The sequence below is a fragment of the Vulpes vulpes genome, chromosome 11 (assembly GCF_048418805.1).
Source record: "Vulpes vulpes isolate BD-2025 chromosome 11, VulVul3, whole genome shotgun sequence".
In the NCBI taxonomy this organism is placed as follows: domain Eukaryota; kingdom Metazoa; phylum Chordata; class Mammalia; order Carnivora; family Canidae; genus Vulpes; species Vulpes vulpes.
In genome coordinates this window covers 85,413,878-85,702,235 of record NC_132790.1, presented here as the reverse complement: position 1 = coordinate 85,702,235, position 288,358 = coordinate 85,413,878, and the positions used below count along the sequence as shown (strand labels likewise).

Genomic DNA, 288,358 nt, shown 5'->3' with positions numbered 1-288,358 from the left:
CATTATTTATTTTATTTTATTTATTCATGAGAGACAGAGAGAGAGAGAGAGAGAGGCAGAGACACAGGCAGAGAGAGAAGCAGGCTCCATGCAGGGAGCCTGATGCGGGACTCAATCCCGGGTCCCCAGGATCAGGCCCTGGGCTGAAGGCGGCACTAAACCGCTGAGCCACCCGGGCTGCCCTACCATTATAAGATGATACAGAATAGTTTTGAGCTAGGGACAGATAAGATGAGACAGGGAACGATAAGGAAAAGGCCCAGAGTCAGGCTCCCACAAATCTCTGGGCTCCCATAAATCCCGAGGACACCAAGAGGCCCCAAGGTCAGGCTCCCATAAACCCCAAGGACACTGAGATGCAACAAAAATAGATAAGGAAATAAATCTGGCCTCTGGCTCCAAAATGTTAGGGAGTATCTTCCTTTGAGGGCTGTCAAGTATTTATGGAGACTCAAAATATCGTATGTCATTCACTGGAGCCAGCACAAGAAATCTCAAGGCCATCCACTCCCTGGTTAGGTTTTCGATAAAAAGCCAGCCAAGAAAGCCCTCGGTGGCAACCCTGTCGGGACCGTTCTCACTTCTGAGAGCTTTCTCTGTATCCTCACTTAATAAACTTCTATTGCTTTACTCACTCTCCTTTGTCCACGAGCTTCATTCTTCAACTCTTCCGGGAGACAAGAACCCCCGACTTAAGTTTCACTCTCCTAAAAATGTGATGCTCCACCTATTGTTCTCTCTCTCCTCAGTAACCCCTGCAAATCACTGATCTTTCTACTAGGTCCATAGTTCTGCAGAATTTTTTTGCATTTTTCCAGAATGTCATATACTTGGAATTACACAGTATGTAGCCTTTTCAAGATTGGCTTCTTTCACTTAGTAACATGCATTTAAGTTTCCTCCATATCTTTTCATGACTTGATAGCTCATTTCTTTTTAGCTCTGAATAGTCCATACTTTGATGTACAATGTTTGTTTACCCATTTCACCTACTGCCTTCAGTCATTGATTGTTCATCTGGGTTGTTCTCTGGATACCTAAATATCTTTTATTTTATTTTATTTATTTTATTTTATTTTATTTGTGAGAGAGCAAAAGAGAGTGGGAAGAGGGAGTGGCAGAGGAAGAAGGAGAAAGAGAATCCCAAGCAGACTCTGTGCTCAGGATGGAGCACAATGCAGGGCTCAATCTTACAACACTTAGACCATGACTTGAACCAAAATCAAGAGTTGAATGCTCAACCAACAGAGCCACCCAGGCACCCCTGGATACTTTTAATATTGTCTCTCTATCTTTGATCTGTAATTTCCCTAAAAAGAGTGTAGGTCGAATTTATATTTATTTTTTCATTTGTCTTTTTTCCTGGGATTCATTCTGATTTCTGTATCAAAGGATTGTTCTTTTTGTTTTTTTTTTTTTAAGATTTTATTTATTTATTCATGAGAGACACAAAGAGAGAGGCAAGGACTTAGGCAGAGAGAGAAGCAGTCTCCCCTCAGGGAGCCCGATTCAGGACTCAACCCCAGGACCCCGAGACCACAACCCAAGCAGAAGGCAGATGCCCAACCAGTGACCCACCCAAGCATCCCAGGATTCATATTTTTTTATCAATTTTGGGAAATTAGGGCACCTGGATGGCTCAGTGGTTGAGCGTCTACCTTCAACTCAGGTGGTGGTCCCAGGGTCCTGGAATCGAGTTCCACATCCAGCTCCCTAAGAGAAGCCTGCTTCTTCCTCAGCCTATGTTTCTGCCTCTGTGTCTCTTTCATGAATAAATAAATAAAGTCTAAAAAATAATAATAAGTGGGCAGCCTGGGTGGCTCAGAGGTTTAGCGCCGCCTTCAGCTCAGGGCTTGATTCTAGAGACCTGGAATCAAGTCCCACGTCAGGCTCCCTGCATGGAGCCTGCTTCTCCCTCTGCCTGTGCTCTGTGTCTCTCATGAATAAAATAAATAAAATCTTAAGAAAAAAAAAAGCAACTTCCTCTCATTTGTTTTTTGACCTATTTACTTAGTGTTTTCAATATTTTACTTATTTTGAAATGCAGTTGAGATACGTTATATTAGTTTCAGTGTCTCATTTTCTTTTTAATTTTTATTTATTTATCTATGAGAGACACAGGCAGAGGGAGAAGCAGGCTCCATGCAGGGAGCCCGTCAAGGACTCGATCGCGGGTCTCCAGGATCACACCCCTGGCCGAAGGCAGGCGCCAAACCACTGACCCACCCAGGGATCCCCTGTTTCATATTTTTTAAATTGTAAAAAACATAGAAGATAAAATCTACCACCCTATTCATTTTTAAGTGTACATTTCAGAGGTGTAAATTATATTTACATTGTTGTGCAATCAATCTAGAACTTTTTCATCTTACAAAACTGAAACTCTGTACCCATGAAACAGCAACTCCCCATTTTCCCTTCTCTCTGGTAACTAACCACCATTCAACTTTCTGTTTCTATTAATTTGATTCTTTTAGATACCTCATGTAAGTGGGATCATACAGGGCACCCAATTGGCTCAGTCAGAGAAGCATGCAACTATTGATCTTGGAATTGTGAGTTTGAGCCCTATGTTGAGTGTAGAGATTATTTTTAAAAAATAAAATAAACTTTTTTTTTATGAGGGGGATCAATGCTTATAGTAGCAATGTCCACAATATAGAAATAGCCCAGGAATCCCTGGGCTCAGCGGTTTAGCACCTGCCTTCCGCCCAGGGCATGATCCTGGAGTCCCAGGATCGAATCCCACATTGGTCTCTCTGCATGGAGCCTGCTTCTCCCTCTGCCTGTACCTCTGCTTCTCTCTCTCTCTGTGTGTGTGTGTGTCTCTCATGAATAAATAAATAAAATCTTAAAAAGAAAAAAGAAATAGCCTAGATGTCCATTGACAGATGAATGGATAAAGATGTGATTTTCTATACAATGGAATACTACTCAGCCATCAAAAAATGAAATACTGCCATTTGCAACAATGTGGAGTGAACTAGAGGGTATTATGTTAGGCAAAATAGGTCAATCAGAGAAAGACAATTATCATATGATTTCACTCATGTGTAGAATTTAAGAAACAAAACAGAGGATCATAGGAGAAGAGTGGGAAAAGTAAAACAAGACAAAATCAGAGAGGGAGACAAACCATAAGAGACTCTTAATCATAGGAAACAAACAGGGTTGATGGAGGGGAGGGGGTGTGGGATGGTAATTGAGTGATGGACATTAAGAAGGGCACATGATGTAATGAGCACTTTGTGTTATATAAGACTGAGGAATCACTGACCTCTACCTCTGAAACTAATAATACATTATGCTAATTAATTGAATTTTAAAGTTGATTAATTTAAAATGGAGGGGTCATACTATATTTGTCTTTTTGTAACTGTCTTATTTCACATAGCATAGTGTTCTCAAAGTTCATTCATGTTGTAGCATGTAACAGAATTTCTTACTTTTAAAGGTTAATAGTATTCCAGTGTATGTATATACCACATTTTGTTTATCCACTCATCCATCACTGGACATTTGGATCACTTCCAAATTTTAGCTATTGTAAATAATGCTGCTATAAACACAAATGTGAAAATATCTCTTTGAAACCCTACTTTCAATTTTTGGGGGCATAACCCTGGAAGTAGGATTGCTGAGTCAATCATATGGTAACTGCCATACTGTTTTCTACAGCACCTGTAACATTTTACATTCTCACCAACAACACACAAAGCTTCCAGTTTCTCCACTTCCTCATCAACACTGGTTATTTTCTGTATTTGGTTGCATGAGGTTTGTTTGGGGCAGAACAAAGCACAATTGTCCAGGATCAACAAACATAAACTCCTCAATTTTGAAGTTCCTGATTTTTTTTTAAAGATTTTATTTATTTACTCACGAGACACACACAGAGGCAGAGACCTAGGCAGAGGGAGAAGCAGGCTCCATGCAGGGAGCCTGATGTGGGACTCGATCCCCGAGCCGGGGATCACGCCCTGAGCCAAAGGCAAAGGCTCAACCACTGAGCCACACAGGCGTCCAGAAGTTCCTCATTTTTGAGGGAAGTATCCAACCACCCCACTTGTGGTTAATTTTTCATTGGCCAACCTAAGATACCAAATCCAGGATGGGGAGTTTCATGGATGTGTGAGAATAAGGTGGGATGGTATTTCCCCATAGCTTCTGGAGATCAGACCCCTGAGACATTTGAAAATAGAACTCTGGAGAAGAGTGGGGCAGGAAGGGACTCCTGAGAAGCTGAAGACCACAGCTATTTCCTCAGGGTGACCACAGACTTAGCAGATCCTTTGAACAAATTTCCTTATTCCCTTATTTCCTTATTCCTCTGCCCTAGTTAGAGAATATAGATCTGCTGTGCCCATCTAGAAAAGGATTCTAAGCATATATTCAGCCTTTAGAAAATGATGATTTTTATTTTTTGGAAAGAATGCTGCACTAGATATCTGCAGCTCAGAGCCCTGGGTTTCACTTCTGGTACTTTGACTCAGAGGCTTTGTGATGTTAAACAAACTTCCTTCAGGAATTTCCTTTAGCGAGGAATACAACTAACTCATCTCTGGCACAATGGTTGTTAAGGTTCTCTGAACACCTGTTCTGGTTCAACTGTACTCTGTGTGTGTGTGTGTGTGTGTGTGTGTGTGTGTGTGTGTTTAATCATCTTTACAGAGCAGTGAAAAATCCACCTCTATGAGAAGGCTTTGCATTACATTGTGGTTCTTTGCACCACATTCCCACTCAGGGAAGTATGTAGAAATGAAATGACTCTTGCAATAGTCGTGAGAGTAGTGTATGGGAAGAAAAGTGTACAGGGCACCAGACTTTCTTTTTTAAAAGTTAACTCAACATAAGGGGGCTCCTGACTCGCTCAGTTGGTAGAATGTGCAACTCTTTTGGGCAGCCCGGGTGGCTCAGTGGTTTAGCGCCGCCTTCAGCCCCGGGCGTGATCCTGGAGACCGGGGGTCGAGTCCCATGTCCAGCTCCCTGCATGGAGCCTGCTTCCCCCTCTGCCTGTGTCTCTGCCTCTCTCTCTCTCTCTCTCTCTCTTTCTCTGATGAATAAATAAATAAAATCTTTAAAAAAAAAGAATATGCAACTCTCAATCTTGGAGTTGTGAGTTCAAGTCCCATGTTAGGCATAGAGATTAAAAAAATTAGGACATTATAATATTTCCTATTCAATGGTAGTTTTTATTTTTTATTTTTTCTTAAGGCTTTTTTAATATATCACGGGCACCTGGGTGGCTCAGTTAAATGTCTGCCATTGGCTCAGGTCATGATCCCAGGGTCCTGGGATGGAGCCCCACATCAGGCTTCCTGCTCAGCAGCAATCCTGCTTCTCCTTCTCCCTCAGCCTGCCACTCTGCCTACTTGTGCTCTCCCTCTTGCTCACTCTCTATCAAATAAACAAATAAATCTTTTTTAAAAAAAGACTTTTTGAATATATAATTTTTTTTAAGTTTTTTTGTTTGTTTGTTTAAATAATCTCTACACTCAACGCAGGGCTAGAACTCACAAACTGGAGATCAAGAATTGCATGCTCTTCTGACTGAGCCAGCCAGGTGCCCCCTATTTAATAGTAGTGTTTAAACACAAATTCAAAATTATACAGTGGGTTCTTATAAATGATTTTCTCAAGGCACACATAGCTGGCTCAGTCCATGGAGCGTGCCACTCTTTACCTCAGCGCTGTGATTTCGAGCCCCATGTTGAGTAAAGAAATTGCTTTTTTTAAAAATCTTTAAAAAATAAAATCTAATAAATAAATAAATGAATCACTTAAGTTTTCCTAAGAAAGCAAAATGTGAAAGATCCGCCCATCTATTTTCACCTACAATAATTTATTGCCCATTGTTGTAGGCCAGGTACCCCAGAACATAGATTCTGAGACAAATTCATGTGTTGGTGGTTTATTGAGAAGTATGCTTAGAAACAACATCTGGAAGGGATGAGAGAAGCGATAATAGGCAATGTCTTGGGGAGCTCTGAAGCTAGAAGAGTCCTTCTAGCTTCCCTTGGGGAAGGGACTGTCCCAAATTAGGGGAAAGGGGACATGAGTTTTTTACTGCATAATAACCCCTCATCCAATGCAACTTGTCCCCAGGGACGAGCTTAAATTTGGCAAAGCAGCTACAGGCAGCTGAGGGTAATGCCTCTAAAGACACTGTGCATAAGTTGTCAGCAGGCAACATCCCTAGCAACTGTCTAAAGTACCTTGTCCTTTTAAAAAAAGCATGTGGATAACACCCCCACAGTATCCAGTACAACCCTATACTCCTATTCCCTTTTCCAGAAACAAAAACCATGTGATGTGTGTATATCGCTCTGGATCTATGTTTTTAAACTCTTATACATATTATACATATATATTTTCATGCTCAGATATATATTTTTTTATTGCAAGTGATTCACAAGATATGCATTGTTCTATTGCTTTGTTCACTTATGTTGAAGATCTTTCTATTCAGGTACAAACAACCCTTCTTTGTTAACAACTGCATAATATTCCATATTGTGGATGTCAATTTTATCAACTGTTTTTTTGACATCTATTGGAATAATCATATAGTCAGCTTCAAGCTTATCTAATTATTTTTTAAGCTTATCTAATTCTTTGAAGTAAAAATGCCTGAGCACAGCAAAGAACGTTTTAGTTTATTTTATTTTTTTAAGTGAAGTCTATGTCCAATGGGACTCAAACTCACAACCTCAAGATTAGGAGTTGCAAGCTCTACTGACTTGAGCCAGTCAGGCATCCCAAAGCAGAGGACATTTTAAAAAATGATCAGTAATGAGGAGAGTTGCCATATCAAATAGCAAATCATAGTAAAAGACAATAGTAATCAACACAATATTGTATCGTTGCACGAGTACAAGTAGAAGAATGAAATAAATAGAAAGTCCAATAAGAGACTTCATGTATATACAAACATATATTTAGTTCATGATAAAGGTGCAGTGCATGGTATTGGGATCCTGAATATTTAGAAATTAAGTTACACTCTACCTCACACCTTATTCAAATAAAAATTCCAGACAGACTTAAAATTGCAATATAAAAATATCATAAAACTATTGGAAGATATGAAAATACACCATAAACTCAGGTTATAAAGGAAAGTTTTCCCTTTTTTTTTTTTAAAGAGATTTTATTTATTTATTCATGAGAGACACAGAGTGAGAGAGGCAGAGACACAGGCAGAGGGAGAAGCAGGCTCCATGCAGGGAGCCTGACATGGGACTTGATCCTGGATCTCCAGGATCACGCCCTGGGCTGAAAGTGGCGCTAAACCGGTGGGCCACCTGGGCTGCCCAAGGAAAGTTTTCCTAAGCATGAAATGAAACCCAGAAACCATGAAGGAAAAATTTGAATTCTTGTTGCATAAAATTTAAAAGCTTCTATGCAACTAACACACACATAAAAACAATTATAAGACAAGTGAGAAATTAGAAAGATATATTTGAAATGCATATAACCAGAGTGCCTGGGTGCCTCAGTTGGTTAAGAGTTGGACTTTTTTTTCTAAGATTTATTTATTTATTTATTTATTTATTTATTTATTATTTATTTATTTTTTTTTATGAGAGACAGAGAAAGAGAGAGAAGCAGAGACACAGGCAGAGGGAGAAGCAGGCTCCATGCAGGGAATCCAATACGGACTCCATCCTGGGACTCCAGGATCACGCCCTGAGCTGAAAGCGGACGCTCAACCACAGAGCCACCCAGGTGTCCCAAGAGTTGGACTCTTGATTCCAGCTCAGGTCATGATCTCAGGGTTCTGAGATCCAGCCCAGTCTGCTAGGAACTGGGTGTGGAGCCTAAGATTCTCTCCTTCCATTTCCCTCTGCCACTACCCCAGCCCTTGCCCTCACAGGCATGCACTCACTCTCTCTCTAAAAAGAAGGGGAAAGGGCAGCCTGGGTGGCTCAGTGGTTTAGCACCGCCTTCAGCCCAGGGCGTGACCCTGGAGACCCAGGATGGAGTCCGCATTGGGTTCCCTGCATGGAGCCTGCTTCTCCCTCTGCCTGTGTCTCAGCCTCTCTTTCTCTCTGTGTCTCTCATGAATAAATAAATAAAATCTTAAAACAATAAAAAATAAATAAAAATAGGGAAAAAGCGCATGTATTCATTCAAATCAGTAATACACAGGATATATAATCAATAGAGATGAGACAGCGACAAATCATAAAATTATTAAAGATGTAACTTATAGAATAGTTATGGGGCGCCTGGGTTGCTCAGTCAGTTAAGCATCTGCAATATAAAATTATAAAATTATAAAATTCGGCTCATGTCATGATCTCCAAGTCCTGGGATTGAGCCCCACGTGGGGGGCTCCCGCTCCGTGGGAGTCCGCTTCTCCCTCTCCCTCTGCCCCTTCCCCTGCTTGTGCTCTCTTTCTCTCAAATAAATCAACAAAATCTTTTTTTAAAAAGTTATAAACATCCAATACAGAAATAGAAAGTTACCCATCCTTACTAGTAATCACAAAAATGTGAATTAAAACAACATAAAATAAAGATGGGGAAAGAGAATTTCAAGAATTTAAACATCAGGGACACCTGGGTGGCTCAGTGGTTTAGCGCCGCCTTCAGCCCAGGGCATGATCTTGGAGTCCCGGGATCGAGTCCTACATCAGGCTCCCTGCATGGAGCCTGCTTCTCCCTCTGCCTGTGTCTCTGCCTCTCTCTCTGTGTCTTTCATGAATAAATAAAGAAAATCTTAAAAAAAAAAGAAAAAAAAAGAACATTTTATGTGTGCATATTACTTTATTAAAAAAGCCAATTATGGTACATTCATGCTATAAAATACTAAACTGTAATTTATTTTTTTAAGATTTATTTATTGGTGGGGGCAGAGGAAGAGGGAAAGAGAGCTCTCAAGCAGACTCCCCACTGAATGCCAAGCATGCCCCTCAATCTCATAACCCTGAGATCAGGACCTGAGCCAAAATCAGGAGTCAGCTGCTTAACCAGCTGAGCCTCTCCCACATCCCTAAACAGCAATTTGAAACAATGAGAACTGATGGAAAAGTCTCCTCAATACATGTACAGTATTGGTGTAGTTTTGGAGTGTTGCTGGGATTTGGAGTCAACGGCCAAGAGAGAATTCTTAAGACATCTTTGGTGCAAAAAGGTGGTTTTATTAAAGCACGGGGACAGGACCCAAGGGCAGAGAGAGATGCACTGGGGTGATGAGGTGTGGCCTATTGTACACTTCCAAACTGGAAGGGGGTTGGGGATAGCACAAGCCTGTATTTTGGAAACAAGATTTTCAGGACCTTGAGGGGGCTAGCTATTGTTGGGAAAGGTCATTTATTACTGTTTAGTAAAAACTCAGTCATGAGGCCCTTCAGATGTATATCGGTGGGTCATATGCTTGGAGGATGATTGCCAACATATATCTTGAGGGGTAGAGATAAAGGGAGTTTCCAAAGGAATTTTTATATGTTAAAGTAGACTTACAGGATCCTGGGGGTCAGACGGCTAAGATAGTCTCTTGCCCTCAGCTTCATTCCTAGAGGAATGTCACTCTGCCTGTTTAAGGACCCATTAGTGGGCTACAGAGAGTGAGGAAATTTAATTTTTCCTTTTGTCTTTTTTTCCCCCCCATCAGTCTTAAGAAAAAAAAAACCCCAAACCCTGCTCATATGTTTAAATATACATATCCTCATTTAAACATATGTATGAATGGATGTATACACATACAATAAACTTTTATCAGTGACTGTAAACTTGGGAGGGCACGGGAATTGATCCTCAGGGAAAGTGGCACTTCCACTTCTTTTATCTATCATTCAGAGTATTTTGGAAATATTACAATGAGTACATTATTTTTGTGATTTAAAAAATAATTTCAAGGGACACCTGGATGGCTCAGTGTTTGAGTGACTGCCTTCTGCTCAGGGCGTGATCCAGGGTGGGGATGGAGTCCCATGTCGGACTCCCTGCAGGGAGCCTGCCACTCCCTCTGCCTGTGCCTCTGCCTCTCTGTGTGTGTCTCTCATGAATAAATAAATAAAATCTTTAAAAAAAAAATTCAAAAAGGAAAAGGTAATACTGACTGTAGGATAGTACAAAAAGATATTAAAAACCAGCTGTAATGCCAACATTTTAAAAAGATTTCTTAGGCAGCCCCAGTGGCTCAGTGGTTTAGCACCTGCCTTCAGCCCAGGGCCTGATCTTGGAGACCCGGGATCCAGTCCCACATCAGGCTCCCTGCATGGAGCCTGCTTCTCCCTCTGCCTGTGTCTCTGCCTCTCTCTTTCTCTCTCTCTCTGTATCTCTCATTAATAAATAAATTTTTAAAATCTTTAAAAAAAAGAAAAATTTCTTGGGACTCCTGGGTGGCTCAGCGGTTGAGTGTCTGCCTTTGGCTCAGGGCATGATCCCGGGGTGCGGGGATCGAATCCCAGTTTGGGATCCCTGCATGGAGCCTGCTTCTTCCTCTGCCTATGTCTCTGCCTCTCTTTCTCTCTCTCTCTCTCTCTCTCTGAATAAATAAATAAAATCTTTTAAGAATAAATAAATAAAATTTTCTGTTTAAATTTTTAAAAGCAAACTCTACACATAACGTGGGGCTTAGACTCATCAATCCAAGATCAAGAGTCCCAGGCTCTACCTACTGGGCCAGCCAGGCGCCCCTGTAACCTTTCATTAAGATAAAATTTCTTTTTAAGATTTTATTTTTAAGTAATCTGTACACCCAATGTGGGACTGGAACTTGCAACCCCAAGATCTCCACCCACAGAGCCAGCCAGGTGCCCCCAACTGTCAACATTTTAATGTAAATCTTTTCAGCTCCTTTTCTCTGTGTAACTGATTTTTAAACCTAGTTGAGACACAGACTGAACAGTATTAAAATTCTATTTCTCTTTCTTTCTTCACTTTACCTTCCCCTAGAAGTTATCTAGTGTGGAATTCTCCCTCTTGCATTAAAGTTACTATTTTAATTCAGGTTCTGCTTCTGGGTGAAAGTCAAAGCCACTTGCTCAGGAAGGACCCTCCCCTGCTGATCACTAAGCCAGAAACTCGGGATCCTAGCCCCAAGGCACAGGAATGGCTTTAGATGACTTCGGGTCACATGGTAAGCTAAAAGTACACCAAGGTGCTGGGCTGAGGGTTGGGAGATCAGACTGGGAGGCTGAGAAGCCCCTGAGTATGACTGACTAGAAGGTTGGCAAGAACCAACCAAACACAATTAAAGGCAAGGAAGTATATAGCCAAGGTGAGGTTCCGCACTACTGGAACCAGGACTCCACGCAGACTGAACTTTGCTCTCTTCATCCAGGTTGCAGGAGTTTCTGCTAATGCGCTTTCTGCAGTGGGGAAACCTTCCACTTGAGCCTAGTTCAATGGGAAGAGTGCTTACTCAGACATCAAGAGTGAATCCACACTTGTGGCTCACTAAGGACCCTGGAACAACGCTCCTTTAGACTTAACCAATGACCAGCAGGAGCAGGCCAAGCATGGGCATGGGTGTCAGTCAGAAAACTGTTCAGAGCATCCTTCTGGCCCCAGCTGCACCTGCGCAGAACTCGGTGAGCAGAAGCAACGTGGTGCATGACCAAGTCCTGGCCTTATGGAGAGGATGGGAGGGGAGCCACCAGTTGCATTAGCATCTGAATATAATCTACTTGTAATCCTGCACAATATGGGATAAGAATCTATGGTTAAGTTTATAATCAGAGGAAATAAACATTTAGTATCAAAGAGTCAAGAAGCAGGCAGAAGAACTGATTAAAGAACAGAGAAGAAAAAAATAAATAAAGAACAGAGAAGGAAGGTCATCAAGATTGTGAAGTATTTTAAAATCTCTTTCCAGTAACCATTTTGTGGTATATACATCTCAAATAATTATGTTGTACACTTTATTTTTCTTATGTTTATACTTTAAACAAATACCATATTATTTATCAATCATATCCCAATAAAACTGGGAAAAATTTTAAATGCAGTCCCTTTCTATAAAGTAAAATGGTCCTCTCCCCTTCCAATCTAGATCCTAAAAGATTTTAGCAGTTTCTTTAGTATATATGCTTGCTGATTTGTAAACGAACACTATTGCAGTAAGGTTGTCTTTGGCATGGCCAAGGTCTTCAGGATTCAGTCTGTATATACCACCTTTTTATTTCTCTTCTACCACATGTGAGTAGCTTCATAAATGTTTGTGGTCAACAGCAAAGCTGTTGAGTTTCTGTTGTCAGTTCTGATCATTCTTCCCCAAGGAGTGGGTAAAAGGCACAAATAATCCAAAATAATCAACCCCATGAATATATACATACAATTTTTTTTTTTTTTTTTTAGTAAGCTTTATGCCCAACATGGAGCTCAAGAGTGGCTTGCTAGCCAGGTGCCTCTCCATAAATATATCTGATTTTGAAATTTTGAAGTATATTGTGATAATTTTATGACAAATTAGCCTTTATGTTTTAAAAGATTTTATTCATTTATTTGAGAGGGAGAGAGCCTGCACAAGTGCATGAGTGGGGGAGTGGCAGAGGGCGAGGGAGAAGCAGACCCCCCCACTAAGCAGGGAACCCAACATGGGGCTCAATCCCAGGACCCCAAGATTATGACCGGAGCTAAAGGCAGCCACTTAGCTGACTGAACCATCCAGGTGCCCCTAAATTAGCCTTTATTAGTAGTCCCCCAGCATGAATTAATTAGTTAATCTGGTAATCTGCCTTTTCACTAAAAAAGTTTGTAAGTGGTCCTAGAAGATCCTTTCAGTAGAAACTTCCTCTCAAGCCATGGTGCATGTGACATAAAGTCTACCAAACAAATGCCCTCTTTTAGGGCTTCAACATTTGATCAAACTGAAATGAGGGGTATGGCCTTTGATCTCAGAGGGCTAAGAAATGGGGTAGAACTTTAAAGACCAAAGGGAACTTATTATCCATATGGTAGATTCAAAAAGAGATACTGTGATTCATTTAACATACATTTACTGAGCATGCATGGTGTCCCAGGCACTATACGAGATGTTTGCATATATTCATTTCATTGAACAGATGAGAATAAATCCAAAAACTGTCAAGCAATTTGCTCAAGGTCACACAATCAGACGAAAAGTGCTAGGTTTTGGGGAGCCTGCTTGGCTCAGTTGGAAGAGCCTGCAAATCTTGATCTCAGGATTGTGAGTTCAACCTCATGTGGAGTGTAGAAATTATTTTAAAAATAAATAAATGAACAAACCTTTAAAAATAAATAAATGAAAGGGCTGGGTTTCAAGCACCTTTGTCCTGACTCCAGTTCTAGTGCTTTATTACTATTCCACAGTTGATCCCTAGGCTTGCCCACATCCAGTTTTAGGAGTGAATTGAAAGAAAAAAAAAATTCTTTTTAAAGAGATGAGGTTGACTTAAAAAGTAGAACAAACTTTGTTTCAAAAAAGTAAATACTAAAACTCATTTATACTCCCTGAGAACACATCACCAGTAAGGGCAGAGCCTGGAAGGGAAGATTTCTTAGGAGAGCATGGGTGAGGACAGACATAAACTAACACACACATAACAGAGTCCCCCTTGATCAGAGGGGATGAAGTTCAAATAGCCAATAGAAAGCTGATGGTTGAGGTGTTTAGAATAAAGTAAACGTCCGACTCTTGGCTACAGGTGAAAGAAACCCAACTCAACTCACTTAGGCAACCACAGAAAGAGCCTCAAGGGCAAGTGCAACTAACACTGGCTCTCTCTCTTCCTCTTCTTTCTCATGTCTGTACATCTCTCTGCATGTCAGCTCCACTCTCCTTCAGACAAGTTCCTACAAGTCAATTCAAGAATAGCTGCTGGCAGTTTCTAGACCACATCTCCCAACTACCCCACCCAAGAACTTCACTCCTTCTCCTAGTGCCAATTCAAACATCCTGGTGCAGAGCTGGGGGCTTAGAGATGGGGGTGGGAGAGGCAACCATTGGCTTTAATTATCCAGAAGAAATGGGAAGATTTGAGCCTGCAATTAAACAATTCAGTGTCCTCCACGTGGAAGTGTAATTTTCAGTGGCCTCTGTTCTTTCTCGTGATAATTACATCGGTTCCACAAATTAGGAAAGATATGGATAAAACAGGAGGTTACCGAGCTCAACTGCATCTTTCATCTTAACAGCATCTTTCATATTAACAGCATCATTATTTTCATTTATGGGTGTGTTCTATTGATTAGCTTTTATGCCTATTAGTTCTTTTTTTTTATTATTTATTTTTTCATAAGAGACAGAAAGAGGCAGAAGCAGAGGTAGAAGCAGGGACTCTATCCCAGGATCCTGGGATCACCATCTGAGCTGAAGGCAGACGCTTAACCAACTGAGCTACCCACCTATGCATATTAGTTCTTGATGGATGATGACACATGGAAATTTGAGTATGTTGATAACTACCATAGATATTTTAGATGTTTTTCTTTTTCGGAACTCATCTTCTATTTCTGTTGTGTGGTTCATTAACAAAAATAATTCCAAAGACTTAAATATAACATTTCAGAATTGATTAAGCATTGTGTATCCCACTAGATAGATTCAACGTTTGCTTGCAAAAGAATTCACTAGAGCCCTAGATGTGCATTGTTTTTCTTACTTAGCACAGAAAAAAAAAAAAAAGAGGGGGAGCCCCAACTGGGGTGGAAGGCCTGGATTGACTCCTTGCCTTATCACATACTCTGTGACCGTGGGTAGGTCCTTTGTCATTTAAGTTTCCGTATCATTCTCCCTGAAATGGACAATAGTTCCTACTTTACAGGAGTACTAGGAGGAGTAGAGATAACAGATGTCTAGCACAGGGTATGGGAGGTTTAATAAATAGTGCTTATTGATTTTGGCCAAAGCCACATGCTGCAGATGCCCCAAAATCCTTATCCCAGGTTGGGAGGACTCAGCCATGCTCCACTACACATTTGCCTGCTCAAGTTACACAGAAAGCAATCTCTAGTTTATAGGGATCTTTCCTCTCTGAGCCCAAATTGCCCAACACAGCTCATGGTCCACTTGATCTTCCTATTTATTACTCTACCATGGAACATATCTTACATGGTTAACTCAGACCATGAACTCCCACATTGTTCACATGTTTCACCATCGGTTGCCAAACTGACCTCATTTCCTACCAAGCTAACTTCATTTCCGTTTTTGATAGGGTTACTAAACTGGATGGGTTCCGAGAATACTGCTGACACAGTATATCTGGATTCTGCAAAGGGGATGATAAGGTCCCGTGGTCTCTCTGTGGCCAGAAGGGCCAAAAAAAGTAATAGGGTAGATAGCAGAAGTCATAACTGCTATGAAGCCCATTCACTCATTTACAATGCAAATACTTATTGAGGGCCTATGTGGGGCACTGAATAAGGCTCTATGGGCAGAAGAGAACAAAACAGACAAGACTTTTGGAACTTACATTCTAATGATGGGGAAAGAAACAATGAACATACAAATCATCTGGAAATTTCTAAAGCTAAGTGTCACCGAGAAAATAGCATGACTTGGGGCAGAAGAGGGCTGCTCCTTTAGGTATAGTATTCTAGTGATCAAAAGACTGAGGAGCAGAGGTGCCTGGCTAGCTCAGTCCATGGGACATGCAACTTGATGTCGGGATTGTGAGTTCAAACCCCACCTTAAGCATAGACTTTACTTTATTTTTTATTATTATTATTATTTTTTAATTTATGATAGTCACAGAGAGAGAGAGAGAGAGAGAGAGGCAGAGACACAGGCAGAGGGAGAAGCAGGCTCCATGCACCGGGAGCCCGATGTGGGATTCGATCCCGGGTCTCCAAGATCGCGCCCTGGGCCAAAGGCAGGCGCCGAACCGCTGCGCCACCCAGGGATCCCCTATAGACTTTACTTTAAAAAAAAAAAAAAAAAAAAAAAAGATGAAGAATAAGGAGCCAGCTGTGTGATCTTTTGAAGCTATATCACTAGGCAGAGGAAACAGCAAATGCAAAGCCCCTTGTAGAAAATGTGTTTGGTGGGCAGCCTGGGTGGCTCAGTGGTTTGGTGCTGCCTTCGGCCCAGGGCGTGATCCTGGAGACCCAGGATCGAGTCCCACGTCGGGCTCCATGCATGGAGCCTGCTTCTCCCTCTGCCTGTGTCTCTGCCTCTCTCTCTCTCTGTTTCTCATGAATAAATAAATAAAATCTTAAAAAATAAAATAAAAAAAAAAGAAAGAAAATGTGTTTGGTATATTTAAGGTTTTTTAAGGTTTGGGAAAGAAGAGCAGGTCCTAGAAGCTCAAATGAAATGAGAAAGGCACAGATGGACAAGGAGGGGACCCTCTTGTTACCAGCCTCCCAGATATGTTCCCCAGAGGAGTTTTGCATGGCTGCAGTTCTAGATCCCTTCAGCCCTCCAATCAGCAAAAGCAGGACCCTGGGCAACCTGATACCCTCCCTACCACCATCACTTTGGACTGCAAAAGTTCCATCTACTTGTCTGTGTTCTGTGCACAAATTATAATTTCGTTTGTGTTCCTTGAAGTAGAAAGTTGGGAAATGCTAATGTAGGTTTTTGTGAATCATGGTAAACACTTTACATTTTAACTCCTGTATAATTTCAAGGGACAAAATTAGAGCCATTGCCTAAAAACTACATAGAAAGACATGTGCTTCAAAAAAGAAAAAAAAGAAAGAAAGACGTGCTTCAAAACAAGGAGGAATTTTAAAAATTAGCAGAACCATCTAATGATAGAATGAGTTGCCTCAAAAAATAGTCGGGTAGGAGGAAGAAAATATACATATTAGGTAGGAATACTAAATATTATAAAGATGTCAATTCACAATAAATTAATCTATACATTTAACATAACCAGGATTAGGGGATCCCTGGGTGGCGCAGCGGTTTGGCGCCTGCCTTTGGCCCAGGGCGTGATCCTGGAGACCCGGGATCGAGTCCCACGTCGGGCTCCCGGTGCATGGAGCCTGCTTCTCCCTCTGCCTGTGTCTCTGCCTCTCTCTCTCTCTCTCTCTCTCTCTATCATGAATAAAAAATAAAAATTAAAAAAAAAAAAAAACATAACCAGGATTAAAACATCAAGTTTTGGGGAGGGTCTAGGTGGCACAGTCAGTTGGGCATCCGACTTTTGATATTGGTTCAGATCCTGATCTCAGGGTCCTGGGATCTAGCCCTGCACTGAGATCCCCTCTAAGCATGGAATTGGCTTGTCCCTCTCCCTCCTTCTCTCCCTTTTGCTCTCTTGCTTGCTTCCAATCTCTGTCTCAAATAAATAAATAAATACAATCTTTTTTAAAAATCAAGTTTTTTAAACTAGACAATTTTATTTATTTACTTATTTATTTTTTTTTACTTTTTTTTTTTACTTATTTATTTTTAATAGGAATGTTTATACCAGCATCTTTTAAAAGATTTTTATTTATTTATTCATGAGAGACACAGAGAAGGAGGCAGAGACACAGGAAAGGGAGAAGCAGGCTCCATGCAGGAAGCCCAATGTGGGACTTGATCCCAGGACTCCAGGATCACTCTAGGATCAGGGCCGAAGGCAGATGCTCAACCGCTGAGCCACCCAGGCATCCCAATTTTTATTAATTTTTAAGTTTTTATTTATCTTTAGTAATTCCCACACCCAGCATGGGACTTGAACTCACAACCCTGAGATCAAGAGTCACATGCTCTTCTGACTATTCCAGACTGGTATCTCCTAATTAGACAACTTTTTTTTAAAGATTTCATTTATTTATTCATGAGAGACAGAAAGAGACAGAGATATAGGCAAAGGGAGAGTAGACTCCCTGCGGGGAGCCAGATGCAGGACTCAATCCCAAGACCCTAGGATTACGACCTGAGCCAAAGGCAGGCCACCCAGGCACCCACCCCCCCCTTTTTTTAAAGATTTTATTTATTCTAACTAGATAATTTTTAAGACTTAGGAAATACAAAAAAAAATAATTCTAAAAAAAAAAAGAGAGAGAGAGAGACAGAGACACTACCTCTTCTAAATATCAAACATATTAAACATAGAACAATTAAAACAGTACAGGGTGGCTCAGTCAGTTAAGCATCTGCCTTCAGCTCAGGTCATGATCTCAGGGTCCTGGAATGGAGCCCCGCACCAGGTTCCCTGCTCAGTGGGGAGCCTACTTCTCCCTCTCCCTCTGCCCCTCCCCTGTGCTCCTGCAGGCTTTCTCTCTATTCCCCCTCTCTCTCAAATAAATAAAATCTTAAAAAAAAAAAAAAAAGAATAATTAAAACAATACAGAATAGGGATGTGACTAGTCAGATAGAACATGAAACAAAATTAAACAATCAAAAACATATATATGCAAAATTATACCTACAATTTTTACAAATTTAGTTTATTATAAAGAGAGTAGTCTGGGAGTGCCTGGGTGGCTCAGTTGGGTAAGTGTCCAACTCTTGATTTCAGCTCAGGTCCTGATCTCAGCTCAGGTCCTGATCTCAGGGTTGTGAGATTGAGCCTCATATCTGGCTCCCCACTCAGTGCGGAGTCTGCTTAGGATTTTCTCTCTCCTCTCCCTCTGTCCCTCCTCCCACCCACTCTCTCTCTCCCTCTTTTTCAAACATATAAATCTATAAAAAAATAAAAATATATATAGTATTCTGAGGGTGAGACTCTGGCTGGTTCATTCCATAGAGCGTAGGACTCTTGAATCTCAGAGTGGTGAGTTCAAGTCCCACATTGGGTGTGGAGCCTATTTGAAAAACAAAATAGTATTCTAAATCAATTGGGGAAAGATGGATATTCAAGGGTTTGCCTGTGTGGCTCAGAGGCTGAGTGTCCGCCTTCAGCTCAGGGTGTGATCCTGGGGTCCTGGGATGTAGTCCCACATCAGGCTCTCCGGAGGGAGCCCGCTTCTCCCTCTGCCTATGTCTCTGTCTCTCTGTGTCTCTCATGAATAAGTAAATAAAATCTTTTTAAAAAGATGGATATTCAATAAAAGGTTTGGGAAAAATGAAGAGCAACCTGGAAAAAAATAAAATTGGATCACCATCTTGTACTTTTTTTTTTTCATCTTGTACTTTATGGCAAAGTAAATTCTAGATAGAGGAAAGGCTGAAATGTGAAAAGAGAAAGAACAAAGGTACCAGAAGAAAACACCACAGAATTTCGGTATATATAGGATCTTGCTGTGTACAAGCCTTCCTCAAAATGGTAAAACAGCACTCAAAAAAATAAATAAGAAGCTTTAGAAGAAAATACTAATAAACCCCATCTTTTTTACCCCAGCTGTATTAAACTATGATTGAAAATCAAAATTGTGGGTTGCCTGGGTGGCTTAGTCGGTTAAGCACCTGCTTTCAGCTCAGGTCATGATCCCAGGGTCCTCCTCACTGTTCTTTTTTTTTTTTTTTTTTTAATTTTTATTTATAATAGTCACACACAGAGAGAGGCAGAGACACAGGCAGAGGGAGAAGCAGGCTCCATGCAGGGAGCCCGATGTGGGATTCGATCCCGGGTGTCCAAGATCACGGCCTGGGCCAAAGGCAGGCGCTAAACCTCTGCACCACCCAGGGATCCCCTCCTCACTGTTCTTATATCTGTTACTATGTGTTCCACTCTTACAGATTCCATATAGGGTGAGATCATATAGTATTTGTCTTTTTGTATTAAATTAAACTAATTAAAAATGTATATACTATAGAGGTGGCTGGATGGCTCATTTAGGTGTCCAACTCTTGATCTCAGCCAGGTCTTGATCTTAGGGTCGTGAGTTCAAGCTTTGTGTTGGGCTCCATGCCCACCATATATATAATATGTATATTTTAATAATATAATAATAAAAATAGGGGGATCCCTGGGTGGCGCAGCGGTTTGGCGCCTGCCTTTGGCCCAGGGCGCGATCCTGGAGACCCGGGATTGAATCCCACATCAGGCTCCCGGTGCATGGAGCCTGCTTCTCCCTCTGCCTGTGTCTCTGCCTCTCTCTCTCTCTCTCTGTGACTATCATAAAAAAAAAAAAAAAAAAAAAAAGAATTTTAAAAAAATAAAAAATAAAAAAAAAATAAAAATAAAAATAATATGATAAGTGTATATTATATATACATATATAATATACACATATATACACATTTAAAATCTAGATTTGGAGAAGAAAATCAACAAAAAGTAAAAACATATATGTAAGGGATATAAATAGGCCACACATAGAAAATATATGTAGAAAAATAAATACAAGTGGCCCTCATATATATGAAAGGATACTCAACTTCAGAATAAAAAAGTACAATGGGGATCCCTGGGTGGCTCAGCGGTTTAACACCTGCCTTCGGTCCAGGGCGTGATCCTAGAGACCCAGCATCGAGTCCCAGTCAGGCTCCCTGAGTGGAGCCTGCTTCTCCCTCTGCTTGTGTCTCTGCATCTCTCTGTGTGTGTGTGTGTGTGTGTGTGTGTGTGTGTGTGTGTCTCACGAATAAATAAATAAAACCTTAAAAATGTTTTTTAAAAATCTTTAAAAAATAAAAATAAATAAATAAAAGTAATTAATATCCAGGACACCAGGGTGGCTCAGTGGGTTAAGCATCCAACTCTTGATTTCACCTGACGTCATGACCTCGGGGTGCTGGGATGAACCCCCACATCAGGCTCTGCACTCAGGGCAGTCCGCTTGTCCTTCTAGCTCTGCTCCCCACGCTCTTGAGGGCGCACTGCTTGAGGGCACATACTTGCGCATGTGCACTCTCTCTTTCTCCCTAAAATAAATAAATAAAATATTTTTAAAAGAAACAAATAGGGACGCCTGGGTGGCTCAGTGGTTCAGCATTTGCCATCATCTCAGGGCATGATCCTGGAGTCCCCAGATGGAGTACCACATCGGGCTCCCTGCATAAACCCTGCTTCTCCCTCTCTCTCTGTGTCTCTCATGAATAAATAAATAAAATATTTAAAAATAAAAATAAAAATAAATAAATAGGATAAAAGTCGTTAATATCCTGGTAACTGCATGTGGGAAAAATACTCTCATAATTGAAGAAAGGAATGCAAATTGATACCACGTTTACTGAGGGCAACTGGCAATGCCTATCAAAATCACAAACACAGGACACCTGGGTGGCTCAGTGGTTGAGTGACTTTGGCTCAGATTGTGATCCCAGGGTCCCCAGATCCTGGGATAGAGTCCCACTTCGGGCTCCCTACAGGGAGCCTGCTTTTCCCTCTGCCCATGTCTCTGCCTCTCTCTCTCTCTCTCTCTCTGTGTGTGTGTGTCTCTCATGCATGAATAAATAAAATAAAATCTTAAAAAAAAAAAAGAGTCACAAACACATCTGTCCTTTGATCCAGAAGTTCTGCCTTTAGATATTTATCTTACAAATTTGCCTACATACATGAAAAAAAGATATGTAATCAAAATGATTCATTGCAGCCTCATTTATTTTTTATTTTTTAAATTTTTTTGCAGCCTTGTTTATAATAACAAGGAAACACCAAAATATTCATAAATAGATTTAATAAATTAAGACATATCTGTACAATGAAATGCTATGCACCAATTCAAAGGAACAAAACACCTCTAAGTAATGATATGGTATAATGTCTAAGATATGTTATTACAGGGAAAATATTGTATATTGTGTACTAACACTAATGTTAAAAAAATATTAAGGAACACTTGGCTGGCTTAGTTGGTAGAGTTTTGACTCTTGATCTTAGGGTTGTGAGTTCAAGCCCCACATTGGGTGTAAAGTTTACTTTAAAAAGAAAAAAATTTAAAAAAAAAAAGAAAAAATTGACATATGTGCATCTCTGGAAGGCTACACTTAACAGTGGTTGCCTCTGGAGAGGAGAAATGAGGTGCTGGAATGTGGGGGATGGGGATAGAAGAAGAGAGACTTTCTCTTCTTTTTTTTTTTTTCAAGGTTTTATTTATTGGCAGGCTGGGTGGCTCAGGGGTTTAGCACTGCCTTTGGCTCAGGTCATGATCCTGGAGTCCCAGGATCAAGTCCCACATCGGGCTCCCTGCATGGAGCCTGCTTCTCCCCTCTGTCTGTGTCTCTGCCTCTCTCTGTCTCTCATGAATAAATAAATAAAATCTTTAAAAAATAATAAATAAATAAATAAATAAATAAATAAATAAATAAATAAATAAATAAATAATAGTAAGTTCTTCCCCAGAGAAGTGTTGGTACAGAGCTGAAAAGACTATTTTCATTGTACTTTGCAAGGAGAATTCCATGTTGGTAGGGAATTTCAGACCAGATACCAGCCTTTAGTAAAAAAGAAGTTTCTTAGTTCTGTGATCTATAACTCTGGGTGAACTTGCTTTATTGCTCCAATTGGATTATAAACTCCTTAAGGACAGGGAGTCTGAATTTTGCTTTTTAAAAAAATGCCCTTCGTCCTTTAAAAGCACAAAGGTACATATACTTGCCAAAAAAAAGAATGCAGGGACATCTGTTTCTTCACAGCTGACATAGTACAGAATCAGTGCCCAGAGCTGTAGGTCACATATTGTTGTTCTAACCTTCCATATCACAAAGAGAAATGTAATACCATTTTCCTGGTAAAGAAGGTTCAGTCAGCACATTTTGGTTTTGGAGTGGTAAAACACTAGTTTATTTGTTCAAAGTTAATGGACCAAGAAGAGTTGATCAGTACATTGCCAGGATGTCAATTTACACAACACCAACAACTGCAGATCTGGTGACTGGGACCTTTTCCTGGGCACCCACTTAGGTTCTCTAATTAGTTATCATTGATCCCTCGAGCATGAATCTTGACCTTGATAAATATGTACTGAATGAATGAATGCAATAACATATAAATACATGCCCAAATGAGTAGACAAATTATTGGATAAACAGATGCATAAATACATGAATTAATTAATTAATGAAACATTTTCTCATGGGGCAGACAGACATACTATGGGTCAGGGACACTGATCTTGCCCTTACTGAACGACTTAGAAAGTAGAAACAGAGGTGCCTGGGTGGCCCAATCAGTTAAGTGTCCAACTCTTGATTTTGGCTCAGGTTGTGATCTCAGGGTTATGGGATAAAAGCCCCTTGTTGGGATCCGCACTCAGCACAGAGTCTGCTTGTCCCTCTCCCTCTGCTCCTCCACCTGCTTACTCATTCCCTCTCTCTTAAATAAGAAAATTCTCTAAAAAAAAAAAAAAAAGTAGAAATAGACACAAAGAGGGGTACCTGGGTGTTTGAGTCCATTAAGTGTCTGCCTTCAGCTCAGGTCATAATCCCCGGGTCCTGGGGTCAAGCTCAGCAGGGAGTCTGCTTCTCCCTCTCCTTCCGCCCCTCCCCCCTGCACACTTACACACACTCTCTCAAACAAATATTTTTTTTAAAAAAGAAATAGGGGCAGCCCCGGTGGCTCAGCGGTTTAATGCCGACTTCAGCCTAGGGCCTGATCCTGGAGACCCAGGATCGAGTCCCACATCAGGCTCCCTGCATGGAGCCTGCTTCTCCCTCTGCCTGTCTCTCTCTCTCTCTCTCTCTGTCTGTCTCTCATGAATAAATAAATAAAATATTTAAAAAATAAATAAAAATTAAAAAAGAAATAGACACAAAGAGCCCAAAACTCAGGTTCTTCTTGCCAAAAGTGGCCCCACCTCCTGGTCAGTGCCCAAGAGTGCACCCAACCAAGCAGAGCACAGAGCACAGGGTCAGAACCACACATACCCAGATAGACCCCTGCCAAGGAACCTTTTATTCGTTTTCAGGGCCAAGATACAGCTGCTATTCAAAGAAATAGCTACCTAAGTCCCCTGATAAAAAAATTGGTTTCCCCTGTTATTTGACCCTTTATGATTCCAGATATTTTATGCCTGATTTTTTTTTCACACTAGGAAACATGCATATGTCAAAGTGTGATCCTGACCATGTTTGTGCGTGTGTATGTGTGTGCCACTTAATATGTCTCCCCCCATGTACATATACCCTAGAGCAACAGAAAATAGCAATTATAGCTCAAAAGCTAGAAGGTGCAAAAGATTGAAGTGGTCAAGATAAAAGACTACAAGGATGCTTGGGTGGCTCAGAGCTAAAATAGCAAACCTACCCTCCACCCACTTCTCTTCCGGTTCTAATCTCTCTTCCCTGCTTTTTCTCCACAGTACATGTTATATATTCATGTTTGTCTGAATTTCTCCTGAAAAAATTCTAAGTAAACAGTCATCCTTAGTCCTTGTGAATAATTGCTTACACATAGTAGGTACTCAATAAATATCTGTTTAATAACTTTTTAGATGAATTTATTTATTTATTTATTTATTTATTTATTTATTTATTTATTTATGAGAGACACACGGAGAGAGGCAGAGACATAGGCAGAGGGAGAAGCAGGCTCCCTGTGGGGAACCCAATGGGGGACTGGATCCCAGGACCCTGGGATCACTACCTGAGCCAAAGGCAGATGCTTAACCACTGAGCCACCCAGGTGTTCCAATAACTTTTTTAAAGAACAAGCAGTTTATAGAACAAGACACTTGAAGGGAGAACTACCTACGTTTCATTTCTTTTTTTTTTTAAGATTTTTTTTTTTTTACCTTATTTATTTGAGAGAGAAAAAGAGAGCAAGAGAGAGCAAGCATGAGCAGAGGGAGAGGCAGAGGGAGAAGCAGGTTCTCCGCTGAGCAGGGAGCCCAATGGAGGATCCTGGGATCCTGACCTGAGCTGAAGGCAGACGCTTAACCGACTGAGCCACCTGCCCCTAGTTTTCACTTCTTTTCAAGTAATTTATTCCTACTTAAAGACAGAGTGCCCTACATGTAACAGTTACATACAAAAATGTTATAAAATCGTCCTTGGTTTTACATTGATAAATGAAAAACGTTAAAATTCTCCATTTGAACAAGTTATGCAAGGCTTTTTATGCTGTCCTTTTTTGTTAAACAGTGAAAGGAAAATAACTTACTGGAATATAAATGAGTGGAATAAACTCATTTAAACTCATATAAACTCATATAAACTTACTGGAATATAAATGAGTATGCCATTAATGGAGTAAGGGGGTATTTTCATAGACCCAGTATTCTTTTTTAAGATTTTATTTATTTATTTTTGAGAGACAGAGAGAGGCAGAGACACAGGCAGAGGGAGAAGTAGGCTCCACCCAGGGAGCCCGATGTGGGACTCGTTCCCAGGACTCCAAGATCACACCCTGGGCCAAAGGCAAGTGCTAAACCTCTGAGCCACCTGGGCTGTCCCATAGAACCAGTATTTTCTTGTATCCCATCTCCATTTGATGTCCATCGAAACACACTACTGGCCATTTAGTTAAAAAAAAAATGAAAAAAAAATGGTTTTTTTTTTTTTTTAATTTTTATTTATTTATGATAGTCACAGAGAGAGAGAGAGGCAGAGACACAGGCAGAGGGAGAAGCAGGCTCCATGCACTGGGAGCCCGATGTGGGATTCGATCCCGGGTCTCCAGGATCGCGCCCTGGGCCAAAGGCAGGCGCCAAACCGCTGCGCCACCCAGGGATCCCTGAAAAAAAAATGTAATGTGCTTATGTACACACACAATTACTTTATGTACAACAAAGGAATAGGGAAGAGGAAAATGAGAGAATAGAGAAAACTATACCAAATTAATCCAGATGTGGTGGAACCAAGTTTTGCTTTTCTCATTGAGAATATCTTCTTAGTCTGGAGGAACAAAGTTCTGGAGTAAAGTAGCAGGTTCTCTTTTACTTTTTTTTTAAGATTTTATTTTTAAGGGATCTCTACACCAACACAGGTTTGGGGCTTGAACTCACACTCCTGAGATCAACAGTTGAATGCTCTACCAACTGAGCCAGATGCCCCTCACTTTCCCTTTGTAATACACAGCCTTCTGTCTGCAGCTGGAAAACATCTAGTGTGTCTTCATCTTCCATTTCCAAATGTGCAGGTGTGTCTGTTCCATTGATTGGCTGCCCATCAAAACAGAATCTGATCTGCCTCATTGACAAACCCTGCTGTTTACAGTGGGCTTTCACGAGTTTACTAAGAGGTGTATACCTCTTAATCTTACACTGCCTGCTGGACCATCCTGCCCACCACCTTTAAATTAATAGATCCTTGTTCTCAGTCTTGATTCCTTCTTTGGGCCTTTCATCAGCCATGGAGAGTGCCTCGCTTCAAGAGAGGCACCGATCTATACAAAAGAAGCACAAGGTGGCACCAGGAGTGGCAGACAGAGGAGGTGGCCAAGGTGAAGGAGGGAGAGCTAAATGACATATTTAACAGTGAAAATTAGAACAAACCACAAAAAAAAAAAAAAAAGTAATAATGATTAGGCACATTTTGGCATAGTCATTTGATTGACTATTGTGTAGTCATTACAAATGTAATTATGATGATTATATCAACTTGGAAAATAGATATCCTGTTAAGGGGGAAAGCAAATGCAAAATGCAGGTGTGGTGCCTTGTTGCAATCATGGCCCCAAGGAATCACACTGGATGTATCTGGATTTCATGAAGTCCTCACTCACAAAGATTCTGGATTTGGCCATGTGACTCGCTTTGTACAATGGGACATTAACAAATGATGAGTCAGACTGCAGCTTGAAAACCAGTTGCACTGGGGTCTTAATCTTTCTCTTTTGCTTTTGGAACCCTACCACCCATGTAACATGCTGGAAATATATACCCAAGCCCATAGCCAGCTCCCAACATATGAATGAGGTCAAATTATATCATCCAGCCCCAGCTGAACCACCAGAAGACTACACTGGCATAAATGACCCTAGTTAACAATAATAGAAGAAGGATACCTGGATTGCTCAGCGGTTAAACTCTGCTTTCAGCTCAGGGCCTGATGCTAGAGTTCAAGGATCCAGTCCCAAATCGGGTTCCCTGAGAGGAGGCTGCTTTTCCCTCTGCATGTCTCTGCCTCTCTCTCTGTCTCTCATGAATAAATAAAATCTAAAAAAAAAAAAGAAGAAAGAAAAAGAAATGCTCAGTTGATTCCCATCCAATTTGATGACTCACAGAATTGCAAGCAAGTAAAAGGGTTGTGTTAAGCACTGAGTTTTGAGTAGTTTGATATAATTCCTACTTTGTTAAAAAAAAAAAAAAGTGTGGGTATGTAGAAGGAAAGTAGCAAAGCTGTTTACACAGAAAAGACCTCACAGCAATCCTGTGACAAAAGAAACTCAGGTGAAGAAATCTGTTGACTCTGTATAACTTGACCTGACTCCACCTACCAGCAGAGATCAACATATATCCTAGAGAAAAAGTTATTTATTTATTTTTATGTATTACTATTTTTAAATATTTTATTTATTCATCCACCAGAGACAGAGAGAGAGGCAGAGACACAGACATAGGGTCCTCCCTCGCAGGGAGCCCCATGCAGGACTCGATCCTCAGGACCAGGATCATGCCCTGAGCCTAAGGTAGACACTCAACCACTGAGCCACCCACGCAACCCGAGAAAAAGTTATTTAAACAGTAACAACAAAAATAATCGCACAAATGAGTAGAGAGGTTCTGTTTAGAGTGATGGAAAAAATTTGGAAATCATGGTGCTGGTTGTACAACATTGTGGTTTTAATTAACATCACTGAATTTGTATATCTTAAAATGGTTAAGAGGCGCCTGGCTGGCTCAGTCGGTGATACATGCAACTCTTGATCTCAGGATTGTGAGTTCGAAACCCAACACTACAGTAGGTGTAGAGACTGCTTAAAAATAAAATCTTTAGGGGCAGTCCCGATGGCTCAACGGTTTAGCGCCGCCTAGGGCTCAGGGCCTGATCCTGGAGACCTGGGATCGAGTCCCACGTCGGGCTCCCTGCATGAAGCCTGCTTCTCCCTCTGCCTGTGTCTCTGCCTCTCTCCCCTCTCTGTGTATCCTCAGGAATAAGTAAATAAAATCTTAAAAAAAATCTTTAGAGAAAAAATAGGATGGCTAATTTCAATATGTATATATGTTACCACAAAACAAACACAAAACCATCTAATCAAAGTCACCTATGAAGAACCTCCTCCCCTGCATGGGACTCTAACATGCTGCTTCAGGGGCTGCTCAGGCACCGTGAACTAACAGTTCATACAGCGGGTCAGTATGTGCCCAGGGCATTTTCTGTTTCCATACAGACTTAGGATGAGTGATGCAGTCGGGTCCTGCCATCCTTTCAACTACCATGAACGTCAGGATGAGGTGGTGGGCTTTACTTCCTCAAAGAAACCAGCCCACTGTTGCCGGGTCCCCGCACAGCTCCTAGCTCTCTCCCATGAGGCATCAAGGTGCAGGATGCATTTACAGCCGCACCCATAACCAAGAATTCTCCTTTCAAAACGCCCTGCCCTTCCCTGCCTCCTGAAGCAAGATGTGACATTCACCACCATAATCTGGCATTGCCCCTTCGCCTTCCACTCTAAGCCAACCCTGGTTTTATTTTATTTTTTTTTAAAGACTTATTTATTTACTTATGAGAGAGAGCGAGAGAGAGAGAGAGAGAGAGAGAGAGAGGCAGAGACACAGGAGGAGGGAGAAGCAGGCTCCATGCAGGGAGCCCGACGTGGGACTGGATCCGGGGACTCCAGGATCGCGCTCTGGGCCAAAGGCAGGCAGGCGCCAAACTGCTGAGCCACCCAGGGATCCCCCAACCCTGGTTTTAAACAACTCTATGAAATCAAGCGAAGGGTGGCAAAGCTGGCAGGAACTTCTGGGGAGAGGAAGGGAAGGCAATTTAAAACAGCATTTCATGCTCAGTCTCCATGCAAATGAGCCCTTCTGGTAGGTTCAGGGCTTCCTTGGTGTCCCGTAGGGGACTGGGATCCCTCTTTAGCATGGTCACTAGCCCTCTCACAGGAAGGTGTTTGCTGAGTGCCTTCCTACTGGCTCTCTCTTTAATCCTAAACTTGGACCTGCTGGGACTGACTCATCCCTCCCTTGCGGCACCGATACTCAGTATCAGGGCACAGCAGCTGCTGCAAAATCCCCGCCTGGCTTGGAGCTCACTCTCCTCCTCCCTTGAATCTACTGTAGCCCAGTCCTCGCTGCCTACCTCAGGTTTTTCCAGTGCCTGGCCAATCCAGCACTGAGGTTTTATTTTTTTGCTCCCCTGCACCAGCAAGTATGTGTTACTCATTCCTCGTAGGCTGGTCTTCAGCTCTTCTTTCTGGGTGGTACTTTCCCTCTGCTCCGGGGTCCTGGTAATTACCCCTTCTAACTCAATTACACGACCTTATTTTTTTCCCACTTCCTCTTTCCTTCCATTGTTATGCAGAGGGAGGGGAGGCTGCTGAGCGTGCAAGGAGAACTGGATTAGGTAGCCGAGTATCTCAGCAGCCCTCTTCCTGGTTCGGCCTCGGCGCTGGAGGTCTCACTTCTGAAGCCCCACACCCGCTCCCCGCTGGCTCCCCGCCTGCAAAACCCCTGAATGCAAGAGAAATCAATTAAGGGTGCCTTAGCGGGGGTGACAAAAGGGGAAGCTCTGGGAGAATGCGAAGGTGATAGTACCAAAGGAGAGGAAAAAGTTTCCCTCGACCCTCACAGGGTCCCTGGCTTGGTCAGAAACTGAAACTGACGAAGTCAGATGAACAGGAGAAGAGCATATACGGTTTTCAAAAATTTTTACATATACGTGAGAGCCTTCTGAGAGAATGAGGACCTCAAGAAGTGACCAGAGCAGGAAGGTTTTATACCTTTTAGGGAAATAAAAGTTTGTGAACAATTGACAAGACTAGGGGGTTTGGGCTAGGGGTCGTAAATGGTGAAGAAGTAACTAGGAAGATAATGGTTAGCTTAACACGGCTTGTTTACACAGCCTTCTCCGGCCTAAATCCTCTGTCCCTGCTAACAAGAAGGTCCTGCTTCCTCCTGGTACAGGGAGGGTGCCTTTCACAGGGGAGTTTTATGACCTGTTTCAGGGAAGAAAGTGGGGGAGGTCAGAGTGACCCTCCTGCTTCTTGGCTTTTACAAATTCCTTCAGCTAGGGGCATGTGGTTGGTCACTGCATTAGAGCCAGTGGCTCTTGATCTCCTGGTTGTAGGTTTGAGCCCCACATTGGGAGTAGAGATTACTTAAAAATAAGATCTTTAAAAAAAAAAAATTCCTTCAGCTTAAGATAAATATTGAATAAGTGAGGGTGCCCTGTTTCAGGGTAGCATGCCCTGGCCCCCATCAGCATCTTGTTACCATTTACTCAGGTGAACAGATGATTCTGACATTACAAAATAAACTCAAGAGATTATAGACAGGAAGAAAACAGCAGTGTTGGTATGAAAAGTGATTTTGTTCAGAGAAATAAATGCTGAACAAACTTAATAAAATCGCCATCCTGGAACTGTTTTCTCAATGATTACTCTCATTCTTTGAGGGGGGACAGGCACCTCTTTAAAAACCTGATAAATTATGTAGAATCTTATCCCCAGGAAAATGCACATAAACATAGAAACTAAATCTTAGGGGTTCACTGCCTCCTTGAATCCCGGAGGCACACGAATGCCTGGCTAAGTGATGTAAGGAATCCGGAGCAGCGATCAGGCCTTTCCTTCTTTGTAAATCCCTTCTAGAGTTCAGAGTAGTTGGGAGAAAGCATTCATTTGTTCATTCATTCAACAAGTAACTCTTTGAGAAACTTCCAAGTGTCAGGCCCCACGCTGGGCCACATTGTGAGGCAGAAAGAGGTGAATCGGACACAGTGCCTGCTCCCGGGACGCTCACGTCTGGCGGGGGAGACCCACAGAGAAGAGACAATGAGTGTACAGTGATGGAGGAGGCACGGTGGGAGCCCCGAGGGGAGGGGCCCAACTCTTTCCCACAGTCTCCCCTGCCCACAGCAGTCAGTTCCTATACTCTGACTACAAAGCAAAGTGGTTTTAAAAGCCCAAGTATACCCCGAGGGGCTAGCAGAGCAGCCCGGATCAGAGCTCTCACTTCAACCCCCATCCCCCCCAACGCCGGCCCCATCCAGCTTTCACACCTCCACTAGGATGCAGCTGGCTTCCCTCAGCTCTTCCCGTAGGTTCCCTGGGCGCTGCTGTACCCTCCCCCACCCACCCCATCCCAACAACACATACCTTCCCCATTAGGGGCTGCTCCCAATCACCAGGCCAGCTTTTAAATAAGTAACCAATCCCCCCACCCCCCACCCCACTGCACCTCCTCCTGTCTTTGCCTAAACCCCATTCATTTTACTAGTTGAACTGCCTGGAAACAAGGAGTAACAAAAATAGCTAACTTTAAGGAAGTTACAGATTTGCAAGAAACCTGGGGAGTCCTGGTATGAGCTGGTTTTTATTCACAGGCCCTAAGGCTGGGCTGCACTGGGCTAGGCTGGACTTCTGCTTGGCAGTGCTTCCTCTCACCTCTTCTGTGACTTCTCCCTTCCTTGGGGGCCTCAGGGAAAAGTCTCTGGCTCCAAGTTTGGGTGTCAGCAATCCTGTTGGATAATAGGCTGCATTTGCTTATCCTAGCTGCTTCCCTATCACATCTCTAGCCATGGGCCCCTGAGCACTCCATTGCAGGCTCTGGCTGGCTCCCTTCCCTTCCTGGGTTTAGCTCCTGACTCCCAAGGAAAAAAGTCCCTCTCCTCTTAGGTCTTTGAAGGGTCCTCCCCAGGGATCTTACTTGGTATTCCTCTCCAGGTACTAGCTTATACCATTCCCAGAGTTTTCTCTGACTTGGATACACTGTCCTACTGTAACATGCGTTTGCTTTGTAGACCATTTTATTCCATTTTAGAAGATGAATAAGTTTATGATTTGTAAGATAATGGCAAAACCTTATATAAATTTGTTAAGGAAAGATAATATACACTAGATGTATGTGTTAAATATACAAAGGATGGAAGGTCCAAGAGATACCTACTATTTTTGAGGTAGTGAAAGTATATGAGACACTGGAACTCAAAGTATTGGTGTTATCCCAAATGTACCAAGACACTAAATATTCATACATGAAGTGATTTTTTTAAAGATTTATTTATTTATTTTGGACAGAGAGGGGTGGGAGGGGCTGAAGGAGTGGGAGGAAAGAAGTAGACTCCCCACTGAGCAAAAAGCCTGGAAGGAAGCAGGGCTATCTCTCAGGGCCCTGAGATCATGACCTGAGCCCAAATCAAGAGTCAGACACTTACCTTACTGAGCCACCCAGGGGCCCCTCATTCATGATGTCTTTTTTTTTTTTAATTTAAGATTTTATTTATTTATTTACTTATTTATTTATTTGAGAGAAAGCATGAGGTGGGGGTGTGCGGAGAGGGACCAGCAGACTCCCCATTGAGCAGGGAGCCTGATGGGGGGGTTCATTCCCAGGAGCCCAGGATCATGACCTGAGGCTAAACACAGATACTTAACCAACTGAGCCACCCAGATGACCCTCCTGCATTAAGTCTTAATGCAGACTATAACGACCAGTCTGGCCGCATCCTCTGACCAAAATATACAAGTAACACCCCATAGTTGCTCACCTGCCACTTGATGAGTACACCAGTGGCCAGGTGTACTGCTGTGTCACCTAGCGACAGCATGTGTCACTGATTTCTTTGGTGTCAGCATGTGTCACTGATTTCTTTGGTGTCAGCATGTGTCACTGATTCAGGGAAACTTCTAGGGGGGCAGGCCTTTTTGCTCAAACTTCAACTCTAGACTTTGTAAGTACACCAAAATGTAAGTACATATTGGTCCTGATACAGCCAAGAGACAGATCACATGAACGTTATGTCCCCTCCAGGATTCAGGTACTGTCACGCTTCCACTTCATTGCATCTTATCCTAAATGTGTCAATCTAACCCATCTTTCCCCTTGCTTCTCCCTCTTTGTGTTTTTCCTTGATTTAATAATGAGTGTGATTTGAGCATTTAACCTGGTGTGAGACCCTTTCTGTTCTGTGCCCTCTGAGATAGTTGGCCTGATAGAGCACTCGGAAGCTAGCATTCCATCACTATATAACACCTATTCTCATACCCCTTGTTTCTCCAAATCCTATTTTGCTGACTATGACAATGAAGTTCAGCATGGGCTCCCATCTCGCATATATTTGCCTCCATCTTTTTTCCTTCCCCTCACCCACTGCCCTCTCAATAGCAGTCCTTCCCCTAATCCCCACAATGGCCTGGAGGGGGGGTGGCTAGAGGCTAGGTTATCAGAGTTAACACAAGTTCTGTCTTATAAAGGCAAGGCTCAGTCCTCCCACGTCTAGAAGGAATACAAAGCCCATTCTTTCAACTGCTGGTGAGACCTTTGCTATTCCTGTTGTTGTTGTTGTTGTTGTTGTTGTTGTTGTTGTTGTTGCTGTTGTTGGGTTTCTTTTTTGAATCTTAGGAGCAGGGCATCTGGGTGGCTCAATGGTTGATCTGCCTTTGACTCAGGTCATGGTTCCAGGGTCCTAGGATCTTTTCCCACATTGGGCTCCCTACAGGGAGCCTGCTTCACCCTCTGCCTCTCTCTCTGTGTCTCTCATGAATAAATAAATAAACTCTTAAAAAAAAAAAAAAAGAAGAATCTTAGAAATCCCTGTTATAAACTCCTTGAAGACAGAGACTATTTTTCATCTTCACTATTGCACTTCTTACCATAGGGTCTAAGACATACCACTTTTCTCTGTGCTGAACTCAGCATATATTAATTTATCCATTTTATTTATTCATTTTGACAATTCAACCCCTTACATCTATCTGGTCCATAACCAAGTCCTAGCAGCGCCACCAAAATTGTTCTTAAATCTGCTTCTCTTCCTTTGTTTTGCTACCATGACACTCGGGTCTAAACTACTTTAGCTAGTTATTTTTCTAGCTAGGAATATATATCATAGCTTCCCTGCTTTCTCTTCCCTTAATAAACCCCCCTAATCTTTCTCCACACAACTGATAAGGTGATCTTAGAGAGAGAGAGAGATGAAAGGAAGGAAGAGGGAAAGAAGGAAGGAAGGAAAGAAAACAGCCAACTTTGTAACTCTGGAATCCTTGAAACCTGGCATATTCTGGGCAAGTTTCCCAATCATGGGAGATCGTGTCTGTGACCCCACAAATGTTTTTTTTTTTTTCTCCTCAAGTAAGCTGTATGCCAAATCTGGGTCTTGAACTAAAGCAACCCCTGGGATCATGGGTTGCATACTCTACCAACTGAGCCAGCCAGGGTCCCCCTTTTCTACTCTTTTTTAAAAAAAGGAATTAGGGGCAGCTGGCTGGCTTGTGGGTGGAGTATGCGGCTTGATCTTAGGGGCTGTGAGTTTGAGCCCCATCATGGGTGTAGAGATTACTCAAATAGATAAAACTTCAAAAAAAAAATAATAAAATGAAGAGCTTTAAAAATAATGAAAAATCTTAAAATACATAAACAAAAGAAGTTAATTGGCTTTCTACCTTCCCTTCACAGTTATAGTTAGCTGCAAATAACAGAGATCCAACTAAAACCAGTGCTAGCCAAAAGTGGAGTTATTAGCTCAAATAGTTATGAAATGTTGATGATCTGCTGACCCTAGACCTGTCTTAGACTGAGTTTCAAATATGGTTTTTCTTCTCTTGCTTCTGCTCTTAGCTATCCTTTTCTCTGTATTTCAGTTTCGTTTTCTAACCTGTTCTCTTCATATAGTGGGAGTTAGCTCTCACTTCATTCAATCTTATAGCTATAGTCCCAGAGAAAAAAGACACCCTTTCCATGTACTGATTATAATGGTGACTTCAGTTGATTCACTTGAAGTCAAACCAATCATAGTCATTACTGTAGCCAGGCCCCCCACTCACTGCAGGGGGTAGAGATAGAGTTCTCAAATAAGGAGTCTTACCAGGCCCCTGTGGAATGAGGGGACTGGGGTTTCCAATGAAAATGGGGACAGAAACAACAAGTTCCAGGAACTTTTTTTTTGTGGAGTAGAGATGGGAAGAGATTTTTTACATGTGCCCAACTCCTTGTCTCTGATTATTGATGGTGGGTTAGTGGGTCTTTTTTTTTTTTTTTCCTTTCCTCAATAGGCTATAAGCTCCACCAGGGCAAGGATCTCTACAGTGTTAGTTCCCAGTGTTGGTTATCCTTGCACTTCTAGCACACGATAGGTATTCACTTCCTCATTTGTTCAGGGAAAAAAAAAGCGTGACAGGTGCTAAAGACACAGGTAAGAAAAGATATGTGTCCCTGAACTCAAGGAGCAGCAACTTATGTGGATGCATTGGGCCAGTGTTTTTCAAACTGGGAGACTCAGTGGGTGGTGAAATTAAGTTGGTAGATTGCCAACTACAATTTTTAAAATGTGAAATAGAATATAAATAGAAATAGAGGGGCAGCCCAGGTGGCTCAGCGGTTTAGTGCCGCCTTCAGCCCAGGGTGTGATCCTGGGGAGTCAGGATGGAGTCCCACATCGGGCTCCCTGCGTGGAGCCTGCTTCTCCCTCTGCCTGTGTCTCTGCCTCCCTTTCTCTCTCTGTGTCTCTCATGAATAAATAAATAAAATCTTTTAAAAAAAAGAAAGAAATAGAAATAGACTAGCCAACATCAGAGTGCAGCACATATAATGGGGTATTGTTACATCACATTTTTATTTCAGTATAAATATTATAAATACACACACACACTCACACTCAATGTACTGTGATGCAGTGTGAAATGCATTTCTTACTGGGAGTTGGTCAAAAGTTTCAAAAAGCCTACCTTAAGCTGCCTGGACTGAAGTGTGATAAGATAGTATCCTTCCAGTTCAGAGCAACCCAGAGCTCCAGAGACTGAGTCATGTCATCACTGGGAAATAACACCTGGGAAGCTCGTTCAAAGACCCAGAGTGGAAGTGGAGACACAATTTCAGGATGCTGTTGCAGGGTGAACTCTGGATTTCTGTGCTTTGGTTGGCTTGCGTTACATCCTCAAGGCCATTTAATCATATGCACATTCAGGTGTGTTTCCCCCCCCCCCCCCCCCCAATAACAGATGACTTAATGGTTTTCAAAGTTGAATACAAAATTGCATTTTTTTCTGTTAAATATGGTTGAGCCATAAATTGAAAAAGAATCCAAACACAAAAACACTGAATTAACTAAATTATTCCTAGAAGAATAGAACTCAGGGAAGTTAGAGGACACCAGTTAGTATGGTGTAGAAAGACCAGGGGCTATTGCCATGAACACAATCAGCATTTACTGGCTTTGTGGATTCAGAAGAAGGGACCTAATCCACATTTGCTAAAAACTGACTCAGCAAACCCCTGTGTCAACTGTGGAAGGTATAAAAATAAACATTGTATCTGTATTGTTAGGAAAACCACAGGCCCAAAATGGTGTCATTTGGGCTAGGCCAAGTTCCCAAACACGGGCTTAATACCTAACATAATTGCAAGTTGCAACCTCCTTTCAAAATGTAAATCTTACCCTGTCTATTAGCAATTTTCTGATAAGCACCAGTGAGGTAATCTCTCACATGGGCCCTCTTCCTTCCCCAAAGGAAGATGAGGCAATCTGTATTATAAGACCCCCTACTTTTCCCCATAAAGGAAGGTGATCTTGCCTGAAACAATGCTTTTTTTTTTCTTATAGCTTTCTTTCCCTATCCTGCTTTCTATAAAAACCTTCCATTTTGTACAACTCCTCAGAGTTCCACTCTACCTGCTTGATGTAATGCTGCCCAATTAATGAATTGTTTAAAAAAGCCAAGTAGGTCTTTAAAATGGACTCAGTTGGGTTTTGTTATTTAACAATATCTTGCCAAAAAAAACAAAAACAAAACAAAAACAAAAAACAATACTCTGTCCCCAAAGAGTTTACCATCAAGTGGAGTTACAAGTGCATAAATAGACAAAATATAGTCCCTTGAGGTTAATATAATTTATCAGTAATAAAGCTCATTTATGTTTTTCAATTAGTCATTTGATACTTCCAAAAATATGGTTTGAGGATATCTAGGTGACAGACTCTGCTGGGGATGCAAAGACAAATAAGGTATTACCCTTACCTTGAAGGAGTTCATTCCAGTAGAGTTTTCAGTCTCAAGATATCCACAGTATTCACTAAAAGTTAGGCCCATTTGTTAAGGAGTCAGGCAGATCTGGGTTCAGTTTTAGGTAAGTCACTTCCCAGCTATTGTTAAAACTTTCTGAGCCTAAGGATGCCTAGGTAGTGTCTGCCTTTGGCTCAGGTCATGATTTTGGGGTCCTGGGATCAAGTCCTGCATTGGGCTCCCCATAGGGAGCTTGCTTCTCCTATCTCTGCCTTTCCCTGTGTCCCTCATGAATAAGTAAATAAGACATTTTTAAAAATAAATAAATAAACCTTTCTGAGGCTCATTTATATGCATCTGAAATAATATTATATATATCTGAAATAATACTACATATCTGGAAAATACATATCATCATGGACTTATTTCCTTGGCTAGTAGGAAGATTAAATGAGTAAATTCAGATACTTAGTCTGGTGCTAATGGATAGTAAAGAGGCACTTGATAAATTGTTTTCTATTCAAACTGTATAAAATAAAGAAACATTATTCTTCAGTGTTTAAGACTTCATATAGAAAATCAGATACATTGTGGGAAAAAAAAGAAAATCAGATACAGTTTTGAAGAACTAGATATTGAAATTCGTGAATGAATGAATAAATGTCCGTACACGCAGATGCAATATAGATAATAGCTGTAGATATAAGACATTCTTTGCATTTAAATTCTGAATTATTGAGATGCCTGGGTAGCTCAGTGGTTGAACACCTGCCTTTGGCCCAGGCCGTGATCCTGGAGTCCTGGGATGGAGTCCCACATCTGGCTCCCTGCATGGAGCCTGCTTCTCCCTCTGCCTGTGTCTCTGCCTCTCTCTCTCTCTCTCTCTCTCTCTCTGTGTTTTTCATGAATAAATAAATAAAATCTTTAAAAACAAATAAATAAATAAATTCTGAATTATTTTAGGGGTTTTTCCCCCCCTTTAGGTTATGTGTTTCCTCTACACGGAGTTTCTCAGATTTGGATCTGTATCAATAGGATTGACTGGATTTGCTACAATTACAAACAGCTCCTAAGCCTCAGTGGTTTAACATGGCAAAGATTTTTTTCTAGATCATGCGCGGTCTGTGTCAGCTCCTGTCGGCTCTCCAGGATAGCCGTCCTTCTTGTGTTGGGTCAAAGATTCTGTTTCTTTCCTGTGGACCTTAATATTAGCTAGTGAGAAAAAGAGAAAAAACCACTTCATCTCTTCAACGCTTCCACAGAGAGGCTGAGAGTTAACAGATACCACTTCTGCTCACATTTCACTGACCAAACAAGTCTCAGGGCTCCACTCAATTTCAAGAGTTCTACCTAACTTCAAAGGAGCAGGGAAGTACAGTCCTCTCAAGTGCTCCAGAGGGGAAGAGTACTGGAAATATTATCAACTGATGGTAATGGCTACCAAAGTCATCCCATGCTTTCTAGTCTTTTTTGTTTTTGTTTTTTTTTTTAAGATTTTATTTATTCATGAGAGACACAGAGAGAGAGAATGGCAGGGACACAGGCAGAAGGAGAAGCAGGCTCCATGCAGGGAGCCCGATGTGGGACTTGATCCGGGTCTCCAGGATCAGGCCCTGGGCTGAAGGCGGTGCTAAACCTCTGAGCCACCGGGCTGCCCTCTTGTTTGTTTTTTTGTTTTTTTTTTTAATTTTTTATTTTATTTTATTTATTTATGATAGGCACACAGTGAGAGAGAGAGAGGGGCAGAGACACAGGCAGAGGGAGAAGCAGGCTCCATGCACCGGGAGCCTGACGTGGGATTCGATCCCGAGCCTTCAGGATCGCGCCCCGGGCCAAAGGCAGGCGCCAAACCGCTGCGCCACCCAGGGATCCCTTGTTTGGTTTTTAAATAGCCATATTCCCTCCTGTCCCCAGGACTCTTGCCTTGGCTGTTTTCTCTGTGCCATTCTGTTAGTTTAGACTGAGACAAGTTTTCCCTTTCTTAGGAAAACTTTTGCTTTCCCCTTCCATTATTATTTTCTTTCCTTCTTTCTTTCTTTATCTTTCTTTCTTTTTTAAAAAGATTTTATTTATTTACTTGAGAGAGAGAGAGCATGAGTGAGAGAGGAGAGGGTCAGAGGGAGAAGCAGACTCCCCGCTAAGCAGAGAGCCCTATGAGGGGCTCAATCCTAGGACCCCCCAAGATCAAGACCTGAGCTGAAGGCAGATGCTCAACTGACTGAGCCACCCAGCACCCCATTATTATTTACTTTCACAGCATCAGGCGTCCCCACTTTATGGCACTTGGTTGTAATTTGCAGTTAATCATGTGATGACTTCATTAATGACTGTTTCTTCCTCTGTAGCATATGCTGTAGGAATCAAGTTGTTTTGTTCAGCCCCATATTTCCACCGCTTATTCCAGGGCCTGTGACTGTTACTGAGTGAATGAAGAAATGAATATTCTCAAGGGTCTGGGAACATTTTCTTACTTTCCAAAGTGTCTGTGTATTATTGGATTTGAAAAACACAGCCTTGTATGAAATTCTCTTGGCAGCTGTTAAGGAGATACTTGAAAAATACTTACTGATTTCATCCTGAAAACTGAGTCTGGATGGAATATCTCTAAAACCTCTGAGTGTGTAAGTCTTGATCTTATAAGAATATTTATCTGCCTCTTGACCAGTCTGGGGGATTGAGGACTAGGGAAGGCATTTCACATTTCACTTTGGTCCCCACCCTTTCAGATTGTGCAATCCAGGTTTTTGTTTTCAAGACCCATCCTACACCTGCAAATTTCCCTATTAATTTGCATAGGTATTTCAGGACTGCTCTAGACTTGTGATCCCTGCATGATTTCAGTATCAAAAGTTGGTATAAAAAAACAAACTGCCTACATCTGGAAATAAAACTTGATTAGGGATGCCTGGGTGGCTCAGTGGTTAAGCATCTGCCTTAAACTCAGGGCGTGATCCCAGAGTCCCAGGATTGAGTCCCACATTGGGCTCCCTGCAAGAAGCCTGCTTCTCCCTCCGCCTATGTCTCTGCCTCTCTCTCTCTTTCTGTCTCTCATGAATAAATAAATAAAGTCTTTAAAAAAAAAATAATTAAGAAGAAGAAGTTCTAGAAAACCAAATCTTCACTTTGGCCTTTCCCTAAGGAAAAACATTGTGATGGAGTCCATTTTTAAACTAAAGTAATTCCCTTTGAAGTTAGGGCTTTGTTTTGCAAATATAAAGCCTTGAGCTGCCTGAGGAGCTGAAAATAAGCTTCCCACTAAAAATTCAATAGTGGATGAATCAGGGCAAAACTACAAATAGGCCACTGGAATTGGAGTTTGAGACATTTCTGCTTTGACACCTTCCTAATGGGCCAGAAAATTCTTGGTTCCATGTGTTCAAGGTGGCAGATTATTTTTAATGTTAATGTTAATTACATTACATCATCTTTCTTATTTATAGAAACAGGTTAAAGGGGAATCCCAGGTAGCTTGTCCGAAACAACAAACAAGGGCAGCACCTTTTTCGATAAATAGTTTTCATTCCAGAAGGGACAGTCACACCCAAACCCCCTGGGAACCAGAGCTATAATCTTTGATCTAGCTAACTCTGCATACCAGCCCTAACTGGTTTTAAAAGTGCCTGATTTATTGTTTTCCAACATTCAATTTCTATTTCTTCAGTGGTTGACACCATTCTAGAGTTGCAAGGTAATAGGATTGAAGACCAATTGCACTTAAAGTGCAGTGTGATCAGCCTTCTCAGTTTTCAAGGCTAGTTCTTGAACCTACTTCCTGTCCTTCTAGTGCCCTCATTGCCACACCAACTCTCTCACAAGGCACCACCCCTTCCTCTCTTGCTTTTTGCCTCTTCCTCAGTGATAGTCCTTTCACTAAATTACACCCCACTTATGGATTTTCTTTATATATAAAAAAATACATTATATATAATATATAATACATTAAATATATACTGTATATGTACATTTTCTTTATAAATTATATATTTAATAGTAGTGATGATACATGAACATGATAAATTTCAAATAGCATAAAAGAATAACCATAAAAATAAATTCTGCTCTTCAACCTTGTTTCCCAGCTTCTAATTATCTTTCTTCCGGCAACCACTGTTAGTTTTTTATGTCTTCCTTTTCTCTCTTTTTTTTTTCTTTTCTCTCTTTTTTTAAGATTTTATTTATTTATTCATGAGAGGCACACAGAAAAAAGGCAGAGACATAGGCAGAGGGAGAAGCAGGCTCCCTGCGGGGAGCCTGATGCCAGTTGGACTTGATCCCAGGACCCCAGGATCATGACCTGAGCTAAAGGCAGATGCTCAACCACTGAGCCACCCAGGCGCCCCTCTTATGTCTGATGATAATCTATGCTTAACCAAATAGCAGCATATTTTACTATTCTATATCTTATCAGTTTCATTGAATAATATTTTGGAGATTGTCCCAGATCAGTTCATATAGAAATGCCTCATTTATTTTTTTTAAGATTTTATTTATTTATTTTAGAGAGAGAGAATGTGAGTAGGGAGAGAAGCAGAGGGAGAGGGACAAGTAGATTCTGGGCATCCCACGACCCAGAGATCATGACTTGAGCTGAAAACAAGAGTAGGACGCTTAACCAACTAACCACCCAGGTGCCCCCTTCATTCTTTTTAAAGTTGTATAGTATTAAATAATTGATCTATAACCTTTGTGCATGTGTGTATGTGTGTGTGGACATGTCTAGGTGTTTTATAACATTTTCCTTCTAAGCCTTATATGTCTATTACTTTGCTTTCCAGGCAAATGTAGTGTCTGGTTCCCCCTTGAGTAATCTCTGCATCCCATCTGCCTCTCCCTTTCTATCCTCTTCCTCCCATGGTTGATGGTCCTGGTGTGTATATGGCTGGACATTTTTGTGCTGGTATTTTTTTTTAAAGACTTTATTTATTTATTTATTTATTTATTTATTTATTTTAGAGAAAGAGATAGCATGATGGGGAGAGACAGAAGGAGAGGGAGAGGCAGAAAATCTCAAGCAGACTCTGAACTGAGCACAGAGCCCAACACAGGGCTTGATCCTGAGATCATGACCTGAGCTGAAATCAAGAGACACTTAACTGACTGAACCACTCAGGCACCCTTGTGCTGGTCTTTGATGGCAATTGAGGAAGGAAAAGAGCATGCATACCCAGAGCTGTGAGAAGAAAAGGTTGTTTAAGGCTTTGTTGCTTTTCTAATATGTGAGCTCAGTATCCAGGCCTCCTCCTTCAGAATTTAGAAATGATACCTAACTTGCTCTATGGCTTTGGGCAATTCTTTTAATCTTTCAGGGTTTTGATTTCTTTCTGGGTAAGGTGAGTATGCCATATAATATGATTTCTAAGTTTCCAGTCTCCAAGCTCTAAAAAATAAACTTTCAAATACTCTGCTGGTGAGTGTGTTAAGAGCATATCCTTTAAGATGGTAATCGATCAATATCCTTCAAAAAAAATTTTTTTAGGGGTCCCTGGGTGGCTCAGTGGTTTGGCACCTGCCTTTGGCCCAGGGCATGATCCTGGAGTCCTGGGATCAAGTCCCGGGTCAGGCTCCCTGCTTTTCCCTCTGCCTGTGTCTCTGCCTCTCTCTCTCTCTCTCTCTCTATGTCTATCATATATAAATAAATAAATCTTTAAAAAAATTTTTTTTAAATAGTTCCTCAAAAAAAAAATTTCCTCAAAGCCTGAGTATTTTTTTATTTTTTATTTTTAAGATTTATTTATTTATTTATTTATTTACTTACTTACTTACTTACTTATGATAGACAGAGAGAAGCAGAGACAAGCTGAGGGAGAAGCAGGCTCCATGCCTGGAGCCCGACGGGAGACTCGATCCCTGGTCTCCAGGACCACGCCCTGGGCCAAAAGGCGCTAAACCACTGAGCCACCCAGGGATTCCCTTTCCTTCAAAATTACAAATATCTATACCTATTAATCCAGTAATTCTACTTCCTGGATTTAAAAAAAATTATTTATTTGTTTGTTTTTAATATTTTATTATTTATTCACAAGAGACACAGAAAAAGAGGCAGAAACTTAGGCAGAGGAAGAAGCAGTCTCCCTGGGGGGATCCCGATGTGGGACCGGATCCCAGAACTCCGGGATCATGCTCTGATCCAAAAGCAGATGCTGAACCGCTGAGCCACCCAGATGTCCCTACTTCTTCGATTTTGTTTCGTAGTTACACTTACATATGCACAAAGTGATATAAATTCAAGGTTGTTCATTCTAGCATTGTTTGTATAGCAAAAGATTGAAAACAGTCTAAATATCCATTAATGAGTGACCAGATAAATAAATTATAGTATACTCTTCCAATGGAACATTACAGTCATAAAATAGAATACAGATACAATGAAATATTATTTAGCAATGAGAATGAACTAAGTATCGTGACATGCAGTAGTGTATAAATATCAAAACAAGATAGGGGAAATGTAGAGCAAAAGAAGCTCAACACAAAAAGAGCACACCTTGAGCACCCGGCTGGCTCAGTTGGTGGAGCATACAATGCTTGATCCCAGGGTTGTAAGTTCGAGCACCATGTTGGGTATACAGATTACTTAAAAATTTAAAAAAATATATATTTTTAAGATTTTATTTATTTATTCATAAGTGACAGGCAGAGGAAGGAGAAGCAGGCTCCATGCAGGAGCCCGATGAGGAACTTGATCCCAGAACTCTGGGATCATGTCCTGAGCCAAAGGCAGATGCTCAACTGCTGAGCCATCCAGGCGTCCCCCCCACCCCCCAAAAAAAAATCTTAGAAAAAAAAGAAAAAATGGAGCACACAGGGGCACCTGAGTGGCTTAGTTGGTTGGGCGCCTGTTTCTTGGTTTCAGCTGGCATGGTGATTTCGGAGTCATAGGATGGAGACCTGCTTTGGGCTCTGTGTTAAGTGGAGTCTGCTTGAAAGATTCTCTCTCCCTCCTCCTCTGCTCATCCCCCTACGTGTGCTTGCTTTCTCTTCTTCTCTCAGATAAACTAATTAAGTTAAATCTTAAAAACACACACACACACACACACACACACACACACCAAAGAAATCCATTTCATTAAAAATTAAAAAACAATAATAGCAAAAGTTCAAAAACAGAAAAAGAAATTTCCAGTATTAGAAGCTGGAGTAACGATTGTCCCTGGGAACAGGGCCATGACTAGGTTCAGAGAAGTGGGTTTTAAGATGTTTCTTACAGGGCACCTGGCTGACTTAGTTGATAGAACATGTGACTTTTGACCTTGTGGTTGTGAGTTCAAGCCCCACACTGGGTGTAGAGATTTAAAAAAAGGATATTCCTCATGTTCTCTTTATTACACTGGTGTGTTCAGATTGTGAAAATTTGGGACATGTGCAGTTTTTTGTATTCTATACATCAAATAAATATTTTAAAAGAATACAGAAACTTTATATACGCTGATATAAGACAACCTGACATATATTTCATGAAAAAAAGGACTCCTGGGTGGCTCAGCAGTTGAGCATCTCTCTTTGGCTCAAGGCATGATCCTGGGATCCAGGACTGAGTCCCACATCCAGCTCCTTGCAGGAAGCCTGCTTCTCCCTCTGCCTATGTCTCTGCCTCTCTGTCTCTGTGTGTCTCACATGAATAAATAAATAAATAAAATCTTAATAAAAAATTTCATGTAAAAAGGCAAGCATGAGTCAAACATGTCCATTTGTGTAAAAAAAAGTAGGGAAATATATCTGTATTTGCTTATATATGCATACAATACCTTTGAAAGGATGCTCAAGAAACTGACAACATTGGTATCCCTTTACTTTTTTTTTTTTACTCATTTTATTGCTTAAAACTCTCAAGGTCCAGCAGGTATTGAAAGATAGGATTTGACTCTTTTGAGGATTTTGCTAAAGGAAACTATTTGATGTCTGTGCCAGGATTATATGACTTAGGAGAGCATGGACAAGTTCATGAGAGAGAGAGAGAGAAGGGGCTATTCTCAGTTTTGCCCCTGCTGTGGTTGGATAAATGCTCTTTAGAATAGCTGCTGATGACTGCAGGTGTTGTTGGCTTCTTCCTTCCTAGCAACTGTGTAAGGCAGTCAAGAAGCTCTTAGTTTATTTTATTTATTTATTTATTTATTTATTTTTTGAAGCTCTTAGTTTAATCAGAACTTTTTCTTTTCATCCAGAAGGGACTTCTTCTCTGTTTCCCTAGGAGAACCCTTAACCGCAGGCCTTAAAGATGCACTGGGAAAAGAGATGCAGAATGCTGATATTGGGAAGGGTCATCTGTATTGTGTGATCCAGTCCTCTCACTTTACAGATGAGGAAACTGAGGCTTAGTGAAAATAAGGAATGTGCCTATCATTGGATAGTTGATTTGATCTGTTAATTTAAAAAAATCTGAGGGGTGCCTGGGAGGCTCAGTTGGTTAAACGTCTGCCTTTGGCTCAGGTCATGATCCTGGGGTCCTGGGGTCCTGGGGTGGAGCTCCACAATGGGGGTCCCTGCTCAGCAGGTTGCCTGCTTCTCCCCCTCCCTCTGCTGCTTCCTTGCTTGTGCTCTCTCTCTCTCTCTCAAATAAATAATCAAAATCTTAAAAAAAAATCTGATTTCACCTGTTCCTATATATATCACATTTATGCAGAATAGATTGTTTATAGTTTCTAGGTGTCATATTAATAAGCACTGTGTGACATATTATACAATAGGAAAAAACTTTAAAATGCAACCATTGGGAATCATTTAGGTACAAAGTACAGGTGACTCTTGAACACAGGGGTAGGGGCGCTGTAGCCCCCACTGCTCTGTACATAACATTGATTTTCTGAAGAGAGCTTCATAGCCGAGAGACTTACTGCCTGTTCTGTTGTACATTTTGGATATCAAATCATGTGAATATATTAGTTATACGATGACAAGAAAGCACTCAAATTCTAAAAAGAAAAATAAAAGAAATTCTGTAATCTTAGGAAATACTCAGAATTACTTGCAAAGAAAGAAAATAGGGGAGGAAAAAAAACACCAAAAGATTATGTATTGAAAGTATAACACAGAAATCAGTGATGGGAAAGTGCAGGACATGGAGAACATTTGCCTCTTCTAAAATTGGACAGAAAAAAAAATCGGACAAATAAAGCCTTCTCTTTATGTTCACAACTTTATTTTTTTTTTAAGTTTATTTATCTTTTTTAGTAATCTCTATACCCAATGTAGGGCTTGAATTCATGACCCCAAGATGAAGTCTCATGTTCTTTTTTTTTCTTTTTTAAAGATTCGATTTATTTATTTGAGAGAGAGAGAGAGAGAGCATGAGCAGAGAGAGAGAAGCAGACTCCCTGCTGAGCAGAGAGCTCATGCAGGACTCCATCTTAGGTCTCTGAGGTCATGACCTGAACCTAAGACAGATGCTTAACTGACTCAGTTACCCAAGGACCCCTTGTTTTTTCCTTTATTTATTTTAAAATATTTTATTTATTTATTCATGAGAGACAGAGAGAGAGAGAGGCAGAGACACAGGCAGAGGGAGAAGCAGGCTCCATGCATCGGGAGCCTAATGTGGGATTTGATCCTGGGTCTCCAGGATCGCGCCCTGGACCAAAGGCAGGCGCCAAATCGCTGTGCCACCCAGGGATCCCAAATCTTTATTTTTAAAAAAATATTTTATTTATATATTTGAGAGAGAGAGACAGAGAGAGCATGAGCACGGAGAAGAGCAGAGGCAGAAGAGAGGGACAAGCAGACTCCCACTGAGTGGGTAGCCTAATTCGGGACTCAATCCCAGAAACCTGAGATCATGATTTGAGCTGAAGTCAGATGAGCCACCCCGGTGCCCCACTAAATAACTCTTCAAAAAAATTTATAAAACTGTATTTATTTGATTAAAAGAATATGTTAATATGCATATTGGTTATAATAAGCATGATAATTCAAAGATCTATATATATTAAAAAAAGATAACTCTTTCCCACCCATGTCTTCCATATGATCAGCCTACTATAAACTCTTCCATGCCTTTCCTCATGCTCATATAAACATAAATATAAATGGTCAGTAATATGCTAAAAAGGGTCATATTACTCTTTATCACTCTACAATTTGCATTTTCTACCTTAGCAATATATCTGGATGTCCCTCTGGGACAATACAAATAGGTCTAACTCATTTTCATCATCATATAATATTCCATAGTACAGAGGTAGTACAACTGATTCATGGATTCTATTAGTTACAGACTATCAGGTTGTTCTCAGTTTGTTTGTGTTTGTTATGCACCACGAACAATACAAGCATCTTAGTTTGCTGTGGCTACTTTGACACATTACCACAAACTGAGTGGCTTAAAACAACAGATATTTATTCTCTCATAGTTCTTGAGTCTAGAAAATTGAAATCAAGGAGTTGGCAGGGTTGTTTCCTTCTAGATGCTCTGAGGGGGAATCTGTTCTATGTCTCTCTTCTAGTAGCTGCCAGTGATCCTTGGGATTCTTTGCCTTGTAGATGCATTACTCTCATCTCTGCCTCATTTCTTCACATCACCTTTGTGTCTCTGTATCTCAAATCTCCCACTGCCCTTTCTCTCTCTCTCTCTTTTTTTTTTTTTTAAGATTTTATTTATTTTTTCATGAGACACACACACACACACACACACACACACAGAGGCAGAGACACAGGCAGAGGGAGAAGCAGGCTCCATGCAGGGATGGAGTCCCAGCCGATGTGGGACTCAATCTCAGAACTCCAGGATCACACCCCGAGCCAAAGGCAAGTGTGAAACCGCTGAACCACCCAGGCATCCCCATCCCTCTGCCCTTTATCTTACAAGAATATCTGTCACTGGATTTAGGGCCCATTCTTTGTGTGTGCATGTGTGTGTGTGTGTGTGTGTGTGTGTGTGTGTGTGTGTGTGTGAAAATATTTTATTGCTGCCACTCCATCATCCTAAGTCTAAGATGATCCCATTTCAAGATCCTTAACTTAATTACATGTGTAAAAATCCGTTTTCCAAATAAGACTATATTTACAGGTTTTGGGGTGGACATATCTGTAAAAGGGCCAAAATTCAACCCACATGGCATCCTTGTGTATATCCTTACAACTGGTATTGTCTTTAGTTTTTCCATAGGGCAGTGTTAATGTATTTCTTGGTCAATAGGTAGGTATGTGTATTTTAAATGTTAACAGACATTCCCAGATTACTCTAGAAAATTTGTGGCTGGGATCCCTGGGTGGCGCAGCGGTTTGGCGCCTGTCTTTGGCCCAGGGAGCGATCCTGGAGACCCGGGGTCGAATCCCACATCGGGCTCCCGGTGCATGGAGCCTGCTTCTCCCTCTGCCTGTGTCTCTGCCTCTCTCTCTCTGTGTGTGTGACTATCATAAATTAAAAAAAAAAAAAATTAAAAAAAAAGAAAATTTGTGGCTATTTATACTCCTACCAGAGATGTACCAAGGCTTCTTTCTCCATGTATCATTGATTGCTTTTTTTTTTTTTTTTTTTTTTTTTAAGATTTTCATGAAAGACACACACACAGAGAGGCAGAGACATAGGCAGAAGGAGAAGCAGGCTTCATGCTGGGAGCCTGATGTGGGACTCGATCCCTAGTCTCCAGGATCACAACCTGAGCCGAAGGCAGATGCTTAACCGCTGAGCCACCCAGGCATCCCTGATTGTTTTTTTTTTTTTTTTAATGTTTGCCTAGATTGGGGTGAAAAATGGATTATTGTTTTATTTATTTTTTTTTTAAATTTTTATTTATTTATGATAGTCACACAGAGAGAGAGAGATAGGCAGAGACACAGGCAGAGGGAGAAGCAGGCTCCATGCACCGGGAGCCCGATGTGGGATTCGATCCCGGGTCTCCAGGATCGTGCCCTGGGCCAAAGGCAGGCGCCAAACCGCTGCGCCACCCAGGGATCCCTGGATTATTGTTTTAATTTCTTCCTCCATAACTATTGTGAAATAAGCATCTTTTTAATGGACCACTTGGATTTTTTTTTTTAAGATTTATTTATTGATTGATTCATGAGAGACACAGAGAGAGGGAGGCAGAGACAAGGGCAGAGCAAGAAGCAGGCTCCATGCAGGGAGCCCGATGCAGAACTGGATCCTGGGACCCCAGGATCATACCCTGAGCCAAAGGCAGATGCTCATCCGCTGAGCCACCCAGGCGTCCCTGGATTTTCTTTCCATTAATCGCCTGCTTGTAGACCTTGCCCATATTTTTATAACATTGTTCCCCTGGTTTTTAAAAAAAATCCACTTATGGGGGCACCTGGCTGGCTCAGCTCATAGAGCATGTGACTCTTAATCTCCAGATTGCAAATTCAAGCCCCACCTTAGGCAGTAGATCTTACTTATTTTTTTTTTAAGATTTTATTTATTTATTCATGGGAGCCACAGAGAGAGGGAGGCAGAGACATAGTCAGAGAGAGAAGCAGACTCCATGCAGGGAGCCCAATGTGGGACTCAATCCCGGGAGTCCAGGATCATGCCCTGGGCGGAAGGCAGGCCCTCAACCACTGAGCCACCCAGGATTCCCAATAGAGCTTACTTAAAAAAAAAAAAAAAATTCATTTATAAAAACTCTTTTATGGTAGAGATACAATGTGTTTGCCATATGTTTTGTTGTTCTATTTATTTTATTTTATTTATTTATTTTTTTGTTCTTTTTGTTCTATTTTTTAAACTTGTCGTGATGTCATGCAATACTTTCAAAATATTTATGTCGACAAATGTTTTTATTTTTTCCTTAATGATTCTGAGCTTCCTGTCTTGCTTGAATTTCCCCCTAACGAAAGTCATATTACTATTCTTTAAAAAATTTCCTCTAAATTTTTGTTTTATATATTGTTTATTTAATTCTACTTTTTTATTTTTAAATTTATTTTTTAAAATTAAAAATATTTTATTTATTTATTCATGAGAGAAACTGAGAGGTGGAGAAAGAGGCAGAGTCACAGGCAGAGGTAGGAGAAGCAGGCTCCAAGGAGCCTGATGTGGTGATCCTGGGACTCCGGGATCACACCCTGAGCTGAAGGCAGGCACTAAACTGCTGAGCCACCCAGGCATCCCTAATTTTGCTTTTTTTTTTTTTTTTTTTAAGACTTTATTCATTTATTCATGAGAGACATAGAGAGAGACAGAGTGACAGGCAGAGACACAGACCGGAAGAAGCAGGCTCCATGCAGGGAACCTGATGGGGGACTTGATCCTGGGACTCTAGGATCACACCCTGGCCTGAAGGCAGGCACTAAACTGCTGAGCCACCCAGGGATCCCCTAATTTTGCTTTTTTTAAAGTAGGCTCCATGCCCAGCATGGAGCCCAACATGGTTTGAACTCTGCTGAGAGCAAGTCCAAAGCTTAACCAATTGAGCCAGCCAGATGTTCATATATATATTTATTTATTTAAAAACATTTTTTTGTAATCTCTATCCCCCAATGTGGGGCTCAAACTCAGGACCAGGAGATCAAGAGTTCCTTATTCTTCCAACTAAGCCAGCCAGGCACCCCTGGTTTCTGTATTTTTATATCTTTAATTCTTCTGAAATTTATTTTTGAATATGGTATGGTTCTAGCTTTATTAGAAATAAAGATTCTATTAAACCAAGATAATTTATCAAACTACTGTTTTATCACTGGCCTGTCTGCCACTTTTGCTTTAATATTTGGTTCTACTGCTAGCCTTCATCCTCGATTACTCAGCTATTTGAGCTAGTATAGAAGCAGTAAGTTATAATAATTCAATACAGGAGAGCTTTCCAATAAGTTAAGATTTCAGCTTTTCAGTAAGTGAAATTCAAGTATGCCACTAAGAAAGAGGCCCATAAAATGTCCTGTTTGTGGTCAAAAGACAACAGGAGATAAGGTACCCAAAAAGGGTTAGGTGAAGTGTTAGGCACTGCGTACAAATGTTAGCTATTATTATCGCAAAAGCGAACACACAGAAAACTAATTTTGGGTTTGGAAGTCTGGACTTCTGCTTTTTTTTTTTTTTAATATTTTATTCATTTATTCATGAGACACACACACACACACAGAAGCAGAGGTGAGAAGCAGGCTCCATGCAGGAAGCCCGATGTGGGACTTGATCCAGGGTCCCCAGGATCACACCCTGGGCCAAAGGCAGGTGCTAAACCGCTGAGCCACCCAGGCACCCCTGGACTTCTGCTTTTATGGCCATCAACACTGCAGGAACTGCAGGGCCAGCTGTGAAGCAGCCAATCTAGCACTCCATCTCCAGAACTGCAGTGACAGAGGATAAGGGGGAAAAGCGAAGAAGGGCTGAGCCCAGTCCAGGAGTCGGTCCAAAGTTCCAGATTGGAATTGGGGAAGAGCAAAGAGGTCAACAGGAAACGCGAGGAACAGAGGGGCATCTGGCGAGGGGGCTCCGAACGTCGAGGCAGGTGGCTGTTCCCCGCTGACGGCGGCCTGCGGGAGCCTGCGGAGCCGCGGTCCTCGGGGAGCCCAGCAGCGTCCCGGCCGCGCCCGCAGCCGAGAGCCAGGCGACCGCGCGGCCTCCTCGGCGGCCGGGCCCCGCGGCTCCTGCAGGTCTGGCGGCGGGGGCTCCCCGGCCGGGGATTGGTCGGAGCGGCGCGCGGGGCGGGGCCAGGGGTGCTGGGCGGCCGGCCAGGGAGGTGCGCGCGCGCGGGCACGGCGGCGGCGCGCGCGTGCTCCGTCGGTCGGTGCGGCGGCGGCGGCGGCGGCGGCGGCGGCTGTGGAGGAGCGGGCCATGGCTGTGGGTGGCGGGCCGGTGTAGCGCCGCGCGGGGCAGGCGGAGGCGACCGAGAGAGGCGGGGATGGGGGCGCCGCAGGCGGATGGTCGCGGTGGCCTGGGCTGCTGACTGCGTACCCGGAGCCAGAGTCGGAGTCCGGCGGCGGCGGCGGCGGCGGCGGCGGAGCTCCGGGCAGGTGAGAGCGGCGGCGCGGGCCCCGGATGCGGCGGCGCGGTCGCGGCGGCGGCTGAGGTGCCCCCGCGCGGGCGGGCGGGCGGCGCGCTCCTGCCCGCCACAGCCTGCGGCGCCGGCGAGTTGTGTACCCGCTGCGCGCTTCCTGCCGGCGCGGAGGACACCCGGCCGCCGGCCTGCGGGGGCGCCTCGCCCGACTGCGGCCCTCCCCGGGGCTCTCTGAGGTGAAGGCTCTTCCCGGCCTCTGGGCGGCCGAGACGCGCCCGGGCGCCCGGGGCCGCTGGCGCTTTCCGTGGCGTTCCTGAGGGGGGGGCCTCTGTGGAGAGGCGGCGCCCTCGTCTCCTGTCGTTCCTCCGCCTCAGCGGACGCCCCCGGAGCTTCCAGACCCTCAGGTGCCCCCCCCCCCGTTTTTTTTTTTTTTTTTGCGTCGAAGTGCATTTTAGGGACGGGGATCCTAGGCGGTTGGGGTGCGGGCGTATTTTCAGATCCCAGCGCTTCCACAGACCAGTCCTGGGGCCTTGGGCCCAAGTGCCCTGGTTTGTTAAAGGGATAATAATAATAATAATACGTACTTCACAGGGTTGTTTTGAGGATAGGACAGGACGATGTGCACGACCGATCAGCCGGCGCGCGGTAAGTGCCAGGCTGTTAGCTGCAACTCTGCTGCAGCATCTTTTTAGCCATTGCCGATTCCTGACTGCGGGTTTACGTGGGGGGGGGGGGGGGGGGATACATTTATTTCCGAAGTGCGCTGGTGTTGCAATAACCACCGGTGGAGTTGCTTCATATTGGATCCCGTTCTCTTATAGGGGCCAAAATAGAACCCTGTGTTTCCCATCCTAGAATCTTGTAGTCTCTTTCTTGCCAAGGCTGACGTAGGGTACCTGTCTCAGGCGCTGAGTGGAAATTAGAGTAAATAAGACCGAAAGGGTTCGCTTGGGATGGAAGATGGTGGGACAGACAAACTGGAAGCGGTTTGCTGTTTAAATAATCCTAAGTGACACTTAACTGTCACTTGTTACATAGTATAAACACACGAGGAATCTGGAAACAGACTCCTTTTTCTGCGTTGCTACATCCGAAGGGAGTGACAAGTGCTTTTGTAAATATCGTTGTGGGCAGCGTTCGTGTCTGGTGAAGTCATCATAATTAAGTTAGATGAGTACTTATTTTGAAGCCCTGAATGAATGTTTGGAAATGTGATTCCTAATAAAACCATCTTCGACGAGTCAGTATTCTCAGCAGTTTATTAATCATGTGGGGATTTTTATGCAACGCTGTAAGATTTTTATGGTAAAAGCAGAACTGTTTAAGTCATGATAATGTAGCATAGGAGAGGGCAGTCGGGAAAGATCATAGTTTCAGAAGGCAACTGTGGAAACAAGTAAAAATCTTAAACCTTAACTAAAATTCAAAAGGTGCCTAGATGGCTCAGCCCATTGAGGGTCGCACTGGGTTTCAGCTCAGGTCATGATCTAAGGGTCCTGGGATCAAGGCCCTTGGGCTCTGCGCTCAGGATGGAGTCTGCTTGTCCCTCTCCCTCTGCTCCTCCTCCTGTTCTCTCTCTCTCTCTCTCTCTCTAATAAATAAAATATATATTTTTAAAGATTTTAATTTTTTATTCATGAGAGACACAGAGAGAGGTAGAGACATAGGCAGGGGGAGAAGCAGGCTCCCTGTGGGGGGAGACTGATGCAGGACTTGATCCCAGGACTCTGAAATCAACATCTGAGCCAGAAGGCAGATAGATGGTCAACCTCTGAGCTACCCAGGTGCTCCTAACTAAAATCTTAAAAACAGCAACAGCCACCACCAAGGATCACTTGGGTGGCTCAGTTGGTTAAGCATCTGCCTTTGGCTCAGGTCATGATCCAAGGATTCTGGGATGGAGCCACAGAACAGATCTGGCTCCTTGCTCAGCTGGAAGGCAGATCCCCCCGCCCCCCCCCTTGCCCTCTGCTCATGCTCTAACTCTGGCTTTTTCTCTCAAATAAATAAAATCTTGAAAAAAACAAATTGTATTCACTAAAGCAAAAATGACTAAAAAAACCCCTTTGTTTTACATACCCTGATTCATTCTCTGATGAGTATCCTCCACCTTCAGGGTGTTTTTTTTAGAATTGTAGAAAATTGAGTTGGCTTTTAACTTATTGCCATTTTGTACCTCTCACGTTTCCTAGTTTTTTTTTTTAGAGACTTACCCGTAATGGCTTTTTTTTTTTTTTTTTTTTTGATGATTTTATTCATGAGAGACACAGAGAGAGGCGGAGACACAGGGAGAAGCAGGCTCCATGTAGGGAGCCCGACGTGGGACTCAAACCCGGGTCTCCAGGATCACCGCTGTGAGCTGAAGGCAGCGCTAAACTGCTGAGCCACCCGGGCTGCCCCCCGTAATGGCTTTTGATCCAACTTTTTTTTTTTTTAAGATTTTATTTATTTATTCAGAGAGGCAGAGATATAGGCAGAGGCGGCAGCAGGGTCCCTGGAGGGACCCTGATGCAGGACTCCATCCCAGGACCCTGGGATCACAACCTGAGCCAAAGGCAGACGCTCAACCACTGAGCCACCTAGGCACCCCGATCCAATTTTTTTTTTTTTAAAGATTTTATTTATTTATTCATGAGAGACACACAGAGAGAGAGGCAGAAACACAGGCAGTGGGAGAAGCAGGCTCCATGCAGGGAGCATGACATGGGACTCCATCCCAGGTCTCTAAGATCAGGCTCTGGGCCGAAGGGAGGTGCTAAACCTCTGAGCCACCCAGACGTCCCCCAGTTTGTTTTTTGTTTTTTAAAGATTTTATGTATTTATTCATGAGAGACACAGAGAGGGAGGGAGGGAGAGAGAGAGAGAGAGAGGCAGAGACACAGGCATTGGGAGAAGCAGGCTCCATGCAGGGACCCCAATGTGGGACTCGATCCCAGGTCTCCAGGATCAGGCCCTGGGCTGAAGGCAGCCTAAACTCAGCTAAACTGCTGAGCCACCCAGATGTCCCCCAGTTTGTTTTTGAATGTGAACAGATACATAGAAAAAAAATTAAAATAAGCCTTGTAATCCAAGTTACATTCTTCCTAAATTGTGATTTTTTTCCTGTTGCCTAACTTCAGACTGGTGAACCTGACAGTAAAAGTACTGCTAGCCACTGTGAAAAGGCTAGGGGTCAGAAGTCACATCTTGCTTCCTTCTAGACCTAGACCTGGTTTCCTAGTAGCTGGGGCTGTGGGGATGTCACTCAGTCTTTTTGGCCCCAGTCTTTTTATTTATAGAGTTTGAGTGGGTGTATGTCACAAGGTTTGGGAGGGTGGTAGTGGACTATAGAATCACATTATATAAAAGAACCTTCTAGGATGCTACACTTTTGTAGTTTTCCTTCTCTTTACTCTCTTTATCTCTTTTGTTAACTTTTCTTTTTCTCCTCTTTTTTTTTTATTTTTTAAAGACAGAGAATTAGAGAGAATGCACAAGAAGGGGGAGTGGCTGAGGGACAGGGAGAAGCAGCCTCCCAGCTGAGCAGGGAGCCCAATTTGTGGCTCTATCCCAGGACCCTGAATCATGACCTGAGCTGAAGGCAGTTGCTTAACTGACTCAGCCACCCAGGCACCCCTTCCTTTTCTTCTTCTTTCTTCTTTCTTTTTTTTCTTCTTCTTCTTTCTTCTTCTTCTTTCTTCTTTTTCTTCATTAATGAGAGACACAGGCAGAGGGAAAAGCAGGCTCATCAACAGGGAGACCAATGCAGGACTCCCCAGACTCCAGGATCACACCCTGAGCCAAAGGCAGATGCTCAACTGCTGAGCTACCCAGGCATCCCCCCTTCATTCTCTTCTGAAGTCAGAACATCCTAATGCCTTAGTGTTTCCAAGCCATTACCTCTACTTTTTTTTTTTTTTTTTTTTAAGTAAGCTCTATTCCGAATGTGGGGTCTTGAACTCATGACCCTGAGATCAAGAGTTGCATGCTTTACCAACTCAGCCAGCCCATTGATGCCATTCCTTCTACTTTTTTCTTTTTTTAAGCAAATTTTTTTTTAGTGTAGTTGACACAATGTTACATTAGTTTCAGGTGTACAGCATAGTGATTGGACAAGTTTATACATTATTTTGTGCTCACCACAAGTGTAGCTAACATCTGTTGCCATACAGAGCTATTACAATATCATTAACTGTGTTCTTTATATTCCCTCTGCTTTTTTCTACTTGCACTCTCTCTGGGTGATCTCCTGTCTACTGTCAATCCACTTTCAATATGCTGTTGACTCTTGGATTTTTATCTCCAGTCCTGAACTTCAGATTTCTTCTACTGCCTGTGTGGTATCTTCACTCCATTTGTCTATAGGCATCTTAAAGTGAACATGTTCAGGGTGGAGCTCTTGATTTCTGTTCCTCAACCCATTCCTTCCTCAGCAGTCTCCATTTTATAAGAGAACCCCCTGTTTCCCTTCTCCACACTCCTCAAGTGAAAAATATGGTAGTCATCCTTAATTCATCCCTTTGCCTCACTGCTCCTTCGTCCCCAGTACAATCAATCCTTCAGTAAACTCTGTCAGTTTTATCTGAGAATATATATATATATATTTTTTTTTTTCTTTTTTTTTTGGAGAGAGAGCTAGAGGATAGTGTGTGAGCTAGCGGGAGAGAGAGAATCCTAAGTAGGCTCCATGCTTAGCAGGAGCCTCATGGGGGCTCAATCTCACGACCCTGAGATCCTGACCTGGGCCGAAATCAAGGCATCTGACCCTTTACCGACTGAGCCACCTAGGTGCCCCCAAAATACATTCAATTAAAAAAATTAAAAAAAATACATTCAATTATATTTACTTCACTTTGTTTTTATTGCTACCACCCCAGTTCTTTTGGGGCAGTAGCTTCCTAACTGGTCTTCTTGCCTTTGGTCTTGCTTTCTTATATCAAACAGCAGTGTGATCTTTACTCACTTTTCTGCCTCAGTGGCTTCTCATTACACTAAGAAGTAAATCCACACTCTTTACCTGCATTATCTGCTAATTATCTTGCTTATTTTCTTTTTTATTTATGGCCTTTTTCCTTCAGCATACTCTGAGGGTGAGGTGCTTATCTGCCTTCCTTTGGTATTATTATTATTCTTATTATTTTTAAAGTAATCTCCATGCCCACTGGGGCTTGAACTCAGGAGCCTGATATCCGACCTGAGCTGAGATCAAGTATCTCTGTCACTAAACCACTGCATCACCCAGTGACGCCGTGGTATTCTTGGTAACCAGAGCAGTGTCTGGAACATTTAACTGATGTTGAATGAACGAATGTGTGAATGAAATAAGTCACAATCTTTTGATTCCAAGGACAGTATGTACTGCACAAACCACCCTTTTTGGCCCCAGATTTGTGCAAATGAAGTAATCAAAGAGCCTAGAGTTATTCTGGTAGGTGTCCTTATTCCTTCAGTCTTAGTTAGGTGTTACATCTCATGAAAAGGCTAAGCATTTAGACATGAAGGCCTTGATAGCAAATGTGAATTTTACTCATTGTGTCGTGGTTCATTAGTATTTTTGTAAATAAATAACCAGACAAGCCTGGAAAGCTTTCGAGACATTGAATTTTGATCTTGAGTGGAGGGGATTGGTTCTAGAATGTGATAGTTTGTTTCTTTCTCTCTCTCTCTTTCTTTATAGATTTTTATTCATGAGAGACACAGAGAGGCAGAGATATAGGCAGAAGGAGAAGCAGGGAGACTGATGTGGGACTTGATCCCAGGACTCCAGATCACGCCTTGGCTCAACCACCGAGGCACCCAAGTGCCCCTAGAATGTGGTAGTTTCATGCAGTATTACATACCAAATCCTCTAGAGTAGCAATTGGAATTTTTACAGAGAACAGGGTTTTTTTTTTTTTTTCAATTACACTATTTAAAAAAAAATCTCTGTGTGTATGTATGTATGTATGTATCCATCCATCCTCTGAACCATTTGATTTGGAATTATTACATCTGGGGGATAAGTCCTTGTCATTTGTTTTTTCTTTTCTTTTTTAAGATTTATTTACTTATTTGAGAGGGAGAGACCATGAGGGTGCATGCAAACCTGGAGAGGGATAGAGGGAGAGGGTGAGGGATCAGGTGAGTCCCAAGCAGATTCCTTACTCTGTGTGGAGCCCAACACGGGACTCAACCCCATGACCTGAGATCATGACTTGAGCCAAAAATCAAGAGCTGGGCACTTAACTGACCGAGCCTCCCAGGTGTTTCTCTCTTTTCTTTTTCTTTTTTTGTCCCAAGAATTTATTTTTAGGTAATCTCTACATCCAGCGTGAGGCATAAACCCACAACCCAGAGATCACGATTCACAAGCTCCACCAACTGAGCCAGCCAGGCGCCCCTCATTTGATTTCTATTAATTACTCATTTGAGAACTTTATCATGTTGTAGAAGGAGGGAAATAAACCTAGGACTTTTACTCCCCACCTGAGACCTGAGTCTGTAGCAGTGAAGATACTGTCTGAACATTTAGTAATTGAAGAGCAGAAGAAAAGGAAAATAGGGGAGAATGTTATGAATTTTTAGGCTTGTGTGGGACAACTGCCCTTATCGCTCCTCTTCTCACCTCCCTTCCCAAATTTTGCCACTTGGATTTTTTCCCCTGTGCTCCTTCTCCATTCCCTGATAGATATGGGTTGTTTTTCTAAGGAGTGCCTATGAGTCTTCAATAGTCCAATGTCTGCTAGAATGCTTTGTGAGAGGAAACTCCTTTTCTTGAAGAGACCTTTTTCCGTTCTCCTAGTCAAGGAGTCTTTCTGGATTGTCTGGCCATTGGATCCACCTTTCCCTTTGGAGTGGCTCCAAACTGGTGCATTTCTTTATTTCCTTTTTAAGTTGTTCTACCATATATTCCATGATAGCCTTTATGTTATGTTATCATCTCCAGGTTAAATAGTTCTGAGTCACAAGCTTCTAGTTGAGAGAGAGAAAATGAAAGGGATTAGATGTATGGTTGGGTGTGTGTAGTGTGTTTTTTCTAGTTGCTCTGGTAATGCAGATTGTGTATCTAATTTAGACCTTTTTCAAAAGGCTTTTTTTTTTTTTTTAAGATTTTATTTATTTGAGAAAGAGTGTGCACGAGAGAGCATGAGTGGGGTGAGGGGCTGAGGGAGAAGCCCAGTCCCCACTGAGTCTGAGGACTCCACAATCATGATCTGCGCTGAGGGCAGGCTCTCAATTGATTGTGCCACCTAGGTGCCCCTTCAATAAACTTATTTTTTTAGATGACTAAAGAGTTTTTGGTAAAAAGACATTCCTAAAAGGGGGTGGCATTGAATTTAAAAAATTTTGTATATAGTAAAACTCAAAATTTTTATTTTTTTTATTTTTATTTTTATTTTTTTTTAAAGATTTTTATTTATTCATTCATGAGAGACACAGAGAGAGAGGCAGAGACATAGGCAGAGGGAGAAGCAGGCTCCATGCAGGGAGCCCAATGTGGGACTCGATCCCGGGTCTCCAGGATCATGCCCTGGGCTGCAGGCAGCGCTAAACCGCTGAGCCACCCGGGCTGCCCCAAAATTTTTTAATTAATTTAAAAAATTCCAGTACAGTTAATGTACAATGTTATATTAGTTTTGGGTATACAAGTATTCAACGATTCTATCTTACTCATCATGATAAGTTAGTTTACTCATTGTGATAAATTTGTTTACTCTTTAATCCCCATCACCTATTTCACCTATCCCCCACCCCTGCCCCTCTGGTAATCATCAGTTTGATTTCTGTAGTTAAAAGTGTGTTTCTTGGTTTGTCAAAACTCTTTCATTTTCAGTCCTGAGTTTTGTTTTTTTTTTTTAAGATTTTATTTATTTATTCATGAGAGACACAGAGAAAGAGAGAGGCAGAGAGAGAAGCAGGCTCCACGCAGGGAGCCCGATGTGGGACTCGATCCCGGGTTTCCAGGATCACACCCCCGGCTGAAGGCTGGCGCCAAACTGCTGAGCTACCCGGGCTGCCCTTCAGTCCTGAGTTTTAACAGTGCATAAGATTTTTGTAATTATAGCCACCACTAACAGTATACAACAATTCCAACACCTCAGAGAATTCCCTTGTGTTACCTCTTTGTAGTCCCTGCTTCCCCATTCTTAACATTTGAAGGTATTTGGTTTTTTAATTTTATTTATTTATTTATTTATTTATTTATTTATTTATCTATTTATTTATTTTTTGTTTTTTAAAGAGAAAACTTTTCATGGCTAGAATATGTTAGAACTGGAATCGGTGGGTAACTGAGCACCCTAATTGTTGGTTATCTTCTGGAAATAAAAGGTAATTCCAGTCTTTAGCATTCAATAAAGTAATAATTATCCTTATAGATGGAGGAATGTTTATAAAGTCTTTAAATTAAAAAAGACTTATTGTATAACTTCTGGAACCTGTCAAGTGAGGCTAATCTCATAATGTCAGGTTACAATAGGGACCATCTAACAGAATTTGGGGGCTGATTCTGTGATAAAATCATAATGGGTAATATCACATATCCTCTCATCTCCCTTTAATAAATCTAGACTTCCCATTTACTGCTATTGCAGGGTTAGCTAGAGATTAATTTTGTGAAGGATTATGCTATGAAGTCTCAGTTTTTCTCCCTAGTTTCTCTCTAGCATTGTCACTTTCTGTTAACCTACCTATGTATTCCCAGCACTTAAAGTTGTTTTAGCTATTCAACTTTCCTAGGGATTGAAGGGAAGATATGCTCTCTGTATATACTGAGCTAATGGTAGTTTTCAGTTATCTTATTAGTTCCAGCCTGAAGCAGTTAATAATAGTAAACTCCATCATTTCCTTACAAAATTTACAAATTCTTACTCTGAGTCCTGGCTCCAGGATCTGTTTTTCCTGTATCTCTTCACAAAGAACATATACCTCCTCATTTCCTGCATTTTTTAAGCAGTTCACTTGAGGAATTATCATTTGACCCTTTAGCTGGGTGTATTTACTGCTAAAATAAAGAAAGTTAGTCTGGGCAGTCCCCTGTATTGTGGTATTGCTAGAGCCAGGTGTGCTACTCACAGTCCTCCAATGCAAACTCGGGAAGAACTGATGGCTTGTCCCTGACTCTGTAGGTTGTCCTCCCCTGGTGCTTTAGTCACTTGGGAGACCACCAGGCAAATGCTTATTTGCCTTCAAGGGAAATGCGATCCTGATTATCCACGCCTTCTGGAGAAGGATTATGTGGATTAAAAGAAATCCATGAGTAATCCAGAAGCTTTATTTAAACTGCAGTTTAACCACATTCTTCCTGACCATAGTTTTTCCTTGCATTTCTAATAATTACTTTATAATATTTACTGATTTAATATCTCTCTCCTATCATTTAGAAGTATTGGCAGTTGTGAAATAGGAAAAGGATGGGGGGGTCAAAGGAGCTAGATAATGAATAGGCATTGCCCTACATAATTTGATGTTGACTGGGTGGTTTAACCACAGTGCTTACTAGACCTTGAAGACCTGAATTCCATGAATTCCTTACCTGCTGAGCCACTGGAAGAAATTTGAGGTGACTGTCAACAAGAGGTCAAATTCCATTTTGAGATATTCACACTTTACTAGTTTAAATATTGAACTTTCATGATTTAAAAATGAATATTTCAGATCATCAGAATTATAAACTTAATATAATTTGAAGTTTTAAAAATAATTTATTGACAATATTCATAGGAATTAAACTGAAAAACTGCAATTTGAATGATCAATTTTTGTAGACAGACTACCCACTACTATTTTTTTTTTTTTAAAGATTTTATTTATTCTTGAGAGACAGAGAGAGAGAGAGGCAGAGACATAGGCAGAGGGAGAAGCAGGTTCCATGCAGGGAACCCGATGTGGGACTTGATCCCGGGACTCCAGGATCACGCCCTGAGTCAAAGGCAGATGCTCAACTGCTGAGCCACCCAGGCGTCCCAACTCACTACTACTTCTGACAAGTTACTTACATGTAGTTACTTTTTTATTAAATAGTTGAATTATGGTCACTTGAAATTGTGTGTGTTTTTTTTTTTTTTTTTTTTTTTTTTTTTTTTTTTTTTGGTGCAAAATGTTTTTTTTTTTTTTTTTTTTTTTTTTTTAAATTTTTATTTATTTATGATAGTCACAGAGAGAGAGAGAGAGAGAGAGAGGCAGAGACATAGGCAGAGGGAGAAGCAGGCTCCATGCACCGGGAGCCCGATGTGGGATTCGATCCCCCGTCTCCAGGATCGCGCCCCGGGCCAAAGGCAAGCGCCAAACCACTGCGCCACCCAGGGATCCCTAAAATGTTTTTTTTTAATTAAAGCGCAGGGACAGGAACTGCGGGCAGAAAGAGCTGCCTAAGATTGTATATTCTTGAGTTATTGATTTAGTGTAGGTCTTGTATTAGATTTTTTTTTTTTTTTTTAGATTTTATTTATTTATTCATGAGAGACACAGAGAGAGAGAGAGAGGCAGAGACACAGGCAGAGGGAGAAGCAGGCTCCATGCAGAGAGCCCCACACGGACTTGATCCCGGGTCTCCAGGATCACGCCCTGGGCTGAAGGCAGGTAGGCGCTCAACCGCTGAGCCACCCGGGCTGCCCAGATACTATTAAAATTAGTGTTTTCCACTAGCTTTAGAAATCATTACATATTGACGTTGTTATGTTATCATAACTAAAATTATAATTTGTTAGCTAAAACTTTGCAGGGGTGCCTATGTGACACAGTTGGTTAAGCATCCTACTCTTGGTAAGCTCTCTCTCAAATAAATAAATAAATCTAAAAAAAATAAATCTTAAAAGAAATAAAACTTACCTCTGCAGTTGTATATTTTATTTTATTTTGTTTATTTTTTTGCAGTTGTATATTTAAAAAAGGCTCCATATTTATCCCCTAGATAAATATATATGTATGATATATAGGTGGCAAAAAAATATATAAATATCATTCCTCCCCTCCTTTTTTTTAAAGATTTTATTTATTCCTGAGAGAGAGGCAGACACACAGGTAGAGGGAGAAGCAGGCTCCATGCAGGGAGCCCAATGTGGGACTCGATCCCTGGTCTCCAGGATCACGCCCTGGGCTGAAGGCGGCGCTAAACCGCTGAGCCACCTGGGCTGCCTGACATCGTTCCCCTTAATTGTGATTTGTTAAAATTTTTTGGAGGCCTGTCCTGGGGAGAACGAGCTGGAATTCTCTTAACATACTTGTTTTTTTGCATGAGAGCCTAAGAAAACATCCATAAGGGTAGATAGGTGGTTGTTGGTTTTGTCCTGGGGAGAACAAGCTGGAATTCTCTTAACATACTTGTTTTTTGCATGAGAGCCTAAGAAAACATCCATAAGGGTAGATAGGTGGTTATTGGTTTTGACAAGATTGTTATCAATTGAAATTATTTTTGTTTTTTCGATGGCTTTGGAAATTTCACATTTTCATTGAAAAATCATTAGTTGTCTTAACTTTTTAAAAAAAATTACTTATTTGAGAGTGAGAAAGTGCAAGTGGGGAGAGGGAGAGAGACAGACTCTTTGCTGAGCACGGGAGCCAGATGTGGGAATTGATCTCAGGACCCCAAGATCATGACCTGAGCCAAAATCAAGAGTTGGATGCTTGACTGACTGAGACACCGACATGTCCCACCAGGCAGTTATTTTTTAGTGAGTGATTTAATTCTGTATATTGTCAGTTACTTTTTAACTTTACTGTTTTTTTGTTTGTTTTTTAGTGATCTCTACACCTAGTGCAGTGCTTGAACTTTTTTTTTAAGGTAGAATTTTTTTTTTTTGAAGATTTTATTTATTCATGAGAGACCCAGAGGGAGAGGCAAAGACACAGGCAGAGGGAGAAGCAGGCTCCATGCAGGGAGCCTGATGTGGGATTCGATCCCAGGACTCCAGGATCATGCCTGAGCCACCCAAGCATCCCAGGGCTCGAACTTAATAACCCTGAGATCAAGACCTGAGCTGAGATCAAGAGTCATTTACTTAGGGTACCTGGGTGGCTCACTTGGTGAGGCATTGGACTCTTGATTTCAGCTTAGGTCATGATTGTGGGGTTGTGGAATTGGGCTCCGAGCTCAGTGGGGAGTCTGCTTGAGTTCTTTCCCTCTCCCTCTTTCTCTTGCTTGGGTGTACTCTCTCTCTCTCAAGTAAATAAATAAATCTTAAAAAAAAAATAGAGGGTGCCTGCATGGCTCAGTTGATTGAGTGTCTGGCTCTTGATTTCCTCTCAGGTCATGATCTCAGGGTCCTGGGATCAGACCCTGAGGGGACTCTGCATTTAGTGGGGAGTCTGCTTGAGGATTCTCTCCCTCTCTTGCTCCTTACCCCACTCAGGTGCTCTCTCTCTTTCAAAATGAATGCATCGTGAAAAAAAAAAAAGATGCTTGGGGTGCCTGGGTGGCTTAATCAGTTAAGCATCTGCCTTTGGCTCAGGTCATGATCCCAGGGTCCTGGAATTGAGCCACATGTCAGGCTCTCTGATCAGTGGGAAGCCTGCCTCTCCCTCTCCCTGCACTCTGCCTGCTTGTGCACTCTCTTTCTGTCAAATAAATCTTAAGAGAAATTGTGGCTGTCAATATAGCCTATTAGAAAAACTGGTCTTTTACTTCTGAAGGAAGGTTGGTCCAAAAACCTGAAAGAACTTTCTATATGAACATGTTCAAGCATGTAGTACTTTTGTACCACATGACGTTCAGATAAAATGTTTTGAAAATAGGAGAGAGAAAAAGAAAGACTGCTCTTTTTGCTTACTATATGAATTAGACTATAGTGATAGTTAACATTTATTGGATGGTTACTAGTGTGCCATATTATTCTAAGTGTTGTTTCTAGATTTTATCTCTATAACCAACTTGTAGGGAAGATACTGATGACATCCTCACTTAAGAGATAAGGAAACTGAAGCTTTGGGATGTTAACATGCCAAGCAACACATAGTTTGGAAAAAGTCAGGTTTCTAACTCAGGTCTCTGTGACTCTAGAATTTATACATTTCTTTTTTTTAAGATTTTATTTTTACGTAATCTCTGTACTTAATGTAGGGCTTGAACTTATAACCCCTAGATCAAGGGTTGAATGCTCCACTCACTGACCCAGCCAGGTGCCCTTGGAAATTTATATTTTTAACTGATTGCCTCATTTAGTTCTTTATTTCTTCAGAGAAAGGTTGAAAAAGACCTTTAAAAAATATGTAAATATAGTATATTTATGTGTATACATATATAAATATCTAGTATATGTAATATATATATTATACACTATATTATGTATATATACTATACTATATAAATTTAAAGTATTGTGTTTTTTAGTATCCTAATCACCAGCTTTATCTTCCAGTACTTGTGTAGCATTTGGAAACAGGAAGCAATTTTCTGGTCATTTAACCATTGACCTTTTGTTTTAAAAATTGAAGTATTAGTTTCAGGTGAATAACATATTGATTCAGCAATTCAATACATTACTCACTGCTCGCTATGATAAGTGTAGTCACCATCTGTCATTAAACAATGTTATTACAGTATTACTGACTGTATTCCCTATCTGTATTTTTTATCTTGTTGACTTCCTGATTTTATAGCTGTAAGTGTGTACCTTTTAATCCCTTTATCTGTTTTACCTTCCCCCTTACTCCCCTCCCAACTGTTAACTTTCTTTTTCTCACTACTCTTAAATAAGTTGGTATGGATATAGCCTAATTTTATTGATAAGAGTTAATTATTAAACAATAAATTAGTCATTTGATGTAGTATGCTTTTGCTTTGAATGTATGATAAGCTTTTCCTTTTGCCGTGGCTTTATAATTTTTTTTTTTTTTTTTTTTTTATGATAGTCACAGAGAGAGAGAGAGAGAGGCAGAGACATAGGCAGAGGGAGAGGCAGGCTCCATGCACCGGGAGCCTGACGTGGGATTCGATCCCGGGTCTCCAGGATCGCGCCCTGGGCCAAAGGCAGGCGCCAAACCGCTGCGCCACCCAGGGATCCCCTTGCCGTGGCTTTATAATTAGAAAGTCTGTGGTTTTATGCTTTATTATATATATGTAGCTGTCAAAAATGCTTAATGTATGACCTACTATAGTTAGATGTCCTAGTAATCTGGTATAAATCATCTTTACAGAATTTTCAAATAAGAAAATTCAAAAGTATTCTCCCCCCTACTATTCAGGTAATTTGTTTGGGTGGTACATTCAAACACGTTGCTAAGCTTGATCTGAAGGTTTTGGAGGATATAAATTTACTCTTGAATAAATGAACCAAGAAATTACAGTTATTAATCCTTTAACTTAAAAAAATGAGTAGAGAAGCATTGCACTTGTATTTTTTGACCTCCTTCCCCATATTCACATGAGAGAAGAATATGACAATTAACACTATATCTGCCATTAATAATACTCAGACATACAGTAGGAGATGCCTAGGACACAGAAGATTTTCTGCCTACCTCTGCGAGGTTCTGAGTGGACTTAAATTGGGGCAGTTATTTACCCTCTCAGGAGTCTGAACTTTTTATGTTTTTTTTTTTTAACTTTTTATGTTAACAGTAATCTTTGTGACTTGCCAGTGTTGTTTTAGTTACCCACTTCTCTTTTACTTAACATTTCCCAAACTATATATTATTTTACAAAATATAAAGCAAACACTTAGGCGTGCTTGACTGGTTCAGTTGGTAGAGCATCTGATTCTTGATCTTTTTTTTTTCTTCAAGATTTTATTTATTTTCCATGAGAGACAGAGAGAGAGAGAGAGAGAGAGACAGGCAGAGACAGGCAGAGGGAGAAGCAGGCTCCACACAAGGAGCCCGATGTGGGACTCGATACTGGGATTCCGGGATCACACCTTGAGCCGAAGGTAGAGGCTCAATTGCTGAGCCACCCAGACATCCCATGATAGTACTTAAAAAAAAAAAAAAAAAAAAAAAAGGCAGCAGGCACTTAGAATGAGAAAATCCTGTCTTGTCAGTTCCATAATAATCATTTTGAGGTAAACATGAATTTTGAATTCATCCGTAGGCCATGGTTTCTGTAGAGGAGGGTTGAGTATTTATAAAGTTACAAGTATTATTTTTTCATTACTAGAAGCTATTGAAGTATTATCAATTTTGAAAATGAACTATTTAATAGATTAGAGAAGTTTTGTACTTGGTTTTATCTATTTACATGCTAAGGTTGGGATCTGATATCAGTAAAGAAAAAATTTTTTTAAGAAGTCTTAATAAATAAGAAATTTTCTTATTTTTTATTATTAATAAATAATATTTATTTATTAATTTTTCTTATTTTTTATTTCTTAATAAATAAGAAATTTATTTATTTATGATAGTCACAGAGAGAGAGAGAGAGAGAGGGGCAGAGACACAGGCAGAGGGAGAAGGCAGGCTCCATGCACCGGGAACCTGATGTGGGATTCGATCCCAGGTCTCCAGGATCCCGCCCTGGGCCAAAGGCCGGCGCCAAACCGCTGCGCCACCCAGGGATCCCACTCACAGTGTTAATAGTGTTTGCTTTAATGTGTAATTCTAAAAAAGTAGCAGTTTAGAGAAAATAGCAGTTTGGTGAAGTTACATAGTGAAATACTTAATTTTTTATTTATTTTTTAAAAGCTTTTTTTTTAAAGATTTTGTTTACTTATTTATGAGAGACACAGAGGCAGAGACAGACAGAGGGAAAAGCAAGTTCCATGTAGGGAGCCCAGTGCAGAACTCAATCCCGGTACTCTGGAGTCACACCTTGAACAGAAGGCAGATGCTCAACCACTGAGCTACCCTGGCATCCCAGTACTTTACTTTTTTAAAAAGACTGATTGGTTAATTGATTTGAGAGAGAGAGAGACCAAGATAGTAAAACTGAGGAGGAGAGGGAGAAGCAGGCTATCCACTCCTCACCAAGCAGGGAGCCTAATGTGGGGATATGGGAATGCAGGGCATGACTTGAGCTGAAGGCAGACACTTAACTGAGCCACCCAGGTGCCCCAATGGCAAAATTTTTAAAGAAAAGATGAATTTATTAGAGAGTATGGGGAAGGGGCCGAGGGAGAGAATCTCAAGCCAGCTCCCCCATGAGCATGGAGCCTGATGCAGGCTCCATCCCACGACCCATGAGATCATGACCTGAGCCAAAATCTGGAGTTGGATGCTTAACTGACTGAGGCACCCAAGTACTCCTATAATGGCAAAAACTTTAAAGTAACTTAAATATTCTTCAGTGAGGAATTGACTTTAAAAAGTAGTACATTTTTTGTGATTGAATGCTCTATAGCCATAAAACAGATGAGGAAAGTTTTTTCTCTCCACCCAACATGGAACTTCCACTCAGGACCATAAGGTCAAGAGTTCACATGCCCTACTGGCTGAAACAGCAAAGCGCTCTAGAGGAAAGTTTTTTTTTTTTCCTTCTTTTTAAAGATTTTATTTATTCATGAGAGACACAGAGAGAGAGGTGGAGACACAGGCAGTGGGAGAAGCAGGCTCCATTCAGGAACCTCCATGTGGGACTCTATCCCTGGACTCCAGGATCACGCCCTGAGCCAAAGGCAGATGCTCAACCACTGAGCCACCCAGACATCCCTAGAGGAAACTTTTTATATACTGGTGTGGAATGATTTTACCAAATAAATGGGCAAAATGAAACAAAAAACAAAAAACAAAACAGAAAAGATGTGGTCACAGTATGTGTAGAATCCTACCATTACTATCTTTTGAAAAAGAAGGTAGACTCCATATATGTATTTGCTTGGTTATAAATGCAGTATTTCTGAAGGGATACCCAACAAAGTGGTATGTGTTGGTTGCCTCTGGGGAGAGGAACCTGGGTTACTGAGGGACATAAGTGATAGGGATACTTTATTGTATATCCTTGTGGGTTTGAATTTCTGTTTGTGCTTCTCCCCTCTTTTGTGCTTTTTAAAACATTCTAGTTGACATAGCCTTATATGCTTTTTAATTTTGAATAACATTCACACAGAAGGTGAATATAATGAATGCATATATTTAAAAAGGGAAATTCAGCTAGTTTGAAGATTAAAAAGATAACCTGTAAGATATTACAAATTAAACAAAATGGACAATAACTATATAAGTATCGTTAAGACTTTAAAAGTTGGGATCCCTGGGTGGCGCAGCGGTTTGGCGCCTGCCTTTGACCCAGGGCGCGATCCTGGAGACCCGGGATCGAATCCCACGTCGGGCTCCTGGTGCATGGAGCCTGCTTCTCCCTCTGCCTGTGTCTCTGCCTCTCTCTCTATCTCTCTGTGACTATCATAAATAAATAAAAAAAATTAAAAAAAAAAAAAGACTTTAAAAGTTGTATTTAGGGCAGCCCCGGTGACTCAGCGGTTTAGCGCCGCCTACAGCTCAGGGTGTGATCCTGGAGACCTGGGATCGAGTCCCATGTCAGGCTTCCTCCATGGAGCCTGCTTCTCCCTCTGCCTGTGTCTCTGCCTCTCTCTCTCTCTCCTCTCTGTGTATTCTCATGAATAAATAAATAAAATCTTAAAAAAAAAAGTTGTATTTATTCTGTTTTCTACATTGGCTAGTATTATACCTGTCCTGCAGTTAATGCATAGGTGGATAAATGGAGGTCACTATTCCCATGCATTCATTATGGATTGAAAACTACACCTCCTCCACCACTTCTACCTACTGGAATTTTTTCAGATTGTAGAAATAGCTGTGTGCTTAGCATCAAAAACAAACCAAAACAAAGGATTATCTTAGCTTTAACATTTACCAATCACTATGATTTTGAGCAAGGAATTGAACGCTGGATATGAAGTAATATTTGTTGAGTACCTGCTTTAAGTACAACCCTGTGTTAGCCATATTGATAATGATAGCCAAAGTAACACACACACACACACACACACACAGTCTACACACTTTACTGCATAGTGCTTTTTAAAAAATATTTTTATTTATTTATTCATGAGACACACAGAGAGGCAGAGACACAGGCAGAGGGAGAAGCAGGCTCCCTGCAAGGAGCCTGATGTAGGACTCGATTCCGGGACTCCAGGATCACGCCCTGGGCTGAAGGCAGATGCTCAACCCCTGAGCCACCCAGGCATCCCCTAAAGATTTTATTTTTAGTAATCTCTACACCTGATGTGGGGCCTGAACTCAAAACACCAAGACCAAGAGTTGCATGCTATACCAGCTGACCCAGATAGTTACCCTTTTCTGCCCATTTTTAAATTGGATTGTTTGTTTTTTGGTATTAAATTTCAGAGGGTCTGTGCATACTTTATTTTGTTTTTAAAACTATTTATTTATTTGTTTATTTTTTTAAGTAAGCTCTATGCCCAGAGTGGGGCTTGAACTCATGACCCAGAATCAGGAGTCGCATGCTCCACTGACTGAGGCAGCCTGGTGCCCCATCTTCTTTATATATTTTGGATACTAACCTTTTATCAGATATATGATTTTTGGTCTCTCCGTCATTTTATTGCCTTTTTGTTTAGTTGATGGTTTTCTTTGCTTTGCAAAAGCTTTTTAGTTTGATGTAGTCCCAGTTTATTTTTGTATGTAGCTCTCCAGTTTTTGGAGAGACATTTTTCCGTATTGTATATTTTTGCATTCTTTGTCAAAAATTAATTGACCATGTAGGTATGGGTATATCTGTGGTCCTTCTATTCTGTTCCATTGATCTATATGTCTTTGTGCTAGTACCATGTCATTTTGATTATTATAGCTTTGTGATATAGTTTGATGTCTGGGATTTTGATACCTCCAGCTTTGTTCTTTCTCACGGTTGCCTTGGCTATTTGGGTTCTTTTGTGGTTCTGTACAAATGTTAGGATTATTTGTTCATGGTCTGCGAAAAATACTATTGGTATTTTGAGAGATCGCATTGAATCTGTTGATTGCTGTGGGTAGTATAGACATTTTAACAGTATTCTTCCAGTCTATGAGCAGATGTATTTTTCCATTTATTTGTGTCATTTTTTTTTTTAAGATTTTTTATTTATTCATGATAGACATAGGGAGAGAGAGGCAGAGACACAGGCAGAGGGAGAAGCAGGCTTCATGCAGGGAGCCCGACGAGGGACTCGATCCCGGGTCTCAAGGATCACACCCTGGGCCAAAGGCAGGCGCTAAACCATTGAGCCACCCAGGGATCCCCTATTTGTGTCATCTTTGATTTATTTCTCAGTGCCTTATAGTTTTGAGAGTATAGGTCTTTCATCTCTTTGGTTAAATTTATTCCTAGTTATTTTATTCTTTTTGATGTGCTTATAAATGGGACTGATTTCTTAATTTTCCTTTCTGCTATTTTGTTGGTAGTGTATAGAAATGCAACAGATTTTTATATCTTGATTTTGTATCTTACAACTTTACTGAATTTATCAGTTCTAATAGTATTTTGTGTGTGTCTTTAGTGTTTTCTGAATATCCTATCATGTCATCTGCAAATAGTGACAGTTTTACTTCTTCCTTACCAATTTGGATGCCTTTTATTTCTTTTCTTTTTTTTTTTTTGAATGGTTTTACTCACACTTCCTTTTTTTTTTTTTTTAAGATTTTATTTTATTTATTTATTCATGAGAGAAACACAAGAGAGAGAGAGGCAGAGACACAGGCAGAGACACAGAGCAGGCTCCATTCAGGGAGCCCGACGTGGGACTCCATCCCCGGTCTCCAGGATCACAACCCAGGCTGCAGGCAGCGCTAAACTGCTACGCCACCGGGGCTGCCCGCCTTTTATTTCTTTTCATTGTCTGATTCCTGTGGCTAGAACTTCCAGTACTATGTTGAATAATAGTGGTGAGAATTTTTTCTCCATTTTTTGGTAAATAGATTTGTTGATTTTCTATGTATGTGTGTGTTCATGCACATATACATGTATGTATACACACATGCATATAAAATTACAACTGTACAATTCATTCATTGAAAATGTACAATTCAGGGATCCCTGGGTGGTGCAGGGGTTTGGCGCCTGCCTTTGGCCCAGGGCGCGATCCTGGAGACCCGGGATCGAATCCCACATCGGGCTCCCGGTGCATGGAGCCTGCTTCTCCCTCTGCCTATGTCTCTGCCTCTCTCTCTCTCTCTCTCTGTGACTATCATAAATAATAAATAAAAAAAATTAAAAAAAAAAAGAAAATGTACAATTCAGTAGTTTTTTTTTTATATTCCTATACCAATTAAAAAAAAATCAATTTTAGGGGCAGCCCAGGTGGCTCAGCGGTTTAGTGCCACCTTTGGCTCAGGTTGTGATCCTGCAGACCCGCGATCAAGTCCCCTGTCAGGCTCCCTGTGGGGAGCCTGCTTCTCTCTTTGCCTGTGTCTATGCCTCTGTCTCGCTCTATGTCTCTCATGAATAAATAAATAAATCTTTAAAAAAAACTTTAAGAAATTTTTTTATCCCTATAAAAAATTAACCTTTTACCTATCATTGTTCAATTTCATCCATGCCCCCAGCCCTAAGCAATGATTGATCTACTTTATGTCTATAGATTTTCCTATTCAGGACATTTCATATAAGTGGAATCTTGTAAAATGAAGTCTTTTGTGATTAGCTTCTTTTACTTAATGTCTTCAGGTTCATCTATATTGTAGTGTGTATCATTACTTAATTTTTTGCTGAAGAATTCTGTTTTCTTTTTTTTAAATTTATTTACCTGTAATAGAGAATGAGACAGTGCATGAGTACAGAGGCGCAGAGCAGAGGGAGAAACAGACTCCCGGCTGAGCAAGAAGCCTAATGTGAGGCTTGATCTCAGGACCCTGAGATCATGACCTGAGCTGAAGGCAGACGTTTAAGCTACTGAGCCCCCCAGACACCCTGTTTTCTTTTTAAACTCCATTCATAAGTGTGTTTTGCTAAGTATTAGGGTTGTTAATCAGGAGATTGTCTATGACCAAGGTTTTCCTTCTCTATATCATCTAACATTTTGTTATGTATTTATTAAACTGTAAAAGTATTGGCAGAGAATGGGAAATGGTGTAAATTTTAAAGCGAGTTTAGCTGTTAGTGTCATGGGCAAGAAATTTTTTTTTTTTTTTAAGATTTCATTTATTTGAGAGAGAGAGGGAGAGATTGAAAGGGAGCATGAGCAGGGCAGAGAGGGATCAGCTGACTCCCTGCTGAGTGGGAAGCCCGACACAGGGCTGGATCCCAGGACCCCAAGATCATGACCTAAGCCAAAGGCAGATGATAACTGTCTGAGCCATTCAGGTGCCCCTCATTGGCAAGAGTTTTTTGTTTTTTTTTTAAGATTTTATTTATTCCTTTGAGAGAGAGAGTGCATGCACATAGAAGTAGGGGGAGCTGGAGAGGGAGAAGCAGGCTGATAGGGAACCCAGTGTGGGGCTCAATACTAGGACCCTGGGATCAGCACCTGAGCCAAACGGAGATGCTTAAGTAACTGATCCACCCAAGCACTCCACTTTTTATGTTTTTCTCAATTCCTTTGTATCTTACATTCATTTGATCTAATACTGTGTATTATATCTACAGTTGAACCTAAATTAAGGAGATAGGTAATGAAATGTAGAATTGAAGTGTTGGAAAAGAGATAGTTTCATATTCAGAGCGCTTCTGTCCTGAAACCCAGTCCAGACTAGTCTCCCACAGTTTCATAGAATACCGTAAATGGCCTTACTTTAATCTCAGGTATTTTGCTGTGTGTATATTTTAAAGAATGATTTCTTAGTTAATCTATGAGGTTTAAAAGAACAGTAGGGTGGCCCCGGTGGCTCAGCGGTTTAGCGCCGCCTTCAGCCCAGGGTGTGATCCTGGAGACCTGGGATCGAGTCCTGCGTCGAGCTCTGTGCATGGAGCCTGCTTCTCCCTCTGCCTGTGTGTCTCTCTCTCATTCGCTGTGTCTCTAATAAATAAATAAAATATTAAAAAAAAAAAACACAGTAAACTCATATATTGTCTTTTAGAAAGAGGTTGGTTGGGGCAGCCCTGGTGGCTCAGTGGTTTAGTGCCGCCGTCAGCCCAGGGCGTGATCCTGGAGACCCAAGATCAAATCCCACGTCAGACTCCTTGCATGGAGACTACTTCTCCCTCTGCCTGTGTCTTTGTCTCTCTCTCTCTCTCTCTGTGTCTCATGAATAAATAAATAAAATCTTTAAACAAAAATGGAGGTTGGTTCGTGAAGTATTGTTTGTTTTTTGGCTCCAATCAGCCTTTTTTTTTTTTTTTTTTGATTGTTTAGATTGGATTTGAATTGTTTTCAGTTTGGAGCGATTATGAATAAAGCAAGTATGAAGATTTATTTTTTTGTGTGAACAGAAATTTTCCTTCCTCTGATAAATGTTCAAGAGTGCAATTGCTGCATTGTCTGGCAATTACATGTTTAGTTTTATAAGAAACTGCCATGAAACTCTTTTATCATACAAGGAATAACAGAGAAGCTTTATATAAACAGAAGCTAGCTGCAGTGTGTAAACAAATCCTAGCTAAGCTGCTGTTCTGGTTGTTTGCTTGGAGTTCCACCTGCTTGATCACCACCTAGTGACTGCCAGCCTTGTGTACATTCTTTACTCAGACTGGAACTGAGGGCCAGACAGGTGAATTGACATTAAATTCCCCCACCCCCACCTTTTTTTTTTTTTTTTTTTTTTGGTGGGTAGTAAAGCAAAGTTTATTGAGTGGTAGTAAGGTTTACTGAGGGGATAGTACAAAGCTCCTAAAGGGGATGGGGACCTGAGAGGGTTGCCCAACATTAAAACATTTTTGTAAAATGGGTGCCTGGCTGGCTCAGGTAGAGAGGATGCAACTCTCCATCTTGGGGTCATGAGTTAGAGCCCCACATTGGGTGTAGAGATTACTTAAATAAAAACTTTATAAAAAATTGAAAAAAAGACTTTGTGATTTTGGGCTTCTTACTGGCAAAGCTTTTATTGGCACTCAGGTTTCTTGGTTACTAGTTTTTTTTTTTTTTTTTTATATAAATTAAGCTATTCTGTCATATGTATATTTTGAATGGTCAAATAGTCCTTCAAGGTTTGCTATGAAAAACAATAGTATTATACTGTTCCACTCCCTTCTAATATAATTGTACTAGGGCATTTATCATTAGCATATATCTTATTTTGTACTAAATTATGTTCCTTTTATTTCTCCTTTATAATAGTTAGTATTCTATATAACATATATATATGTAATTATTTAAAATTATGCCTTGTGTTAAATATAAATTTTATTTCAGTGTGGTAAAGAGGTTATAAAATACTTCTAATTTTATCTTATTATCTTATTATTTTAAAGATTTTATCTATTCATTTTAGAGAGAGAGAGAGAGAGAGTGCACAAGCTGGGGAGAGAGGCAGAGGGAGAGGGAGAAGCAGACTCTGCTCTGAGCAGGGAATCTGACTTAGGGCTTAATCCCAGGACCTGGGACCATGCTGAAGGCAGATGGTCAACCAGCTGAGCTACCCAGGTGCCCCTTTATTATTTTTTTTTAAGATTTTATTTATTAGAGGCCCCTGATGTGGGCCTCTATTCCAGGACCCTGGGATCATGACCTGAGCCAAAGGCTGATGCTTAACCAACTAAGCCACCCAGGTGCGCCTAAATACTTGCTGTTTTAAAAAAGGGACCATTGGGTCTGACGTGACTGAGCATGCCTAGAATGGGTGGGATTTGGTACATGGGAAAACTTTGGTGGGAAGGAGACTAGCATCTTGAAGAAACTGAAAGGAGGTTGTAAATAGTTTGAGAGAAGAAAGTGAGTGGGACAGATGTGTAGGATGAGTCCCAACAAGGAGGCAGGGGCTATGTGGTACTTTCTAGGAAGAAGGTTGGAGTGTTGTTTGGAATTAAAGCCGAGGCATTTTATGGTATGAATTGCTTGACCAAGTGCAATTTATAGCTGAAATGGACTTAAAGATCATGTAACTGAACCATCCCACTAACAAATAAGAAAATGGAAGTTAAGGGAATTTTCCCAAGTTTAATGGATGAGTTGGAGCTTTAGCTTGACCTTGCTAGTTCATTGTTTACACTTGACTGCTAGGCAAAAGGATTGCATTTTATCTATCTATTTATCTATCTATTTATCTATCTAGAGACACAGAGAAGCAGAGACACAGGCGGAGGGAGAAGCAGGCTCCATTCAGGGAGCCTGACGTGAGACTCGATCCTGGGACCCCAGGATCATGCCCTGGGCTGAAGGCAGCACTAAACCACTGAGCCATCCGGGCTGCCCAAGGATTGCATTAAAAAAAAAAATTTTTTTTTTTTTTTTAGGTTCTTTCTCCACACAGAGTAAGACTCGAAATCACAACCCTAGGATCAAGAGTCGCATGTTCCACCAAATGAGCTAGCCACAGGTGTCCCCACAGGGATTACATTTTAGATAGTTGGGAGCATATCAGTTTTCACCAAGACAATTCCAGGATGGAGATGGCTGGATGTCTGGGTGCAGGCTGGAGGTAGTAGATTTTGGGAAGCCACAAAATAACACCACGCCCTCCTGATTTTATCTTCTGGTCAAACTAAATATGAGTTCTGGTCTTGACTTAAGCTGTTATTTAATAGTTTTTATGTTAGTGTGCTTGTTTCTTCTTCTAGATAGTATGTCCTTTACTTTTTACTTCCTATACATTCTGGCTCAAATACTTAGTGATTAATTATAAGTTGTTCCAGCATCAGGTTTGAATTGGGCCATAGTCTTCATTTTATTTTCCCTTTTTTTTTTTTTTTAAGATTTTATTCATTAGAGACACAGAAGAGATAGAGAGAGAAAAGCAGAGACACAGGCAGAGGGAAAAGCAGGCTCCATGCAGGGAGCCTGACGTGGGACTCGATCCCGGGTCTCCCGGATCATACCCTGGACTGCAGGCAGCACTAAACCGTTGTGCCACCGGGGCTGCCCCATTTTATTTTCCTATATTGACTTATTAACCTGGTTATGTGTTTTGGTTCAGTAGACTTAAGCTTGCCTGCAAAGACAGATTCATGCTCTCTGTAGCAAAGCTAATCTCCAGCAACATACTTTGATGACTGTACTTTTTTTTTTTTTTAAGTGGAGCCCAATGAGGGCTTTGAACTCAGGACCCTGAGATCAAGACCTGAGCTGAGATGAGGAGTTGGACACTTAATTGACTGAGCCACCCAGTTGCCCCTGATGACTGTACTTTTAAGTGAAACTGAAAATAAGGAAATAGGAGCTCTGTAGTTTAGATCTTGTTTAGAGGATTATCTTAAGGAATTTATATGTACTTAATTCACTAATATGAGGCATGGATTGGTTCTATGCTGGTGTATTATCTAGTTACTAAGGTAAAGTAAATAAGCTCTCAAGAGCTTACCATTTGGTGACTCACAATGAAGGCAGTCCCATTATTCCTAACAAGTAAATAACAGTTTCTAAGGAGACAACTACCTTCTCTTTTTTTAACTATTTTGTTTAAATATATATTAATTTTTAATAGCTGCTTCATGTATATCATTTAAAATTAAAAATGAGGGATCCCTGGGTGGCGCAGCGGTTTGGCGCCTGCCTTTGGCCCAGGGCGCGATCCTGGAGACCCGGGATCGAATCCCACATCAGGCTCCTGGTGCATGGAGCCTGCTTCTCCCTCCGCCTGTGTCTCTGCCTCTCTCTCTCTCTCTCTGTGACTATCATAAAAAAAAAATAAATAAATAAAATAAAATAAAATTAAAAATGAAGGGATACTTGGGCGGTTCAGTTGGTTAAGCGTCTGATTCTTGGTTTTGGCTGAGGTCATGATCTTGGGGTCCTAAAATTGAGCCCTGCATTGGGTTCTCTGCCTTTCTCCTCCCCCTCCTCCCCTTGCATGCATGTGCACTCTCTCTCTCAAATAAATAGAATCTTTTTAAAAATTAAAAAAATGGGGGCAGCCCCAGTGGCGCAGCCCCAGTGGCGCAGCGGTTTGGCGCCGCCTGCAGCCCGGGGTGTGATCCTGGAGACCCAGGATGGAGTCCCACATAGGGCTCCTCTCTCTCTCTGTGTGTGTGTCTGTCATGAATAAATAAATAAAATCTTAAAAAAAAAATAAAAAAATGGGTAAAGTGAAATATAAATCTCCCACTTTCTGCCAGCTACTCAATTCTCTCTCAGGAGGGAATCATTATTCTAAGTTTTTTTTTTTTTTTTTTTTTTTTTTTAGTGTTATTCCCTAGATAGCCACTGCATTTTTTTTTTTTAAGATTTTATTTATTTATTTATGAGAGAGACACAGAGAGAGAGGCAGAGACACAGGCAGAGAGAGAAGCAGGCTCTACACAGGTAGCCCGACATGGGATTTGATCCCGGGTCCCCAGGATCACGCCCTGGGCTGAAGGCTGCGCTAAAAGGCTGAGCCACCCGGGCTGCCCTAACCACTGCATTTGTTAATATATACACACCCCAAACCTCCACCCTCACAAAAGGGTAGCATAGTATACTCATTGTTCTTTGTGTCTCTTTGTCACTTTGTATATTTGGTATTATGTATCTGTAGGTATAGAACTGTTTTATTCCTTTTCATGGCTTTTTAAACATTCTGGTTGTCCATTTAATGTATGAATGGACATTTTGACATTCTATCTAGTCTTTTGCTGCAGTTTTGACTAGTTTTATTTATTTATTTATTTATTTATTTATTTATTTATTTATTTATTTAATTTTTTAGAGAAGGGGCTGGGCTGCATAGGGGAGGGAAATAGAATCTTAGCAGGCTCCATACCCAGTGTGTGAGGCCAACGTGGGGCTCGATCTCAAGACCCAAAGATGGGTCTTAACCTAAGCTGAAATCAAGAATTGGACGCTTAACTGACTGAACCACTGGGGCACCCATTTTGATTAGTTTTAAAGTGGCCAGGTTTGATATAAATGTGTGCAAAGAGAAAGGCCATGTTACTGATTGAGCCAAGGAAGAAAGATGAGTGGGAGAAAATCCAGGGAAAGGTAGAAGAATGAAAGGAAGAAAAAAACTTAAGGAGAGAGGAATAAAGGATAAGGGTGAAAGAGCCCTAATCTTCCCAAGGAATACTGAAACCTAAGACCCAACTTTTCTGTTACTGTCTTGGAACCGAACTGAGTTGGTAGTTGTTAGCCATGGATCTTGGGCAAGTTATCTGTCTTCTCTTTGCCTCCATTACTTTATCTGTAAAATGGGATAAATGGGTAACACCTCATCATGTATTCATATAGAGATATTAGTGTAGCATCTATCCACAGTGAAAAAACTTTCTGCCCCATCTCACCCCCAAACTTTGGTCTCATTCAGACTTTTTCAGCTCATGTGTACTTAACCAAAACCATTTGGGTTGCACTAAGAGCCCCACTTTTGTATCCTATACCTTTGTCTTAGCTTTCACCCCATTATTTTGAAATTCCCATAGCTAATTACTTATTCCTTTCTGAGGGTGGGGAACCATCTTTTGTTATTTCTTGTACAGTTTAGTTTTCACCATGTATCTGCCACTAAAATACTTATTAGCACAGTGCCTGGCTTATAGTAGGCACTTGGTAATGTTTGAATTAAACTGAAGAAAGCCTTGGGGCACCTGGGTGGCTTAGTTGGTTAAGCAGTTGACTCTTGATTTCAGCTCAGGTCTTGATCTCGGGTCATGAGTTCAAGCCCTGCATTGGGAATGTCACCTACTTAAAAAATATAATAAGGAAAGGTAAATTGGGGTCCATGCCTGGGTGACTCAGCAGTTGAGCATCTGCCTTCGGCTTAGGGTGTGATCCTAGGTCCAGGGATCGAGTTCCGCATCAGACTTCCTGTGAGGAGCCTGCTTCTGCCTATGTCTATGCTTCTCTCTCTGTGTTTCTCATGAATAAATAAATAAATATCTTTTAAAAAGGAGAAAAAAAAAAAAGAAATGGTAAACCGAAGAAGACCTTGGGCCTTAGGAAAATTGAACCTAGAGAAATGGTAACCTTTCCACCCTTTCCCCAGCTACCCAGTTTTCATTCCTTGAGGCAAGCAATGATTAAAAGTGCATACTTTATTTATTTTAAAAAATATTTTATTTATTTATTCATGAGAGACAGAGAGGCAGAGACACAGGCAATGGGAGAAGCAGGCTCCATGCAGGGAGCCCAATGCAGAACTCGATTCCAGGTCTCCAGGATCAGGCCCTGGGCTGAAGGCGGCGCTAAACCACTGAGCTACCCGGGCTGCCCATACATACTTTAAACATTGTTCTGCACATTTTAGTCACCCCAAGAAGAAGATGAGTAGAAGTTCTAACAGTCCATTGAAATACCATGTCATATGGAGAAAATAAATCCATCTTTTCTCAGCTCTTAATCTGATTTAGGGTACAGGACATATAATAAAATAACCAGCACTACAAGACAGCCTATAGTGTAATGCTTAATCGTGGTTTATTTTTATTTTCATTTTTATTTTTTTAAAGATTTTATTTATTTGAGAGAGCACAAGCTGGGGGAGGGGCAAAGGGAGAGGGAGAAGCAGGCTCTCCTGCTGAGCAGGGAGCCTGGCTGAGTAGGGAGCCTGATGTGGGGTTCGATCCTGCTTGAGCCAAAGGCAGACACCTAACTAACAGAGCCACCCAGGTGCCCCCTTAATTGTGTTTTTAAAAGCCTTCAGATTCTGAGGAGACCCATCTTCTCACTGGTTCCCTAATGTTAACTTATTTTTCTCCTGGCCATACCAGCTCTTTGCCTCTTATTGGTCTCTTTTCAAGCCTAACTCACTTCAGAGTAATTCTGAATAAACAGGTGCCAGATTCCCTGGAGTTCAGAGCCTGCTTTTCATTTCCACCCTTAACCAGATAGGTCAATTTAGTCATTCCTAGGGCTCCTCTGTCTGCTGAGCATGTTTAGTTATCATGTGGCTGGATGAGTACAGTGGTGGTTCTCTGTAACGTTTCTTTTCAAGCCTGGAAAACCACTGAAGATTTTATAAACAAAGCACTCATGTTTATAATTGTGTTAACTCATCTTTCTTTTGTCTGTATAGAAACTTTTGCTCTGCTGATCTAAATAAGGAAATTTTGATTTTTTTTGTAACGGGAAGGAAGAATCCTTTTAAAATGGAAAATGGGTTTCCTAGTGCTGATTTTTTTTTTTTTTTATACTTAATGAGTTTGCTAAAGGCTGCTCACAGTAAGTATACCCAGGAAAGAAAAAAAAGAGTTCCTAAGGAATTGTGTGTCTTGCATTTAATGACCAGATTTTAGCTTATTTTGTAGAGCTGTTCCTTTTTTTTTTTTTTAATTTTTATTTTTTTATGATAGTCATCACAGAGAGAGAGAGAGAGAGAGACAGAGAGGCAGAGACACAGGCAGAAGGAGAAGCAGGCTCCATGCACCGGGAGCCCGACGTGGGATTCGATCCTGGAGATCCCAGGTCTCCAGGATCATGCCCTGGGCCAAAGGCAGGCGCTAAACCGCTGCACCACCCAGGGATCCCCTGTAGAGCTGTTCTTAACAGTTGATGAGATTATCAAATGAGAATGTTATATCCACTTAAGGGCCATAGAAGGCTCTTTGAATAGGCAATATAAAAAAATAAATAAAATTGAGCAGATAGTGAAATTTTAGTGAACATAATGCATAATAGTGTCTTTTCCTGTGATAAACTAGAAAATAAGAAAAGTTTATTTTCTAAACCATGATATTATGGTTCTATAAACAATGTTCCAAGGTTATGCCAAAGTGAATGTCCTCGTATGGTTCTGTATTTACAAGTTGTGTTGCTAATGCAAAAATATTTTGTGATTTTTATGTACCAAAAGCTTAAGAGCTTGTGCTTTTGTAAAATTTTGTAATAGGGGCTAGGAATTTATTTTGATGACTATTATTTTCTAAAATACATGTCTTTTTCTCCATAAGAGGTCAAGTCATATTAGGTTATTTCTGTTCTATTTTCTTATCTAGAAAATGTAGTAATAATGTTAACCTGCTTGTTGTAAGCAATTTAACAGTAATTGAATGCGTCGCCAATATGTGAAATACTAGTGAGCTGACTCTAGTCAAAATTCAGACCTTTGGAATGTCAGATTTGTTTTGCCAAGAGGTTGGGACTTTCTTGGGCGTGCAAACTACAAAGACTTCCTGAAAAGTGTGGCAGAGAGCCTCTGCATTTTAGAGGTTCATTTTATGGTTTATTAGAGTACAGAGCTAGAAAAAAGGAGCCTTCCCTCTAGGATGTTAGGCTGTTCCCCTAGAGCCCCAGGCTCTTTTAGTTTTGCATTGCACTTCCCCATCACTCCTGAGAATTGTTCTAAGAGCTTTTTTCTTCTCTTGGTTACTGTAACATCTCATCCCAGTCCGTCGGTCTTACTGCAAAAGGATCTCTTTTTACTTGGTGTAGGTATTTCGGATATTCTAAAGTGGACATAGTGGTTGAGCAGTGAGGTACTGGGCTAGGTGTGAGTGAGACAGACCATGTGTATCCTATCTTCAGTAATGTTATGTTGGTGTTTGGGGGGATGCTGTTTTTTCATAGAGATGTAAGGTGGCATTGATTTGAAAAACAATGCAAATAAAGACAGGAAAAAATATTTTTTCATATTCTAATCTGAGTGACAGTTTTCAAAAAATTCATAAACTGAGCATACCTGTTTCAGCCTTGTCATCAGTCACTGGCACTCTCCCTACCTAGACACCAACATTCCTCCCCACCCATTTTTGTTGTTGTTTTAAACAGTGGTTAAATTTTCTTGTTGCAGAGGTGGATACTTTTATTTAGTCAGAAGACTGGAGTAGTGGGTGTTTGTTTACAGTCTAAGATACTTTTTAGGATCTGCTTTCCTTGTTCCCTCAGGGCTGAACTTTGAAAAGGTCTAATCTAGGGTGGTCATATTGGTCTGAATGTATCCTTTATTCCAGTTATGGAATTGTTATAAGTGTATTGTAAAGTTTTTCTTTTATGCATTTCTATTAGCTAAAGAACTGGCCATAGGAAATCTGCTTTATTTACATATACTTTTTTATATTAAGGTGTGTATTTTCCTCTATCATTTATTCATGAAGTGTTTATTGAGAGGATATGTGGAATATGCTGTGTGAAGCACTGGGAATACAAGGTTGAAGATTCATGATTCATGGCTTTAATGAACTTTATTTATTTATTTTTAAAGAATTTATTTTATTTAATTTTTTTAAATTTTTTTATTTATTTATGATAGAGAGAGAGAGAGAGAGAGAGAGGCAGAGACATAGGCAGAGGGAGAAGCAGGCTCCACGCACCGGGAGCCCGATGTGGGATTCAATCCCGGGTCTCCAGGATTGTGCCCTGGGCCAAAGGCAGGTGCCAAACCACTGCACCACCCAGGGATCCCTTTAAGGAACTTTAAGATAAAGAGACAGATTAACAGATAATTCTGATGCCACGTGGTAAGTGCAAATCATACAGCCTATGGGAGTATTATGGGAGTATGGAATAGAGCAGTTGTTCTCAAAGTATGGAGACCCTGATGGTCCCTGAGCTCATACAGATCTGTAAGGTCAAAACTGTTTTCATAACTTAAGATATTATCTGCTATTTTTGCTCTCATTCACTTACAAATATGTGATAGAGTTTTCCAGAAGAAATATAACTTGTGGTATCACAATAGATTGAATATAGAAGCAGAGATGAGAATTTGGTTGTCCTTTTTCTTTTTTTTTCCTTAAAAGGTTTATTTAAGAGAGAGAGAGAGAGAGATGAAAGGAGCAGCAGAAGAGGGAGAGGGAGAGAGAATCTCAAGCAGATTCCATACTGAGTTGTGAAGCCTGATGCAGGACCTGATGTGTGGGGCCTGATCTCAGGACCATGAGGTCATGACCTGAGCTGAAACTAAGAGTCAGACACTCAACCAACTGCACCAACCAGGCGCACCCCTAGCTGTCTTCTATTAAGCCAGACATTAAGGAGATTTGCAGAAATATAAAGCAGTATTACTCTTTTCACTAAAAGTTTTGTTTTAAAAAAATGTTTTTAAAACTGAAATATGTTTAAAAATAAAATGTTTTTAAGTTTTTATTTAATTTTGAGAGAGAATGAGAGAGTGAGCATGAGCAGGGGGAGGAGAAGAGGCAGAGAGAGAATCTCAAGCCAACTCCTGAGCATAGAGCCCAACATGGGGCTTGATCTCACGACTCTGAGATCATGACCTCAGCTGAAATTAAGAGCTGGGTGCTTACCTGACTGAGCCATCCAGGTGCCCCTAAATATAAAATGTTTTAAGTAAACAATTAGTAGAATTATAAACATTTATGTAGTAAATAATTTAAACTCAGTTTTAACGTCAAATTCAGCAAATATTGATATAGCTTACATAGACAAGAGTTTTTGAGTCCTTGATAATTTGTTTTTTAAGATTTTATTTTTTGGGGGTGCCCAGTTGGCTCAGTCAGTTAATTCTCTAACTCTTGATTTCAGCTCCTGTTATGATCTCAGGATTGTGGGATTGAGCTCTGCATTGTACTCTCTGCTTTGGGGTTCAAGCCCCTGCTGGGTGTGGAGATTACTTAAAAATAAAGTATATTTTTTAAAATTTATTTTATTTTATTTTTATTAAAATAAAATCTTAAAAAGAAAACTTGCCTTCTTTTCCGGTGGAAGAAACAAACATATAAATAATAAATGAGAATTGCAAATACTAATTAACAAGTATTATGACAGTGATGAGGTAGAAAATGATCCAGGTGATATTTTAACTGTGGTGGTACACAGGAAACCTCTTAGAAATGGTAACTTTTGGTTGAGTCGTGAATGTTAGAAGATGGCAGATGACCTGGGGCAGAACATTTGAAGTATAAAAAAGCCCTAAGGAACAATGTATAGCTAAACAGTAGTAAATGAGGAAGAGAGTGAAGATGAGGGCAGAGATGGACAGATACAGATCATACAGGGTTTCTGTAGGTCATAGGTCCAACTCAGGTAGGGTTACAATGGGATGCTGTTGGAAGATTTTAAGCAAAGAATTGGAAATTATCTGACTTATGCTCTACAGAGTACATTTTGGGTTCCTCTGGCACAGTTGAATTGTAGAGAGGCTAGAGTAGAGGCAGAGAGACTGATTAGGAGAGTGTTACAGCAAAAACAGCCAAGAAATAGTGATGATAACTTGGAGTGAGGCTATGTCAGGAACAGTGGGAGTGTTGAGTGAGTTTGGTGGTTTTGGGAGGTAGAGCCAGTTTTTTGTTTGTTTTTAGTTTTGTCTGAAATGGTGTTTGTAGGGGAGCAGGATGATCTCAGTAATTTACATAAGAGCATTGTAAAAATACTGGAAACAATGCCCATCAACAGTGGTATATTCATACAGTGGAGTACAGTGCAGATGTAAGAAAAGAATGAGGAAGAACTCTATGAACTGATACAGAGTAATTTCTAGGACATCTGTTAATGGAAAAAAGCAGTGTGCATAAGAATAGCTATAATATGTTACCTTTTATGTAAGAAAAGAGGGAAACAGTACAGGTAAGTATTTGCACATTTGAGCAAAACTAAACCGAAGACGGATCAGCCAGAAACTAATGAGATTGGTTTCTTAAAGGATTTGGATGGGAACATTGTGGAAAGGAAGAGGATGGAAATGAAAGCAGTCGGGAAGGAAAGAGGGATGTTAATCTATCAGGGTGGGAAGAAAAAAACTGAAGTGAAATAAAAACACAAACAAATAGACCTAACTGGATTTCTAATAAATAACAACCACATGGAAAGGGAGAATAAAAAGAAACAATTAACTGCATAGAATTTTGACTATAAACAAGCTCAAAACAAAACATCTGTAAACAAATACTGAACTATTGTTAGAATTGTTTTTCATTTGAATTAGATTTGAATTAGGAATTCTGTAGCTACTTTGTGTATTTAAGATTAAGTGAGTTTAACAATATATTGAAGATAAAGAGAGTTTATATATGGCTTGAATAACATTGTGGTGTGTTGGGTTAGAATCCGAGATCAGTATGAATTATTGGTTTTTTTAAGATAGACACAGACATAAATATAGCTGTGTCTATGCGTGGATCAGTATATAGGCCTTTATCTCCTAGTTCTTTTTGTCTATTGTTCCTTATTCTCTAACAAAATAGGAAGCTCTCTTGAATTTCTGGATTTGGAGGACAGGTTCACAGTCAACTAAGATGTATTTAACAGACATCCTTAAAATTTGCAGAATTTGCAGGAACTAAGAAGAAATCCTTTTCTTCTTAGTTCCTAGTTTTTACCAGTATTTGATAAAATTTGAAAACATATTCTGAATGAAACAGTTCTTGGGTATATATGAATAGTTGGTTTTTCTAGTCTCTGTTTCCCCTTTCTCAGGCCTTTTGAGACAGTCGAAATGGAAAGCTTGTATAAGTTGGTGTTTAAGACACTATGTAGAGAGGATTATCTGGGTGGCTCAGTCAGTTAAGTGTCTGCATTCGGCTCAGGTCATGATCCAAGCTTCTAGGATCCAGCCCTGCATCAGCAGGAAGGAAGCCTGCTTCCCCCTATCCCTCTGCCTCTGCCTGCTGCTCCCCCTGCTTGTGCTTTCTGTGAAATAAATGAATAAAATCTTAAAAGAAAAGAAAAAGACACTATGTGGAGAAATGCCTGATCCCTGTAATCTTTGTTTCCTTCCTAGAAGATATTATATATTCTTATTTTTTTGTTGCATTATAACTCACAATTTCTTATAAGTCAGAAATGAACAAAATGTCAAAAAATTCAGCACTCCATCACCTATTTCGTGACTACCTTTTAATAGACACCTATATTTTTTGAAATAGTTTTGTGCAACATTCCTGAAGTGATTGAGATATTTTCAAGTGTTTCATATTAATCTAAGGTATTAATATATTTCAGTAAAGAAGAGTGTTATTGTAGTTGCTCTTTCCTTCAAAGCAGGGACTGAATGAAGTTAAAATGGGGCTGAGAGAACGTTAAGTGGAATTTCAGCCATGCTCACAGTTTGCCTACAAGTGTAGTTTCTTTAATTCATTCTGTGAGCAGTTTTGATTACCTGCCATTTGTTTTTTTCTTTTAAGATTTTATTTATTTATTTGACAGAGAGAGTGAGGGAGCACACGTACACCAGCACATGTGCAGGTAGAGCAGCAAGCAGAGGGAGAGGGAGAAGCAGACTCCCACTGAGCAGAGAGCCTGATGCGGGGCTCAATCCCAGGAACCTGAGATCATGACCTGAGATTAAGGCAGGTACTTAACCCACTGAACCACTCAGGTGTCCTGATTACCTGCCATTTGTAATGGCACTTTGCTAAATACTTGGATTATTAATATGAATATAACTCACTCTCCTTGTCATGAGGGATTCACAGTCCAGTAGGGAAGATAAGCAAACTGATATTTGTTATCTAATGATTTAAAACTAATAATGTGGGACGCCTGGGTGGCTCAGCTATTGAGCGTCTGCCTTTGGCCCAGGGTGTGATCCTGGAGTCCCGGGATTGAGTCCCACATCGGGCTCCCCATGGGAAGCCTGCTTCTCCCTCTGCCTGTGTCTCTGCCTCTCATGAATGAATGAATGAATGAATGAATGAATAAATAAATAAATAAATAAATACATACATACATACATACATATCTTAAAAAAAAATAAAGCTAATAATGTACTGACCCAGGTCGCAGCAGGATCCTATGGGAGTGAGCCTTAGGGAATTAGGAAGGGCTCTAGAGAAAATGGCACCTGAGCTGGTGCAGGTGCATAGGAGTTGGCTTGATGGACTGGGTGCTGGAATGAGCAGCGTCTTTATAGATACCACAGTGTTTTGCATTTTAGGTTAATGAGTATTGGATGATATAATTCATTAGGATACTTCATGATAGGGGTTATATCGTTGTTTAAGGAGGAGGTAAAATTGGTTGGCAAACTCTGGATGGTACCTTTTTTTATTTTTAAAAATTTTTATTAAAATTCAGTTAATTAACCTGTAATGTATTATTGGTTTCACATGTAGAGGTCAATGTCTTATATAACACTCAGGGCTCATTACATCACGTGCCATCCTTAATATCCAGCACCCAGTTACCACATTCCCCTACCCCCGCCCCTCCATTGACCTTCAGTTTGTTTCCCGATTGAGTCTTATAGTTTGTCTCCCTCTCTGATTTCATCTTGTTTTATTATTCCTCTCTTCCCCTATGATCCTGTTTTCTTTCTTAAATTCTCCATATGAGTGAGATCATATGATATTTGTCTTTCTCTGTTTGACTTATTTCACTTAGCATAATATCCTTTAATTCCATCCATGTCATTGCAAATTAAGAGAACATATCTTTTTTTTTTAATTCTTTTTTAATTTTTATTTATTTATGATAGTCACACACAGAGAGAGAGAGAGAGAGAGAGAGAGAGAGGCAGAGATACAGGCAGAGGGAGAAGCAGGCTCCATGCACCAGGAGCCTGACGTGGGATTTGATCCCGGGTCTCCAGGATCGCGCCCTGGGCCAAAGGCAGGCGCCAAACCGCTGCGCCACCCAGGGATCCCAAGAGAAAATATCTTTAGAAGACTAGTTTTAAGGATCTTGGGTTGATGATTTAGGCCAGATAAACGTAGTTATACTATAGACTTCAGTGACATTGATGGGCAATGCTGGGATCTCAGTTACGGAGATGGTGAAAGAATAGTTCTGTTATCATGTGTATATATTGATAGTATTTGGACCCTATTTTGGTTTATTAAGTTACTGATATATTTAGTAATAATAGATTCCTGTGGGATTAAAAACTTTTTAAACCTAAAGTTAGGGGTGTGGGATGCTTGGGTAGCTCAGTCATCTGACTCTTGATTTCAGCTCAGATCATGATCTCAGGATCTGACTCTTGATTTCAGCTCAGATCATGATCTCAGGGTCTTGGGATTGAGCATTCAGCTCAATTCAGCTTTGTGCTTACCATGAAGTTTGTCCCTTATAAATGAATTAAAAAAAAAAGGGGACACCTGGGTGGCTCAGTCGGTTAAGCGTCTGCCTTCAGGTCAGGTCATTGATCTCAGGGTCCTGGGATTGAACCCCACATGGGGCTTCCTTCTCAGGGAGTCTACTTCTCACTCTCCTTTTGCCCCTCCCTCCCATTTATTCTCTCTCTCTCTCAAGTAAATAAATAAAACAAAAAAGTTAAAAAAAGAAAGTTAAACAATATAAACTTTCCCACCCGCCAGCCTTCAGCCATCCTGTTCTGTTCACTCCATTCTTCCACCTTACTTACCCTACCCAGGAAACTGTTTATTATTTTATGTATCCTTCTACTAGAGTTTCTTTGAATAAAGACAGTAAAAGTACAGATTTTTTTTTTATTAAGATTTTGTTTATTCATGAAAGACAGGCAGAGACACAGGCAGAGGGAGAAGCAGGCTTCATGCTGGGAGCCCAACATGGGACTCGATCCCGGGTCTCCAGGATCACACCCTGGGCCGAAGGCAGGCGCTAAACCTCTGAGCCATGTAGGCATCCCATAAAAAAATACAGATTCTTATTTCTATCTTTACCATCCAAAACTCACAAAGCCCACATATTATACCCGTCATTCTATAAATTGGTCTTCCTGCCCTTCCCTTTACATACTGTGTTTCTTACTTTACAATGGAAATCTTCACAGATCTTTCCATAGAGTATGTATAGTTTTTTTTTTTTAATTAGCATGATTTTCTTTTGGATAATTTATTTAAGCAGTTCTCTGTTGGTAGAGATTTTGGGTTTTTTCCAGGCCATATATGTTTGTACTTTTGATAGGTATTGCCAAAATGCCTTACATGCTGTATTCAGATTTTTTTTTTAAAGATTTTATTTATTTATTCATCATAGTCACACAGAGAGAGACAGAGAGGCAGAGACACAGGCAAAGGGAGAAGCAGGCTCCATGCTGGGAGCCTGACGTAGGATTCGATCCCGGGTCTCCAGGATCGCGCCCCGGGCCCGGGCCAAAGGCAGGCGCCAAACTGCTGCGCCACCCAGGGATCCCCAGATTTTTTTTTCTTAAAGATTTTATTCATCCATTCATGAAAGACACACACAGAGAGAGAGAGAGAGAGGTAGAGGGAGAAGCAGGCTCCATGCAGGGAGCCTGACATGGGACTCGATCCCGGGTCCCTAGGATCATACCCTGGGCCGAAGGCAGCGCTAAACCGCTGGGCCACCTGGGCTGACCTGTATTCAGATTTAATTAACATACAACCTTGTGTAAGTTTAAGGTGTATAATGTGATGTTTTGATGCATGTATATATATAGCATAACACAATAAGGCTAGTTATTACATCTTTCACAAAATTCACATAATTACATTTTGTTGTTATGGTGGATAATAGGCTTTTTTTTTTTTTAATTTTAAGATTTTATTTATTTGAGAGAGAGAGAGAGAGAGAGAGAGAGAGCATGACCATGATGTGAGCCGAAGGAAGTCACTTAACTGACTAAGCCATGCGGGCACCCCAATATTAGGCATTTCTTCACAACCTTGCCAAGAATGTACCTTGGTGGGGTGCTTGGGTGACACAATTGGTTGAGCATCAGACTCTTGTTTTCGGCTCAGGTGGTGATCTCAGGGTTCTGGGATTGAGTTCCATGCCAGGCTCATTGCTCAGCGCCCAGTTGGTTTGTACTTCTTTCTCCCTCTCCCTGTACTCTTCCCTCCTGAGCGTGTGCACTTGTGTATTCTCTCCCTCTAAGATTTAGGGGAGAATAGAGACACACGCAGAGGGAGAAGCAGGCTCCATGCAGGGAGCCTGATGTGGGACTCGATCCTGGGACTCCAGGATCACGCCCTGAGTCTTAAAGCAGGGGCTACACCGCTGAGCCACCGAGGGATCCCCTAAATCTTTAGAAAGTACCTTGGGAAGCAGGGATTTGTGGAAAATGGTGTCTACGTGTAGTTTTATTTATTTACCATTCTAGCAAATATCTTTTGGTGAAATGTGTACACAGCCAACCTATGTCTAGGGTGAAATTCCTATGTTATAAGGTATGTGAATTTCCATTGCTCCACATACTGAGCAGGCCTGGGTATAATTAGTTTCTTTAAAGTTTACCTATTTTGGTGGGCACACAGTGGTATCTTATTGTGGTTTTAGTTTTTATGTTTATTCCCTAATGAGAATGTCCATTTTTTCCCCTATGCTTGTTGGCTCTCTTGGTTTTTTGAAAACCTTTATTTAAAAAATCCCAGAATATATAATCTCCATTTGTTAAACAAAAAGAAATAAAAATAGACAAATGCTCATAAGAGCATCATACTAGCAATCTTAGTCTGGTTCTTTCTTGGGTACTAGCTATCAAAGAATATTTTTGACTCTTCTAATTGCATTTTATTAAAAAAAATATAGTGGAAATGACATTACTTTATCCTTTAATTTAGACCTAGGACCTTGTGGTAACATGTGAGGAGTACTTTGACTTCAGAAGAAGAGGAAGAAGAGAGAGATGAGTACTTATACATGAAGTGATTTTTGAGTTTACCTGTTTTTGCTAGCTTACTTGTGGGTGGAGGTTGGGAGGTTGAAATCATTTTTGTAAAATAGAATAGTTTAGCCAGCTTTTAAATTATAATGTAACTTGCATGATTGGGGCATAGTATTTTGTTTATGTTTTTGTAGAAAAGTGCTTTTACTTGAACAAGGACTAGAGATAGACTGTGTAGGGGTTTTGGTTTGGCTATATGCTATTCTCAGTGCTTGGATAAGTTTTTGAAATCCTCTCTACCCATCTTTTTAAAGTTTAATGGATATTTATTGTTTGTATAGAACTTTTCCCTTTATTTTCATAATAAAGCTGTGAGTGGATCTTCTTGCAAAGGTTATTAATAACATTGTTTTCACCTAAAGCTTTACTAAGAATTTTACGAGTGACGTTTATTGAATTGTGTGCTTGAACATCAGAATAATTTTGTTAACTGTTCAAGAAGAGTAAGCAGTATACTTACATTTATTAGCCTATATTGTGTCAGATTGATTATTTTTTTGTTGGTAATTGATACATTTCTTTTTCTACCTTTTTTTTTTCTTTAAGATTTTGTTTATGTATTTAAAGAGAGCCCATGTGTGAATGGGTGGAGGGGCGGCAGAGGGAGAGAATCTCAAGCAGACTCCTATCTGAGTACAGAGCTCAATGGGGGCTTGAAACTCATGACCCTGAGGTCATGACCTGAGCTGAAATCAGGAGTTGTTCAGTTAACTGACTGAGCCACCCAGGCGTCCCTTTTCACCTTTTAAATAGACATCATTTTTAGAGCAGTTTTAGGTTCACAGTAAAATTGAGTAGCAAGTAGAGAATTCCCATATATCCCTGCCCCTACCCACATGCAAAGCCTCCCTGACTGTCAACATCCTGCACCAGCAAATTGTGGTTATTTCTGAGTTGACTGATTCCCTTCCTTTTGGAAAAGTAAGCAGTTTGGTATATTTTAACATAGTCTAAAGTCTGTTTTATAACATTCTTATTGACCTTATTGCAAAAACAAAGAAACCAACACTAGAATTAAATTACTTCCTTCGGGGCAGCCCAGGTGGCTCAGCGGTTTAGTGCCGCCTTCAGCCCAGGGCCTGATCCTGGAGCCCTGGGATCTAGTCCCACGTCAGGCTCACAGCGTGGAGCCTGCTTCTCCCTCTGCTTCTCCCTCTGCCTGTGTCTCTGCTTCTATCTTTCTCTCTGTGTGTCTCTCACGAATAAATAAATAAAATCTTTAAAAAAAAATAAATTACTTCCTTCCTGGCAGTCTTTTTTTGAAGCTACAAAATGAAAAAAATTTTCGACCTTTATAGCAACATTTACACTCTCCTTTAATTCCTAATTTTATGAAACTCGAAGATTTGTAAGTTTTTTCTTCCTTCTTTTAAATATTTAAATGTAAAATGTTCTAATCAGATGTTTGGAGTTTTTATGAAAATTTCTGACTTGGAGTACTACAACATACAAATAATAGTTCTAAACTTGGTGTGTAGCACAAGCTCTAATCCAATTTGAGTGGGCTTGCCTAGAAGTAAATTAAATGATGTGATTAGGATGTTGCTATCAATAAAGGACATAAAGTCCTTTAAGATTTTATTAGTGAAGAATGGGACATTATGGATGAGAAGAGAGGGCTGTGAGCTCACTGATCATTGGAAAGCACCCATTTTTTAGGATTCTGATGAGAAAGCAAAGCCATCAAACTGTGTGAAGACTAGGATTTTCCCAATGAGACCGAAGGGTCAACTTAAAAAAAGATTGATAGTTTTGAGCACATTAAAATTAATCTTCATCCAAAGATACCATAGGAGCCATGGATGGCTCATTTGGGTAAACGTTGACTCTTGATCTCAGCTCAGGTCTTGATCTCAGAGTTGTGAGTTCAAGCCCCATGTTGGGTTCCACACTGGGTGTGGAGCCTACTTAAAAAAAAATAAAAAAAAAATAAAGACACCATAGAAAAATGAAAAGATAAACTAAATTTGGAAAAAAATTGTTGCCCATTTGGAAAAAAATTATTTTATATATAATATAGAATTAGTGTCCTGAACAGGGCTGCCTTCATGGATGTACATACAATCTGTGGTCACACAGGGCCCCATACTTACTTTCATGCTAAATTATCATTCTTAAAATTCTTAGTTTTTAAATATTGGCCTTACTTTTATTTTTTTTAGTTTTATTTATTATTTTGAGAGACAGAGCATGAGTAGGGGGAAGGGCAAAGGGAAGGGGGGGAACAAGGGGACTCCCCACCCAGCACAGAGTCTGACATGAGGCTCAATCCTAGGACCCCAAGATCACAACCTGAGCTGAAGTCAGACTTAACCGACTGAACCACTCAGCATTTCATGGCCCTGCTTTTTAATTTTGCACTGGGCCTGCAAATTATGTAGCCAGTCCCGGTTGTGAATATATTAAGCCTAGTAAGTAATGAGAAAAAGACTACCCAATAAAAATGGCCAGAACGGAACAAAGGGATGTGGAAAGGAACATAGATAATTAATAAACATGTGAAAAGGTCTTCAACCTAATCAGGTAATAATACAAATTGAAATCATGGTATTATGTTCTGTATTTCCACAAATTAAGAAATCTCACTTTATCAAGTATTGGAGAGGATTGTGGTCATCAGTTTATATACTGCTGGTGAGTTGGTAGAGTGATACAGTTGGAAGTCAAATTGGCATTTTTGGTAAAATTGGGTGTTTACATGTCCTATAACCCAACAATTCCACTTCTAGGTTTACAACATACTCTAAAGAAATCAGTGTTCATGTGCACCTGGAGATTTTTTTTTTTTTTGAGATTTATATGATAATGTTGATAAAAGCAAAGAATTTTAAACCATCCAAATGCCTGAAAACAGAATGGGTGAATATATTGTGGCATATTTATATAATGAAATGCAATTAAAATGTAACAATTAAAAAGTAACGTGGATGGGATGCCTACGTGGCTCAATCAGTTAAGCATCTGCCTTCTGCTCAGGTCATGATCTCAGGATCCTAGGATCAAGCCCCGTATTGGGTTCCCTGCTCAGCAAGGAGCCTGCTTCTTCCTCTCCTGCTCTCCTTGCTTGTGCGCTCTCTATGTCAAATAAATAAATAAAATCTTAAAAAAGAAAGTGACATGGACAAAGCTTATAAAAATATTTGAATGACAAAATTCAGCGTATGAATTTATCAAGCTGAAAAAGGGAGCCAGGGATAACAAACCTAAACACAGCTTTGTTTAGGGATATATACATACGTGACAAGGTTTTGCTTTAAACAGTAATGTATGTAATAGTAAGTATTTAGGATAAAGATTGGGAGGAGAGGAGCACATAGATGTAATATTGATGTTCTTCTGTGGGATGATCTATAGTGTTCATCTTTGCATGTGTCTTTCCATATATTTTGTGTGTTTCAGATATTAAAGAAGAGGCATCTGGGTGGGTCGGTGGTTGAGCGTCTGCCTTTGGCTTGGGTAGTGATCCTGGGGTCCCAGGATCGAGTCCTGCATCAGGTTCCCCACGGAGAGCCTGCTTCTCCCTCTGTCTGTGTCTCTGCCTTCTTCTCTGTGTCTCTCATGAATAAATAAATAAAATCTTAAAAAAAAATAAACAAGAAAAGGGGAAAATGAAATATCCATAGTTAACAGCTTATTATGTAGATGGAGAAATAGTTTGAGAAGTAGAAAGAAAATTAGGGGCAGCCCTGGTGGCGCAGCGGTTTAGCGCCACCTGCAGCCCAGGGCATGATCCTGGAGCAACCCCCCCTCCCCCCCTTGACCGGGATCGAGTCCCACGTCAGGCTCTCTGTATGATGCCTACTTCTCCCTCTGCCTGGGTCTCTGCCTCTCTCTCTGTGTGTCTCTATGAATGAATAAATAAAATCTTAAATAAAATCTGAATCTTAAAATCTTAAAAAAAAAAGAAAGAAAATTATGTTACAGAAAAGAGGTTTCAAGAAAGAGGTGATAAAATGAGAGAATTTTGATAGTTGTATAGAACATCCATTTTAGGTCCCTTCTCGCTCTAATGTTCTACAATTTTAATATTGTATTTAAAAGGTTTTTTTTTTTTTAAGAATTTATTTATTCATGAGAGACAGAGAGAGAGACACACACACAGGCAGAAGGAGAAGCAGGCTCCATGCTGGGAGCCTGACGTGGGACTCGATCCCGGGTCCCCAGGATCACACCCTGGGCCGAAGGCGGCGCTAAACCACTGAGCCACCTGGGCTGCCCAGTTCATATGTTTTTTATGTTTTCCCCATATTTAGAAATAGTTATAAGCAATCAAGTGACATACAAGTAATAAAATTTTATTTTTAATTTAGTTCATTTAGGTGTTAATACCTTTCTTCACCCTTTTTTGTAGTGTATCTTCTAATTTGAAAGTCTTCCATGAAAACTTCAGTTTAAAAAATAAGTAATGACATCATCTGTCATCTTAAAAGACTGAAATGGGGGCTGTCATTTTGAGGTAAGTATCCGATTTTGTATCTTTATTTACACTGATTTTCCAGAAGTTAAATATAGAAGGAAAATGTGAATATTGGTTAGATTTTAAATCTTTTTTTTTTTTTTTTTTAAGATTTTACTTTTAGGTAATCCTTACCCTCACCGTGGGGTTTGAACTAATAACTCTGAGATCAAGAGTTGCGTGCTCTTGAGTGAACCAGCCAGGTACCTTTAGATTCTTAATCTTTTAGTTAATCTCTGTGTTGGGGAATAGAAATCCTAGGCCTTGTTTTAAAATAGTCTGTTATTTAGGATTATGTTTACCCCATTGTTAACAGAGCTTCATGACGGAGAGAGAAGGGGTCAGTATTGTTGAAAGCTTTTTAGAGAGGTTAATTGAAAGCTGAAGTTTTTTGAAGCTTTTTTGGAGTAGGTAGGAGGTCATAGCTGGCCTCTTTCAACACAGTGTTTGTGGCTGAAAATAAGCTTGCAATAAAATAAAGAGTGAAGAGAAGGTGATAAAGTGAGTATTTCAACTCATTCATTTATGAATCAATAGGTAGAATGTATTTAGGATGGAGCAGTCATTTTCCTAAGTACTGAATTTACAGTCAGCATGACCATATATCCTGGTGTAAGCCTTTTGTAGATCAGTTAATGCCAGTTAATGCCAAACTTTCCCCCTAGCTTTATTGAGATATAATTGGCATGTAGCATTCAATAAGCACAGAACTTATTTTTGCACTGTACTTTTTTATCCCCATGACTTAGTTTTTATCTTTTTAGAATCTTTGTTATATTTTACTGTAAATATTCTCTATGCCCATCATGGGGCTTGAACTCACAAACCCAAGAGTAAGAGTTGCATGCACCCTGCCACCATCCTCCCCTCTGGCCACCACTAGTTTGTTTTATACTTAGGGGTCTGTTTTTTTGTTTATTTGCTTCTTTTGTTTTTAGATTCCACATATAAGTGAAATCATATGGTGTTTGTCTTTGACATATCACACCCTCTAGGTCTGTGCAGATTGTCATGAATGGCAAGATTTCACTTTTTTTTTTATGGCTGAGTAGTATTGCATTGTATGTATATGTGTGTGTGTCTGTGTGCGCGTGCACACATCTTTATCCATTCATCTATCAGTGTAAACTTAGATTGCTTCTATATCTTGGCTCCTATAAATAATGCTGCAGTAAACTTAGGGGTGCATATGTTTTATGAAGTAGAGTTTTTGTTTTCTTTGAGTGAATATCCTGGAAGTAAAATTAATCTGATTGTATGTTATTTCTGTTTTTAATTTTTTGAGGAACCTCCATTCTGTTTCCGGAGTGGCTGTACTAATTTACATTCCTACTGACACTGCATGAGGATTCTCTTTTCTCTACACCCTCACCAACATTGGTTACTTCTTGTCTTTTTGATAACTATCCATTCTGGCTGGTGTGAAGTGATAATTGTAGGTTTGATTTGCATTTCTTTGATGATCAGTGATGTTGAGCATCTTTTCATGTGTCTGGCCATCTGTATGTCTTCTTTGGAAAAATGTCTATTCAGTACTTCTGCCCATTTTATTTATTTATTTATTTTTTAATATTTTTTAAAATTTATTTATGATAGTCACACAGAGAGAGAGAGAGAGGCAGAGACACAGGCAGAGGGAGAAGCAGGCTCCATGCACCAGGAGCGCGACGTGGGATTCGATCCCGGGTCTCCAGGATCACGCCCTGGGCCAAAGGCAGGCGCCAAACCGCTGCGCCACCCAGGGATCCCACTTCTGCCCATTTTAAAAATCAGATTGTTTTCTTGTATAAATTGTGTGTTGACTTGTATAAATTCTTTGGTATTTTGAATATTAACTACTTACCAGATATATAATTTGTAAATATCTTCTGCCATTCTCTAAGTTGCCTCTCATTTTATTGTTGGTTTCCTTTGCTGTGCAGAAGGTTTTTATTTTGGCATATTCCCAACTATTTATTTTTGCTTTTCTTTCCTTTGCTTGGGAAGACAAATCCAGAAAAATACCGTCAAAGCTGATGTCTAGGGACGCCTGGGTGGCTCAGCGGTTGAGCAACTGCCTGTGGCTCGGTATGATCCAGGGGTCCTGGGATTGAGTCCCACATCAGGCTCCCTGCATGGAGGCTGCTTCTCCCTCTGCCTATGTCTCTGCTTCTCTCTTTCTATGTCTCTTATGAATAAATAAATAAAATATTTAAAAGAAAAAAAAGCTGATGTCTAAGAATTTATTACCTATGTTTTATTCTGGGAGTTTGATGTTTTCCTGTCTCACATTTAGGTCTTTAATCCATTTTGAGTGTATTTTTGTGTGTGGTATAAGAAAGTGGTCCAGTTTCATTTTTTTGTATGTATCTGTCCAGTTTCCCAGTACCATTTATTAAAGAGACTGTCCTTTCCCTTTTGTGTATTGTGTCTTTTGTTGTAGATTGACCATAGAAGTGTGGGTTTATTACTTGGCTTTCTACTCTGTTCCATTGATCTCTGGGTCTTTTTTTTTTTTTTTTGGTGCCATTACCATGCTGTTTTGATTACTGTAGCTTTGTAGTGTAGTTTGAAATCTGGAATTGTGTTACTTCAGTTTTGTTCTTTCTCATGGTTACCTTGGCTGTTAGGAGTCTTTTGTAGTTCCATACAAATGTTAGGATTATTTGTTCTATTTCTGTGAAAAATACTGTTGGTATTTAATAGGGATTGCATTGAATCTGTAGATTGCTGTGGGTAGTATGGACATTTTAACAATGTTAATTCTAGTCCATGAACATGATATGCCTTCCCATTTATTTGTGTTGTCTTTAGTCTCTTTCTTTTTTTATTTTTAAAAGTTTATTTTTTTAAACTTTTTTAAAAAGTTGGTTATGGGACCCAATGCAGGGCTTGATCCTGAGTTGAGACCTGAGCTGAGATCAGGAGTTGGACACTTAAACTGACTGAGCCACTCACATTTCTTGTCCTTCAGTATCTTTCATCGGTCTCTTATAGTTTTCAGAGTAGTCTTTTACTTCCTTGACTAAATTTATTCCTAGGTATTTTTCTTTTATGCACTTTTAAATGGTATTATTTTCTTAATATCTCTTTCTGTTAGTTCATTATTTCATATAGAAATGCAACAGATTTCTTTCTTTTTTTTCTTTTTCTTTTTCTTTTTTTTAAGATTTTATTTATTCCTGAGAGACGCAGAGAGAGAGAGGGAGAGACACAGGCAGAGGGACAAGCAGGCTCCATGTAAGGAGCCTGACGTGGGACTTAATCCTGGGTCTCCAGGATCAGGCCCTGGGCTGAATGAAGGCTGCACTGAATCGCTAAGCCACCTGGGCTACCCACAACAGATTTCTGATTCTGTTAGTTTTGTACCTTCAACTTAATTTTTTAGTTCTAATTTTTTTGGTGGAATCTTTAGTGTTTTTATTTTTTATTTTATTTTATTTTTTTAAGGAATGCATTATTTATTTATTTATTTTTTATTTTAATTTTTATTTATTTATGATAGTCACACAGAGAGAGAGAGAGAGAGAGAGGCAGAGACGTAGGCAGAGGGAGAAGCAGGCTCCATGCACTGGGAGCCCGACGTGGGATTCGGTCCCGGGTCTCCAGGATCGCGCCCTGGGCCAAAGGCAGGCGCTAAACCACTGTGCCACCCAGGGATCCCAGGAATGCATTTTTTTAAAAAAAATTATTTATTCAAATATTTTATTTATTTATTCATGAGAGAGAGAGAGAGGCAGAGACACAGGCAGACAGAGAAGCAGGCTGCATGCAATGAGCCTGATGTGGGACTCGAACTTGGGAATCCAGGATCACACCCTGAGCTAAAGGCAGGCGCCCAAATGCTGAGCCACCCAGGCGTCCCTCTTTAGTGTTTTTAAAAAATTTTCTATATATTGTACCTTGTCATTTGCAAATAGTGACAGTTTTACTTTTTCCTTACCAATTTAAATGACTTTTATTATTTTTTGTCTCATTGCTGTGGCTGGGACTTCTAGTGTTGGATAAAAGTGTTGAGAGTGGATATCCTTGTTTTGTTCCTGATCTTAGAGGAAAAACTTTGAGCTTTTCACCATTCAGTATGATGTTAGCTTTGAGTTTGTCATAAATATGGTTTTTATTATGTTGAGATGTGTTTCCTCTAAATTTGCTTTGTTGAGAATTTTTATCATGAACAGATGTAGAATTTTGCCAGATACTTTTTCTGTATCTATTGACATGATCATAATGATTTTTATCCTTCATTTTGTTAATGTGGTGCATCACATTGATTTGCAGATACTGAGCCATTCTCACATCTCTGGATGTCCAACTATGTTCTTTAAGTTTTTATATTTTTAAAGTAATCTCTACACCCAAAGTGGAACTCAAAGTCACAGCCTTCAGTTCAAGAGTCACATGCTCTACTGACTGAGCCAGCTATGTGCACCTGGATGTTCAACTATTTTAATGCCTTCTTTTGCTTTTTTAAATCTATTGGTTTGGATAATAAATAACATTGTTGATAAATTACATGGTCAGTGTTATATAGTTAAGGACAGACATTACCTGCCCAGGCTTATCTTGTCAGGTAAACTGGGCCTCTAAGTCTTGCAAGCAAGTTAAGTGTTTAACAGATATTCATGAAATGAATTGGCTAGTTACAGCTATGATCAGGGCTGCAGAAGTGAAATAATGACTACTTGATTGAGTTAATTTGACAGGGGAGATTTCATAAATAATTTCACAGAGAACATGGAAGAAAGGAGTCACACAAGCGAATCCAACATTTTGAGTTCATTGGCTTGAAGGATGATGGTACCCTGAACAGAAGTAAGGAAACTCTGAGGAAAGCTTAGGGGTCTCGTGGGTGAGACTGTAACATGATGAATTCTGTTAGACACATTTTTGAATTATAAGTAGAAGTTTTAGAATATCTCCTTAATTGTGGAGATATGAGGCTGAAAATTAGCAAAAGATACTTTAGGACCTGGAGATAATAGATTTTGGGGTAATTTACATAGAGTGTCAGTTGTGAAAGTCAGTAACATTTCCAGGGCCCTAGCAGAGAGAAAAATGTAAAGCATAGGACTTTAGGAAATGCCTATAGTAAATGAGTGGCTGTTGTTAAAAAGAATCAGTAAAAGAAAAATAAGAGTATGAAGGAAACCAGAATCATGCAATGCTTTTCTTTGAAACATAGTAAAGAATTTTAGGGAAAGGGTCTTTATTATTTATTTTATTATACTTTTTTTCTTTTTTTTTAAATTTGTTTATGATAGTCACAGAGAGAGAGAGAGGCAGAGACACAGGCAGAGGGAGAAGCAGGCTCCATGCACCGGGGGCCCGATGTGGGATTCGATCCCGGGTCTCCAGGATTGCGCCCTGGGCCGAAGGCAGGTGCCAAAACTCTGCACCACCCACATCCCTGTTATACTTTTTTTTTTTTCCTGTTATACATTTTTAAAAGAGTTTATTATTTGACAGAGAGAGGGAGGGAGGGCACAAACAGGAGGAGCAGCAGAGGGAGAGGGAGAAGCAGTCCCTCTGCTGGGCAGGGAGCCCCATGTGGGGTTGGATCCCAGGATCCTGGGATCATGACCTGAGTTGAAGGCAGACACTTAACTGACCAAGCCACCCAGATGCCCCAGGGAGAGGCTCTTTAAGTGGATGAGATGCTGTAGAAAGATTAAGGATTTTAATACCACGGTAAGCATCATTGAATATAACTATTAAGAAGTTATTGCGGGGCACCTAGTGGCTCAGTCAGTTGAGTGTGTGACTGTTGATTTCAGCTCATGTCATGATTTCAGGGTCATGAGGTCAAGCCCTGAGTCAGGCTCCATGTTGGGCATGGAGCCTGTTTACGATTCTGTCTCTCCCTCCCTTCCCCTTCCTTCCTTTCTCTCTCTTTAAAAAAAAAGTTTATTGATAACTGAGAGAACAAATTAAGTAACTAGGATGAATTATAAGAGGTTAAGTATTTACTTAACAAAATACACAGCATGGAGAAAAAAATAGAAAACTTTTCAAGAAATGTGTGCAGTTATTGAGGACTAAGCCACATAGGAGATATTTTTGCATTAACACCTCAGTATTTTAGGTAAAGGGGAATGATCCATTAGAGTGGTTATATATATAAGTAATTAAAGTATTTGTTTAATGCCAAGAGGAAGTAGAAAGGTTTGAGACCAAGGATATGGGTAAAGGGCTTAACTCTTATAGAAGAGTATCAATATTTCTGCTTAGAAACCACACGAATGAAAGAAAACAAATCAAGGAATTTTTAGGCAAAGAGGAAGAAAACTGTATAATTCCTTACTTTTTCAATAAGGTAGAGTTTGAGGTTATCTGCTAGGCATATAATTAATTAGCAGGGTTGTTGGCATCCTGGGAGAAGAAAATATTTACGGGAAACATTGTAATAACCAGTTTCATCGAATATTTATTAAACATCTGCTTTGTGCCAGGCATTCTTGTAGATAAGATCTGTTCTCATGGAGCCAATTTTTAACGTGAACCAGAAAAATATGAAATTGTAATGCGATAATGAAGAGAATTGTAAAACAAGGCAGTTGGGGGCACCTGGGTGACTCAGTTGGTTATGTGTCTGCCTGTTAAGTTCAGGTCATGATCCCAGAGTCCTGGGATCAAGTCTTAAATTGGGTTCCCTGCTCAGTGGGGAGTCTGTTTCTCCTACTCTGACCCCCTGCTTGTGATCTTTTTCATGCTTTCTCCTTTCTTTCAGAATCTTTAAAAAAAAAATAAAACTAGGCAATTGGTAGAGTGGTTGGGTGGTTACTTCTGAAGAGGTGACATTAAGGTAAGATGTGAAAAACAAAAATTCAGTCACTTGAAAATTAAGCTAAGGTAAAAACCTCAAAGTGAAAACAAGCTTTTGTTGTATTTGAGGAACAGAAAGAAGTCTCATACTCTGGAACAGAATGGAAGAGGGCTGTAGTGTCATGAGATGAAGTTGAAGGAAATAGAGCTGGACCATGTTGATCTCTATGGCCATGGTAAGGAGTCTAGACTCAAGAAATTTTTTAAGGAAGGTTTTTTTTTTTTTTTTTTTTAAAGATTTTATTTATTTGTTCATGAGAGACACACATAGAGAGAGGCAGAGACACAGGCATAGGGAGAAGCAGACTCCTCGAGGGGAGCCCGATGTGGGATCTAATCCTGGCACTCCCGGACCATGCCCTGAGCTGAAAGGCAGACGCCCAACCACTGAGTCACCCAGCCCCTAAGGAAGGTTTTAAGCAGAAAAGTGTCATGATATGTTACATGCTTTAATGATATCCCTGGCTACTTTATTAAAGATGAATTATGGGGATAAAGGGGAAACAGGAGGGTCAGATAAGCAGCTGTTGGCTAGAACTGACTAAGCCAGAGATGATGATGGAGAAACTTAATATGATCACCAGGATAGAAAAAGAAAGGATTGCTGAGTAATCAGTGAAAGGTCAGTTTAAGATAAACTAGCATACGGATGCCTGGATGGCTCAGCAGTTTGGTGCCTGCCTTGGGCCAAGGGCATGATCCTGGAGACCCGGGATATAGTCCCACTTCAGGCTCCCTGCATGGAGAACTCTCCCTCTGCCTCTCTCTCTGCCTGTGTTTCTGCCTGTGTCTCTGCCTCTCTCTCTCTGTATCTCTCATTAATAAATAAATAAAATCTTAAAAAAAAAAAAAAAGATAAGCTAGCATGACCTGGCAGGCAGTATAAATTTAGCTTGTCTAACCATTTAGATGGAAATGAGAAATTTGACATTGATGGTTGAAATAATTATCTATAGGATTCAAGCTTGGTGAAAGGGAATATATTAAGGGATTGGAGGCCATGACTGAGTCAGTATATATTTATTGAGCATCTACTAATATATCAAGAACTGTGCTAGCTTCTAGGGTTACAACACTGAACAAAAACAGACATCCCTTTCCCATGGAATGGATATTCTCATGAGGATGGAAATATAGTAAGTTAGTATATACTGTGTTGGGTGGTGATGACTACTTTATTAAGAAAAATATATTAGAGAAAAGTAGATATATATATTTTTTAAAGATTTTATTTATTTATTCATAGAGACACACACACACTCACAGAGGCAGAGACATAGGCAGAGGGAGAAGCAGGCTCCATGCAGAGAGCCCGAGGTGGGATTCCATCCAGGGTCTCCAGGATCACGCCCTGGGCTGCAGGGGGCGCTAAACTGCTGCGCCACCGGGGCTGCCTGAGAAAAGTAGATATTGATGAGGATATTGAGATAAAGATTACTACTTCATAAGGGGTGGTTAGGGAAGAATTCTCTGATTAGGGGACAGTTTAGCTGACAACTCTACAGAAAGTAAGGGAGTAGGACTGGTAGATACTTGGGTTAGGGTTATGGGGAGCAGCATTCCAGGCTGAAGTTACCCAAATACAAAGGCTCTGAGACTGGACTGTGCTTGATGTGTTCTGGGAGCAGTAAGAGGGCCAGTGTGGCCTGAATGGGGTCAGTGAGAGAGGAGGTAGTGGAAGCTGACGTTGTGAAGGGAGAGGAAGCTTTAGTCAAGTTGTAGACCAGTTGTAAACCATTGTTGAGCCTTTGCATCTTCTTCTGAGTGGTGATTGAGGTGTAGATTGAGAGACGAGGATGTAGGAGAAGTGAAAGGCAAAGCTATACCTGAGAGGTGTAACTTGTGGCTAATGAAAGGTGAGGCCAGGTGTTTGGAGTTTATGAGTGTGCTGGTGATAGAAGGGGTGTATTAATAAAACAGATTTTTTTTTAAAGATTTTATTTATTCATGAGAGACACAGAGAGAGAGAGAGGCAGAGACACAGGCAGAGGGACAAGCAGGCTCCACACAGGGAGAGCCCGATGTGGGTGGGACCCGATCCCGGGACTCCAGGATCACACCCTCGGCCGAAGGCTGGCTCTAAACTGCTGAGCCACCCAGGGATCCCAATAAAACAGATTTTTTAGTACAACAGGACGCTAGGAAGAATAGAGGAAGATAAGTTAGAGGCATGGACAGCTTTTAGTTCTTGATGAGTAAGTTTATTTGGATTTAGTTTTTTGTTTTAAAGATTTTATTTATTCATGAGAAACACACACACACACACACACAGAGAGAGAGAGAGAGAGAGAGAGAGACAGAGACACAGGCAGAGGGAGAAGCAGACTTCATGCAGGGAGCCTGACATGGGACTCGATCCCGGGTCTCCAGGATCACGCCCTGGGCTGAAGGCAGAGCTAAACCCCTGGGCCACCGGGGCTGCCCTGATTTAGTTTGTTTTTAATTGTAAAATATACGTAATAAAGTTGAGCATTTTAATTGATTTTAAGTGTACAATTTGCTGGCATTAAATACATTCACAGTGTTATGCAACCATCACTGCTATACATTTCCAGGGCCTTTTTGCCATCCCAGACTGAAATTATATCCAGTAAAGAGTAACTCACCCCAATCTCTTAGGATCATTATATTACTATCTGTCTCTATGAATTTGTCTCTTCTAGATATTTCATGTAAGTGGAATCAAACAATATTTGTCCTTTTGTGGCTGGTTTATTTCAAATACCTTAACATCTTCAAGGTTCATCCATGTTGTAGCATGTGTCACTGTATCCTTTTTAAAGGCTAGATAAATATTCCATTGTATGCATATACCACATTTTGTTTATCCCATTTATTGGTTGAATTTTTTTTTTTTTAAATCTTTTGGCTACTGTAGTAATGCTACTTGTACTTGGGTATACAAATATCTATGTGTCCTTGCTTTTTTTTTTTTTTTAAGATTTTATTTATATATAAATAGACACACACACACACAGAGGCAGAGACACAGGCAGAGGGACAAGCAGGCTCCATGCAGAGAGCCTGACGTAGGACTTGATCCCAGGTCTCCAGGATCACATCCTGGACTGAAGGCAACGCCAAACTGCTGAGCCACCTGGGCTGCCCGAGTCCTTGCTTTTAATTTGTTTTTATTTTTTACAGATTTATTTATCTTAACACAAGTGGTAAGTGCGGGGGTGGAGAGAAGCCGACTCTCTGTTGAGGGCAGAACTTGATGCCAGGCTTGATCTCATGACTGAGATCACAACCAGAGCCAAAATTAAGGGGTGGATGCTTAACAGATTGAGCCACCCGGTGCTCCACTGTGTTTAATTCTTTTGGGTATGTACCCAGAAGTGGAGTCGTTGGATTAAATATAAGTCTGTGTTTAGATTTTGGAGGAACTGCCATATTTCTTCTACAGTGGTTGCACCATTTTATCTTCCCACCACGAATATACAGGATTACGAGTTGTAGTGTATCCTTGGTTTTGAGTAGTGGAATGTTTTAAATTTGTGTATTTTCTTAAAAGAGTGTATACTAGAGATTGTTTTTAGTAGTTATAGAAGTAACACAAACCCTCATGCTCTGCTATAAGATCAGAACTGGTGAAGAAAGTTGTGTTGTAGTTAAATTTTAGTGAGAGAGCCTTACGGGAATTAAAATTTTAGAGACTTAAAAAGAATATGTTTGCCAGAAACTTATGGATACTGTGTCTATGTAACTTGACTGTGACATCTGATATACTAGTGCCTTCACTTGGCTCAGGAGAAAGTTATGTGTTTTGATTTAGGAAGGCATAACTATGATTTCCCAGGATAGGACAAGATCATTAAATGAGCTAGAATGATCCCCCCCCCCCCCCCCCAGGACATTTGTAAACTTCTGAGATTGGAAATTTTATAAGGAGGTAGGGGAAGTTTTCATCTTGCTGTTGACTAACACATTGTATAACAATTCAGGGAAAGTATTATTTGTTCACATGGATGATAGACCAATAAGAATTATTAAGAAAAAATACTGATGGGGGCAGCCCCGGTGGCGCAGCGGTTTAGCGCCGCCTGCAGCCCGGGGTGTGATCCTGGAGACTCAGGATCAAGTCCCACATCGGGCTTCCTCCATGGAGCCTGCTTCTCCCTCTGCCTGTGTCTCTGCCTCTCTCTTTGCTCTCTCTGAATGAATAAATAAATCTTTAAAAAATAAATACTGATGGGATTATAGCTCCTGCAGAGGTTTTTGAAATTTTTGCACCTCGTTTATAATTATCATTAGGATTTGAAAATTTTGAAATAGATCATATTCATTGTCTTCAGTATTGTTATAATTACTATGCTTTTTGTTGGGAAATGATGTGTTTTAATTTCAAAAAGCTTACTTGAGAAGCTTCTTATCATATTACATGAACACTGAATAAATTGAGTGGTTTAAACTTGCTTTCCGGTCTTCACTAGTTCTTCTTCCTCTAGTTCTTGTCTTTGCCTCAGGGTTCTTTTTCTTTAATATGTATTGAATGTTTATGCAGTTAGAAAAAATGTTCATAAAGATCATATTGTTGAGTGCCTACTGTTTCTGGTCCTTTGATAACATGGTTTTTGCTTTTACTCAGAAAATAACTGTGGTCAGATTGTCATATAGTCTACCATAGACAGTGAGGATATTGTGAAAGAAGTTCTGGCTATCTGTGTAGCATGACCTTTCAAAACTGTTTTCTTTGCTGCAAGCATCTCACTTAGCCTTTTGACTGCCACATGACAGAGGAAGTAGTATATAAAGGGCAATGTAAATGGCTGCCTTGTTGATCTCAATAGTTTTCCAATGTAAGAGCATGCTCTTATGTCACATATGTTATTAAATGTCATTGTTTTGTTTATGTGTAGAATTAATTTTAATGCATAACTCAGAGCACATTTTAAGTATAATTTAATAAATAGTATAATAGTTAAAACTGAAATAGAAAATAATTTATGTGGAGTGCCTGGGTTGCTCAGTTGGAGGAGCATATCACTCTTAATATCTCAGGGTCATGAATTTGAGCCCCCCACGTTGGGTGAAGAGATTGCTTAAAAATAAAGAAGTGGAAAAAAATTTTTTTAAAGATTTTATTTATTCATGAGAGATACAGAGAGAGAGAGAGAGAGAGAGGCAGAGAGGCAGAGACACAGGCAGAGAGGGAAGCAGGCTCCATGCAGAGAGCCCGATGTGGGACTCGATCCCGGGTCTCCAGGATCAGGCCCTGGGCTGAAGGCGGCGCTAATCCGCTGAGCCACCCAGAGTGCCCAATAAGTGAAAATTTATAAAAAATAGTAATTTATGTTACTTTCTAAAAGGATCTTAATTTTTTATTTAGTTTTTAAAATTGAGTTTTAACAGTTATTAATGACTAGAGATTATTATATACAGACTAACTATAAATTCACTATTTTTTTAATATATTTTTTTTTAATTTTTATTTATTTATTTATGATAGTCACAGAGAGAGAGAGAGAGAGAGGCAGAGACAAAGGCAGAGGGAGAAGCAGGTTCCATGCACCGGGAGCCTGATGGGGGATTCGATCCCGGGTCTCCAGGATCGCACCCTGGGCCAAAGGCAGGCGCCAAACCGTTGCGCCACCCAGGGATCCCTAAATTCACTATTTTTGTGGGCAGAGATTATAAAACAACTTTGGCGGTATCCTTCTGCTATTCCTGAGCAGCCAAGAGTCTTCTTTATTTTATTTTTTTAAAAAGATTTTATTTATTTACTTGTGTGAGAGAGAGCATGTGTGTGTAGGGTAGAGAGAGAGGGAGAAGTAGATTCCCTGCAGAGCAGGGAACCTGATGTGAGGTTTGATTCTAAGACCCCAGGATTATGACCTGAGCCAAAGACAGACACTTAATTGTGCCACTCAGACACCCCTAGAGTCTTCTATAAAACTGTGAAGGGGCTATAGAATTGTTGAATTACTATGTTGAATGCCTGAAATTAATATTACATTGTATATCAACTATATTTCAATTAAAAAAAACAGTGCTATGAAGAGGCCTGGGGAATATGAATAATTACCAGCCTGATTTTGTTTTTGAAATCTTTTTTTTTTTTTTTTTTTTTTTGAAGATTTGGGGCACCTGGGTGGCTTAGTTGGTTAAGCATCTGACTTTGGCTCAGATCAAGATCCCAGTGTCCTGGGATCCAGCCCTGCATCAGGCTCCTTGCTTGATGAGTTGTCTGCTTCTCCCTCCCTCTGCTTGCTCTCTCATAAATAAATAAATAATCAATCAATCATTTTTAAAAAAGGAGTGTGAGCACCTGTGGGCAAGTAGAGGAGGGAGGGCTGGGGAGGGGGAGAATGAGAGAATCTCAAGCAGACTCTGCTGAGTGCAGAATCCATCATGGGCTGGATCCCAGAGATCATGACCAGTGCTGAAATCAAGAATTGAACTCTTCAACCATCTGAGGTACCCAGGTGCCCCTGCACCAGCCTGATTTTAAACTTTAGTCTTATATTTACGTAGTAGCTTAACTCTATAATGTTTATACTTATTTATTCATCATTTAGCAGATATTCACTCATATCTTGTATCATGTCTTGTACAGAACCTGAAAGATAAAAGAGCCTGTCCCTGTTGGTCAGGAACTCACTATCTAGATATTAGCAAGGGTAGCAGGAATAAAGTTTAATAGAATCCTAACTCCTTTTTTTTTTTTTTTTAATTTTTATTTATTTATGATAGCCACACAGAGAGAGAGAGAGAGGCAGAGACACAGGCAGAGGGAGAAGCAGGCTCCATGCACCAGGAGCCCGACATGGGATTCAATCCCGGGTCTCCAGGATCGCGCCCTGGGCCAAAGGCAGGCGCCAAACCGCTGCACCACCCAGGGATCCCAGAATCCTAACTCCTTGCTGTAGCTGCTTATGTCCGTTCCTCTCAGAATCTATAGGTAAAGACAAAGGTTATAAGGAGAAGCAGTAAGGGCATGAGATGGTCAAGATTCTTAGGTTGGAGCAGTGCTAGAGAAGCAACTGCAGGTGACAGGAGAAACCTGGAACTTGGCTTTAGTTATCACCAACATGGAGGTCACAGAGCAAAGTGGGGAATAGGTTCCCATCAAATGGATTCTCCATGCCAAGTAGTGCCTATGAGTTTTACATAGTTATTGCTTTTAAGCTATTAAAAAGTGTGAAATTTAGCATATATACAGAAGATCACATGAAAACTGAAATTTTTAATTTAAAGAACAGTAAAAAAAAAAAAAACCTGTGCATAATGAGTCCAGTCCTTTCTTACTCTGTCACATTTTTCTCCCTTCTCTAAGCTACACTTAGATGAATATTTTGTTATTTCCTTGCTTTTCTTTCTTCTGGCAGGAAGGGGCACAGAGATAGGGAGAAAATCTTAAGGAGGCTCCATGCCCAGCACAGCTTCCCATGTGGGGCTCAATCTCACAACCCTGAGATTATGACATGAGCCAAAATCAAGAGTTGGTTGGATGCCTAGCTGACTGAGCCACCCAGGTGCCCAACCTTGTTTTTTCTTTATAGCTTTACCATCTATTTGTATATCTCGGAAAAATATTTAACATTGTATTTATACTTAAGTAAATGGAATCATATTGTATATATTCTTTTTTCCCTCAACTTTGTAAGGTTCATTCACGGTGATGTGTATAGCTGTATTATGTTAGTTTTACATATTGTAAAATATTCAGTACAACTTACTGATGCATTCTATTAATGTACATTTATTTTCTTTTAAATTTTAAAAAAGATTTTATTTATTTATTCATGAGAGACAGAGAGAGAGAGAGGCAGAGACACAGGCAGAGGGAGAAGCAGGCCCCATGCAGGGAGCCCAACATGGGACTCGATCCCGGGTCTCCAGGATCACACCCTGGGCTGCAGGCAGTGCTAAACTGCTGCGCCACCGTGGCTGCCCTATTAATGTACATTTAGGTTGTATCTAGTTTTCAGATATTATGAAAAAATCCACATTGAACATGTATGTGTGACATCATTGATTAAGAGTTTTTCTGGGATGCCTGGGTGGCTCAGCGGTTGGGCATCTGCCTTTGGCTCAAGTGTGATCCCGCAGTTCCAGGATCGAGTCCTACAACAGATTCCCTGCATGGAGCCTGCTTCTCCCTCTGCCTTTGTATCTGCCTCTCTCTCTCTCTCTCTCTCTCTCTCTCTCTCTCTCGTCTTTCATGAATAAATAAATAGTTAAAAAAAAAACTTAAAGAAAAATGTTTTTCAAGGATATATACTTAGTAATGGAATTTTCGATGCCATACTGTTTGAAAGAGGTTGAATCAATTTATTCTTTCACCAGCAATGATCTATGAAATAGTATCTCCTTTGGTTTTATGTTACCTTGGTGATTAATGAGGTTGAACATTTTTTTCCCTCATATGTTTATGGATTTTTTTGGTCTTTTGTGAAATTGTGTTTAATTATTTTGCCCATTTTTATTTTGGGTTCATGACTTTTACACATTTGTTTTCTCACTAAAATTAATAGAAATTGTTTATTTGATCAATTCTTAATTTTGATTCCAGTGTAATTAACATATAATGTTATATTAGTTATAGGTACACAATATAGTGATTCAGCAATTGTATACATTACCCAATATTCATTAAGATAAATGTATTAAAAGAAAGACAAATGTACTATTAATCCCCTTTACCTATTCCCCCCCACACACCTATTTGATCTATTTTTATTCACCTGTTTAACATTCTTTGTTGAGTCTTTTCCTGTTGTTTTTTTTTTTTTAAATGAAGGGCAATACCTTAATACTACCAGAATCTAGCTGTAGCCTTTCCAGTATCATCCTGCCTGTTTTTTGCCTCTCCGTGTTTTTGCCTCTTCTGTGATTCAAAGGGCTGCCTTTGAATTCCTCAAATGTTTAAGGTTTGTTAGGTCTTTGCATATGTTCTTTTTCATGTTGTCTATCTAATCTCCTCTCTTCCTTCAAGTCTGTGTTCAAATGTCTGCTTCCTCCTTTCCCTTAGCACTCTTTCATATACATGCCTTAAATTCATATACTTTGTGCCTCTATATTTATTAAATTAAAAATACAGTAATTCTAGTTAGATGACTAGTGTGAAGGAGAAGAAGGCTGTAAATATGTTCATTTCTACCAAGGGATTAAAAATGCATTGTGAAAAGTGATAAGGATGAAAGCTGTTGAGTTTAAATGGAGTGAATGATTTGCGAGTGTCATAAACATAGTCTCATCAGTGTTGTTCCCCTACTCCTCTTCCTAATTCTGTTTGGTTGGATTAGAGTGAGAGAAAAATACAGTTGTAGAGTAGGAAGAGCATTGGAATGAACGTGACTGAGGGGGAGGACATGGCCCTGAGCTACCTAAACTATGTGTTCGACTAAATTAGTGAAGTCCAAATTGCTGTAAGAGAATGAAAGTGAATAATAGCTCAAACACAATAGATATTTATTTGTTACTCATGGGATAATCTAAGGTAGATGGTCCTCTGGTTGGTGTCTGTCTTCCAGGTGGTTTCTTCCGTCTCTTGACTCTTTATCCTTTATGACCAGTGAAAGAAGAAAGGTATAGGCAGCAAAAAAACTGTCTTAAATCCTTCACCTAAAGTGGCGCAGGTCATTTCCACTTAATATTCCACTAGGAAGAACTTCGTACATGGCCGCTTCATACTGTGTAGGAAGTTGGGATATCTACACTGCCAAGTGCCCAGCCACGTTCCCATTATTGCAGAGGGAGAAGAGCAGTCTCTGCCACAGTTGCCTTGGGAAGATCATTTTATTTCTGTAGCTCTCAGTTCTTAAGGTATAGAATAAGGGATCTATATTCCAAAAGTTTATAACACACACATTTTTCTTCCCTTAAAGTTGAACTTTAAAATGCATAAGGGGGATGCTGGGTGGGTCAGTGGTTGAGTGTCTGCCTTCGGCTCAGGGCGTCCTTTGGCTCAGGGCGAGATCCTGGGATCTGGGATTGAATCCTACATTGGGCTCCTTTCCGGAGGCCTGCTTCTTTTTCTGCCTGTGTCTCTGCCTCTCTGTGTCTCTCATGAATAAATAAATAAAATCTTAAAAAAAAAAAAGGCATAAGGAAAGTGTTTGCATTGTGCCTCCTTTCACCTTATTCTTCTGCAATTTTGAAAGAATATGAGATGCTAAAGCTGCTTTCATTAGTGTGGGGTTCTTTTTTTTTTTTTTTTAAGATTTTATTTATTTACTCATGAGAGACACAGAGAGAGAGAGAGAGAGAGAGGCAGAGACACAGGCAGAGGGAGAAGCAGGCTCCATGCAGGAAGCCTGATGTGGGACTTGATCCTGGGTCTCCAGGTTCACGCCCTGGACTGAAGGTGGCGCTTAGACCGCTGAGCCACCCGGGCTGCCCATAGTGTGGGGTTCTTTATTTTAAGAGCCAGGCTTCTCCATAGCTCTGTAGAATCATCCAGGTCCTGGGTACAAACTCCATCATGTTCTTACAGTGGATGGAAGCTTATAATGTGAGATGAAATGATTCTTAGGTTATGTGCTTATGCCAAGTTGTAGACAAAATACCAGTTGGCTTTGAAATATTAAATTAGGGGCGCCTGGTGGCTCGGTATGGTTAACCGACTTATTTTCGCTTTGTTGTGATCTTGGGGTCCTGAGATCGAGCCTCACATTGAGCTCCTTGCCCTGTGTTGTCTGGCTCCTCCCTTAGCAGGGAGTCTGCTTGTCCCTCTTCCCCTCCCTAATGCCTCACTCCTGCCCATTCTCTCTTTGTCTCTCTCAAATAAATAAAATCTAAAAAAAAAAATTAAGAACTTGTTTAAATATTCTGCATTTTCTTTGAAAAAATAAGAATTTAAAATAGACATTTAAGGAAATTGACTACAGCATGTATTGGTTTATTAATTGGGAGTCTAGTTTCAGCAATTATGATTTAAGGAAGTTGTCTTGACAGTTTTTATAATTGAAGTTTTGATAGATCAAAATTTGGTGATGGAATTTTCACTTTTATATACAGATATGTTTTTAAAAGCTCATTTAACATATACCTCATTTTCAGGGGAATTGATATAGCAACATTAATATTATCACAGGTAATTTAATTTTAACTTTTAGTTCTCAATTCCATTTTAATTTCAGTAGGATTTTGGTTTGAGTGGTTGTAATTTCAGAGATTAACTTGTTTGCTAATATTCTGAAGTTATTTGTATATAAGAAGATGTTTCTTATAAGAATTGCCCTTGCAAAAAATACATATTTAAGAAGATGGTATGTATGTGTGTGTGTTTTTTTTTTTTTTTTTTTAAAGAAACAAGTGAGGGCAGCCTAGATGGCTCAGCGGTTTAGCGCCGCCTTCAGCTCAGGGCGTGATCCTGGAGACCTGGGATCAAGGCTCCCTGCATGGAGCCTGCTTCTCCCTATGCCTGTGTCTCTGCTTCTCTCTCTCTCTCTCTCTCTCTTTCTCTCTCTCTCTCGCGTGCGCACATAAATAAGTAAATAAAAGCTAAAAAAAAAAAAAAGAAACAAGTGAATTAACTCTTGACTGTAGTAGTGTAATTTGATTTCTCTTTTTAAGAGATTTTATTTATTTGAGAGAGTACGCATGTGTGCATGAGTGGGGGAAGGGGCAGAGAGAAGCAAACTCTCGCTGAGCAGGGAGCCAGCCCAGTGCTGGCTCAATCTCAGGACCCTGACTCAGATCATGACCTGAGCCAAAGGCAGATGCTTAAATGACTAAGCCACCCAGGCGTCCCTGTAATTTGATTTTTTAATTTAATAGATTATATTCTAATTATCTGTTGCTGTAACAAATCACTCCAAAATTTGGTGGTGTAAAACATCTGGTTTGTTATGCCTTTCCTCTGAGGTCAGGAATTTGGACACGGCACAGCAAGGTCATCTTGTCTCAGGTCTATGATATCTGGGCCTCAAGTGGAGAAACTCATAATCTGAGGGCTGGAGTCATGAAGGCCTGTTCACTTAGAAATCTACCTTTTGGGATTGGTCAGACCACCTACACGCGGCTTTTAGAATGAGCATCTCACAAGCACGTGTCTTAAGAGGTAGCAGGTAGAAAGTACCAATTTCTTAAACCTAGGTCCAGATACAAGTGGAGCATTACCTCTGCTTTGTTTAATTGGCCAAGCAGAGCTCATATAAAAGGAAAGAACATAGTCCTCAATTCTTAGTAGAAGGAAAAAAGTAAAGAATAGGAGGAAGTTAAAGGACAAATAGAAGTAGAGGAATTTTGAGGCCTTTAAAAAAAGTTATTCTAAGTCACTAGGCAGAACTCATTATCACGTAATTATAAGTGTTTTGCAGCTAGGTTTTACTTTTTATTTATTTAATTTACTTATTAAAGATTTTATTTATTTGAGAGAGAATGAGTGAGAGAGAGCATGCATGAGCAGAAGTTGGGGCAGTGGGAGAGGGAGAAGCAGAGTCCCCACTGAACAGGAAGCCTGATATGGGATTCGATCCCAGGACCCTCAGATCATGACCTGAGCTCAAGGCAGGCACCCAATCGACTGTGCCACCCAGGCACCCCTGCAGCTAGTTTTAAAATATTCTATTAGATTATTTTGATTCTTAAACCTTTTTTTCATTGCTAACGTTTTAGCTAATACATTATAAATTCTGTGAGAGTATCCCCTCAATTTACAGAACTGAGAAATAAAGTCAAATGTACCTCTAGTAGTAACTTTTCTTTGGAAAAAAAAAAAAAAGATCAAGAGAATCTTGGTTTTAAGAGCTGAATTCAATCAGGAAATATATTCTGGTTTAGCTTTAATGACATTTTCCATTTTATTTCCTCTAAATAATTTATTTGTAACAGTAAGGGATGTGGGTGTTATAAATGAATAAAAAGAAAATCACATTCCACAACAAAGCTGTATTTTAAATGGTGTATTAAGAAGAGAAGAGATATAAATAATGTTGTTTAAACACCAACAAATTGGACAGCCTAAAAGAAATAGATGAATTCCTAGAACCATGCAATCAACCAAGACCAAATCATGAAGTAGAAAATGTGAACAGATTACTGGTAAGGAGATTGAATCAGTAACTAAATACCTCCCAACAAACAACATTCCAGGACCAGATGGTTTCACTAGTGAATTCTGCCCAACATTTAAAGAAGAATTAATACCACTCCTTCTCAATCTCTTCTAAAAAATGGAAGAGGAAGGAACTCTAATAAACTCATTTAATGAGGCCAGCATTATACTGACACCAAAACCAGGCAAGGACCCACAAGAAAAGAAAATTATGGGCCAATATTCCTGATGAACATAGATGCAGAAATCCTGAACAAAATATTAGCAAACTGAATTCACCAGTACATTAAAAGAATCCTACAGTGTGATCAAGTAGGATTATTCTGGGGATGGAAAGATGGTTCAATATCCGTAAGTATGTATAACACTGACTGACTTACGGATATTGAACCATCTTTCCATCCCCAGAATAATCCTACTTGATCACACTGTAGGATTCTTTTAATGTACTGGTGAACAGTCAGTGTTATACATCACTGTATTAACAAAATGAAGGTTTAGAAACCATGTTGACTCAATAGATAAAGAAAAAGCATTTGAGGTATGCCTGGGTGTCTCAGTCAGTTAAGTGTTCCTTTCTTGGGTCATGATTTCAGGGTCCTGGGATTGAGCCCCACTTTGGGCTTCCTGCTTAGTAGGGAGTCTGCTTTTCCCTTTCCCTCTTTCCTTCCCTCTCAATCATTCTCTCTCTCTCTCTCTCTCTCAAATAAATAAAATCTTAAGGAAAAATAAAAAGGAAAAAGCATTTGACAAAATTTGACATCAGTTTATGATAAAAAAAAAACTCAACAAAGTGGGTACAGAGAAAACATACCTTAACATAATAAAGGCCACGTATGAAAAACCATAGTCAACATCATAAAATTGTTGAAAAATTGAAAAAATTTTCCCTAAGATAAGGAACAAGAAAAGGATGCCTTCTTTCATCCCTTTTATTTGACATCATGTTGGAAGTCTTAGCCAGAGCAGTTGGCAAGGAAAATAAATAAAAGACATCCAAATCAGAAAGGAAGAATTAAAATCTTCATTATTAGCAGGTGAAGAAAGAAGATAGGATGTACAAAGCTCTAACACTCCATGAAAAACTGTTAGAGCTATTAAATGAATTCAGGGAATTTGGCAAATACAAAAATCAATATACAAAAATCTGTTGCATTTCTATACTCCGTTGATGAACTATGAAAAAGGAATTAGGAAAACAGTCCTATTTACAGTTGTATCAAAAATGTATCAGTTGCAATAAAATATCTAGGAATAAACATAACCAATGAGATAAAAGATCTGCACACATAAAGTATAGGATATTAATGAAAAAAAAGAAAACACAGTAAATAGTTTCTGCTCATGGTTTGGAAAAAATAATATTGTAAAAATGTCCATACTACTCAAAGCAATTTACAGATTCAGTAACAATTCCTATTATAATACTAGTGACTCTTTTTTTTTAACAAAAATAAGAATAAACAATCCTAAAATTGTATGGAACCACAAAAGATACTGACTAGCCAAAGCAATTGTGAGAAAGAACAAAAAAGCTGGAGGCATCACACTTCCCGATTTCAAATTATATTACAAAGTTATAGTAACTAAAACTGTGTTATTGTTATAAAACAGACACTTGGATCAATGGAGCATAATAGAAAGCCCAGAAATAAAGTGATGCATATATGTTCAATTAATTTATGACAAAGAAGCTAAGAAAATACAGTGGAGGTAAAGATAATCTCTTTAATACAAGGTAGTGGGAAACCTGGACAGCTGTATACAAAGGAATGAAACTTGATCCTTGTCTTACAGCATAGACAAAAATTCAGTACAGAGTAAAGATGTGAACTTAAGACCTGAATCCATAAATTCCTAGGTGAAAATATAGGTGGTAATCCCCCCTACTTTGATTTTGACAGTATTCTGGATTTGGTGATGGATTTGACATCAAAAGCAAAGGAAAAAAAAAAAGAATAAATAAACAAGTTGAACTAAATCAAACTAAAAAACTTCTACACAGCAAAGGAAACTGTCAATAAAATGAAAAGACAACCTATGAAATGGGAGAAAATATTTGCAAATCATACTTGATGAGAGAGGTTAATATTCAAAACATAAAGAACCCATACAAGTTAATAGTGTCCCCCCCCCAAAAAAAAAAATTGGCAAAGATCTGAATAGATATTTTTCCAAAGAAGACCTGCAGATGTCCAACAAATACTTGTAAAGTTGTTCAACTTTCAGGAGAATAAAAAACCACAAGATAATCACTTCACCCTGTTAGAATGTGGCTGGTATCAAAAAGACAGGCAATAACAAGTATTGGTGAGAATGTATAGTAAAGGAATCCCTTGTGCACTGTTGGTGGAAATGTAAATTGGTGGAACCGTAATGGAAAACAGTGTGGAGATTTCCCCCAAAATTAAAAATAGGACTACCATCTGATCCAGCAATTCCACTTCTGGCTTTTATCTGAAGGAAACAAAAACAGTAACTGAAAAAGATATGCATCCCTCCGTTCGTTACAGCATTGTTTACAAGAGCCAAGATGTGGAAGCAGCCTAAATGTCCACTGATGGATGAATGGATAAAGAAAATGTGTGTACACACACACACACACATAGAAATATTATTCAGCCATAAAAAGAAAGGAAATCTTACGATGTGGAACAACATGGATAGATTTTGAGGGGATTATGCTAAGTGAAAATTCAGAGAAAGACAAATATTATATGATATCACTTATAAGTAGAAATTAAAAAAAAATTTCCTAAACCGTACTAATCAATACATAGAGCAGATTGTTGATTGCCAAAGGCAGGGGTGGAATGTTGGCAAAATGTGTGAAGGGGGGGATCAAAAGGTACAAACTTCGAGTTATAAAATAAGTCATGAGTGTAATATACTCATGATAAGACTATAGTTAATAATACTGCATTATGTATTTGAAAAGTTGCTGAGAGTAGAACTTAAAAGTTCTCATGACAAAAAGTAATGCTGTTTTATTTTTAAAAATTTTTAAAAATTTATTTTAGAGTGAGCGAGCATGTTCATGTAATGGGGGATAGGCAGAGAGAGGGGTAGAGAATCTCAAGCAGACTCTCAGCTGAGCATGGAGTCCAACACAGGGCTTGTCCCGGGGCCTTGATCACATGGCCCCAAGATCATGACCTGAACTGAAATCAAGAGTCAGATACTCAGCTGGACGAGCCACCCAGGAGTCCCCAGTAATAGTGTTATTTATTTACTTATTTATTCATTCATTTTATTTATTCTTGAGAGACACATAGAGGCAGAGACATAGGCAGAGGGAGAAGTTGGCTCCCTGCGAGGAGCCTGATATGGGCCTCGATCCCAGGACCCTAGGATCACACCCTGAGCCAAGGCAGATGCTCAACTGCTGAGCCACCCAGGCATCCCCCAAGTAATAGTTTTAAAAATAATGCTGTTTTTGAGTTTTTTCAAACAAAATGTGGTTCATTAGATTAACTGTATGGTATTATTATAAATTAAATATAGGACCTTAGCCATAAGTGGCTTGAAGCATAAACAGATGAATATTTCAGATTCTTTTTAAAAGAATATTTAAAAAAAGAATATTGGAATCCCTGGGTGGCGCAGCGGTTTGGCGCCTGCCTTTGGCCCAGGGCGCAATCCTGCAGACCCGGGATCGAATCCTATGTCGGGCTCCCAGTGCATGGAGCCTGCTTCTCCCTCTGCCTGTGTCTCTGCCTCTCTCTCTCTCTCTCTCTCTCTGCGTGTGACTATCATAAATGAATAAAATTAAAAAAAAAAAAAGAATATTTATTTGAGAGACAGTGAGCAGTCATACAAGCAGGGAGAAGAGGCAGAGGAAGGGGCGGGGGGAGAAGCAGACTCCCTGCTGAGGAGGGAGCCCAATATGGAGCTCCATCCCAGGACCCAGGAAATCAAGACCTGAGCCTAAGGCAGATACTTAACTGACTGAGCACCCAGGCACCCCAGGATTTCATATTTTTTTGAGAAACTATACATAGTGACCTATAATGAATTCTACTCCAAACCATATAACTCCTAGTACTTGTTCTGTCGTGCACAGGTCATAGGCTGAGGCAGTGTGTGGCAGTGGAGGTGGGGTTTCATGACAGCAGTGCTGTGGTGCTGCCTTCCAGCCTTCTTTCTGAAAGTCAGGCAGGTACTTTATATTTCCCTTTTTTAATAGTCCATCTTCATCTCTTGTGATTGAGGCTCTCTGGATTGAGGTGGAAAACAATAATATGAGCCGTTACTATCTCTCTGTTTTATTATCTCCAATAGTTTAAGACGGTGCACCATTTGAATGAAACAGAACAGACGAGCCTCCCATTTGTTTGGCTCAGCCAACTTGAGTGCTGTGTTACTGACTGGGTTGCAAACTGGTCCATGTTTTATTTTTGTAATTTCCTTTTCTCCCAGTCAGGTGTGTGATATGGTGTCTTAAAAAGTGTAAGTAGCTAATAAGTATTTATTAACTTGAATTCCAATTTTTTTCCTTTTTCTCTTGGTGAAAGCCTTAGCACTGAGATGACACTGTCAGCCTGCCTCTCCTAACTTACCATGTACTCTAGATAGAACAGGCAGTGAAAGAAGAGTGTTTGCACCAAGGAAAGTATCTCTTCATTTTTCCTTGCTTTTTAAATTTTTAAAAATTCTGTTTACTGTTACTAGTGAAGAGGAAATAAAAGACACATAAGCATTTGTCATTCATGGTTAGATAGTTTAGGAGGATAATTGGTCTCTGAAGAAAAGCATTTAAACAGACAAATACTTGCATAGACCAAAGTTAAATTAGTATCTAAAATAGTAATCCTGAAATGATTTGGGAGAAATGCCACCTTTTTAGGATGCTGTTTTACTTTTTATGTATTACAACTTATTTTCAAAATGACAGCAGAGAGAACTAAAAGGTTCAGAGCCTGGAATAGTTCTTTTTCTAAAGCTGTAAAGCTATTTAAAATTCTTCTCATGTTACTGTTTGACATCCACATGGCTTTCTGGCCCTGATTCAGTTCCTAGATGTGAGAGCTGTTGGTTAGTTACTCACCAGCATCACCATACACTTGTACAGTTTGGCTCATGACTCACCCTCACAGCACTTAGCATGTGGGTATCCTTTGCTAGATATAGTCATTTCTGGTTATCATGATGTCACTTGTTATAAATAGGTACCAGAGGGGTGCCTGAGCAGCTGAGTCAGTTAAGTGTCTGCCTTCTGCTCAGGTCATGATCCTGGGGTTCTGGGATCGATCCCTGCATCAGGCTCCCTGCTCAGCACTCCCTCTGCCCGCCACTCCCTGTTGTTCTCTCTCTCTCTCTTACTCTCTCTAATAAATAAATAAATAAAAACTTAAAAAAAAATAGGTACTGGAATTGATTGGATGACATTTCTGGAATGAAGATGGTTGATATACTCACTCTCCAAAAGAAAAACAAACGGACACCCTGTATGACAAATTGTGTTCATTACTATTTTAACTATGGAGTATAATTAGGTCTAGATAAAAACATTTCTAGGTCAAGGTACCTTGGTGGCTCACTTGGTCATAATCTCAGGGTCCTGGTATTGAGCCCCACCTCTGGCTCCTTGGTCAGCAGGGAGTCTGCTTGTCCCTCTCCCTGTTTCCCTCCCCCTGCTTGTGCTCCCTCTTTCTCTCTTTCTTTCTCTCTCTTTCAAATAATGAAATCTTAAAAAGAAACCCCAAACTTTTCTAGGTCATTACTACTTTGAGAAATAGTAGGCATTGTTGAAGAGCAGTGGTTCTGAAAGTGGACAGTGTGACCTCCCTGCTATAAGGTGTTTTTTGAAATTTGTAAAGGGTGATTATTTTTGTACTTGTTGATACAATGATTTGAAGAGGTGCTATTTACTAGTAGGTAATGGATTATTGGACATCCTGCAATGCATAGGATTGTCTTTTTTTTTTGTTTTTTAAGATTTTATTTATTTACTTGACAGAATGACAGAGAGCAGGGGGAGCGACAGCCAGAGGGACAGGGAGAGGCAAGCTCCCTGTAGAGTGGGGAGCCTGATGAGGGGGCTTGATCTCAGGACTCTGAGATCGTGACCTGAGCCGAAGGCAGACGGTTCACCGTCTGAGCCACCCAGGCACCCCTGAGACAGTCTTTTACAACAACAAAAAAATGCCTCATGTACAAGACAATTTTTGAATTTCTTCCAGATATGTGTGTAGGTGAAAACCGTTTATTTTTATCTGAGCTGAGATCTTAACTCTGTATTAGGTAAAAATATAATACAAAGTATTTTTTACTTGATTTCAAAAAATATTGATTTTGAAACATACAGATTTGGAAAACCTGTGGCACCAGTGAGTGGCATTTGTAGTATTTGATCATTAGTATAACACATTTGGGTTAGTCTGTATTAGTATTTGTCATATCCATGATGTTTCTATGTATAGAGGCAAACATGACTGCTTTATAAAACAGGTTTGGTTATGCCCATGTATTTACATATTGAGAAAAGCTTTATTATTTTCTTTTATTTCTCCTTTTATGTTACAGCTAGAGTATTATATAGGTTTATTTTGAAATTAGGTATATATATGTAAATTATGAATAATTTCATTTCAGATTTTTAAAGTGTATATAATATTTGTTTAAAAAGAATATGGAGGGGGACGCGTGGGTGGCTCAGCGGTTGAGCATCTGCCTTTGGCCCAGGGCATGATCTTAGAGTCCCAGGATCAAGTCCCACATCAGGCTCCCTGCATGGAGCCTGCTTCTCTCTCTGCCTGTGTCTCTGCCTCTCTCTCTCTGTGTCTCTCATGAATAAATAAAATCTTAAAAAAAAAGAGTATGGAATATAAGAGGATTGAAAACCATTCTTCTGGGTAGTGTTTAGCTTAAAGTCCTTGAAAACATTGAGCATTGGTTTATTTTTTATTTAAAAATTTTTAAAGATTTATTTATTCATTCAGAGAGAGTGAGAGAGAGGCAGCAACACAGGCAGAGGGAGAAGCAAGCTCCATGCAGGAAGCCCGATGTGGGACTCGATCCCGGGTCTCCAGGATCACTCCCCAGGCTGCAGGCGGCGCTAAACCGCTGCGCCACTGGGGCCGCCCGGTGTGAATCACTTTTATTAAAGTGATTCACAGGGACACCTGGGTAGCTCCATGGTTGAACGTCTGCCTTTGGCTCAGGGTGTGATTCCGGAGTCCCGGGATTGAGTCTCACATTGAGCTCCCTGCTTGGAGCCTGCTTCTCCCTCTGCTTATCTCTCTCTCTCTCTCTTCTTTCTCTCTCATGAATAAATAAATAAAATCTTTTTTTTTTTAAATTTATGATAGTCACAGAGAGAGAATGAGAGAGAGAGAGAGAGAGAGGCAGAGACATAGGCAGAGGGAGAAGCAGGCTCCGTGCACTGGGAGCCCGACGTGGGATTCGATCCTGGGTCTCCAGGATCGCGCCCCGGGCCAAAGGCAGGCGCCAAAACCACTGCACCATCCAGGGATCCCCAAATAAATAAAATTTAAAAAAAAATAAAGTGATTCACAAATATAACCTACATATTAGGCTGTAATTATATGTTCTATGTTGACCTGAGTGTCTTTTTTGTTTTTGTGTTTGTGTGTGTGTGTGTGTTTTGTTTTGTTTTTTGGAATGCAGTGCTTAGGTTATAGGTAAGATATATTTCATGTTCCTCTTCACATGACAGAAGTTTATGGATTAGAGACAAAGTGATATTAGGTGAAGCTTGATCCCATTGTAAATGATGATGCAATCAGTTCTGTATATTTGTTAATATTTTTCTGATTTACTCTTTTACGGAAAGATACATCTGCTATAAAATATAGACTGCGATTTTATAAAACCATTTGCAAATAGACTTAACTGATCTCTGAATTAAATAATTTCAGTTTTTTTAATTTAATGAGTTCTAGGAGATCTATATGTGCATGGCATTTTATCTATATAATGGTAAATATTACCCTGACTTCATGGAAAGATGTCACCTTTGTGGGCTGTTTATGGAATTTCTTAGATTGGGTACTGAGAGATTGCATTGAAGGCCACATAGTTAAAGTTTTCCATGTTAAGCATGATTTAAATTACATTTTTTATTTTTTAAAGATTTTATTTAGTCATGAAAGAGACACAGAGAGAGGGAGAGAGACAGAGACACAGGAAGAGGGAGAAGCAGGCTCCATGCAAGGAGCCTGATGTGGGACTCGATCCCAGATCCTGGGATCATATCCTGAGCCAAAGGCAGATGCTCAACCTCTGAGTCACCCAGGCATCCCCCAAATCACATTTTTTGTCTTAGTATAATTGGTCTCCTAAGTGACTTCCATAGAATTTGTTTCATTCATTAATTCATTTAGCTATATGTAAGTAACTACTGAGACCATAATGTGTCAAAGCTGCAGATAAAGAGGTGGAAATAATAGGAAGTTGGGAGCTATTTATAAGCAACCAGCTTCAATGTAGTATGCTCCTGCCTTGACATAGGTATGCCTTGGTACCTGGGTGTATGTATTCCAAAGTCTAGAGGAGTAAGAGTTGATCAGGAGATAATGTAGATGAAGACATCAATGATGTTTAAAGTAGGAGGCAGGAGAGAGTATGGGATATGTTGGCAAATATTAGTGGCTCAGGGTGGCAGGATTAAGGATAGAATGTGTGAGAGTGTTGAACAACAGATCCAGAAAGGAAGGAAAGTAAGGGCCCAGGAATTCTTTTTTGTAATTTCTTTTAGTTACAACTACTTCAAGAAATTCTTAAATCGGGATCCCTGGGTGGCGCAGCGATTTGGCACCTGCCTTTGGTCCAGGGCGTGATCCTGGATACCCGGGATTGAATCCCACATCAGGCTCCCGATGCATGGAGCCTGCTTCTCCCTCTGCCTGTGTCTCTGCCTCTCTCTTTCTCTCTCTCTGTGACTATCATAAATAAAAATAAATAAATTAAAAAAAAGAAAAAAAAGAGAAATTCTTAAATCTACCATAGTGCTTTTTCCTCCAAGACCCCCAGAAGTTCGGAATTTTTTTTATCTGGGGAGTTAATGCCATTGGGTGGTGAGGTGCTGTCTCTTTGAAAAGATTGCTGTTCTGGGCCTCAGGCCTGAGGAAGCCTCAGCATTTCCAGCTATCTTGTAATGGTGAGATCTTAAATGTTTTGTTTTTATAGTTTCATGATCTTTTATTACTATTGTTATTCATTAGGTGATTTGGTTTTTAGTTGCGAGAGTCTTGCCCAAAATCTGTGCTGAAGAAAGTAGGGGCATGTACAAGTTTATCATGATTGTAATTGTGTGACAGGTGGCTGATGTTTCATAATCCCTTCTCTATTTTAAATGCTAACTTTTGTTTTTCCTCTCTCAGCTTTTATTGAAAACTCTTGATTCATTATCATACATACTGTAACTTGGTGTGCAGGAGCTGGCTTTCCCCAATCTTTGCATGGTGGTAGATGAATATAGACAAAACATGGTCTTTTTATTTAATTTGGTATAGCATGTTTTCTAGAACACCTGATACTTGCATGGTTTGAAAAGCTCCCCTAGGGATCCCCGGGTGGCTCAGCAGTTTAGCGTCGCCTTCAGACCAGAGCATGATCCTGGAGACCGAGGATCGAGTCCCACGTCAGGCTCCATGCAGGGAGCCTGCTTCTCCCTCTGCCTGTGTCTTTGCCTCTCTCTCTCTTTCATGAATAAATAAATAAAATCTTAAAAAAAAAAAAAAAGAAGCTCCTCTACTAAAGACTGTCTCCAAAGGCTGCTCTGCAGTGATGCACCTAAAGCTACTATTTCAGGGCCAGTGACTATTTATGACATCTGTAGTAACTTTGTATAGTTTGTTCATGTTTATAAAATTATCAGTTGAGAGTGCCTAAGTATGATGACTTCTCCATACACTGTGGTAAGAGACAATACTTTAAAAAAGCATGGGGGGGGGGTGCTTCGGTGGCTCAGTGTGCTAAGCGTCTGTCTTCTGGCTCAGGTTGTGATCCTGGGATCGAGCCCCACATCAGGCTCCCTGCTCAGTGAGGAATCTGCTTTTCTTTCTGTCCTTCTCCCTGCATGTGCATGCACACACACACACACACACACACACACACACTCTCTCCCTCTCTTCCTTTCCCTCTCAAATCAATCAGTCAATCTAAATAATAAAAAAAAAAAGCATGGAGAAGAAAAGCAAAAAAAAAAAAAAATGGGGTGAGCTCTCAAGGAGCTTATAGTTAGCATAATGTGATTATGATTAAATGTCTCAAACTTTTTTCTGGTACTTTAATGGTTATTATGCAGAAGGTGGTATAAGGCTCACACTTTACAGTTAGACCCAAGTTCAAATCCCAGGACTGCCACTTGGTGGTTTTGAGATCTCAACCTGTTTATGTTCCTCAAGGAATAGCAGTGTTACCATAAGGTGGTAGGAAGGATAAAATCTAGAATTGCATGTAAAGAAGTTCCTAGAATGGTGACACAGAGTAAAAAGTCACCTTTAGCTGTTTTAGATTTTATTGTTATCCTGTGAGCTTTTTTTTTTTTTAATTGTAGGAGTAGGGATAATATTTTGTCATACATTAAACAGTTACTAAATGGCTACTGTGTGCTAGTCAGTTTTAGGTAAATGAAAGTAGTTGAAAATATAGAACTCAGAGCTCAAAAGAACTCAGGCCTTTTTTCTTTTTATCAAAGATTTTATTTATATGCGGGGGTGGGGTGGGGGGAGAATATGAATGAACAGTAGGGAGGGGCAGAGGAAAAAGCAGACTCCCCACTGAGCAAGGAGCCCTATCCCAGGAAAGGACCTGGAGGGAGATCATGACCTGAGCCAAAGGGAGGTGCTTAACTTACTGAGCCACTTAGGTGTCCCGAACTTAGGGCTTTTGAATAAAAATAAAAAACAGGGAATTTTTTTATTGTCTTTACTAAGTTCCAGGTGTTCTTTCTTCAGTTTTTATAATTATGCTCTAAAGTAGTTACTGTTGATCTCATCATTTCTCAGATAAGGGAATTTAAGTAGGGAGAAGATAACGTGACTTGCTAAAGATCTTTCAGCCAGTTAGAGATGGTACCAGCTCTCACAAGTAAGCTGTTGGATTCTGAAACCACAGTCTTTCAGTAGTGCACTGCTCTTCCTATACAGAAACAAGGCTGCCACATGAGAAAGATTCAGGGTCTGTATTAGTGTCCATTAAATGGGTCCAGACTATAAGATGTATACGAGTTAGTAGAGAGGAATCAGTAAATGCTGCAATGTTCGGGCAGTGCAGTTTCTCCCATCCTCATCAACAGCTGTTGTTTCTTGCATTAATTTTAGCCATTTTGACAAGTGTGAGACAGTATCTCGTCCTGGTTTTGATTTTTATTTCCCTGATGATGAGTGATATTGAGCATCTCTTCATGTGTCTGTTAAACATCTGGATGTCTTCTTTGGCAAAGTATCTATCATTGTCTACTGCCTGTTTCTTAACTGGGTTGTTTTTTGGGTATTGAATTTGTAAGTTCTTTATAGTTTTTGGATACTAACCTTTTATAAGATATGTTGTTTACAAATATCTTCTCCCATTTTTGTTGATTGTTTCCTTGACTGTGCAGAAGTTTTTTTTGTCTTGATAAAGTCCTAATGGTTCATTTTTGCTTTTGTTTCCCTTGCCTCTGGTGACATGTTCAGTAAGTAGTTGCTACAACCGAGGTCAGAGAGGTTTCTATTTGTGTTCTCCTCTAGTATTTTGATGGTTTCCTGTCTCACTCTAAAGTCTTTCAACCATTTTGAATTTATTTTTGTGTATGGTGTAATAAAGTGGACTAGTTTCATTCTTCTGCATGTTGCTGTCTAGTTTTCCCAACACCATTTATTGAAGAGACTGTCTTTTTTCCATTGGATATTCTTTCTTGCTTCATTGAAGATTGGTTGATCATACAGTTGCGGGTCCATTTCTGGATTCTCTCTTCTGTTCCATTGATCTATGTGCCTGTTTTTGTGCCAGTATCATACTGTCTTGTTGATTACAGCTTTGTAATATAGCTTGAAATCCGGAATCATGATGCCTTTGGTTTTTCTTTTTCAGAATTGCTTTGGTTACTGGTGGTCTTTTGTAGTTCCATGCAAATTTTAGAATTGTTCTAGCTCTGTGAAAGGTGCTGGTGGTATTTTTTTTTTTTAAAAGATTTTATTTATTTATTCATGAGAGACACACAGAGAGAGAGAGAGAGAGAGAGAGAGACAGAGACACAAGCAGAGGGAGAAGCAGGCTCCATGCAGGGAGCCCGACGTGGGACTCGATCCCGGGTCTCCAGGATCACACCCCGGGCTGCAGGCGGCACTAAACCACTGCGCCACCAGGGCTGCCCTGCTGGTGGTATTTTGATGAGGATTGCATTAAATGTGTAGATTGCTTTGTGTTTAAATATTTTTTAAAAAAGGTGTTATTTATTTATTCATGAGAGAGAGAGAGAGAGAGAGAGAGAGAGAGGCAGAGACACAGGCAGACTGAGAAGCAGGGAGCTCCATGCAGGAGGGCTGCCCTGTGTATAAAGACTTTAACAAGGTTTATCCTTCCAGTCCCTGAGCATACAATGCTTTTCCATTTACTTGTGTCCTCTTCAATTTCTTTTATAAGTGCTCTATGGTTTTCAGAGTACAAATCTTTTACTTAGTTAGATTTCTTCCTAGGTATCTTACTGGTTTTGATGCAATTGCAAATGAGATAAATTCCTTGAATTCTTTTTCTGCTGCTTCATTATTAGTGTATAGAAATGCAACACATTTCTGCACATTGCCTTTATATCCTTGGGTTTTGCTAAATTCATGTATGAGTGCTAGCAGTTTTTTGGTAGAGTCTTTTTCTGGTTTTCTACGTAGAGTATCATGTCATTGGCAAATACTGAAAGTTTGACTTCTTTGCAAATTTGGGTGCCTTTTATTTCTTTTTGTAGTCTGATTGCTGAGGCAAGGACTCAGTTAAATAGTAATGGTGAGAGTGGACATCCTTGTCTTATTTCTGACGATAGGGGAAAGGCTCTCAGTTTCTTCCCATTGAGGATAATATTAGCTGTGGATCTTTCATATATAGCCGTTATGCTGTTGAGGTATGTTCTATCTATACCCACTTTGTTGAGGGTTTTTATCAGGAAAGTATGCTGTATTTTGTCAAATGCTTTTTCTACATCTATTGACAGGATCATATGGTTTTTATCCTTCTATTAATATCATGTATCACAATGATGAATTTGCAAATATTGAGCCATCCCTGCAGTCCAGGAATAAATCCCACTTGATTGTGGTGAATTCTTTTAATGTACTGTTGAATTTGATTTGCTAGTATTTTGTTGAGAATTTTTGCATCCATGTTCATCAGGGGTATTGGCCTATAGTTCTCCTTTATTAAGTGAGGCCTTTTAGTTTTGGGATCAAAGTAATGCTGGCTTTGTAGAATGAGTTTGGAAATTTTTCTTCCGTTTCTATTTTTTGGAACAGTTTGAGAAGAAACTCTTAACTCTTTTTAACTCTTTTTAAAATGTCTGGTTAAAAAAAAAAAGAAGGTAGAATTCCCTTGGGAAGCCACTAGCCCAGGGCTTTTGTTTGTTGGGAGATTTTTGATTACTCATTAAATTTCTTTGCTGGTTATGGGTCTATTCAAATTTTCTATTTCTTTCTGTCCCAGTTTTGACAGTTTTTAAGTTTCTAGGAATTTGTCCATTTCTTCCAGGTTACCCAGTTTGTTTGCATATAATTTTTAATAGTATTATAATTGTTTGTATTTCTGTGATATTGGTTGTGATCTCCTCAGTCATTCATGATTTTATCTATTTGTGTCCTTCCTCTTTTCTTTTTGATATATCTGGCTAGATGTTTTATTTTATTTTGTTATATATATTTTTTAAAGATTTTATTTATTTATTCATGAGAGACACACAGAGAGAGAGGCAGAGACACAGGCAGAGGGAGAAGCAGGCTCCTTGCAGGGAGCCCGATGTGGGACTCAATCCGGGTCTCCAGGATCACACCCTGGGCCGAAGGCAGGCACTTAACCGCTGAGCCACCCAGGGATTTCCCTGGCTAGATGTTTATTATATATTTTCAAAGAACCAGCTCTTAGTTTCATTAATCTGTTCTTTTTCTATATTACTTATTTCTGCTCTAATCTTTATAAGTTCCATTATACTGGCTTTAGGCTTTATTTGCTGTTCCTTTTCTAGCTCCTTTAGGTGCAAGGTAAGGTTGTGTATTTGAGACTTTTCTTGCTTCTTGAGTTAGGCCTGTAATATAATATACTTACCTTTTAGGACTGCTTTTGCTGCATCCGAAAGGTTTTGGGCTGTTGTGCTTTCATTTTCATTTGCTTCCATGTGTTTTTATTTTATTTTTATTTTTTTATTTTTTATTTCAATATATATTTTATTTAGAATGCAGCACTAACAGCATGATGATAAACCATCCCAAATTTATACCAAGAAGCACATACTCCTTCAAACGTGTCATTTTTCACAAGTAATTTAAGTACAGCATTATTGTCATTTGTACTAGAGTCAGAGACATTTAGATTCTTCAATTTTGGAACCTTTAGTAACATCAAAATGATGGGCTAGTCAGGCAGAAGAAAGAAACTCAAAGGCAGTTTCTTTTTCTTCTGCCAGTTCCTTTGCAGTTAGATCCATCTTCTCACAGGAGAAATCATTAATAGTGAGACCATCAACAATCTTCCAGGTCTTATTCTTTTTTTTTTTTTTTTTAATTTTTATTTATTTATGATAGTCACAGAGAGAGAGAGAGAGGCAGAGACACAGGCGGAGGAAGAAGCAGGCCCCATGCACCGGGAGCCCGATGTGGGATTCGATCCCGGGTCTCCAGGATCGCGCCCTGGGCCAAAGGCAGGCGCCAAACCGCTGCGCCACCCAGGGATCCCCTCCAGGTCTTATTCTTGATTATAACAGGGAACGAGTACAGCAGATCTTCTTTTTCACATGATGTACTTTGGTTGAATTTGAGTCAGTGTGGTGTGTTTATGTATATAATGTATGGAATGATAACCAAAAGTGTTTTTAAACAACAATTTATTTCTGGTGGCTTAATCTTTAATTAGTCAACTGTTACATTATTTGCTATATTAAAATCCAATGACTTATTATGGATTGGTGGGCTTTATGATATTTTAGTATAAGATTTGGCTCATTTTCGGGTTCACTAAGTTTTACTTAATACTTTCTAGGGCCCCATGGTTATGAATGTGCTTCAATTTCATAATGCCTCCTGCTATGGCAGACATCCTTGACATCTGGGCAGTGGATTCACAGTTAGCATCTGATGGCTCCATACCTGTGGATTTCCTTTTGCCCACTGGGATTTATATTCAGTTGGAGGTTCCTCGGGAAGCTACCATTTCCTATATTAAGCAGGTATGTAATTGGTAGAATTTTTATAAATGTAGCTTATTTACTTTATCACTTAGGGGATGATACTCTATTATAAAAAATATTACAAAAAAAGAGAAAATGTTATGTGACTATATTCTATAGAAATGTTATTAATGTGACCTAAAAATTAATCTTTAGGTCACTGATTTTAAAGACTTTGATACATGTTTGGTCTTTTGTAGATATATAAAAGATAATTCTCACTCTTACTTTAAACAATGTGTGATATCTGATTTAAGAAAAATTAACCTATGTTTGAAACGTTTGTTCAGGCTGCTTAAAGGAATTTGACATTACCAAGGAAGTTTTGAGTTAAAATCTTTTTAATTACTATCTTTGAACTTGTCTTAATTTTTCTGTATGTGACTTTTGGTTGATTGTCTTTTACTCCTTTTCCTTCCTCCCTACGCTGACTTTTCATGGTAACTGTGGGGAAGAAAGGTTTCCCCCAGTCATAAGTAGCATGCCTTCCTTTGGAAGCAAAATCTTTTTTTTTTTTTAAGTTTTTATTTTATTTTTTTTTTAAGATTTTATTTATTTATTCATGAGAGACACATGGAGAGAAAGAGGCAGAGACACAGGCAGAGGGAGAAGCAGGCTCCATGCAGGGAGCCCAATGTGGGACTCAATCCCGGGTCTCCATCTGCAGGATCACGCCCTGGGCTGAAGCTGGTGCTAAACCGCTGAGCCACCTGGGCTACCCTTTTTTTTAAGCTTTTTTTTTTTTAATTTAAATATTTTATTTATTCATGAAAAACACACAGAGAGAGGCAGAGACACAGGCAGAAGGAGAAGCAGGCTCCCTGCAAGGAGCCCGATGTGGGACTCGATCCAGGATCCCAGAATCATTCCCTGAATCAAAGGCAGACGCTCAACCGCTGAGCCACTCAGGCGTCCCCGTTTTTTTTAAGTTTTTAATTTAAATTCCAGTTAGTCAATATACAGTGTAATATTAGTTTCAAGTGTACAGTATAGTGATTCAACACTTGCGTACAACACCCTGTGCTCGTCACTACAAGTGCACTCTGCCCTCCTAATTCCCATCACCTATTTCACCCATCCCCCTCAAATCATCAATTTGGAAGTAACTTTTTTACATAGCAAGGCTTGCTTGTTTTGTTGGATTATTTTTTAAAGTGAATTGATGAGTGATACTGATTTGTGAGTACTATGAAATGTAAATGAAATTATTTTTCTAAACTTTCTTTTTAACATTTTTCTAATAGCTGAATCCAATATGAAAATCAGGGCATATGATTTGGCTATTGTGAGTAATACTATGAATAATGGCTATGATGAACATTGATGTACAGGTATTTGAGTCCTGCTTTCAATTTTTTTTGGGTATATGTCTGGAAGAGGAATTTTTATATCGTATGGTAATTCTGTTTTGATTTTTAAAGAATTGCCAAACTGTTTTCCACAGTGGTGTTACCATTTTTCATTCCTATTCAGCAATACATGGGGGGTTCTAGTTTCTCCACAGCCTGGCTAACACTTGTTATTTTCTGTTTTTGTTGTTTGTTTTCTATCACCATTTTTATGGCTGTGAAATGGTATCATATGCAGTATTTATTTGTATTTCCTTAATGACTAATGTCAAGCATCTTTTCATGTTTTTTTTTTTTTTTTTTTTTTTAAGATTTTACTTATTTATTCATGAGAGATACATACAGAGGCAGAGACACAGGCAGAGGGAGAATCAGGCTCCATACAGGGAGCCCGAAGTAGGACTCGATCCCAGGACCTCTGGGATCATGCCCTGAGCCAAAGGCAGACACTCAACCACTGAGCCACCCAGGCGTCCCTCTTTTCATGTTCTTATTGGCCATTTGTAGACTTTTCTGTTCAAGACCATTGGACATTTTTAAATTTAATTGTTTACTTTTTGTTGCTGAGTCACAGGAGTTCTTCATATATCCTGTATATTAGTCTCTTTTCAGAAATATAATTGGCAAACATTTCCTCCCATTCTTTGGGTTGCCTTTTCACACTCACAGTAGTGTCCTTTGATGTATAAAATTTTAAAAGTTTTGATGAAATCCTTTTTACCTATTTTTTCTATTGTTGCCCAGCAGCACTTTCTCCAGTATATAACTGAATCTGAGGATTATCTGTGATTTTTACTCCAGGTCTGTTATTTTCAATTCTTGGTTTTTGTGCTAGCTGCAGTTAAAATTTGTAATCCCCCTTGCCATTTCTGTGATGATTTTCTTTTATATGACCTTATTGAGGAAACTTGGGAGAAGATGACAAGAGAGTGATTCTGCTTATCTTGATAGGGCAGTGTGAATTAATGAAGATAACCTGATGAATAGAATAGACTAGAATGCAGAAAAAATAATATAAATTTTGTATGGGGGTGATAATACATACTTTGAATTTTCTATTTTTTCTGATTAGAAGTTATTTATGTTCATAAGAATAGTAAATATGGGGGTGCCTGGGTGGCTTAGTTGGTTGAGTGTCTCAGGATCCTGGGATCAAGCCCAAGTCAGGCTTCTTGCTCAGTGGAGAGCCTGTTTCTCACTTTCTCCCTGCTGCTCCTCGTGCTTGTGCACATGCACTGTCTTTTCTCTCTCTGTCAAGTAAATAAAATCTTAAAAAAGACAGCAACAAAAAAGAGTGGTAAATATGGACATCTTCATAGATACTCACTTTTTAGAAAAATTGAAATGGAGTCGACATAATTACATTACTTTCAGGTGTAGAAACTCTTGTGATTCAACAGTTACATACATTATCAAATGCTCACCATGATAGGTGTAATTATCATCTGTCACCATACAAAGTTATTGCAAGATTATTATTATTATCTTTAAATTTTGGTTATTTATTCATGAGAGACACAGAGAGAAGGCAGACATAGGGGGATGGAGAAGCAGGTGCCTCACACAGGGAGCCTGATGTGGGACTTGATCCCGGAACTCCAGGATCACACCCTGAGCCAAAGGCAGACACTCAACTGCTGAGCCACCCTGGAGTCTGAGTCCCTATTGCAAGATTACTGACTGTATTCTTCCTGCTGTACGTTTCATTTCCATGACTTATTTATTTTATGACTGATATTTTGACCTCCTAATCCCCTTCACCTATTTTCCCCTTCTCCCCACTTTGTCCCCTCTGGCAACCACCAGGTTTTTTTTGTGTGTGTTTATTAATCTGTTTCTGTTTTTGTTTTTATATATTTTTATTGTTTATTTATTTAGTTTTTATTTTTATTTTATTTATTTTTATTTATTTTTTAAATTTGAAGAGTTTATTGGAACAAAAAATCAATTCAAATCTGGCAATATCAAACCGGAAAAAGTTCATGTTTGTGTTTTAGATTCTGTATATAAGTGAATTCATAAGGTATTTGTCTTTCTCTGACTTACTTAGTGTAAGATTAGTTTTTTTTTTTTGATATACTTAATAAATGGCATTGTTTTTCATTTCTCTGTTAGTGTATAGAAACAATAGATTTTTATATATTAGTTTAGTATTCTGTAACTTTAGGGAATTCTTTATTACTTCTAAAAGTTTTTTGTGGACTCTTTAGGGTTTTTTTAATATACAGTATCATGTCTTCTGCAAGTAATGACAATTTTACTTCTTTAGTGATTTGGTTGCTTTTTCTTTTTGTTTGATTGCTACTACTGGGTTTTCCAGTTCTGTGTGTTGAATGTAGGTGATGGGAGTGGATGGTTTTGTCTTTAGTGATTTGGTTGCTTTTTCTTTTTGTTTGATTGCTACTACTGGGTTTTCCAGTTCTGTGTGTTGAATGTAGGTGATGGGAGTGGATGGTTTTGTCTTGTTAGTGATCTTAGAGGTAAAGCTTTCAGCTTTTCACTCTTAACTAAGATGTTAGCCATGGGTTTGTCATATATGGCTTTATTATGTTGAAGTGTATTTTCTCTATTCCTACCTTTTTGAGTTTTTATAATGAATGAATGTTGAATTTATCAAATCCTTTTCTACATCTACTGAGATGATTGATGGTTTTTATCTTTAATTTTATAATGAGGCATATCATGTTGGTTAAATTGTGGATAATGAACCATCTTTGCATTCCTGAAATAATTCCCACCTCATTGTGGTGAATGATCCTTTTAATGTCTTTTTGAATTTGCATTGCTAATATTTTGTTGAAGATTTTTGCATCTATGTTTGTCGGGGATTTTGGTATGTAATTTTTTTTTTTTTGTAGTGTCTTTGTCTGGTTTTGGTATCAGAGTAATGCTGGCCTTGTAGAATAAATTTGGAAGCATTGCTAGTCCCTTCTATTTTTTGGATGAGTATGAAAAGGATTGAGGGGGCCTAGGTGGCTCAGTCAGTTAGGTTTCTGACTCTTAATTTTCGGCTCAGGTCATGATCTCAGGGTCGTGAGATAGAGCCCTAGGTCGGGTCCCTCATTCAACATGGAGTCTGCTTGAGAGTCTTTCTCTCCCTCTCCCCGTGCTGTACATATACATGCTTTTCTCTCTCAAATAAATATAGAAATAAAATCTTTGAAAAAAAAGAAAAGGATTCTTTTTTCCCCCCTAGAGATAGAGAGGGGTGGAGGGAGAGCAAGAGGGAGATAGAGAATCTTAAGCAGGCTCCATGCTCAGCGAGGAACCTGTGGTAGGGCTCAGTCTCATGACACTGAGATCATGACCTGAGCCGAAATAATTGGATACTTAGCTGACTGAGCCACCCAGGTACTGTGATTATCTTTCTTTCTTTCTTTTTTTTTTTTTGAATATTTGATGGAATTCACCAATGAAGCCATCTGTTTCTAGACCTTTTATTGTTAGTTTTTTAAATTACTGTTTCAGTTTCGTTACTGGTAACTTCTGTTCAGAGTATCTGCTTGCTTGCTTGCTTTCTTTCTTTCTTTCTTCCTTCCTTCCTTCCTTTTTTCATCTGCTTCTTTCTGATTCAGTCTTGGAAGATTCTGTTTCCAGGAATTTATCCATTTCTTTCGGTTTTCCAGTTTGTTGGCATATAACTTTTTATGGTAGTCTCTTTAAGTCCTTTGTATTTCTGTGATATCGATTGTAACTTCTCTTTCATTTCTGATTTTGAGTCCTCTCTTTCTTGATCAGTCTGGCAGATAGTCACTTAATAACTTTGTTTACATAAGTGCAGTTTTTTGTGCATTATACTATCATTTACAAAAATGGGTTAATATTCTCTTGTAAGTTGGTGTTTTAAAAAACTTTTAATATATCTTAACTTTCCATTTTATCGAGTATTTTTATTTTATTTTCACAGATGTGTAATACTTTATAATTGATTTAGCCAATCCTTTATTGCTAGACATTTGGCTTGTCCTTTCTTTTTGAGTTTTATAAAGAGTTCCACAGTGAGTATCCTTGTAGGTGTATCTTTGTATGCTTGAACAAATTTTTCTGTTCCAGAAGGTCTCTTATTTTTTCTTGCAGATTTTATGGAAACAAGTTCACAATTATCCAATGTTTAACCTCCTTATGGAAATTGACTCCTATATGTTTGCATGTGTGAATCAAACTGCTGTATATGAGGAGCTTGAAGATGAAACAAGAAGACTCTGTGATGTCAGACCTTTTCTTCCAGTTCTCAAATTAGTGACAAGAAGTTGTGACCCAGGGGAAAAATTAGACTCAAAAATTGGAGTCCTTATAGGAAAAGGTAATTTAAAAACTTCTCTGTATGAATTCTTAACATATTTGTTGTTATATGTATAAACATATAGTAGGTATGATCGAAGACATTACTTTTCAGAGTGTGATCCAAGGACCAATGCTTATTTGTAAATTGATAACCAGTCTGAGATAAGTATAAAAATTGAGAGTAAATGTTTATAAATTCCCATAGCAATGTGATATTACCATAGTGTCCCATGGGTTATGTTTTTTATTCTTTTTCTAGTGACTTATTTTTATTTGCCAAAGTATTGTCTTTTGGCATATTGGAAAGAAAAGAGTTGTCCCTTTGTCTCAGTTTGAGAAACCCTTTTCTTAGAGATAATCCTCCATTTCTTTTGAATTACCTCTACTGAATACACACAATTTATATATGACTATACCAAGACTCAAAGCTGATTGAAAAATTTCTATAAATAACCCAAATTATTAACAAATTGTACTCCTTAACTAAAATTATCTTTAAGTAGAGATACTTCTGTAGTGAGTCAAGATATATGTCCATGTTATTCTTTGCAAATTAGTTCCAGAGAGAATTGTAACCAAGAAAATATGGTAGAGCCTCTCTTGCTATAATAATCGTGGATGTAACAGGGGCCAGTGGTAGATCAGTATCCTCCTTTATTTTATTTTTTTTAAAGATTTTATTTATTGGGCAGCCCAGGTGGGTCAGCGGTTTAGCGCTGCCTTCAGCCCAGGGCCTGATCCTGGAGATCCAGGATCGAGTCCCGTGTTGGGCTCCCTGCAAGGAGCCTGCTTCTCCTTCTGCCTGTGTCTCTGCCTCTCTTTCTCTCTGTCTCTCATGAATAAATAAATAAAATCTTAAAAAAAAAGATTTAAAGATTAAAAAAAAGATTTTATATATTTATTCATGAGAGGGCAGAGACATAGAGGTAGAGGGAGAAGCCGGCTTCTCCAGGGGAGCCCCATGTGGGACTCGATTGCGGGACTCCAGGATCACCCCCTGAGCTGAAGGCAGATACGCAGCCATTGAGCCACCCAGGCATCCTGATCAATATCCTGCTTTAGACAAGATACTAGAATTAAGTACTACAAGAGGTTAACTGCAGAGGAGACTTGAAGTTTATTTATTTATTTTGAAGTAGTAGTTTTGTGTTGTTGTTTTTATTTTACTTTAGAGACTTCAAGTTTAAATACAAAACCAAACAATCCACTGGAAATTTTTGGGTTTGGATTGGCCCCTTGCATTAATTAAATTCACTCTTATAGGATAATATGTTACCACTCAATTTAATATTATAAGTATTCGCAAGATGACATAGTAGCATCCTCTCCAAGAACCATGCCCTGTCAGATTGCGTTCTTGATCTTGACGTATTGTGATTTGGGCTAACTAATGATTACAAATGTGGGGCTACGTTCTTCCCTTTGAGTACTTAGAGCAGAACCTCCATGCCCAGAATGGAGCCCAATATCGGACTTGAACTCATTACCCTAAGATCAAGACCTGAGGTGGATCAAGAGTCAGATGCTTAACCAATTGAGCCATCCAGGTGCCTAGACAACCTAGTGTTTAAGAAAGTTTGATTACCTCAGAGGATAGCTAGTTTGCTTAGGTAATAATTTTTCTCCCTTTAATAGGTTTATAATTATTTACCATACAAGATTTTCTTTCTTTTTTGTTCTTTAGGATTTTGATTTTTTATTTTTAAGTACTCTGCAGACCCAGTGTAGGGTTTGAACTCACAGATCAAGAGTCACATGCTCCACTGACTGAACCAACCAGGAGCCCCCACAGTTTTCTTATGTATTAATGGCCTCATTAGAAAGCATCCCTTTTTATTGCTAGAGCTTCAAGGATTTCTTGATAAATTTTAAATTCTTCATTACAAAAAGTCTCTTCTTTGTTTGAATTGAAGGATATATGAAAAAGTAAAAAGAATAATCACTTATAATCTTATCCAAGACAAGAATATCCACTGAACTATATTGAGATATAGTTCTTTCCTAATGACTTTGTATGTGTATGTATGAAAATATATAGCTTTTATATGTTTCTATGCTGGATGGAAGGAAGTAGACCAGAACCACACTGATTGTTAAAGTAAAATATTTGATAAACCAAAAGGTTAGCATCATAGGGAGAGCTAACTTTTGTCAGGATATGGGTGTCTTTTTGAGATATGCCATGTTTTCAAAACTTAGATCACTGCAACATGTTCTAGTTGTGATCTCCAATAAATATGGTCTTGTTAGCCACTATTACCTCTACATGAGCTTGCCAGATTTAGCAAATAAAAATATACTAGATGCAAATATTACGTGGGATATACTTAATGATAAAAATCATTCATCATTTATATAAAATTCAAATAGAATTAGGCATGCTTTTTTTTTATTTGGTGACAGTGCTGGGATCATACGTATATACATATATATAAATTGAATTTTTCATAAGCAGTGTGATGTAATTTCATTCTGTATCATAAAGTTTATTATATAAAAATTTTCAATGCAGTGTGCCTGCAATTTGAATGATCAAGGTGCAAGGAGTGTTTTATATTCAATTGAACAGTTTATAAACTCTTTAACTATTTATAAATTGTGCTTTAGATTTTCAGTGAATTTAGAAAACCTGTTGTTGATCATATACACAGATTCAAGTGTTAACATTCACTTAGGAAGTTGAGTAAGTCTGTTTTATTTTTTTTATTTTTTTATTTTTTTTAAGTAAGTCTGTTTTAATATTTTAGAATGAATTTTCACTTTAAGTACCTAACAAGTCAATTTTTGCGGTTGCTAATTTGTATGTGGTGACTACAACCGGGGTTTGGTGAGGTCATGTGTCCTGGTAAGACAATAAACAATTATTTCAATTTAACTTTAGGAACAAGTTTGCTGCCTCCTCCGCCCCAAAGAAAACAATAGAACCTTTACAGATATAACTGCCCTGATGGGTCTAAAAATACCTTTTCCTGAATGATAATTTGTCTGATCATTTTATTTTTTATGTTCTAAATAATTATTTACAGAGCTGCTATTTGAGCTCTGATTATATTCTATAGTGAAGGTCATCCCTTCAGATACCCATTAGTAAATCTTGATCAGAGGATTTTGTCAGCATCTTGAAAAATAATTTTTGAAAACTCCCTTATATTTTCCCTGACTTATCTAAAGTTGTGGTATATTTTAAAGTGAAGGAAATACAGAGTCTGCAGGATTTTAACAGTATCTTTAATGTAAAGAAATTACTCACTTTATACTCTTTTTATGAAAAGATTTTATTTGGGGCACCTGGGTCCTCAGTCAGTTAAGTATCTACCTCTTATTCTCAGCTCAGGTCTTGATCTCTGGGTTGTTAGTTCAAGACCCAAGTTGAGCTCCATGTTGGGCTGGGAGACTACTTTTAAAAAAATCATATTTATCTGTAAACTATATAATATTTTTATCTTAAAATTTAAGATTTGCTTTCAGATTTTCTTACCAGAACACCTGTAAGAAATTAACTAGGTTTAAAATTAAGTTACTTAACCTAATTTCTTTTCTTTTTTTTTTAAAGATTTTATTTATTTATTCATGAGAGACAGAACGAGAGAGAGAGAGAGAGAGAGGCAGAGAGGCAGAGACACAGGCAGAGGGAGAAGCAGGCTCCATGCAGGCAGCCTGACATGGTCAGACCAGGTCAATCCCGGGTCTCCAGGACCACACCCTGGGCTGAAGGCCGCGCTAAACCGCTGAACCACCCGGGCTGGCCCTAATTTCTTTTTTTAAAAGTGATCTCTACATCCACCGTGGCACTTGAACTTAGAATCCGGAGATCAAGAGTTGCATGCTCTTCTGACTGAGCCAGCCAGGCAGCCCCCTAATTTCTTATTTTTGGCAAAGTTTCTATTTTTAAGAAATCTTGTAGTGGTTTCTAATCTCAAGCTTTTTTTTAAAAAAAAGTAGATTCTCGGGACGCTTGGGTGGCTCAGCAGTTGAGTGTCTGTCTTCAGCTCAGGGCGTGATCCTGGCCTGGGATCGAGTCCTGCATCGGGCTCCTTACGAGGAGCCTGCTCCTCTCTCTGCCTGGGTCTCTGCTTCTCTCTCTTTGTCTCTCATGAACAAATAAATAAAATCTTAAAAAAAAAAAAAAGGCAGATTCTCAGAGATTGGGATTCAGTGAGTCTGGGATGAATTTAAGAACTCTGTACTTTTCAGTTTATTCTAACAGTTACGTGAACAGAGTTCCTTATTTATAATATATTGAAAAAATTACCTAAACGGTAGCAATTGCAATTCAACAGTATATATTGAGTGTTTTTAATAGGCACCACAGCAGTGAACTTGGGTGAACTTTGTTCTTTGTCTAATGGGAGCTCACAATCCAGTGGGAAATATGGATCAGTAAACAGACAATTACAATATTAATGTGTAAACTGCTATAGGTCAAGGAGTAAAATCAACTGAGAGATTGAGATGGCTTTGTAGAAAACACACAACTAAACTGAGCCTTCAGTGCTGATTAGGAGTTGATCAAGTAGGAGTTGGAAGAAGGGTAATCAAGTGAGAACGGCATGTGTGAAGAATGGCCTATTTGAGGAATAAAAGTAATTGACTATAGTTTGTGTAAACGGACAGCTAGGAAAAGCAGGAAGACGAGAGAGGCAGCCAGCTTCAGAGCAGATGGAACCATTGAGGCTGTTTTAAAAATTAGAGACTTATTCCTAAAAGCAATTAGGAAGCTATCGAAGGGATGATTTTTTTTTTTTTTTTAAGATTTTATTTATTTTTGAGAGAGAGAGAGTGAAGAAGCATGAGCAGGGGTTGGGGCAGAGGTTGCAGACTCCTTGCTGACCTGGAAGCCCGATGTGGGACTCAATCCCAAGGACCTTGAGATTATGACCTGAGCTTTAGTTCAGGCAGACGCTTAATCAGTTGAGACACCCAGTCACCCTCGCAGGAATTTATTTTATTTTATTTTATTTTTTTAAGATTTTTTGTTTTAATTTTTAAATTTTTTTCATGTGAGACACAGAGAGAGGGAGAGGGAGAAGCAGGTACCCCTCAGGGAGCCCGATGTGGGACTCGATCCCAGGACCCCGGGGATCATGACCTGAGCCAAAGGCAGATGCTCAACCACTGAGCCACCCAGGCACCCCTCTTTGCAGGGATTTAAGTGGAGTAACACGATCAGATTACATTTTATAAAGATTATTCAAATTAAAAAATGGAGAATAGATCAGAGAGATTAAGACTGGGATTAGAGAAATTAGTGAAAACTGATGTTGTAATCCCAAGTGAGGGATGGTGATGGCCAGGATTAAGTTAATGGCTATAGGAACTGAAAGTGGACAGAGTTGAGAGACATTAGAAAGTGGATTAGACATGACTTTTAATAGATAAAGGAAGAGAAAGAGTTTGATTTTTGTTAAATGTATTAGGTACTCATTTTCTTTTTTTACCTGTAATGCCTATATCCATGGGTAGAAATAGTTTCAACAGTGCTGAGAAAGAAGCTTCAAAATGCCGTAGGTAGTCTACATAAATTACAGTCCCTTCATAGCTCATTTAGAGTATGTATTTCCATTCCAGATCTAGAACTATCCAGGAAATCATAATGTACTTTTAAGATTTTACCTTTGCTGTGTTAACGCAAACATTTTTATTTTTCTATATTTAATGCCACAGTTTATTCTAATATTTATTTATTTATTAAAGATTTTAATTTATTTGAGGGGTAGTGGCAGAGTGAGAGGGAGAAAGTGTCTTAAGGCAGAGTCAGTGCTAAGTGTGGAGGTGGACGTGGAGCTTGATCTCAGTACTCTGAGATCATGATCTGAGCTGAAACCAAGAGCCAGATGCTTGATAGACTGTGACACCCAGGCACTACTTTAGTATTTATTTTTTTTATTTTTTATTTTTTTTAGTATTTATTTTTGAAATAATAATTGGTTTAATATATAAAAGGAAATAGACAATGGAGGTATAAGTCTGCTGTCTAGATAACTCTCATTGACATGTATATGTTCAAATAGTATGGAGTCAAATGATACGGTATTAAATCGCCTTAAAATTAACAGGCTGGGCAGCCCGGGTGGTTTAGCGGTTTACTGCTGCCTTCAGCCCAGGGCCTGATCCTGGAGATTAGGGATCCAGTCCCATATCGGGCTCCCTGCGTGGAGCCTACTTCTCCCTCTGCGTGTGTCTCTACCCCCCCCCACCTCTGTCTCTCATGAATAAATAAATAAAATCTTAAAAAAAAACAAAAACAAAAACAAACTGCTGCACTGTATTTCTCTTCTCAACACTTTGAAAAACTTTTATGTTGTCATCTCAGGTACTGTTCCAAAACAAAAATTTATACGTATTCTATAGTTTCTTTTGAATTTGCATAAAAGGAATCTTGCAAGACTCATTTTGTTTCTTCTTTTTACTTTTTTTTTTTTAAAGATTTTATTTATTTATTCATGAGAGACATAGAGAGAGGGGGCAGAGACACAGGCAGAGGGAGAAGCAGTCCCCATGCAGGGAACCCAGTGTGGGACTTGACCCAGGGTCTCCACGGTCACACCCTGAGCTGAAGGGAGATGCTCTACCACTGAGCCACCCCGGCGTCCCCTTCTTTTTACTTTTAATATATCTGGGACTTTTAACATAACACCACCAACCCTGTCTATTCATTTTATCACTTGTACTACTGTAAAATAATATATGGATGTATTTCAATCTTTAAACTAGATCTTAATGATTAACTTTATTTTCAGTTTTCAAATTATTATAAACAAAACTACAGTGAGCATTCTTGAGCTGTAATCAATACGTTATAACAAATAATGTACAAGTACTTCCATAGGTTTGTGGAAATAAAGACCACCCAAATGAGAACAGACTATTTACTCAGAGCTTGCTGTATAGTAAAGGAACTTCATGTTTGTCAGTGTCTCTGAGGCAGGCAGGGGAGTGAGAGAGCCTTATACCAAGAAAGAAGGAAGGCCTTATATATGGTTAATGGAAGGTTGTTGGCAAAGAGAAGTTGGAGAGGGGCTCACTAGAAGCTGGGCATCTTATGTAATTGATTTGGGTGTGCATATTTGGCTTTGGCTTTTCTGGTTGTTACTAGAGTCTCTCAGGTTGAAATTCCTCTTGGTAGGATTTTGAGATCAAAGAATCTATGTGTATGTTTATAATTTGTAATATTAAATATATATGCCTTCTAGCACAATGCATTGCCAAACTTTAAACTGTTTGTCAATTTTACAGTTAAAAGTTAATGTAGGCATAAAAATTTCTGCGTGTTCATTTATTGCTGTAGATTTCAAGAATTATTTTTTAGGATAATGATAAGTTTATGAAACGGTTGCTATATTTAGTTGTCTTGATGGTAGAAGTGATTCATAGTTAAATACAATAAAGAATTTTATGTTTATGAGATTTTTGACTAATTGATAGACTATAACCATTGTTGAAAATTCACAGTGAACCAAAAGTTTAATTTATAAAATGTAAACTTAGTTTTAGGTAATAGCTTATATTTTAAGTTCATTAATTTAAACATTTTCAGATTCTTAGGCTTTCTTAGATATATTAAATGTGATTTACTTGGTTTGTAAAGAAAAACTAGATTTTTTTTTGAAGATTTTTATTCATGAGAGAGAGAGAGAGAGAGAGAGAGTTTGTGTGTGTGACACAGAGAAGCAGGCTCCCTGTGGGGAGCCTAATATAGAACTCAATCCCAGGACCCTGGGATCACTCCCTGAGCTGAAGGCAGATGCTCAACCACTGAGCCATCCAGACATCCAAAAAAACTGGGTATTTTATATATGGTTTTAAAGTGTGTATTATTTCAGCAATAATCTTTATAAAACTGATACCCAATTACATTTCTTCAAAGCTACATTTCTGTGAACGTTTCAAATTTGTCTTTTTTAGAAATCTTAATTATATGTTCATCTTCTGTACATGAAATTTGTTATTTTATCTGGATATTCTTTTGATCTTTCATATTTTCCTGCCCAGTTTTATTTGCTTGATAAAAAATATCCGGTATATATGGTTGGATATATTTTATATTCTCTTGTATTAGCTACTCAAAATGACACTTTAAAAAAATTTGTTTAGGTCTACATGAATTTGATGCACTGAAGGATCCTGAAGTGAATGATTTCCGAATAAAAATGCGCAAATTCAGTGAGGAAAAGATTCAGTCACTTGTGGGATTGTCTTGGATGGATTGGCTGAAGCAGACATATCCACCAGAACATGAACCATCGATCCTTGAAAACTTAGAAGATAAACTTTATGGAGGAAAGCTCATTGTGGCTGTTCATTTTGAAAATTGTCAGGTATTACAAGAAATACTTTGTAATACATTTGTGATTTTTACCCGAATGCAGCACCAATTGTACAGGAGGCTGTTGCTCAGCTGGTAAATGCTATTACAAAGAACATTTTTAGATTTTAGATGGGTATAAATTTAGGATTATGTATAATAATCAAAAGTGACACATCTTTTGCACATATATGATTTTGAGATGCAATGATGTATTAGTCTAGATCGAGGTTAGAAAACCAGTTTTTGAATGGTTTTTCTATTTTATTTATTTATTTAGAAATCAGTTTCATTTAACTCCATTTTAAAAATTTTATTTAAAATCAATTAACATAATGTGTTATTTATTTATTTTTTTTAAAGATTTTGTTTATTTTATTCATGAGAGACACAGAGAAAGAGAGGCAGACACAGGCAGAGGAGGGAGAAGCAGGGTCCATGCAGGGAGCCTGATGTGGGACTTGATTCCAGGACTCCAGGATCACGCCCTGAGCTGAAGGCGGACACTAAACCGCTCAGCCACCCAGGCGTCATTCTAGTTTTTATATTTTAAAGGGATGTGAAAAAACTGAGGGTTTTAAGAGATGTTTAAAAGAAAGTGAGAGAGAGAGAAAGAAAAAGAAAGAATATGTGACAGAGACTCATAGGTTGTCAACAAAGCCTTGTTCTTTACAGAAAAAGATTGCCAGGCTAGAAAATGTTCTTTAGTGTAGATGTTTTATTTTCTCATTTGATTTTTCTCTTGTCTATAAAATTAAAGATTTGGTCAAATGATCTCTTTTTTCCCCATATTCTTATTTGCATTCTTTGAATATGTAGTTAAGTGGTAATATGGAACATTATAATGGAGTGTATACACAGTTAATCCATATCTGAACGGTCACAGTTATTATGCAAACCAGATTGTGATACTGCCTTTCTGTCTACTGTGGTCATTTTATGATCTGGGATGGGTCCTTAGAATTCAGGTTGGAGTTCAAGGATATTTTGTGTTGTTTTGATAACAGTGACTTTGATAACAATGACATAAATCTTTTCAGTAGCAATTCTCTATTGAGCACTTTACCATGCCTAGAACTATGAAAGATATTTTTTATATATTTCCCACTTTAAAAAAACAACTTTATAAAACGTTATTATTACCAGTTTATAGTGACAAAAATGAAAGGAAGAGGTTTTTTTGGGGAGTGGGTAGTTTTTTTTTTTTTTTTTTTTTTTTTTTAAATGTCAGGACTTAGAGCTGATCCATGGTAGAGACAGATTTTATCTAGGTGTTTCTGTTTTATTCAGTTCTGCTTCCTTTCCAACAATATGTTTCTAAATATTTGTAGGAACCAATGCAAAAGAAGGAAAGGAGGAGCTGGCTTTCTGGCATTTTGCAGAGAAGATTTATCTAGGTTAAAAAATTTTTTTTTCTTTTGTTGCTCTCACCTGAGATATGTTTCAACTAAACTCCAGTTTAAACCAAGATTTGGATATTTTAAAGTCTCAAGATCAAGTTACAATACTATTTAGGGAATTCTGCAGTGTTGGAAGAACTAGAATGGGGAATTTTACCATTGAGAGGGGACTAGAATTCAACTTGGCTGAAGGCATTTTGCCCATTTAGGTCAGTCTGCATTTCATTACATATGGGGCAGATCTCTACTAGATACACATTTTAATGTAATCATCATTGTAACAAAGTATATGTGAAAATAGATGTTTTGAAATTAGAAAAAAATGGAGATATTGTGAAATCTTACTGAATTCCAAGCATTCATAGAATTTTTCCAATTTCTTTTATTTATTTATTTTTAGTTTTTTTTTTTTTTTTTTTTTTTAATTTTAATCACCTAGTGATCACCATGACAAGTGAGTGTACTACTCAATCCCCATCACCTATTTCACCCATATTCCTATCCACCTCCCCTCTGGTAACCATCAGTTTGTTCTCTGTAGTTAAGATTTCCTCTCTTGGTTTCTCTCTCTCCCTCCACAGGTTTCTTTAGGTTTAAAATGAGTCTCTTTTAGCAGTATATAGGGGATTCTTGTTTTTTAATCCACTCTTTCACCCTGAGTGTTTTGATTAGAGTGTTTAGTTCATTTACATTCATTGTAATTGTTGGTATATATGTATTTATTGCCATATTATTACCTGCTTTGTGGCTGTTAATAAAGATTTTCTCTGATCCTTTCTTTCTTTCATGGTTTGCTGATTTTGCTTCGTAATACATTTGGATTTCTTTCTCTTTATTCTTTGCATATTTATTAATGATTTTTGATTTGTGTTACTGTTAGGTTTGTATGTAACCTCTTTGCATTTAGCAGTCTATATTAAGTTGATGGTCGTATAGAGTTGAACACATCCTTTACTCTCCTTCCCACATTTTAGGTTGTCATGTTTTATATCCTTTTATGAGTTCCTTGATTGATACTTTATAAAAATATTCATTACTGTTTTTGCGTTTCCTTCCTTCATACTTTCACTTTTGATCTTTTCTTTTTATTGAGTTTTCTGTTTAATATTTCTTGCCTTGCTAGTTTAGTGGTCATGAACCCCTTCAGTTTTTCTTTGAGAAACTCATTATCTTTCTTTGTATTCTGAGTGATAGCCTTGTTAGATAGAGTATTCTTGAGTGAAAGTTTTTTTGTAGGGGATCCCTGGGTGGCGCAGTGGTTTGGCGCCTGCCTTTGGCCCAGGGCGCAATCCTGGAGACCCGGGATCGAATCCCACGTCAGGCTCCCGATGCATGGAGCCTGCTTCTCCCTCTGCCTGTGTCTCTGCCTCTCTCTCTCTCTCTCTCTCTCTCTCTCTCTGTGACTATCATAAATAAAATTTTAAAAAACCACAAAAAAAAGTTTTTTTGCAATCAGCACTTTTAGTGTATCATTCCACTCCTTTTGGCTTGTAAAATTTCTGCTGAAAAAATCCACTCATAACCTTAGTGGGTTTCTTTTTTTTTTTTTTTTTTAGGGGGTTTCTTTTGTATGTAACTGTCTTCTTTTGTCTTACTGTTCTTAATTTTTTTTAATCTCTATATTTTGCCATTTTAATTACGACATATTTCTATGTGGATCTGATTTTGTTGACCATGTTGGGGGTTCTCTGTGTCTCTTCAATCTAGATATGTTCCCTTCCCCAAATTAGGGAAGTTTTCAGATATTATTTCTTCAAATAAATTCTCTGCCCTTTTTCTCTGTCTTCCTCTGGAACTCCTATAATGGGAATGTTATTATTTTTGATGGAATTACTGTGTTCCCTAAGTCTATTCTTATTTTGTATAATAACGTTGTCTATCTTGTTCATCTTGGTTACTTTCCAGTACTCTGTCTTCTAGGTCATTAATTCATTCCTCTGTTTTTTCCAGCCTACTGTTCATTCCATCAAACATGTTTTTCATTTTCTTTTTTTTTTTTGAGCCCTTTATCTCTGCTCCATTTTTCTTATTCTCTATATTAATGTTCTCACTGATATCCTCCACTCTTTTTAAAGTCTAGTTAGTATCTTTATGATCATTACCTTAAATTCTCCATTAAGCATGTTACTTAAATCTGTTTTGCTTGTATGTCTGGCCATGGCCTTGTCCTGTTCTTTCATTTGGGACAAATTCCTTTGTCTTCATAGTTTGTCTGAGCCTCTGTGCCTGTTTCTCTGTGTGTTGAGAGTCAGCTACATCTTCTGTTCTTGAGAATAATGGCCTTATATGGAAAATGTCCTGTAGTGCTCTGCAGTATAGTGTTCCCTGTTCCCCAGGGCCTGGTGCTTCCAGTAGCATTTCTCTTGTGTGCTGCGTGTGCTCTACTATCATGTCCTGGCCACTTTATTCTTCAGATCAATAGTCTACAGAGACTCTCTTTGCTTGTTGTGAGTAGTGTTTGGTACCTGGCCCAAATGTGGTGCATTTTAACTAGATGTGCTCTGGTCTGCTTATGAAATAAGATCTGTTGCTATTGCCACCAGAACCAAGGGCTCACAAAACTCTTGGGTCAGGAGACATGATGCTGTCAGGGGTTTTGGCTGGTCCTCTGGATGAGGAGGCCTGCTATGGTGGGACTGAGGTGAGCACGACTGGGAAGGGTGAATCATTAGAGTATGGGGAGCAGGGCTTGGCTTAAGCAAGTCATATGTGAGTGCCAGTGCTGTGCTTTGTTCCCTCAGGTGGCTCTGTGTTTATGTGGAAATTTGGGGAAATGATTCTGTGCCTGGCCGTTCCTTTTTTAACCTGTGGGGTCTCTCTATGGAGGTTGCCTCTCTGGAACTCCTACCCTGAGTTTAGCAAATAGCTCCCTTGCTGTACACCATAGGCACTCCAAAGATCTTGGTTTCCATGCTGTATTTCTGTGGTCTGTTTGTTCCACTTTGTCTCCAGGAGTAGCCCCCAATGCCTCTGGATTCTCACCAAGCCAAGCCCACTGACCTTTAGAATTCCAGACGTTAAGCCCCACTGGATTCCTTTTCCCCATGGGCTCTTCTGTGTGATAATTTGTCTTTTGCTTTTCAGTGGTACAGCAGCTCCCTCTGTACTGCACAGGTCATGATCTTTTTCTCTTCTTCTTCTTGTTTTTTTTTTTTTTTAATATTTTATTTATTTATTCATGAGAGACATGCAGAGAGAGAGAGAGAGGCAGAGACACAGGCAGAGGGAGAAGCAAGCTCCATGCGGCGTGGGGGGAGCCCGATGTGGGACTTGATCCTGGATCCTGGGATCACATCCTTTGCTGAAGGCAGATGCTCAGCCGCTGAGCCACCCAGGTGTCCTGATCTTTTTCTCTTCTAAGCCTTGTCTCTGCACTTCCTACCTTCTTCTGTGTGGCTTCTTCTCTACTGTTAGTTGTGGAGTTCTACCAGTCTTCAGATTCATTTCTGGGGTATTTAGGAGGGTTTGATAATTATCTGTTGTATTCATGGGACCAGTAGATCCTCTTCTCTTCCTATTCTGCTGCCATCTTCCCCTCCAACAGTTATAGACTTTAATGCTGAAAGTAGTTTGAATATCATCTAGTTAGACTCTTTATATTATATAGTAAATCTTTTCACCATCCCTTATATAGTGTAGTGTCTTTGACCAAATGCATTCAGTACTAAGGGGAGCAACATGACCTTATTAAGTAGCATGTTTTCACTTTGAACAAGCACATATTTAAATTTTGATAGGAGATACTTAAAAATTCAAATTAGCCTTTTATGACTTCTGCCCATGTGGTTGTACTTTCTTGTTTTGAATAAGTATCCGATGAGTCTTCCCTTAATTATACATGCCCAGTATTCAGGTAGTTGAGATATAGCTATCATAACTCTCCTTAGTCTTTTCTTTTAGCTGAACATTTCCATTTCCCTGAGGAATAAATAAAGTTTCTAGTTCTGTATTGTATAGACTAGTAAAATTAATAAATTATTAAAGAAATTTGGAAAGCTACATAGAGTTTATCGTTCGTTGTTTAGGCAAGTAAGACCATTTAAAAAAAAAAAAAAATTGGTGCCTGGCTGGCTCAGTTGGTAGAGTGTGCAACTCCTGATCTCAGGGTTGTGAGTGTGATCCCCACATTGGGTATAGAAATTACTTAAAAATAAAATCTTTAAAAATAAATAAATAAAGATAAACCCCCCAATTCATAACTTATTACCAGTATCATTTCATAAGTGAATAAATATTTCACCAACAACAAAAAAAAAGAGTGGTAATACCAGAATAAAGGATCATTAACATATTGATCATTCATACATGGATTTTTTTTTTGTTCCTCTGACTTTTATAAAATATTCGCTTTGCCATTTCATCATTACTGCTAATAACCAACATTAGGAAGCAGTATGTAGGAACATTAAACATGAGATGAAATGTAACAAAGTATTCATATAGGTTAAAAAATGGTTTTACAGGGTTGTTAAAATAGAGACAGTAATTTCTGTGAAAAATGTGAAATTTTTGATGACCACATCATCAGTATCATTCGGTATAGAGCAGGGCTTTTAAGAGGCAAGGTAAATATAATCAGAGAACTAACATGGTTCAGTTTTCAAGAACATTAGTCCCAGCAGCTAGACCACAGAGGCATTATTTTTAATTCTGAGAGTCATAATTTTTAAGGATACCAATAAACTGGAGCATCACTTTCAAACCTGTGTTTTTTTAAAACCTCAGCCAGCATAAGTTATATGAAATTATTCTGTCAATTAAGGGAGGGAAGCATATGGCATTTGAAATAGTTTCCTGTGTGTTAGGGGAACAGGGCAGGTTGTGGAAAGGGTAGAAGGAGGTAGAGACTATACTTTTGGGGAATTTCAGAGAATATATCAGAGGTATGGGCAAAAATATGACAAAAAATGAAGTACATAAAGTAAAACTATGAAGAGTATTTCTTCACCTGTGTAGACGTTATCTGAATAATCACAGTTGTCAACACATAGAAGTAGTCACAAATGAACTCTGTTCCTTCCTGCTAAACAGAAGTATCTATCCCATCCATATGCCCATTGTCTTTTTTTTTTTTTTTTAAGATTTTATTTATTTATTCATAGAGATGCAGAGAGAGAGAGAGGCAGAGACACAGGCAGAGGGAGAAGCAGGCTTCATGCAGGGAGCCTGATGTGGGAATCTATCCAGGGTCTCCAGCATCATGCCCTGGGCTGCAGGTGGCGCTAAACTGCTGCGCCACTGGGGCTGCTCTGCCCATTGTCTTTGTTAGGTAGTCTCTCATGTACAGCTTTTTTTTTTAAAGATTTTATTTATTCATTCATAAGAGACACACAGAGAGAGGCAGAGACACAGGCAGGGAGAAGCAGGCTCCTTGCAGGGAACCCGACACGGGACTCGATCCTGGGACCAGGATCACGCCCTGAGCCAAAGGCAAACACTCAACTGCTGAGCCAGGGCGTTCCCATGTACAACTGTTTGTAAGCATTGAGCAATACAATGCAAGTCAACTCTTCAGTAAAATGACAAGTCTTTTAAAGATACAGTATTTTGTGAAGTATTTAAAGGAGATGATGGAAAATTGCTTAATATAGGAAAAACCAGTTGAGTTCTGACTACGTCAACCCAATTAGCAGTTTATTGAAGAAAATTAACATGAATGATGAGACGCAGTAGGAGTACTTTAGAAGACATGAATGTAATAGTTTTTAATTTTTTAAAAAGATTTTATTTGAGAGAGAGCAAGCAAGTGAGCACAAGCAAGGGGTAGCAGAGAGAGAGAGAGAGAGAGAGAGAGAGAGAGAAACAGGCTCCCCAGACTCCCCACTGTGCAGGGATCCTGATGTGGGGCTCAATCCCAGGATCCTGAGATCATGATCTGAGTTGAAGGCAGACACTTAACCGGCTAAGCCACCCAGGTGCCCCAGGATTACCATTGGTCTTAAAGTTTCGAGCTCTTGGTACTATATACAGTTCCATTATATGAATGTACACTTGAACAATGAGAAGGTTATGGATGCCAACCCCTCTGTACTAAAAAATCCACGTATATCTTTGACCCCTACAAAACTTACCAGCTAATAGCTTCCTGTTGACTGAAAGGATTACTGTTAATATAGATAGTTGATTAACACGTATTTGTTTTAGGTATTGTGTACTGTGTTTTTATAACAAAGTAAGCTAAAGGGAAGAAAATGTTATTCAAATCATAAGAAAAACACATTTACAGTTTTATACTGTATTTATAAAAAAATCCGTGTAAAGTGGACCTACACAGTTCAAATCCATGTTGCTCAGGTGTCAACTGTATATCCATTGTCTCAGTGGCATCTCTCTCAGAACTGATGATGAGGAATGTCTTTTCACATATTTATAAAACATTCATATTCCTGTTGTATTTTCTTTTTGTCTATTTTAAAATTGTGTCTTACTGATTTGGATAAGATTTTGGTATTTGGCGGTAGTAATTTTTGTCATTCATATGTGTTGGGAATGTGTTCTTCCTCCGTGTGGCTTATTTCTTTTATCCTTTGTTTTGGTAGTTTTATTTTACTTGCTTTTTACCCTCATTCTAGTCAGTGTTCAAATTTTCTTAATTATCGTGTTATACACGTGTATACACACAGAACATATTAAGTTTAACATTGCTTTGTATGAAATGTCAATTTATGTATTTCTGTTGGATATATATCTAGAAACAGAATTGGTGAGTCATGGGTGTGTGTGTGTGTGTGTAATCAGTTTTTAGATACCACCAAATAGTTTTTCTTTTTCTTTTTTTTTTTTAAGATTTAATTATTTGTTTTGAGAGAAGGGGAGAGAGAGAGAGAATGAGAGAATGCTTGCAAGAACCAGAGGGGCAAAGGGAGAGAGGAGGAATCCCAAGCAGACACTGGCGTAGGGCAGGGACTCAACATGGGGCTTGATCTCATTACCTTGAAATCCCGACCTGAGCTGAAACCAGGAGTCAGTTGCTTAACCAACTACACCACCCAGGCACCCCCAGACAGTTTTTCAAATTTACATTCCTACCAGAAATATATTGAGATTTTAGTTTCTTCACATCTTTGCTAACACTCGATATTGTCAAATTTAAAAAAAAACTTTTGAGATTTGTCATGTTCCTTTTCATTGAGTTTTAAATTTCACTTAATATGTTTTATTTCTTGGCATTCTCTTTGATTCTTCTTCAGATATATTTGCTCTTTATTCATTTTCATGTTTTTTTCTTAAAGATTTTATTTAATTATTCATGAGAGACACAGAGAGGCAGAGACACAGATTCCATGCAGGGAGAAGCAGACTCCATGCAGGGAGCCGGATGCAGAACTCGATCCCGTCACTCCAGGATCACGCCCTGGGCCAAAGGCAGGGCACTAAACCCCTGAGCCACTCAGGGATCCCGCTTTTAATTCTTAAAACACATTAACTATACTAGTTTTCTTTTTTTTTTTTTTCTGAGCATTATTTCTAATATCTGAGTTTTTCAAGTCCAGTTCTGATTTCTGGTCTTTTCTTTAGGTTCTTACTATCTGATACTAAAAGTGTCCTCGAGTTTTGTATTTCTTAAAAGTTTATGAAATAGTAAATGGGACTCTTAGAATAATTTTATGATGTTTAAGGAGCTTAGGTCTTACTATTCACATCTGTGCTCTTTAAATACAGTGGCCACTAGCCACATATGTACATTTAAATTTAAATTAAGAAAAATTAAAATTCAGTTATTCACACTAGCCACATATCAGGTTTCTCAACCATTTGTGGCTACGTGCTATTGTATTGGACAGCACAGAATAGAATATTTCCATTTTTAAAGAGTTTTACTTGAGTAGCAGGGCTTTAGATAGTTATGACCATTTGTATTATGTTAAAAAAGTATCATCTCTTTGTGACTCTCTTTTTATTTTTATTTTTTATTATTATTTTTTATTTTTTATTTATTTATTTATTTATTTTTTTTGTGACTCTCTTTTTAAAGGTAGATTACTTTCTAAGGTAGATGAAGGTTTTGAGGTGGATAGTGCAAGGAAATTAAGACGCTATATTGCTCTTTAGGAGAAAGATGAAGAATTGCTGAAGTAGAAGAGTGTTAGTGGAGATGGAGAAGAGGTTACAGTTGGCAACCCAAGGACATAAGATCATTGCTATCTTTTTGGGAAGTGAGGGGAGGAAAGTGGAGTCATGTGACTTTTCAAATGACTCTTTGGATCCTGGCTCATATGGTTTGATGCATATAGCATCAACTCACACAGGAAATTAGGAGGAAAGAGTAAATATACTAGAGAAAATAGATTGGAACACCCAGTAAATTTAGGTTTAAAAATTTGGAATTTGAAGTACCTTGTAGAAAAGGGAAGTGACTTCACTTGGTGGAAATATTGCAGAATCAATCTCTGGTCAGTACACAGAGTTTTCTAACGATCACTTGTCCAGAGTAGCAGTTGACTGCTTTAGGAGACAGTGAATTTTCTTAAATCCTTGGTATGTGATCATATGGTGGGAAATTATTTTGCTGGACTGAGATGTTTCAGATGTTATTAAATAATCTTTAACATCTGTACTTTTTGGATTTATGGTGAGCAGATTTGATAATACTCTGTTCTATCTATATCTTCATTAATTAAAGCTTCTTGTTTTTCTTTACATGTTTATAAAATTGGACTAAATTGTTCATTTATAGTTTAATTAGTATAAAGTATATGTCTCTTCTTAATAGTGACAATATAAAATTCTTATAAAATGATTTGAACACCGCAGGTTTTTTGGTACCTTTTTCAGAGAAAGATATTTTAGAAAATAAAGATAGTCCCTGAGAAATACATTTGATAAACTCTGATGGTAAATTTTAGTTAAATATATGCTTTAGTTAAATATTAATCTTAACTGTGGAATCTGTGGCACTTTGTATAGTGTAAGATAACTTGGAAATGATCAGAAATCTTAACAAATTTATCATGGACACATTATATTTAGAAAATAGGAAAATGTACTGAAATGTTAAATGTAAAGGATATGCATATATAACATACTTTATATATATGTACGTATTATGTATGTGTATATATATATATATATGATGTAGTAATAAGTATACATGTAAAAAGTGAGGTTTTTCAGCACAAATATAAAATTGCTCCTTTTTTTTACCTCCCTTTTTAGGACGTGTTTAGCTTTCAAATATCTCCTAATATGAATCCTATCAAAATAAATGAACTGGCAATCCAAAAACGTTTAACTATTCATGGGAAAGAAGATGAAGTTAGCCCCAATGATTATGTGTTGCAAGTCAGTGGGAGAGTAGAATATGTATTTGGTGATCACCCACTAATTCAATTCCAGGTATGTGTATTAACTGTCAATTTACCAGAGATGTGTGTGTGTATGTATTTAAGAATTTACATTTCTTATAAAAATGTATTGTCATAGTCAAGTATTTAGAACCTACAGAAAATTCATGATCCTACCTCCCTGTGAGATAACCATTCTTAAAATTTTGGCATACTTGGTTGGTTTACTTGTAGTTTTGTATATTTTTGGCATATTGATTATATGTTTAATGTGTGTATCTAAATGGTTCCTTTCTGCTTTTTTGATTGTTTCAGTGTTATATCATCATTTCCTGTGGCACTATGAATTCTGAATAAAATAAGCTATAGCTGCCTACTATTTTATTGTGTAAACATAATAATTAGGTAGGAAATATTCTGGGGGAAGTAAAATACAAGGTTTTTTTAATTAAATGGTCACTAATAGAATTGTATTAAAACTTGTGCTTATCAGTTAACAAAGTCTTATAAATTTTCATTGTGAATTATAAAACTTTTCAGTTTCAGTCTAACATTTATATGTGTAATTGCCCTTCCCTCTGTTGTCTCTTACTTCCGTATATGGTAGGAATTTTGTAAGAATTAGGTCTGACCATATTCAAAAGCTTTCCTTCATCTTAGACGACATACCTTTTTCCATGAAATCATGCGTTCCTTGAGGATAGTGCCTCATATTGTTTTTGGAGTAAACTGGAGTGGAATTTAAATACCATGAGGTATGCTATTTATACGCTAGGATCCTGGCTTTGCTTTCAAGGAACTTGAAGATATTTTTGTTGAAATTATATTTAGAGACCAAAAAATGGTCATTACATAAAGAATAAAGGCTAAATGCAAAGATAGAAGAAAATACTAACGGGATTTTAGAAAAATATGTTATTACTCCTACTTGTGGATTTTTATTGTTTTAAGCAAGAGAGATAGAGATATTCCAAATATTAAGTGATGTTTGAATATAAGGAGCTGTGCTTTATTTACAGCTAATTGCAGATTTTTTTACCTTTTCAGATTTTTAGTGTGGCCTTTAATTTTTGTGGTTTACTAGGAAAAAAGTCTAGCAGCAATTGTAACTGCTCTGCACAGCTTTGGGAGCTATGGCATTTTGACAATAAGTGCTTGAACTGTATGTAGCCCATGAGAGGAAGAAGGAAGAGGAAAAGTACTTGGTGGTCGTAAAGGAGTGCTGGCTTCTACCCTCTATGTTCTGCTATCTTTTAAGTAGCCTCCTGCTTCTTAACACTTTTGTTTTAACCTTAATTAGTGGAGGGTATATTATTTTGCCAAAACTAGGAATTTTTTTTTGTTTGTTTTTGTTTTGTTTTCTAGGATTTTTATTATAAAGAAATATAAAGACTTATATACAGTTTTGTACAAGGTCATGAGAGAGGAAATAATACCATATAGGCAAAGGAATGTGAAGGAAGTGGAATGACACATATTTCGTAGTGGAAAATTTTTGATTGAATATATTTATCATAATATGTAACTCCCACTTACAGACCATTCTGGAATTTTTTTTTAATTTAATAAAGTATTTTGTGGGGATTCCTGGTGGCTCAGCAGTTGAGTGTCTGCCTTTGGCCCAGGGCGTGATCCTGGGGTCCCAGGATCGAGTCCCACATCGGGCTTCCTGCATGGAGCCTGCTCTTCCCTCTGCCTGTGTCTCTCATGAATAAATAAAATCTTTTTTTAAAAAAAAAAAGGTATTTTATGGTTCTGAATTGAATATAATACACTGAATCTGTGTAGGAAATTTATATTCTTCTGAGGAATGTCTTAGGTTTCTTTCTATTCAGATTTGTTGGGCATCCCTGGTAATGTGAATAACCACCCCTTTTCTTATATGCCTTTGGAAAGTCATCCTGGTCTCATGGAAATAAAACAGAGCATCAGGCTAAGATGGGCAATATGTTTTTGTAAGGGAGATGGTAATGGTTGTCTAGAGCCCTTTGCTGTAAAGAGACCAGGTCTGCTTCAGGGATCCATGGGAAAGTCTAAGATGACTACTTCAGAATGTAAAGAAATGGCACATGTGTACTGCATGTTCAGTTTTACTGACTGATTGGTCAAAGTTTGCACTGTGATATCACAGTCTTTGCCACTCAAGTCCCACCCCTAGAGAGGTAAGCCGATTGATCAAAATGTCAGATACTAAGTGCAAAGAGAAGACAAAACATCTAGACTGAGGTACATATTTTTTAAAGGTTTAGGAAAAAAAAAAGTACAAGTAGATTTAAAATGCCAGTTATAAGATGCCAGGTATGTAATTTAGCTCTTCTGACTTTTAATTCTTTCATCTATTAAACTTTTACAGGGTTGTTAGGAAAATTAGGTACAAATATAAAAAGCAGCTGGTTCTTAGGTCTTAGACATTCAATTAATGGTAGCAATTTTATGTTGTGATTTTAATTTCTTATATTTTTTACTTGGAGTTGTTAAGATATATTTTCATAGTATATTGGCATAGTGGTGGGTGTTCATCTGAATTTTATTCTTCTGTCAATTTAAGTATTTGCTTGGAAGTCTTTACTTTATTCTCTCTTGCCACTGTAGTATATCCGGAACTGTGTAATGAACAGGACTTTGCCCCATTTTATGCTTGTGGAATGTTGCAAGATTAAGAAGATGTATGAACAGGAAATGATTGCCATAGAGGCTGCCATAAATCGAAATGCATCAAACCTTCCTCTTCCTTTACCCCCAAAGAAAATGCGAATTATTTCTGTAAGTTTCACATGTGAACCTTTGGTAACCTCAAAAAGCATCTAATTTTTGTTAGGTTGTGTGCTTAAGCCTCACATATTTTCTCTGCTCACTTCTGTGACAACCAGTGTACATTTGCCAAAAATCCATTTTCATTTATTGGTAATTATCTTTCTAGCTACTATTCTTTTTCCTCAGCTCAAGCTACATATAAATGTAAATATGCTATTTCTGGTTTCAGTGTTCTTTTTGTGTCACAGAAAAATAACACCAAATTAGAAATTTCTTGAGATAACATCTAAACACTGACTTCATGAGCAATTTGAGACATTTTAGTAGAAAAATTAGATGTGTAGAGATAGTTGATTTTCTAGTGTATTTCATTTCTGTCAGCTTAGCTATGATAGCATTTTTAGTGTAACTTGATACCTTCTTATTGAATACTTTTAGAATTTATTTATTTTTTATTTTTTTATTTTTAAAGATTTTATTTATTTATTTGTGAGACACAGAGAGAGAGAGAGAGAGAGAATGAGACAGAAAGGCAGAGACACAGGCAGAGGGAGAAGCAAGCTCCATGCAGGGAGCCCGACATGGGACTCAGTCCCACATCTCCAGGATCAGGCCCTGGACTAAAGGTGGCGCTAAACCGCTGAGCCACCTGGGCTGCCATAGAATTTAAATATATCAAAGATAACATTTTTTTTCCCAGAATGTACTATATTTATATAAAGCAAATCTTAAGTTTCTTTTTATTGATTGGAATAGTTAACATTTTTAAATAGTTACTCAGTTTCAACAAGTTGTATGTTTAATCTCTGCTTGATGATTAAGATATTCACTGTATATTAATTTAAATGGTCAATTCTTAATTCATACAAAGCTTTAATACTTTTAGTTGATGGTGTTTAATTTCGTGAATTTCTTGACAGTATTGGAATGCTGCCTGTGTTTTGTCATAAGAACTAAGTGCTAGTGATTGTGATGCTTAATTTAGTATATGGGATTTTCAGTTGTTAGTTCAGAGGTATTTTTTCATTATTTTGTCAGTGGACATGAGAACCGATAAGATGATTTCATTGCTAGTATATAATATTTATTTCTTTAATTAAAATACTCTATTTTATTCTTTTGCAGCATGTTTGGGAAAATAACAATCCTTTCCAAATTGTCTTGGTTAAGGGAAATAAACTTAACACAGAAGAAAGTGTAAAAGTGAGTACTTGTTAAGATTTGAGGTTTTTTATCTGCTCCATTGTTATTATTTATGATTTATTTTTATTTATTTATTATTTATTCATGAGAGACACAGACTGAGAGAGGCAGAGACACAGGCAGAGAGAGAGAAGCAGGCTCCATGAAGGGAGCCCGATGCGGGACTCGACCCCAGATCCTGGGATCATGACCCAAGCTGAAGGCAGGCATCCAACCACTGAGCCACCCGGGAGTCCCTGTTATTATTTTTTAAAGATTTATTTAGTCACTTTAGAGAGAAAGAGTGTGTACGTGCGCATAAGTGCAGGCGCAGGGGGAGGGGCAGAGGGAGAGGGAGAGAAGCAGACCTTGCCCTGAGCATGGAGCCAGTCATGGCCGGATCCCAAGAAACCAAGAGTTGGCCACTCAACCAAATGAGTCACCCAGGTGCCCCTATCTGCTCCATTATTTGAATAACTCACTGATATGCCTAATGAATGTCACATTGAAGATTCAGTTTTACCCATATTGGTCATTTACACAAGATAGATAGAATATGGTGACTTAATGTTAAGACAAGAATTTTTGTTTTAAAGTATTCTTTGAATAGTTGAAGATGTAATGGATGTAGTGACATTTTCCCCGTATATATTATGTGAAAGAACTTGCTTATTTTTTTTTAAGATTTTAAAAATTTATTTATTCATAGAGACACAGAGAGAGAGAGAGAGAGAGAGAGAGAGGCAGAGACACACAGGCAGAGGGAGAAGCGGGCTCCATGCAGGGAGCCCGACGTGAGACTCGATCCCAGGTCTCCATGATCACGCCCCAGGCTGCAGGCAGTGCTAAACCGCTGCACCACTGGGGCTGCCCGAAAGAACTTGCTTAAATCAGGAATTCAGCAAATAACAATTTAAGCCAAAACTATAGGCCACAGGTTCCTATGCAAACTTCATTCACCTTTGTCAGCCTTGTTTAGAGTTTGACTCAGTCTCCTTTCTCAGGCCTTTTTTTTTTCTTTGAAACTTGCTGAACACAGAGAAAATGTAATACCATTTCCTGGAAGAAAATAGAGGACTACATTATGGACCACAAGTTGTTAACACATGGAGATTTATTGCATAACCCCATATAATTAAGTAAAGACTTAACAAGGCATTTGTCTCAAAGTGTAAAGTATGCATTTTCCTCTGTTTTGCTTGGTAGGAAAGTGAGTGAATAGTTTTGTGATCCAGGAAAGAGATTCACTTAATTTGAGATGTTTGCTGGCATGAGGATATATTCAGGAGCAACTTGCCAAAGATTACCAGTGCCTTGCTTTTATAAATAGTCTGTAAATATTCTTTGGTTAGCTGTCATTAAAACAGGGCCTTTTTTTTTTGCTCTTATATTCTCAGCTAGGATTTAATTTTTAATGAATATGCTTATGGTCAGTTAGCCTTTGTTTTCTGTTTTAGTGGTAATTCTATTTTTTCTTTAAACTTTTCTTAATTTTTGTTGAGTTGCGGAAGTATAACATGATTGTTAGAACAGGTAAAATAGTCCACACACCATTAAAGAAAAAAGTTACTGATATTTTTTCCTCTTACATATTGACTTGAGAAGTCTTCCTCTTACCAATTTTTCTGAATAAGCTTATATGGGATTGGTATTATTTCTTCCTTAAATGTTTGGTAAGATTTACTCCAAGCCATCTGATCCTGGAGTTTTCTTTGTGGGGAGATTTTTAATTAGAAATTCAATTTTCTTTCTTTCTTTCTTTCTTTCTTTCTTTCTTTCTTTCTTTCTTGATTTATTTATTTGAGAAAGAAAGGGAGAGTGAGCAAGTGGGGGGAAGGGGCAGAGGGAGAGAAGGAATCTCAAGCAGACTCCCCTCTGAGCACAGAGCCTGAGATGGGGCCCCCATCCCATGACCTGGGCCGAAAAAAAGAGTTGGACACTTAACCCACTGAGCCACCCAGGCACCCCTAGGAATTTAATTTCTTTAATGGATATATAGAAAGTCAGATTTTCTAGTTGTTTTTTTTTTTTTTTAAGACTTTATTCATGAGATAGAGAGAAGGAGAGAGAGAGGCAGAGACACAGGCAGAGGGAGAAAGCAGGCTCCATGCAGGTATGGAGGATTGATGTGGGACTCCATCCTGGGTCTCCAGGATCACATCCTGGACTGAAGGCAGCGCTAAACTGCTGAGCCACCCGGGCTGCTCTCTTTTGTGTCAGTTTTGATAATTTTTGTCCTTTGAAGAATTTGTTTTATGTTGTTACATTTTTGGCATTACATTCATGATAGCCCCTTAAGTTAGTTTTCCTTTGCTGTTTAACAGATTGCCACAAACCTAGCATCTTGAATATGTATTTATTATCTTACTTTTCTGTTGGTCAGAAGTCTGGGCATGGTGTGTGGCTGGGTTTTCTGCTTATGCTTTTGCAAGGTTGAAATCCGGATGTTAGTTTGGTTGTATTTTTTCCTGAAGGCTCTGGGGAAGAATTTGCTACCAAGGGAATTCAAATTTAGTTCCTTGAAGTTGTAGAACTGAGGTTCTCATTTCCTTGCTTGGTCTTGGTAGGGGATTGACTAGAGATTTCTCTTACTAGAGGCATCTTTCAAGCCTGGCTATGTGGCTCTCTGTTTTTAACTGTAGAAACGGAGAATTTCTCAAGCATCAAATCCTTCTCACACTTGCCAGGAAGAGCCTGGTCCCTTTTTTTTTTTTTTTTTTTTTTTTTTTTTTGAGCCTGGTCCCTTTTTAAGGGCTCATCAATGCATCAGGCCATGAAAGATAATCTCCCTTCCACAAAGTCAGCTATGTCAAATAGTATACCCCCTAATCACAGGAGTGAAATCCATTATATTCTTAGTCCCCGAGATCTTATAGGGTGCATGATTGTCTTAACCCTGTGAGTTTGCTTAGAATTTTGGAGCATATTGCTTCCTTATCAGTTTTTTCCTAGCCTTGTCTTGTTTCACTTTTCAGGTATGCATCTTCATATTCAGGAAGAGCCTGAATTCAGTGCTGTCCCAAATCTGTGTGCATTAATGCACACAGAATTCAAGAAGCCCTCTGGTTATAGCTCTAAGGTTAAAGGGGTCTTCTAACACTCAGAAAAAGTGAGGCTCTCCCTGCTTTTTTCCCTGTTGTTTCCTGTTCTTTTCTCTGTTCTGATTTGCCCCAGTTTTTAAGAAGTCCTGTGGCAGCAGCAACAATAATAGGGATAGGCCTAAAATGCAGAGTTGAACCTTCTCTGATTAGAGGAGTTGTAGAGAGAATGGGGCAAATGCTCACAGACTTTTTCTTTTTCTGTTCTTCTGCTGTTTGGCATAGTTCCAGGATGTGTGGGTAAATGAAGCTTTAGCTTTCTGGCTGGGTGATACAAAAAGGTCCCCAGGCAACCCAAAAATTCTTGATGATTGAAGAGTGAGAGGAGCTTGGGGAAGCAACTCCTTAAAGTTGTTTATGCTTATAGGTTTATTCCTGAGCTGTACATATGTGGATCTGACTCTTAATTGCCTACATACTTTGAGAACTGAACTGTAGCATATACTCCCACCCAGGTCTCAGTCTGGTCACTGTATGCTGCACACAGAGGACAAATCCAAGAGCTCTCTAAAGGATTTTAAAAACTGAACTGGTATTAGAACCATAGCTTCAAGGGGCTTATTGCACCTTGGAGTTTGAACATAAACCATTTCTCCTAAAACATCAGCAGTCTCCGTAGACTATAAATAAAACCCAGGGATCCCTGGGTGGCGCAGCGGTTTGGCGCCTGCCTTTGGCCCAGGGCGCGATCCTGGAGACCCGGGATCGAATCCCACGTCGGGCTCCCGGTGCATGGAGCCTGCTTCTCCCTCTGCCTGTGTCTCTGCGCCCCCCCCCCCCCCCCCCCGTGACTATCATAAATAAATAAAAAATTAAAAAAAAAAATAAATAAAACCCAGAGTCTTATAACATAGTGGTCATAATGGTCTAGGATGCAATTTAAAATTAATTGGCATATAAAGAGCCAGGAAAATCTCAAGATGTATGGATAATGATAATCAACAAGTGTCAGTGCTCAGATTGACATAGGTGGTAAGTCAGTTATTATAAAAATTCTCCAAGGAAGGACAAACACAATTGAAAAGGATGGAAAAATAGAAAATTTCTGCCAAGAAATAGAAGATATAATAGAAACCATATGGAAAATTTAGAACTGAAGAATACAGTAACTTATAATTTAAAAACTCATTGAATGGACACAATAGTGTAATGAGAAAGGTAAGAGTCAAAAAAAAAAAAAGAAAGGTAAGAGTCAGTGAATTTGAAAATTAATAAAAATAATTTCCAATTTGAACAAAATAGAGAAAAATGATTGAGGGAGAAAAAACTCTTTATGGCCTCAGATACATGTGCAACAATATCAGAAGGTTGAACATTTGTGTAATCTGAGTTCCAGAAAGAAAAAGAGTACAGTTCAGAAAAAGTATATAAAGAAATTATCATTGGGAGCTTACAAAGTTGGTGAAAGACATAACAGATTCAAGAAGCTCAATGTACCACAAGTAGGATAAACCCACAGAATGTCAAGTTCATGTATATCTGATAGCACACTAATTAGTCAAAAATCATAACACCCCATAGCCTACTTATATGGGTCTCAGCACCCTTAAACTGTTAAAATATATATTACCTGAAGAAATAAGGAAAGTATCTTAATCTTTTTTTCTCTTATCAGTGTCTGAAACACTAAATAAATATTTGTGCTGTGAATTAATACATTTTAATGTAACTGTCTCTAACATATTCTTAAAGGTAGCATAACACTCCTCCCAAAAACCAGAATAAATCTGTCTCTTTACAAAGTGATACCTTTCAGGAAACTGTGGGAATTTCAGCCTGTTCATGCCACTGACCTTTTTTTGTGTCTAATATCTAAAGGCAGCCAGTGGTGGATTTTGGCCATTATTACTGAACAAGAAGGAAATTAGGTATAATGTTGGGAAAAAGTTTCATGGCTTGCCCAACACAGAAATTGTTGAATTCAGGAATGCAGTCTGTGTGCAGCTTTGGCACATCCTTGCTGTAGCAAAGGGAAAGTTCTTTGCATGATAAAGCCTGCCTTTTCCTGTTCTCCAAATGTTCTGGGGCTTGTGTAAAAGGGTCTTTTTGGAAGTTTACTCAAGTTGGACAATAAAACATGACTGTGTTAAGCGTGGTGGTGCTTTAAAATTCTTTACTTTTCAGAGCTTGAAGTTGCTTCAGTCCAAGAATCATGGAATGGGACAATTTTGACAAAATTCCATGCGATACAAATTCAGAGTATAGTTTTTCTCACTGCTTTTTCTAAAATAAAAACTTCTCCTTAATCCTGCTATCATGGGAAATTCTAAGTCAGAAAACATAGGGTTCCCCCCTATCTATCTATCTATCTATCTATCTATCTATCTATCTATCTATCTATCTATATTTGATTTATTCATGAGAGACAGAGAGAGCGAAAGAGGCAGAGACACAGGCAGAGGATGAAGCAGGCTCCATGCAGGGAGCCTGACGTGGGACTGGATCCAGGGTCTCCAGGATCACACTCTGGGTTAAAGGCAAAGCTAAACCGCTGAGCCACCTGGGCTGCCCCACCTCAATTTATTTTAAATGTAGATCACTTTTAGTATCTCTTGTTTGTTTTTAACCATGTATCAACTTGAATTATTTTAGCCAATTACTAGGAGATTTCTCAAGTATATATAATCTTAATGACTGGTCTTAAATCACACTTTGACTAGGTAATGAGTAATATTTCAACACATTTCTTCAGAATGTGCAGGGTCTCTTTTTTTATTGTTACCATGCCTTGGTTAGAGTCTTTTTTATTACTCTTTTCTAGATCACACTCTTTGCTGTTGCTATTTATAGCTAGTAGATCTTTATAGATATAGATCTTTTCAAGTTCATTATACTCCAGATTTTTTGAGCTTTGTAGCCAACTGATTCATACTTTTACTTCATTCCTTATGTTTGAATTCTGTTAGAAGTTGGTTGATGGAATTACAACTAGCGGTTTTTGTTTTGGTTCTTTCAATACTAACATTTATTAAGTACTTATGGAGTGAACTCCTTTATGTTCTTACTCTCAAAAATTGTTAGAAACCAAGAGATGCCAACGTTTTCAAGTTCAGCAATTTATTTTAAGTAGCTTGTTTTTATCATAAAAACATTGAAAAGTATTCATTTCTTTAAACTTGTAATTTTTCTGAATAAACTATTCTAATTCATAAGTCTCACTAAGTGTTCAGGGTCATCGAGAGTAAGAACTGAATACCATTTTTATACTGAAATTCCTGTCTTACAAAGATGCAAAATGTGTTTTATATATGTTTTGTTTTATGATTTACCAAATTTCACTTCACAAGTTCAATGTATAATGCTCAATCCATCTCTCTCTCTCTCTGTCCCTCTCTCAATACACACACACACACACACACACACACAGTGTCCTTATATAAAATTTTGGCTTTTTAAAAAATAATTGAGGGTAATTAACAGTCAGAAAAGTCAGGAGCAAGATTCACCGTAAGTATGTATGTAGTAAGATCCTCCATAACTGTTTGATGTCAGACTATGGATTTTGCTCTCTTGCAATATAGCTAGTGGTCAAAGCAAAGAAAACATGATCAGTTATAATATTCAGAATTTAGGGGATGCCTGGGTGGCTCAGCGGTTGAATATCTGCCTTTGGCTCAGGGTATGATCCTGGGATCTGGGATCTAGTCCCACATTGGGCTTCTTACACAGGGCCTGCTTCTCCCTCTGCTTCTGTCTCTGCCTCTCTGTCTGTGACTCTCATGAATAAATGAATAAAATCTTTAAAAAGAATTCAAATTTCTCTGAAGATAAACTAGTTATTCATGTGTTTGGAACTCATCCTGATAGTACTATAAAACAGAGATGTTAGTGGTTCCTTATGAAGGAGACACAGTGGAAGATAAAGTGGGTGCCAACACCTATGCCAGCATCATTACAGTAGATAAAATGTTTTACATATCTTTCTTTTTTAAAATTTTGTAAATTTAAATCCAATTTAGGGGATCCCTGGGTGGCGCAGCGGTTTGGCGCCTGCCTTTGGCCCAGGGCGCGATCCTGGAGACCCCGGATCGAATCCCACATCAGGCTCCTGGTGCATGGAGCCTGCTTCTCCCTCTGCCTGTGTCTCTGTCTCTCTGTCTCTCTCTCTCTCTGTGTGTGTGTGTGACTATCATAAATAATAAATAAAAAAAATTTAAAAAAAAATAAATAAATCCAATTTAATTAACATATAGTGTTTTATTAGTATCAGAGGTTGAATTTAGAGGTTCATTCTTTTTTAAAATAAGGTTTATTTATTATTTTAGAAAGAGAATATTCTGGGGGGAGAGAATAGTGAGAGGGAGAATTTCTAGCAGACTCCCTGCTGAGCACGTAGCGGTGTTCCATCTAATGACCCTGAGATTATGACTCTTAGCTAAAACTAAGAGTTGGATGCCTAGTTGACAGAGCCACCCAGGTGGCTCTCACGTATGTTTCTTTTATAGACTCTTTCACTGGCTAGACTTAAAATATAATATTGACAGCACAATAGGAAAAGTTATTTTTTTAAAGATTTATTTATTAATTTTTAGAGAGTGTGAGAGAGCACATGCTGGCAGGAAGGGGCAGAGAGAGAGTCTTAAGCCGACTCTATGCTAAGTGCAGAGCCCAGGACTCAGATCATGACCTAAGTTGAAACTAAAAGAGGCTTAACCAGCTGTGCCACCCAGGCGTCCTGGGAACAGTCATTCTATAGGAGACCAAAGTAATTCAGTCTAGATATTATCCTTAACCATGTGATGGTTTATCTTTAACTGAATGGTAATATTTGAACTTCCCAAAGAAATATATTGTGTGTCTTTCAGGGAAGTTCTGTATGCATATTTTTACCTCAAACTCAGTTTTGGGTAAGGTTTAGGTAGCAAAGACTTTGTTGTGGCCATTAAAGGTCAGGTAAGCCTAGAGTAGAATAAAAGTAGTCTTAGGAACATGAAATTCTTAAGCAGAGATCTTGTGTGAATAGATGACAACCCTTACCCCACCCCCCATACATCTTTACTTGGAGATTTATGGAGCGTCAAGTGCATATTGAACAACCTGCCTTTTTCTGGAAGAAAAATGCTCTTTATTTTATTTTATTATAGTTTTTAAAAATTTTATTTTTATTTGCATTTATTCTATGCAGAATTTACTCCCAGGCCATAAGTTTTTGTTTCTTCAGTTCCTTTTGGGGTATCCTTTTCTTATGTGCAACCTCCTCTTTTTTTTTTTTTTTTAATTTTATTTATTTTTGATGGTCATACAGAGAGAGAGAGAGGCAGAGACATAGGCAGAGGGAGAAGCAGGCTCCATGCACCGGGAGCCCGATGTGGGATTCAATCCCGGGTCTCCAGGATCGCGCCCTGGGCCAAAGGCAGGCGCTAAACTGCTGCGCCACCCAGGGTTCCCGTCAACCTCCTCTTATTTAGGAACAATCTGCTCATTTTTAGTAAGGATCATCTCAATGTGGCAGGGAGAGCTCATGTATGGATTAATCTGACCATGAACCCTTTAAGTTATACACCACATCTTGGGGACTTTGTTCACCTGGATGTGCTCAGTGACCAAAGAATCTACATCTAAACTCTTACGTTCAGCATTACTCTCTGCATTTTTAAACATGTGCAGTAAAAATTCAGCACTCTTCTTGGGCCACTGACTTGTGTCCAGCCCCACTGTTTGGCCTAGACACACCTACCTACAGGTGTGTGTAGCTAAGTGTAGCGATGGAATGGCACACACTGCTTCTGCAAAGTGACATCTTTCAGAAACTTGGTGACTTTTTGGGTATGCATACTCTTGATGGCCTGGGCAGTTTCACGTGTGTTTGTAGAGTGAACACAAGGGTTTGAACTTCTTGATTTGCATGATTTTGTAGGGTTTTCTGAGTCAAGCGAATAGTGAACCATTTTCAGAGGTCACCCCAGGCTGCTTAGGGGAAGAGTAAAAAATACTCTTTGAACCCTTTATGCGTCCCAACATATATGCCATCCTCAATTTACCCCACCCATGTGACTTCACAATTTAGTAACAAGAATCTATCTATAGTTGGTGAGTATTGGATTCTGATTTTTTTATTAGCTATATATATCATTTGACCTTCCTCATTACTTGCTTTCCTTGTCTTATGAATAATAATGGACTAGTATTTCATTTTTCTAATATTCTATAACTTCTAAATAGAATAGATTGACAGGGGGTATCCATGAGAGCATGTCATCTTCAGGTAACAGAAAATCTAACAAAAAGGAGCTTAAATAGGAGCTTTACATTTTTTAAATAGTTTTATCAAATGTAAGGAAGGCTCATCTTACAGGAGGGTAAATGGTTATGCAAGTTTTCAACAGTTAATTAAAGGTAAGAAATATTCTTGCAGGAACAGAAGAGTAATTTTACATTTGAAACTGGTTAGTTATGGTCCTGGTTGGCCCCAAAACATGTGGTATGGAGGAGAGGCAGGTAATTAGGTTTATCCAGGGTATGGACTTCAGATGAATGTGACAGAAGGAGAGACATACCTTGGCAGATAGTTTTGGTGAAGGCAAAGGCAGACAAAGGTGATAGAGGAAAGCTGAGGTTGGGAAGGGGGAAGTGTTGGTCATTGAAATGGAGGCCTTAAAGAGGGCAAGGAGATTTTCCTGGAGAGTGTCCAGAGTGAGTTGGTAGGGGAGGTGGGTAGAGAGTGAGATGTAGCAGTTAGTGATTTGGAGATGTTAGGGTGTGGCAAAGTCAAATTCTGGATGTGTTTGGGTTTGTGTGGCTGAGGGGAGAGGAAACGCTATAGAGGTTTTCAGGTCAAGTAACTCAGAGGTCAGATGGATTGTTTGCTTCAGGCATGTGGGCCCTGCTTCAGCAACAACTCTTAAGTGTTTTTCCTCTCATTTGGATTCTTCACATCTTAGAAAGCAATAACTGATATTCTCTTTGCAAGAAAATTGAAAAAAATTGTACCTCCTTTGCTTATGGTTCTCAGGCCTTTGCCTGTAGCCCAGATAGCTCTTCAGTTCTAGACTCCTGTTTTTACGTACTTTAGTACACATTTAAAAAAAATTTTTTTTTTTTTTTTATTCATAGAGATGCAGAGAGAGAGAGAGAGAGAGGCAGAGACACAGGCAGAGGGAGAAGCAGGCTCCATGTAGAGAGCCTGACGTGGGACTCGTCAGGGGTCTCTGCAGACGGCACCTAAACCACTGCACCACCGGGGCTGCCCTAAAAATTTTTTTTTTTTTGTATTTATTTATGATAGTCACACACACAGAGAGAGAGCACCGGGAGCCTGATGTGGGATTCGATCCCAGGTCTCCAGGATCGCGCCCTGGGCCAAAGGCAGGCGCTAAAGGCGCTAAACCGCTGCGCCACCCAGGGATTCCCTCACATTTTTTTTTTTTAAGATTATTTATTTATTCATGAGAGGCGGAGAGAGAGAGAGACAGAGGCAGAGCCAGAGCCAGAGGGAGAAGCAGGCTCCATGCAGGGAGCCAGACGTGGGACTTGATTCCGGTTCTCCAGGATCATGCCCCTTGGCTGAAGGTGGCGCTGAACTGCTGAGCCACCCCGGCTGCCCTAGTACACATTTCTAAAGCCAGTTTTATTTAGTGTTCCCCAACTCATTCTTTCACTCCTTTAACTAATTTTCCTCTTATATTTGGTTAAAAAAAAAAAAAAGCAGCTGGAGTCACCCCTCTCCTTTACCTACCATATCTAATCAATTGATCACATGCTGTTGATCCTGTCTCATTGAAATTCATTACTATTTTTTCTTCCTCTTTGTCTTCCTGACCATTTCATAATTAACACCTTTACCATCTCTCCTTGAATTACAGCAATAGCCACCACCACCCCTCTGCTCTTCTTGCCTCTTTTCACACCTTACCTTATATATATATTTTTTTTAAATTTATTTATTTATGATAGTCACAGAGAGAGAGAGAGAGAGAGGCAGAGACACAGGCGAGGGAGAAGCAGGCTCCATGCACCAGGAGCCCGACGTGGGATTCGATCCCAGGTCTCCAGGATCGCGCCCTGGGCCAAAGGTAGGCGCCAAACCACTGCGCCACCCAGGGATCCCTACACACCTTGTCTTATAACCAAGCTTTTCTTTTCCCTGAAAACAAAGTAGTCTTTTCAGTGGTTTAAATTCTATTCCTGTTTAGTTTCAGTGGTTTAAGTTCTGTTCCTGGCCCTGACTTTGCTGCTCACCTCTCCAACCCAAGAGGCCAGTGTGCTTCTAGCTGTGCCTCTAGCTGTGCCACGGTGTTTTTGATTCTTAAGGTATGCCAGGGGAGTTTGTCTTTGCCCAGGCAGTAGGCACACCTTTCCTTCCTGCCTGTTGAACCCTTTTAAGATAATGACTGGTGTGATAGTGGCAGAACCTTTCCTAACGTCCTGATAAACTAAAATTACCATCCACCATGTGTTCATTAAGTGGTGCGCAATCTTCCTGAGGTATATTAGGAAAAGTTCAGAATCTGGCTTTTGTGCTTCTTCCTGCTTCCCATATAATTTTACTAACATTAAATGCCATTTATTGAGTATTTCATGATGGGGCCATTTCTAAATTGCTTAGGAGAAAATAATTAATGGTTCTTATAGGCAATTACAGTTTTCTTTATAGAATAATTGTTATTCCTATTTTGTCTTGGCTTTTAAAAATACTAGTATTGTGTTGCAGTTTAGATACTTTGAGTATAGCATAAAGGAAAATACAAAGATTTCCTTAAAGTGCTGTTATATAAATCCTTCTTTATAATTATTGTTATTCATATTCCTTACAGAGTAAGAATGAATCCCCAGACTTTTCGCTTAATTTGGGGGAACACAGGGAAATAGCATTTAAAGTAGTGTAGAGACATGGACTTAAAAGTTGCTTAAAGCTATGGCTGCTCAGTCTTGACACTGTATTAATTATTTAAATTTTTGACACTTTAAAAACAGGTAACCTTGAATGGTTTTTCATAAAGATTTTATTTATTTATTTTGGAGAGAGAGAGAGAGAGAGCAAGAACATGTGTGCACATGTGCGCATGCAAGTGGGGTGGAGGGGCAGAAGGAGAGAGAGAATTTCAAGCCAACTCCACACTGAGTGTGGAGCCCGATGCAGGGCTGGATCCCACAACCCTGAGATTATGACCTGAGCTGAAATCAAGAGTGGGACACTCAACTGATTGAGCCACTCAGGTGCCCTGGATGGTAGTTTTTTAAAGAATAATACAAAAAGATGATTTCATTCATATTTGCATTAAATATAATGAGTTTTGGATTGATTTTGAGCATTTGGTGTTATACTTGTGTATAGGATCTAAGTTTAGATCATCCAGCTATTTTGTGTGGTACTTTGTAGAATGATAATTTAAAAATATTTTATAGTTAACATAAAATAAAATCCACAATCACTTAAGAGAATGATAAATCACCAGTAATCTTGCTATCCTACCATAACTGTATTCATTTCTTTGCACCATCACTATGTGAAGATGCTCTTAGTGAGTTTATATTGTATTATTTTATTTTCTCTTTCATTTAAGAGTACAGTATAGGGAAGTCTGGCTGGCTCAGTTGGTAGACTATGCGACTCTTTATCTCAAGGTTGTGAGTTCAAGCCCCACATTGGGCATAGAAACAACCGAAAACAAATTAATATATAAAAAGTTTTAAAATAGATCACATCATAAGTCATTTTCCTCCTGTATACAGTATAGGCTTGATGATAGATTAAAAGTAAGAAACTTAAATGTCTAAGTAGATGCTGACGTGGCTCCATTCTCATTATGATTAGTTAGATTCTAAAGCAGATTTTTGGTTGAGTTTGACATAGGAGAGAAATGCATAGGTTTTATAGCTTGCTGGGGAGGAGTTTTTTCCAACTTAGAGAAGCAAAGGAACAAGGTCTAAGTACTTGGGAAATTGGAGCAAGATGGAACTAGAGATTTTAAGTAGAAAGAATGATCCTTTTTCTGTGAAGTTGAAGGAAATCAAATGTGTGTTCAGATAAAAATTTTTTTGGCCTGAGAATTTACTGCAAGTGCTTTTAGTAATTCTCTATAATCCCTATTACTTTAATCTTTACTATATAATAATAATCCATCCGTATTTAGAATAAATAATTTTCTTTTAGCTTACAAAAATTTTTTTTAAAAGATTTTATTTATTTATTCATGAGAGACACAGAGAGAGGCAGAGACACAGGCAGAAGGAGGAGAAGCAGGCTCCATGCAGGAGCCTGATGTGGGACTCGATCCCAAAACTCTGGATCATGTCCTGAGCCAAAGGCAGACGCTCAACCACGGAGCCACCCAGGCATCCCGCTTAAAAATTTTTTTAAAGGAAAAATTCAAACATACATGAAAGTAGAAAGAATGGTGTAATCAACTTCCATGAACCCATCATTTACCTTCAATAGTTATTCTGATAGCTTTTTAATAATTTTTCCTTTTGATTAGCTTTTTAATGATTTAACAAATCTAACCCTTTAATCTGTGTTTATTTTTATTTTAAAAAAGATTTTGTTTATTTTGAGAGAAAGAGAGTGCATGCAAACGGGGAGGGCAGAGGGAGAGAGAGAATCTCAGGCCGACCCCACACTGAGTACAGAGCCTCATTATGGGACTGATCTCACAACCCAACACCATAAACTGAGCTGAAATCAAGAATCAGACACTTAACTGACTGAGCCACCCAGACACCCCAATCTGTGTTTATTTTGCAAGAGTTAGATAAATGATTACTGTTTATGAAAGTGAATTATTATTTCCCACATTATGAAATATAGCGGCACCTGGGTGCCTTAGTCAGTTAAACATCTGCCCTCAGTTCAAGTTGTGATCCCAAGGTCCTGGGTATGAGTCCCATGTTGGGCTCCCTGCTCAGTGGGGAGCCTGCATCTCTTCCCTCTGCCCCTCCCCTCTGCTCATACTCTCTCTAAATAAATAAAGTCTTAAAAAAACATTATGAAGCGTGTAGTCTACTAACCTGTAGTTTTATTTAAGTCAGTATAACATAATTTTAATAGCTTTTAAACTCAAATAACTCTAACACAAATATTTTAATAATTTAAAAAATTGAGTTTTACTTAAAATTTTATATTTCTATTTAAATATGTTCCTGTATCTTTAGATAGAATGGATATTCTTGGATATTACCTTCCTTTTCAAAATGAAGATAATGTCTCTTCTAATAAGTCAATTTTTATTGATAAGTTTATTTTAAAGACAAACCTAAATATTCACATATGATTCATTTATTCGGTAAACAGTAATACTCAGTTTACTATTTACTAGTATACTAATACCACATTTGAATAAATGAATATAAAAATATTTGACCACAAAGTATTTAATTGTCAGTCTGTTTTTAATACTGTGTTTAGTTCTACTTCCACACTCACTTTTTAACTTATTAATTTATTGATGTATGGTTGATACACAGTGTTTCCGGTGTACAGCATAGTAATTGGACAACTCTATGCATTATGCTGTGCCCGCTACAAGTATACCTATGATTTGTCACCATACAACACTGTTACAGTACCATTGGTTATATTCCCTATGCTGCATCTTTCATCTTGGTGACTTATTCATTCTGTAACTGAAGCCTGTTGTACCTTCACCCATTTCACCTTCCCCCTATCCCCCTTAGCAACCATCAGTTATCTGTATGTATGGGTTTTTTTTTTCCTGCTTTGTTCATTTCTTTTGTTTTTAGATTTCACATATAAGTGAAATCATGTGGAATTTGTCTTTCTCTCTGACTTATTTCACTTAGCATAATATCCTCTAATGTTGCAAATAACAAGATCTTATCCTTTGCTATGGCTGAGTAATATTCCATTATATATTTATAACACATCTTCTTAATCCATTCATCAATGGACAGACACTTGGGTTGCTCAGATATCTGGCTGTTATAAATAATGCTAAAATAAATATGGAGATGTATACATCTTTTCAAACTGGTTTCCTTGATATTCTTTGGGTAAATAACTCAGTAGTGGAACTATTGGATCATATAGTATTTTAATTTTTTAAAAAAATTTTCAAGGAATCTTCATACTGTTTTCTCCAGTGGCTACACCAATTTATATTCCCACCAACAGTGCACAAGGATTCCCTTTTTTCCACATCCTCATCAGCACGTTGTATTTCTTGTTGTTTTGATTCTAGCCATTCTAACAAGTGTGAGGTAAAGTTTCATGGTGGCTTTGATTTGCATTTTCCTGATGATTAGTGATGTTGAGCATCTTTTCATATGTTTGTTGACCATCTGAATGTCTTCTTTGGAAAAATGTTCAGATTCTCTCCCCATTTTTAAATTGGATTGTTTGAGTTTGGGGGCTATTGAGTTGATCTTGGATATTAACTCCTTATTAGATCCATCATTTGTGGATATCTTTTCCCATTCAGTAGATTGCCTTTTTGTTAGGTTGGTGGTTTCCTTTATTGTGAAAAATAGTTTACAGTTAGTTTGATGTAGTCCCAGTAGTTTATTTTTGCTTTGTTTCCCTTGCTGGAGGAAACATTTCTAGGAAAATGTTGCTATGGCCAGTGTTAAAGAAGTTGCTGCCTATTTGGGAGTAATTTGAATTTTATGGTTTCAAGTCTCACATTTAGGTCTTTTTTTTTTTTTTTTTAAAGATTTTATTTATTTATTCATGATAGTCACAGAGAGAGAGAGAGAGAGAGGCAGAGACACAGGCAGAGGGAGAAGCAGGCTCCATGCAGGGAGCTCGACGTGGGATTCGATCCCGGGTCTCCAGGATCGCGCCCTGGGCCAAAGGCAGGCGCTAAACCGCTGTGCCACCCAGGGATCCCACATTTAGGTCTTTAATCCATTTTGATTTATTTTTGTTTATGGCATAAGAATGTGGTCTAATTTCATTCTTTTCTCCAGCATCACTTATTGAAGAGATTGTCTTTTTTTCCCATTGGTATATATTCTTGGCGGCCCCCCCCCCCCCTTTTTTAGATTAATTGACTAGGCAAGTGTGAGTTTATCTCTGGGTTGTCTATTCTGTTCCATTGATGGATGTCTTTGTTTTTAAGCCAGTACCATACTGTTTTGATTACTACAGCTTTGTAGTATATCTTGAAATCTGAGATTGTGATGCCTCCAGCTTCATTCTTTCTCAAGGTTGCTTTGGCTATTTGGAGTCTTTTGTGATTCCGTATAGACTTTAGGGTTATTTGTTCTAGTTGTGTACTACACATTTTAAAATTTAGACATAATTGGGTTATGTCATTTTAAAAACTATATAAATGACTGAGTAAAATTTTCTGGGACATTTCATATATGTCTTGCATCACTCTGGACCTGTGTCTTTAGGAAGAAATGAAAACCTGTGATGTGTAAGATAATTATAAATATGGATAGAATATCTTTAGGTGGCTCTTATAATGACCAGTTCATACATCATTCAGAAGTACAAAGAGATTTTAGAGACATTTTATCCATCACTTCCTTTCTAGTTATACAGAAGAGTAAGACAAGACCCTAAATAAATGCAGTCAGTGAAGGTGAGTATACGATAGTAGTTTTTGTACTTAAGGTCTTAGTTTCTGTAGACCTACTTACACCATTGAGACCTATTGCATTTAAAAAAAAAAAAAACTTACTTATTTATTCATGAGAGACAGAGAGAGAGAGGCAGAGACACAGGTAGAGGGAGAAGCAGGCTCCATGCAGGGAGCCTGACGTGGGACTTGATCCCAGGTCTCCAGGATCAGGACCTGGGCTAAAGGCAGCCCTAAATCGCTGAGCCACCCGGGCTGCCCCCTATTGCATTTTTTAGCTGGTTTACTTACTAAGTGAAAAATAGGTTAAAATAACAGTTTGGTGAATTATATACTGATTACTTACAGCCTGATGATTCTGTAAACAAAAATTTTTCCTAGAGTTGGTGTGCTTCTTCTCCCAGTATATGTTTGTTTTTCAAAATAGAAGTGTTTTGGTGGTGTAGTATTCATAAATCTGTATTTGTTTTTGTCTCCCTCATTACAGGTTCATGTCAGGGCTGGCCTTTTTCATGGTACTGAACTCCTCTGTAAAACCATCGTAAGCTCAGAGATATCAGGGAAAAATGATCACATTTGGAATGAACCACTGGAATTTGATATAAATACTTGTGACCTGCCACGAATGGCTCGATTATGTTTTGCTGTTTATGCAGTTTTGGATAAAGTGAAAACAAAAAAGTCAACTAAAAATATTAATCCCTGTAAATATCAGACCATCCGGAAATCTGGGAAAGTGGTAATTATACGCTACAATGGAATAATTTTAAAACTCTTTGAAATAACTGAGTAACATAAGTTCAATAATAGCATAAAACTTTGTCTCTGTGAAGTGATTTTAAAGACAATAAATCTCCATTTTATGTCTTGTTCATTTATTTCTCTTTTGGCAAACTTGTTTTAGCAAATGTCTGTACATGTTCCAGTGTAAATAAAATACTTTTTAGAAGATAGAGATAAAAAAAGAATGAAAAGATTAAAAAAATTATATGTTCATAGTCCCTTAACTGAAATTCTATGTGCCACAGATGTTTGAACATTCAGAATTTTGTGAATTTTAGAAGATCATACAACATACTTCACACCTGAGGGACCTGGGGTACAAATCTGTAATTAAACACATCAGTATCTAGTGTTGAAATATATGAATATTCACACTAAATGAGACAAATGCAGAATATCAGTTAACTTTATGGCATTTCCGGCCATGTTTTGCTGTCAAATGAATTATGAACAAACTTTTAGTTTTAATTTCTTAGATTTCAAAATTGTAGGAAAGGGATGGTGTATCTGTTCTCATATTCTCATCTTTCATTTTATATTTTTAGTCAAATTTTTTCGTTTTCTTTTAAGTTTGTGAAAAATTGGTTTGGAGGGATGGGGACATGAATTACATATATATATATTTTAAAAGCTGGTTACTGTATTTATGTACATGAATATGTATCCTTTATTCATTAATGTAAGAATTAAGAAAGCTTTTCCTCTGCTTATTATCATACAGTTTTTTAAAAATAAAGTTTAGGGTGTAAAAGTCACAGAAGAGGTATTTTCTTAGTGTTTTTTCTTACACTGATAATTTTACGCAAAGCATTTGACTTTTCTTTTCTTTTCTTTTCTTTTTGCATTCAACTATTTTATAGGATTTTTTGATATACCATGACCAAGTTATTTGGTCTAGGTGTCTATATAAATTGGTCTAAGTATCTATGCTTCCTTCTAAGAAATAGAAATAAATTCTACAATACCTGCAGACATTGCCTTCTCCTACATTAAAGTTAACTAAGGCTTTAAGCTCTTAAAAGAGACACGCTGATGTTATATCTCACATATTTTCTTGAATCATTAAAAATTTTTCATCATTTGTGGTATTAAGCAATAAATAATGTTTTTTTGGATACACTATTTCATCACGAATTGGCTTTCAAAGTTTTCTTGAACCATTGTAAAGATTTTGGACATTTTTCCATGTACATCTTGTTTTATTTTGGGTGATCTTTTGGAAGTCATCTGAACTCTAGAAATTTCTAGATTTAAATTTTGAAACAAAGGGGTATGTACATGTTTACATGGTAAAGTTCTTTTTCAGCATATTTATGCAGTGGTATCTTTTTCAACAGCATTATCCTGTGGCATGGGTAAATACGATGGTTTTTGACTTTAAAGGACAGTTGAGATCTGGAGACATAATACTGCACAGCTGGTCTTCATTTCCTGGTAAGACTTATATCCTAATCCTTAAAGAGTAACTATTGGCATGTGGACTAGTAATGTTTCTTTATGACTCACTATTTGTTTAGTAAAGAAACCATCATTTTGTATCTTTATTACTTATTTTAAAATGGTTTCCCGCAGATTATTTTAATATATTTAAAAAGTGATTTGTATCTGAGTATATTTGTTATCTTGATGAATGTGTTCTTGCTTTAAATGTTTTATTTTTTATAGATTTTGGAGAAATTCTCCTAAGAGAATTTTATAGATTTTGGAGAATTCTCCTGAGAAAATAATGTCTTGTTTATAACAACCTTTGTTACTCCTAGTTGTACTAAATGTCTACACTAGTAGAAGGAACATTCACTAATATGGAAGAATTAGTAAAAACATAGTAAATGTTTCATTGGATTTAACCTGAAATTTGAGCTAAGAGGAGCACCTTCTATATGATAATATTTCTGTAATATTATTCAAAGCACCCAAACAAGGTAGATAGTTTTATTTCCCTTTTACGTATGAGAAAAGTGAACCTTAGAGATAAGTTAGTCAGTCTTACGTAATTGGTTCAAAACTAAGATTTGTACAAAAGACTGCTTGATTCTTTCCATTATTTCATACTAGTTTTCCCAGATGTTGGAAATTTTTAGTGTAAACTTTGTATATAATAGTGGTTTTCTTTTTTTTCCTGCCTTCATAGTTTGTTAATATAGTTAATAAAATAGTGAACTTCTTGCATTTAAATTTATTTTGTGACAAACACTTGAAATATATTCATTTATTAGTAGTTGACATCTGAGAAATTGGTTTTGGAAAATTCTTCACAAACATATTTAAAACTCATGTTCTAATATTTTATGTATGTATACTTCATTTTCTACCTTTCTTCCATATACCTGCAGTAGTTTTTACCAATCATGTTTTTCCCAATATAGGAGAGTAGTGTACATTTATATATACATTCTTAAAGAAATTATGAGCTTTATAGTTGCATGCATTTCAGCAGTTACACTTTTTTGAAAATCTTAATTTAGACTCACACATGTTCTCCAGAATCACCAAGCAACTTGACTGGTATTTTTAGCAAAATTGACAATTTGGGGCAGTATTAACTTGGCATACCATGAGCCTGACTCATCTCTAACAAGATGTAATATGAAAAATAATAAAAGAACACATTTGCTCTGTATGTATCAGCTGTAGAATTGTCACTTTATCCCAGTAGAAGTGAAGCTGAAACAAAGGAACTACAAATAATCTATTGTAGATTCCTCATTAAGTGGTATGTAATTATATTACTGGTTGCTTTTGTATCTTTCCAGATTTCTTCATGTATACACTAGGAAATACAAATGTAGATTTCTATTTTTCTTCCTATTTTTAAACAAAATAGCAAAAATGCATTTTGCCCTTTTAACCTTATGTATCTATATTGAGTGCTGCTGCTGTTCTTAATGTGGTCTTATCTTTTAATAATTTAAGCAGTGTTACAATGAATAATAACCTTGCTTATATGCAGGTATATGTCTAACATAAATTCCTAGAGGTGGGTTTATTGAGTTAAAGAATAAATACATTTGTTATTGTACACCTGAAACTGATATAACACTATGTTAACTAACTGGAATTAAAAACTTAAAAAAATTAAAAGCTTGGAATTTTAAAATAAAAAAAAAAGAAATACATTTGTAATTTTGATAATCACAAATTTCCCTCCAGTTGAGGTTTTACCAATTTGTACTCTCTATTTATAATATATTAGAATACATTTTGTAATCACTTTTAAGCAAGGTTACCTCTCTGTGTTTGGGGCTGATAAGAATTCTAAAATGTTACATTTTACTTTAGATAGATGGCATATGATAGGATAAAGGAGTATAATGCTACCAGATATCATAGTATAGAATTTAATTTTGCTGAGATATCTGCTTTAGGGGTGTATAAATGAGAATTTCTTCCTGCTAGGTGACAATAGAATCTGTGAAATTAGGGAGTATTAAAGAAGTGGAGCAAAGAATTGATTATGGAACTGAAATTTGCAAATACTTTTGTAAAGATTTTCTACCAGATGGCCTGGGTGGCTCAGATGGTTAGGTATCTGCCTTCAGCTCAGGTCATGATCTCCAGGTCCTGGGATAGAGCCCCTCCAGTGTAGGGCTCTCTGCTCAGCAGGGAGTCTGCTTCTCCTCCCTGTTTCTCAAATGAATAAATAAAATCATTTTTTAAAAAAGACTTTTTTTTTTTTTTTTTTTTTAGCATTGGTAAGTAATTTGAGTATGCATAATATCTGGACATTAGGCCTGGACACAATGGATTTTTATCTTTTATTCCTTAGGAGAGAACAAATGTACTAAAAATCAGTATATGGAAAGAGATAATAGTTTGGCGAGGAGAGTCTTTAGGCTGCACTGCTAATTCTGTTCTCTTGAGTTTACAGTCTCTTTAACAGTTAATTTATCTGTGAAGTGAAAAAGTTTTATGAGAACATTGAAATCTAAAATTCTCATGCACAATTCTGTGAATAGACCATGTTTAGGTGGGGGAGCAGAGGAAGGAATGCCTTAAAGAAATAAGCAGTTTATTTGGTTAAAGGAGTACCACTTGAATGGAGTGTTCAGAAACTACCAGAGAGCTCTTTAACTATATCAACAGTTATAGGATAATTGAAGAAGATAAACAACATTAGATTTGTCCAAAAAATATCACTGATGACTCTCAAGATATCTGTTTGAGTGCTGTGATGACCATCGAAAGTAATAAATTCATATATGTTGTTAAGTAATAAAAATTCTGTGGGTCACCTGATTTTGATGGGGAGCAATTCCAATTAAGTTTTTTTTTAAATTTCATGATTGAGAATAATTATCAAATTTTAAGAAGGAGGTGGGGTAGGTATTAATTTTTGCAAACTTTCTTATTTTAGAGGTGTATGTAAACTCACATTCAACTCTTGTGTCAAGTATTAACAGTAAATAAGAGGCTTACTGATAACAATTGTCTGCCAAATCCCTTAGGTGACATACTTTTTTTTTTTTTTTTTAATTTATTTATTTGAGGGAGACAGTAGTATGAGAGAGAGAGAGAGCGAGCAAGCAAGCGTGCACCCGCACTACACATACACACACATAGGCACACACAAGCAGCAAGGAGGGGCAGAGTGAGAAGCAAACTCCCTGCTGAGCAAGAAGCCCTATATAGGGCTCTATTCCAGGACCCTGGGATCTTGACCTGATCCAAAGCCTTAACATACTGAGCACCTTAGGTGACATACTTTTAAATTTTTTTCTATTAAGGATTTATTTTAGTTTAGTTTCAAAAATATTTTTTAATAAAAAATTATTTGCACATTTTAGATGAACTTGAAGAAATGTTGAATCCAATGGGAACTGTTCAAACAAATCCATATACTGAAAATGCAACAGCTTTGCATATCAAATTCCCAGAGAATAAAAAACAACCTTATTATTATCCTCCCTTTGATAAGGTAAGCAAATTATTTAAAGGGCCACTATGCATGAAAATCATCGAATCATTCTTGGCTCTGCATGTTTATAGTTTAATCTTTACATGTTTGTTTCTCTTTCAAATGTCACATACATTGGCAGCTTGATTCAGTGGAAAGAGCATGGAGCCAACTAACTCATATTTAGTCTTGGCTTTATCACTGACCAGGTGAGACATAATATCTCTGGAGATCAGGTTTCTCATTTATAAAATGAGGAAATCATAATTGTTCTCTGAGGTTCTTTTTTTTAAAAAATATTTTATTTATTCTTGAGAGACACAGAGAGAGGCAAAGAGATAGGCAGAGGGAGAAGCAGGCTCCATACAAGGAGCCAAATGTGGGAATTGATCCAGGTACTCCAGGATCACACCCTGGGCTGAAGGCAGGCGCTAAACTGCTGAGCCACCCAGGTGTCCCTCTGAGGTTCTTTTCAATTTATAATGGCTATAAATGCATGTCTGAGCATGTCAAATGTACATTCAAGCTTGCCCAGCATGTTCAGGGATTAATGACGTAGCCACTGCTGTGGTATTCAAAGAACAGATGATTTATGTTGAATGTTACTATTAATAAGATTTCTTAAGGTACTGTTATTTATGTAGAATCTATAGCAAGGACTTACATTTCTAAACACATTTCCTTACAAACTTCTTATCTTGAGTATCAGAAGGTTATGGGGGAGGGTTGAAAATGGGGCTATATGCTCATTTACATTCTGGGAGCTAGGCTGTCATATGTTCTATCTTCAGGCTTGGCATCTTTGTTTCAGATATGATTGATGCTGATTTTTATGAGAAAATCTTGGAGCAAATTCTCAATAACAAGTCTTTTATTTCTTTAATCTATGTGAGAATAATCTTCCTTTAAAAATTGATATTATAAAAAATTGATATACTAATTAATATTCAAATTGATCCACTTTTAAGCTTAATTGTATTTTAAAATTCAGCACTTACAGACCTGTATAGTATAGATTTTTAAAATAGTGTGTAATTTAAGTTTGTTACCTAATGTTTCTTCTTTACTCTTATTTTAATTGAGTTTTATCCACATAAAAAATAACTTTTCACTTCAAATTCTTCTGAAATGACTTTCTGATCAGTAATATATAGCCAAATTAAATTTATGGTTAGTAGTAGAAATCCCAAATATGCCAAGAACCATATTGTATATTGTAGTAGAATAAGGTACATTTTGACTCATCCATTGCATTCATGCTATGGCTTTATTCCTTAGAATAGCAATTTAACCAGAAGGCATAGCTGCTTATGATACACTTTATACTCCAAGCTATGACTGTTTTTGTGTTCATTTATAGTATGTATTCAACAGTTATAGTTTCTTTTGGATCAAATGGGGTGCTTTTTGAAGCATTTTTATAAATAGAATATCCTATGCAAATACAAGAGTTTTCGTCTAATATTTCAAGGGAAATCCAGCTTCTTTAAAATGTCTTATTTCAGCATTGCCTAAGTCACTAAACTTTCCTTTTGCCTTTGTAATTTCTTAGAGTCCATCTTTGAACATAAACTTGAGTTGGAGGGTTTTGTCTTTAAATATGTATAAATATATTTGTACTTATTGGGGTTTTTGAAATTGTATAATTTACATGTGATTATTTTAAAAAATCAAATAATACATATAAAAAAGGTGAAAGTTCCCATATTCTTTTTATTTAATGTAATTATTTTTGTTGTGAGCACTTGTATACATTTTGCTTTTCAAGTCAATTTTATGGTTATTGATTAATTTTAAGAACTATAATCTCATTTTGTCATAACAACCGTATGAAATAGGATAAGAGTTATCACTACACTTTACATATGAGGATATGGTCAAATTATTCATTTAGGATTATAGAAGCCAGTAAATGGATATAAATCTTCAGATTCTTTAACACTGATTTTTCCATATTTTCAAGAATCAGAGCCCCTCTTGAAATTAATGAATTCAAAAGATATTTTTAGGCTGTCTTTGATACTCTACTTTTGTTAATTCAGTAAAAAAACATTTACAAAAGACAAAAACTTAATTATTTAGTAACTCTTACATGCCTTTGCATTTTCTTTATCAGAAAATATTTACCTGTATTTAAAATTCTTTCACATACCAAAAAAATTCTTTCACATACATATTCAAGTCTTTGCATTTTTTTAATCTACGGAAAATGCTGATGCACCCTATACACCCTAGGAGGCATGGTCCCTTATAATACCATTGACTCAAGAGTTTGAAGATTGGGAATCCCCCAGTTGAGACCATTTTGCATTTAGAGTTCATGTTTACATTATAAAGCATGCCAGACCTCATGTTGTTTCTTGTAGTCTAAGTACAATTGTAATCATTTACAATTAAAATTTTACAAATACAAGCACCAAAATTTAATTTAAAAAGTTTTTTTTAACAGATAATCGAGAAGGCAGCTGAGATTGCAAGCAGTGACAGCGCTAATGTATCAGTAAGTATCAAGGTTTTAAAATGATCCTTTCTTATTATAACGTGGTTCTTACTACTTACTTGCATCTCATTTATGCTAATGACTTACAGATGACCATACTCTTATGCAAGAATAGTTTGAGAGTTTATGTGAATATGTACATACAAATGTTTTGTTGAATGGCAGGTGTTTATAGGTGGTCTATGTTCAGTGGTAAACCCTTTTCTGATATAAACACAGGTTCAGCAGCTAGTCTTTTTTTTTTTTTTTAATTTGATTAATTTATATTTTAAAGTAGGCTTCACGTCCAACTTGGCCCTTAAACTCACGAACTGTAAGATCAAGAGTTGCATGTACTACTTACGGAGCCACCCAGGTGCCCCCATCAGCAGTCTTTAAGAGATGCTATGACACTTCATAGATTAACTGTACTATCTTTGTGAATGTTATTCAGTTGAATGAAGAGCCTGTAATTTTTCACACATAATAGGAGATATAATCAGGCCAGGATCTACAGCTCTGGGGAACAAGGTTTTTTCCATTTTGGTGGTCTGTTATGTTAACATATAGTTTCTGTCTCATGGTTTAATTTAGTGCTTCAGCTTCTCATATTATTATGGTCCAGCCAGTGGGAATAGGTAAAAGGAAAAGCAGGAGTAGAGGCCACACCTATTCTTTTTGAGGATATCATTAATATAACTCATTGCTGCTCACATCTTATTTGCCAGGACTTACTCACATGGCCATACTTAACCACAAGTGAGGCTTGCGAAAGGTAGTCTTTAGTTTGCCAGGCAGGTACTTGGCTAAGAAAAAGAGATTCTAGTTAATAAAGGAAGAGCACAAAGAATACTGAGGGACAAACAGCAGTCTCTGCCATATATGCTATGCCCATTGTTTCTACCCAAAGACTACAAAATAGTTTACTTTGTTTAGTTTACAATATACGTAGATTTCTACCACCTATACTTTTTAGCTTAATTTTTTGACTCTTAAATAGTTTACGACTTTGCTGAGTCTAATCTGATATTCCTTTTTCATGTTACCTGTTTACAGTTTTTAATGTGTCTTCAGTATAAAGCCATTCTACATAAAATGGCAATTATATAGAGGCTAGGAGGCAAAATGGAGATAATATATGTTTTTGTCATTTACATAGAATCAAAGCAGTATTTTATGATGGCTAGTTGGAGAAATGTCTGGCCCAGGGTATCTTCTGCTTTGCCCTTGGAATTCTCAAAAATATCCATAGTCCTGCAGTGCACGTCATCTACTACTATAAATACTTTGAGTACTTCTCTTCAGAGAAACAAAAGAAGTTTATTACAAGTATACACTTAACAGTTTGTTAATTATAGGCACACCTTGGAGATAGTGTAAGTTTTGTTCCAGACCACTGCAATAAAGAGAGTATCATGATGATAAAGTTAGTTGTGAATTTTTTGGTTTTCCAGTGCGTATAAAAGATTTACAGTATACTGTTGTCTGTCAAATGTGCAATAGCGTTATGCCTAAAAAACAAGTACCTTAAAGTAAAAACACTATTTTGTTTAAAAGAAAAATGCTAACCATTATCTGATCTTTCAGCAGTTGTAATCTTTTTGCTGGTGGAAGTTCTTGCCTTGATGTTGATGGCTTCTGACAGATCAGGGTTGGGTTGCTGAAGGTTGTTGGGGTGGCAATGGCAGTTCTTAAAATAGTACAATAAAGTGTGCTGTATTAGTTGACTCTTCATCCTTTTATGAATGATTTCTGTGCAGCAGCAATCTGTTTGGTAGCATTTTACCCACAGTAGAATTTCTTTCAACTTTCAAAATTAGAGTAACCGGCAGCCCGGGTGGCTCAGCGGTTTAGCGCCACCTTCAGGCCAGGGTGTGATCCTGGAGACCCAGGATCGAGTTCCACCTCAGGCTCCCTGCGTGAAAGCCTGCTTCTGCTTCTCTCTGTGTCTCTGCCTCTCTCTCTGTCTCTCCTGAACAAATAAATAAAATCTAAAAAAAAAAAAGAAAAATTAGAGTCAGTCCTCTCAAACCCTGCTGCTGCTTTATCAACTAACTTTATGTAATATTCTAAATCCTTTGTTGTCATTTTTAACAGTCTTCACAGCATCTTCATTACTCGTACGTTCCATCCCAAGAAACCACTTTCTTTGTTCATCCATAAGAAGCAAATCCTCATCTGTTCAAGGTTTATCATGAGATTTCAACAATTCAGTCGTATCTTCAGGCTTCACTACAAATCCTAGTTATTTTGCTATTTTCACCATACCTGCAGTTATTTCCTCCACTGAAGTCAACCACTCAAAGTCATCTGTGAGGGTTGGAATCCTCCTCTCCTTCCAAGCTACTTGTTAATGTTTATAGTTCATGATTCATGGACTTCTTCCATGAATCATGAATGTTCTTAATGGCATCTAGAATGGTGAATCTTTTTCAGAAGGTTTTCAGTTTACTTTGCCCAGATCCATCAGAAGAATCATTCTCAATGGCACCTTTGACCTTATCAGATATATTTCGTAAATAATGAGATTTGAAAGTCAAAATTATTCATTTCATCCACGGGCTGCAGAATGGATGTTTTGTTATCAGGCATGAAAATCTCATCATTCTCATTGTACATCTCCATCAGAGCTCTTGAGTGATCAGGTGCATTGTCAGCACTAATGTTTTGAAAAGTCTTTTTTTCTAACCAGTGGGTCTTAACAGTGAACATAAAATATTCAGTAAACCCCAGATGTGCTGTCATCAGGCCTTGTTGTTCCATTTATAGAGCATAGGCATAATAGATTTAGTACAATTCTTAAGGGCCCTAGGATTTTGGAATGGTTATTGAGCACTGGCTTCAACTTAAAGTCACCAGCTGTGTTAGCCCCTAAAAAGAGAATTAGTCTGTCCTTCAAAGCTTTGAAGCCAGACATTGACTTCTGCTCTCTAGCTGTGAAACACTTAGATGACATTCTCTTCTAATATAAAGCTGTTTCATCTACATTGAAAAGCTGTTGTTAAGTATAGCTGCCTTCATTAATGATCTTTGTTAGATCTACTGGACAACCTCCTGCAGCTTCTACATCAACACTTGCTTCTCTTAGCACTTTTATGTTACAGAGTTAGGTTTTTTCCTTAAACCTCTTAAACCAATCTCTGTAGCTTCAAACTGTTCTTCTGCAGCATCCTCACTTCTCTAAGGCTTCATAGAATTTAAGAGTTAGGGCCTTGTTTGCATTCAGCTTTGGCTTAAGGGAGTAGTATGACTGATCTTTTATCCAGACCACAAACACTTCTCTATATCAGCAATAAGTTTGTTTTGCTTTCCTGTCATTAATGTTTTCACTGGAGTAACACTTTTAATTTCCTTTAAGAACTTTTCCTCTTGGGATGCCTGGATGGCTCAATAGTTGAACGTCTGCCTTCAGCTCAGGTCCTGATCCCAGGATCCAACATCTGGGAGCCTGCTTCTTCTCCCTCTGCCTGTGTCTTTGCCTCTTTCTCTTTGTGTCTCTCATGAATAAATAAATAAATAAAATATTTTTTAAAAAAAGAACTTTTCCTCTGCATTTACCACTTGGCTAAGTTTTTGGTGCAAGAGGCCTAGCTTTTGCCTTGTCTTGGCTCTTGACATGCCTTCTTAGGTTGTATCATTTCCAGCTTTTGATTTAAAGTGTAAGACATGCAACTCTTCCATTTACTCTAACACTTAGAAGCCATTGTAGGATTATTAATTGGCTTACTATCAATATTATTGTGTCTTAGAGAACAAAGAAGCCCTAGGAGAGGGATAGATGGAAATAGCTGGTTGGTGGAGCAGTCAGGATGAATATAACATTTATTGATTACATTTGCCATCTTCTATGATATGGTTAATAGCATCTACAAGGAATTAACAGCAGTAACAGCAAAGATCACTGAATACATACCACTGTGACAAATATAGTAATAATGAGAAAGTTTGAAATACTGAGAGAATTATGAAAAAGAGACACAGAGACACTTAGTGAGCAAATGCTGTTGGAAGAATAGTGCTGGTAGACTTGCTTGATGCAGGGTTGCCATAATCCTTCAATTTGTAAAATATAGCAAACAAAACAAGTATAACAAAACAAGCCTATATTAAAACAGATACAGTTTAGTTTTCAGAGATAATAGTTATATGAGGATATCTTCATTTTAATGCCTCTTTTTATTACTCTTTATTAGTCTTAATGTTGACCTCAAACATCAGAACAGTAACTGGTAACTTAAGTTTTACTATTTCTCCTACGGTTTGCTAGTACCTTACTTAAATCAGAAGGTTCCCTTCTTATCAAGGATGTTCTGGCCCAAGTTTAATATGCCTTATTTTTTTTTAAAAAAAAATTGGGGGCATAGTATAATTAATTAATTGTGAAACTGAAAGTGAAAGTTATTCTTAAAACCACCACCTACTTTTTGTCCTCAGAGATAACTGTAAGCAATTTAATTTATAGGTATTAATCCTAATGCAGTGTATGCATTTACATACTACCTTTATGTGTAAATACATCCTTTAAAAAAAAAATAAATGAAAAAAAAAATAAATGGATCTTTATGTATGTAGTTTCTCCCTTTTTGATTTAATGCATTCTGTGCATCTTTGCTCTTTTAAGAGATCAACTTCTCTCTATTTACTTATTTAAAAGATTTATTTATTTATTTATTTACTTACTTACTTATTATGAGAGACACAGAGAGAGGCAGAGACATAGGCAGAGGGAGAAGTAGGCTCACTGCAGGGGGCCCGATGAGGGACTGGATTCCAGGACCCCAGAATTAGGCCCTGAGCTAAAGGCAGATGTTCAACCACTGAGCCACCCCAGTTTCCCTTTATTTGTTTTCTAAAAAAATTAATTATTTTAGAGAGAAAAAGCATGGATGAGGGAGGGGCAGAGGGAACCAGGGAAGCAGATGCCCTGCTGAGCAGGGACCTGGACATGGGGCTCAATCCCAGGACCCCTAAGAGCATGACCTGATCTAAAATCAGAATTAGTTGCTTAACTGAGCCACCCAGGAACCCTCCACTTCTCTTTTTTTTTTTAAAGCTTTTTTAATATTCTGAGGCATTATTATCAGCTATTAGTTATTAAAATACATACTCCTACTGATGTTTTTGCTTATTTCCAATTATTCTTTACCAAAACAGTACTGTAATGAATATTTGTTACATGTATTTGTGTTGTTTTTTTTTCTTTTTTTTGTATTTGTGTTTTTAAATTTTATTTATTTATAAAGTAGGCTCTTTGTCCAGCGTGGGACTTGAACTCATATAATCCTGAGACCAAGAATCACATGCTCCACTGACTAAGCCAGGAACCCCCACATACATGTATTTTTATAAGATGGATTCTTAGACGTGAAATTATAAGATCAAAAGTATCTTTTTTTCTTAAAATAAAAATTCTGCCCAATTGCGTACCTTAAAATTTATAACCCTAGCCACACTGTGGAAGAGTTTCTGTCATTTTGCATATCTGCCAACACTTTTAATTTTTTTAACCCTTTTAATATTTTAATCCATTGGATAATAAAATAATGTCACACTACTGTAACTTGCATTTTCTTATTAGTAATCAAACTGGGGTCTGTTTCCTTTCTCTTTTTAAAATTTTAGTAACCTTGGGGTGCCTGGGTGGCTCCATTGATTAAGCATTTGCCTTCACGGGTCATGATCTTGGGGTCCTGGGATCAGGTCTTGTATCAGACTCTATTCAGTGGGGAGTCTACTTGTGCTCTCCTTCTGTCTCAAAATCTTTAAAGTAAGGTAAATTAAATAAAAAAATCTTTAAAAAAAAACAAAAATTTTAGTAACCTTTAAAAAGATTTCTGATTATTTTTCATGGCTATATATGCTAGTTCTTTCTGAGGGATTATTTTTGATTTTGGGGAGAGAGAGAGAGAGAGTGAGCACATGTGTGGGGCAGGGCAGAGGGAGGGATGAGAGAGAATATGAGACAGGCTCCATGCTTAGTATGAACTCGAGGTCATGACCTGAGCTGAAATTAGTAGTCAGAGGCTTAAGGGACTGTGACACCCAGGCGCCCCCTCTCTTAGGCATTAAATACTTTTTTGAAAACTGGTCTTGCTTCTGTTGACATCTTTCTTCCTATGGGTTTTTTCTGAGATGTTTGGTGATTCTTTGTTTAGCCCTTTTTGTACTTGTGACTCCTTGGTTTTCTGATTATTCACTGTAACTTTCCTTCAGTAACTATATGAGTTATGATAGACTATGTTTATAGAGGGTTTTCCTGGATTTGAATATTTTCGTACCTTCTGAGGTCAGATAGCTCCCTAGGGTTCAGTACCCTCAGCTCCTCATCTCATTCTGGTGCCAGTGCTTTTGCCTGTCCAACTCAGTACACACAGAGGAGGAGGCATACCTTACCAAAGTAGCTGTTCCACCAGCCTGATCCTTTGATAATCCTCTTGATGGTTCCTCTTGGCCTCCTTTTCCTTGTATCCCTTGACTATTCTGAGCAAGAATTTCCAAAGATGTGTATTTCTCATTTCTATATCAGTCTTAGCAGATTTGGTCCTTGGTTCTATCTGTGTTCTCTCATTAAAAGATTACTATGTAGGCAGTCTCTCTGATTTCCCAGAACTGTTGTTGATTAGAATATTTATTTATTTATTTATTTATTTATTTATTTATTTATTTGATTTTATTTGTGGGACGCCTAATCAGGGGCACCTGGGTGGCTCAGTGGTTGAGCATCTGCCTTTGGTTCACGTCCTATTCCTGGGGGGCCTGAGATGAGTCCTGCATTGGGCTCCCTGCAGAGAGCCTGCTTCTCCCTCTGCCTATGTCTCTGCCTATGTCTTTGCCTCTCTCTGTGTGTCTCTTATGAATATAAATAAAATCTTTAAAAAATATTAAAAATAAAGACTTTGCTTATTTGAGAGAGAGGGAGAGAGGCCATGAGTGGGGGGGGGGGGGCAGAAGGAGAAGGAGAAGCAGATTCCCCACAAAGTGAGGAGCCCATTGTGTGGCTTGATCCCAGGACTCCTGGATTATGACCTGAGCCAAAGGCAGATGCTTAACTGACTGAGCCACCCAGGTGCCCTTGATTAGACTTTTTAAAAATATATATAATTTCTGACATCTCGTGGTCTTTTGAATGAGAGGAATGAAAAGAACTGCATTCTCATTCTACTCTTGCTGTATGTTTTTTAAAAGATTTTATTTATTTATTGTAGAGAGAGAGAGCATGAGTAGGGGCGAGGACAAAAGGACAGGGAGAGAATCTCAAGGAGACTTCCTATTGAGTGTGGAGCCTACTGTGGGGCTATATCCCATGACCCTGATATCATGACCTGAGCCGAAATCAAGAGTCAGATGCTAACTGAGCCACCCAGTGCCTTGAGCAGGTTACATTTCTTAGTGAGATCATGGTAGGTTGATGGGATCCCTGGGTGGCGCAGCAGTTTGGTGCATGCCTTTGGCCCGGGGCATGATCCTGGAGACCCGGGATCGAGTCCCATGTCGGGCTCCCAGTGCATGGAGCCTGCTTCTCCCTCTGCCTGTGTCTCTGCCTCTCTCTCTCTGTGTGACTATCATAAATTTAAAAAAAAAAAAAAAAAAAGAAAGATCATGGTAGGTTGACGTGTGTGTGTGTGTGTGTATGTATATATGTGTATATGTATATATATGTATATATATATATATGGACACATACATTTCCTCAGGTGCAATTATCATCAATACCATCAGTATTTTTTTTTAATTTTTAAAATTTATTTATGATAGTCACACACAGAGAGAGAGAGAGAGGCAGAGACATAGGCAGAGGGAGAAGCAGGCTCCATGCACCGGGAGCTCGACATGGGATTCGATTCTGGGTCTCCAGGATCGTGCCCTGGGCCAAAGGCAGGTGCTAAACCGCTGCGCCACCCAGGGATCCCAATACCATCAGTATTTACTATCAGGAGTCCTATTAAGGAATTTATCTTATCATCCTTTACTATAAGCTAAGGGACTTAAATCTGCTCTTGGAATTAAAAGTGTTTTAAATAGTATTAAAATACACTACATAAAATTTTAATCATTTTAATCGTTTTAAGTTTAGACTTCAGAAGTGTGAAGTATTGTGAATATATTTACAGTATCCTTGCATTGTTAAGTGCAACTGATCTCCAGAACTTTGTCATCTTGCTAAGCTGAAACTCTGTGCCCATTAAACAGCTCCCCATTTTCCCATCCCCTCAGCCCTTGGTATCCACTGTTCTACTTTCTGTCTCTGTGAATCTGACCATTCTAGCTACCTCACATAAATGGAATCATATTGTGTTTTACCTTTTTGTGACTGGCTTATCTTTGGATAATGCCCTCAGTTTTTTGTCCCATGTTATTGCATGTGTTAACTTCCATTTTTAAAGGTCAGATAGTATTTCATTGTATGTATATACCACAGTTTTTCTTTACATTTATCCATCAATGAGTCCTTGAGTTGCTTCCAAGGATTTAGCTATTCTGATTAATGCCTCTATGAACGTGGATATACACCATATCTTTTTAAGACTCTGCTTCAATTCTTTAGGATATATACCAGAAGTAGAATTGCTGAGTCATACTATTAATTCTCTTTTTAATTTTCTTAAGGAACTGCTATACTGTTTTCCACCATAGCTGTACCATTTTACATTCCTACCATCTGCAAAAGCATTCCAGTTTTTCACATCCTTGCCATCATTTTTGTGTTTTTTTACAGGAGTCATCCTAATAGGTGTTGGTATTTTTTAAAACAGATGTTTGCCAAGGATCTTGGGTCTGTAGAATAGGAAAACTGTGATCCTTGTGAATTATGATTATAGAATTGGCAGTTTTTGATCTTTTTATTTAGTGGTTCTCAACCTGAGGCTGGTTTGCCCTCTATGGGCCATTTGGCATTGTCTAGAGGTTTTCTTGGCTGTTGTTGCAACTCATAAGAGTGTTCTTGGCATGTTGTGGGTCGACTTCAGGAGTGCTACTAAATTTCTATAATGCATAGGACCATCCTCCTACAACCGAATAATAGTAGTACTGAGGTTGAGAAACCCTGCTGTCATTTAAAACATGTTATAATTTTATGTTATTTTCTTACTGCAGAAACTCAAAATTTCAGTGGTTTGCTTTGGAGAATGCAGATGATGACTCAAGCCGTTAGTTCACAGGTCTGGAAATGTGGCTAGGAAATTTTTTTAGGAGAATGATTTGGAGTTTTCATAGCCCTCAATTTTAGGGAAGGAAATATCAAACATTAAAAATTTTTTTGACTTAACTGAAAACTTGCAGGAAGTATACAAAGAATTCTTGTATAGTCTTTCTTTAGCTTCCCCAACTGTTAACATTTTGGCACATTTGTTTTATCAATCTGTGTATATGCATTTTTTTCTGAATATATGATATTAAGTGGCATCATTGTTCCCGTTTACTCCTTTAATTCTTCAGTGTGTAATTCCTAAAAACAAGAATTCTCATACTTAACCAGAATCTGTTCATAAAAATCAGGAAAATAATGTCGGTACAGTTCTTTTTTCTCATGCACACATTCCATTCAATTCTGTCCAGTTTTCTAAATAACATTTGTGGGCCGCCCAGTGGCTCAGCGGTTTAGCACCACCTTCAGCCCAAGGTGTGATCCTGGAGACCCAGGATCAAGTCCCACGTCAGGCTCCCTGCATGCAGCCTGCTTCTCCCTCTGCCTATGTCTGTTCCTCTCTCTCTCTCTCTCTCTCTCTCTTTCTCTCTCTCTGTGTGTGTGTGTGTGTCTTTCATGAATACTTAAAATCTTAAAAAAAAAAACGTTTATTATAGGTCCAGGATTTAACCCTGGTTAATTGTTGCATTTTATTGCCATTTATCTTTGGTTTTCTTTTCCTCAGTCTTCTTTACCTTCACTGACTCTGACATTTTAAGAATACTGGTCAGTTCCTTTTTTAGAAGGTTACTCAGTGTATTTATCTAATGTTTTGTCATGATCAGATTCTAGCTATGCATTTTGAATGGTGTAATACATTGAATTGAAGTGGTGGAGTGTTTCTCTTACTGTATTTTATCAGTAGGCAAATAATGTTAATTTGTTCTATTACTATTGATGTTAATTTTTATTACTTGATTAGGATAGTGTCTGTTAGGTTTTTTTTTTTTTTTTTTTTTTTTTTAGTTTTTTTTAGTTTTTTTTAGGTATAAAGTATTTTGTGGGCATATTTTGAGACTGACCATCCCGTTTCATGTTAAACTTTGACCCACTTATTTTTAATAAACATTTATTAACACATCTTGCCTGAATCAGTATCATTACAGTGATTTCCCAAGTGCTGATTTTCAAATTAATTTTTCTCTTCGATTTATTAGTTGGTTTATATTATAGGGTAGAGGTTTTTCTTCTAGTTCATTTATTTAGTCTTTTTTTTTAAATTAGAGTAGTATATATTCATAATTTCTGCTTTATTAATGACTTATAATTTGTTACCATCATTCATTTTGATATTCAGAATGATCCAGATTTGGCAGCCCATTCATGCTTTTTTGTGTCTTTTTGACATGTTTTTATCATTCTTTGAGCATTTCCTTCTTTCTGGTATAATAAAGTGTTCCAGGCCCATCTGTTATTTTCCCCAACCTAGGTTTGGAATCTGTCTTTTCTCTAGAGAGTCCTGATTCCATGTGTGAAAAGTATTTAGAATCTAAGATTTGGGCACTGTATAAGCTTATTGCTATTGGTATGCAATTGCATCTAGACCTTTTCACAAAACAGCTAGGTAACATGTATATATATGTTTGCATATAGTCCGGCATATATAAGCACAGAGATATATTGCTTTATCTATTAAATATTAAAAACCAGAAGTTCTTATCAATATATCTAATTTATTAGATCCACCACCACAGGATTTTTTTTAGCCTTTACCTTTTTATGTTTGTAATTCTGTTTTCTGACATTGAGAAATCTGGATTTCTGTTAACCTCAATATATTTATTTATTTGCTCAAACCTCTGATTGTGATCAATCTCCCAATCATGTAACTATCTTCTCAGTTTTTCCATCAGCCCCGACTGCATGGCCTCCCTTATCCTTTTTTTTTTTTTTTTGGCCTCCCTTATCCTGTTACGTGTTGATCAGATCCCAAGTCTGGCCAACACATAGTTAATTCTGTCCTCAGCAGACATACTGGGAACATGCTGTCTGAGCTTCTAGCCCTTCTGAATATGACCCATGAGTTTTCCAGCCTTTCTTACCCCTCCCTCTACCCATCCCTCACAACCCCCATTTCGAAGGGGAAAGAACCACAGTCAGTTTTTGATGGGCTTTATAGCAAAGTATATTTGCTTTGTTTTATTTTAGCCAATAATCACTATTATATCATAATATGTACATGAATTTGAAAAATCTAAACATAAAGACAGAGAATATGGCTGTTAGTTTTCATTGCTTTCTACCATTATTTTAGTTCAAGCTTTTGAACAGGTATATACGTTCACCATTTACCCTATACAGTATAAGTTAACATTACTGATTGTTTTGGGTTTTGCAAAAGAATGTAGGATTCTGTGTTCTTGGGGCTTTGTACCACATTTCTGGTAGTTTATTTTTACCTTGGCTTTATTCAGTGCTATGCTTTTCATAGCTCAGTAAACAATCATAGTACAATTATATAGCTAAGTCCCCGCTCTCCCCTTTTAGTTTACTGCTAGGTCTTCAGGATATTTACTTATAGTAGGTCTATAGAGTCTTATTTTGATTCAGGGAATTACAGTAGGTTTGCTAGCTTTTTGCAGTATTTAACAGCAGTCTGTTTCTCTGACACGAACAATTTAGACTCTGTTGTTTGCAGTAACAGGTTTCATTTTAAGATGTGTAAGTGTAGGAGTTTGATTTTCAGACTCCAATGACTTATGATGGTAACTTTTCAGAGAAACTGTCAAGCCTGTAAAATAAGGTATATCCTTTTTAGGTTGAGGATGTAAATATAAAACTACGTAATTGTACATGGTGTGTGTGTGTGTGTGTTTAAAGTGATACTTTATTTTTTAAAGAGCAGTTTTAGAATTACAACAAAATTGGGAGGAAGATAAAGAGATTTCCCATATATTTCTGTCCCTTCATGTGCATATCTCTTTCTCATTATCAACATCACTCACCAGAGCAGTATCTTTGTTACTTAGAACAAACCACATTGATACATTATAATCACCTAAAGTGCATAGTTTACCTTGGGTTTCATTCTTGGTGTTGTGCAATTTGTGGGTTTGGACAAATGTATAATGGAATGTATTTATCATTATCATATTATACAGAGTATTTTTACTGTCCTGCCAATCCTCTGTGCTCTGCCTATTCTTTCCCTCAACCCACCCCTGGCAACCACTGATCTTTTTTTTTTTTTTTTTAAGATTTTATTTATTTATTTATTTATTCATGTGAGAGAGAGAGAGAGAGAGAGAGAGGCACAGACACAGGCAGATGGAGAAGCAGCCTCCATGCAGGGAGCCCGATGTGGAACTCGATCCCATGACCCCAGGATCACGCCCTGGGCTGAAGGCAGACGCCTAACCACTGATCTTATTATTCTCTTCATAGTTTGGCCTTTTCCAGATGTTATATAAATTGGAATCATACAGCATGTAGAATTTTCAGACTGGCTTCTTTCCCTTAGTAATAGGAGTTTAAAGTTCCTCCATGTCTTTTGTGGCATGAATGCTCATTTTCTTTTAGTGCTAAATAATATTCCATTGTCTGTATGTATTACAGTTTGTCCATTCACCCACTGAAGGACATCTTGGTTGCTTCCAAGTTTTGACAGTTTTGAATAAAGCTGCTATAAACATCTGTGTGCAGGTTTTTGTGTGGGTATAAGTTTTCAACTCCTTTTGGTAAATACTAAGGAGCATGATTACTGGATTATATGGTAAAAGTATGTTTAGTTTGTAAGAAACTGCCAAACTGTCTTCCTAAGTGGTTTTGTAGTATTTTACATTCCACCAACAGTGAATAAGTGTTTCTCCACATCCATAATAACATTCAATGTTGTCAGTGTTCTGGATTCTGGCCAGTTCTAATAGATATTATAACTTATTTTTGTTGTAATTTGCATTTCCCTGATGACATAATTTTAAGCATCTTTTTATATGCTTATTTGCTATGTTTGTGTCTTACATGGTGAGGTGTCTATTTAGGTCTCTGACTCATATTTTAGTTTGATGGCTTATTTTCTAATAGTTGAATTTTTAAAGTTCTTCCTGTATTTTGGATAACAATCCTTTATCAGATAAGTCTACTTGCAGATACTCTCTCCCAGTCTTGTTTTTTCATCCTCTTGACCGTGTCTTCCACAGAACAGTTAATATTAAGTTTAGTGAAGTCAGCTTATTTGTTCTTTTATTGATGGATCATGCATTTGGTTTACATGTAAAGTCATTGCCAAACAGTCATCTAGATTCTGCTATGTTATCTTCTAGGCGTTTTCTAGTTTTGTATTTCACATTTACTAAGTTGGGTAGTATGAGTCCTTCATCTTTTTCTTCTTTAGTATTATGTTGGCTATTCTGTGTCTTCTCTGTCTCTGTATGTTTAGAATCAGTTTGTGAGCATCTTCAAAATTTTGATTGGGTTTGCATTGAATCTATTGATTACATTGGAAGAGCTGACATTTTGGTAATAATGAATCTTCCTATTCATGAACATGGGAAATCTCTCTATTTAGTTATTTGATTTCTTTCACCAGAGGTCTGTAGTTTTCCTTATGTAGATTTTGTAGATATTTTGTTAGTTTTATACCTAAGTTTTCATATTTTTGGGTTCTAATGTAAGTGGTATTAGATTTTTAATTTCAAATTCCACGTGTTTATTGCTGATATATGGGAAAGTAATTTACTTTTGTTTATTAAACTTGTGTCCTACAATCTTGCCCTAATTATGCATTGGTTCCAATAATATTTTTGTTGATTCTTTCAGATTTTCTGCACAATAATACCTATGGTATGATAATCATAGTCCCCATTCTTTTGTACATATACATATATTATTTTAAGTCTCATTACTTTAGAAAGTTAGTATGATGATTTTAATACTTGTATGAAATTGCAGTTGAAAACGTGAAGTACAGAATTACATAATAATAGAATATAAGTCTGTACAGAATCTTGTCATAATTCTAGAGAGTTTTGTTTTCTAAGATTTTATTTGTTTTAGAGAACACACAAAAGTGCAGGTGAGGGGAGGGGGAGGGGCAGAGGGAGAGAAGGAGAACCTCAAGTAGACCACCCCCCCTCCCCAGGGAGCAGGGAGCCCCACACAGGACTCCGTGTCATGGCCCTAAAGACCCTAAGGTCATGTCCTGAGCTGAAACCAAGAGTCTTATGTTCAACCTACTGAACCACCAGGTGTCCCTATTTTTTGTTTTGTTTTTAAATGTATTTTGGCCTAAATGGTATAGTTTTACTTTAAGTTTAGAGAAATAAATCACTTTCCTTTAATGTCATGATAATTCAGAGTCTAGATCCAAAAAATAGCTTGGGCCATCTTCATTATTTTAGTATATTCTTGTACAGATTAGAAAAGAAAATGGGATAATGGTATTTGATTCATGTTTAGTTTTATCCAGGATTCAATTCTTAAACTAAATGGTTTTGATGCCTCTGAGCCAACAAGACGCATACTTTTTTTTAAAACTTCATATATTTGGTTCATCTTTGTTGTTTTGTTTGTTTATAGAAACTGAAAATTAAAATGGAAGTATAGAAATTCAGTTCAAATAATAAATGACTTTTTAGTCCAAATTGCAATTCTGCCACCTAGTGTATGCATATGGATTTTTAAAGAAACAATATACCCCCTCTTTTTAGAACTGTTTGAGAATAATTCTTTCTTTCATCCTTAGCTTACAAACTTAATATGCTGTCAATAAAACCTATAAAAAGGGCATCCATCTTTATTAACCTTTTTAAGGAATTAGATCTTTAGTATCTTAAAGCTTATAAGTTGTTTATAAATTCATTGTATAAAAATTTGCTAAGTGTTTGCCAGTGATATTCACAGAATTCAGTTATGTAATGAATAATTTTACTTCCTTAGAGTCGAGGTGGAAAAAAGTTTCTTGCTGTACTGAAAGAAATCTTGGACAGGGATCCTTTGTCTCAACTTTGTGAGAATGAAATGGATCTTATATGGACTTTGAGACAAGATTGCAGAGAGAATTTTCCACAGTCACTGCCAAAATTACTGCTGTCGATCAAGTGGAATAAGCTTGAGGATGTTGCTCAGGTAACAAAAGATAATTTTTGTATTTTGTGATTCATTTTGGGAGTATATATTACTTTGTTGATTTCATGTAAAATGGAACCTATATCTCCATAGGTTGGATAATTTTCTATAGGAGAAATTTTCAGGTTTTAAATTTTACATATAAATTCTACATTAAATGATAGACTAGACAGTTTAAGATTTTAAAATCCCAGATACTAGATAGGTTTTTTTGTATCTTTCAATAAGAACGATTAAAACATGGTTTGTGGTGTAATTATCTATAATCCCTGCCTGTATGTAGTAGGTTCTGGATTTTTTCTAACAGTTTTATCAATGAGCCCCAAAGTTTTAATCTTAAAATGACTTTAATCTTTGCAATGACTGTTATAAAATCAATAGGTATTGTTTGAAAATTACCTCTGTTTCTAGAAGCTAATACTTTAGAGCATAAACCTTTTCAGTCAGTTTTAACATTCATTTTTGTTGGGCAGTGTTGATGAATGTTTGCTTTTAGGTAGAATAAAGAAAAGGAAAAAAAATATTCTAAAAAAAAAAAAGCCGCCAAATTTTAACTTCTTGGCATAGTTTTCAGAGTCCTATCAAGAAGCACTGGCATTTATTAAATCCAGTTGGTTATCAGTGTTCTACAGAAAGGTCCTTGATGTGCTTTTTAAATCAGAACAAATACATTTGGCATTTTAAAATAACTAAATTTGTTCACCTTGTTTGAATTTAGCGGATAGTTTAAAGTTTCCTGGTCTTGATATCCCTGGGTGATTGGGTTGAACGTCTGCCTTCACCTCAGGGCATGATCCTGGGTCCTGGGATGGAGTCCCATATCACATCAGGCTCCCCCACAGGGAGCCTCCTTCTCCCTCTGTCTGTGTCTGTGTCTGTGTCTGTGCCTCTCTCATGAATAAATAAATAAAATCTTAAAAAAAAATGTTTTCTGGTCTTAGTAAATCTACAATGACATTTTAAAAATTTATTTAAATTTTAATTCCAATATAGTTAGCATACAGTGTTATATATAAGTGTGAAATCTGTAAGACTTTTAAAAAAATTCAAGGAATGCATATTTATTTATATATTTATATACATTTAAATTTTATTTTATTATTTTCTGTCAGCTTAGGACTTCTTTTGAGTTTATTTCTATTTTTTAACAGTTTTTTGAATCGTGTTACATAATTATAATGTGCCTCATTTAGACTGTTTTTGCAATTAGCCATATGAACATTACTTACTCTGAAAAGGAACTATTTCTGTATAGGTTTTAGCAGCCACTTATTTCCCTAAATTCAAGGTTAGTCTTTTATGAACTCCCATAATGGTAGAATATAAGCATTTTTTAGTTGGCATGTTTGCCTGCTTCTAGTGGATAATGTCCAGTTCTAACTGCTTATCCAAGAAATGCATCATATTATTATTTTGTATGGAATTGGAAGAAATTTCTTGCTGTACTTTTAAAAGATATCTAAAAGAGAGGTTATGTTAGGTGTCAGAAGATGGAATGAAGGGTACCTAGGTGGCTCAGTTTGTTAAGCCACTGACTTTTGGTTTTGGCTCAGGTGATCGCATGAGTTATAAGATCTAGCTGGGCTTCAGACTTTATGCCAAGGAGCCATTCGGCTTGAGGACTCTCCCTCTGACCTCTCCCACTAGCACGTATGCATATGCACGTTCTCTCACTCTCTGAAATCTTAAAAAAAAAAAAAAAAAAAAAGTATGGGCTAATTTTCCATTTCCATTTTTAAAGATTTATTTATTTTAGAGAAAGAGAGAGAGTGTGTGTGAGCAAGTAATTGGAGGGATCTGGGTGGGGGGGAGAGAATCCTTAAGCAGACTCTCCACTAAGGGCAGAGCCCCATGTGGGGCTCGATACCAGGACCCAGGGATCATGACCTGAGCCAAAATCAAGAGTCAGCACTTAATCAGCTGAGTCACCCAGGCACCCCTCATATTTCTTTATTTGAACTCTGGGGACAGAAAACTTTTATATTTAGGAATTTAACACACTTATCTCATTTCCAGGAGATAACTTTTAAGCATTATTTTCAGATATAAATAAACATTCTCCATTTTGATAGAAGAAAGCCAGTCCTAATCCTCTTTTTTTTTTAGTGTCTAGAGAAGAAATGTTGATGGAATAAAAAGTAATGTGTTTTGCTTTCCCACCTCTGTCCCATTGCTAGTTACAGTGAATGGGTACAAAAGATTGAATATAAACTATATTTTTAATAAATTGACTCTACCTTAAGAAGTGGAGAGCCAGAAGTCTGTTACAAGATTTGTATTCTGATTCTAGAGGCCTAAGCCATGGGTAAAAATTCTATAGAAGAGTAGCTTTTCCCTCTCACCACCACCCCAGGGGGAAAAAAAAGAGAAGAGTAGCCCTCCCTTAATCCACAGGAAAATACTCTGTTGGCATAATGTGAAAGGGGTTTCAATAGTCTTTGCAGAAGGCATGGGTTGGTTAACACTGCTTTCACAGTTTATATGGCTGAGTCAAATTTCCCTGTTCACTTCCATAGCTTTTCCCAAACTAAAGTAGCGAGTTTTGATATTTTATTTAGTTTTACATTTATTTATTTATTTATTTATTTGTTTATTTAATTTTTTGGAGATAGTTTTACATTTATTTATTAATTAATTTTATATTAATGCTTTAATAATTGTAAGTGAACTTTTTTTTTAAAATTGTAAGTAAACTTAATAGAGGTAGCTTTTTTCCAATAATAGGGGAGGTTTTAACTCACAGCATAGTTAAACTTTCTAGTATTACTGAATGTTATCTACCCTTTTCAGTATTGTTTTTGTGTAACAATGTATTCCGTATTCCATGTGCTAACTAGAAATTGGGAAATGGTCCACCCCCCCCCCCCTCATTCTTCTACCCATAATGGGGATTGCTCGCCCATTAGGATCTTGGTCAAAGTGGGGAGGGAGTCCCATCTGTGATAAAAAAAAAGTGGTATGAGGTAGGTGTTTCTTATCTTTAGACCAGTATTTGTTAACTTTTTTTCATTACTACACTTGTTAGGAGCCGCTGCACCCGCCCCCCACCCCCATCTTATTTATTTATTTATTTATTTATTTATTTATTTATTTATTTGAGAGAGAGAATGAGAGAGAGAGAATGAACTCTGGAGCATGAACAGGAGGTAGGGGCAGAGAAAGAGAGAGAAGCAGACTCCCCAACTGAGCAGGGAGCCTGATACGATACTGGGTTCTATGATATGGGGTGTTGTCCCAGGACGCTGGGATCAGGACCTGAGCCACAGGCAGATGCTTAAGCGACTCAGCCACCCAGGCATCTCTGTTAGGAGCCATTTCAGACTTTTTTCTCTAATAGCCCCATTGCCATGATATTTCTATACCATAGGTAAGTATGTGTCTTTTTATGTACTGTACGCATATATGTGCTATATACATAAAACGAGCAAGTATAAAGCCTATTTTTATTTATGCAAGTTTAAGAATAATTAAGATCTTAAGGTAAAAGTTAAAAAACTAACATTTTAGTATATTTAAATAACATGTAATTATCTAAATTGTAATACCAAATTTCATATGATGTTAGCAGTTTATGTATATTTATGTAAATGTGTAGTAATAGCAATATAATCAAATTTTAAAAAGTTATTCAAAAGTATTCTGCAAATGTAAAGTAATGGAAAAATGAATTTCTTTAAAAGTATCTTTAGTGAGGTTAAAATTGCTTCATATAGACATACTTTTTAACTTAGCTTCTAGATATTCATTCAAGTATTATTGGCATTTGACATAATTAATGAGAGGGGTTGAAAAATTAGAATTAAAATAATATAACTTATTTTTATTTAGTTCTTAAACCCGAAGTCCACATAACTTAATGACAACAAGGCAGCTAGGCAGTAAATACTCTCTGGCTACTTCTTGCAGTATGACTGTGAAAATGGCAGTCAGTTGAGAGAAATCCTTCAGTCATTACCATCTGTTTGCCATATTTTTGTGTTTTGATGTTGCATACATTTTGTGTGTCGTCTTTAGATTCAAGGTGCTACTTATGTGATACCCAATATCACATATATGTTATGTGATAATACTTATCAGATGTTAAGGAATATGATTTTATCAGGTAGGGTTGGACTTAGCCACAAATCATAATTATAAAAAAAATTTTTTTTTGCTCTCTTGCAAAACCACTTTTCTTCTCATTTAACTATCCCCGATAAGAATATGTACTATAAACATAACTAACCTTGAGGAGGCAGTGACTTTTTTTTGCCTGGAGCAACGTTGTGAGATGAGTCTCACAGTGCTCTGATGGGAGACAGGTAAGAATTCTTTCTAGGTATTTGGGTTCTCTGGAGCTAAGGTTTCAAAAGATGTGACCATGTCTGCTAGAATCCACCCTCTACCTGCAGTCCCACCTCATCCCCATGGAGGGATTCTTTTTTATTCTGTCTAGATCATTTCTATGTGACATTTATAAATAGTAGACTGGCTATATTTACTTTGTTTATAGAAAATAAACTTTTTCCTTTTTAAAGATTTTATTTATTTAAAAAAGAGAGAGAGAGAGCACAGTGAGAAGGAGCACAGGGAGAGGTTAAAGCAGGCTCCCCTCTGAGCAGGGAGCTGGATGCGAGGTGCAATCCCAGGACCCTGGGATCACGACCTGAGCTGAAGGCAGATGCCCAACTGACTGAGCCACCTGGGGCCCCTAAACTATTTCTTTTTAGTCATTTATTGTGATTTAAAGGTTTTAAACATAATATGGTCAGTAAAAAAAAATTATGTTAAGTGATGGATATTCTTAAAAATATTGAGAACTAAAAGTAAGGTCCCCTTAAATAATTTTATGTTGAGTTATTAATGAACTCTTTTTATATGTAAATTAGCTATCATTAGCTTGAGTGTTACAGCTTATATTTATACTTTGAATTTTACCTTTAAATATTTCTTGATCATTTCTCTTTCTTCCTTTAAAAAATTATTAAATGGTAATGATTGTAGAATCATTATATTCAGTGTATCATTCTATTCCCAGGTAAGTACTTCATAGCTTTTTAAACTTGCTTATCTATAGAATATTTCAACAAAGACAGTCTTTATTAGTCCATGTTAATAGGAGTAGATTTTTGAGGCCTCAGTAATTTTACATATGCTTTTCTTTTGACCCATCTTTTGCCAAGAAAAAAATAGATTATTTTTCTCCTCTATAATTTCTGAACCCGTTTTAATTTTTCAACAGCTTCAGGCACTACTTCAGATTTGGCCTAAACTGCCCCCCCGGGAGGCCTTAGAACTTCTAGATTTCAACTATCCAGATCAGTACGTGCGAGAATACGCTGTGGGCTGCCTGCGACAGATGAGGTATTCTGCAGGTGGCTTTCTTGGGGAAAAGGAATAACGCTTTCTTGGGGCAAAGGAATAATGTGGGGGTAGATAGAGAAGGTGATATCTGCTTGAATGTTGATAAGAAAGGAAAGAGCTAGGAATTATTCAGAGTTAAAAGCATTTTTCCCCCCTTTCTCCCTATATTCCTCCCTCCACCTTTCTCTCTTTTTCCTTCCTCTTTCACGTTTACTCTCTATTTTAAAACAAAACCCAGGGGCAGCCCAAGTGGCTCAGCAGTTTAGCGCCACCTTTGGCCCAGGGTGTGATTCTGGAGACCTGGGATCGAGTCCTGCGTCAGGCTCCCTGCATGGAGCCTGCTTCTCCCTCTGCCTGTGTCTCTTATCTCTCATTCTGTCTGTGTCTCTCATGAATAAATAAATAAAGTCTTAAAAAAAAAAAAAAAACAAAAAACAAAACCCAGAGACACACAACCAAGATCGCCCTTGGCTTCCATGATTCATTAGAATTCACAGAACTCACATATATTCATACTTTTGGCTATGATTTATTATAGCAAAAGGAGACCATGTAGAATTGGTAAAGGAAAAAGATTAATGGAGCAAAGACTGGAGAAAACCATGCAGGAGCTTCTAAGAGTTCTTTACCAGTGGAATCACAGTGAATATGCTTAATTCCCTCAGCAACAAGTTGTAACATGTCTGAAATGTTGTCAACTGGGGACGATCCTCAGAGATTTGGTGGCTAGAGTTTTTATTGGGTGCTAGTTACAGAATCACCCTCTGCTTAACAGAAGAGCAAAATTCTAGACTCCCGGAAAGAAGATGGATGTTGAGCATAAACCATGCTGTTTGTGAGAACAATTTACCCATGCAAAGCCATTCTTACCTGTTAGGTGGTGAGAAGCCTTCTGAAATCCTTGTTTCCAGATGCAGGCTAAAAGACCAGTGTTATAAACAAGCTTTTTTTTAAGGGATAACATTCAGGCCTGCTGTTACGTTAACTCTTTTCTGTCTATCACTCAGAATTAAGAAATGTTAATATTTTGTCATTTTTTAATACTTTTAAGCAAATAGCATTATAGCAAAAGCTGAAGTCCTCATAGTTTTTTTTTTTTTACCTAATCCTGATTGCTTTCACTTCCCAAAGACAATCATTATCATGCATTTGACCATGTATTCTTTTATACCACATTTTTCTGTTTATACTACATTTTATAACTATAAAAATATGGAGATGGCAGCCTGGGTGGCTCAGCGGTTTAGCGCCGCCGTCAGCCCAGGGCCTGATCCTGAGACCCAGGATTGAGTCCCACGTCGGGCTCCCTGCATGGAGCCTGTTTCTCCCTCTGTCTGTGTCTCTGCCTCTCTCTCTCCCTGTTTCTCATTAATAACTAAATAAAATTTTTTAAGAAAAAATAGAGTAACACTGTACATTTCAAAATTACACTGATATGTCTTACCATATGTATTATTTTAAATCTTTTTAAAAATTCAGCATAGGTTTTTGAGGTCATTCTCTCTAATTACATATAAATATAGTTCATTCCCTTCACTACTCTGAAATATTCTTTCATAGGGATATATCTTATTTACTCCATATTGAGGAATATTTTGTTTTCTCCAGACTTCCCTGTTGTAAACAGTGCTACAGTGAACATGCTTGTAGAGTTCCCTTTGGCCAGTACATGTGTGAAAATCTATGAACTTTATTTGAAGAAATGTCATTATTGAGACCGTCTCAGAGAATTGGCATTTTCAGATTTATCTATTTCTAGTGTCAAGAATGAAGATTATACTGTATGGTTATTTGAAAAAGAGAAGTTCTCAGAAAATTATGGATACTGTTAATCCTTTTTCTTCTTTTTAAAAGTCATATATGTTTCAGGTCATGTGATGTCCAAAGGAAATTACACAAATTCTTCTATAGTTGTTTTTTTAGGGGAGTGAAGTTTGAAGTATAAGGAAAGAGGAAGCCTCCTTCTGTTTCTATACTTCCTTTCTATCTTTTACACCATTTCTAAGTTTTATAAAGGGCATAGATTTTACAATAAACTTTAGATTGTTGACCACTTTTTAAAAATGAGGCTCCTAGTTGCATTGGAGACCTGAGGGGAAGGGGCTACCCGGCCCCCTTTTGGCCAAGTGTTTTTTTTTTTTTTAGGGTATAGATCCCCAGGAAGAGATTGCTGTGCTCTCCATGTTCGATATGGCTAATTCTGATTGACTTTCCTATGATAAATTTTCTACTTCTGAGTATTTTTTTAATATAGTGCCCTGGGTTTCAGTCCCAGATCTGCATTAGATTTTTTTAACCATTTATTGACCAAGACTATAGTTAGCAAGTAGGGGACTTGGGATTCCTATCTTACCTGACCATTGGAATTGCCTTTGATGAGAATGTGTTTACATGTGAATGGTTTGGAGATAGGCAGAAAACAGAGAACCACTAACCTTAATTAATTCAGCTCATTTAATTACAATATTATGTTGTATTAATTCAGGGAATCAGTTCCCACTTACACATATACTCATTTCATTATCCTTTATTTTTTTTTATTTTTTTTTATTTTTATTTATGATAGTCACAGAGAGAGAGAGAGAAGCAGAGACACAGGCAGAGGGAGAAGCAGGCTCCATGCACCGGGAGCCTGATGTGGGATTCGATCCCGGGTCTCCAGGATCGTGCCCTGGGCCAAAGGCAGGCGCTAAACCGCTGCGCCACCCAGGGATCCCTCATTATCCTTTAAATAGTTTAAAGTTAATTTTTTTTTTAAAAGAGAAAGATTCTTTTTTTTTTTTTTTAATTTTTATTTATTTATGATAGTCAGAGAGAGAGAGAGAGGCAGAGACACAGGCAGAGGGAGAAGCAGGCTCCATGCACCGGGAGCCCGACGTGGGATTCGATCCCGGGTCTTCAGGATCGCGCCCTGGGCCAAAGGCAGGCGCTAAACCGCTGCACCACCCAGGGATCCCTAAAGTTAATATTTTAATGTTCACTGACTATCTGGGAAAAGGAATTACCTAACCCTAATGATACAGGAAAATAAATTGTTAAATTACTAATGGAATTTTTATTTAAAAAAAAAAAACTGGTTGAGAATATAACTTTTCCAGCATGATGAGTAATCACTATTAAGGTATCTGATTTTATAGAAGCTCTGGGCTGATTGTCAATGCAATCATTAATCGTATCAACCTAGGTAATTTAATTGAAATGCCCTATAAACCTGTTCTTTACTTCTTTCCTTTCCATTCCCCCTCCTGCCCACAGGAAATTTTGAGCTTTTTTTGTGTTATTTTAACAGTGGAATAGTGAATGCAAGCATGCCATAAGCCTGACCCAAAAGGACCACTGTGTTTCAGTAAGTTAGTATTTGATAGCTTGATAGGAAGGGATCTTTTTTTGGCACTGGTTGTTGAGTGACTTATCTGTCTTTTGTTTCTTTTAGTGATGAAGAACTCTCTCAGTATCTTTTACAACTGGTGCAAGTTTTAAAATATGAGCCTTTTCTTGATTGTGCCCTGTCTAGATTCCTCTTAGAAAGAGCGCTTGCTAATCGGAGGATAGGGCAGTTTCTATTTTGGCACCTTAGGTAAGTCTTTTTTATTTTTTAATTTGCGTCTACTTCGTGCTTTTGTAAATATAAATCAGAATAACATACAACATTTAGTCTATCCGTCCACTGCTGTAGTTGTTTCTGAGCCATATATAACATTTACACGCTTTTTGGTGTCTTCTGTTTCTTCATACTCAACTCTTAATTTTCAGGATTTGGCAAAGTAATTCAGGTAAGTGTTCCACCAAGCCTCCTTGATATTTTAACTGAAACTAATAATGTATTGCTATTTTCTAGTCAGGTTTACTTATTGTGTACTTATAACATATTTGGGCTAAAATCAGATCTACGGACTCCTTTTGAAAGGCTTTGGTATTAATACCATTGCTATTAATAGGTAGAGGTTTTAAAGTTTTTGTATAACAGCAGCAACATTTTCAACTGCTTTGTTAGGTCATTTTCAGAAATATAGGAGTCTTATTTCAGCGAGTTTATATTGGGGTAAAATCAGGAAAGATAACTAAAATCCTTCTGTTTCTGGGGAAATTGTTGAATCCTCATTTCTGACTCTACTCACACATTTTTGTCGTTTTCATCTGGACTTCAGAGTATTAAAATCAGTGATCGTCAGAAAAATATGACTTTCCTCCATTTTAGGTAAACTTCTTAAGAAAAATAAGCTCTTTTTTTGATGTTAATTCTGAGGGTTACATTTCTGAATCTTGACTTCCTATTATTCATAGAGGTTTTTCCTTTCTTTTTTTTAATTAGTCATCTTTTCATACAGTTCAATCTTCCTATTTTTAAGCCCCCCAAGGAATAACAAAACATGGTGTTCCTTCCTTTTTCAAACATGTATGACATTCTTTAGGTGAAAAAAAAAATTGTATAATTGAGGGTTTAGTCAGTTGTATGATATGAGTCAGATCTTTGTGTTTTACTTTATTGTCTTTTAATTGGCAGTATTGCCATTTCAACTGCGAAAACCAAATAAAGTAAGATGTGAAAATTTTGGGTGTTTTGAATAAAAAACATAACTAATTACAAAATCACACATGGTTTTGAACTATGGTGTTTAAAGACTTGGGGAGTTGACCATCCCACTAATAGTTGTGAACAAGATCATGTTTCTTCTGTTTTTTGATCAGTATTAAAAGTTTATTTGATAATAGAATATGAAGTTGGTATTTTTATTTGGTGATCTGAAGTGTTTTATAAACAACCCATCTTTTTTTTTTTTTTTTTTTTTAAACAACCCATCTTAATATTATTAACTTATTTGTAGGTCAGAAGTGCATATCCCTGCTGTCTCAGTACAGTTTGGTGTCATCCTTGAAGCATACTGCCGGGGAAGCGTAGGGCACATGAAAGTGCTTTCCAAGCAGGTATCAAGTTTTTTTAATCTTCATGTTCAGTTTGCCACATTGTATTTGATAAATTATATCATATGGTGTTTCCCATGTTACATTATTTCATAGAGGTTTCAGTAACTAAACCTAATTAATACATTTTTAAATTAAAATTTAAGTCAAGAAGTGAAGGGTCTACAAACTTGGAACATTGAGTGCTCCCCCCAAAATTACTGATTCCTCATAGTCTCTGTATTAATAAACATGCCTTACATTTTAATAGGAAATACTTATTTAGACATGCTTAACAATGGGTTTGATGGTGATGGTGACAAAGGTCATGAAATTTTTAGACCCTGTTTTTTCATATCTCTGAGTTACTCTGTCCAGTTAGTATAGTATTTATGATTCATATATTCTGCATATGTTTTAGTTTGAGATATTTTGACACCTAAGTCCATTGTTGTTGTAGGATCTAGAATTCAGAATCCTTAAGCTGCTTTTTCAAACTATATATATATATATATATATATATATATATATATATATATATATATATAGGCCTGCAGTCCCTTATCTTCTTTCCAGGTCTTGCAGGTGATGAGATATTAGTGATATTGATAGGTCAGATATCAAATGCTTATATGCAAGGAAACATACTGAGTGTCTTAAGTATATTACTTTACTCTCCTAATACTGCACCACAGTAGTTGCCAATACTGTCTGGATTTGACAAGGAGGAAAACAGAGGCTGTAAGAGATTAAGTAACTTGTCTATAATCCCACAACTGTTAAGTGACAGGAATAAGTTTTAAATTTAAGTCTGTCCAGGGCAGCCCCGGTGGCGCAGCGGTTTAGCGCCACCTGCAGCCCAGGGCGTGATCCTGGAGACCCTGGATCAAGTCCCATGTCAGGCTCTCTGCATGGAGCCTGCTTCTCCCTCTGCCTGTGTCTCTGCCCCTCTCTCTCTCTCTCTCTCTCTCTCTCTCTGCATTTCTATGAATAAATAACTAAAATCTTTTTAAAAAAATAAATAAATTTAAGTCTGTCCAGCTATAAAACTTAACTTTTTTTTTATTACAGCAGGAGTTGTCACAACTTTTTAGCACCACAACTCTCTTTTATAAATCAAAACCTAAACATAGATCCACTATATAAAAGAGACAACAATGTAATTTTATCAGTATAATGGTGTTTTGAAACTAAAATGAAATATAAGCCATTAAACAGAACCAACCATGAAGCTGTTATACTAAATACAGAATTTCAAAATCTGGGACTATTATTAACAATTGTAGTCTCAGTATCCACTTATTTCTTTTGTTTTGGAGACAATCTTGATTTATACAGCTAAGTAATTGCAAATGATGATGGTTGTTTATTTAATTTTTTTAAAAAGATTTTATTTATTTATTCATGAGACACACACACACAGAGGCAGAGACACAGGCAGACGGAGAAGCAGGCTTCATGTAGGTAGCCTGATGCAGTACTCAATCCCAGGACCCCAGGATCACTACCTGAGCCAAAGGCAGATGGTCAACCACTCAGCTACCCCGGTGTCCCAGTAATGGTTGTTTAACAGTTTGCTTGCAAGTGAGGAGCATAACCATGTCCCAGGCTTGATTTGCTGGTCAGTCGTTTGTCCCCTGAAGGTTGAAATGAGAGCATTTCTGGCCTCAAAATAAAACAACCCCTTATTCTGGCTTCTTCATGTCGGCATCCTTCACTGACAGGTAGCAACAGTATGCTTTTGTTCTTTAACAGTAATTTTTCTTGAATTGACTATCCTCTAAATAAACAGAAGAAGGTTTTCTTAATGGTTTAGTATATATTTACTCATAATTTAGTATATGCCAGGGTTTGTGTTAGGTACTGGTAATGTGAAGTGAATATAGTTATGTTATTGTTATCAAGGAGTTTATATCCCATAGAGAAGGTGTACAAATCAGTGATTAAGTGCTATGATAGAAGTGTTGTTAAGGGAATATTATGGAAGCACAAAAGAGAGGCATGTAACCAAACGTAGGACATTAGGGAAGAGTTCACAGTGGAGGTGATGCTTGAAGGTTTTGATGGTCTTAGATGGTGTTAGTTCAGTGAAGAGTGTATTAGTGTTTTACAGAGAAGTAACCAGTTAGGGGTGTGTGTGTTTGTGTATGTGTATGGTTGATCCTTGAACAACATAAATTTGAACATGAGTCCATTTATATATACACTGTTTTTTTGATACAGTACAGTAAATTATTTTCTCTGTGGTTTTTTTTTTTTTTTTAAAGATTTTATTTATTCATGAGAGACAGAGAGAGAGAGAGAGAGAGAGAGAGAGAGAAAGGCAGAGGCACAGGCAGAGGGAGAAGCAGGTTCCATGCAGGGAGCCTGATGTGGGACTCAATCCCAGGACTCCAGGATCATGCCTTGGGCTGAAGGCGGCGCTAAAGTCCTGAGCCACTGGGGCTGCCCTCTATGATTTTCTTAATAACATTTTCTTCCTTCTAGCTTACTTTTTTGGTAAGAATATAATATATGATACAGATAATGTACAAAATATGTTAATTGACAGTTTATGTTACTGGTTAGGCTTCCCGTCAAAAGTAGGCTATTAGTTAAGTTTTTGGGGAGTCAAAAGTTATATGCAGATTTTTGACTGCATGAGGCTGGAGGTGGAGTCAGTACCTATAACCCTTTATTCAAGGGTTAGCTGTATAGAGAGTGAAGCAGAAGAGGACGGTGATGTTGTGATTTATTATAAAGAATTGCTTCTGTGATTACGGAGGCTGAAAAGTCCTGAGATCTTCAATTAAGCAAACCAGGAGAACTGATGCTGAAGTTCTAGTCTGAAAGCAGACAAGCTTAACACCGAAGGAGTTTTATTTAGTTCCAGGCAGGAAAAAAACCTGTGTGTAGCTCAAGGCAGTCAGACAGGCAGAGTTCCTTCTTAGTTGTTGGAAGGTCTACCTTTTTATTCTATTCATAACTTAACAGGTTCTGATAAGATCCACTCATATTGGGAAGGGCAATCTGCTTCACTCAGTCTACCCATTCGAATGTTAATTTTATCCAAAAACACCCTTACAGACATACCTAGAATGATGCTGGACCAAATATTTGGGCACTCTGTGGCCCAGTCAAGTTGATACCTAAAATTAACCATCACAGATCAACTTGGCATGTATACACAGCTCTGAAAACCATATTTAATTTCTAAATAAAGACTCAAGTTCAGAATTCCCCCTAAGATGATAAAATTACCCAGTACAATAAAAAATACACTAAGCTCTTTCCCAGAACAGGAGGTAATATCCTTGAATGGTATCTACTTTTCTCCTTGTTTCTCTGTAAATTAAATGGTATGATGTAAAATTAACACTTAAATACTATGATATATCGGGATCCCTGGGTGGCGCAGCGGTTTGGCGCCTGCCTTTGGCCCAGGGCGCGATCCTGGAGACCCGGGATCGAATCCCACATCGGGCTCCCGGTGCATTGGAGCCTGCTTCTTCCTCTGCCTGTGTCTCTGCCTCTGTCTCTATCTCTCTGTGACTATCATAAATAAATAAAAATTAAAAAAAAAATTTAAATACCATGATATAAAGCCAGTATAAAGTCAGTACATCTTATGTTATATGATAAAGGAAAAGAGTGGGAAGGAAACAAAGACTCTCTGTGTGTACATATGGCATGCGCATACACACACACAAACATATGCATACCAAAACAAGGAGGAGATACTCATAATAGTTAATCCCATTTCTGTAACTAGTCGTGTGGTCATAGCTGGTATTGATTACTACGTTCTTCCAACCCATTCTGTATTCCCTCTGCCTTTAGTAATAAGCATTTCACTGGTGTTTCTTGACCTGCTCGGTTGACCCAAACCTTCATTCTTTTTTTTTTTTTTTTTCTTTAAAGATTTTATTTATTTGAGAGAGTGAGACCATGCATACATGGTGGGGGCGGGGGGTGGTGGTGTGCCAAGGCAGAAAGGGAGAGGGATAAGCATACTCTTGGATAAGCACATGGCTCGATCCCAGGACCCTGAGATCAAGACTGAGCCAGAATTAGCTCCACAACCAACTGAGCCTCCCAAGGAGCCCTCCAAACCTTCATTCTTTTTTTTTTTTCCCCAAACCTTCATTCTTGAAGGGTCCAGGTGTCATTAGTAGTCCTACCTAAGTTAGCTTGTAATTGTCCATTGGTCTTAATCACAGGACATGGGTATACTAAGAAAAGATCTCCTTTATTCTAGACATACTCTTCCTTATATCTATGGAGTAGTAGACCAATTTCCCCTTGGTATTCAGGATCAGTCACTTCAGTCAGTATCATAATGCCCTTCTTCTCCTTATTTTTTTTTTTTTAAGATTTTATTTATTCATGAGAGGCAGAGACACAGGCAGAGGGAAAAGCAGGCTCCATGCAGGGAGCCTGATGTGGGGATGTGGGACTCAATCCCGGATCCTGGGATCACACCCTGAGCCGAAGGCAGATGCTCAACCACTGAGCCACCCAGGCGACCCTCATAATGCTCTTCTTTACCTGTTGATTCAAAGATATAAGGAGCTTAGAGTGGTTGGAGTCTTCCAGTTCAGTAGAATCATTGCCATGTCTCCCATTGGAATCATTCTTTCTTTGTTCTGAAGCTAAGACCTCTGTGCCAGTAAAGCATGAGGGTACAGGAAAAGAAAGCAAAAATTTTGCTAGTGAGTTACTAAGGGGTAATGGCAAATGGTACCATTTCCATTTTTAAACCTTGATTTCACAACCATTGAGTCCTGGGATAAGAGTGTCATATATTAGATGCTGACTCAGAGCGTATATAGTTTTCTGGAGAACTTTGACCAAGTCCTGAAAGGTATTGCCACCTAGCTGGTACTATAAGTTAGTCTTCAAAAGGCCATTCCACTCTTCTCTCAAGCTAGCTATTCAGATTAATAGGGGACATGGTAAGACTAGTGAAAACCATGAGCATGCCCCTGTTGTTACACTTCATTTGCTATGAAATGAGTTTTTTGATCAGAAGCAATGCTGTGTGGAATACCATGATGGTGGATAAAGTATCCTGTGATTCCACCAATGGTAGTTTGGCAGAAACATTGCATGCAAGGAAGGTAAATCCATATCCAAAGTTAAAGTGTCTGTTCCAGTAAGAATAAAATATTGCCCCTTCCATAGTGGAAGCAGTCTAGTGTAATCATCCTATCACCAGATAATTGGCTGACCATCCCAGGTAAGTGGTGCTATATCGGGATCTCAGTATTAGTCTCTGCTGCTGTCAGAGCAGGCACTCAATGGTCAGAGACAGGTAGGCTTTAGAGAGTGGAGGTCCATATTGCTGAGCACGTGCATAACCTCCATCCCTGCCACCTTGACCACTTTGTTCATGAACCCCTTTCGGTGATGACAGAGTTGGTTGGGGAATCTGACTGTATCCACAGAACAGGCCATCCTATCCACTTGATTATAAAAATCCTCTTCCAAAGCCCTCCTTTGGTGAACATCCAGGGAGACACATATCTTTTTTTTTTTTTCTTTTTCCTAGCTATTCAGAGAGGATTATTATATATCTCTTCCCCCAGATTTCCTTGTCACTAATTTTCTACTCATGTTCCTTCTGGGTCCCTGACTATGAGCCAAGCTTTGGTCACAGCTCATGAATTGGTATATAATCACATGGCCATTTCTCTTTCCAAGCAAAGTGATTGGTGAAGTGCACTTTCCAAAGTTCTGTATGTGACTAGGAAGTTATTAGCAAGGTAGCTACATCTAGCTGATAGAATCTGAATCAGTATATTCAGTCCACTTAGATGAAATCTTTTGTAGAGTTAAAAAATCTCTTCCAGACTTTGCTTTTTGATGCATTGTTTTTTGTCTGATGGAAAAGACTCCCCTGCCTTGATATAGTTTCCAAAATCTCGATCTCATTTGAAGGCTATTTGTTTCCTCACTCTTACCCTATTCATTTCTATACCTCTCTGGTGTCCACTCTTTTATATAAGATCCTTGTAGTAATTTCCAGTTCTGTTACACTTCTCTAACTCATTTGCATTGCCAAAGAAACATCCATAGCTTTTTATGGATTTATATTATATATGTGTAATATATTATTATATTATGATTACGTTATGATTTTTCATTTGTGCTAAAACAGCTGTTATCTGATCCTTTTGGAATGCCCATTAATGGTGGTAATAATAGCTAACATTTACTCACCATTTTTTATGGGCCATTTATTCTTCACAGCTATATGAAATGAATACTATTAGTCCCCTTAATTTTATAGTCCTCTTAGATATATCTCATACCCATCAATGTCTCTTGTGTTCATGGTTACTGTCCTTGTCCAATCCACTATCTTCTCTCACCTGGATGTCTTCATTAACTTCTTAAATTGCACCCCGTGTTTCCATCTTTACACACACACACACACACACACACACACCCTTCTCTGCACAGGAGATAAAGTGACATTTTAAAAATGTAGATATATTATGCCATTTCCATCTTTAAAATCCCTGAAGTAATATTCATTGCGTGCAAAATAAAATTCAAAATTATTTCAACTATCTAATTAGCTTTATTAAATGATTTATGAATTGGGCAGTGTCCCACCTAGTTAATCTAGTAAAGGGGACTTCAAGTTGCAAAATAGACAGATTTTATAGGCCAAAATGGTGTGGGACAATTAGGAAAAGAAATTATTGTTTTAGGAAAGTTACCTTCCCTCTTTAATAAGACAGAGGGTCTTATTAAATGAATTTCCTCATTTTCCTTTGAGGGGCTGGGAAGGACAGATTACCTTATTGATGCTGACCAGAAAATTCCTGACTGTTATGACTACACTTCTGGGGCAGGGGCAGGGGCAGGAGGCACCTGGGTGGTTCAGTTACTTAAGCATCCAACTCTCTTAATTTCAGCTCAGCTTAATTTCATTCTCTTTCTCCCTCTTGCCCCTCTCTGTACTCATGTGCATGTGCTCTGTCTCTCAAAATAAATAAATAAAATCTTAAAAAAAGGGCGGGGGGCACCTGAGTGGCACAGTCAATTAACTGGCCAACTCTTGATTTTGGCTCAGGTCATGATCTTGGGGTTGTGAGATTGAGCCCTGTGTAGGGCTCTGTGCTCAACATTGAGTCTTTGAGTTTTTCTCGCCCTCTCCCTCTGCACCTTCCTCCTCCCTGCTCTCTCTCTCTTTCTCAAATAAAAAAATAAATTAAAAAAATAAATAAAAGACTTCACTTTGGGGGAAGCTTGAAATTGCAGTTAGGTTAAGTATTAAGCCCCAGCCTGGTGACTTGGCCTAGCATTTGAGGTCTGTCATTTTCTTTTAACATTTCCATTTTGATCAGGCTCTCTGCTTAATGTAAAGATATGATCAAAATTTAAAGTATTAGTTCCACTATCAGATACTATTCTGAAGTTCTTGAAGTTTTTATTGTTTCTTTTATATGGTATCCATTATCCATAGATTAGGATATTTTTGCTTAATCCCTATGGTATTCATAGGTTAGAAGTCAGTCATTCTCTTTCTTCTTCTTCTTCTTTTTTTTTTTCTTTTTGACATTCCAGTCCTTGATGCTTAGTGGCTAACAAATACATATTTAAAATTTGTGAGAAAATACAATGTACCAGAGAGATTATTATGATAACTATAAGTAGGATAATTCCCAGTGTTTGGAGTGCATTTTGGAGCTATGGTCCCCAAGACCCAAACCAGTCAAGGAAAGACCCTGTTGAAGGAGTTACCCTTTTAAGCCAAGTAGCTTGATCTGTGGTCTGATATAACTGAATTTCAGCTTCCTAAGAAATGTTAATCCAGATATAGCAAGTAGTGTTGGTCACAGCAGAGATACCTCCTTGCTCAGCTAAAAGGTAATTGAAGACTGTTCTATCAAGAACAGCTTTGGCTAAGGAGTCTAAGGATGATTGATGGGCCTCTGTTGCTTTAGCAGCAGATTCTGCAGTACTTTTCAAGAATTGAGAAGAAGTTCCTGATCATAGACTCATTTACATTTATTCCTAACCAGGGAAGTAGGGACCTGCCAAAAGGAGTGAATCCTGAATCATGAAAGCCTCCTGGCAAGTCCTTTCTAACTCAACAATGTAACTTCAGAGGAGTCACCCAGTGAGATGTCTTATTTTGTTTGTGAAAAGTTAGGGGCCCAGTTAGATTTTCTCCTTGCTTGAAATAAAAGGCTATTTTAAATTCCAGAGTTTACCTCCCTTAAGCAGTGGCCTGGGAAAAAGAGATGAGGGCATTTTCTTTCCAGGGTAATGCCAGAGTAAAAGAAAGGAGAAAGAGAAAAGGTTCCTGTTAAGTTAAAATTTATAGTCTTGATCTGTCATCTTGGGCAGAAGCAGTCTGCCTTGACATCAGCTACTTCTCTTCCTCATCAATTTGTCTTAGAAGTTGCCAGCCTCTGTCCAGGTTGGAGGTGGAACCTCCATTAGCTATGAGTTATATACCCAAGGCTTAATACCTTTTAGTTTTGCAGCAGTGTAGTGGTAAGAGCACTTGGTAAGGTCTCTTGCAATGAGGCTTGAGGGCTGTCCTCCTCTGATGACATTTCCAGAATAACCAGTCACCAAGCTCTATACTGTGACCAGTTGGGATTCAAGAAGTCTTCTTTAACCCATTGATGATAGGCTTGAGCATAAGATATTAGAGATTTACAGTAGCTGGTCTTAATAGCATTGAGACAACAGGGGATCAGCATAAGGTTCTATACCAGTGACATTGGCCTGCTGGTGACTGTCACATGTGGAGTAAGTTTGTTTCCTAAAGGGGTAACTACTAACAGCAACATCAGAGATAATACCATAGGCAAGGAAATTCCAGTAGTGTAGGCAAGTTTAGAAATTTTAAGTTTCAGAATCCCATTAGTTCTCTGAGCCTTGCCTGATAATTGAAGATGATAGGGACGGTATTAATTATAAGAACGTCAGGCTCCCGGTGCATGGAGCCTGCTTCTCCCTCTGCCTATGTCTCTGCCTCTCTCTCTCTCTCTCTGTGACTATCATAAATAAATAAAAAAAAAAATTAAAAAAAATAATTATAAGAAGTTTGTGAGGTTTTCATTAAACCTCATGTGATCTGTCCAGTGAAGTGGAGGCCTCCATCACTGGATATTGTGGAAGGTATACCACAAGTGGGAAATACATTTCCTCACAATTTCTTGCCACTGTGAGGGCATTAGCCTTAGAGCTTGGGAAAGCTTCAGCCAATCTGGAAAACGTATATACAGTAACAACATATTGATAACCCATACTAAGTGGCAATTGAATGAAGTCATCTACAGGTGTTCAAAAGGTTCAGAGGGAGGAGGTCTGAGATCTCTGGGAACAAAAATATTTATTCTCAGATTATGGATCTGACAGGTCAGACATTGCTGATAGACTGTGTTTGCTATTTATTTATTTAAGATTTTATTTATTTATTCATGAAAGATACACAGAGAGAGGCAGAGGGAGAATCAGGTTCCCCACATGGAGCCAATGTGGGACTCGATCCCAGGACCCCAGGATCACAACCTGAGCCAAAAGCAGATGCTCAACCACTGAGCCACCCAAGTACCCCCTGTGTTTGCAATTTAATAAGAGTGTCTTTACCAATCCCTATTCATAACTTGGGTCATCTTAAATGCATTATGGTGGGTTAAAGAATGCAAAAACTAAAAAAATGGGGTTTGCCAGGGAGTCAGCAAGAACCAAGCAGCCATCTTGGGTTTCCCATAGCCTCAAACTGTTTGACTTAAGAGCTATTGCTTACCCATCTTAATTTCTCTAATTCAGGAGCAGACTGTAGCCATCTTAAAAGTCCATCAGGATGGCAACATTCTGTGAGTGAGGTACAGGTTTTGCAGAAGCAGAATGGATTTCTTCCACATGTACCACAATCTATAGATTGTATTGCTATTGCTTTTGCATGAATGCTGGGGCATTTCTCTGATACTCAGGTTTAATCCTTTTAGTGTGAACCTCAGTTTTAATGACAGCAACTTCAGAACGTAAGGCTATAACAGTAAGAAGATAGTTTACTTTTGCCATTTTTCATTGGGGTCCCAGAGGATGTCAGAAACCTTTTAAGATAATCAGAATTACAAGTAACAGTATTATACCAGGACATACCAGATTTCTAGGAATTTCACATAATTTTTAGAACACAAATACAGCATAAAGAAAGTTTTCTATTGTTTGACAATATTTTCTATGTGATTTAATATATCAAATAAGCCTAATCAGTATAACAGATCCCTTGAAATGTTTCAGGAGGTCCTTTGGAAAAATTCCAAAGTAGTTATAACTGGCTGAACCACTTAGGTGTCCCCCCAAATTTTCTTCCACATTAAAAAGAACATTTTTTTAAAGGTTTTACTTATTTATTCATGAGAGACACAGAGAGAGGCAGAGACAGGCAGAGGAGAAGCAGGCTCCCTGCAGGGAGCCCAATATGGGACTTGATCCCATGACCCCGGTATCATACCCCAAGCCAAAGGCAGATGCTCAACCAAGTGAGCCACCCACGTCTCCCCAAAAAGAACATGTATAATTTGATTTTGGGAAGTTTGTGGGGGAAAAAATGTTTTAACGCACTGGGTAAATAGGATCACAAATCATGATGACGCTTAATCATTATCTATTAGCAAAACTTAGCTCTTTTAATATTGAGAAGACTCCGTTTTCTTAAAGAGAGCAACCACAGAAAATTATTTTGATAAAACACAGTATCTTTATTTTCTAGGCAGATCACTTAAAGATGAAGAAACTTCACAGTCTGTTATCAAAAGTAGATAAAAAATATAAAAAAAAAAACCCAGAAAACCAAATTCTAATTTTATACCAGCTTACTTATGATATTAAAACCTACCCATTCCAGTTTTAGTCCTGACCACACGTAAAATTCCTTTCCAAAGGTTTCTTTTTTCATAAAATATCTACAACTTTTTTCCCCTCAAAAATGTTTCTCATAGTTTCTTTTACCAAAAGCACATTTTGCTTCCTTTGTATATGGAGATGTTTCCCTTATTTCTGTTAGCTTTAATTGCATATATTAATTATAGAATTCTTAATCTTTAGAAACCTTAGTTCCTAGTGAAAACCTAGAAGGAATTATGAACTGTTAACACCAGCATTCTGTAGATTTGTAAGTTTATGAATACGTTTCATAATTTCTAGAAGCAAATGCACTTTTCGGTTTTCCAGTGCACTAACACACCCAAATATCTTTTAGTTTCTCTGTAATAAGCCAAAAGGAGATAAACCTGTATTCAGTAATTAATATTTCAGTATTTTCTTATTTGTAAATGATGTACATACTCAGCAGATTTCCATTATGTAACTTGGCAAAACTGAAGTTTCAAGTTACCAGAGACTTGGGAAGCTATTTTTAAGGTACCTATATTATAAAATATAATTATTGTTAGAAACTTTACTCTTATTTCACTTGTATCTGTTTAAATCATTTGTTCTAACAGTTATGTTTATTTTACCTATGAAAACTTCATGAGACATTAGACAAAATCAGCCATCATTCTAAGTTATTTTTCAGCTGACAAATTAGAACAGAAATACATGAAATTAGCCAGCAGTAAATTCAGGTAGAATAAAAGTTTTTATCTACATAGGTAGATAGGTGTTGATAACTCTACAGACATGCCTGTTACCACTCAACAAATGAACTTAAACTTCCCTTAATTTACCAAAAATTATTCTAGAGTTTGTCAACTTGAAAAACTTTTGGGATGGTTTCTATTACATTTCTGAGAATTTTGTGAAGACTGAATTTATGTAAGTGCTTGGTTTTGTTTTTTCTTAAGCTGGAGCTCTTCTACAAATTAATTTTGGCAGTACAGTCTGGAGGTAGAAGAAAATACCACACATTTAAAACATATGTATGGACACACACACCAGTACAAATGAAAGCAAACAGATAGCTTATAGTTTTAAATTACTACTGTAAATTAGGTATAATAACACAAAACTCACCGTTTATTAAAAAATAGTTGGCTCTAAATTCTTTTTCTGTTAGATGTAGAAGTTCAGGTTACCTACTTAGGGGCTTAAACCTTTTTCTAATACTTGTGGAGAAGAGTCTTAAATTGTGTATGTTCTTTTTTTTTTAATAATTTATTTATTAGTGGTGTTCAGTTTGCCAACATACAGAATAACACCCAGTGCTTATCCTGTCAAGTGCCCCCCTCAGTGCCCGTCACCCTTTCACCCCCACCCCCCGCCCTCCTTGTTTATGTTCTTGACAAGTCAAGTTCCAAATGACCTTTTTTCCCCTTTTGGTAAAAATTACCTCCCTGGAGTTTACATGTCAAAGAGATGGTCTAATGGAGAGGACTCTGGTAGAACATTTATAATCTCAGAGGCACAGGGGGAAAAAATGCAAGCTCTTCTATTTTGTTCTTTTAAAGTCAGAATTTATAATACTTATAAGCCTACTGAGATAAATAGGAGAGGTTTTGAGTTTGGTAAAAAGTATTACTGGATTTTGAGTTGTTTCTGGAGCAACATCTCTGGCCCTATAGAGACTAGAGTTGTAAAACAAGGACAGCTTTTTCAGTTCCCCAAAGAATTGGGTTGCTGTTTAAATGATATCAAAGGGTGACACACCTGTCCACCTGTGTTAGAGTGTTTTTCTTTCCCTCTGGTTAAGTATAGGGGAGAAGGCCAAAAAAAAAACAAAAATTCCTGTCAAGCTTTGAATATTATCTTCTAGTTTGGCCAAATTTCTCATCATAAAGTTATTAAGTCCTTTCAAATATCTTGTCAGGTTTCAACCTTGACAAACAGTTAACTGTTTCTGGCAGTATTAAACAATTCCATTGACCTAAGAGGCATCTTCAGAGTGGATGCAAAAAATATTATCTTCTCAAGATCAGAGTCACTCCTAAAGATAACCAAAAGAAAGAAAAACTTGCAAGTTTTTCGTGTCAAGTGAGCCAAAAGCCAAGCCTTAGGATATAAAACAAGACCAGCAAGAAGGAAACTGTTCTCTGGGAGAGAAAAGATCAGTAACCACTTGGTCAGGTACTGGAACGAAAGGGACAATGTGAAATTTTATTTCCCTCTCTTGACTGGGCTCCAGAGGTAATCTGCTTTCAGAATTCTCTCCCTGGGGATCCCTGGGTGGCTCAGCAGTTTGGCACCTGCCTTTGGCCCAGGACGTGGATCCTGGAGTCCTGGGATCAAGTCCCGCATCGGGCTCCCTGCATGGAGCCTGCTTCTCCCTTTGCCTGTGTCTGTGCCACACACACCACCACCACCCCCCCCCCCCACCACCCCCCTGCCGCCTCCCCGTGTCTATCATGAATAAATGAATAAAATCTTTAAAAAAAGAAAAAAAAAAAACAGAATTCTCTCCCTGTGTTTAAGAAATTCTTTGACTATGGCCCCTTAGTTCAGCCTTTGAGCAAGATGTGAAAGATAAAGGAGAATGGCCCTTAGCCTGGTCTTATTTTATAAACTAACTGTTTAATAGTCTCTTTAATGTGGAAAGGCAGTTCAGAGAGGGTTATTAGAATGGATACTCCAAAGAATGGAGGGGAGCAGTAGGAATTATGTCAGTCTTATGCCTCAGCCAATAGCCTTTCGTTCCAGTACCTGACCAAGTGGTTATTGATCCTTTCTCTCCCAGAGAAAACAGTCTTATGCCACAGTATCTTTACAAAGATTTAAAACAGTATCTTTTGTTTTAAATACTTTTTCTCTTTAATTTTCTCAATAGCCTCTTGTATTTATCCTTTGGTGAAACTATTTTGGAATTTTGAAAGCTTTTAGAGGCTGCTTCATACTCATAAGTGAATATCCCATTCTATTTATTTGAGTTGGGAACACTTGCTTTCAAGTGCATTTCTTTTTAAAGATTTTATTTATTTATTCATGAGAGACTCAGAGAGAGATGTAGGGAAGCAGGTTACCCATGGGGAGCCTGATGTGGGACTCAATCCCAGGCCCCCAGGATCACGACCTGATCCAAAGGCAGAGATGCTCAATCACTGAGCCACCCAGGTACCCCTCAAGTGCATTTCTTAAATATCTTCTCTAATTGGAAATTTCCCCATAATGGCCATGGTATTTCTAGACTTTGCCATTTTACTAGCTATCTGAAATTTCCAGGACTGTATTGTGTTGTGTCTCCCAATCGGATGGGGAACCCTAAACATGGGGCAATTGTAGGGTAGAAGGTTATGGCATGTGGTGGAAGGATTCACCAAGGCAGAACAAAGGAGATACAAGTTTATTGAATACACTGCATAGAGAGACTATCTGCAACAAAGCAGTGAGTGTTTTTAAAGGGATAAGGTGAAGAGGTATGGGGACCTATGGAATTACCCAGTTTTTCATAACTGTGCCTCGTTGTAAATAGCCCATTGATCAGTTAGAGCTTATGGATTATTTTGAGGTGGGTTGCCTGATGGGCCTGTCTGTATTCAGCCAGGTGTCCACTGTGAGCTCTTTTGTCTTGTTCTACATTCCTTTTGCTCTAGCCTGTTGTCTAAAAGCAGCCTCTACATGTAATTCTCAGACATAAAGTAAGCAGTTGTGCTGAAAGGTGGTGTGCTCAACTCTTTAGATTTAAAGGATCCTATTTGCTTTAGCTAGACCTTTGGGTTTCTTGGAGCCAAACGAATACCTAAGGGGGATGTGATGGGTTTGGGAATTTTGGTGTGTTTTACAGTGTACCTTGTTGCACAGAAATTTTCTTGATGTTGGCAGGTGACCTAGTGTCAGTCTAACCCGTTCCATGACCAACTTACCCCTATTACAGGAGGCTTCTTAAAGTGACAGATACTCTAACAACCTTTGACTGCTTGCCCCATTTTTTGCAGCTTTTTAACCTCTGAGATCCCTGTTAGCAGTAGCCTTTATAAATATAAAACAAGACAAACATGTGCACCTTAATAGATCAGTAGTGACCAAGAGATGTTACTGTGTCCTGGCCAAGAGAAATCCCTCTATGCACTACCGGTTCCATGGAACCTTGGACTGGGGAAGGGATAAACCAGCAAATCCTAAGGAATATGGAATATGGACTAATTCCAAATAAAATGGAGAACCACAGCTCCCACAGTTCCCAACATGGAATCTGGGGAAAGGATTCAAACAAATGGAGAATTGCAGACTAAACTGTCAGCAATTTCTAATGTGGAATCCAGGGACAGAGCTAAGATTGGGGTTTTCCACCTGGGAAATTATATTCTGAAAGACGAGGGCTTAGCTCTGGGCAGACCCATCTGCCAGCTCAATTGGGCTTTGGAATGAACTGCCAGCTGAACTGGGCTCTGGGTGGAACTATTTGCCAACTCCATCTGACCTGCCCTATAAAGGACAGCCAGTTTGATCAGGAGCTTGATACAAAGAGACCAGAGCTCAGAACCGAGAGAAAAATGGCAAGAAAGATGGGTAAATACAAAACAGTTCACAGTACCACACCTGTGTTTCTCATCCCTGAATGTCACTGGAAGTTTGCTTCAGATCCTGAAGCTGCCACAAAAAATTCAACTGAATGAATTTTAATTGACTTTATTGATTCATGAATCCAGTAGTGTCTCACCTAGCATGTAGAGCGGATCTTCCCCAAACTTTTTACCAAAGCCTAAAAGGCTCCACTTGATGAGGTCCTACGTCATTGGCCTCACTCATGATCAAGCCACACCGTACATTTCCTTGGTTCTCTGGGAACCTGTTTGACTTTTTTAATGTCAAACATCTGACATATGTATGATCACATTAATTTCGCTCTTAATTGATGAGTAGCAAGGGGAAGACTGTATATACTCTTTACATGGCAGCTCTTGTTATCACTGTAAACCTGTGGAAGGACAGAGTGTTGAAACACTTAGAAGTATTTGACTTATGGCCATACGGGTATTCACAACACTATTCCAGGAAATGAATATCAACACAATTAGTGATGGGGCCTGAAAATTCCCAACTGTACAAACATAGAAGAAATTCAAATTTGAAATACTTCAAAAAGTTCCTGTTTGCACAGTCTGTTTTTCAACTGGTTCCCTTTTCACCAGTGTTTGTACAGCTCCTGAAACTGTTGAGAAATGGAGTGTCTGTGGCTAACTTGGCAAGCTTCAGCCATCTCGATTTTCATCAAGCTACATAGAACCTTCCAGTTTCCTGTGAGCAAGCCCTCAGCCTGTCTATAAAAACTGCATGACTGAATTCATCTCCCTACAGTCTTAGTGGTTTCTTTTCATAGAAGCAAAGTTTGAAAATGAAAACATTGTGTAAAATAAATCTCCTGTTCATGGAAATTCAAGCCAAGGTGTTCATAATGTTTGTTGTATACATGTCTTATATGCTTGTTATATATATATATATATATAATTTACATGTTAATATAACTGTGTTTATATTAACAAGCTGTGTCAGTTTTAATAACATAATAATAAAATACTCTTTTTTAATGACTTATGGCTGGCCAGTGCTGTTCTAATGGATTTTTATGTAACATGACATGGAAAGACCCCAGTTATTAAACAATGAAGTTAACTTTTAAACAACAATTTTGTGATTCAGTTGGCCACTGTTGATTGACCTTGTACTAACTGCATAAATTTTTTTTTAAATTTTCATAAGTGTTTTTTGTTTTTTAAAGATTTGATTTATTTATTCATGAGAGACAACAGAAAGAGGCAGAGATATAGGCAGAGAGAGAAGCAGTCTCCATGCAGGGAGCCCAGCGTGTGACTCGGGATCACAGTCTGATCACACTCTGAGCCACGCAGGCGTCCCTAATTTGCATAAGTTTTGATAGCCAGAGTTACCTCATAAAAACAAGTAATGTAGACTTGGACAACAAATACTATTGTCTATAACCATATTTTTTACACAGTAATTTGTTTATATTATTCATAGAAAGAATATCAGAATATATTAAGAAGATATCATACCAGAGTGATGATAAGAACTAGATATTAAGGTTGAATGGCAGGATTTTCCTCTTATACTATTGAAGCTGGCCAAACGGAGTGGTTCAGATTGTATTTCAAATTCTACTACTCAGTGAGCTGCAGAGTTCTGAGTACTTTGTCATACTATCTTCTTAACCACAATCTATATCCCTTTACTTTTCTCTGATTTTTAAGATTTCATTTAAGAAAAAGATTAAAGAACATTTTTGAAAAGTAGTGTTTTAAGTAATAAGTGATAAAAATATGTTTTTTACTCTGTTGTATCTAGTATGTTTGCCATAAGCCAAGAACTAATTTTTCTCTGGCTGGTTGTCAAGTGTTTGTGTTGGCGAAAGGAATGGAATGGTAATTAATATAATCACATGATGCTTTAAATTATTTTTATAAATAAATTTTGTTGGTGGGAAAACTTCTCTTTCAGGTTGAAGCACTCAATAAGTTAAAAACTTTAAATAGTTTAATCAAACTGAATGCAGTGAAGCTAAACAAAGCCAAAGGGAAGGAGGCCATGCATACTTGTTTAAAACAGAATGCTTACCGGGAAGCCCTCTCTGACCTGCAGTCGCCTCTGAATCCATGTGTTATACTTTCAGAACTCTAGTAAGTGTCTATCTTTGCTGTGCACAGTGAATTTTCCATGAAAATAGCAATGCAGAAAGGATTTCTGAGTGACTGCCCTACAGGAACAGTAGGGCTAATTGTTAGCCCCCATAAGTACAATATATTTAAAGAAGGAAAAATCTTAAATTTCTCAGAGATTATTCTTGTGTGCCGTAGAATGTATGTTTACCATCTAAATTTACCTGTGGGGTTCATGAAAGTTATTACAAGTTATTTTCCTTTCAATTGTATGTGATTAAATTTGTTTTGTATATTATTGGTTTCTAAGAGTTAGATCCTATGTATGCAAAATGTTGGCAACCATCATTTATTATTTACTAATTTATTTTTCTGTTTCAAAATGAGATCTTAAATTAATTTGCAAGATTATTTCTCACTTTTTCATTCCCTCCAAAAGTACTAATGGAAAAGTAATGATGTGTATTCCCCCATATGTCAGAGTTCAAAATTGATCCCTCTTTAAGAAATCAAGAATGAACTCATAATATTCCTCATATTAATCCAATGATATATTCTGGTTTTTATTGACTACGTATAATGACACAAGGAAGAATAAAGAAAGAAAAAGAGGAATTTTAAATGTATGTAGTGAGAAGGACAAATCTGGGTTTTTAGTCTAGCCCATCTGACATTACTATATGCCAACCAAAGCTGTCTTCCTAGTTGCTTTTTTACCAAGAGAAAATATTCTAGTTCTGACTTCTACAGACCTAAATGAAACAGGTGAGGGTTTTCCCCAAGTCTAATATATCATGGCAAAATTACAGTCTTGCCATTTCTTTAAGTTGAAGTGGGCTAATTTTTCCTTTGTTTGATTTCAGTGTTGAAAAGTGTAAATACATGGATTCCAAAATGAAGCCTTTGTGGCTTGTGTACAACAACAAAGTGTTTGGTGAGGATTCAGTTGGAGTGATTTTTAAAAATGGTGATGGTATGTACTGAGGTTTTTACATTACCAAATTCCTTAGTATTTTTCATTTGTTGTCAGTTTGCCTTACCTGAAAGATGATATGTAAATATATAGCAGATGCCACCAAGAGGTAGCTATCAATGGTCATAAGGTTGAATTTGGCATGTCCTAAATCTTTCCTTTTTTCCTGCAAAATACAGAGTTTAATTCTTTGGTAAAAAGCTTGTGAAGTACAAGAGAATATTTTCAGTAGTATATTCGTATATTCTGTTTCAAGTGGTAGCAATTTTGATATTGCTGCCATAGTTTTGTATTTTAATTAAAGCATCTTACTGACCCATATTTTCAAAAGGAACTGCCTCTGAGGTGATTGCACCAACCAGAAGGCAGTTATGACAACCACCACTTGTTAGTTGTATGATTATAGACAAGTCACATAAAATTCAGGTTCTCCATATCCATAAGGATTATAGTATTTCTATGTTGGTTATTAAAAGGAATTAAAGGAACATAAGTAAAGGTGCTTATATGTATTTTAAAATGAACTCGCAGTGTTTTGCTAGACCTCTAACCTCATTTGGCCATATGAATGTCATTATGTGGAAGTCAGTACTTTCACAGCCCTCTGTTAGCTGAAAATTATTATTAGATATGACAATAAATCAACTATTACAGTTCTGTAACCCATTATACAATTACTTAAGTGATTTTTAAAAACTTCCTATGCATTGCTAACCATAGCCAGGAAAGAAAAAAATTAATAGTATGAATTGTGTGGATGCTGAACACAGCATTATTGTATTACATAGTATTACAGTATCCATACAATTAGTATAGTAGCTTACATGTGGTAAACAATTTAAAATATAGGGTTTTTTTCTTTCTTTCTTTCTTTCTTTCTTTCTTTCTTTCTTTCTTTCTTTCTTTCTTTCTTTTTTTTTTAAGATTTTATTTATTTATTCATGAGAGACACAGGGGGAGAGAGGCAGAGGGAGAAGCAGGATCCCTGCAAGGAGCCCGAAGTGGGGCTTGATCCTGGATCTCGGGTCATGCCTTGAGCCAAAGGCAGACGCTCAACTGCTGAGCCATCCAGGTGTCCCTATAGGGTTTTTTTTCTTAAGTAATCTGTACACCTAACATGGGGTTGAACTCATGACCTTGATCTCAAGATCAAGAATGACATGCTCTACCAACTGAACCAGTCAGGTGCCTTAATTAAAAATATTATTTAACTTAATTTCTGGAATAGTGTTACAGGCACATTGCTAACCAAAAAACCTAATATTTAACAAAATAAATATGGTAAACATTAAAACTTGGGGGAAATATTAGCATAATGTTTGTCAGTGGTTTTAGTTAATTCTGGCTGAATTAGCTAATCTTGAATTAATGTTGTTAGACAATAATGGAAAGCCTTTATAATAAAGCAGGATTTTGCCTCCCTTAGATTTACGACAAGATATGTTGACACTCCAGATGCTGCGCTTGATGGATTTACTTTGGAAAGAAGCTGGTCTGGATCTTCGGTGAGATTTCTAGTGAATTTATTTTTGTCTCATGTTCTATTACTTCCATAGCAAAATTTTTATTTTTAAAGATTTTATTTATTTATTCATGAGAGACACCAAGAGAGAAACGGGAGGGGTGGGGGGGGCAGAGACACAGGCAGAGGAAGAAGCAGGCTCCATGCAGGGAACCTGATGAGGGATTCGATCCCAGGTCTCCAGGATCACGCCCTGGGCTGAAGGCAGGTGCTAAACCGCTGAGCCACCCAGGGATCCCCCCACAGCAAAATTTTTAAAACTTTTTTATCCTTTCCCCCTGCTATTATTATTAATTGTTGTTCATGGTAATATTTATATAGCATTTTACATTTTATGGTGTACTGTCAAATACATTGTCTTATTGAAACCTCGTCAAATGTAAAACTGTATAATGTACAGAGATTCCAGAAAGAAAGAAGAGGTTTGAACTTCCAGTAAAGCTTGGACAGACAACACACTCACCTCTGGTTTTCAAGGTGTTCTTATGAAGGGTGTACTGGTTGGTGATCATGAGAATAATGAGGCCGGAAAAGGCCTCTGTCTTCTTAGCCTGGTAACACTAATTCCTCTACCTTCCTGAAAGGGAAGTTTTCAGGGGTGCTTTCAGTGGTTTCAGCTTGTAACCATTATTAGGGGTAGACAGCAGAATAGGTTATGGCAACAGAAAGAGGAAAACATAACAGATTTTAAAAGTTTAATCATTATCAAATCTTCTAAAGTGAGGAACAAATGAAGATAATTACAAACAAAATGTTGATTATATTTATATAACAATACAAGATTTGAATCTTATAAAAAACCTACAAAATTAAAAGTCAAGCCTTACAGTGGGCATAATATTCATAATGAGCAAGACAGAGGGCTATAATAATCCTAAATATTTAAAAAGCTTATAGAAAGAAATATGGAGAAAAGATATGAAAAGGCTATTCATACAAGATATAAAATAAATACCCTAAAATTACATGAATGCAGTCAATTCCAGCATAGAAGTACAAACTACAATAGTTGGGATACCACTGATTTCCTAGCAAAGATTTTCTTTTTTTTTTTTTTTTTAATTTTTATTTATTTATGATAGTCACAGAGAGAGAGAGAGAGAGAGAGAGGTAGAGACACAGGCAGAGGGAGAAGCAGGCTCCATGCACCAGGAGCCAGACGTGGGATTCGATCCCGGGTCTCCAGGATCGCGCCCTGGGCCAAAGGCAGGCGCTAAACCGCTGCACCACCCAGGGATCCCAAGATTTTCTTAAATGATAAACTAGTTTGATACCATTCAAGCAACAAAAACAAATATTTTCATATATCTCTGTAAATTAATATAAACCTCCCTGTGTCAGGTTTATTTACATCCTCTATCCAATATTTCCAGAATTTACTTTAAAATTAGAAATGTGGAGGGGTACCTGGGTGGCTTAGTTGGTTAAGTGTCTGACTCTTAGTTACAGCTCAGGTCTTGATCTCAGGGTGGTGAGTTCAAACCCTTCATTGGGCTCCACACTGGGTATAGAGCCTATTTTAAAAAATTAAAAATGTGGACAGAAATTTATGCACAAAGATATGCATCCTTGCTTTATTTACAATAAAAGAATTAAACCACAGTTTTGAACATTTGCTTAATATAGAGTAATGATTTAAAAAAATGAGGCCTGATTGGCCCAGTTGATTAAGCATCCAACTCTTAATTCCGGCTCAGATCTTGATCTCAGGGACCTGGGATCAAGCCTGCATCAGGCTCCCTGCTCTGTAGAGAGGCTGCTTGTCTCTCTTTCCCTCCACCCCTCCCCAACAACGTGTGTGCCCCCCATCTCAAATAAGTAAATCTTTAAAAAAAGTAATTAACTTACTCCTATGACCAAGTATTTTGGGGTATTTTAAATAATTATTTATAGAGAATTGCTTAACAATTTGGAGAAAGTGTTTATATTCAAATGTCAGATTTAAAAAGTGAGGTGCAAAAGTTTTTTCATAGAATTATTTCAACCATATTAAGAACTAACTGAAAAATGAAACATTAAAATGTTGGCAGAAACTAAAATGAGAATAGACATTATTTCTGGGTGATGCAATTAAAGGCAGTTTCTCCCTCTACTTCATGTACCTGTTTTTCTTTCTTTTCTTTCTTTCTTTTCTTTCCTTCCTTCCTTTCTTTTCTTTCTTTCTTTCTTTCTTTCTTTCTTTCTTTCTTTCTTTCTTTCTTTCTTTCTCTTTCTTTCTTTCTTTTTCTTTTCTTTTCTTTTCTTTTTTTCTTTTCTTTTCTTTCAATATTTTATTTTTAAGTAATCTCTACACCCAATATGGGGCTTGAACTCACAACCCTGAGATCAGTAGTAGCATGTTCTACTGACTGAGCCAACCAGGTGCAACTCTAATACCTGTTTCTGTAGTTTTCTTCAGTGGGCTCAAATTCTTTTTTTAATCAAGGATTAAAAAACATTAAGCATGTTTTATTATAGTAATATAGATCCATACAGTTTTAAACTTTTTTTTTTGATTGATGGTTTTACCTTTCCTCTTTTACTTAATTCTCTAGATTTTATTTTTCTAAATTATCGACTATTTTATACATGAATGTGTAGAAAATAAGTTACAATTTTTATGTTTTACATTGTGATTTAATAAATATTATATATTTAGCAATTAAATGATAGTTGTTAACGTGTTTCCAACTTTTTAAAAAAGGAATTAAACATGAAGATAAACTTAATACATTCTTATCCTATTCTGCCTTCCCACATTTCAGAATTAACCACTCTTCTAAAGCTGTAAGTTGTATATTTTTGTGCTTTACCTATGCATTTGGTATCCATTATATGTTTTGAACTTTATTTAGTTTTTGTTTTAAACTTTAAATAAATGCCATTATATATCATATGCAACTATTACTTTTTTTTCACAGCATTTTTTTGGGATTTACTAAGATCAATAAGTGAAGTTCTAATTTGTTATTTTCACTTCTTTATTAATGCTTTGAATAAAAATTTATCCATTCTGTTAATAGCTATTTACATTCATTGCTTTTTCGGGCAATAACAATACCTTGAATTTGAATACTTTTTTTTTTTTTTTTAGGATTTTATTTATTTATTTGAGAGAAAGAATGAGTGACAGTAAAAGAGAGATCATGGGTGGGGAGAGTGAGGGCAGAGGTTGAGGGAGAAGCAGACTCTCCACTGAGCAGGGAGCCTGATGTGGGGCGTGGTCCCAGGACTCCAGGATCGTGATCTGAACCAAAAGCAGATGCTGAACCTACTGAGCCAAACTACATGCCCCTAGTTTGAACAGGGGCACGAAACAGCTCACTATTCACATATGGAAGAGGTGTTTAGTTTATATAGCTGGAAGTAGAATTGATTCATCATAAGGCATGTATATTTTCAACTTGACCACCATTGTCCAAATGGTTGTACCATTGTGTTGTTGCCACCTAAAAATATCTCTTTGCCAATCAGACTTGTTGATTTTTTGAAAATCTAATGGAGGGCAGCCCGGGTGGCTCAGTGGTTTAGCGGTTTAGCGCCTGCTTTTGCCCCAGGGTGTGATCCTGGAGTCCTGGGATTGAGTCCCACATCGGGCTCCCTGCAGGGAGCCTGCTTCTCCCTCTGCCTGTGTCTCTGCTTCTCTCTCTCTCTCTCTGTGTCTCTTGTGAGTAAATAAGTAAAATCTTTAAAAAAGAAAAAAGAAAAGAAAATCTAATGGAAACAACATGGTATCTCATAGAACTTTAATTTGCATATCTTTTATAAATAGCCTCGTTTTTTATGTTTTCAGTGTTGAAAAGTACTGTGTTTTTCTCTCTGCTATAAATTAACTAGGTTCCTTTAAGGTTTATATATTTTGTTATATTATTTTTAAAATATTTTTTTCTCTGTGCAGTTACCTTTAAAGATATTCTTCTATATTTTATTTTGCAAATTGTATTTATTTGTAACCTTAGTGTGCTTTTCCCTTTTTCTCTCTGCAAAGGTTTGGTTCTGGTGTTGGTTTTTTGCAGTCTAGGTCTTTTTGACTACTAATTTTTCTTAATGGTTATTGGACTCATCAGATTTTTTTCCCTCTTGAGTCAGTCTAGAAGCCAAAAATTTTCCAGTACATCTTTTATGACATCTTCTTGTATTTTATTTTTTATTTATTTATTTTTTAATTTTATTCCTTTATTTATTTTTTTTAATTTTTTTATTTATTTATGATAGTCACAGAGAGAGAGAGAGGGGCAGAGACACAGGCAGAGGGAGAAGCAGGCTCCATGCACCGGGAGCCTGACGTAGGATTCGATCCCGGGTCTCCAGGATCGCGCCCTGGGCCAAAGGCAGGCGCCAAACCGCTGCGCCACCCAGGGATCCCTCTTCTTGTATTTTAAAACCTCTTTTATGTTTAATTTTTTTCCTTTTTTGCATGTGTAAAATTACTTCATATGTACTGTTTTTATTAGTCTACAGATTTGCTTCTTAGTATTTTAAAGGAAGGAGCTTCTAATTTTGTTGATCTTTTTTCTGTTTTATCATTAATTACCTCTTTATGGTTTCCTTTTAGTTGTGTTTACTCTGTACTGAGTTTTTAAAAAGATTTTATATATTTATTTCAAAGAGAGAGACCATGAGGCAGGGGAGGGGAGAAGCAGAGGGAGAGAGAGAACCAGACTCCCTGCCGAGCAGGGAGCCCAACACGGGGCTTGGTCCCAGGACCTGAGATCATGACCTGAGCTGAAGGCACACACTTAACTGCCTGAGCCATCCAAGTGCCCCTGTACTGACTTTTTTTTTTTCCTGTACTGACTTTTTGACAAGCTAGTCGAATCAAATTTTGACTCTTGATTTCAGCTTAGGTTATGATCTCACAGTTGTGCAATTGAGACCTCCTGCAGGCTCCACAATGGGCATGTAGCCTGCTCAAGATTCTCTCTCACTCTGTTCCCCCCCCCCCCAACTTGTGCTCTCTCCCCCCCACTTCTCAAAATAAAAAAAAAAAAAAAAAGGAAAATCCTCTGATAGCCATATGGGATATCTGTTATATGTAACTGTATTCTTTTGTCTTGCTGCTTTTAAAATTTTTTTCTTTATCTCTCTACTTTGCCATTTTAATTATAATATGTCTTGGTGTATGATTTTGTTGATTTTCTTGGAAGTTCTTTGTGACTCATGCATCTGGATATGTTTCCTTCCCCAAATTAGGGATGTTTTCAGCTGTTATTCTGCCCCCTCTTCTCTCCCTTCTCCCAGGAATCTGACAATGTGAATTTACTACATTTCATGGAGCCACTGAGTTCCCTAAGTCTATTCTCATTTTGCATAATTCTTTTTTTCTCTCTTTTATTCATCTTTTCTTTTCTTTTCTTTTCTTTTCTTTTCTTTTCTTTTCTTTCTTTCTTTCTTTCTTTCTTTCTTTCTTTTTCTTTTTTTTTTTATAGATTTTATTTATTTATTCATGAGAGACAGAGAGAGAGAGAGAGAGGCAGAGACACAGGCAGAGGAAGAAGCAGGCTTCCTGTGGGAAGCCTGATGCAGTACTCGATCTCAAGCCCCGGGATCATGCCCTGAGCCAAAGGCAGACGCTCAGCCACTGAGACACCCAGGTGCCTCTTCATTACTCTTTCTTTGAGGTCATTAATTCATATTGCACTCTTCATGTCTGATTGGTTATTTTTTATCTCTGTGTTAAGAGTCTCATTGATGTCTTCCACTCTTTTTTCAAATCCAGTGAGTATCATTGTGATCATTACTTTAAATTCTCTGTCATGCATGTTATTTGTATCTTCTCTTGGATCTCTAATGGTGGCCTTGTCCTGTTCTTTCATTTGGCCCAAATTTGTCTGTCTTCTCATTTTATCCAAGTTGCTGTGTCTGCTTCTCTGTGTTAGGAAAGTTGGCTACATCTCCTGTTCTTGGCCTTACGAAGAAGAGGTCCTACAGTGCCTTGTAGTATAGTGTCCCCTGTTCTGCAGGATGTGACACTTCAGGAGCATCTCCAATGTGTGCTGCATGTTCTCTACTGTTGTGTCCTGGCTCTTTTATCATTAAGGCCAATTACCTGCTGAAGCTCTTTTTGCCTGTTATGGGCAGTGTTTGGTCCTTGGCCTGAATGTGGTTTTAACTAGGGCTCTGGAACTGATGCCCTGGATAACTCCTGGATGGGGAGATGTGGTGCTGGAAAGGATTTGCACCAGTCTTCTGGGAGAGAAGGCCTGCTGTGCTGGGCCTAAGGCAAAAAGGACTGGGAAGTGCGGATCTACCAGAATGTGGGGAGGTGGGGCTTGGTGTAAGCAAATTAGGTAGTGGGTGTTGGCTTTGTGCTAGTTCCTGCAGGTGGCTCTGCCTATGCTGAGGAGTAGGGGAGGGAAATGGCACCTGCCAGTTTCTTTGTTTTTGGAAGGGTCTCTTCTTGAAGGCTGCTTCTGTGGGATGCTCCAAGATGAGCAAATAACTTCCCCACTGTGCACCCCAGGCATTCTTGGGATAGCTGTTTGCATGTTGTTTCCCTGTAGGCTGTTTGCCCTGCCTTTTCTCCAGCAGCAGCCCCATGCTGACCTTTAGAAGAACTCTAGGCTGAAAGTCCTGCTGATTGTAAGAACTTACAAAATTTGGGTTCTCTTACTTTCTAAGCTAATTGCTATGAGGATTAGTTTTCCCTGTGTGCTCTCCTGTATGGTAATCTGTTTCTCACCCTTCTCCATGACTATGGCTCCCTCCCCATTGCAGCGGCCACAATCTATTTCTCTCCCACGCAGTGTCTGTATATTTCTACTTTCTTCGATGTGGCCTCTTCTCTACCCTTAGTTGTAGAGTTTGTTCTACTAGTCTTCAGGTTGATTTCTGGGATATTTAGGATGATTTGATAGTTATCTAGTTCTATTCATGGGATGAAGCAAGCCTAGGATCCTCCTGCTCTGCTGCCATGTATCTACTGGCTCAACTCCTGATCTAGTTTAGACTGTTATAACTTCCAAATGCACTGGATTTTTTTTTTATTCCTGTTGTCTCTGGTTTCTAATTTTATTTCTTTGTTGTCAGAATTATGTGGTTAGCATAAATCAATGTCATGTTTCTTAAGAATTTCTTTATGCTTTAACAAAAATGTCTGATTTTCTAAACCCATTTTTGAGTAAAATGATTCCATATGCTATAATTATTAGCAGTAAGGTCATAAATCAGTCTATTTTATCAAGTTTGCTAATTGTGTCCAAGTCTATACTCTCATCAAATTTTTACTTATTTTTCACTTCACAGGTATGTTATAAAAACTTCCCATTATAATTGGCATTTGTCAGTTTCTGCTTGCAGTTTTGTTAGTTTTCTCATTGTGGTTTTAATTTGTATTTTCCTAATAACTAATGATGTTGCCAAGCCTTTAATGTTCTTCTTGGTCATTCATATATCCTTTTTGGAGACATAACTGTTCAGTTCGTTTGCTCATTTTTTTAAAGTTCTTTTTTTAAAATAATCTTTACCCCCAACGTGGGGCTAAAACCTCATGATCCTGAGATTGAGTCATATGCTCTTCCTACTGAACCGGCCAGACACCCCTCCTTTGCTCACTTTTGAATTGGATTTTTTTTTTTTAATTTTTAAGTTACATGAATTCTTATATTTTAGATACTAGACTCCTATTAAATAAATTATTTACAAATGTTTTCTTCCATTCTGTGGGTTGTTTCTTCACTTTCTTGATCGTGTCCTTTGATGCACCTGGGTTTTTATTTTGATGAAGTCCAATTTATCTATTTCTTCTTTGTTAAAAGTGTCAGGTTTAAGAAATCAATACTTAATACAATGCCATGAAGCTTACACTTAGGTTTTCTGCTAAATGTTTCAGTTTTAACCCTTATATTAGAGATCATCAATCCATTTTTAGTTAATGCTTTTATTTGGTATATTGTAGGATTCCAATTTCCTTCTTTTGTATTTGGATATCCAGTTGTCACTGGATTGTCACACTATTGTTGAAAAGACTATTCTTTTTTCAGTGAATTGTCTTGACAGTCTTGTCATGTGTCAATTGCATGTAATGTGAGGGTTTTTTCTGAACTCTAAATTCTGTTTCTTTATCTACATGTCTGTCTTTATGACAGCCTTGATTATTGTGTCTTTGTAATCCAGAAGTGAGTCCTTCCACTTTTGTTCAATTTCTGTTTTTATTTATCTAGGAAGTCTTAATTTCTCCTTTGTTTTTGAAGAATAGTTTTACCAGATATTGAATATGTTTTAATATGCCTCATGCTGCTTTCTGCCCTCTAAGATTTCTGATAAGAAATCAGTTAATTTGGCAGGGGTTGGGGGAGGGGCGATGTCTGTAAGGGATGGATCATATCTCTCATTTTCAATATTCTCTTTTTTGAATTTTTACAGTTTGATTATACTATATCCAGGCCTACTTGGTTTTGGTTTTGACTTTGAATTCATTTGTTCACTTGAGCCCCTTAGATGTATTGATTTTTGTGTAGTTTATTTGACTTTGAATTCATTGAGCCTTTTAGATGTATAAAATTTTGTTTCTCATTTGTCTTCAGAGGTTTTCAGTTTTATTCTTTTCAAATATTCTTTTTGCCTTTTTTTCCCCTCTCCTTCTGACATAACCATCATGTACTTATTGGTTGTGATCATTTTTCTTCATTCTTTTTCTTTTGTTCTTCTGATTAGAACCTTGACCTATCTTCAGGTTTGCTGATATTTTATTATGGCTGCTCAAATCTACTATTGTGTCTTCTGGTAAATTTTATATTTGCTATAATTTCTAACTCCAGAATTTTTATTTGGATCATTTAAATAATTTCTGTCTCTTGATAGTCTCTATTTGATGATTCATCATTCTCATACTTCAGTTCTTCAGACATGGTTTTTTAAATTCTTGGCACATACTTAAATTGGTGTTTTTTTTTTCAGTTTTTATTTTTTATTTATTTGTGAGGGGATGCACAGAGAGAGTAGGGGAGAGACAGAGAATCTTAAGCAGGCTCCATGCCTAGGACAGAGTCCAGGATGTGGGGCTCAATCTTACAACCCTGAAATTATGACCTGATCTGAAATCAAAATTTGTATGCTTACTGACTGAGCCATCCAGGTGCCACTTAAAGTAAGTGATCTTGGGACACCTGGGTGGCTCAGTGGTTAAGCGTCTGCCTTCAGCTCAGTGTGTGATCCCCGGGTCCTGGGATTGAGTCCTACATCAGGCTCCCTGCAGGGAGCCTGCTTCTCCCTCTGCCAATGTCTCTGCCTCTCTCTCTGTGTCTCTCACGAATAAATAAATAAAATCTTTAAAAAAAAAAAAGTGACTCATGGGTCATAGGATCAAGTCCAAGTTGGGCTCCACACTCAGCAAGGACCCTGCTGGAGATTCTCTCCCTCTGTCCCTCCCTCTACTAATGCATACTATCTAAAATAGATAAAATCTTAAAAAAACAAATAGGTGTTTTAAAATTTTTGTTTAAAATGTTGAGCATTTGAGCTTCCTTGGGGACATTTTTTATAGTGTACCTTTTTTTTTTATGTATGGGTCATATTTTCTTGTTTCTTTGTATGTCTCATTCATTTTTTTGTTGTTGAAACTGAACATTTTTATTATTTGGCAGCTTTGAAAATCAGATTCTAATCCTTCCTCACGGTTTTGTGTTGTTGCTGATTAGTGATTTATCTGAAGTAATTCTGTGAAGTTTGTATTCTTTCTCATATGTGGCTACTGATTTTTGTCCTTGGTTTATTAGTCAGCTAGTAATTGACCAAGGTTTCCTTGAATTCTGAAATCTAAGTCTTCTATTCTTTCTTGAGGGGCACTATGTGTTAGGATAGTTCCTTTGGCAGCCAGCCAGGTAGTTCTGAACTATGTCTTAGCCCTTACTTGTGTAATAGCTCAATTTAGCAAGAGGTGACAGCTATGCCCATCTAAGTTCTTTGCTGTGTTTGTATACTGCCCTGAGTGTGCAAAAAACCCTGTCTATGTACATGGCTTTGTAGATTTCTATGTCTGTGTTGGAAGTTTTCACTATCTTCTGTGGACACCTTACTCCCCATCTTTTCCTTTTAAGCTCTTTGGTTAGCCTATTATTTGCCTAACTGTTATTTACCCCTTAGGTCGCTGCAGTGTTTAGTTGGTTGTGATTTTTTTTTCCTTGAAAAAACACTCCAGTAAAAGGTAGATGAGGTCTAATTCAGATCAGAGAAACATAAAATTGTGAGATCTTCCTGGGAACCACTAGATAGTTCAAAAAATGACACCCCTAGAAATGAGGCTTTGAAGGAGCTCCAACCCCATTTTACTCCCTGCAATGGCTACTAGATTACTGTATTCACTGTGATTGTGGACTGTTCATTGTCAGGTCTATTGCAGAACTGGAAACATGGGAGATTGTAATGTGTCGTGGTAAAACAACTCAGATTCAGCTATTGTCTTCAATAAACACTCTTCTGATTTTTGCAACTTTCTTGTATTTCCATACTACTCAAATAGTCTATTCTGATAATTTTTTGCTAGTGGTGTTGTTGCTTTTGTAGAAGACTGGATTTTCAGAGGTCCTTAACTCCTTGTTTTAAAATCTAAATTTACAACTACTTTCCTCAGAAACCTTGAAGAGGTGATTCCATGGTATTCTGACCTCTGTTATTTTGTAAAGTGTGCCGTCCATCTAAATAGTATATTTTTTTCCCCATTGCAGAAAATAAATTTCTCTTTGCCATTGGTTTCTGCAGTTTTACTACAGTTTGTTAGTGTATGGATTTATTTTTATCTTTCCTCACCCATTCTCATTTTGTCTTTTCAATCAGAGGAAATAACATCTTCTTTTAGTTCGTACAGAATATATCAATATTTTTCAGTATTGCATTTCTTATACTCTCACAGTCTTCTGCAACATTAATAGAGGTGTGTTGGACATTCCTGTTCTGTCCTGCATGTCTCTTAACTTGTCTTACCTATTTCCCATTTTTGTCTTACATTCTTTGTAGTTTCTTGTATTTTGTCTTCTAGTTCACTAACTTTCTCTTTTACATTGTCCAGTTTCATTCCTGTGTAGTTGATAATATTTGGTTTTGAATTACTATTGGTGTGTGGATTGTGTTTTCTCTGAGGGTCCTTTGCTCCCTAGGTTGTGAGAGTCTTCTCCCAAAATGAGTTTGTGTTTAATTTGTGCTGTTCCCGGGATCCCTGGGTGGCGCAGCGGTTCGGCGCCTGCCTTTGGCCCAGGGCGCGATCCTGGAGACCCGGGATCGAATCCCACATCGGGCTCCCGGTGCATGGAGCCTGCTTCTCCCTCTGCCTGTGTCTCTGCCTCTCTCTCTCTGTGACTATCATAAATAAATAATAATAATAAAAAAAAATTTGTGCTGTTCCCCAGGGTCTTTACACACAATCAATTTTTATTTTATCTCTTTTTCTTCATGCTCTTATATTTCATAGATAGTTTATGCTTGGATCTGATGAGAATGTAGGAAGTCTTGAATTTTTGCATTTTCATGAAACTTTTTACCCCCTTATTCAGTGCCCAAGGTAGATTGCAGACTTTCATGCTACATTTTCTGGTCAGTGAGCAGAGACTTTCCAGTTCCCTATTCATGGCTTGACAGCCCTTTCAAATCCCCATCCTTGTATAGAATCTCAGGTCCAGATCCTGTCTCATAGGGACCCAACACCATATCTCTTTTCTCATGGACATTAAAACGTCAACCCCCCCCAAAAAAAAAAATGTCAACCAAGTCAGTAAATTCCTCAGCCAGTGCTATGAGTAATCTATATTTCTGGGACCCTGAGTTCTCCGTTTCTTTATTAATTAACCATAACTATTTATAAAAACCTTTTTGACTTTATCTGTCATTTTTGATGTTTTAGTATCTATAGCCACTTAGTCCATAAGTTTGTTGGAAACAGTTTTATTTGGGATTGACTTTATCCCTGTGAGATTGTAAGTACTTTCTGATTAGTTTTTGAGATTTGAATTGTTTTCTTCATTACTAAATATATTTTGGAATTTTTAAAGCTTAAAACACTTGCTATTTAGGGACACCTAGGTTGCTCAGTGGTTGAGCATCTGCCTTCAGCTCAGGGCATAATCCCTGGATCCAAAGATCGAGTCCCTCATCGGGCTCCTCTCAGGGAGCCTGCTTCTCCCTCTGCCTGTGTCTCTGCCTTTCTCTCTGTATCTCTCACTCATAAATAAATAAAATCTTAAAAAAAGAAAACAACTTGCTTTTTATTGACTGAACCAGGTTTTTTTTTTCTTTTTTTAAGATTTTATTTATTTATTCATGGGAGACAGAGAGGCAGAGACATAGGCAGAGGGAGAAGCAGGCTCCATGCAGGAATCTCTATGTGGTATACTAAATCCCGGGACTCTGGGATCACGCCCTGATCCAAAGGTGCCCCAAGCCAGATATTGTATCAGGTTCTTCACATATGTAATGTCATATAAAAAAACTGTGTGAGGGCAGCCCCAGTGGCGCAGTGGTTTAGCACTGTCCGCAGCTCAGGGTGTGATCCTGGAGACGCGAGATCAAGTCCCACGTCGGGCTCCCTGCGTGGGCCCTGCTTCTCCCTCTGCCTGTGTGTTTCTGCCTCTCTCTCTGTCTCTCTCAGTGTCTCTATGAATAAATAAATAAAATCTTTAAAAAAAAAACTGAGGTTGTTACTCCTTTTTAACAGATGAGAAAAATTAAGGTTCAAGGGATTTTTAAAAAATTTGTCAAAGGTTACAAAAATATTAATTAGGAGCCAGATTCAAATCCAGGTCTGTCATACTGTTTACTTCATGTCATTTTTTCATTTTACCAGTCTAAGCAAGAAAACAATCATGATAAGACTTGTCCAGTACCCTTTGTTTATCAAAGTATTGTGGTGCCTTAAATATGTAATTTTCCATTGATTTGGGTTATTTTCTTTCTTTTTTGGGGGGGGCGGGGTTTTTTCTTTAAAGAAGTTTTCTAGTCTTAGATCCTTTCATGCTGTTGAGGTAGAAAGAATTTGCTGTTGGTATTGTTACTTTAATGGGACTTATAATGTGATTGGAATAAAGTGAGATTATAGTTTATCTAAAAAGGACACTTTGAGCATTGTAAGTGACAGTTTTGCTTTTAAATTGGGAGGAATTTCTAACACAGATGTGTAAAAAGTAGAATTTTTTTGGAATAGATAGCAAGTTTTCTAATCAAGCATATATACATAAGAAATCCTGCATAGATAAGAGAAATGGATGATTGTGAACTCTGCCTGAGGAATATAAACCCAGAGGGATCTGATTTATCCCTCTCCTCAGGAACTCCCACTGTTTGTGTATAAAGTTTTATTGGCACACAGCCATAACCCATTTGTTTACATAATGTCTGTGGCTGCTTTTATGCTGTAACTGCAGGATTGAGTAGTCTGCAATGCCTAAAATATTTACCATCTGGCTTAATCTCCAAAAGTTTGCTGACCCTTCCTGTAAAGTAAACCCCTGCAAAAATGATTTTACTTGATTTATCCCATAAAAATACAGGAGACTTTTCAAGCTTAGGCTATTAACTCATTGATTCTTTCTAAGGTTAGCTACAAAGTGGTCTCCTTTACTAAGAGCAAATTTAGACCATATGAGAAGTCATGTTCATTTATAAAAGGCTGAGCTAAAGACTTTGTCTTTAAAGTTCCAATGCCTATGTGGTTTCTGGGTGGCGCAGTCCGTTAAATGTCTGACTCTTGGTTTTAGCTCCGGTTATGATCTCAGGATTGTGAGATTAAGCCCCACATTGGGTTCCAAGCTAGGCATGGAGCCTCCTTAAGATTCTTTCTCTTCCTCTGCTCCCTCCCAGTCTCTCTCTCAAAAAAATAAAAATAAACAAACATAAATGCATTTATTTTTTAAAAGTTCTGATGCCTGCAGAACTTCATGCAGGACAGAAATTTACCAGAGGCCAGCAAGAGGTGAAAGAGTTTATTAAAGATGGAGAGCAGATACAGATGGACTGTCCAGGACGCTTGGAAAGGAAAGGATCCTGAGTCTCATCTTTGTTTGAGGTCTAAGGGTTTTTATTGAGATGGTGGTCTGATGTACGTGTCCTTTCAGGTATCCAGGAACCAGTTAGACTAAGGACAAGGTCCAGGTGTCCATCATAAGTCACTTACTCCTTGAAGCCAGTGGTCTTGGCTTTGAGATCCCTAATGCCAGTGGTTTAGATATTGTTCTGGAAGACTCCAAAGATATCATTAATTTTGTCCCTTACAAGGAGGACATGGCTTAAAGCATATGTAGGGTAGAGGTGCAGGTCCCAGCAAGAATAGAAGCAGGAAAAAAAGCAAAGGAACAACACAGCCTTTTCTTTCTGGGGTCACTTTAGTTTTCCTCTCTCAGTTCCATCAGGCTAATTAAAAACCCCAATCAACTTATTTTCTTTTAGCTTTTTTATTTTACCCATTCTATTCAAATGTAAAGCACATTTAGCTTCAAATGAAGTTCATTGTGACCTCAGGCAAAGGGAGGAAACCACATGTGGGAGTGCTAGAAATAAACCGAGTGCCTCTCTTTGGGAAGCAACAAGTGTCTAACAAGAAAAAGGAACTTGTCTGTTCTGTGAGATCCCTGCTGACTTTTTGTACTCTGACCCCGTGTTTTTAAAATATGTAGAACTTTAATTCTTTAGGGTTCATTTCTAAATGAATACTTTTTTCTCACTAAACTTTTTTTTTTTTTTTTTTTTTTTTACTGTTTCTATAAATATGTGTGCTCCAGTGTTCCTATTGTTTGTTTTTCTTTTTTGGCCAGCTGTTCAGGTTAAACTGGGTCATGTAGCACACACACTTCTAAATTCAATTATAAATCTTCAGGTACCTTCTATGCTTTATTACTTTGACCAGAATATTTTAGTACTTGTAATAGTGCCATGTTAGCATGAATGAAAGTACCTATTACTCATTTTCATTTTTCTCAGATGTCTCAAAAATACTCTTGGTTTCTTTCATGTTAAATTAGAACATTTGTAAACCATCAGTATGTTAGAACACTCTGACTTCATTTGGTCAACAAATAATAGGTATTCAGCCTTTATTGTCAAGTGTCATAGGTTGTCTGTACGTAAATCTACCTGACCTTTGGTAGATTTGAAAATCCTCTACTGCCCCCTGAATTTTGGATGGTTGTCTTCATTGTGACTTTACATCTGAGTTACATTAATGGGATTTACTTCCCTTTTAAGAGTGCTGTTCAGCAGTTCTATAATGAAATTGGTATTGGTAGTTTTGGAAGAATTAAAGAAGAAGATGGAAGCAATGCAAACATTAAGTAAAGGAATTACACTTTACTCTTTTGGAAGCAAGAGGCTACAGTACCATTCAGATTTGCATTGATGTGAGAGAGTCAAGGCCAGAGAAAACACACCCATTGAGAGTAGGGTTATGGGGCTGCCATCCCCTCTGCTGTAGAATATATATTTTAATACTTGTTTAGTGGAAAGGTAACAAATTGCTTCTTGAGTCAGAAAGTCTGAGAAAGGGATAAAAACATTACAAGTTGTTATAGCCTTTATAAGAAGTGTGGAAGTTGAGTGCAAAATGAGCCTGTGTAAGATGGTCAGGGCTCCAGGAGTTTGTCCCCAGCTTGACTTCTGTCAAACTGTCTGACAAGGATGTTTTTTCCTCCCCATTGTGAGAATTTCATCCTTAAGACACTGAATGCTTTTATCACTGCACGCTTTTGAAGAGGAAGTTGGATTTTTGCCCAGTTTGGCTGCAAGTGAGGTGGGAGGAAAGGAGGAAAGTGAGCCAAAGTGCAGTTTAACCGTGCATGTTTACCTCACATGTGTTGTGTCAGGATAAGGACAGGGGTGTTGAGAATGATTCCATGCTCCAAGCTACCTTTCTTATTAAACGGTAACTTTTTAAAAGGAGGGAAAAAAAATAGTAATGCAGATGTAAAGCAGCCTATTGATATATCAGGCTGCCAGCATTTAGTTGGCAATTCTATTCTTAGCCTTATTTTGTTAGAACGAGGAAAGTGCCTAAAAGAGGCATAAGATAACTGATTTCTTGGTCATATGGAAACTTAAGGATTATTATTATTATTATTATTATTATTTATGATAGTCACAGAGAGAGAGAGAGAGGCAGAGACACAGGCAGAGGGAGAAGCAGGCTCCCTGCACCGGGAGCCCGACGTGGGATTTGATCCCGGGTCTCCAGGATCGCACCCTGGGCCAAAGGCAGGCTCCAAACCGCTGCGCCAACCAGGGATCCCAACTTCATAAAGTCCTTCAAAGCTTTCTCATTGCCTTTAGGAGAATGACAGAAGTCCTTACGTGACCTGTCAGGGCCCTGCATAGTCTTTCCAAAACTGTTTCTTGTCCTCACCTTGCTTTTGTATTCTCCCTTATATTTTCCTCCAACTCTGCTGTCCCTTCTTCCTCACAGAGATCTTTATTAACTCTTGACATGTTCTCATGGCAATTTTTTTTTCCTTTTTTTTAACATTAAAAAAAAGATTTTATTTATTTATTCATAGAGACGGAAAGAGAGAGAGAGGCAGAGACACAGGCAGAGGGAGAAGCAGGCTCCATGCAGGGAGCCCGGCGTGGGACTCGATCCATGGTCTCCAGGATCACGCCCTGGGCTGCAGGCAGTGCTAAACCGCTGTGCCACTGGGGCTGCCCTCTCATGGCAATTCTTGTTCATACAAAGATCATGTACACATTGTGCATTTGGGCCTTATCTGTTCACTGAGAGCAAGGACCGCTTTTCTTCTTTCTATATCACCAGCAGCAAACAGAATGCATGGCACATAGCTGTACCCATTTATTTATTGAGTCTATGAATTGCATCCATTGCATTTTCTATAATCAACTTTCATTTGAACTTCCCCAGGTATCACATTCCATTTTGGAGTTGCTATAAGGATAGCACAGTTTTTACAAAACTAGAAAATATTTACAACCAAAAGAAGAAAAAGATAATGTTAATATATTAAAAAGTCATATAAATCACTAAGGAAAATATTTTAAAACCCTAATAAATAGGGAAAGAATGTGAATCCTAAGACATAAGAGAAAATCTTCTAAAAATGGGTAAAAGAGACATGAGAAAGTTTTAATTTTCATTAGGGATTATATAAATGAAATTCAAAGCAAAATGCTACCTATCAATTTAGCAAAAATTACTTTACACAAGAACAGCATGAGAGGCCTGTTAAATAATCAGTGACTCTAGAGACTGTTGGATTTGAAAGATAGTTTCAGAGCCGCACAAACCTATTTTTAAGTCTTAGATCTTATGCTTAAATGTATAACCTTTTGCAAATTACTTTTTCTCATTTGTGAAATTGGGAACTTACTGAACAGGGATTTTGTTATTTTTTTGTTTGTTTTTTGTTTTTTGGAGGGGGGGGATTTCGTTATTAAATTTGTCTATTCGTTCAGAAATATTTATTGAGTGCCTGCTTTGTGCCAGGCATGTTCTCAGGCACTGAGTATACAGCAGGGAACAGAACACCCCTGTCTAGTAGAACTTCCATCCTACTGGTAGAGAGAAAGACAGTAAACAAACATATAAATAAAATGTACAAGATGTCTGGATAGTGTTGAGGGCTTACAGTGGAAAATGAAGCAGGGAAGAGATAGCAAGTTTTGTGTTACAGATAGTTTTGTAAATTTAAATCAGGAATTTCTCACTGAGATGGAAACATTTCAGCAAAGACTTCAAAGAAATAAGGGAGTAAGTCATGTAGATGTCTTGGGGAAAGATGTTCTGGGCAGAGAAAGTGGAATTAGGGACTGTTGTGCCTTATACGTTTGAGGAAAGCAAGGGAGCCAGTATAGTAGGAATAAAGTGAATAAGGGGAGGATATTAGAAGTGAAGGACGTTGTGAGAGCTATGGCAAGCATGTTGGCTTTCACCCTAAGGTTGGAAGCCAATGCAGAAATTTTGATGGGGTGGGGGAGTGACATAAAATGCGTATCTTTTAAATGGACTGTATTGCTATTGGATTTAAAACAGACTATGATGTGGAAGCAGGGAGGCTAATAAAGGAACTTGAATAATTGAGTAAAGATTGATGGTGACTTGATCTAGAGTAGGAACCAAAGGAAGAGTGGAGGCAGAGAAATCTTAGGTACACATTTTCAAAGTAGGTAAATGCTGGTTATGAGAGAAAGAGTCAAAGGTGACTTTAAAATTGTGAGTTTGAACAACTGGAAGGATGGAGTTGCCATTCATTAAGCAAGGTAATGTGTAAAGTGCTTAGCCTGCTACTATTAAGTGCTCTATATAGGGTAACTCCCTTCTCCAAAATTTAGAGTAAAAATGAAAGACTTCTTTTATCTGATATGCTTCTGTCCATCTCTACAAATGGAATATTTTATCAGAATAACTAGATAACAAATTATAATTTAGCGTTGTCTCTGCTTCTCTCTGTGTGTCTTTCATGAAGAAATAAATAAAGTCTTAAAAAATAATAGTAAAATAAAAAAAATCAAGGAAGAAACTTACTCTGTTAAAGTTTCATTTTATGGCTAACATATACATGTGACTGTGCCAATTTTTTTCCCTTTCAGGATGCTGCCTTATGGCTGTTTAGCGACAGGAGACCGCTCTGGCCTCATTGAAGTTGTGAGCACCTCTGAAACAATTGCTGACATTCAGCTGAACAGTAGCAATGTGGCTGCCGCAGCAGCCTTCAACAAAGATGCCCTTCTGAACTGGCTTAAAGAATACAATTCTGGGTTAGTTTGTGTATCATTCTTCTGAACAAGCAGCCGGACAAAAAAATGGCTCTTCCAAGTAGAACCATAATTGTCCTAGAGGAAATGTTAATGTTATTTATTGCTTTATTTCAGGTTAGATCAGAATGAGAAAGTAGGCCTTCCTAAAGTCTCACAGATGGTTAGCATTAAATTCTACTTTATCTAGATCAAATTTAAGAGCCTTACAGTAGTTACAATATAAGATTTTACAAAATTTTTAAATAATTTTTTAAATGTGTCAGCTTCTATACTTAGTGAATATATGACCTTAGGTAAGTTTTCAGTAGACTTTTACAATAGCAGTAAATGAGTTTGTAGACTGTGATCTCTCCATATTAAAAAGAAAAAAAAAAACAGGGCTGGAAACTGTTATTAATGGTTATTATGTTGGAAAAGACCTAATCATAGACAATTAAGGAATTTCATAGTGAGGGAAAACACTGCAAGTATTTTGTCTAAAGACTTCAAAGTCAGATTTATATTTCATCATTGGCAAAACCCAAGGGCTTGTGTGGAGAATTAGTTTTCAAATTTTAATCTTAAGACTTTGTCTTTAAAGGGTCTGTGTTACCAACTTCTAATTTAAGTCAGTGACTTAAAGTGTTGAAACTGTAATACTTAACTCTTAAATACGGAATTCTAGTGTTAGGTCAAAACTGATCAAAAAATGTTCTAAAGCCCAGCATCATATCATCCAAGCAAAGCTGAGGGTCTCCTATTATTATACATATGAACCTACTCCCCAACCCCAATGAAGCTCAGTCCCCAGGACACAGCAGTTTGAATGGCTGAGGTCCAGTGATCCAAAGTCTTTGAGTCTTCCTGCTGACTTCTTTCTGCCCTGCTTCTGCACTGATCACCCTCCCTCTCTTGGCTGATCCTGCATGGTCTGCTCATACGGTTTTGGCAGCTCTGTGTTGCCTTTCTACTCAAAATTAAAAAGGAAACAAGTGTGAATTGGGTCTTACTATCCCATACTTTTGGAGTCTGAAAACATCTATTCCTTCATTCATTCATTCATTTTTTTTTTTTTTTCTCTCTCTCTTTCTTATTCAGGGATGACCTAGACCGAGCCATTGAAGAGTTTACCTTGTCCTGTGCCGGCTACTGTGTAGCTTCTTATGTCCTTGGGATTGGTGATAGACATAGTGACAACATCATGGTCAAAAAAACTGGCCAGGTGAGCCTCCCCAGAGTCTGCCAAAGGCCTCATGATGCTATTACATACAGTACAATATCTTGTGTAATTCAGGCAATTCTTTAGTAATGCTTGGAGTCATGTCTTTTTGCTTTCCTTTTGTTTCACACACCATCTGCTTCACATATTCATTGGTTTGTTTGCTTAAAGTTAGGTGATAAATACTTGTTTAATGTCTGAAAAGTTACTGCAGTTACTTAAAATGACCTTTCAATATAAGATATGGATAAATGGGCGCCTGGGTGGTATAGCTGGTTGAATGTCCAACTCTTGGTTTTGGCTCAGGTCATGGTCTCAGGTTGTGGGATGGAGCCTCACTGCAGGCCCTGTGCTCAGTGGGGAGTCTGCTTGGGACTCTGTCCCTCTACCCCAGACTCTCTCTCTCTCAAATGAATAAATACATCTTAAAAAAAAAAAAAAAAGATTTGGAGAAGAATTAATAGTAGGGTCCTAGGATACTAAGCCCAAAAAAGCTTTGTCAAGGAAAAATATGGGCAAAAAGGGAAATGTATTGATAGTGTACTGTTGCTACATGGTTTAGCTTTGAAATGTACTTACATGGCCTGAACAGTGTGAACATGGAGTACTAATTTAACCAGAAATTATGATATACTGTGCCTCATTGTATAGCATTACATCAGCACAAAGTACTAAATCTTTACCTTCCATAATTCAAAACTAGGAAGTAAAAAATAAGTATAAATATACCATTTAAAAAATGGAGGAAAAACCCATTAAAGAGTGGCCAGAAGTTACCTCGAAGTACTAGCACTCAGGGTATTGAGGGGGCTGTTGGGCAAGTACTTAGAAATATTGACCAAAATAGTTTGATATGTAGAACTATTTGGCTTTTTAAAAATCAGACATGTTAGGATCCCTGGATGGCTCAGTGGTTTAGTGCCTGCCTTTGGCCCAGGGTGTGATCCTGGAGTCCCGGGATCGAGTCCCACGTCAGGCTCCCAGCATGGAGCCTGCTTCTCCCTCCTCCTGTCTCTCTCTCTCTCCCTCTCTCTCTCTCTCTCTCTCATAAATAAATAAATCTTTTAAAAATTTTTAAAAAATCAGACATGTTTATAATTTGGATATATTTTTCTTTTTCTTTTTAAAAACTTTTCCTTTTTGGGATCCCTGGGTGGCTCAGCGGTTTAGTGCCTGCCTGCCTTTGGCCCAGGGCATAATCCTGGAGTCCTGGGATCGAGTCCCATGTCAGGCTCCCTGCATGGAGCCTGTTTCTCCCTCTGCCTGTGTCTCTGCCTCTCTCTCTGTGTGTCTTTCATGAATAAATAAAATCTTTTAAAAAAAGGAAAAGAATTTTTTTAAAAAAATAAAACTTTTCCTTTTTAAAGATTTGTCTTTTGCACTAGATAAATGCAGTTTAATATCAGGCCTGGGTTATTAGTGTGTATAAAAGATCTATGAGTATTAGAAACAGTCTTCCCAAGTGACCCAGTAGCCTCTGAAAACGGAGAAGGGCTCATGAGAGTTTTGTAATAATATAATTACCAAATCACTCTGTTATACACATAGTAGCAACTGTACAATCAATACAGAGTGAGGCAAGGGCTCAGCTGAAGATCAGTGAAGTGTTGCAGGTCTAGGACTGCTGAGATCTTGCCTTTCTGTTTGGAACCAGAGAAACAAGAGAAATCAAGTCCCATTTGTTTTCCAGCTCTTCCACATTGACTTTGGACATATTCTTGGAAATTTCAAGTCTAAATTTGGCATTAAAAGGGAACGGGTGCCTTTTATTCTTACCTATGATTTCATTCATGTGATTCAACAAGGAAAAACAGGAAACACAGAAAAGTTTGGCCGGTAAGTATTGACCTCATGTCAAGAAAAAAAACGTATCTGACATTTTCTCATCTGACTAGTTGGACTAGCATCTCTTAGCTGAGGTATATTTAGATCAGGGAAACATTTAATCTGCTAACTGGAGGCTTTTGGGGAATTCGCCTGTCAGAATCATGTTTTGGTTTAGAGAGGAGAAACATTCTTGAAATTTGAAATAAGTTACTGTGTTTTATTCCAATAATATACCACTCTTTGTCTTAGAAAATTCTCTGAAACTGTTAGACATTTCATTATGAGATGCTAAGAGGGACAGGCAGTTTGCTCTCATTCTAAAGGACCCAGTGTTCAGAACTTTGTAATTTCTGATCCGGTCCTCACTACTTGTATGTTTCCAAGCACGTTACTTGTCTTCTTTGTTTCTTCGTCTTAAAATAGTGACAAAAATAATTAAATTTTAGGGCTATTATGGGGTGCCTGGTGGCTCAGTTGGTTAAGCGCCCAACTCTTGATTTTGGCCCAAGTCATTATCTCAGGTTTGTGAAATCGAGTCCATGTTGGAGCTCCAAGCTCAGTGGGGAGTCTGCTTCTCTCCCACTCCCTCCCCCCCTCCTCAAACTTTCTCTCACTCTCTCTCAAATAAATAAATGAATCTTAAAAAAAATTTTTTAGGGCTATTATGATAATTAGAATTAAGTTATATGATGTGACCAACTCATACTGTGTTCACCAAACGATTATAATTATCATTTCTAGATGTGTCTGAGTTTGTGCAGAATATTTCTCTGGGTGTTCATTTCTCTTTTTTGGCAAAATTAGGGAGATAGCATCAGATGGTCCTCTTGAATAACTATCTTTAAGAGGAGAGAGAGGGAAGGCAAGATGATATGGAGGTGCAGTGCGAAAGCATCCATACTTGGGATGAAATCAAAGAAATTAATCTCTGGAGTTACGCTATAAATCTAGAATCTAGGGGATCCCTGGGTGGCGCAGCGGTTTGGCGCCTGCCTTTGGCCCAGGGCGCGATCCTGGAGACCCGGGATCGAATCCCACGTCGGGCTCCCGGTGCATGGAGCCTGCTTCTCCCTCTGCCTGTGTCTCTGCCTCTCTATCTCTCTCTCTGTGACTATCATAAATAAATAAAAAATTAAAAAAAAATATTTTAAATCTAGAATCTAGAAACATTGTTCACAAATCCTCATGGATTATAAATTACCACTTGTTTTATAACTAGTTTTTGGGTCTCATAGAATTAAAAAGCATAGAATTAAAAAGCACAGGTGTTACATATTACATAGCCTTTTATAAGAACTTTAGTTGTATTTTTAAAAAGATATGTGTCATTTTAGACAGCCAGATCAGTTCTATGTAAATTTTAGTCTTGGAACAATTTTCAAAGTGCTTTAAAAATCAGAATTAAACCTTCAGTTCTGTAGAAAATTTCCAGCTCTTACAGAAAATCTAGATATGTCTCTTGTTTTCCTTTACGAAATTTGCTCTCTTCTCTAACATCATGTTCTTGTGATTTGTTGTGTCAACTGAAGCTTCCGCCAGTGTTGTGAGGATGCATATCTGATATTACGACGGCACGGGAATCTCTTCATCACCCTTTTTGCACTGATGTTGACTGCAGGGCTTCCTGAGCTCACATCAGTCAAGGATATACAGTATCTTAAGGTAAAAACTCATTTTCTTTGTATATTGGACTTTGTAGGCATGAAGCTCAGCTGTACCTGCCTATTTCATTCAAATGTTCAAAGGGAATGGAACAGAGCAATTTCCTGTGAGACTGTACTCTCCAGGAGTGGTAGTGACAAGCAACTGAGTAATTGTCTTGCAGTCATCATAAATTTCATCTTCAAAAACCCTGTGGCAGGAACTATATTATCACCTTACCTTAGTTGTCATTCTCCATGCTGCAGAAAACATTTAAATAAGAACATGAGGCACACAGTTTAATGATGGCTGGGGAGGTATGGTTGAGATTTTGACATTTGCATGTCACTATGGAGGATATATAAAATCAGATTTTTTTCTCTTTCATTTTTAGGACTCTCTTGCCTTAGGGAAGAGTGAAGAAGAAGCACTCAAGCAATTTAAGCAAAAATTTGATGAGGCACTCAGGGAAAGCTGGACTACTAAAGTGAACTGGATGGCGCACACAGTTCGGAAAGACTACAGATCTTAATGATCAGCCTTTGCTCCTAATGTATTTGTTGGTTTGTTTAGTTTTCATTTTGCACTTGCACTAAATTGAACATGATCCTGCCAGAGATGTTATAAAGGGAATGAAATCCTGGAACTTAGTTAAATTAAGAACAAGGCATCCCACACATCCTAATCTGAACAATCCCTGATGACCACCCTCTGCTTTATTGAATGCTTCCAAGATTCATCATGAAAACTCCCAACATTATGGATAATCATTTCCTGCTGACTTTGCACGCCGAAGAATGCTACTAGAGATTGTTTTCTGTCTTATTCTTTTTTTTAAGTATTTGGTACTTTTCCAGAAAGGTGTAAATACTTCTTTTTGTATTGTGACCAAGTGTTATCACTCAACCAACTTATCCACACCTGGGGACTGGTAGTTGTTCTTACTTTCCAAATGAGGCTTAAAAGAAAGGCATCTTTCTTCCCTTTTTAAATTATATAAACTACAAATTATAACATAATTTGAAATTATGATTATTTTTCAAAAGAAATCTTTAAACTTGTGGAAAGATTAATTCTTTTGTTGATATTTATCTACCATGACAGCATCATTCCTATCAGACTTGGTGAAAATCTGCTCGTGAGGCAAATATTATATATATGCTGCATATATATTTATAAAATTTCATGTGGGGAGTTCTATATAAAAAGACATTTCTTTTTTTTTTCCTGTCGTGTTTTAAAGTTTTACAAAAAGCAGAGCTTTTTCCTAAGTTTTTAGTTAACTATGAGATCCAGTTCTTCCAGTTGCTTCTGTGATGAGGCACATAGTAATTTCAGTTTTTACATGGTATCTATGAAAGAGTTCACTTCATAGAGCATAATACTTGAGCAAATGCATCCAAGACAGAAAGCAAGTGAAAGGAAACTGTTTATGGAATCATCTCCAGACCTAAAATTCAGTATTTTAGTAAAATGCCAGCTGTTCTTACTGTATTTATTAAAACTTATAATAATGTGATTTTTCAAGGATATCAGTTCAAATTGAAATGGTTATATGCCACATGGAATTCTTTAATTTATTTGTTGAGGTACCATACACTTAGGGTGCTAGATGGCAAATAATGTTAATATGTGCAATAAGAACTACTGGTTTGAATGTGTAAATGGATGCTCTTTCTGAGTACTGGCAATATCCAGCAAAACTACTGCTTTTTCTCCAAAGATTTTTGGGAGCTCTCAATCCTCAGTGACATGAGAGAGAGAACTGAGAACCCTGTGACTGAGTTTTCTATAGGAATTTTATTAAAGATTGTTTAATTTTGTTGTTCTTCATGTTCACAGTCAAATAAATGGGTGAGCTGGTTTCAGCTGCTCTTGGGACGTGTGGGCTGCTTCTTTATGGACAGCACAGGCTTTTAGATCTCGGCACTGGGACTCTAGGAAAAGTCAGTAAACAAATTAATTTGAGAAGTAGGCTGAGGCTCATGGTCTATTCTCTGACTTCTCTCTGCTTCCCACCCCCAGCAGGAAGTGTGGGAGGCCTCTTGGACTTTTCGGAGGAGCCTGAAGCTCATCAAATTTTCATCTTTGTACCCTGAGGTGGAGGAGAATGCCCCTTTAGTGACTAAGTATTGAGCCAGACTGTAGCCACTTTGTGGCCCTCTTCCATGGAGCAGATATTCAGAACAAGTCATAGTTTCTTAGAAATAAGTTTTAGGTAAGGATAGAGATTGACCTCTGAACTGACCATTCCCAGGGCTGGTCCAGACTCAGTGAGAATTCCAGGAATAGGGTTGTGGAAGGATAGGTTTGTTCAAGGATCTTTATCTGGTAGTGATCTACTTTCACATGCACTAGCTCTTACAGGCCAGGGGGCTTGGAGACTGGCAAACATTGTCAGCTGGAAGTGGGTACCAGTGTTTCTAGAGGAGTCTCCTCAGTCCATAGGGAGCCTTGGTAAATATATGTAAAAATATGCCAAATCAATAAATGTGAGGTCAGGAGTAAGAAAGGAAAGGCTTGAGCCCAGGATGGCTCTGGACTCCTCTCCACCCTCTCTGCCGTAAGCCCCTCAAAGATAGCCAGGACAATGTGACGTAATAGCCCTCTGTAGCTGTTAACCGCTCCTAACAGGTGCTCCCCACATACTTCCTGAATTGCACATTTCTGATTCTCTTCTCAGCAAGAGAAGAGGAGGTAGCAGGCAGAGGACAGCTAACTTCAGAGGTCTGGGCTGCAGGATGAGCTTGTTGCAGGGGAACTGGTTATCCAGTACCTTGGCTCTTAAGTGCTCTGGTCAGCAATAAACCTTAGCCCAAAACACTTCTAGTTTGTAAAATGGGACTAGTAAAATAACTACCCTAGTCACTTCTATGTGGTGGTGAGAAGCTAGGTTACGACCATGAATGGAGACATAGGCTGAGTCCCAATTCAGAGGCAAACATTTCTCTCCCTGCTTCTTCCACTTGAAGACCACTAAAGGGAGGAATCTTCGGGAAGGAAAGCCCCTTCCAGAGCTCTCCCCCTACCTCCTATCTGAGGAGGCCCCTCCAGTATCTTCTCAGTTCTACCTTGCCAGCCCATAGCCCTATTAGCACCGGAACAGTCAGGCAGCCTGTAATGCAGAGGTCACTTGTCTGCAGGAGCTAAAAGACTGGTCCATGGGGTGGAGAGCAGAGAGGGACCATGCCACAGAACCCTGACTGTTGGGAATGGGCAGCTTTTAAAAAGGAGGGGGTAAGGGTTGAGATTTCTTGGAACAGAGGGCCCTGAGCTGAGTCTTCAAGGATAGAATTTAGGTGAAGGGGTGATAAGTAAGACTGAGCAGGAAGGTACAGCATGTTATAAAGGCTGGGAGGGGAGGAAAAACAGGATTCATGGGCACTAACAGGCTCAACAGTTGTTTCTTTGCCTCTGCCTCTTCCCCTCCTCCACTCCAGAGTGCTGCACTTCTCAGGGATCCAGACAGTACTTAAACCTCAGTCATATCACGCTGGAGCCTCTTCCTCTTTCACTATCTGGGGCAGTTTTATCCCCTTCTCTGATGATGGAAAACGTGTCTGACATCACTTTCTGGGTTATTCCTGCTCTAAAATGTATAACTAAGGTGTTTTTGGAACTCAGGATTCCTTTCCACTTTTAGTAAAGCCCAGGTTCAACACTCAGAAAAGTGTGCCCTTTCAAACTCCCAACGTTTCTTTTTTATTGTGAGAAATGGCACATAGAGTAATGTATACAAAACAATAAGGCATATAAATTTAAGGCTTAGCAAATATTATAGAACAGACACCCAGATAACCATTGCATAGGTCGAGAAAGGACATTGCCAACACTTAAGAAGCCATGCCAGTTCCCCTTCCTGGTCAGGACTTACTTCTCTCTGCCAAGGTAATCACCATCTCTTCTTTGTTGGCAATCATCTCATTTTCTTACTTTACAGTTATGCTGCCTCCTTTTTTGGGTCAGGCTTCTTTTGCTCTACATTATGTCTTTAAGATTCACCCATGAGGTGGAATCATTTCTTAATCATCGCCTCATAATATTCCATCTTAGTGGATATCCTATAATTTATATATCTTTTCTACTGTTGGGACACATACAGGTAGTTACTAGTTTGAGGCTATTACAAATAAATAATGCTGCTATGATGATTATAATTTATCTGCTGATTCACAGATGTATATATTTCTTTGATGTATATACTTAAGATTAAAATTAGTTGGTCATAGGATTGTGCATATCTTTATTTTGACTAAGTAATGCTAAAATAAGTGGTTGTGCCAACTTACTCTTCCTGCAGTAAGTACTGCACTTGTCACTCCATATTCTCACCAGTACCCAGTTATCCAGCATTTAAAAAAATTTAGCTATTCTGATGTGTGAGGTAAAAAAAAATTTGCATTCTTTGCTTAGTAATGAGATTAAATTGCTTTTTCATATTTTTGTTCATTTTAGTTTCCTCCTTTGTGAAATGCCTGCTTAAATCCTTTGTCCATTTATTTATTTGGATACCTGCTGTTTGGTTTTGTTTTTTTGGTTTTTTTTCCCTTCTGAGGAGTATTTTGTTTTTAGTAATTGCCTTTTGGTTTTTGTTAGGTGAAATTCTGTATGTATTTGTGTACAAGCCTTTTGTCAGTCACATGTTGAAAATATCTCTTCTACTCAGTATGTGTGACTTTCTTATTCTATTAATGTTTCTTCTCATAACACACAATCTTAATTTTAATGTAAAATTTGTCATTATTTTCCTTTATGGTTAATATACATTGTGTAGTATTTAAGATATTTTTTTTCCTGCCCTAATGTCATGAAGATACTCTCCTGGATTATACTCTAAAAGCTTTAAAAAAAAAAAACCAGGTATTCCATTTAGATCTATAATGTACCTGGAATTGCTTTTTATAAATATTGGGAAGTGCTTTTTCCTAAATGGACACCAAGTTGTCCTAGTATCTTTTATTGGGAGCCTTTCCCCACTGTTCTATAAATCCACCTTTGTCACAAACCAAGTGTCCATATATGCAGGAGTCTGCCTCTGGACTCTAGAAGATAGCCAGTAGATTTCACCTCCCTATTTCTGTATTTTAAGCGTATTTATCAAATTCATACAGAACAGTTAATGTGTAATAGGCATGCATCTAAACTGTAGATATTGAATCTGCATACCAATCTTACATAAAGGTAGGTGCAAGTGACCTTCCCCACATTACGGATGAGAAACCAGGCTTAGAAGTTCAAGTAATTTGTCCATAGTCACAAAGTAAAAGCCAGCATTCAGACTCAGGGAATCTGTCTTAAGTGTTCATGTTCTTTCCTCACAATTATCAACAATGCCTCAGTACACATTTCAGAATCTGCTTATTGAGTTCCACCAAAAGAAACCTGTGGAAATTTTGAATGAAATTGCATTATAGATTAGGTTGAAGTAAATTCATATCTTAAGAATATTGACAATTCCAGTCTATGACAATGGAATATCCTTTATTTAGATCCTCTTTATGTGCACAATGATTTGTAGTTTTCTATGTAGAATCTTTGTATATCTTTTGTTAGATTTCTGGATAAGTGATTTTAAGCTTCATTGTTGGTAAGCTATAGCAGTGGTTTTCCAAGTATGGTCCCCTGAGTAGGAATATTAGCATCTCTTGGGAACTACTTAGAACTACAAATTCTTAAAGACCTCCCCTCCCCTCTGCAAGACCTACTGAATCAACCACTAGAGATGGAATCCAGCAACCTTTTTTTTTTTTTAATTTTATTTATTTATGATAGTCACACACACACACACACACAGGTAGAGACATAGGCAGAGGGAGAAGCAGGCTCCATGCACTGGGAGCCCGACGTGGGATTCGATCCCAGGTCTCCAGGATCGCGCCCTGGGCCAAAGGCAGGCGCTAAACCGCTGTGCCACCCAGGGATCCCAGCAGCCTTTATTTTAATAAACTTTTACCAAGCTTCAGAGCAATTGATAGAAATAGAGTTGATGTTTGTGTTTAGCAGATACACTAAATATTCTTATCACTCCTATTATAGAACTTATTTTGATTCTGCATATATAATCCACAAATAGAGTTTTATTTCTTCCCTTCCATTACTTTCAACATTTTCTTTTTTTTTTTTTTTTTTTTGACCTTCTGCCCTGTGTAGGAATTGCAACAAAATGTTGAATAGAAGAATACTAAATCTTTTACTGATGTCAAAGGGAAAGTTTTCAATATTAATTATGGTATATGTTCTGGAATCTGGATTTTTTTTTTTTTACCAGATTAAGGAAGCATGTTTCAATTCTCAAGGGATTTTTTAATATATATAATCATGAAAGGATGCTGAGTTTTTCAAATTATTTTTCTGCATTTTACTAAGATGTTTCTCATTTGGGAAGTTCTGTCAATTGATGTTCAAACTTTAAAGTTTACATTCCTGAAATGAGCCCAACTTGATTGTGATGTATTTTAATGTATTGCAAGACTTGACTTGCCAATATTTCATTTGGGATTTTTGCATCTATTTTTATCACTGGAACTGGCCCATAAGTTCCTTGAAAGAAACAGATCAGGATTTGTTACCAAGATTTTGTGGCCTTATAACACAGGTAAGATTGGCATTATTTCTTACTTTAAAATCTGATAGAATTTTGCCAGTGACATGATATCTGAGAATTCCTTTGAGGTATGGATTTCATTAATAGCTAGAGGAATATTCAGATATTTTTATCTTGTGTCCATTTTAAAGAGTTGTAATTTCTAGGAATGTGTCTATTCTAGGTTTTAAATTTTATTTATATAAAGTAACTGATATGTTGCAGGGTTTATATAGATGTCCTCTTTTCATTTTTGTTATTGGGCTAGTGCCTTCTGTTTCTTAGTCTTACTAGAGGTTTTTCAATTTTATTCATCTTTACAAAGAATTAACTTTTTGATTCCTAAAATTCTCTATGTTTGTTTTCTACATTCCTTTCATCCCTCTTATTTCCTTCCTTCTACTTTATCTGGTCTTACTTTCCCTTCTCCAGTTTAGTAAGATGGCTAGTTAGCTTATTGATTTTAGCCTTTATAATAACAATCTTTATCTGCATCCCATAAATTTTGAGATGAAGTCTTTTCATCACCATTCAGTAAAATGTATGTTCTAATCTCCATTTTTCTTTCTGTGTGACTTACTGATTATTTAGAAATATATTTATTTCCAAATACATGTGGATTTTCTCATTACCACTTTGTTGATTTTTAGATTGATTGCATGGCATTCAGAGAACATATCTGTCATTTCAATTGTTCAAATTTGTGAGGCTTGCTTTTATGACTCACAATATGGTCAATTTGTTCAGTATGCATGAGAAAAAATCCGTATACTGCAGTTATTAAGTGTCCTACATACGTTCATTAGATCAATTCTGTTGTTTACATTTATATATATATTATTTATGAGATAAGTTAGAATATCTCACTATGATTTTGAATTTGCATTTTCTGGTTATATCAGTTTTTATAATTTGAGGCAATATTATTAGTTGCTTATAAATTTAGAGTTGATTTGTATCCCTGGTGAATTGAACCATTTAAAAAATTTTTTTAAAGTGTTCTCTGTGTTTCTGGCAATGTTTTTTGCTTTGATGTGTGCCAGCTTTCATTTGCTAGTGGTTGCATGGTGTGCTTTTTTCTTTAAACCTTTTATAAACCTTATAAATGTCTCTCTTGTAAATAGCATGTTGTTTTTTTGTTTTGTTTTGTTTTTGTTTTGTTGTTGTTGTTTTGTTTTTTGTTTTAAATCCATTTAACCCTACTTACCTGTTAATTTAAACATTCACATTTACATTTAATGTAATTGCCAATATATTTGGGGTTAAGTAAACCATCTTACTATGTAGTTTTATTTTTTTCTGGCTTTGTGTGTGTGCTCCTTTTTCCATGATTTTCTTTCTAGTTTTAGAAAGAAACTAAATAGTTAGAAAACATATTTTCTAGAAATATTTAGTTTTCTATTAATTTGGAAATCGCACTCTTTTACCATTCTTTTATTGATACACTAGGTTACAGCTCACATACTAGACTTATCCTTGTCTAATGTTACTTGGTACTTTTTTTTTTAATTATTTTTATTTATTTATGATAGTCACAGAGCGAGAGAGAGAGAGGCAGAGACACAGGCGGAGGGAGAAGCAGGCTCCATGCACCGGGAGCCTGACGTGGGATTCGATCCTGGGTCTCCAGGATCGCGCCCTGGGCCAAAGGCAGGCGCCAAACCGCTGCGCCACCCAGGGATCCCCTGTTACTTGGTACTTTTATTATTTTCCCAGACAGTGCAAGTAAATCTTCACTTCTCTCCCAACCCATATGCTATTGTTAGATTTTAATTATAGATAATTATTAACTCCAACAAGAAAGTATTGTTTTATACAACCGCTATGCATTTAGCCATAAAGATGGTCCCTGACTTAATGATGGTTTGACTTAAAATTTTTCAATTTTATGACAATGTGAAATCAATACCAATCAGTAGAAACTATACTTTGTGTTTTGAGTTTTGCTCTTTTCCTGGGCTACTGATACTGTAGTGTGATACACTCGTGTGTTCCTGGCAGTAGCAGCAAGCCACGGCTCCCATTCAGGCATGTCATCATGGGGTAAACAATTAGAAAGCTTACAAACATTCTGTCACTTTCAGGACAGTACTGAATAAATTACATGAGACATTCAACACTTATTATAAAATAGGCTTTGTGTTAGAAGTTTTTGCCCAGCTATAGGTTAATATAAGTGTTCCCAGCATGTTGAAGGCAGGATAAGCTATGATGTTTAGTCGGTTTTAAATGCATTTTTGACTTACGATATTTCCAAATTACAGTGAGTTTATTGGGACATAACCCCATCATAAGGAAGATCTGTATATACATTTTTACCATTATCATTGCTTTTCATCCTTTTTATCACATTTTCAAGTTTTCATTGGGGATCTTTTTTTTTTTTTCTTAGACCAAAGAAAAACCCTTAGTATTTCTTTTAGTTGTTCTACTCTTGATTAATTTCATCAAACTTTTGTTTGCCTGATAATAAATAGTAGTTTTGCTGGGTATAAAAATTTAGATGGGTAGTTATTTCTTTTTAGCATGTTGAAGGGATTTTTTTTTTTTTCAAAAAATCCATTCTTTTCTACTGAAAAGGTAACATTTTAGTATGTATTTTTTCTACTAACTGCTTTTTAAAAGTTTTTCTGTTTGTCTTTTAGCAGTTTTACTATGATATGCCTGGGGTGTTTTATTTTGTCTTTAGTTTTTTGTATTCTCCCTGTTTAGTGTCTGCAGAACCTCTTGAGTCTATAGCTTACTACCTTTCACCATTTAGAAAATTATCTTCCGATCTACTTCTGCATAATTCTCCTTTTGGAACTCCATTTATACTTATTTGACCTTTAATTGCTAATTGTGCAGTCTCTATTTATAATTTTCCCCTCTATAATCTCTGTATTTTTCTTCTAGGTATTTCCTTGTTTTCCAGTTTAGTATTGTTCTGATATTGAGTTATTAATTTCATTGTGTATTTTTCAATTTTACAAATTTGGTTCAGTTCTTTTTAAATTATTCTTTTTATCCCTAGCTCCCTTTGAAATTCCCAGAGTTGTCTTTATTGTCTTGAACATTTTAAACATTTTTTTTAATTTTTATTTATTTATGATAGTCACAGAGAGAGAGAGAGGCAGAGACATAGGCAGAGGGAGAAGCAGGCTCCATGCACCGGGAGCCCGATGTGGGATTCGATCCCGGGTCTCCAGGATCGCGCCCTGGGCCAAAGGCAGGCGCCAAACCGCTGCGCCACCCAGGGATCCCTGTCTTGAACATTTTAAACATAGTTATGTCAAGCTGTACATCTAGTGAACTCTTAAACCGCAACTGCAGCTCCTGTGGGTGTGTTTCTATTGCTTCATTAATTTTGCTAACACCAGTTCATGTTGTCATGTCTCATTTGCTTGTATATTTATTTATGCTGCATACTCACATCAAAGGTAACTCGGATTTCAAAAACAAATCAACTCTATTATTTTTTTTTAATTAACTTTTATTGGTGTTCAATTTACCAACATACAGAAAAACACCCAGTGCTCATCCCGTCAAGTGTCCACCTCAGTGCCCGTCACCCATTCCCCTCCAACACCCGCCCTCCTCCCCTTCCACCACCCCTAGTTCGTTTCCCCGAGTTAGGAGTCTTTATGTTCTGTCTCCCTTCCTGATATTTCCCAACATTTCTTTTCCCTTCCTTTATATTCCCTTTCACTATTATTCATATTCCCCAAATGAATGAGAACATACACTGTTTGTCCTTCTCCGATTGACTTATTTCACTCAGCATAATACCCTCCAGTTCCATCCATGTTGAAGCAAATGGTGGGTATTTGTCGTTTCTAATTGCTGAGTAATATTCCATTGTATACATAAACCACATCTTCTTTATCCATTCATCTTTCGATGGACACCGAGGCTCCTTCCACAGTTTGGCTATTGTGGCCATTGCTGATAGAAACATCGGGGTGCAGGTGTCCCGACGTTTCATTGCATCTGAATCTTTGGGGTAAATCCCCAACAGTGCAATTGCTGTTATTTCTTAAGTGATGCTCTTGGGGTCTCAACTCAAAATGTGGGAATTTTGCTAGAGTTTGCCAGTATTAGCTTTTGTCAACCCCAGGTTGTGTCTCCCTAGCCATGCTAAGCTATCAAAAATGCTGTTTAATCTTTTTACCTCTTGTAGAATCAGTAAACATTCCGAGGGTTAAGTGGTTTCAAATGCCTGGCTCACAAGTTTGAGTTTGTCTTCTGTTACATCTTGGCATAGAAATTCATCACTGCCTTTTCAGCTTTCTGGTGCCTTTAAGAAGTTATATTTTATATTTTTATTGATTTTTTTTTTTTAGTTGTCATTAGCAAGAGAACTGTCAGCATTCCTTTTTCCACCTTTACTCTTAACCTTACTAACTCTCCACCCACTTTAATATGCCTTCTGCTTCAGTTCATTCAGATTGATTTTGTCAATTTTGTCACCAGCTTCGTGGATATTGCCAAATCTAATGGACACTTTCCAGTTCTTACGCTTCTCATTTAAGCACCAATATGACATAGTTAACTATTGATGTTTTGTGATATTTTCTACAGCTAAGGATTTTCTACCATCTCAAAACACTCATTCTGTTTTTACACTTTCTCCTTTATCTTTTTCTTTGTATCTTTCTTTTTAAAAATTTTACATAAATGCAAAAATGTGGTAACAAATGCCCAGTTTTTAAAAGTGAATTCTTAATTTCTTTTCAATTTTCTTTGGTTACCCATTCCCTAGCATCATCATTCCCCACCTCACCCCCAACTCATGCTGTTTGTAACCTTCCATATTTCTCTCCATGCTTGCATAAATTGTGTATAGAAAAAATATTTAAAGACCTACACACACATATTATATATGGTGTCTTTTTATTTTTTAAACACAACTGCAGTATGTTATAGCTACTTTTCTGCAACTTGCTTTTCTTTCACTCAAATACCTTATGGAAATTTCTGCAGTTCATTCGGAATGAATGGATTGTCGTTTATGGTGTATTATAATTTATTCAATCATTTCTGTAGATGGGCATTCACAATTTCCAGTTTCTTTTTCCCCCACTATGAACAATGCTGCAATAAACATCCTTGTGTATATATTCTTATTATATATTGTTATTGATGACCTCTCTTCCCAAGAGAAAGGGGGGGGAGGTGTATGCATGTGCACACTGTGTTTTTAAAAAACTTTACACTTTAAAATCTTTATTGAAATTTAACATTTATATTGAACATAGCATACAGACAAAAAGGTAAAAATTATTTAGTAAATAGCTTCATTCATTTTCAGGAAGTAAATACATCTTTGTGACTAGCACCCATATCAAATAGAAAATTACTGTCACTTCAGAAATTCGTCTCATGCTCCTTGTTACTAACTTCCCCCTAAAGTGAGCATTATGGGGACTTCTAAAATTACATATTAGTTTTTGCCTGTTTTTGGACTTTATGTAAATGGAATTTTTGAATTTAACAAATGTCAGATTGTTTTCCTAAGAACTTAAAATATTTCTTTTAAACCTTAAAGTGTAAAAGGGGTACGCTTCTACATCTCAGACAGTTATATATCATTGTTCTTTTTTTTTTTTTTTTTTTGCTGTTTTCATTGTTAAAATAATTTTCCTAACTACAAATTAGTTTGAGCATTTAAAAAATATAATTGCTGGCTACTTGATTTCATTTTCCATAGCCTATTCATATCCATTCCATTTTACAATTAGCCTGACTCTTCTTGCCAATTTTTAAGAGCTCTTTATATATTATATATATCTTGGCCCTTGTCATTTACATTACAAATTTTCCCAAATCTAGTTTATTAGCTTTGTTTATGGTATTTTTTACCATATAATTTTTAAATAGATATGTCTATCTTTTGTTTTATAGCTTTAGGATTTTCTTAATTAAGGTCTTCTTGCCCTAGGCCAGTCTCAGATACTATAGCTCTTCAGTAGGCTCCACTCCCCACCCCCCCTTTTTTTTGGTCTACAAACTAGTTGATGTCATCCATTCCCATTGCTTTAAATCTCCCCTAAATGCTAATTATTTCTGCATAAATAGCCCCAGCCCAGATCCTTGAGCTGCAGTGATGCTCAAATCTGTCTACTGTCAGTGAGGGGTGTAAGTCCTAGGGGATACAACAGTATGTGAACCCTGCCCTCCAAGCTTGTTCGAGAAAGTAGATACTGTGTTAATATAGAAGGATGATGAGGACAAAAAAAAAAAAAAAAGGATGATGAGGACACTTGTTGATCTCTTGCACATTTTGTATTACTATAAGGGAAAGGCTACAGCCAAAAGATAAGTTCCAGAATATATGTAAAACTACGACAAATCTATTAGAAAATGTGAACTCAATAGAAAAATAGGTAATGACTAATAAACATGTAGAACAACCAACTTCACTAGTCATCAGAGAAAGTAAAATGAGAAATTTTTTTCAGGGCACTTGGCTGGCTTGGTCAGAAAAGCATCGAACTCTTGATCTTGGGGTTTGAGCCCCACTTTGGGTGTAGAGATTACTTAAATTAGTAAATAAAAACTTAAAAAATAATAAACATAAAATGAGATACCATTTTTGAAGAAAAACATTGGGTTGGCAAAATTTTTAAATCCTATCTCAAGTGTTGAAAATTTAAGGAAAAGAACTTCTACTGCTGGTCAAAATTTTATAATGGTACAGCAACCTTTGAAAGCAATTTGGCAAATACTGAAGATATATTTACCCTTTGATTTAGCAATTCCACTGTTTAGTATCCTTAGGACAGTGCTTCTCAATCTTTGATGTACATATAAATCACCATGGGGCCTTGTTAAAATACAGACTGATTCAGTAGGCCTGGGGAAGGACTGGAGAGTCTTACTTCCTAACAAGTTTCTAGGTGATGTCATTGCTGCTAGTCCAGAGACACGCTTTAAACAGCAAGGCCCAAGAGAAACTGACTCATATCCTCAAGGGACATAAAGATGTTCATTAGAGCATTGATGGTATTAATGAGCTTCTGAAAACTACTAAGGTGAGTGGATGGTTACATAAATTTTTATGGTTGAAAGCAAGAGTTAAAAGGAACTGGAGTTACATATGCCAACCTAGATAAATCTCAAAAACAAGGTTGAGTGGAAAAAAGGATAGAATAGGATTATTTAAAATTTTCAGTGATACTGGACAGCTGGGTGGCTCAGTGGTTGAACATCTGCCTTTGGCTCAGGATGGGATCCTGCAGTCCTGGGATCGAGTCCTGCAGTCCCTGCATGGAGCCTGCTTCTCCCTCTGCCTGTGTCTCTGCCTTTCTGTGTCTGTCATGAATAAATAAAATCTTTTAAAAAAATTTTTAAGTGATACCATGTACTGTTTAGAGGTATATGCCTATCTGATAAAAGAATATAAACTTGCATGGGAATGATAAACATCAACCATAACATTACTTGGGCAAGGCAGGGGCCTGGGAATAGGAAGTGCATATAGCACTTCAGTATTGTAATGCTTTAGTTATTAAACTAGGTAAGTGGTATGCTCAGTTAAATAATAATACAACTGTCTATTTCTATTTTTTGTACATCTGAAGTATCTTGTTCAACAACTAAACAATAAAATAGGCTCATCTTTTAAAATGAGGAGATGGGAGGTTCTCAAGAACTGACCCTGTGCCAAACTTCAAATCCGGGCTGCACTCCTTTTACATTACCATGTTGCTTTTAATTAACAAAACAAACACTCCCACATTTGGTTTCCACAAAGACTGAATCAAACTGTATCCCCAAGTGTTTGCTGTGGGACGTGATGCATGCTGAAAAACACAGGTTCTGACCTCTAATAACTATAGAGTTCAAAACAAACTACCTAAACACAGTTGCTTTGCCCTTTTTTTTTTCTTGGTCCCAGATAAAATATGGCCATTAAAAGCGGCCCATTATTCAAGAGAAAAAAAACAATACTCAAACACTTGAAAACAGACCTAAATGTGAGTTTAAGAAGCCTCAGAAGAGTCTCTCTTAGTTCATCTTCCTGGTTTTCCAGTGGTGGTGAAATGGAGCTGGGGGGTGGAGGAAGGAGAACGGGGGAATTTGTCAAGGTAGCATGCTGACCCGCCAATAGCAAAGGCTTGAAAAAAACCACGTTGGAGGTGGCAAGCAGGCTCATTGTAATATGCTCTCTTTGCCGCCCAGCACGTTTTCTGCCTGACCCAGACCTGTTTGAGCCATCTTCCCTCTCTGTTCTCTCCATTCCTCTTCCCTGCTGCTTACACCTGGTTGTGCCTCTGTTCTGCCCCAAATCTCTTAGAAATACATTAGTGACAGAGAGATAGTAGTAAAGGGCATGGGTTTGTGTCAGAAAAACCTGGGATCAAATCCTGCCTGTGCCACTGATAAGGAGCTCATTCACTTGAGACACATCCAACAGAATGTGGTAGGATGATGGAAATAACTATATCTACACTGTCTAATACAGTTGTTCCCAGCCCTGGGTGACTATTGAGCACTTGAAATGTGGCTAGTGCGATAGAGGAATGTTTTAATTGTACTTATTTTTAATTAGTTTAACTTAAAAAGCCACATGACTAATGGCTCCCATATTGGACAGAGCAAGTCTAGAAAATGTAGGACCCCTCCTCTCACAGAGGATCACCATGTATAATGGACATGGGACACCCTGATAAAAGGCTCTACTAGTAAGCTATATCCTGCCCTGAAAGACCATCAGAGTACTGAATGCACAATCTCAGACACTCACTGTATTGACCAGGTCTTCTCAGTGAGTATGCCAGGGTGGGCCTGCTTCATGCTGCTTGCTACCTCCTGACACCAGATCCAACTCTGACTTTTTCAACGATGAGGATATAACCGAGGCAGTCTGGTATAAAGAAGTTTGCCTCTTCTTCGTGTTTTTTTTGTCCTCACTGTGCTGATTAAACAAAATGACTACATTTTCAGAAACCCATTTTTAATTAAATTCTTATGTGACACTATTTGGCATTTCTTTAATATTAAGTTTCCAGACAGAAAATGTTTTTCATTTTCTCCAGTTAAACGAATCATATCATTATGTACCAACTGCTTTAAAGAGACAATCTACCTGCATAGGTTAAATATATATGAAGACAGAGGTGCCTGGGTGGCACAATAGGTTAAGCATCTGACTTGATTTCGGCTCAGCTCATGATCTCTCAGCATCACAAGACTGAGCCTCACATTGGGCTCTGCACTCAGCACAGATTCTGCTTGAGAATCTCTCTGTCCCTCTGCCCTGCCCCGGTTCATGTGCTCTCTCTGTCTCTCTAAAATTAAAAAAAAAAATTAATATATGAAGATATCCATTTTTAGAAACATAAATCAAGCAGCACCAATTTTATTTTATAGTATTTATTATAGTAAAAGTTCCTCTTGTAAAACATTGGTGATTTTGGTCCATATCCTTTTTCCATTTGGCTTTAAAACATTTTACATTATTTATAAAATAAATTGCAATTTTTAAGATTGTACATATTTCTTTTTTTTTTTTTTGACTCTTGAAATATTACAGTTTCAAGTATCTAAAAAATAAACACCTGGCAGACTAAGTGTACTGAAAAGTACATATTGAACATATTTAATTACCACAGTAATTTAAAAGTCTTCATCTTTTACTTGTTAAGATTAAAATTCACTAACATGAAGTCATTCAAGGATCTCTGGAATTTCTCTATTATCCACAATGAGACTATGGATAATCCCTTCTTTCCGCTTCCCACTACTGACAGCCTTTATGTAACAGTCATGGTTCCCAACACTGAAGTGAGTTTCAGTCCCGTCCTCTACAAACTCACCCTAGGCCAACAAAAGAAGGAGGAGTTAGTGTTCCAGAAACATTTATCTTTGTCTAGAGCATTAACACCATCTAAAAAGGGTGGCATGGACTGAACATTTCTCTTATGGGCTGAACATTTATTTGTACCTGCTTACAATCTTGAACAATGTTAAGCTTCAGAGGGAAAAGACCCCTACTATCTTGTGGCTGTGTGACTATAACATGCACTATTTAAACAATATTGACTATTTTTACAAGTAAAAATGATAAGCATGATATCAAGCACTTAGTTTATGCCAAGTTACTCTATACTAAGAACAGTCTGCACGCATTACTTCATTGCACCATCACCACAGCCCTGACAGAAGCACTATTAGTGTCCTCACTGTATAGATGGGGAATCAAGGCACAGAGTGGTGAAATAACTGCTGGAGGACCCAGTCAGGAAGGGATAGAATGTTCTTACCCACTCCAAAAATCTGATTCCGCAGAATGTAAGGCGGCTTACAGTAAAATACACAGATAACATAAAACCAAGCACTACCCAATCTCGCCCCATTCTGTTCAACACAGTAGCTATTGGCCACATGTGGCAGTTGAGCACTTGAAATGTGGTGAGTCTCAAATGCCATGTGCTGTTTGAGTGTAAAATCTACACGGAGTTTGGAAGACTTAGAATGAAACAGAATGTACAATACCTCTAAAACCTTCTATTGATGTTGAATTATAATATTTTGGATATACTGATTTAAATCAAATATACTATTAAAACGAGCTTCACCTTAAAACTTTTAAACTGTGGTATTAGAGAAGTCTCACATGAATAAAAGAAAAGCTATACATGGAACTCCTACCTGTGGCTCATATTTTTACTGAATAGTACTGATCTAGATTAGAAAGACAGGGGCCAAATGGCATAGAGAAGAACAGGAGGCTTCAAGGATGAAAGTGGAGCATGGTAGAAAGCAAAGAAACCACAATCAGACTTAAAATTTGGCTATGAGCTTCCTGGCAGCCAAAGCAGACAGAGGTCCCAGAGCTAACATCATCCAACCTAAGAAGGCAAAGGACACCTGGGGGAGAGCTTTTTCTGAGCTGTGGGGAGAATCTGGCCAGTACTGACACCACCACAGGGACCCTGTGGGGGCACAATCAGACACATACATAAATTTTGGTCATGATGCTTTGAGATGGAAAAAAAAAAGGAGAAAATCAACTGTCACTCACAGGCAGCAAGGGCGGGTGTGCACATACTGGGGATCACTGCCCAGATACGGAGCTGCAGCAATTGCAGTTACAGTGAAGAGACAACCGGGTAGTAAAGAGCTATCGTCCAAATACTTGCAGTTCCCTGCTAATTACTGAGGACCAAAGACATTGTGGATGAACATTCCTTTCAACTTATTACTTATTTATAACTACATTCTTAATACCACAGAACAACATTCTCTCTATATTGCTTTAGAGAATTCCTTGAGGGTGGAAGGGAAGAGGATCCAAAACTGCCCATTGGCACTTAGAGGGTTCCAAGGTTGGAAGGAAAGAACAGGAAGGACCAGTAAGGGCCTGATCCATGTTAATGGTAACTGAAGCTATTCCACAGGGGCCAAAAACCACTGAACAGCTCTCCAAGCCTCTCTGCATAAAAGAAGTCTCTGTCAGTAGATTTATCCTGGAGAGTGAATGGCTCAAGCTCTGAGGATGAATTCTGAGTGAGCCCTGATTACATAACCTTTCAAGAATGCACACCAGGATTAAGAAAGAGAGAAGCATCTATATTGGTAACTTTTCTGGCATTGGTACTTCCTCAGAAGCAGAGAGCCACAAGACCCAGGAGGTCCTTGGTAGCCTGCCGAATAAACTCATCCCAGGCCTCCTGCTCTCCGAGTACCTCTCCTCATCTTCCTATACCTACAACAGGTGAAGGAGACCAGGGCAGCACCTCCCAAGGAGACTAGGGAAGCACCTCCCATGGGCAACTAGCTAAAACGTGACTAGAGCAGAGTAGGTCTCATTATCTCCAGCCGTGGTGTTCATGTTGGAAGCCAGCATGAAATGCAGGGACCAGGCATAGTACCCCGTCCTTGCCAGCAGACCCCACAGCCCTGGGGAATTTCCACCCAGGGACTGTAGCTCCCAGTCTCACACTCTGCGCTTCCAACGATGGTCTCCTCTGCTTCCACTTGCTCCCTCAGCCACGCACACCACTATGCTTTCATTCTTGCTGAAATCACTTAAATATTCATCCCACCAGCAGCCATAACAATTCAAGCAGTCGGCAGCAAAGGCTGAACGCTCTGGGGTTTGGTAGGGATGTGATCACACTTGGCCACGATAGTAGGGTAGCCGCTTGCCACTGCTGGTCTACAAACTTCACTTAATCTTCTGTGGTTTGTGACAGTGCCCTTTCCTATCTGCCTTCGTGTCACCTGACTTGTATGCATTGCTTCTTTTTCAAAAACCTCACTTTTAGAAAAGTCCTATCTGCTTTGAGAGTATGCTGTAAAGTCTTATTCAAGTGTGACTCATGGGCTGACAAGCAGCATTGGCATCACCAGGGGAAATGTTAGAATTTGCATCTTAGCAAGATCCCAGGTGATTTCTACACATGCAGTTTGAGAAGCTGTGATATGAAGCCCAATTTAACTTGGACAGGACCTCCTGTGGGGCCAGTTTTTGATGTGTGAATTCTATTTAGGACAGAGCCTGGTCCAGGAGAGGAAAGGCAGAGTGTGAGGCTGGGGCCAGCTCTCAACATATGGCATTTCCAAGCCCTCCCTGCCCCAGGCGCTGTCCAGGAGAGGTGTTCAGAATTTGGAGTCAGGAGTACTTCATCTCTTTCTTGTCCTTAACCGAGAGGACACTGCTTAATTATCAATCTTCACCATTAGGAAATGCAACATTTCAGTGGCAACCTTATACAAGGCGCTAAGAGTAAGTAAAGGGTCAACTTACTGCTGTCTCCATTCTTTTACCATTGCACCATACATCCATAGTGTCCTTTTCTGTAAAAGTAACAAATAAAAAAAAATTATAATCTATGACTCAAAGATAAAGTTAACTATTATTTTAATAAAAGCTTGATATACTGGATTTCTAAAACTCCATTAACTTTTCATGGCTTTCAAATTCTTCTAAATTTGAAGAAACCATTTAACTTGATTCACAAACAAAATAAAAGTGAGATAAAACAATCTTTTAAGAGACAATCATGGCCCTAGTACAAATGGATGAAGCCCTGTTGAACAAAATAAACACTGCAACACAAACTTCAGTATTTAGGATGCACAGAAGTGAATGCAAGGAGGGACCTGGCTACACAGACTGTCATCTGTGACCAGAGACTGCCCCCTACCTTTCTTGCACAAAGGCCACCAAGAAAGGCTGTGACAGGGCCGATGTCGGATGAACAGCATTCAGGCTTAGAAATTTAACCTGAAATTTCCTACTGGATAGCACAATAATCTCTATTCATTATTGTAATGTTTTCATTTTGGGGAAAAACTATGGATCGTAAGAAAAAACACAGGTATACCTGGTGGACTGTACTGACAGTATGGTGCAAAATGCTGCCACGATACAGCTGGGCATCAGTTAAGCTGCTGAGGCTTACCTCGGAGGGCATGTACATGTGTGCACGTGTGCACAAACACGTGTGCATTTTGGGGGAGGATCCCAGAACCACTTGTGACTGTTAGTATCCTGGTGGGGGGTGGTAGAGAAGACTGCACTAATCAAGGAGCCAGAAGATGAGCCTAGAATCATGACCTGTGTGCACGTGAGAAGCCCAAGAGTCAAAAAACTTGCCTCCGTGTCAAGGCTGAGGCGCCAGTCAGGGGCTTGATTCTAACAGGCCATCTACTCCAGGAACACAGTCTAACAGGGGCTCTTTTCTCCCCACAGCTTGAGATGGGAGCCTCAGAGAATAGAGGCCTTTGACCTGGGCTAAAGGAGAAACAGGCAGAGGGGCGCAGGAGATGTAGGCAGTGGTTTGCTCCAGTAGCAGCCTGAGCTGAAGCATCAACAGCCATGGTTACAGGGAGACCTAACTTGTCTCAACACCTGATCAGAGCATACCGTGCTAAAATAAACCATGATGCCGGTGAAAACTGGAATTTCATGTAGTATGCCTACTGAACATGTGCATGTACTCAGATTTTCTATAGGCTATTATGAATGTGCCTCTGAAGAAACCTACTAATCCAGAAAAGAAAAATGGAATAAATGTGACTACATTAAAGTAAAGAATATTTCTTTTGAGGGAGCCCAGGAGTACATGTTTTAAAGAAAAAAGTGTACACACATAAGCAAAGTCAGACTGGGAAGAAATACGCAAAGCTCATAACACAGACAAAAGTCACTCTTACTGGCAGAAAGACTCCGAGCAATCAACGAGAGAAAGACCAACAACCCAAAAGACAGTAGGTCAGAGGACACGTAGATCAGAAGAGAAAAACAAAGGACATCAAATATGAAAAGATGCTCAACCTCACTTAATTTTGAAAAAGGCAAATAAAAACACTGAAATACCACTTTTCATGTAGCAGAATATTTTTTAAAAATTTTAAGATCTGACAACATGCTCAGCTGGGGAACCTGAGGGGAAATGGGTACCGGGAGCGCACAGCAGTAAAAGCACCATAGGGGCAATGGGGCCCGATGGCTCAAGTGACAAGCACAGTTCTGTTGGACCCAGCAATCCTACTTTCCCGCTTCTGGGATTTTATGCAAAGGAGATATGTCAACTACATTCCAAGAGGCATATAAACAAAGCCATTCATCCAACACTACTTCCAACAGCAAAGGATTAGAAATAGCCCAAGTGCCCAATTGTCAGGAGTGAGTTAAACTATTTATTTTATTACTATTGAGACCAACTCTGCAGCTATAAAAAAAAGTATGAGAAAGCTCTTCGTGTATGGTTAGGAGAGGATCCTCAGAATATATGAATAAGTCAAGAAGACAAGATGCTTTTATGAAATGAGGTAGTATTAAATTTTCATATTTGCTTGAATCTAAATAAACACTGGAAAGACTCACTATTAAAGAGCTTATTTTTATCAGGGAAACAGGGTGGGTGGGAATAGGGGTGGAAGCAAATTTTGCCATGTATCTTTTCATATCATTTTAATATCTGAATCATATGGGTAGAGCACCTATTCCAGTATGTATATTAACAAAAGAACACATCTGATAAAAGTATTACATCATTATGGCTCAGAAGTGGATTCAGTGAGTTACAGGAGGCCTTGGAGCATGTGTACCTTGGAGCCTCTTCTGCCTGCCTGCCTGCCTGGACCTTCCTAAAAATAATGAATGAGCATCTTAACGTATGCTCAGATTATGCTCTTGAAATACCATTTTCCTCTTGAGAAACTGGGGCTTCTTGAAGAAAAGTATGATTCCACGTCAGGAAAGAAAATGTTTAAAATGAGCCTAGGACATCTTGTCATATCTGATAGCAAGAAAGCTTTCGAAGTCTACCAATGATGTGTCACAAAAGGACACAGGAGCCAATCTACAGAGCACACCATTGGCCAAAATGGGGACAATCCGATGGTCAATTCAAATAATAACTTGAATGTGTTGCAACACACATCAAACTGTTTAAATCCATGAGTTAATAATGGTTTTTATTTATTTTTTAATAATGTTTTTTTTTTAAAAAAACCCTAAATGATCACCTTTAGAGGAAAATAAGGAGCCAATTCTGTATTTTGAAAAATTTATAGTAAAGGGAAAACAAGTGTTAGTCTGCTTTTTTTTTTTTTTTAGTCTGCATTTCATATAAAAATTGTACTTCTGTGCAACCAAAGAGTAGATGACAGGAAGTTTTTCATTTTAGAAATATTTAGCAACTGCTAAGGATTAATGGATGCAAACATTAGGTACCAATGACAACCAATGGTTGCCAACATCAAAAAAACTGACAAATACCATGTGCCTCTTGATATAACAAAACCATAAAGTAGTCTTGCCAGAAAAAAAAAAATCAAACCTAAATTTGACCAATTCTTTAGTTAACTATCAATGTATAGGAAATATTAGAAACAAAGAAACAAAGAGCCTGGCTGGCTCATTTGGTAGTGGATGAGACTCTTAATCTCTTGGTGTTGTAAATTTGAACCCTACATCGGGTGTAGAGATTACTTAAAAAAAAAAATCTTTAAAAATATATTAAAAAAAAAAAGAAAAAACATCACAAAAGTTCAATCAATAAAATCCAGACCACAAGAAACTCTTTAAGATAAATTGATCCAGTTTCTTCAATAAATAAGCTATAGGAGTTTTTCTGGTTTTTTTTTTTCAACTATGTACATTTAACTACTTGATAAACACTTTTCATTTTTCATTTTTTTTAAGTTTATTTATTTTTAGGTGATTTCTACCAACATAGGGCTTGAGCTCACAACACTGAGATTAAGAGTCACATGCTCCAGGGGATCCCTGGGTGGCACAGCAGTTTGGTGCCTGCCTTTGGCCCAGGGTGTGATCCTGGAGACCTGGGATCGAATCCCACGTCAGGCTCCCAGTGTATGGAGCCTGCTTCTCCCTCTGCCTGTGTCTCTGCCTCTCTCTCTCTCTCTGTGACTATCATTGGAAAAAAAGAAAGAGTCACAAGCTCCACCAACTGAGTCAGCACCCCAAACATTTTTCATCTTTAAAAAGAATTTTTTTAAAGGTATATGCTAGCATTTGACTAGCTTGTAGGCTCTTTAAAGGCACAGACAACATCTTTTCATCTAGTATCCTCAGTGTCTGGTACGCTCACTGATATTTAGTAGGTACTCAAGATTATCTAAGTAAGTGAATCAATGAATTTATGAGATAATCCAAATGATCTTAACTTAGTGATGTAAGAAGCAGGAAATACCGGGAGTACCAGAGGAGAGAAAAGATAGTAACTGGTAAATATTTGTCTTAAGTTTTGTAGACCCACTGGAAACATGGATAGCCATCTGTAACAACAAAACTCAGCTTTAGGATCAATGGCTTATTACTTTTTACTTTTTAATCTGCTTTATCTGGACTGGAAATTTTGATATATTGCAGTACTAAACATACTGCTGTCTAGAAAAAATTCCCTTGTTACTGATCATGCTTAAATTTCCAACTGTCTCTAGACATCCTTTTAAAGAGAAATATCGATAATAAAAGATAACAGAAATATCAACAATAAGTAACAACAAATGTCTACATCATTTCCTTTTTTTTTTTAAGATTTATTTATTTATTCATAGAAATGCAGAGAGAGAGAGAGAGAGGCAGAGACACAGGCAGAGGGAGAAGCAGGCTCCATGCAGAGAGCCCGACATGGGACTCGATCCAGGGTCTCCAGGATCATGCCCTGGGCTGCAGGGGGCGCTAAACCGCTGCGCCACCGGGGTTGCCCATTTCCTTTTTTTTTTTTACACCTGTTTATAATCCTCAAATCCATCACTACAAAATCTGGCTCTCATATAAACCAGTCAATTAAATGAACATTTCATTTACATAGGACACATCAGAAATACACCTACACACACACTCTCTCTACTCAAAGCTCCCATAAAGGGTCTGGATAGTTAGGGGAACTAATTAACAATCATCATAAAAAGTCAACAGATTCTGCAGAAATGGCACTCACTTACCCAACACAACTCTAAAGTCCTCACCATCCAAATGTAATACCCAGGTATTGGTAGTCTTCGACCTGTTCTCCATATACTTCTTGAGACTTTTGCCATTAATTTCCAGAGTATATTCATATGCAAAGCCACTGACAGCATCTATATTTATGGTTGCTTTTGTCTTTGCAGCTCCAACGCAGAAAGTTTCTTTGCCCACTAGTTTGAACATCCATTCTTTTCTTATCTCTTCCTAAGCAATAAAATGTAAAAGTTGAAAACACACAAATGGAAGAAAATTTAATACTTAACTTTAGAAATGCTATATAATTAAAGTGAGTAAATAGCAATTTTTTTTAATAGCAATGTTATTTAGATGTAATTTTATTACTTCATAATCCAAATATTTTATTTTATTTTTCTATTTATTTATTTTTAAAGATTTTATTTATTTATTCATGAGAGAGAGAGAGAGAGAGGCAGAGACACAGGCAGAGGGAGAAGCAGGCTCCATGCCCGGAGCCCGACACGGGACTCAATCCCGGGACTCCAGGATCACGCCCTGTGCCAAAGGCAGGCACTGAACCGCTGAGCCACCCAGGAATCCCAACAATCCAAATATTTTAGAAAATAAAAGCACTTGAAGTTTAAATGTTATAGTCTATGGATCTATAATTATTATTAGTTTGCTTTGTCCAGCAACATGATCCAGGCCAAAATATAATCAATGTAAGAGAAAACCCTTAAATTTATATATGAAGAATCTATGTTAACAAAATCAAGCTTTTATGTATACCATATTCTACAAAGTAACTTATTTTTTTCCTACCTTCCCATCTACATATACCACTCGTTTGCCTGATGTGGTGCCATGTTCAAACTCAATCTTATGGACTCCATCACTTAAAGCAACATCCCAAACGGCTACGAGATCTGTCATTTTCTCCAGGCTATAAGGAGGGCTACGGGAATAAAATAACAGAATTACAACTGGCCAAGTACAGTAAGCAAATAACCAATGAATCTTTCCAACATGAAAATATCAGATTTTTTAAACCCCTAAAATTACAAGATATTAAAGTGACAGTACCTAACAATTTCTACTCACAGTACATATAGCTATCTTCTCCCTCTTATGCACTCTTCCTTTAAGATACAACTACTATAAACAGGTATATAGTCGGATAATTCCAAACAAAGTCACCTTAATATTAATAGGATTAAGAACCTATCACTTTATCTAGGATAGTATTCTAAGCTGGGCTACAGAATAATGCTTAGAAAGGTCAGTAAAAAGTCTCTGCTTCTCCCCCCGTTATCCCCATTTTAAAAAGCACAGTATTTAATTCTGGTTTTTCTTTTTCAGATCCACTCACTCCAAAACAAGAAACTCCCCAAACCTTTCATACTTAAGCCAGTTAGGATTCATTTTAACAAAAAAGGTTCTAATTTATTATACTGAGAAAAAGAGAAGTCATAGAATTAATGTCCTATAATTAAAAAGATAAAAATATATGGAAAATGATCATTCTTATCTTTACTATAATAATCTTATAAAAAAATAAAGGATTGTTTTGTCATAAGTTTCTAGCACAATTTAAATACATATTTATATTAATATTTTAATATAAAATATATATTTATCATATCATGCCCTGTAAGAATGCCATATATTTTATAATGTAATATCTGTATGAAATATGTTTTAAGCCTGCTCTCTTAACTACATCTTACTTTTTATTCACTCTAATGTCCTTTGTGTACTCTAAATCAGAAATGGTAAGTGAATGTTATATTATTTTGAAGTGATTGCCGAAAACTTTGTGCTAAGGCAGATTTGGAGATCTTACATCCAGGCCCTATGGGAAAAGATGTGTTACGTTAGGGGCCACTTAAAAGGTGTTTAAATCACAGAAAAGCAAAACCATGCATTCTGCAACTTTACAAAATGTGTCCTTAACAAAGTAGCCTGGATAAATCACTCCTGAGTGATTAAAACAATTTTGAAAGTTTCAAAAGCTACTTTTTTTTTTTTTTTGCCATGCAAGACATTTACCTTTCATCATCTTCAAAGATAGGACTGTCATCTCCAGATGCCATGGTTGGCAAAACAGTCTTTAATCCAATTAGCAGCCAGGAAAGAAAAAAGCAGAATTGCAGCAAAGAAAGATTGAGAGCAACAAAGATAACATATGCAAAGAGTTTTTTTCTAAGTTTGCAATCCATTTCTCAAATTGCATGGAGTTTCTGATGAAACAGCTTTTACATACAATAGAATTGCAATCTCCAGGTTTCAGGAAAAGAAATAAAGTCATGCAAATTGGCTAATCATATTTTCCCTGTTAAAAATTTATAATTTCCTAAAACCAGAGCATAAACTCTAGTTTAACTAATTTCAAATATGATACCACATCAGAGCTGCAAGAGACCTAGAGGTCCTCTGGGTCTCGTGATTCTCAAATTGAGGTATAAGAAGCCCCAAGGGTATGAGGCAATGGGTCAGGGAATACATAAAACTCCCGGATAAACAGTACGCATCTTCAGGAAGCATCTATGTTACAGGGTGGTAACAAATTTAAAATGCAATCTTAATATTAAATTTTAGAAGGATATATATTAAGGTGGAATATGTAATTTAAAAAAATATTTTAGGGGCACCTGGCTGGTTTAGTTGGTAGAGTATGTGACTCTTGGTCTCGGGGTCATGAGTTCAACCCCCATGTTGGGGATAGAGCCTATTTAATTAAAAAAAATTAAAAATTAAAAAAAATTTGTAGATACCTTCAAAGAAATGACAAGTTCGCAGAAAGCAGCCAAGGATATACTAGTTTGCTTTCCAACAGCAAACTTAATTTACCTACTCAAGCCCATTTAATTTACTAGTGCCAACAATGAATTCACAAAAGTTATATGGTTTGCTCAGGTCACTAGTGGGGCCTGAGTCAGAACTAAAGCCCAGTACTCCCATGCAATTACCTCAGAATTAACTGGGCTGTAATACTAATTAGATTTTACTAAAATCTGAAGCACACATATGTTCACACATGCATAGGAAACCCTCCACATTTGGAGATTTGAGATTAACAGCTGTATACCTGCCAAACCTACTGAAAAATAGGTTCAACTATTTTTTGCTGCCAAGACCTACTCTGGTCTAGCCCTCTCCCTATAGATGCCCAAGGGCGCTCCTCTCCTTGTTAAAAATGGGAGATTGCCAAACTTCTTTAGCTGAAAACAGCCAGAAGCGTATTTAAAAGATGCAAAAGAGATTAACACTGAGAAAGATTCAAATACTTCGCACCTAAAATAAATCCCTCTGTTTTGGGAGCACCTTATAAATTTGTGAATTTTTCTAGTCTTAAGAAGCCCTAGGGTATCTCCTATGAAAGTGGAGGGTATCCTGCAACTATAAAAGCAAAGAGAATACACAGCAATAGAAGAAGCCAAATAGCATGATATAAAAATTTGGATAAGCCATCCTTTGCAAATCAGAGTGGTCTTAGGGATTTCATTCAAATTTTGCTTTGTAACTTTTAGAGACCCTAGAAACTTCAGTAATCCAGCATTCAAACTTGAAAAAAACTGCCCAGTTTTCCATCATAAGGAACTTCATTATTATCGCACTACGATAAGGCATGGTACCATCTTAATTATTATAACTTTTCATATGAAAGTATAAAAGACAACACAACAAATTAGAAAGGAAATTAGAAATCAAGATCACATTTATTTCTTGAAAAATTTCCCTAAACTACAGGCATTCATCTATTTATGGAGTATCTATCTAAAGTGCTGAAAAGTTTTGGAAATAGTGGTTGCACAAAACTGTGGATGTCCTTAATCCCACGGAATTATACATTTTAATGATGGTTAATATGGCAAATTTTATGTCATATGTATTTTACCACAACTTAAAAAAGTTAATATTGCAATATACAAAGACATTGAATTGTACACTTTAAATGGGTGAATTGTATGAGGTATGTGAATTATACCTCAACAAAGTTTTTATTTTTAAGAAAAGGAAAGACCTAGGTGTCCTGCTGGTAGTGTTTTTTGGAATGTGACTATATCTATAACCAAAACATGATCACAACTGTCCTTGTCCCCAATATCTGCCTTACTCAATTAAAAAATGAGAAATATGTCACACATCTCTAAGTTACAAATTGGATTAATAAACACATGTCATACTCTAAATTCATTCACCATGCTAATAGTTATCAGTCACTTATGTGCCAGGCACTGAGCTGGACACTAAGCTCAAAGTGAAGAGCTCTAGAAAAAAACAAAGGATTACCACATAGCCATGGGAGTGTCTTTGTAAAGAGAAGCAGTAAGGGACAGAAAGGGTCCACAAAGAAAGGATCCTAGCCCTACCCAATGGGTGGGAAGGCCAGAGAAGACTTTGGTTTAAAACTTGTCATTCTTAAATCCTTAAACATATACTTAATTTCCAGAATCATGCAACCAAACTGAAAAATGATCATTACAAAGAAAATTCCCTCTCTTTTAGCACAAAATTTAAAAAATGTAAATGAAGGACATCTTGGTGGCTCAGTTGGTTAAGCATCCGACTCTTGATCTCCGCACAGGTCTTTTTTTTTTTTTTTAAATTTATGATAGGCACGCAGTGAGAGAGAGAGGCAGAGACACAGGCAGAGGGAGAAGCAGGCTCCATGCACTGGGAGCCCGACATGAGATTCGATCCCGGGTCCCCAGGATCGCGCCCTGGGCCAAAGGCAGGCGCCAAACCGCTGCGCCACCCAGGGATCCCTCAGCTCAGGTCTTTTTTTTTTTTTTTTCTTTTTCAGCTCAGGTCTTAATCACAGGGTGGTTAGTCCACAGGGTAGTGAGTCCAAGCCCTGCTTTGGGGCTCCATGCTGGGCATGGAACCTACTTAAAAACAATAATAATAAAATAAATTTTTAAAATTAAAAAATGTAAATGAAAGTCGGGGTGGAAAAACAAATTCCCCCTTTCACGAAGATGGCGCCGAAGGCGAAGAAGGAAGCCCCTGCCCCTCCCAAAGCCGAAGCCAAAGCAAAGGCTTTGAAAGCTAAGTAAGAAAGCGGTGCTGAAAGGCGTGCACAGTCACAAAAAAAAGAATATCCGCACCTCACCTACATTCCGAAGACCCAAGACCCTGCATCTCCGAAGGCAGCCCAAATATCCTCGAAAGAGCGCCCCCAGGAGAAACAAGCTTGATCACTATGCCATCAAGTTCCCCTTAACTACTGAGTCAGCCATGAAGAAAATAGAAGACAACAACACACTTGTGTTCATTGTGGATGCCAAGGCCAATAAGCACCAGATCAAACAGGCTGTGAAGAAGCTCTATGACATTGATGTGGCCAAGGTCAACACCTTGATCAGGCCTGATGGAGAGAAGAAAGCATGTGTTCGACTGGCTCCTGACTATGATGCTTTGGATGTTGCCAACAAAATTGGGATCATCTAAACTGAGTCCAGCCGGCTATAAATCTAAATATAATTTTTTTCACCATAAAAAGAAAAAAAAGAAAAACAAATTCCATTTATTTTCACTGATGAGATGATGTCACTCGAAACTCTTTACATGCCTTCAAAGAAAGCTTTTTGAGTATCTAGGCATCAGCATAATCTTTTAAAATCTATTCGCTAGCAATCCAACGATCATGTTTCAGAGTAAGACAACCGTTAAGGGCAGCCCGGTTGGCTCTGGGGTTAAGCACCTGCCTTCAGCCCAGGGTATGATCCTGGAGACCTGGGATCCAGTCCCATGTCGGGCTCACTGCATGGAGCCTGCTTCTCCCTCTGCCTGTGTCCCTGCCTCTCTCTCTTTCTCTCTGTGTCTCTCATGAATAAATGAGTAAAATCTTTTTTAAAAAATTAAAAAATATATTAAGATATTCATAGTTCCCTTTTCAGCAACAGCTCTAGGTAAGGCCAATCACAAAGGAGGTCACTCTTCAACAAACAGGTGTTGACACTGTACGCCCAGACCCATGTGAAGCCTTGGGACCTCCAGCAAAGTGAGTCAGGAAGCTCCAGGAGCCAGATGTCCCCCAAATGCCACCGGAGGTATAAGAACTGATAACTTGGGCAGCCCGGGTGGCTCGACGGTTTAGCGCCGCCTTCGGCCCAGGGCGTGATCCTGGAGTTCTGGGATCGAATCCCACATCAGGCTTCCTGGATGGAGCCTGCTTCTCCCTCTGCCTGTGTCTCTGCCTCTTTCTGTGTCTCTCCTGAATAAGTAAGTAAAATATTAAAAAAAAAAAAAAAAAAAAAAAAAAGAACATAACTTTTCCGAGGAGCATTTTTGCATCCACATAAACCACAAGCCTTATGAGAGATCCACTCTAAACAAGTAATCATGCTCAACACGCTAGACGGAACAGAGCTCAACGAACTGCCTTTTGTCCTAGCTGCAAACTGCAAACCACCTGCGTGATCACCAGCAGGGGGGGGCCAAGAAGTAATCACGGGGCCGTCCCCCAAGACCCTGCACGACCCTCCACGCCCAGCCTGCGCCGGGCCGGCCTGGACGCCGCGGTCAAGGCCGCCCACACGGGCGCGGTCCCGCGCGGCCAACACGGAGGAGGACGCGGAGGGACACACAGGAGCTGCGCGCGCCGCGTCCTCCGCGGGAGAGGCCGAAGTTCCCGCACGCGGGATCTGGGCTGCGCGAGATACGGCCGGTCCGCGTGCGGAGGGAGAAGGGGCTGCAAGGGTGTTCATTACGCTGAGATGCTGGGCCTGACCAGGATGGGCGCCCCGCGGCCGCCCCCGCCCCCGCCCCCGGCCGGCACCCGCCGACGCCCGCGAGCCCCCGCACTGCCCGCCGCCTCACCCTCCGGGGCTCGGGGTCCGCGCGGCACCGCCCGCCGCCGCCGCCGGAGATGGCGGCCGCCGCCGCGCTGCGTACAGCGGGGGTGCCCGGGGCCGCGCGCAGGGGCTTCTGGGGGCCGCGGGGCGCACCTGGGCCGCCGGGCGCCGCGGGAGGTCGCGGGCCGCGCCGCTTCCGCCGAGCCCCGGGCGCCTCCTGCTCCGAGGCTGAGAGCTCGGCCGCCGCCCCGAGCGAGCGCCGACTCTGCGGCGCTTCGGGTGCCCCCGCCCCCGCCCCCGCGGGCAGCGCCAGCCAGGCCCTCCCTCGACCCCCGCCCGCCCGAAACCTTGAGGCCGCGGCCGCGTCTCGCCATCCCCGGTGCGGCTCGGTCGCGGGCGCGGGGCCGGACGCCGCGGGAACCCGGCGCGTAAACTGACCGTGTGTCCGCTCCGAAGCCGCCGGGCCGGTGACCCCGATAAGGGCATGCGCCCCTTGAAATCTCCTTCACGGGTTCTGGTTGCTTCTGTAAAGACCCAGCGCCTTAGGGCGGGTATCGGGCCGTGCAGCTTCTCCGAGAGACCGGCGTTCTCGGTCCCCGGGGCCCTGCGATGCCCTCCCCCTGCTGGGCCCGCCTCCCTGCCTCGGCCCCTAGTCACCCTTCTCTGTGTGGTCGAGCTCGCTCTTAGATATCTTTTTTTTTTTTTTTTTTTTTGAAGGAAAACTATCCTGGCCCTGAAGACTTGCAGCACTTGGACTTCTTAGCCCTTGTCGGAGTGTGCAATTATTTCTGTAGTTTTTGCTTATCGTGCAACTTCATAGGGGACTGGAGGTTCTTGATGGCAGGGGTTGTGGCGCTTGGCTCTCGCTCTTGTACCTCCCACACCTGCACAGCGCAGGCTCAGAGTAGGCTCTGATAAACACTTGCTTAAAGGATGCATGTAGGGACACCTGGGTGGCTCACAGGTTGAGGTCTGCCTTCGGCTCAGGGCATGTTCCCGGGGTCCTGGGATCGAGTCTCGCATAGGGCTCCCTGCAGGGAGCCTGCTTCTCCCTCTGCCTCTCTCTGTGTGTGTCTCTCCTAAATAAATAAATTAAACCTTAAAATAAAAAATAAAAAAGAATGAATGTAAAGCAGGCCTGGGTAGGTTTTAGGTGCCTTCTGATCTTCCCTGCCACCCACAGACAGGGAAGAAGGTTGCTGAGCAGGGCCATTTGAGGTCCTGTGAAGTGTGTACCAGGTGACAATACACAGACGTTTGAAGGGATTCTGGAGGGGCTCTGAAGGCCCAGAAGATTTGGGGGCCAGAACGTGTGATCCAGACCTCATTGTGTAATTTCTTATCCCAGCTTGAGGTCTGTGTAAAGAATTGTTTCATCATTGAGGTTGGTAGAGTCAAGGCGGTTTCTAGATGCTGAACAAGTATGTGAGAGAAGGGGAATAGAGACTAGAAGGGACAATCTATTAATTAGGTTAATCAGTCTATAAAATAATGACTGAATTCTCTTTTTTTTTTTCTTAAGATTTTATTTATTTTTTTTCATGAGAGACAGAGGCAGAAGCATAGGCACAGGGAGAAACAGGCACCCTGCTGGGAGCCCCGTGTGGGACTTGGTTGGGAAATTCTGAGATTACCACCTGAGCCAAAGGTGGATGCTCAACCACTGAGCCACCCAGGCACCCCAAATGACTGAATTCTTAAGCAAATTATGTTCTAAGGATTCTGTTTAGTGAGCACTGATTTCTTGTTTGCTACCCTGTACTGAAAGCTCCTCCAAGACAAAGACTTTTCATATTTGTATTTTCTTCTAAACGGGTGTCTTGAACGGAGAGTTTTCAATAAATAATTATTGAAAGAATGAGTTGCAGGGGAAAGGTAAAAGGCTTCAAAGTGGGAATTTCTAGCGATGGGACCAGGCTAGTTGAAGACATGTCCCTAATTCCTTTTTCCTAGTCCTTAGTTCTTCTAAAAAACAATCCTTTGTTGTTGGGCTAGGACCAGAAAACCCTGGTTGGGGATACTAATGAAGGATCATATTTTCTTGTAAAAACTTAGAAATCTGGGTATCCTTTATAAGACCAATAAGGTGTAATTTATTGGATGCTTGCTATGTCCTTGTATATTATTGCCTGTACTTTTCACAACAGCCCAGTATTTATATTACAGAGGGACCCAAAGCCTTCAGAAGTTGCAGGGCCAGTGATGCCTGGGTGGCTCAGTGGTTGAGCATCTGCCTTCAGCTCAGAGTGTGATCCTGGGGTCCTGGGACCAAGTCCTGCATTGGGTTCCCCTCAGAGAGCCTGCTTCTCCCTCTGCCTATGTCTTTGCCTCTCTCTCATGAATTTAAAAAAAATAAAAAATAAAAAAGGAAATTGCAAATTGCAGGGCCAGCATATGGAGCCAGGCCTGTGGGATTCAAAAAGTTCATGTTAACAGGGCCTATTATTACAAAAGTGTTAATTGTGCTTGAAAAAAACTCTAAGCCTTTCCTTAGAGGCCTGGGAAGCTCCTCTGCCCAGGGCCCACAGAGTACATTCAAGAGGTGCACTCAAATCTGCACCACAAATAGGCAGTGCAATCTGATTCCTCAACTGGCTTGTACTATGCCACTATTTTCTCTTTGAGTATAATACTTGGAATTTCTGAGATACCTGGTATAATTTCTGGGATGCCAGGAACATGCCATTTTTTTACTACATTTTCCACCTACTCATTCCCAGGGCCCAGGACACTGAAGGTAGCGATAGTTACTTGTTACCAGACAGAATTGTTATGGACACTAAGTCTCAAGAAAATACCATGAAAGGTATTTAACTTAAGTATAAAATGTATTTATTCAAGCTAATCCTGCTTTTGACGTAACTTTTTTTTTTATTCTCAAAGTAATCTCTATGCCCCACATGGGGCTCAAACTCACAACCATGAGATCAAGAGTTACATGTTCTACTGACAGACCCAGCAAGGTGCCCCATGCTTTTGACTGTATTCTCACACTCAGATTATTTCCTTGTTTCCCAGGAAGTACCTAGATCTGTTATTACCTCAAACTACCTCTCACCAATTTGCCCATTGACATTAGTGATTGATTGACTAATTTTTTAAGATTTTATTTTTAAATAATCTCTACACCCAATGTGGGGCTCAAACTTCCAGCACTGAGATCAAGAGTCACATACTCGAGATCCCTGGGTGGTGCAGCGGTTTGGCGCCTGCCTTTGGCCCAGGGCGCGATCCTGGAGACCCAGGATCGAGTCCCACGTTGGGCTCCCGGTGCATGGAGCCTGCTTCTCCCTCTGCCTGTGTCTCTGCCTCTCTCATTCTCTCTCTCTCTGTGTGACTATCATAAATAAATAAAAATTTAAAAAAGAGTCACATACTCTACCGACTAAGCCAGCTAGGCCATCAGTGATGTATTTTAAGAGAGCAGCTAAATGTTTTCATTCACCATTCTCTGTGCTTTCATTGGGCCTCCTTTTGAAAAGGAAATTGTTAATGCATTGACTGGTTTTCTGAACTTACTTTTTATTTTTATTTTTTTTTTATACATTTTATTTTATTTATTTATTTATTTATTTATTTATTTATTTATTTATTTATTTATTTATTTATTTATGATAGTCATACAGAGAGAAAGAGAGAAAGGCAGAGACACAGGCAGAGGGAGAAGCAGGCTCCATGCACCGGGAGCCCGATGTGGGATTCGATCCCGGGTCTCCAGGATCGCGCCCTGGGCCAAAGGCAGGCGCCAAACCGCTGCGCCACCCAGGGATCCCTGAACTTACTTTTTAAACAACATGAATGGAGATCAAAATAAAAGGGAAAAGTTACTTAGTCTGATACGAACAAGACTAAAATTTTCCACGTGCCCTTCCAGTATTGGTCCAGCTTGACTACCAGCGATATATTTAAAGGGAGAGGCACCTTAACTGGTGCTTTAGAAAGAAGCCCAGGGCCCAGAATTATGGCCTCCAAGGATTGTGTGTCAGAACCAATGCCAGTACCCACAGTCTCCTGCTGCTCACCAGGCTGCTGCTGCTTAGGCATCTTCCCCCTCAGCCCAAGGTGGCTGTGGCTCTACCTACACAAATACTGAAAGTGGAGGAGTGAAATAAGGTGATTTTGTAGAACTCGAAACAAGAAAAGCTGGACAATTTCAGGAGAATATCAGCTTTGGTTTGAGTCATGTGGAGAGTGGGGTTTGTAGATACACCCTTAATTAGAGCAAAGAGCCAAAGGAAGGCAGTACAGACACATGTTCCAATTGGTTAAGATTTGGTAAAAATTGGGAAAAGTTTGTATCATGTTTATTTAGAGAAATGTAAAAAAAATGTAAAAAGTATAGAAGATAATAACCATATTCCTGTGACTTAGAATTGACCATCATTAAATACTGGCTCATTGAAAAATTTCAATGGAAGAAAACATTGCAGATAAAACCCTATTGGATTTGCAAATCCAACACCATTACTTGCTTCTCTTACCCCAAGCCAATATGAACATGAATTTGGTGTTTCCTTCTGAGTCCATGTTCTATAGTTATGTAGAAAGTATATATATGAATAACTCAAGCCTGTTAGAATGGCTATTATCGACAAGAAATAACAAGTGTTGGCAAGGGTAAGGAGAAAAGAGAACACTTATGCACTGTTGGTTGGATATAATTTGGTGCAGCTACTGTGGGAAATGGTATGGAAGTTCCTCAAAAATATTAAAAATAAGGGTGCCTGGGTGATTCAGTTGGTTAAGTGTCCGACTCCTGATTTCAACTCAGGTTATGATACCAGGATTGTGAGATAGAGCCTTGAGTTGGGCTCTGAGCTGGATGTGGAACCTGCTTAAGATTCTTTCCCTCTCCCCCTCCCTATCCCTCTAAAAAAAATTAGAAATAGCAGTACCAT

At 38.4% G+C, this 288,358-nt stretch overlaps 2 protein-coding genes and 1 pseudogene across 8 annotated transcripts; 1 reads left to right on the top strand and 2 right to left on the bottom strand.

The window, feature by feature from the left end:
* Positions 1-25,646: 25,646 nt before the first annotated feature.
* Positions 25,647-26,033, bottom strand: LOC140594380 (small ubiquitin-related modifier 2 pseudogene; annotated as a pseudogene).
* A 25,378-nt stretch (positions 26,034-51,411) lies between these two features.
* On the top strand, positions 51,412-254,563 carry PIK3CB (phosphatidylinositol-4,5-bisphosphate 3-kinase catalytic subunit beta). Of its 4 annotated transcripts, XM_072726956.1 has the most exons (25): positions 51,525-51,661; positions 95,294-95,398; positions 95,510-95,601; positions 130,383-130,569; positions 135,996-136,221; positions 144,297-144,520; positions 155,064-155,243; positions 157,784-157,954; positions 159,071-159,148; positions 176,197-176,448; positions 177,830-177,926; positions 181,277-181,407; positions 183,836-183,886; positions 198,927-199,115; positions 204,337-204,458; positions 207,892-208,035; positions 209,285-209,384; positions 226,707-226,885; positions 227,728-227,837; positions 229,264-229,342; positions 247,849-248,016; positions 249,094-249,217; positions 250,905-251,050; positions 252,571-252,703; positions 253,077-254,563. In XM_072726956.1, the coding sequence occupies exons 4-25, from the start codon at positions 130,399-130,401 to the stop codon at positions 253,212-253,214; spliced, it is 3,213 nt and encodes a 1,070-aa protein (XP_072583057.1). In that variant the 5' UTR covers positions 51,525-51,661; positions 95,294-95,398; positions 95,510-95,601; positions 130,383-130,398; the 3' UTR covers positions 253,215-254,563. The 4 variants fall into 4 exon arrangements, with proteins under 4 accessions (XP_072583059.1, XP_072583057.1, XP_072583058.1 ...); XM_072726958.1 differs by lacking the exon at positions 95,510-95,601 and having other exon boundaries at positions 51,412-51,661; XM_072726955.1 differs by lacking the exons at positions 51,525-51,661; positions 95,510-95,601 and adding an exon at positions 51,730-52,049.
* Positions 254,564-268,606: 14,043 nt separating this feature from the next.
* On the bottom strand, positions 268,607-284,125 carry FAIM (Fas apoptotic inhibitory molecule). 4 transcript variants are annotated; one of them, XM_026018546.2, is made up of 6 exons: positions 283,899-284,078; positions 278,710-278,768; positions 277,483-277,615; positions 276,678-276,906; positions 272,002-272,051; positions 268,607-269,066 (listed from the first exon to the last, which is right to left on the bottom strand). In XM_026018546.2, exons 1-6 carry the CDS (start codon positions 283,944-283,946, stop codon positions 268,917-268,919), a joined length of 669 nt encoding a protein of 222 aa, XP_025874331.1. In that variant the 5' UTR covers positions 283,947-284,078; the 3' UTR covers positions 268,607-268,916. The 4 variants fall into 4 exon arrangements, with proteins under 4 accessions (XP_025874331.1, XP_072583061.1, XP_025874332.1 ...); XM_072726960.1 differs by lacking the exon at positions 283,899-284,078 and adding an exon at positions 283,486-283,567; XM_026018547.2 differs by lacking the exon at positions 278,710-278,768 and having other exon boundaries at positions 283,899-284,125.
* Positions 284,126-288,358: the final 4,233 nt, after the last annotated feature.

Coding starts and splice junctions, on each gene's coding strand:
- PIK3CB (XM_072726958.1), top strand. CDS start 130,399: ATGTGCTTCAATTTCATAATGCCTCCTGCTATGGCAGACATCCTTGAC. Junction 130,570..135,995: donor CCATTTCCTATATTAAGCAG/GTATGTAATTGG, acceptor TTTTTCTTGCAG/ATTTTATGGAAACAAGTTCA. Junction 229,343..247,848: donor GAAGCTGGTCTGGATCTTCG/GTGAGATTTCTA, acceptor TTTCCCTTTCAG/GATGCTGCCTTATGGCTGTT.
- FAIM (XM_026018546.2), bottom strand. CDS start 283,946: ATGCCCTTATCGGGGTCACCGGCCCGGCGGCTTCGGAGCGGACACACG. Junction 278,769..283,898: donor GGCTTCGGAGCGGACACACG/GTCAGTTTACGC, acceptor ATTGGATTAAAG/ACTGTTTTGCCAACCATGGC. Junction 277,616..278,709: donor ATCTTTGAAGATGATGAAAG/GTAAATGTCTTG, acceptor TTATTCCCGTAG/CCCTCCTTATAGCCTGGAGA.